We start from the raw sequence: 288,358 nt of genomic DNA, 5'->3' as shown, positions 1-288,358 counted from the left end.
CATATTTATCCTTTTATTCTGATTGTATAATATATGAGATGATTGTAGTCTTGTAGTTATATTATTATTTCATTAAGTATATTATTATATGTAATATTATTTTGCTGGGGAAGTTCAGACTGGACACAAGGAAGAAGTTCCTTACTCTGAGAGTGCTGAGGCACAGGTTGCCCAGGGAATTTATGGCTGCCCCATCCCTGGAGGTGTTCAAGGCTGGGTTGGATGGGGTTTTGAGCAGCCTGGTCCAGCGGGAGGCGTCCCTGCCCACGGCAAGGGGTTGGCACTGGATGGGCTTTGAGGTCCCTTCCAACCGAACCCATTATGTGATGCTATAAGCTCTTCGCCCCGCTGCCACATGCCATGGCGGCCGTTGGCGGGCGAAGGGGGGGGGGGGGAAGAGGCGGGGGGGGGGGGGAAGAGGCGGGAGGGGGGAGGGTGGGCGCGCGCCGCCGGGCGGAGCTCCCCGGAGCCGCCCAACCCGCGTCCTCCTCGTCCCTCGGAGCGGCGCGGCAGCCAATAGGGCGCGCGGGCGGCGCGTGCGCAGCGGCCAACGGGAGCGGCTCTTGTAGGGACCGCTTAGCCCAGAACCCCCTTAGAGCGGCGGGGGACGGCGCGCCGAGCGGAGGGGCCACGCTGGGTCCGGAGGTAGCCGCCCGCAGCAGGTAGCGTGGGGGAGTAGGGGGTGGAGATGAGCCGATTCATCGCCTCCCACGCGCGAGGGCGCCAGGGGCGGCCGGGCCGGAGGCGCGGAGCGGCTCGGGGTGGGGGGGCGAGGCCGGCGGCCCCTCCTCGGGCGCCCCACAGGCAGGAGGAGCCGTCGCAGCCGTTCCGCTGCCCCTGAGCCCCCAAGGGAGCGGGGGAACGGCCGCGGGTACGAGCCCGCCTGGGATGTGCGAAGAGAGACCCAGACGGGGGGGCTCGGAGCCTGTGGGAGGGAAGGATAAGATCATTTTCCGTCCCTAATATTTCGATATTAGGTGATATTTATTAGGTGATATTCTCAACCAGCGTAGATTTAGGTTAGATATTAAGAAGAAATTTTCTCATCTGAGGGTGCTGAGGCGCTGGCACAGGTTGCTCAGAGAAGTCGTGAATTTCCCATCCCTGGAGGTGTTCAAGGCCAGGTTGGATGAGGCTTTGAGTAACCTGATCTTTAGTATTATATATACTATAGTACTTATAATACGTAAGATATTTATTGTTTTATTATGATTATTTAAGAGGATTGTAGTGCTGTGGTTATAATAATATATATTATGCTGTTATGCATAATAAAATAATATTATATATAATATTATTTTGCTGGGGAGGTTCCGAGTGGACATTAGACTAGACATAAGGAAGAATTTCCTCACTCTAAGAGTGGTGAGTCTCTGGCACAGGTTGCCCAGAGAAGCTGTGTCTGCCCCATCCCTGTAGGTGTTCAAGGCCAGGTTGGGTGGGACCTTGGGCAGCCTGATCTAGGGGGATGTCCCTGCCCATGGCAGGGGGGTTAGAACTGGATGATCTTAAAGGTCGCTTCCAACCCAAACTATTTATGACTAGAGAAAATTTCTTCATTGAAAGGGTTATCAGGCACTGGATCAGTTATCGGTTATCAGGCAACTGGGTGGTTGAGTCACTATCCCTGGAGGTATCTAAAAGATGGGTAGATGAAGTGGTTAGGAATATAATTTAGTAGTGGACAGGTATGATTGGGCTTGATGATCTCAAAGGCTTTTTCCAAGCTAGTGATGTTATGATTTGAAATCTGTATTCTACTGTCTCAAGATGCACCATGCGAGTTGACAGTCTACATCCCAAGTCAACCTTAATGTCTTATGATATCCATGAACAACTGTTTCAAGACTCACTGAATGTGGTTTGGTTTTTTTTTTATTTTCTGATTACTTCCCAACAGAGAGGAGTGTTTTTGTATTTTTGTTGTTACTGCCTATGGTCTTTATAGTATTGTCTGTTTTAAATGTCGCAAAATATAAAGTTATGATTTTGGTACTCAGAAATGGAGGTTTCTTGGTTCGGTATAAATGTGGTTTCTAGAACAAATGTAACCTTAAGAAAATTAGTTCCAAAGAATTTCATGTTGTGTATGAAGAGGGCTCTTTATCAGGGAGTGTAGTGGTAGAAGAAGGGGCAATGGTTTTGTGTTGAAACAATATAGATTTAGATTAGACCTTAGGAAGACAATTTTTCCTGTGATAGTGGTGAGGCACTGGAACAGGTTATCCAGAGAAATCACAGATGCTCCATCCCTGGAGGTGTTCAAGACTAGGTTGGATTAGGCTTTGAGTAACCTGATTCAGTGGGACTCATCCCTGCCATGGCAAGGGGTTGGAACTGGATGGGCTTTAAGGTCCCTTCCAACTCAAGCCATTCTGTGATTTCATGGAATGCTCTACTTTTTCGACGAGGAGTCCCAGCTCAATGGGTTCATGCACCAGGAAACGGTTGTGTTGGTTCCACAGCTCTTGGTGTGCGCAGCAGCCCTTAACTCCAGGTAGAAGATTGGAGTCCTTGTGAAGCTGGAGCGGTTCAGGTCTTCAGAAAACCTTTCTTGAGTGAAGTTAAATTGTGGCTAATTGCAGCAATACACTGATTGGTAGCAAACTTGTAATTGAAACCAGCTTGAGTCCCATGGAAGTGGAAACCTTTAATTTCATTTAACCTACTTCACAGATTTAACAACTGATAGGTTTTGCTATTTTAATCACTGTTTCAATAATAATTAAACCAGAAAGGGAGTGTGTAGGAGATTTACTATCTTTGATATCTATCTGTACTGTAACTTCCTGAGTTTATTGTATCTGTGCCTTGTAACTGGGATACTATTATTTCAGCAATTGGGAGATTATGTATTGAGTATATATTTCTAGGATCTCTGTTCTTCAGCCTTTCTACTCTGGTTTTGTATTCTTCTCTCAAATATAGCTGGTTTGAAAATCAGCCTTTTCCCTACCCAAAACTTCCTACAACTGGATATGAAAGACTGACTTTGTAATTTTTTTTTTTCTCCCCCCAAACTGCTGCAGAACTGTACAGTAATATGCAAACCTAGATCTGTAACTTTTAACTATAAGTACTTGGTCTTTATTTACTCTGTGCTGAGCTGCAGCACTAATGAAGCATTACTAGAGACAGTCTTAACAGTAAAAGCATAGTGGGCAATTGTGTTCCTTTAAGTGTGACTCTCTGATGTAAGGGGCATGTTTTGGACATGATAAATATTTTTCCTTCCTATAATTGTAACCCCCCTGTCTCTCATTGTCTTTTTCAGCTGCTTAGGGTGATTCTTCTCAATAAAAGTTTAGCATTGAGGTAAAATTGTGGTTTACAATAGCGAAGGATTTCTCCTCATTTGGGATTTAGTGTTCCTCAGACTTAGAAAATGTACAGTGTATCTACTAACCAAATATCAGAAGAGAATATTGTTAAATATCGGTTTTACAGTGCACCTCCTGACAATATGCCATGATTCTGCCTACAAGAGTCACCTTTGAAAGTTGGAGTAATAGATGTCTTGAAATACCTGTACTAGCATTTCTTCTGCAAATGGAGAATTCCATAGAACCTCTTGGCTCCTGAGAGGCCAAACCGAACCTACTTTTGACTGCTATGAACCAAAAGGTCCTCTGTCATCTTCCTGTTTGAGCTCTAGCTCTTGAAGGAAGTTGCAGTTCCTCACAAGCACTGTACTTCCAGTGCTTGGAAGGGATATATAACAAACTGAAGTAGTTATATAGCAGTTTGGAAAGTTTAAGCAAGTGCTAGAAAACAAACTAATTGATGTTGAAGATGTGGCTGTGTCATTGCAGTAATTTCAGGTTTGATTAGCTTTATTCCATGCTGCCTTCTCTGTGTGTGTGCGTATTGTGTGTGCATTTGTTGTTGTGGTGTTTTTTCGTTTTTTTTCTTTTAGCACGAAATATTTGATGTTTGTGAAGAATCTGTGTTCAGTACAGCATGCCTGTTACTTGTCTGTAGGAAGCAGAGCTGCTAGGTATCCTAAGGTGAATAAACAAAAACTTCTGAAGAGGAATCAATATAATCAAAACTTGTACTTGGTTAGTTTGATACTTTGTAGGTGGATGACTTCTTATGTGGTCCTTTAATGGCTGGGCATAGTTATCAGCTTCATGTATGTCCACAGCGTTTATCCCAGTTGTTAATTTTAAGCCTTGCAGCAACTGGGCAGTAAATAGTCCTCCAGCTGTGCTCTGTTTCACTTCAGCACTTGTGAAGTTTGGAAGTTGCAAACAGTACTAAAAATACTGTCTCTCTCTGAATAGACTGGGCATTCCTGTTTGATTTTTTTAATTCTGAGTGTCTCCAAACCAGGTTTATAGCTAGGCCCTTATAATTAACTGTTCTTCTTTGCCTTTGTTAAGCTTTTTACTAACTTTATCAAAGAATGTGTTACTCCATTGATGTACACTGTTAATTTCTTCTTTTGTGTGTGGTTAGAAAAAACTGAGCTGCTATTTGGTGTTGGTAGCTGTACACTCACTGCATGATGCCACCCTTTCCATGTCATTGTTCAGCTTGATATTTGTAAATTTTTAGGGCTTGTGGCATAACAGACATAATTGATAGATCCAAGTAACACATCCATTGATATAAAAAAGGACTTAAGATTGGAGCCCTTAGCATCTATGTGATCAGTATCAGCTACAGGAGTGGAGTATATACTGCTGTTCTTCTGATAAGGGAGAGAGATGCATCATGCCTCTTTTATTTTGTGTTCTTTTATTTGTCCCATTTCTAGGACAGGTATATGATCTGTTAGTAGAACTTGCTTTAGCTATGTATGTGTTTAAGCTACTTTTAAAGTTAAGGAAGTTATGGAAATGACCTTTCCTTTCTTCCAATATATATAGAACAAAACCCTGCCAAGAAATTTAACGCTCACCTTGTGTGGTTTTTCTTAAAAGAAGGTGATTAGGCCTTTGTCAGATAAATAAGTTATTTTTAGGTTTCAGAAGAATTACTGGGAGCTTCTGCAGGAACATAACGGGAGAGAAAATCTTTATTGATTTGTGTTGGAAAACCATTTGAATCGCACTGTATTAAGATGTTACATTGGCTGCAGTTTTGCATGAAGAATTTTGAAATGGCTCACCTAAACATTTAGGAATTAAGTTCTTGGTTACAGTTATGAAGGATTTGACTGTAATTTTAATGAAGAGTTCTAAAAGTGTAACTATTTACAGCTGCTTGTAATCAGCTCATCAGCTGTGAGTATGGGTGTCGTTTACTACAAAGGCAGTAGAGGTTGGGATTTGGTGAAACATGGTCGAGGGCATTTGATGATTTTCTGGCAGAAGTATAGCTAGTGAATTAGTACTAAACATCCACATGTGTCGGTCAAATAACACTTTAAGTTGGTGTGTGTCCTCGCCTCCAAATCTTCCTTAAGCTACCTGAAATGTTCAGTTGAGAGAAGCTGAGAGGATCAGTAAGGTTGGTCATTTGGGATTTTTCAGTTGTAAAAGATACAGGAAAGTATGGAAGGAGCCTGGAAGTGTTAATTCCTAGGATTTCAAGTTCATTTTGTAATGCCTGCTGTAAAATATGGCTCAAGCTCTCTATCTCTGTAATATGTGTAGTTTAAAACACAGGGGGCAGGGGAACCTCTTAACTCAAGTTGAAGATTTTTTTCTTAATTAAGTATTCTGATTGTAAGTGCTTGATTAATCTAATCGTACATGCCAAGGTAATTCCAATGTAAGACTAGCTTAGATGGCTTATATTGTCCTTTTAATACTTTGAACAGAATGTAATTGCAGGTGCAGTTTTTTAATACTTTTCTGCTCTGTCCTGTCAGATCAGTATAAAGAATATGGATCTGGGTTTTAATTATCTACATGTCTCTTACCTATGAAACTAGGCAAACTGATGAGCCCCATGAGTGTTAAGTCATCATGCCCCCTTCCCTCTTGTTTTTTTGACATTCCAAAGTTGTTTGAAGAACTGTAAACCTCCTCCCAGCGAAATGACAGTATCACAGGAACAACTGGAGCAATAATCCTGCTTTTGCTGCTAAGACTTTTCCTAGTGATAACCTGGACTGGGTATCTACATACTCGTATGAAGGCTAAAGTGATGCCTTAGGTAAATTTTCTTAATGCAATAAATAAGAATCGAGTGATTTCATAGCTTTGGCAGTTTATGTAGTAGTCAGCTGTGAGTGCTGGTATGTTCATTATGTTATAGGTATGTTCTTTCATTTGTTTGGGTTTTTTTCTCCTTTCAGGGTTAACTCAAGTGTCATTTATGCAAAGTAAGAGACATATTTTATGCAATTACTTTGATAAACATTGAGGCTTTCTCTTGTAATCCTTTCATAAGCAAAAGCACGAGTGAGGTTTCTAATGCAGATTCTTAATTATCTTAGATAAAATGATTTGAGCTATGATCTTGTTTAGTGAATCTTTCATCTGCTTGTCTCTTTTCGTAAAACTCGTTCGAAAAAACGTTTCGTAAAACTCTGGATGTGTTAAACATGTTTCCACATGAACCGGGCAACTTAAAAGAACCTTTATTTTAATTCATATTCAGAGGAGGGACTTAACTATAAAAGAAATGTAATTACAGCAAAGAAAGGGACTGCTCTCACACTCTGTCAACAGATTACTTACTACTTGAAAGTGATTTCAAAATCAACTGGTCCCTCTGAGTAGAAGCACAAGTGAACGGAAGTTTGGAGTAAAATCAGAATTTTGGCTGAAAGAACGATAATGAACATGCACATGAGAAGTATCTGTGTAACCATGTGCATCAAATACCTTTAATGACGAAGTTCTACTGAGATCAGATTAACAGTAGCCCACATTGAGGTCAGGTTCCTCTCAGGAAGACTGAAGAATCAAAGCAGGGTAAAGACCCTAGGATTTTGGGCACAGCCTTGATTTTACAATATCTTGCCTTCAAAAGGATGTCTTCGAATAGCAAATTAAAGTTTGAGGAATGGGCTGAATGCTGCTCATAACTTACTGGACAGTTGTGTGTTAGCTGGTTCAAATTCACTGTCTTCCTAAAGCAGTTGAGTGACTGCTGTTCTTGGGTTTTATCATTGTCTTAAAGGAGCTAACAGAACTACTTCAGTGTCTGGTATCAATCTAGATTTGGTATCAGTGCTGTAGTGCTGTTAAACAGTTCATGTGCAGTATTACTTAAGTCTCGGCTGAATCAATTTAATAATGTTCCTTACCTTGAATGTATGTACTGCCAGAGGTAGCATTATATCCAGGATGAATGTAACTTGAAGAGCATACAGCCCAGGAAAAACTTTCAGTGTCTAGCATATTTCTGTGGTTAGAAATAGGGAGAAGAATTGTTGCTTTTTTTTTAAAGCAAGACTACTTTATTTGTGGATATAAGGCAGGCTATACACTTAGTTACATAAACTTTGACCTATCTTTATTAGTTACTCTAACTAATATAGTCTTTCAGTAGATAAATAATTTCAAGTAGATAAATCTCTTCATTGGTAGTAGGTTAGTATCTTTGAAGATCTTTGAGGTTGAAGAATGTGCCTAGTTTGAAATGTCTATTGTTGTTTTTCAGAAATTCTCTAATGCACTGAGTATCAGCCGTATTCCACATACAGCTTTGGGTCTTCTGGTGGCATTTGTGCTACAGCTGTGATGGGCTGGCTATAAGATTTTGGATTGATTTAGTTTTGTTGCATTTCACCTCTATGTAGATATCATCAGTACAGACATGTTAGGATACATGAGGGAACTTGCTGTTACCCTGAATCCACATCAGTTACTCGAGTGGAAAGTGTGCAGCGAGACGCTTGCCATCTGATGTACTACCAGGCATATTAGCTAGCCAGTCTTTGCTGTATTAGATTAGCAGACCGTTTTTGATCATTGTTAAAAACGTAGTTGTTCTAATCCACTTCAAACCTCACAGTTTGTTTTCCAGCTCCTGGAGATGTGTTAAATTTCTTGGCAGGATTATCCTGCAGCATGCTGTGGCTTGCAGCTAGTGAAGAAAATGACCTTGCAGAGAGTAGATAAGAATGTTGATAAAACATGGATAAGCTTGTCTTTCTGCTAGCTTTGGGAAGAATCCCAAATCTTCCACATGATTGTGAAGTTCGGAATAGGTATGCTTTCAGGTTAACTTACACTGAGGGCAGTTAACAGGAAATGCTCTGTTCCATCATTTCAGTCTCTACTCATCTTCTAAAACGGTGTCTTTCACAGATGAAATTTCTCAATGGATATAACCTTGGACAGTGAAGACAAACAAACTATCATCCTTTGCTGATATGCTGAATAAGTATTGGCCAAATAGGGCAGATCATTGACCCTTGTGGTTGTTGAAAATGTGGACTTTCTGCTGATAGTGTTCATTGATTTACTTTTGTGGAAACAAAACACCAAATGAAATAAGACATGATATCATGATGTGGTCTAGGCTTGTCTTTTTGGCAGTAAACTTGTTTAGATGAGTTACGTATTACTTCCTTTGTTGCCTGAATCAAATTTTTTTTTTTGGCTTGCTGTGGTGTCCTTGCAAAGTGGCAATTGAAGCTCTATGTGAAGGACTTGTGTAATGATTTTTGTCTGGTGTGTATACATGCGTGTGTGGTGGTTAAAAACATTTGGTTCATTCAGATTTGATGTCTAGATGGAACATAAGCTCCTGAATATACGTAAGTAAATGTTTCTTCTGCCTTACTTCTAGACCTTTTTTCTTTTATGTAACTGCTACTGCTAGGTTCAAGCTGTTGGAGGGAAAGGGTGAAATTAGTCTGTCAGGCTTTTGGCTTGTTTGTCAACTTTGTGGCTTGTTGCTGATGCTCGGGAGGTTGGGAAATACATGCTTTCTATTTCCTGTGAGTGATAATCTTGACATGATTGAATTTGGAGGGACTGTAATATTGTCCTAATGTTTGTCAGGTGATAAACTAGAAAGTGGACCATTTAATCTCAGCATGCACACTCTTTCTAATTGCTGGATTTAGCATATAAACATTCAGTGGAACAGGCTTTTCTGGCACTTGGAAAGCAAATCTTTCAGCATCTTGATTTGAGTTTGCACAAATCTGAGCACTGATCTCTTTCCTGGTAAAAACAGAATTGTCCTTGTTTTGAGTCATAGAGAGCTCTGTTTGAAGTAATGAGTTAAATATTGCTGCAGTAGCTCTGAAGGCAAACAGAGCTGCCGTTGTTAGCTCCATAATAGCACTTACTTAGCCTTGGACACTAGAATTTTTTACAAGATGGGGAATGTTGGCTAGGATCCTGGAGTGTAGGGGTATTTCTTACTGAAGTGCTTAGGAGCCTTTGATTTATCAAAGGACAGCACCCTTCAAATGAGCATTATCTTCAAAGTGTCACTGTTGATTTAGCCCTGAACCTGTGAATTCAGAAGTATCAGCATCAGTTGCTCTGTAGCAGTGTAACAGAAGCTGCTTCTACCAGAATCTGTTTGTTCCTGCAAGTCATCTAGTAATTTTGATCATACCTGTTCTAGAGCAAGTCTTCTTTATGGAACTCTTATTAATGCTTCCAGCTGTCAGATTTTGTTTTTTCTTGACTTTTATTGTTTGAAAAAAGTAGTTACAGTACAGAGATTCAGATACTCCCAAGTGTGCATTAGACAATTTTGCATTTGGTAGAAGTTGTCTGTGTGCTGATTGAAGAGGTAGCTGTGCACAAGTTATTGAAAAACTGGCAAAAATGTGGTTTTGGTTAGTAGCTATAGTTCAGTTGTGGCAAACATGCAAAAAGTTGATTTCTAAAACTAAATAAAATGGTTGCTGATAGGTAAATGTCAACCTTGAAATGCTAAATTCAATTTTGCTTTTTCTTGCAGGGTAGGTATCTTTTTCTGGACCTCCTGTAGCCTTTGTGTTACAGGTCAGACTACATTTCTGCTGGGGACTACATCTTTCTTAACTGTAGCTGTATATTTTTTTAAAAAACAAAAGACCCCCACCAAAATTATGATGTACTTCTTCAGTAATTTGCTGCCATAAATAACTCTAAAAGGTGACACAGGTTGTCACACTGGTATACAAATCCCTTCTGAACTTGAAATTAGGAGCTGCCAGCGGTGCTATGCTAACTGGCATGTGGAAATGCATTCTCGGTGAAGGCAGGGAAAGGTAGAAAATAGGAACATTCTTTCCCACAGTTGAGATAACCTGCCTTTCTAGGAGGGCAAAACATGGGCTGCTTATTGCGAACGTTTTGTTTGCACCTAGATTCCATACATGGTTTTTAACTTTAATTGGAATTCGGTGCTTTTGGGCAGGTTCCTCACAATCCTAGTGTTTATTGCTGTAACAATATTGCTGTAACAGCAATGTTTACTTCTGAAAAGGTCACAGGTTCTGTTTCCTAGCTGGAATCTTCCTTGGGCAATGAAAGCAGAAGACAAACTTCATTTGGAAAATTAGCGTGAATAAAGTCTACCAGATGCTAGTTGTCGGAGAGCAGGGTGAAGGGAAGTGGTATCGAGGGTTTCTAAAAGGAAGCAATTCTGTCAGTCCTTTAAAAACAAAACAGTCCAAAAATTTAGCCTGCAAACATAGAGGTGTTGCTGCCTCTCAGGTGTGAATGTGAGTATGTATGTTTGTGGGTTTAAGTGAACCCATCTCCTCATTATACTTAATTGTAGCTTTGGATCTGAATGTTTTGTAGCTCTGATATTCTATAAGAGTTTCAGGGTGATAAAGTAATTGTTCTTGATCTGCAATCAACCTCATGCTCAAAGGAGTATGGTCAAAATAACCAAGGTAGAAAGAAAACTAGAAACCAGGATAAATTAAAGTTTCCTATCGTATGATCCTAAATATTGTCAGCATTTTTCAGTTAGCTAAAAAACACTTAGCAAGGTGGTTATTTCCACTGGCAGCAGAACTGTTTCATTGTTTTAGCTTTTAGAAACATGTTGGATTGTAGTCCACGTGCTCAGTGTTGTAGAAAGATTCCTGTGTTTAGCCGAAGACTGTCTTTGCCCATGTGAACAGGTTTGCAGGTTGAGGGTATGGCATTATGTTTGTCAGAAGTAGTATTAAGCCTTCTGTTGAGAAACAGAAAGTGAACTGGCGGTATTAAAGTACTATCATAAATCTTCCACCCCTTTATATGAAGTTATGGCTAGGCAGGTAAATTAGTAATAAGATTGTGGGAACCATAACAAAACTGAATCTTAGTGACAAAATTGATATGGTAATGGTTGCACAAGTTTCATCTTCCCTTTTTGACAAGAGTAGAAGTCTTATCCTATGTGTGGAAGCAAGCATGCAGATTTTTAGATAGAGTTGAATGGTGTATGCAAAGACGAGGAAAATGAAAGTTATGAGGAGATGGCTCAATAGAAGAGAGCATTGAATGTGTGCTTAAGAGCCACAGAGTGAAGACAACAGGCCTGTGTCTTACACTGGACAGGGCAAAATTACTCATAAGCATGCTCTGTTTTGCTCTCTCTGCTTTATTGCAAGAGGTGGGCTTTGAAGTTTGTATTAAAGTCTCTTAAATGTGTGGCAAAAGTGTTTTAATGTTTCCCTCCATCCAACATGTACTGTGACCAAAGGAAATAGTAGTGCTTTTTCTGTTCTAAACTTGCTACTGTATCCCACCATCAGTTTTTTTAGATGTTTTACTAACAAATGCAGGACCTAATGGTGTCAAAGAAGGGAATGAAAATTAAGATTTGGAGTGTTGGACAGCAAAATGTAAGACTTTTTACCCAGACTAGTGAAACTGGGGTTTGTGCAGGTGATAATTAATTTCTGGCAAGTAATTATTTACAGCTTGTTCAGAGGCTTTGTTGTGACACAACACTTGAAAAGCATAGGACAAATGCTTTAATATGACAGTATGGAGATGTAGATGTGTGTTCAAAAATATTTACTTTTCAGGCAAAAAGTGCAAATTAAACTGGTAGTTGTGCATTCCTAATATACATCATCTCGTGTGTTCTCTGGTAGGTTCCTGCTTGCAGTAGCCTGCTGTTACAAAAGAACTAAGCGTGTTTAGAAATTGTATTCCTTTATTCTTGGGTAGTAGGTTAAAAAAGGGTCTCATCCTGTTTAGGTATTCAGTGTTGTACCTGCTCTCCATTCAGGAGAGCATGGTACCTATCCGGTTTTGGTAGGGTTTTGGTTGTAATGGTTTGTCTGTGAGTCTGCTACAGGAGACTACAACTAGACTTTCCCTATATCACCTTGTTGCAAATCTAATAGGAAGAATTGATGTAACATAGTGGAAGTATATCCATAGGTACAGTCTTCTACAGTAAAAGTAAACTGTTCAAGGGTTATGGTAAGCATAAATAAGGGTTATATGTGAAGATGCTGGTATATCAGGCTTTACAGAATGGCTTCAAGTTAGCCTGAGACACAGGTTGAGTTCTAAAGGTCACAAAGGTTATGGTCCAAAGACTGCATTAGTGTAAAAATAGCAATATTTTGTCCTTAAGGTCTTGCAGTTTCCAGTATCTAGAATTAGACGTAATCTCCAAGTGGTAGATTAAGGGAGGGGAAAGAAATAATACTCATCTATAATTTCTCATAACTTTAACTGAAGCAAAACCTACAATGAATGCTTCTGAGCTTTGTGCTAGATTTGAGTAACAAGCCCTTGCCCTTTGTTTTCTTCTGAGGCATATTTGTGGATAACTCAAATGTTTAGCTTGCGTGAGAATTCTCTTTACTTATTTGGCAAAAAATAACAATTGATGAAAAGATTGGAAACTTGTCATCTGTGAAACTGTTCTGTAATTAATGTAAACCCAGCAGGTCTCATGCCAAGAAACTAACTATTAGGTGCAGTAGAAAAAAGGAGACTGTGCCTGTAACTCTTCGTTTGACAAATTAAGAAAATCAAGTATGATCTCCTTCAAGTTAGTTCCCTACTGAGCTGACACACAGGTGCATATGATGCTGCCAAAGTTCAAAGCCATTCCACAGATCACTTTCTGAAAGACTGTTGAGAATCTCCACCTTTATTTGCTTTCGCATTTTCTACCAACAAAAAAATGGTTGGTCTGAGCAGCAACTTGATCTTTGGGAAAGGGTAGAAGTCATAGGGAGCCAGGTCGGGCAACCAGGGTGGGTGCTCAAGTACGGTAATGTTGTTCTTAACTAAAAACTGCTTTGCAGACAAAGTGTTATGGGCTAACACACACCCAGATTTTCTGGCTGAGGGTAAGAAAATGTGTATATCTGAACACACATCTACTTGTACTGGGTGGAGTGATTGAATTGAGCCTTGTTCTAACCTGTCACAGTGAAACATGTTCTGTAATGATCTTCTTGTCTCTCCCTGCCGACTCTTGTTTTTTGAGCTATAAGGTTCATCTTGGTTTTCTTTATCGGACCTCCTATACCTTCTCTCTGGCCTTGCAGTGTTTATAGGAAGCTCATCTTAACAGTGATGGGGAACTTTGCTGACACAGGCAAGATACTGGGGCCAGCAATTGGCAGATGCTCCCTGTCTTCTGTCAGCATGTCAGAAGTGTCTACTCGTGGCTATATTTTAATGACACGACCTTCGATTTACATGGAACAGACACTTCGAGTGGTAAAGGACCATGCACATAGAAATAAAAATAGGCTAAAGTTGAACTGTTTTCCTAGACTGAGTGCCTGTCTAATTCCTTAAGACACTGTCAATGGGGGCAGTTTACAAGAAGATCTAGAATGACTATAGTGACTCTGTGGGACTTTGTTGGAATGTGATGAAAAAAGGTAAAATGACATCTTTAGGTACTGGTTATAGGTTATTAAAAAAAAGCTGTTAAGCTTTTCTTGTGGATATGAGGCTGAATGTTTACATCTGTGCCATTATTTTTATCTTCTGCAAATTTGGGCACCTGTGAGTTCATTAATACACTTCTGGCTTTGATTTTTAAGGTCATCATGGTTTCCATCCCTGAATACTATGAAGGAAAGAACATCCTCCTGACGGGAGTTACAGGCTTCATGGGAAAAGTGCTTCTGGAAAAGCTACTCAGATCTTGTCCTAAAGTGAAAGCAGTGTATGTATTGGTAAGACAGAAAGCAGGGCAGACACCTGAAGCACGAATAGAAGAAATCGTCAGCTGTAAGGTATGTAACTATCTAAAAGATTTTCTGTGCACGCTGGGTGGGATATTTTCGTCCTGAAAAGATCATTACCTTAATATTCCAGCTAAGCTGGGCACTCTTATTATGTGAAGAACCATCCGTCAGTGCTGCTCATCTTGCTAATACAGAGCATCCTGTTTATGATAAGGATGAAGAGGAAAGGGAGAGATTTCTAGCGTGAACTTTGCTAAAGCAAAGTTTGCTTATTTCTGTCCAGGGCTTTCTCTTACGGGATGTGGGAGTTGGCAGTTTAATTTTTCGGGCCTAGGAGGTATACTGAGATGCCAGGTAGTCTCCAGATAGGGTGTGCTTAATGGGAGCAATAAGAAAGCATGAATGCATTTAAACTAGGAGATGTTAGTTGCTTAAAGTCAGGCAAAGAATTTCTACAGCTTCCTGTAACCATGTCAAAACTCTAGCTTATTGCTCAGAAGCATCTGCTTTGAGGTCCCATGTGATGTCAGAATGCAGCAGAATAAGTTACAGTGGGGTTCTGTCTTAAAATTGAGTCAGAGATTTTCTCTGCATAAAACTGTCAGTTCCTCCTTCTCTGAAACAAGGAAAAGATCTGTAGGATAAGCTGAGATGAGAAATGAAGAATTTCTCAATCTCCTTTTTGTATATACTATTGCCCAAATAAAAAATGGGGAACATCAGGGGAGAGTAGTGGTATTATGGACTGACCTAAACTTCAGAACAGCTTTAAACTCCGTATAGCTTTTGGGGAAACTTGTGTGCTGTAAAAAGCTTTTAAATTTGAGTCCACATCTTCTCCTTCTAGTCTATCTCAGCAGGAGCTGGTATCATCAGATGTGTTTTATGAGTCTCAGTGAGTACTTACTGCTGGAACTGGTTCACAGTGGAAATCCTGGTAACCAGGACTACTGCTTGCACTAGTCCTACATCTTAGTCCTTAGAGTGAGAGCATAAAGGGGTGGTGTTGTACACCTATGCAGATGTTCATGAGGCCCAGTGTTTGTTCTGTCTTCATCACATAGTGAGACAAATTACATTGTGAGTGTATCGTTTAGCTGAAGTTAATCAAGATTGCTCCAAAAGACTTATGAGATTTTTTTAATAGGATCTTTTGTCTTAATTTGCCCATTTGTAAGGGCTCTGCCAGTAACTTCTGACAAGCTGGATGGACCTAAGTGTTCTACTGATCCTTGGACATTCTGTTTAAAATTATTAAAATACAAATGGCAAGTGTGATAATTAAATAGAGCTGCAAGTAGACAAAAAACTTTGTGGTTTCTACTTCCTTTGGACTTCAGATATCCAATTCCTCTGTTAATTTGCCATAATATTGCATGTACTCCAGGTTTTTGTTCTTGTTCCTCTTTGTAGTGGTGTCAGTGCTGGTATGAGGTATGTAGGAATAATGTGTGGCTATGGATGTGAAAATGGCAGAACAGATACAAAGTAAGAGTACCAAACTAGTTCTTACGCATGGGATTGTTTTTCTACTATAATGTATAACGTTAACATGGTTAAAAGGTGGTTACTTCAGTTCTCTGGAGGCAGGCATTGTCATTCCAGCTAAAAAACATAGCAGGCTTATTTTCAAAAGCACAAAAGGCTTCCTGCCCTTAGGCAAGCAGTGTTTGCTGTACCTTGTGAACTAAGAATTGCAGAGGCTTTAAATGCTGTCTTGGTGGCTTTGTTCTTTAAGGTAAAGTTTCATGTTTGGGAAATCATTCCAAGACCTCTGTCACTGGAGATGTCCTATATTCTTACTGTGGTGTTACCACGACTACTTTAGGTGGCTTGCATTAGGGGCATTAGCTCACAGTTGAGCTGAAAAAATAACTACCAAAAAAGTATTTTTTTTTTCAACTGGACTGGCAAGCTTGTATCCTTACACAGGCATCAGGTCTTGCCAGGGCTGGAGAAGTAAAATGTGAGTGAAGAAGTTAGAAGGACCAGTGTGTTTGGTAGCAGTGCAAACGTATGATGCCTTAAGGAGTCCTGAAACTGTACCATTAGGTGGTTTAATATCTAGTTGAAAATGAATTGACTCTTCATTCTGTGTCTTCACTGAAAAGTGTCATTTAACTATTTGTGTTCAGTCGAACTGCATGCTTGGAGGGAGGGGAAAAAAAAAAGTACTGCTGTGATTTTAATACATTTTAATCAACTTGTGTTGAAGTAGTTGCTAAGAAATCTGCCTGTGTACAATTAAGAGGATTCTGTTCTGGTGAAAATTTTGAGTGTGTTTTATTCCCGCAGTATTATTTTTCTCAGGAAAACTTGCATACTAATGAGCATAAATAAGATGAGGTGAGAATTATCTGTGTGCGTTAAGCCACATGGTTAGAACCCAGGTAATTATGAGGAGAATATATGGTGGAATATAACGTGTGTGCAATTTTTTCAATGAGAATAGGTAGTTGAACACTTTGATAGTACTTGATCAGATGTATGCAGCCTTTAACCCTGCCTTGGGTTAAAGCACGACTCATGCAAGTCTGCAAGAATTTGAACAATTATTGTCAAACTTGGGAAGTGGGCAGACTTTTTCCCCCTTTTCTTCTGTGGAAAGAGAAGAGATAACAGCATGTAGACTACTTCTGAAGATTTCTTTGAGCCGTGGTGTCTAATAGAGACCGTTCCTTCTTTTGATATTGATAGAGGTCTGTTTTTTAAGGACAAGGACTAGTATTAAGGAAATTTAAGTGCAAATTGAAGTCTTAGTATGTTCTATACAACACATGCAATCTTCATTGCTTATTAGTTTGAATTTTCAGTCCTTTTTTTTTTGACAGCTTTTTGACAGATTGAGAGAAGAGCAGCGAGATTTCAGAACAAAAATAGTAGTAATTATGAGTGATCTTACACAGCCTGGACTGGAACTCAGTGAACCAATCAAGAAAGAACTTATAGAATGCACTAATATAATATTTCATTGTGCTGCTACAGTCAGATTCAATGAATCGCTGAGGTAAGTCTGAAATTCTCTGTACTCTGGTCTGGTAAACGAATGGTACTCAAAGGAGGGGGTAAATCAGGTGTCTGCACAGCCTTGCAAATATTCACACTGTCATGCTATTTCATGTAGACTACTGTTTGTGTGCTTGGTCCATTTGATGATGCCCTTAAGGTTTTGGGAAAAGATTATTACCTTATCTTAAGCTTTTGGGTTTTCATTTGCTGCTCCTAGGAAGATGGAGGCATATTTTTTAAAATCTGCTTTGCCAGAGGTTAGAATTACACTATTCCACATGGAAAAATTTTTATCACTTTAAAGCTTTAGACAAAAAGACAAATCCATTATTAGTGCTTAGAGACCAAATTAATTGGTTTTTTTACTTTAATTATAGGCCTCTCAGGCTTTGTGTGTTTGGTTTGGTGCTTTTTCTTTGTGGTTTTTGGGTTTTTTTTGTTTTGTTTTTATTAAATGCCTGTGCCTGGATTTCAAGGTCTTCTTGAAGAAAAGCTGTTGAAGAGACTAGGAAACATGTTGCTATTCAGTCTTCCTAACTAACAGCATGTGTTGCTCAGATCTCTGGGATGGGTAGAAAGAGTACGAATGAATTGTAGCTGTATGTACTGTTCTCACTAGTAATATCAGCTTTTTTCGCTAGTGCGTAAAAGGGAACTCAAACTATTCCTTGCTAGAAGGGGAACACATTTTCAGAGGATGACATTTTCCAGCGAAATGTATGTGGGAAGAGTTCTAGCACGTGCTCTCTACATGGTGAACAAACAGGAGATTAAGTACTGCTCATTTTTCTCCATTTCTGCAGAAAGAAGAATGGAGGTTTGCATTGGAGAGAGCAGGGAGAAGTTAGATGCATAGGGAGAAAGGTGAAAACTGGAAGTTGAAAACTTACATGGAAACTGAATCTATTGAGGAAATTCTAGAGAAAGGAGTAACAGAAGAAAGAAAAGATCATATTTACTTTCTGTCAGAAGTAATGACTTTGCTTGAGTGTTGAAACACTGGAATAAATACCTATTTTGATGCAAGACTGAGTAAGAGCTCAAATTTGGGGGGCAGGAGGTGAAGCAACTTTGAGATAAAACACTTAACTCTGCTTTTCTTTTGAGTTGTTCCAAAGGCTGGCACTGTCTCTCTAAGAATGCCATACTGTATGCTGAAACGTCATAAAGTAGCCCATGTGTATCACTGTCATATGGCCTTGAAATGTTAGGGAACGTCAACGTGACAAAGGCCCATAGGGACTTAAAAACAGTTTGAGAAACTGGTGAAATGGGGTTGTTGTACAAAAAGCCTCTGGCAGTTTCTGCTTTCTTGTCAGGCCCAGTATGTTGTTCAGCAAAACAGAAAATGTGAGCGTTTCTTAGGTGCTCTGGCCTCAACTCTTTGCTAACAGATGTGCTGAAATGATCGGAGGAACTTTTCAAATCTGAAGACCACCTAGAAGACTTCATTAGATATTTAACAGGAATAATTTCTGTAACATTTAAGATACTTGGCTTGGGCCAGTGGTAAAAGCAAAGTCAAGAAAGCAAAATTTTTTTTTTATTTTGGAACACTCCCCAAATGCCTTATTTGCTTATATGGTTTATTTTGGAACACTTCCCAATTTCTATTTGCTATATGCTTCTGTGTCTTAAAATGGTGCATACAGCTCTGAGTGTGAACTCCTTCCTTTTACTTTCTGAAAGAGGCAGTGAAAGCCAAGAACAATACTTCTATCTAAGGGGAAATTGAGAAATTACTTTTTCCGTTGTTTGTGGTCCCAGTGCTTCAGTAATAATGTGTGATAAAGCAGTCTTAAACCTAATGCTCATTTGGGTGGGTGGGGAAACAAGATTTTTTTTTTGTTAACACTTTATTGCAAAGACTTTAAAGCTTTATTTGTCTGTATTTTTGAAACTTATTTGTACACTGTGTATAAGAAAATTAGTGCCCGTAATAAGTTTTATAGGCTAGAAAGAATATCTGAATTGTATAAAATAATCATAGCAGCTGGCCAGTAAGCCTTGGTGTACCTACTCTCTTACAGTGTCCTTAAGGACTCTATTTTAATGAAAAACAGTGAAGTCAGTGGATGAAAGTGTGGTTCTTGGTGGTTTTCCTTTTTGTCTTCTGTCCTCTTACCCTGTTTTGCTATTGAGTCTTGTGCTGCCCTACAAGAAAATACCAGTCTCTAGTAAAGCCCTCTGAACCTTCCGAGTTGTTAACCTAACTCAACTTGAACTAGGAAGTTTGGAGATGCCTTTGAAACTGAAACATCTCGTGTGGTAGCTAGGTGTTGCATTATTTCTTTCATACTTTAACAAAAATGTAAGATTGGGATTTTGCTTGAGGGCATCAAAGGTATGCTGACTTTTTCCCACTCTAGTAACCAAGCATGAGGATGACAGTAAGAACAGGGTATAACTTAAGAAAATTATCCTGAATGCTGAGAGGTGTAGAATAGCATACTGCAGTCTTGAATAGGAAGTTATATAGGAATATAATGCTTTTTTGGGAAGGGTGGATGTTTAGGAATACTTTATATACCCATCACTGAGACATTTAGGAGTGAATTGAGTAGTTGTTTTTTTGCTTGTTTTTGTTTTACTTTCTGACAATCAAATTTCTGTTTAATCAACAGAGATGCTGTTCAGTTAAATGTGGTGGCCACACAACAGCTCCTCCTCTTGGCACAGCAAATGAAGAATCTGGAAGTGTTTGTGCATGTTTCAACTGCCTTTGCATATTGCAATCGAAAACAGATTGAGGAAATAGTTTATCCACCTCCTGTCGATCCCAGGAAACTGATAGATTGTCTTGAGTATGTATTGTATTTTATGAAGCTACTTCAGTAATCTGTAACCATTTGCTTCCTGGTAATGGAGTACCAAAAAATTGGTTAGGGACCTGAAAGATTAAGAGATTAATTTATGCTGTCCCAGAAGTCTGACACTGTTGTTTTCTGTAAAGGTGGTGGGCTAAGGTTTGGTCTCTTTCAGTGGAGCTCGGTGTGGAAGGAGAGGGATGCTCATACCTATTCGTGCTGACTCCTTTATGCTGAGAGTGGCAGTTCAGCTGTGGAGAGCTGAATTGGAATTGGGAGCTATTAAAACAAGAAAAGCTCTGCTGTTATAAATATGCTAGCACCAGCGTTGTGAAGAACAGGGTTAAAGACAAGAGAGTCCTTTAACAGCAGCCTTCACTGCATACGCCTAAATGTCATAGCAAGATCACTCTGAAATACTGAAATAGTATTACTTAACTGCTCAGAAACACACTTGTAGAAGTAGTTCCATGAGGTGTTTGGAGAGTGCAAACACTAAATGTTTCTGTAGCTGTTTACTCCCGATTTGGGCATTACTGGGAGGAGAGGGGGCATAGTGTGTGGAAATTACAAGTTCTGTGTCTTATTTTGTGTATGTTAGCTGACACTAACTGAAAAGGGTGGCAAATATGGGCTAAGTCAAGTGTAGTGCAATAATTCTCAATGAGTCTCTCTTCTTTCCTGTTATACAAAGTATCACCCCTTGTAAGTGAAGTATGAAACTAAAAAGAAATAATTAAAAAAAAATCTTCTTTAACATGTTGTTACAGATGAAAGAGCAATAACATTAAAAACAAATGAGCCTCTACCTAGAATGTGCATTAAGCCGACCTTTTTTTGTAATGTTGACTTTAAGTACACTTTCAAATGAGACGTTCTGAAATAGTCATATTTTCATCTATCTTTTCACAATCATGATAAATATAACTTGCACTGCTTGTTTTGGGCTTGGGCAGCTGTCTGTATTTTAGAACACGTGGAAGTGAGGGGGGGCTTACTAAGACACACGAACAGATTTGTGTCCCTTTATGGGCTTTTCTACCCTTCTTCTCACCCCAGTTTGTATTATGAAGGCAGTCTGATGCTCGTCAGCTTTGATTGTAACAGAACATTAGTGAATAACAGTGTTGGCTAAATTCCATATATGTGGCTAAGATGCTGTGTGACTGAAGCAAATAAAATGAGTATGCCTGTGTCCCAGATACTAATTTGCTGTGTATACATTTTGTGTTTGGGAATTTAGTTGACAGAATTGGGATTATTGTAAAAGAATGTACTACTTGTTCTGTAGTTGGTGTGTAATAAATTACTTGGGCAAGAAAGTAAATAGCATTATGCTGCTTTTACGAATAAACTTGGTTTTGTTTCTATTGCTATTCCTTTTTCTTTAAAGGAAAAATAATCATAGTAACATTAACAAAAGAAGAAAAAGATTTGATATTTGGCAAAATTCATAAATGCTCTGATTTTGTATAGTATGCCATGTAAAATAGTTCTGAAATACTTTTGGAACTGGGCGTGTGTTTTGGTGAAAGATTTTTTTTGTTGTTGTTCTTGGCACTTACATTCAAATATTTAGGTTCTATGGTTTAATTTGTAACAAAGTGAGTGTGATGTCAGTATTAAGTCTTCTATAAGTTGGTAGTAATGTCTTAAAACAGCCTAACTATACTGCTGCTGTAGGATCTCAAATGTAACATTCTTCCTTAAGATCTCTTTTCGGAAGGGTTCTGCATATGCACTTGCCTCCTTAATTTAAGTAGTAGTGTATAATCACAATGTGTAATAGACAGGCTCCATTAAACTTGATTTGTCTGGCCTCTGGGATCAGCCTTCAGTTCAAATAGGCAAAAACCCTCTAACTCTTGAGTTCTGATGAATGGTGTTTTAGGAGGTTTTAAAATTAACCGCAGTGGGAGCTGTCAACAGACATTTATTGTTTGATATATAAATGCTTATGGAAATAGTTTACAACTTGCAACTGCTTAAGTAGAAGGAAGCACATGGCAGGCTAACCAGTGGGAGTTGGTGGTAAATTCTGAAAATCAAGCCGAGATTTTAAGTGTACTAGTTTGGATACTGGGGTTGTTGCAGAAATGTGAAATGCAGAACTGAGTTTTTAAATATTTCCTAGTCTTCACAGAATTTCTCGTTCCTCTGTTTGGGTAGCATTCTAGGGGAATGCTAGTGCTTTGGTGGTTTTGGGGTTTTATTGTTGAGTGTTTTTTTTGTTTGCTTTGAGTGGCGTTTTGAAGTGATTGGACTTCAATTTTACTTTCTGAAGTATTTTTAGATTTATCTGGTTATCCTTTTTACATATTGCTTTTGCTCCCCTGCCCTTGGTAACACAGCATGCAGTAATTTTCACTTCTGATTTTTTTTTCTTTAGGTGGATGGATGATGGCCTGGTGAATGATATTACTCCTAAACTGATGGGCGATAGACCTAATACTTACATATTCACAAAAGCCTTAGCCGAATATGTGATACTACAAGAAAGTGCAAAATTAAACACTGTCATTGTGAGGCCATCTATTGTTGGTGCTAGCTGGAAGGAGCCTTTTCCTGTAAGTCTGAGTTTTTACCTGATGTTGTTGTCTGTAAACTGAGTACATATCAACAGCATGTTCATCTAGTGACCTTTGTAGATGAAATCTTTTGAACTATGAAGTTGTGGCTTGGTTGGTTCTAGATAACTCTGATACAAAAGTTGCCAAATGCAGTATTCTTATGTGGGAAATTTGGGGGTAAATTACTCTTAATGATGGAACAATGTACGTCTATCACAATGGAAGATAATATTTCACGCATGAAATAAATGATAAACTTTTTACTTTGTGATTCTGTGTATCTACATCTGTTTTTTCCCTCTTCAAGATGCTTTGGTATGTCAGTAGCTGCAAGGGAGGACTAAGAAAACTGGGGACTACAGGATGTAAAGATGTTTTGGCTCCGCTTTTTTTAGTAAAAAGCTGTAGGCTTTGCAGGGAATGGCATAAGGTCTACTTACTGCTGTATTGATTTATAGCTATACGCTTCCCCTTCATGTAGGAGATCATTGTTGGAATAGCTTCTCCAGTTCAGGCCTGGATGTCTGTCAAGCCTGTAAAAAACATGTAGCTGACTTAGCATACCTTTTGAGTACCTGCAAGGTACATGTCAAACCAATAAGTATATAGTGTCTGTATACTGTCATTAAAGATAAGCAAGCATGTCTTCTGTTTAAAAATGAGAAAACTAATGATTGATAGTTAGATCGATAGATAGTATGAAACCACATATCTGCATTCTGAGTAGTCTAAAAGTACTTAAACTTGAGTACTTTCAACATAAACGTATTTATACAGACAATACTCTACAGCTTATTCGCTAAGAAATAAGCTGATCTCACTTTGAAGGACCAGTGAGTCTATGGGTACATCTCTTGTCTGAGTCATAGCAACTTGTTAAATCACCAGATTTTGCTATGGAAGAACTTCATTTGGTCATGGAAATTAATATCTTTCTCTTCTGTATTCTCTTTTCCTTCTACCTGTGTGTAGAAACTTCTAAAATTTTCACTTAAAACTGCTGACTTCAGTATAGTCTAACGAAATGCTTTCTCTTCCCTCTGTTCGTAATAGGGATGGATTGATAGCATCCATGGACCTAGTGGTTTCCTCATTGCTGTAAGTAATGAATATACTTAAATGTTTTTTCTTCTTTTGGAAGGCTGCAAAGCTTATATGATTTACTGGTGTAAATCTGTCTCTTCTCTGTTGTTGTTTTGTTCTTTAAGGCAGGAAAAGGAATTCTTCGAACAATGAGGGCTTCCAACAATGCAGTAGCAGACCTTGTTCCAGTAGATGTTGCTATCAACGCTACACTGGCTGCAGCCTGGTATTCTGGAGTTAATAGGTAAAACAGGTGACAATAAAGAGTCCTAAGTATTTTGATATGATATCGTGTATTTTAATAAATCAGTCTTCTATTGAACTTCTAAACAGAGTCCTGCTATTCCCCAGGGTGAGGGAATCTAAGGTTTGGTTCTAACAGCATTAGTCCCTCAAAGCATGACTTCCTTATGCTGAAGAGAAATACCTCACCTACTGGTACTAGTGCACAAGCCATGATTTAAAATTCTTTTGTAAGCCTTGTTTTTATCAGTGTAATCTGCAGTAATGCAGGTGACGTCTCCTATGAAACAAAAGAAATATAGTTAAAGAAGGTGAAAAATACTGGAAGATATTGGAAGCAAAAAAACCTAATTTAGGACTTACTCTTTGCTTTATGTAAATGATGTTGTTGAGGAACAGGATAACTTTGGGTATAGTCTTTTGACTGTGTTTTTTTAAAGGTTTTGTCTTTAAATTTCTCTTTTGCCTTTTTCTCGTCAGACCAAGAAATGTCATGGTGTATAACTGTACAACAGGTGGCACCAATCCTTTCCACTGGGGTGAAGTTGGTATGCCGTGTTTCTATTTTTTAATAGGCTTTAATAGAAAAATAAGGTAAAATAGTAAAAACACAGGCTGTAATTAGTAGGTCATATTGCATTTTTATTGTTAAAACTAGCTTAATAGCCATACCTCTCAATTTTGCAGTGTATTGTGCTTTTTTTGCTATACTTTGTTAATTCTCTCCCCTTGTTGCATTAGCATTGTTTCATGTTGTTCTTGTGGGTTTTATTTCATTTTACCTTAAACTTTGGGAGAACCGATTTTTCTGTTCGCTGCAATGACCTAATCTTCAGAGTGTGGGTAATGTGTGGAAAAATACATTGCTCAGAGGAGCAGTAGTGATGCTGGGTTTAATGCCAGCTTTACTGAATATGTATGGATAAAAGGCTTGCAACTAGATATTTTGTACGTCTGCATGATTGAGAGGTATGATTTTTTTAGCAGTTGTGTAGCTTTTTGTTTGGCATAAGTTAATTGTTGATTGAGGTGGCTTTTTTTTTAGATAGCTACATGAGAACTTCACTGTTCGTACACAGGGAAAAGCGATCCGTAAGAAAGTATGGCCACCTATTTTCAGCTTATAGATATCCTGACTAGAATGTAATCAGCATGCCAAAAGCTTTGTAAAAGCTTTTGTTCTAAACAGCATTACAAGATGAGTGGCATGGTAAAGCTGTTTACTAGCTTTTGCTTTCTTTAGAAATAGAGTTCTTAAATTCAGATTATTTTTTTCTTTCAGTTAACTTAAATACTTAAATGTAATTTTTTTCTCTTGACTACTTTCCTTGTGCTTTTTACTTGCCTTTTGCCCAATTTTATATGCATCTCTATTTTTAAACCTTATTGCTTCAGCCAAAATTCCTGACTTCATTTATACTCCAATTTTGAATCGAGGTATTTAAATGTTGTCTATAACAGCATAAAGTTACAAGAAATGATTATAAAAATGAGGTGAATTTCCATATAACTTTAAGACACTGATGCTGCCTATCTGTCAGGTACAGAATTTTTGTGTGTCAGCAGGAGTTGATCATGGAGTCCCATTCTGACAGCATTTTTGCTTAATACTTAAATATGGATAAGTTGTTTAAAAAATTTACGTGAAATGCACTTCAGATGATTGTGAAGTCCTCAGTCTGTTTTTAAATTATTCTGAGGGGTAGCCTTCTTGATGAAATATAGCTGACTATTTAAATAGCTTTACATGCAATATATACTGAAATCGCTATGAGTTTTGAAATACTCTTCTAGGGTAGGGAAGAGGAACAGAAAGAGAGAAGCTACAATAAAATATGCTACTGAAGGCAGAAAAAACCCTCTTGATTATAAGAAGAACCAGTTTAACAGGATTTTAGGGTTAAAAGCTTATGACTTTGTTTCAGTTTCTGTGGATTGTAGAAGAGTTAATGTGGCTATTTAAATAACGTAGTGAAGTAAATATTGCAGACTGTAATGTACTTTGAAAACCATTACATTTTACATGGTTATTATCAAAGCTGTTACGCAACTTTTCTTTCTCAGAATACCATGTAATTTCCACTTTCAAGAGGAATCCTCTCGAACAGGCCTTCAGACGGCCCAATGTAAATCTAACTTCCAATCACCTTTTATATCATTACTGGATTGCTGTAAGCCATAAGGCCCCAGCATTCCTGTATGATATCTACCTCAGGATTACTGGAAGAAGCCCAAGGTAATGGTGACTAGCTCTGTCTTGTCTGTTCCTCTGACTTTTAAACAAAGCTGTGCTTACATTATGATGTACGTTGATTGTTTTTCAACTTTTTCTCTTTCCCTGAATGCTTTGTGACTAAAATTCAGCCTTTTTTTCTTGAACAGGTTCTTGAATTCAAAGTGACTTTAAACTTTGTAGCAAAAATGAGTGTTTTTCTTGGATAGTCTGGGGGTTTGAGTAGTCAGGATAAACAGAATTACAAGGTCTAGCAAGTGATGTTTGTTCTTGAATAATGAATATTCAAAATGTGTTGATCCTTATTTTTTCCTACAGGAGACCTTGCTTATTTGGCTTTCAAGAAAGTTCCATTAGAAGGTGCAATTAGGCACCCTAAACTTAGTGTGTATTCCACCCCCATCTTGCATCAATGGTGTGCTACAGTCAAACAAACATTACCGGCATTTTTGCTTGATCTTGTTCTCATACTGACAGGTCGTAGACCACGGTAAGAAAGACAGAGCTAAAAATATCTTGCTGGTAAGGTGGTGGAGACCTGTGAAGAAGATATGGCATGGGTACTATCTAGACTTACTAAATATAAGCAATAACAATCCAGTGGTGGCATTTCTAAGAGATTAGTGACTGGCTCAGCAATACTGTCCAAGATATATCTCGAATTAGAATCTGAGAATTAATTAGTCATTGAACTCTTATGAAGTGGCTTGCATCAAGATTGTTGTTGCTATTATAAACTGAAAATGAAATGGGAGACAGAGTTAATCGTGGGTTATTCCTGTAGATGATCAAACTTGATCTTGTATCATCTCAACATTTCATTCAGTTTATAGTATTTACACTAGTCTGTGGCTAACTTGTTAAGTGGTGAAAATGGTATAGCTCCAGTAAATACGCTAACCCGAGTTACTTAGAGGGAGTGTAAGATGTCACTTCGATTTGTTTCAGATTTGCCAAACCATATGATCTTAACTTGTTGCATATGTTATGTTTTCAAAAGTATTTGTCTTCAGACTCTCTAAAAATCTCCACTGTGGTGACTATATTAACACAAGTGAGTATTCATTCCTTACCCTGTAGTTTAGGTCTGTCATACAAGGAGGGGAAGTTATGCTCTGGATCAGCAGAAAGATGCCTTGTAGGTGGTTTGTAGATCACTTCTAGACTGTCTTGCCTTCTGTTGTTCCAAGCTTGCTCAATAGTGAATACAACAGTGGCAAAAGACTGTGCCTGTATAGTAATCTTCCCACATTAAAAAGATGTAAGCTCAAAGGTCAAAAGAAGGTATTTAATGTTCATGTTCCGACCCTTTAGGTTCTTTTGCAATTTTAAGTTTTTAATAAAAAATGGGTAGAAATTGTGACAGATGCAAAGACTTCATCACTCACTAAAAACAGTGATGTTGTAAATGCCACTCTGTCTTTCAAATGATTAGGAAGTAGTACTGCCAGAATTGATTTTGCTTTTCCTGGAGTTCTTGATGTTCAAAGATGGGATTTAGGACTTTAGTCAGAACTAGTATGACTGGTAACATTGTATACATATTTTCTAGCCTGCGAAGTATTACTGGTGTGGGTATTCCTAATCAGTTTAATGTAACAGTGGTTAGGAAATTTTCCTATCGTGCGCAACATCTTACAGTTTGGATGGAAGATGGGAGATTGAACTAAAACAAGATATTGTTAAATCACTAAGGTTACTCAAATGCATTTGAAAGAAAACCTTTTACATTGGATATCCAGCCCACTTACATGAATATAGCTTTCATTATATAGTGCACTTCTCTTTTTTTTTAACCATTTAAAAAAATGTGAGCCTGCAATAAGAGTGATAGAAGCAAATAAATCTATAGATGCAAGCAAGACCTGCAGTGTTAAATCCTCATGGGCTTCATGTGTTTAATAATAGAACAAATTTGAGACAAATCTTTACTTTTCTACTTTTTTCATCTTCTGGCTCAAAGTACTTTGAAAGGTGCTTAAACCGATGAGCTGGAGGCAGCCATGGTATAGGGTTGTACTACTGTTGCTGTAGTCATTCTGTCTACTAGACAGAATGGTTTTAATTACCAGATAGCATCTAGTAGGAAACTTCTAATGCCCTGAAAATGTTATTGGTGGGGTTCACACTCAATGTAGTGTGTTTGAGTGAAACACATTAGGGCTGACTTAATCTAAAACATGACCTTTTCCACCAGAATTTAGCAGAAAAGCTTCAGCAATGTAAAAATGTAGTAAAAAAAGCACAAGGAAATTCAAATAATGTGCTGACTTGATTTCATAGGGTCAATAGCTTGCCCTGTCTGTGCCAAGACACTGACTTGCTGACTGCTGCTAATGTTCAGATCTTTATGATGATCAGCAGATCTGCCTTTTTGTGTTGAGCTTATGAAGGTGTGGTGCAATGCTTGTTGTTATACTGTCTGGTTATATATGGCTTCGATATTCGACTGATATCCAATGGCTGTCTCTGGAACAAGCTGTGAAGGCTGAGATATAAAGTACCATTATGCGTATTCATGTTCTTTTTTGAGTCATTTCTGTATTCCCATTTGCAAGACGAATATGGTGCCATTGAAATTATAAAACTTAGTCTACCAGAGCCACATAAATGTCTTCTAATTGACACTCACTGCTGACATCTCTGAATATGCAAGGCTGTCACCATACTTCTTTCTTCTTCCCCTAAAGAAATGTAGTTTCATGTTGATTTAGTGCAAAGTAACAAGCTGTCTCCAAGGAAAAGTTGGTCCTTTTCTGCCAACTTTGTAATTGATCTAGCAGTTGAAAGAATGTGGAGCCAATTGATCCATTGAGAAACTAACCTTACAAAGAAAAAAATTTACCCCTGATGAATTGAGTCGGCTGGTTCTGTGGCCAGTCACTAAATCCAGCTTGAGTTGGAGGGAGAAGAGAACTGATTTTTCTTTTATTTTTTTTATCAGCTTAGCTGTGTTCTGAAATGGTATCTGCAGACACCAAGATTCCTGACAGAGTTTAATCTTTACATTAGTTTAAATATGGATTAGATTCTTTACATAAAAGAGTGAAAACTATTGTTATGACCAGTAAGAACCTGAAAATCTAGACTAATATAATTAGATACTCATTTGTACCATTTTGTATTTTGCAAGCTTTCTTTAAACTGTAGCAGGCTAGGCACTAAGGCCATTTTGCTATGAGGTCTTTCTGGCTTATCTGACCAGTGAGATATTTGCTTTCCAAGTTTTTGGTTATTTTCTGAATTTTTTGGCTTAGCTAATACTTTTTTAATGTTCAGTTCAGTCTTATTAACACACAATGTTTTGAATGCACAGTCTATGTTCCTAACTATTTTTTTTTAATTGGAGGAGCTCTGGTTCAACTCTGCTCCCACTGTTACTGCCTTGACCAACTGATGAAACTATAAACAGGTGTTTGGAAGCATTTAGAAATATCTACTAATAAAACTAGCTTGCTGGTGATCTAAAATCTGAATACAACTCCAAATTTTACTCTGTAGATAAGTTCCTGTGTGATGTTTAAGGAAAAGTAACTGTGCTTTTTGTGCTTTAGTGATTCTCTGCTTTTTCAGTGGTCTCTGGAATTTGTATTACTTCATACCCTAAGAAGAAAAAAAAGCAATTTTGATTTTCCCTTGGATACTGAGATGCCAGCCGTTAGTGACAGTAGGGATGCTAAAATACTTTCTTTAGAAGATCTTCTGGGACAATGTCTTATATCCCTTCTACAAGTATGAATGCATCAAGGCAGCTTTCAGAGAAAAATTAGTGGGGTTTATTGCATCTATGAACTTTATTGAACAAAACCTTCTTTCAGAAAGCAATTTCCTGGTAGTACTGCGTGGTTTGGTTTTCTTTGCCTTCCTTCCTCTCCCTGTGCTTAAAATGATAGTGTGTCCTGCTATAAGGATCAAATTGGAAGCAGTTCTGCAAGGTGGAAACTCCTCAAACACCCAAAGCAGGAATTTAATAGCATTAGTTTGTGATACTAGTTAGTACATATTAAAATTGAGCGGCCATCTCTGTGTTGTAGCACTTGAAGCAATTTTCTTGTCATCTGTGGGAACTTTGCATCTGAGAGATTGACTCACATATTTTACATCTACTTCAGATAGTCCGATCAAAGAAACTTGCCCAAATTGATCCTTATAACATAATTTCACTGTACTTATGATGATTTTGTAGAGTTACTACTTCCGCGTATTAAGGGATGGTGGGAAGGTATTTTGACATATTTTGACTTGGGCATCACCTAAGTAGCAGGATCTGCTATAGTTTATCTGTGCCCTTGAATGTTTTCCTGCCCTTGGCTGCAGAAGCAGTAGGGCTAAGGGACTAAGCAATATTTCTGGTTGTTTTAAGCCTTGATCTCTAATAAGACTTGATCTCTTAGTGACCATGATAAACCCATTCTGTTTTGTTACACAGCTCTGGTCTTGCACAGTGCGTGGGAAGATCAGGGGCTCTTACTTCTTTGCTTAAAGTTGCCATGTGCATGTGTTCTGCACTGCATAATTTGGCTCTTTCATCATGTAAAGTTGATCAGTACAGCTAGATATTTGAGTATGCTTAAGTGAAAAGCGGTTTGTGTCTGTCCTAAAATAAGAGTTGCCAACAGATGACAACACTTTGCCATCCCTTCTTTTTAGGGAAGAAACTTACTATTGCACTGGGAAGTAGGATTAGGAAAAAAAAGTCCTATAACCTCTACTTCTGTATAAAGACTGGGCATCTAAAGTCCACTTTAATGATATGCAGAAGCATCCCATTGGTCTAATATGACATGCTTTGGAGACAGAGAGAGGTGGGATACATTAACATATGGGTGTGGGGTTGGAGGCTAAAAAATTTGCAATCTTACTGCCTGTTTGTCATCATTGAACTAATCTTTACCACACTAACCTGTGCATTCCATGCCTTGGACTACAGGATGATGAAAACAATAACACGTCTTCATAAGGCCATGATGTTACTAGAATACTTTACAAGCAATTCTTGGATCTGGAGTACTGAAAATATGACCATGCTAATGAACCAGCTAAACCCCCAAGACAAAAAGGCAAGTAGCTGTATAATGTGGGCATGGGACTGAAAGTGAAATATAAGCTCATTGATCCAAGATAGAATAAGGATGTGAACTGGAAATGCTGCGTGCTGTAATGTAGAGCTAACCCTAGTACTAACTCAGCCCTGGAAATTCCTGTCACATCCTTTCAGTTGTGCTAGCGTGATATTATGAGCTAGATCAGCGATGTGATTGGAGATGAAGGACCGGGCCCCCTCGAAGGAGGCCTGATATGTGATCTGGGTTGCCCATGTATCAACCAAGTGGCCAAGCTGTTATGGTTTTATCTATATCATGAATAAAACAAGGCTTTATTTCTTGAGCACTATCTGTTTTCTGAGGAGCAGGAGGTAGGTTTTGAGGGACTTCTTGTTTTAAACTAGTTACCACTTTTCATGCTTGGGCTAGAGCACCCACATACTCAAAGAAATTTAAGTGTAAATTCTCTCACTGCTTTCTGAAGCACACTCTTGCTATGTCACTAAAACTGCCTCATGTAGAGGGAGAATCATAGCAGAAGTGGTATGACAGCAAAGTCCTGAAAGTGGTTGAGGATGAACAAAAACTTGTGGAATGCAGGGTGTGAGTAAGAGTCAATGAGAGAGCTCAGAAGCATAGTTCTACTTTTCTTACCGCGAGTGGTTGTTGACCATCTAAGTCTGTATTTTGGTGCTGTTTACTGATCTTGGACTGAAAGAAACAACTGGATATCGCTAGCTGGTTCACCCTAGTGACTAAGTGCTGACCAAAACTACCTCTTTCCTGCATGTGTGCCTGTGCTGCCAGATTCCTGCCTTCTTGGCCCTCATGGCTAGGAAAAGTTATGCACATAATAGTGGATTCATTCTGTTATTCAAAATATGTTTGTGCAACAGTGAAGCTGTAATGGAATGGAGTAGTCTCTTCCCCAGCCAATATGTCTTGCGGAAAACTACATGTATGTGCTAAAATAAAGAGCTATTGCAACTGAGATCAGCTTCTTCCCACCCCATTTCATGTTTAAACTTCCTTTCTGCTATCACTTCGTGGTTAATATTCAGCAGAATGTCCTGGGTTCGGCTGGGATAGAGTTGATTTTCACAAGGAGTTAGGAGGGGACACAGCTGGGACAAAGGATCCAAGAGATAGTCAATACTTATAATAATAATATATAATATTTATAAGGGGTTTAGTTGGCTGGGGGCTTCATAATCAGGATGTGGTAAACTGTGTTCTGAATCAGGAGCACACTGGATAGTGCTTTCCAGGTGGTGAGTGATTTGCTTTATGTATCACCTGTATTGTGTGTTCTTTTATTGTTACTATTGTATTTTTCTCTTCCTTTGCTGCCCTGTTAAAACTGTTTTTTATCCTAGCCTCCAAGATTTACTTTGTCTACAATTCTTCCCATCCCATTGGGGTTGGGTAGGGAAGAAGTGAGCGAGCAGCTGTGTCATTCTTTGTTGCCAGCTAAACTATGACAAGGATAAAAATCATCAGTTAGTTTTAAAAACTTAAATTCCTGTATGCATTTGGAACAATTCTGTCATCTTTAAGATGGCTTTCCTATTCAAGTTCTGTAGTTAAGTGGAAGAAGGCTCCCAAACTTCTAAGTAAACTGTGTAAAAGTAGGAAATAGAATAGCTTTTGGTGATTCTTGTGTGGAAAGGATTTCCACGCCTCCTCCTTCTTAGCACCTCCCAGCAAACTGAGTTCAAGAAGAGTTTAAACAACAAAACCAAAATAACCCCAGAGTTTTGGACTCTTAGTATTTTCAAGTAGCTGAGTTTTCAATAATATGCACATACAGCAATAAAGAACTAGGTGAAATAATGGCTGAAACTTTACTTTACTTTTACGTTCTTGCTATGATGATATATTATGGAAAATCAAGTTTAATTGAGAGATTCTGATAAGTTGCCAATACCAGAAGGCTGTTTAACATTTACATACAATACTGTGACTAGAAATACATGCTGACCTTTTACTTACAAACAATGCTAAGTTTCAAAGACTAGCTGTGAGGGATTGTGTTCAGAACCATAATGGTTAAAATTTGGAAGACATACATTAAGAAGGTGGTGATTTGAGTCAAAAATGGGGTCTAAATCTGGATCACTCTTATGATTAAAAAGAAGATAACTTTCTTGCATTAAGGAGGAATTGGGATCTGTTATAAAGGCATTTCTTGTTTTCCTCTAAATTATATATTTATATAGCAAATGAATTTTTAGGCAACTAACAGTGAAAGCTTTTGTTTTATACAGACGTTTAATTTTGATGTTCGACAACTACATTGGGCAGAATACATAGAAAATTACTGCATGGGAACGAAGAAATATGTGCTGAATGAGGAAATGTCTGGGATCCCTGCAGCTAGGAAACATTTGAATAAGTAAGTATAAATTTTTATTTTCTGCACTTTATTCTCCTATTGAGTTTTGCTTTTCCATGTCAAGGTCCTCCAGAATTTTTCTGTTCTAGACCAGTGGTCTGAAGCATTTTCCAAAGAAGTCAGATGTTACCTTTCTTGGTTCTCTTTGCTCCTTGAGTTACTCTCAGTATTTACACTGTTAGGCCGTGACTGTGGTTGTAGCTCTGATCACTCATTAGTGTATGCTGTAATCCAGGTTTCTGACTTTACCAAAGTATCTTTTGGAAGGTAAAAAGATATACAGGAACACGAGGTCAGAATGGCTTGTTCAGTTAAGGAGTTTGAATAGAATACTAGTTGTTTCTTATGTTTTGTGGGGTTTTTTTTTAATGTAGTTGCTGTTAAAAAATGCATTGGAGTTACCGTACAGTTGTCATTCTCTGTACAAAGGATTGTACCAAAAGTAACATGAGAAATAGCATCTATTTGTCCCCAGCTCTGTGTTTATAAATGGATTATCTTGCAAGAGCTTTAGATTCTAATATATATTTGAGGTACTACATTGGTCTCTTCTGTTACCATCTCCCTCTGAACTTTAATCTAAACTTGAAGAGTCAATTGCTTCAGTATTAACCAGATGTGGCAGCATAGGGGAAATGACTTCTCTAGGAAATCGAGTAGAGTTTTTCCTCAGATAGGAAAGTTTGCTTTACTTTTGTAATACAGCGATTTAGACTTCTTTTTAATACAAATAAGGTATGTAGAGGGAGGTCTGGCTTGGAGTATTTTCTTAAAAAGAACTGTCTTTAAAATACAAATTATTGTGATCTACTGAACCCAAGAGATTGCTCTAAGAAATCTGAGCAAACTCTGGTTGCTGTTTGTCTTGAAGTCTTCATCTTTACATGTGAGAGGATTGCTAAAAGTCACAGCTGCTCTAAAAGGACATTTAAATGTATTGTTAAATATAGTTCCCTGAGGAGGTATGAGTTTAAAATTGTAGTGAAGGCTCTGTGGCTGTGATGTAGAGTTGTTTTTTTTTGTTGATGGCAGTTGAGTTACTTCTATGTATATAAAGTTTTAAATATGAGGACGGGAGTTAATAGTGTTAAATATCAGCCTTGTTTTGGGGTGGATGGTAGCCTTCTACGGGTAAATTAGTGTGTTATCTTGACTTTAAGAGGTTTTTGTTGAGCAGTTATAAAGCAGAAGTAGCCATAAGGCTGGCTATGTTCCTTGGTTTTCATGAGTTCTGCTTTTCAGCAGTGAAGTATGGAAGAGCATTCTGTTTGGTCCTTCACTTATTCAAGTTACTTCTGTCATTCACTGAATACTGCTCATACTGTATCTTGAGCTGAATAAATGAGCAAATTAAATTCTACATTAGAAGTTAATTTTTAGTGTTCTTTTTCTCCTGTAAGTCTTGGAAGCTTGGCTTTTAAATATTTCTTTTGTTTTTCCTTAGGTTAAGGTATATACGCTATGGCTTCAATACAGTTCTTGTGATCCTGATCTGGCGTGTCTTTATTGCAAGATCTCAAATGGCAAGAAATATCTGGTACTTTGTGGTTAGTCTGTGTTACAAGTTCCTCTCCTACTTCAGAGCCTCCAGTACTATGAGATACTGAAGAAGAGAATTTAGCATTAGGACATCTATGCATATGGTGGTCTAACTGCACAAAGCCTGTAACCTGTAGTCATCTCACATTTTGTAAAAGCATAATTTCATCTTGAATTGGAGTGCAAAATACACGATATGGTATATGTCATGTTAGTTGTGTATCTTCCTGGAAACAGATAATAAAATGGTCAAGTGCCAGGTTGAACTGGCATTAGACAAGCATTTAAATAACTCTTTGACCTGGGGAAAACATTTTAGACCACTGACCAACATAACTGTGCAATTTGGAATTTGGAACATGTTTTATTGAAAGCTGCCTTAACATGATTTTTTGAGTTTTATTCCACATTGAGCAAGATTAATATCTACTTAGTAGATGCTAGTTGCTGTAGACCTATTTATTTGAAATTCTTCTAAATTGCAAAGGATTTTACAAGTTGCGAAAGTGTATAAATGGTGGTGGATCTCTTGAAAAAAATTATTTGAGGACTTTTTATAATTCGTCTTTTTACCATTTCTTCCCTTCTCAAAGTAGGGGTACAACAATGGTGCCTACTTTGCTTTAAAAGAAAAAAGGAGAAAACAAACAACCTTCCTTAATTACTGAAAGGCCTTTTGTCTGATCTGGTCGTCAGAATGCACTTAGTCATTCAGTTCTGTGCTCAAAACTGGCTGCATCCAATTTGCATTTATGTCAACATGAATGATTTTTCTGTAATTCCTTTTTAAAATTACCTGTGTATATATAAAGCTAGTGATGAAAAGCCTAAATGGTCTAGGACCACACCTTGTGTGAGAGACCTCTGTCTGTGGCTGAAACTAAGTTATGGCTTCTGTGATCGAAGATGTTACACTTTTAACAAATACATTAGGTATATTACATTTTCAGCTGCCTCCTCAAGTATCTTACTAGACCCAAAAGTTTGCCTAAGCGTTCCTGCATTGTAGACTTTTTTTCAGAGGTGCCTACTATTCAGTGACCATCCCCTACACCTTGTCCCATGTTGGCATGTGGCTGAAGTTTGCAAAAGGTGAACACATCATATTCTGAACGTGGTTCTGTGAAGCAATTTGCTTATGAATTTTGGTTGTTTAAAACTACTACACGTATACTTCTAATGTTGATTTGTTAATATTGAGAACTATGAAGCCAATGAACTGATTATTTCTGGTCCAAAACACTGCTTGGAAATCTGTTTTTATGAATAAATAACAAAGAAAAGGATTACTTTAAGTATAAGGATATTTAACCTCTACTCTCTAAACATTTGCTGATTTAGAAACCCAGGGTTTTTCCCTCTGAAGACTGGTTCTGTGCACTATTGGTATCTATCACAAAGTCCATCAGTCATCCTGTTTAACTGACAGCAGATCAGTGTCACATTACATTAGTTTTGTCACTTTTGTCACCTGTGGTCAGTCTGTGAAATTCTGTCTGAGACTACGGGGGGTTTTGCCATATCAGAACCCTATTCTCTTGCAGTTCTTCATACCAGTGCTTGCACATAATGGATGTTGAAAAAAAATATACCAGAACTATCTTTTGATATAATAAGCTTGACTCGCTGTACTGACTAGCAAGTTACAGGGGGTGCTTCAGTTGGTTAAATAGGAAGAAGAGTAGTCTGAAACAACATGGTTACTTAACAGTTACTGGTATTTAAATTTGGGACCAGGAAAAAAAATTGTTTTCCTGTAATGTTTTTCTCTGCTGTAGGAACAAATACTTGGGAAAAAATGTTAAATCTGTTAGCTTTTCTAAACAGAAATATTGGGTGCCTTTGTTTGTAAACCAAAAAATAAATAAATCCCTGGAAAGTGTTGTTACAGTGTTTATTGTATTTTTGCATATTTGTAGTCTGTTTTGTGGAAAAAACCTGGATAGTGTAAATGCCATCTTAATATATGTGAACATGCTCTTTCCTTTGTGAGAAACTGAAAATTAAGTTAATGACTAATACAGCATTTTAAAAAACAAGCCAGGAAAACCTTCACGATCGCAAACCAAAAAAGCAACAAACAGCTCCCCCAGTCTGAACCTTCATGGGGTGATGTCAAAACGCAGCTTGGTTGTGCTGACTTTCTACGTAGCTGTTTTATTCTGTCTTTGCCTGTTCGTGGTATTAGTTTCATAATTACTTAAATAGATGATGAGTGCTCTTCCCTATGCTTTAAAAGTTTACTGTGCTTTTGCAGTAGCTTTTGGATTAACTTGTCAAGGAATTGTAAGCAACTACAGTTATTCGTAGCATTTACATTTTGTGAGGGAGGAAGAGACAGCATTAAGTTAGTGCAATCACCAAAATGGCATGGTTTCTTCCTTTTACCAAGAGGACAGTTCTAGAGATAATGCATTATCTGTTAGCTGTGGTCTTGGGGGCTAGTAGCTTTAAAGCATAACTTTTCCTTTACTTGACACTTTTAAAATGTTATCCCTTATGTGTTTCATGCTGTTAAACATTTTGGTCTTTCTTCATAGTACAGTATTACATATTGCTTTATTCACAAACAAAGAACGGGTCTATAGAGGTAACTTAGATCTCAAAAGTACCCTGTACAGAACTGGGAAGTATAACTTGTCAAAATATTTTTATGTATTTTGCAGTCTGCTGAGCAGACCTTAAAACAGAAATGAAGAACAGCCACCAAAGAATGGCTGTTCTGGAAAATGTAAGTGAATTCCTTTAAAGTGTATTCTTGAGTTTTGTCAATCTTTTTGTGCTGGAGGATATGCAATTTGTTTTGTCTAGCCTGGTAGCATTCACTGTGTTTGAGCAAATATCTAGAAACTATTAAAATAGTTACAGTGGAGCTGATAGGAATTGTCTGGTCCTATTTTTAATGTGCTGTACTAGCATAAATTTAGAAGCGAAAGTTGACAGGTTTCATTTATCACTTTTAAATTCTAGGCTTTCTTACTCTCTTCTAAAGTATTCTTCAGAGCTGCTTCAGACAACTGTCCTCCTTCCTGCAGATGACTACTGCAAGTTAAAGATTACTTAATCAAACTGTGAGCTGCTTCTCTGCCATCTTGAACTAAATTTAACTCTGCTTCCCCTTTCAAGATACTTATAAATTCTTTCTTCCTTAACATCAGCTTTAATACTTTTCTTCAGTGCAGAGTTAACGTTTACTTTGGCTTTCCCTGCTCTGTAACAAATGACTCATTGATAGGTAATTATTAATTATGCAGCTGTCTTTTCTAAAATATGGAACAATGATAGCGTTGAGCAGTTTTTATTCTACTATGAGAAGCAGGAGAATCTGTGACTAATCGGTGAAAGCACACACTCCAACATGTTAATTCACTGACTAAAACTGGGATGCTTAGGGATGTGGGCTCTAGGTAGGGTGAGTGGGACTTTTTAACTCTTCAGTTAAAAAGTTGCATCCACTGACTGCGATTGTAGTGGTTATTACCGGATGGCTTTGATTTCATTCTGTTTGAATTATTATACCTTTCAGGATGGTAATTCTGTTGCCACTATCACTTCTGAAAAATTAATATTTGACATGTAGAAGCAAGACCTGTTTTGCTTCTTTATAAGCATATAAAACAATTGAAGTATGACTGTACTATAAGATTCTTTGAAATGAAAAAAAATAAAGCCACTGTTGGGTCGAAGTTTTCTGGGATGATGTAGAATGCAAAGCAAATCTTTAATTGCCCTTGACCATGTGGCTGGAATTTCTGCTACATCCTCTGTGTATGCCTTATTCCTACTGTAAAAGCAGCAATTCAGTCTAACACCAGGAGCATCAGAAAGTAGTTGTTTGCTGATTAAAAGAAGAATGCATCTGATTTACCACTTAAGTGATAGTGCTTCAGTACTTAGCCACTATTAACTTTTATGTAACATGTCATTCTTTATCCAAATTCAAGACAGTATCATATAGTTGAACATTTTCATCCTTATGAAACTCTTATCCTTTCCCTTGTTCCTGATGAAATTATCCCAGAACTGGATGTCTAGGGACACAAACAGTTTCACTTGTTGTTTCAGCCACTTAACTTGGATGGAATTTAAGAATGTAAAGTTAGGAGGCTTTCTTTCCTCTATTTCAGTTTTCTTGTTATCATTCAGAATCATAGGGCAAATGCTTAAAATAAGGGACTTTTCAAAAGCAGTTAGATAGTGGAGTGAAGAGAGGAAGCTATGGAAATGAAATGGTTAAATCTGGGAGCAGGCTGCATATTGTTTGCTCTTATGTGAGTATGTACTTGGAACTGAGGCTGTATTGACACTGTACTGTGTCATGTGGCTTATGATTTGCACCATATATAAAGCTTGTAATCCAAACAGATAAATCTGGCAAGAAGTTAGCTCTAAGTGAGCAAGTCTGTCATCTGATACTTCTCATGATGTACTCTCCTAGGACAGTGCTTAGTCAACTTAAAGACTTCCATTCAGTTTGGTGAGGGAGAGCAGCTGACAACGTCTGCAGTATTGCTGACATATGAAAGTCTGCAGAGTCTATGGAAAATGAGGCCGCCTTTGCAATTTACGGGATAGAAGTCTTGTGAATTAAGTTATTTACATGACATAGAGTGCAACAGTGTGTCCCAGAAATACAGATTAATCACTCCCATGAACAGACTTCCAGACTTCAAATAGGCCTTAAAAAGTTTCTTGTACTTAAAGGAGGTATTTAATTTGGAACAAACCGCATAGGCTGGGACAAGAGGACTTGATGGCTACTCCATGTCGTTAGCTAGAAGAATGAAAACTTCCTGATCCACCTGCTGCGCTGCTCAACTTCTTGCTTCATGTTCCTTCAAGAATTTTTTTGATGTGCTTAATTTTTTAGTAATGCATGAAATTACTTCTACTTTGAGAGGGATGATTTTTTTTTTTTTGTTTACAGTATCTTTCAAGTTCATCTTGCCTTTCTTATTTCATATACCCTTTTCCAATTTAGGAAAGAGACCTGCTATTGATTGCATAAAGCACACAGCATATACTTTCAAAATCTTGTGCCTAGTAAGTAGAGTGAAGATTCGAGTCTCTTTCAGGCCAGAGCAGTACAATCCTCCTAAAGCTGTAGAGCTTTCACTCAGTAACTGAACTACCACATGTGCAATTCTGACTGTTAATGCAAGCTTCTTCAAGCCTGCAAGTGAAAAGAGGTCGACTGTTCTCATGAGACTCTGCTTGGAGGATTGTGTCCAGTTCTGGAATTCTCAGCATAAGAAGGATATGGAACTGTTGGAATGGGTCCAGAGGAGGGCTATGAAGATGATTGGAGGAATGGAGCTCCTTTGCTATGAGGAGAGACTGAGGGAGTTGGGGTTGTTCAGCCTGGAGAAGAGAAGGCTCTGAGGAAACCTTATAGCAACCTACCAGTACCTGAAGGGGGCCTACAAGCAAGCCAGGGAAGGACTGTTTAAAAGGGCATGTAGCGATAGGACTAGGCTATAAATTCGAAGGGGAAAATTTAAATTAAATGTTAGGAGGAAGTTCTTCATAATGAAGGTGGGGAGGCACTGGCACAGGTTGCCCAGGGAAGCTGTGGCCGCCCCATCCCTGGAGGTGTTCAAGGCCAGGCTGGATGGGGCCTTAAGCAGCTTGTTTTAGTGGGATGTGTCCCTCCGCATGGCAGGGGGTTTGCAACTAGGTGATCTTTAAAGTCCTTCCAAGCCAAACCATTCTATGAAATACAGCAGTGGAGGACCTATAAACTGATCTCCCATGCGTTGTTTGCTGGCAAAGTACTTGTGTATAATCAGCTACTTAATATGGCCTAATGTAGGACTCATAAAAATCATCTTCCTTTGTATCATGTTGCAAAAGTGACAATCTAAGGAGCTGCTTCTGTGTTTGAGTCTTAGGTTTAATCTGCCCTTACTGGAGGGGCTTTTTTTAAAAGGAAGGCCAGAGCTCTGTGTTTATCTATGCTTCACTAAGATCTGCCATGTTTGGAGTCTTTTTTGTAATATTCTTAAAACAAAGTTTCCCTGATATCTAAATTAAAATTCTTTGAAACAAATGAAAGGCTTCTAATTTTCCTGTGACAAAAAGTATTGGTCTAAAGTATGCACCCATAAGGCCACTTACTGAGCAGAGTGTGTCTTGCTACTTTCCAATCCACGTGTGTGGTTTTAAGCCACAACTAATCTTTCCTTGTCAGTGACACCTATGGTTTTCCTCTTAAATATTTGATTTGGAAGGAAAAACATACAAGGTAGCTTTCAGTCTTTGTGACTCTAATTGAAAACCAAGTTTATCCATTTTTAATAGGAATGTGCTGCACTTTACCTAGTAAGTCACCTTCCGGATGAATTAGCTACTTCTGTGCTGGTTTCTGCATTTCAGAGCCAATAGATACTTAACACCTAGGCATAATTTCAAAGAGCATGAAATGTGACTTGAAATTCTGAAGATATTTTAGGGACTTGTACTCCAATAGTCTTCTGTGAAGGCTTTCCTTGTAGCAATGCTCTCTAGTTAGAGAGAGACAGAGAACAGTTCCATTTTTTTGATGTAACAGTGATATCACTTCATGTTTAAAGTCTCCACTGTTACTGCAGAGAAAGAGGAAAGTGCTGATATGATTTAAACCACGGGTAGGAAGTGCTGGGTATGTCTGCATTAATGAGCTGAAATATTTTTAATCAGACTTAATGGAAAAGTACTAGAAAAAGTCAGCCAGAGGATACAGAAGCAGTTAGTGCTTTTCTCTTTAAAGGGTGTGGCTAATGCCTGTTAAATAACCTTTCTTCTAATTAGAACTTTACTGTAAACTTCTGTAAGCAGAAAATGCTTAGACCAGGAAGCAAGTGCAAAAGATACTATCAGCCAGTTCTTGGTACTTCTGAAATGCAATGTCACTTCAGTCATTCTGTTGGAAACCCTTGGGGTCTGTGCTTCTTGTTTGTCTTTTGTTGAAATGTCAGGAGTTATTACCCTGGGTGCCAGCAGTGATCAGTGTAGCTGGCATAGAAGCTGAATAAGGAATTGGCAAGGAGATGTTCCCTTCACTCATGGTAACTTTACAGGTGCTTGGCATGCAGGTTTGGAAATTCATCTTTTCATATCGGGCATCTTTCAGCGTAAGCTGGGTATGTGGTGGCATAGTAAGAGCTTGCCTGAAAGGGCAACTTTAAAAAAGAATAGAATGAAATCCAGAAAAGACATGCTAAGTGGAAAGCCGCTGTCACCTGTGTGCTTAAGGTAATGCCCTTTCTAAATCCTGAGGCATTGTCAACACATCAGAAGGGTGGTTTGTTGGTTTTTTTCATATTCTGTTGGAACGCTATTAAAACAGGACAAGTGAAAATGATGAGTTGTGTGTTGATGGGTGATGATAATCTTTAAAGCATGAAATCTGCTTGCAGGTCATCTGTCTCTTGATTCTTTTTCCCCACCTATGAAACATTGTGTGGCTTCTATTTTAAGATCACCTTCTTAGAAACCCAGGTGGGAGAGTTTAGAGCAGGTGGATATTGCATGTGGTGCTGCCAAAAGATGCAGCTGCTGCACATTAACTGCTTGGGGCTTTGGAGTAGGAGAACAAACTCACTTGGGCCTCACTTGAGGGTTAGAGAATGACCTGCCACAACATTAATCTGAGAGCACCCGATATTAGTCTTTCTGCCCAATTTCCTTTCAATTTGTTTCGTGGGATTTTCAGGGTTGATTGCTGCTGCATCTTCTTGATCGTTCTTCTAGAAGCTTTTGCTGGTTCTCTTCATCAGGAGCAGTTTTGTAGACTTCCTTAGGAAGTTAGTCGGGAGATGGACAGAGACTTCAGGTAAGAGAAAAGAACAAATGAGCAGTTTCCATAAGGAGAGAAATGAAAAGCCTCAGAAGTTCCTCTGAATAGTAGCTCGTTTGAACTGACCCACAGTGAACTTGCTGCTCTACTTGTTCATCATTTTTGCATCGTTCCTCTGCCCGTCTCTGCTGACTTCTAAACACTTGCCTCAAGAGGGACTGCTTGCTTCCTCTGCTTCACTGTGTTTGATTAAAGCATTTGTCCTGAACTGCAGGTCCTCTGCAGTAATAGTTTGTAAATATTTGCTTCCAGAGGGATGGCTTGCTTCCCTCTGCATCACTGCATTTAATTAAAACATTTGTCAACCGCAGGCATTTTGCAGCCATGGTTCTTTTGATCTCAGGCCGCAGTTCTTTTTTTTTATTGGAGCATACATAGTCTGTTAGCGGGTGCTCAAACATGTTTCACTGCTTCCTGAATGTCCCAACAAAATGCACTGCAAATGGCTTCCTTTTTGTAGTGCTTTGTTTCGTCAGTACTTCAATATCCTTTGCCTGGGTAGCTTAGGAGGCTAGTGCAAATGCCTAGACATAGCTCACCAGGAAAACACTGATGTGGTTTCATGTGCGTGTAGTCAGCACTTTGACTTGTAAGGTGAAAAAAATGATTTATTTTTTTTTAACGTAGAATGTGTGAAGGTGTCTGAAGTGAAAAACTTCCTATCAGCTCTCTGTAGTACTATGCTGTCTACTAATTGTTGGATTTTATAGGAGTTCTCAAACTATGTATACAGTGCAATGGCTTCTGTTCAGCCTTCTGGTTTATTGCTGGCTTTGTTTCCTGGAAATAGTATTTCTTTAATTAGAATTCTATTTAGAACAGGTATATCTACAGCATATTTGAGTCCTCCTGTTTCTTTAAAGTATTACTCAGTTGTGTTAATGGCATTATGAATGTGCATAGTAGCTTGCAAGCATTGTGTAATGATTTGAAAAACTTCTGAAGTGTTCAGTATGCATATGTCGTGATCTCCATGAATGTATATGTATAAAGAGCAATATATGTTGATAGTTTTTCCTTTTCTGTTTTTGTTCGTGACTTCTGATTAGCTGTTCTATCTGTAGCTCCTTTTGGAACTGAGGGAGGAAATACTTCACCACTACTATTTTAAAAATGTAACTGCTTCACAAGAAGGCTAAATATAGAATGCTTGCGCTAACTTGTGCCATCTGTTGGGTGCTTGGCTTGCATCGAAACTGCTCTAGTCCAGTGCTGCCTTAAGGCCCGTGCCTTTTGCTGTGTAGATGCTGTGGTCTTCATGCTGGCTGTATGAAAGCATGGTTTGGTCTGAAGAGAAGGTGTGAAGCTAGTCTGGATTTGAAACAGCGTGATTGGAAGGTCTATGGGGCTGCTGACTGTTGTTCTGCTGTAGAATTATATACTCTTCAGCTTGTGTCCACTGGTGAGCTTCTAAGGAAGGCTTCTGAAGTATACACCAGTGATAGATGCTAAAAGATTAATAGTCTTGAGAGGCATATGATTTATAAGGGGGCACTAGAACTTAAGTGGATGAGCATGGATTGTCACCAGTGTTGTGGTGTAGATGTGGAAGACGGGAATGGACGCTTCATCCTTATTGCAGAAATCACTTCCTGAGACTCATCTAAAGCTTTTTGCCCTATTGCCTTTTGAAAGCAAGAAGTATGTGTGCGTAAAAGAAACAGGAAAGTGGCAAAAGACCTGTCAAATTTCATACAGCTGGACCAAATAAAACTTGCATAGCTTGTGTTAGTATTTGCAGTTCTCTGAAAAAGAAGTGGAAAATGAGAGTTGAAACGGAAGGTGGATGATGAATCACTCTCTTAAAATATTTCTACTGTTGCCCTTTAGAATGGAAAGTGTAACTGCTTTAGAGATCGTGTTTTGATATTAAACACTCTTAGGAAGTTATTGCAAACTCTGATTTTTGGTTCTGCAGGAACTGGTTATAGTGTATTCATAAAATTGCTGTAGGTTGATGTCTCTTGGGACGTTTAATTCTCTTCTGCCAAAATGAAGTCTCTGAGGAAAGAGGAAAGGTAAAAAGGCTGTAACTGTAATGTTGATTGTGTTGCAGGTTTGAACAACAGACTCCTGGCCTCTGGCTGGGATGTCTGAAATTAAAGTAATTTGAATACATGGGATGTTAATTGGTAAGCCCTGCTTCGATTTAACTGCACTATCATTGTGAACTGTGTGCATTAGAAGAGGCTTATTAGAAAAGCAGTGTTCACTGTTCTGAAGAAGTGACACACAATTACTCTCTTTATGTTCTCAGACTGTAACATTATCAGCAGATTTTCTGACACTCCTGTTCTTTCACCTCTTTTTTTCTTTAGAAAAGAATGACTGAAGATTAGTAGTTTGATGGAAACTAAGAAATGCAGAGCCCAGATCTCTCTAACTTGGCAATTAACTTCTTTAGGAAAGAGGCTTGCCTCGGGAGACTGTTTGTAAGTGGTGCATGTCTACCAATATAGATTTTTAAAGAGTGCTGAATTAAATAATCAATAGTCAATGCTTTTCAAATAAGTTGAAGTTTAATCCTGTGCAGACAATACCTGCTATATTATATTTAAGAAGACAGTTCGAATTGTAATAGAATGAAACATTTTCCATGTTGTTATTGAAGATTAAAATACTATCCCAAATTTAAGTATTTCCAAATAAAAATAATCCTAAATTACAATTTGCTTTTTGTTTTGTGTGAACTCTACAACCATATGTGTGTGTCTACACAGATATATGTATGTAAATATATGAATGTCTTGAGTTTCAACCTTTGTAGCAAAAGCTAAAATGCTTGCAGCGTAAGGTGTGTGAGAGGGCTTTCACTGCTTTACACAACTAAAAGGTTTATTATATCCATTTCATCATTATACCTGTGTTAAATGCAGTTTAGAGCCTTATAGTTCTTTTTCTGAAGTTAGTTACTGCACAGAGAAACTGGTATGTATATGTCAATAAGTTCTGCTCCAGAGCAATCGAGTTTTGAATAGAAAGGATTAATAAAAAGACTGAAAAATTAAAGACTGTGGTAAGAACTATTTTTATGACTGCATGAAGATGTATAGGTTCTAGTTTGTTTACTGATGGGTTTGAAATCTCAACAACTCATAAATGAACTTGTAGAGAGATGATATTAGTCTTAAAAACACTCTGCACCTACTTGAGCAGGTAGCAATAAATGGACAGATGAGAGAAAGCAGGTGAGTCCAGTTGCATACTATGAAAGGCACTTTCCTCCTGCCTGCTAATGAAAACGACCTGGGAGCTTGTAACTGCACACATTTGGGGGGAAAAAGTAGTTTAAAGTTTACTTTTTCTAGAGCTCTGTAGGAGTTTATTATAGAGTTAATTTTTAGAGCAAACTTGAATGCACAGCTAAGAAGCAGTTGAGGGAAGGTGCTGGTACACTATTAGTAATGATACTGCAGCAGGTGTTGCTTCAGCGAGTTTATGGACTAACAATTTGTTTGAGTAGGGAGAGTGAGCCAAAAGAGGAGGTTTTAAAACAGGGATCGTACAATGGACTGTTGCTGCATGCAGACTGTTAGGTAAGCGATGATAAACACAGTGCATGTGGATAGCAACTACTGTGTGCTCTGTTTCGAAAACTTAATTGTGCCTTCTGACAAATACTGCAGAGGCTGCTGTTAGCCTGTTGTGTGACTTCACTTTTGTAATGAAATTGTGGTTTGATGCCATGAGACACATCTAATCTTTTCTTTTGCATGCCTGTTTCTCTTTTTCCCGGGTAATATTGCACACTGTCACTGTTGGCGCTGCTGTGAATGCTCTATGTGCAGAGGTAGGACATACAGGAAATTCTGATGACCAGCTCCAAGTTTCTCACATTCCTGCAACGTGGTGCAGAGCCCCTGTTTTTAGGCCACTGCTGGCGTTTCCATAGTAAACGCTACATCTGCAGCCTGAAGCCCTTCATGGTGGAACTTGGCAAACAGGCCACAGCTGGTTTTGCTGCTGTTGAGTTCAGCTGCAGGATCACAAGGTGAAAGAGCTTCTGGGGGCTTTGAAACAGGTAGTGCATCAAGGACACTTTGCATGGCAAAACCAACTCTTCTCAATGATTCTTGCACATGTGCGCACACACATTTTTTTGTTGGGGAAGAGGATTGTTCTGCTAAAAGAGAATTTTCTGCAAGAGCAAAAAAATAGCTAAACAGTCAAACTACCCAGCTCAGATGGTGTTTGAGGTTGGCCAATTATAGCTACTCTTCAGCAGGTGATTTGACACCCAATAAACATTGATCCTAAACCCAACATTTTTTACTTCAAGAATGATAAGCTTTCTATAGTAGAGACTATTACACTAGCGAAGACAGCGGTGCTTGCCAATAGTAATCCAGCTATGGTGAAATGGAGCTTCCTGTAGTCTCAGTTGTTCTGCCAAGAGGTCAAGATTATTAGCTTCAGCTGAGCTCAGGGATTTTTAGATATATAAGTTTCTGGATTTCCAGATGGTCCGAAGTGTGTAAAATGTGCAGCAGAGGAGTGGGATATCAGAGGTTCTGAATTGCTTTTAGTTTTTGTTCTTTTTTTCTCTCTGTTTTTAAGGTAATTTAGTAATTCTGCTATTTTGACCTTTGCTGTGGCCACTCATGCAACGTTAATTGAGGGGTGAAATTCTGGTTTCTTTTATTTAATTCTATCACCTTAATACAATTTTGTACAGCAAACCATGTATTTCAGTGAGGAATGAATGAGTATAACTTAAAAAAAGAAACCAACCAAAAACCACAAACGAAAACCAAAACACAAATCGCAAACAAAACAAAAAACAAGATGTCAATTTTAATAAGTTTGAAGCTCAAGTGTACCCAAATTCTGTTGTCAAGGTTTTTCCACATTTATGAAGTCCAGACAGTTGCTTTACACATGCTAACTTTATTTTTAACTTGATAAGTAGAACCTTGGCTAGATGCAGCTCACAAGTGGTAAAGGCTGTGAAAGCACAGAAAATCAGACTGTAAACAGAAGCTTCTTGTGCTCATTGTTGAATCCTCGTCCGTGAGCACTGCTGTCTTAAACTCTCTAATTTATCTGGTGTTCAAAAAATGACTCACATTGAACACACCTATTAAGTAACTACTAGTTTCTTGCATGATTCTTTCCTTCCTGTAACAATGAACATACTGGAGTCTGCATGAATTATTAACTCTTCGTAGTCCTAAATCTGGCATCTTTCCTGCAAGTGGAGAGAGGGCCTAAAGCTGCAGAAACCTTTTGGTTTGCTTTCTTGCTATCTGGGAACAGTTCAGGATTTGAAAGACTGTTCTGCTCTGAGATCCCAGACTTAAGACCTGTGTAGGTCTGGTATAGAGGAGCAGAATCACCTCCCTCAACCTGCTGGTCATGCTTCTTTTGTTGCAGACCACGATACAGCTGGTCTTCTGGGCTGCAAGTGTAAATTGCTATCTCATTTCCAGATTTTCATCCACTAGTACCCCCAAGTCCCTCACCACAAGACTCAATCCCTTCATGACCCAGCCTGTATTGATACTGGGTGTTGCCCCAAACCAGATGCAGGACCTTGCATGTGGCCTTGTTGAACCTCATGAGGTTCACAGGTGCCCACTTCTCCAGCTTGTCCAGGTCCCTCAGGACCACTCAGCTTGGTGATGTCTCCAAGAGGGCTGAGGGTGCACTTGGTCCCATTCTTTGTGTCACTGGTGAAAGTATTAAACAGTATTGGTCTCACTATGGACCTCTGAGAGATATCAGTCATCAGTGTTTTCCACTGGGATATTGAGCTGTTGACTACCACTCATCAAATGTATTTCTCCAATTCAGAGAGAAGGATGTGTGGGACTGTGTCAAAGGCCTTACACAAGTCCAGATAGTTGACAGCCAGAGATATTCTTTTGTCTGCTGATGCAGTCACAACATCACAGAAGGCCACTTGGTTAGTCAGGCAGGACTTGCCCTTGGTGAAGTCATGTTGGCTGTCTTGAATCACCTCCCTGTCCTCCATGTGCCTTAGCATAGCTTCTGGGAGCATATGTTCCATGATCTTCCCAGGCACAGAAGTGAGGTTGACAGGTTAGTAGTTCCCAGGGTCATCTTGTCTAATCTTTTTATAGATGGGCACAATGTTTCCCTTTTTTCCCATGACCAGGGACTTCACCTGACTGCTGTGACTTTTCAAATATCATGGAGAGTGGCTTAGCAAGCACATCAGCCAATTCCCTCAGGACTCTGGCAGGCATCTTGTCAAGTCCCATAGACTTACTTATGTAAAGGCTCCTCAGGTGGTCATAAACTTGATCTTCTCTTGCAGCAGGAGGGACTTTGCTTCCCTAATCCCTGTCTTTCAGTCCATCCAGTTGCCAAAGAAGACTGAGGCAAAAAAAGTTGTCTACTCCCCCAGCCCTCTCCTGATGTGTTGTTAACAGTTTGCCTGTCTTGTTTGTCAGGGGGTTATGCTTTCTCAGACCTTCCTTTTCCGGGTGACAGAAGCCCTTCTTGTTATTATTCGCATCCCTTGCCAAATTTACTTCAGCCATGCCTTGGCCTTCTGGACACCATCCCTACACAACCGGTGGAGCTTCCCTAAACTTTTCCCAGAACTGTCCCTGCTTCCATTGCTTCTGCGTTTCCTTCTTGCCCTTTAGATTCTGTTCCCTTTCATCCATCTGTTGATACACATGTACCACTCAACCTTTGTATGTGGAGGCTTTCTTTGCATAAAAAGATACCAAAACCTACAGTTTACCCCGATCTCTGCTCTAGAGAAGGTAAAGAGTTCCTACATCATGAATTAGTGATGCAAGCCTATGCATATTGCATTAGGGCTAGGAACAGTGCGGCAAGTGGTGTGTACTAATTCAATATAAACTAGCACAGAGTGGCACAAAACTACAGTATTCTGCACTATTCATGAATTACAGTGTTCTGAGGGCTTGACGTGGCACTTTCCTACATAAAAAGGATTGCATTGTGTACAAAGTTGTGAAAGAAACACTGCCGTTCAATGTGTTTCAGCTGGAGGGAGTTAGGATTTGCTGTCTAGTTGGGTTGGCCAGAGATCTTGCATGATCAGCACAGTGCTGCTCACAAATATGATGTCAGTCCTCCGGCAATGAAGTCTTAAGTCAAGTAAATACAGAAATAGTAGGTCCTTTAGTTTTATCTCCTGTTTATGTCAACTTCAGAATAAAGCTTGTTCATTTCAATGTAAAAATATGTCTGGATTGGTTGAATTCACATGTCAGCAGACTCCTAGTGCCACGTACCGCTGTTAGAAATAACTGCGTCTTGAAGAAAGAGAGCTGACATTAAAACTTGCCTGCTTAGCTTTGGTGGACTGTATTGCTGTTGTTCTAAGTGGAAAGAATTTGGCAGCTTCAGCTGATGCTGATTGTGTGGAATATCATGCATCTGCTGATGAAGGGCAAAACCCGCTTCCTGTCTTTTAGCATAATGTGGTTTCTGTAGTGTTCTGTGATGTTCATTAAAGGCCTCCAGTTTTTGACTGCATTGCTGCAAAAGAACTGGCCACCAGTAGCATGGTTCAGTTTTCTACTGAGGTCTTGCTTTCGCCCCAGATTGCCTTTAAATTCACTTTTTTAAGCTATTAAGACTCTTCTGTGATCACTTTGTTGCAATGCGCTGCTTGGAGCTTGCTCTGGCCTGTCATTGCACATGTGATAGTGGTAACCCTAATCCTCAAATTCTGGCAACTTTGCCAAATCTTGCTGTGGCAGTTGAAATTGATCCCTTCCAAAGCAGAGGTGTGAAGGAATGGCTGTACAACCATATCTCTTCTTCGCAGTATACATGATCACATTACTTATCTAAATGTTATTTTTTAGTAGTTCTAGTATTTAGGTTTGGTTTTGGTTTTTTTTCCCCTTGGCTGTTTTTGTCTGTTCTCCTTGCCCCAATTATTTTTGCAAAGACTTCAGTTGTGGTTGCACGTTCACAGCATGGAAGGCTTTGTAAGGCAGACTGCTCATTTGCTACTCAGTATTTAGAACTACATCTACCACTGCAGAGACAAGGATTCCCCTCCGTTCCAATGGAAATGTTTTTTATTTCCCCTATTTCATCCTACCATCTGATATTCACTGTAGTACAAGGTACGTTGCATTTTTCTCTAAAGGAGAGAATGAATAGTTTTGTTGCTGGCTGGCAGTACTGAAGCAGCGAGTCCCCTGGGGCAGAAAATGTTGCAGGTGGTTGCATTGATACAAGCTGCTTGCTGAGCCTTTGCTGCTTGGAAGCAAGAGGCTCGTTATGAAAGTGAGAAGATAGGCATCTTAATTCAACTTGAGCATTCTAAGCCAGCTAAAACTGATTTTCTATTTTCTATATGCTGATTTTCTGCATATACCTGTACTGGGATAAACCCTAACTAGGTTTGCTATGGGGCAGAAAGAGTTTGCTTATTACTGTCCTTGTACGCACAACACTGAGAAAGAGATGTGTAACTGGAAAAGCCATACAAAAATCATGCACCAAGTTCTCTGTTCTGTGTCACTGTTATTCATAATGCACTTACTATGACTGCAGACTTCTTGGTTTTCCTTAAGCTTTCTCTGCAATAATGAAAGCTGTTTAAAATTTATTTCTGCAAACTCTGCTAAGAGGATTATGAACTAGACTTTCTGATATGACTTTGGAGGTCTCGCAGATTTGGCTGAGGCTTGTCTTGCAGTACAGAGGGGGACAGCTGATATTCGTTTCTACAGCTACTTGTATGGCTGCATGTTTCCTATACCAGATAATATGGAACTGTCAGATGCTGATCAACAGCCCCTTTGACAGAACTGGTGTTGCTCTGCCACCTCATGGCAGAGCTGAGAACAGAGCACAACTGGTGCTACTCTAGTGTCACTGAAGATTACTTTATGCATATTAACGTGGGGCAGCTAGAGAATAAATATGAATGCAGTTGATACTGCTGTTGGCTGTATTTTATTTATAAATAAAGGAATTATCCCAGTATTGTTCAGTAATCATGTTTGGCTTAGCTTTCCCCTGAAATTGCTCTCTTTTGGGGCTTGGACTGACTTGGCTTGTGCTTTCTACACTCTTACATTACTCTTACATTACTCTGGTAGTGCAAGATAGAAGATCAAGTTCTGGTTTGAACTTCATTGCAGACCTTCTCTCTGGTTCTCTTTGTGTATCTACTTCCATATTTAAAGGTGGGCACTGTGAATCTTCAGATCTCACAAAGAAACCCAAAACCCACTACGTAGATTTCAGCCTGGAAAGTACTTCCAAAGAATTTTAAGTCCACCTTTCTATCATTCTGGCACAATTTAAATAGCTTTATGAGCATGCTACTTTGTCATTGTTCTCTCCGCTTTTCTGACTTGACATCTCGGTGTAAACCATTAGCCGAGGGCTGTGAACCTGCTCTCTCATTCTTCCTGTGCTGATTGTGTTCTCCCCTGGGTCCTAGGAATAAGTTATTTAGCCGTGGTGACCAAGCCTGGCCAAGAGCAAACAGACGATGGTTATATGCCAGTTTTCTGTAACAGCAGAAGCTGGTCTCTGTTGACTGATCAAGAGCAAATACTTGGATTACTTTTGGACTGCCTTCTCCTGGACTTTTAAGCTAGTTTGATAATTTATTTCCTATTGCCTACCATCTGGACTCAGTTCCATCTCTTTGTAAGGCAGTGGTACCCTCTGTGAAATAGGCTACTCAATGATTCCAAGTTTCGGAATGTTAAAATCAGACATAGAAATGTATTCACTATGCTCTTCAAAAATCAAGTAATTTGTTGCATTTATGGTGGACCATATGGTATCAATTTAACATGAGATGTACAGTTGATTTGATGTCATTATTATTAATGTCTTCTCTGTAGCAGACAAATTTTCCTTACTCTCTGTGATATTTTGAACCTTGTTGGCCGATGGTGTATCATCAGAGTTTGCTGGCGAATCTGTATCTAGGGAAAGAACACCTAAAGTTGGTGAGGAAAGGCAGATTAGGACTGTAGTCTCACTTGTATTTCCTTCACCAATTACAGAGAAGAGGTTCTGTGGTCCCTTATACCCGATGTTGCTATTACATCTGTCACTTGTTAGTAAATATCTCATTCATATTATAAAAAAATAATGCAGTCATCAAAAGGCAGTACCAAAGGTGGTTCCTTATGTTAAGGAGTTGTTCACATTTCATGATAAAACGCTAAAGCCATCGTAGAAATTCTGAATCAGAATAGGTGTTCAGACCTTGAAAATCTAGCATGTCCAGGTATGGTTTCCTAGTATCAGGCTCAAAGACGAGGGAAACCGTAAGTGAAACGTGAGCTAATACTTGTACAGGTCAGCCTGAGATTTATTCCTACAAGATGATCAATATAAACATATCAGAATGATTCCTGGCAAGAGGATGGTGAGGGAACAAATGACAAATCTTAATAGGCCTATATATATTTTTTAGATTTCTTAACTGGTTACACTAGAAAGCTTCAATTCTTTATCATTATTCATGCTGAGAGAAGAAATTACATTCCGGTCACCAATTTGCTTAATCCATATATCAGTTTTTCATAGCTGAATAGTGTTATTATTGATCTTCCCTTGCAAAGCATTTTGAGATATTCAGGCCCAATTCTTCAGATAAGCACAATTTTGTTCTCTACATCTTCCTTCATTTGTCCTTTCTCAATTTCTTGGTTATGCTGTAGTTGTAAGGCTGAACTCTAACCAGGGGAAGCTTTGGCCTGTATCTTAACACGTTATGCTTTTCATAGCCTGCCGTATTTTTGCATTTATTGATATTGTTGTTCCATTTTGGCCTTGTTTACCTTGAAAGGTAAAATTGCTGTCCATGAGAAGACTTGACTGCAGAATGGAAGTGTATGTCACAGCATCACTTATAGCAGACGCGAGCAGCTGAGCCCGTATCTACAGTTCTTTGTATTGGGGAGCTTGGAAAATCCCAGCAGGTGGTGTTTCTGTAAGCTCTTGGTTACCAGTTACTTTTGGCTACTACAGCAACTATTGCACTTTGCTTTGCATAATGAAAAAGAGCTTTAGTGCGTTTTTCTCTAAAGTTGTGCTTCTTTTTTCTTTTTTTTTTTTTTTGTACAGGAGATTCAACCAGCTCTTGATGTGTATCCAAAAGCCAAACCTGAATTAAAGACCAAATGTTCTGGGAAACAGTGTCCTGGGGGAGGCGGTTCTTTGGGTTCTTATCCGCTGAGTACTCTTTTGAACATTCTTTCTATTGTACACTTTGTTCTCTGCCCTGACAGGTCAACTGAAGAATTTAGGAGAATGTAGCAAGTTGAAGTAAAAACATTATGAAAAGCTAACCTTTCTTGTTTTACTGCTCCCTCTGAGTCTTTAGTTAATTAGAAGCAATAAAACATAACTAAATGTTTCTCTTTGAGGCAGGAACACTGGCCCTTTCAGTTATGTTGAGTGTTGCAATGGGAACACAGTGGTAGCGGGGGAGGAAATGTTAAAAGCACAAAGTCTCAGTAATCTGCATCCAAGGGAATCTGATATATTAGGCTGACTAATACTTGGGAGGATGTGGAGTGGACGTAAATTGTGCAGGGGTGGTAGTAACTTTCCTGTTTGAACCATGGAGTTACTAGGTGACCATATCTTTTAACTTCTGCTATGCTGTTAAAAGTCTGTAAAGATATTTGCCCTTTCAGCGATCTTCATACCTTAAGAAAAGGGAGTTTGTAATCCCTAGAGTATGGTAGTTGATTCTCCAATATTGCAGAGCATTGCAGACCTGAGGTACGTTTACTAATTGGAGCAAGACAGGAGGTCATTACAAAGCTTGGAAGAGTACGGAAAACTCTGGGTCTGTTTTTAGGACAACACTGTGTCCAAAATCTGGTCTGGCTGAAGTTTTGTTGTTGTTTTAGATATTTTAAATTGTAAGGAGAGATTCCCATTGAAAGGAAAGGACTGATCCGTCTAGTGCATGCATTCAGTCCTCCTCCTTTGCATTGGCACTAGATTTCAGTTTTTGAGTAACAGCTTTGATCAAGAAGCCAATCCAGCTATAAGTGCAAATCCAGCTACATTAGAAAGAAGAATATTCAACTGTCTGCACAGCCTGACCAGATCTGAGGCTCGCACAGGGAGATGACAGCAACAGACACTTCAGTAGAAGATGGGGCACAACTGCCCTCTTGGTCGCAGCCTAAACTTGGGATGCTTTAAAGCTATCATGAACTACAAGCGCTGTGGGAACATGCTTCAGTTATTTGGATCAATGTGAAGCAATTGTCTTCTGTTTTTCAAGAGTTACTGTTTGTTCTTGGTATAGTAACAATCAATCGTCAGCGCTGGTTTCATAAATATATGGAAATCAAATAGGTTCAAAATGGTACTGGCTTAAAACTTGTCTCTGACTTCTTTATAAATATTTATTTGCTTAATTTTGAGGCAAGCATTTTCCTTCCCAAAAGTGTCCCGGCAACTGAAAAGTCATGGATATGAATCTTTTGGGAAAATACATTATTACAGCAAAATTTTAATTTGCCAATATTTTTTACCCAAACCAAGCTATAATCCTCAACAAAGATTAAGTAGGATTCATGTGGCAACGTTGAGGTGAAATTCTGTGGTTTGTCTTTTGCAGGAGCTCAAGCAAGTTTATCAATGATCTCTGCTGGTCTAAAAAAAATACACGACTGCCAACCACGTGAATCCCAGCTGAAGGTGTAACATGGCGGAACAGCATGGTTCTGCTCAGAGATGAGAGAAACCCATGTTTGAGTTGAAGAGTTATATAATGTTTTGATTCTAGGAATGGAGAACTTCAAGGAGGAAATTCCCTCAGATCAAATTGATCTTTGAAGTAACATGAAGACTTTGGCTGAAAAAAAAAAAGGGAAAGAAAATTTAACCTTTCTCACTGTGTGAGTTGTGGTCTTTTTTTTTGGAGCATATTAAAATTGAAGTGAGTTTTGTGCTGTTGTTATGCAGGGTCTTCTATACTCACCTGAGTTCTTTCATTTTGGGTAAATTGTGGGCAATAATGAGCCCATCTTGGGCATTAGAATTGATTTTCTTATTATGTGAAATTACAGTAGGCTAAAATTGGTGAAAAGTAAGTTTGCTGGAAAATCAAAATTCATGCACAAACATAAATACATTTAATACTTATTAAAGCTAAATCTGCTTCTGGTTAAGAACTGCTGGATTAAAAAATGTAATAGTTGAATGATAAGATTTATGAAGTTTAATATTCCAAGACATAATGTCTTGTTTAAACTACGAAACTGTAAATTTTATTGAACTATAGGTTTTCCAGTTTTCCAGCAGTGACCTTGCAAATGGTTCAGATGTTATCAGTGATCCTTAAAAGCACAACCCCCCCATCCAATTTAAATCTGTCTTTTCTACTGATCTTCCAACAGGTTAATTACTAACCACCATTTCCTTCTTGTTTTACCCTCTCCAACCCTCTGTCCCTCACTCCTTGTTCCCCCTTCTCTTAAATTTCACATTGTCACTAGGTGAATAAACTTTCCACCTTTCTTCCTACTCTAACAGGAGGAGCAATGTTAACCAACTTTTCTGGTGAGACTAGAAAGTATTTTTTCACAACTTGCAGCCTGGTTGTCTCAGTGATCCACTAACCTTCACTGAAATGCAGCCTATGTTCCCTCCCACCAGCCCTCAACCTCCTTTGAAACCCTCCCAAAACCAGAAGAAGAGAGCAGCCGCTCTGGAAGCTTCAGCTGATGAATATTGTCTATACTCTTTGCTGTCTCTTGGTGTTAAACTTATTTGTATGTGTGGATGCTTACTTTTTAAGCATCTCCTAGGAAGAAAAAGCTATATATATTTCTATAGCATCAAGCATACTTTGGGGAATAAAATCCTTGTAAATGAAATGCACAGCAAAAGAAGTTAGAGGCCAGACAGACTAACATCAATTCACACTATTATTTTTGGGCTAGAGACTAGCTCTGCCTGCTAAATCATGGATCAGTCCTAGATTTCAAGCACGCGGTCGTTTTGGACACTTGGTGATTTAATGCCTTTGATTTGTCTTCCCACAAAGGTACAGGATGCTAACAGCTCTGTGTTGAGATTCGGAGCACATGCATGGATGGAGATCATGTCATAAGATTTGACCTTTACCGTTCTTTGAGGAGTGATGCTGGCAGGGCTGCCTGCCAAAGCTGCGAGGTTTAGGAGCAATAGCAGTTATCCAGTGGGTGAAGTAGGTAAAATCATTAGTGCCTCTGTCTGAGCACAGGATAAAGAAAACAGCTTCAGGAGAAAGATAAACAGGTAGCAAAAGAGAAGAACAAAAAGTAGTTGGACAAGAAAGCCTGTGCTTACATTTTGCCATCCCAGACAAGGATCGCATTGTAGAGAAAGTGCCTTTCTATGCTTTTTCTTTCTGACGTCTGGTTGCTGCACAGTAAGTGTTGCCTCTCTGCCATAAATTTGAAATGAGCTGATTGTTTCTCCGTTTATCAGTGGGCTGTATGTTTCTATTTCTCATCAGTAAATGGGACAGATGTCATTTGCACAGCATCGCTTATAACTGCAGAGATTGTTTATTCTTTTTTCTATATCATCCTGTTGGATGGCATCATTCCAAAGGATGTCATTGTGGTGGGTGACCAGAGAGCTCTATTGTACATGGGACTGGTTTTGGGTTTTTTGTTTTGTCCCTGCAAAATACAAATGAATTAATGAAGACAGCAACTTTCAAAGTTTTTGATTAGTGCTGGAATGATATTGGTGACACAGGTTTCAGAAGTTGGGTAATTGTGTGGTCTCCACACAACGAGTAGGAAAACTGCAGTCCTAAGAAGTTCTGTATATTTCTAAGAGAACAAACAATTGCAACTCAAAGTTTCTAGAACAGGGTTTGTATTCAGTTGTTTGTTATGAAACTGCATATTCAGAGTAAAATCTAGGGGGTTTTATCCTCTGACTAGCAAAGGAAAATAACAACAAAACCCTAGAAATTAATAAATACATAAATAATTTTTGGGATGTTGACTGATGGTGGATTGGGGGGTATTGTGAAATTCTTGGCAAATAATAGAACATATTCAATAGACTCGGGCTAATGAGTAAAGTATAAAGTTTTTTTCTTTGGGAGCCTGGGCAGAATGAAAAAAACAAGAGTCTTGTCCTTTGTGACGGTAAACACAAAAAGATAAAGTGTTTAATTACTGTTGCAACTTAATTAAAAAAATAGATATTTTGCATAGTGGCATCTCAGTAAATGTACTTTTGATAAGTTATGACTATGAAGATGTTCAAGACTGAAATTTGTACTAACATGCGGGTATTGTTTACCTCATGTTTCTGTATTCAAAGTTTGATGCATTTCCCATGAGAAAATTAAGGGGTTTGTAGGAATATTGAAGGTGGAAATGTTGAATTATTTTTTACAAAAAGGAGAACCTGAGGACCACAACCATGTAGGACAAGAAAAAAAGTAACCACAAACTGTTTTTTCCTGTCTTGTGTAAATATTTCTACGTTCTCAGATATAAACATATCTTGTCCTTTCTGGTATAAATGGGATGTGTGGCCTCTGTCATCCAGAGTAAATCTATTGCTTCTCTTGATGACTCTAATCTCTTAGTTGGTACTTATATATTCCACATGAATTTAAGATGGTTCAGATAGCATTTTGATTGTATTTTTCACTTTGTTCAGGCAATATTTACTAAAACTCATGAAAACAAAATTCTAAGTGGTGAATTTGCAGGTTAATTTAAAATTATGCTTTCTTTTTTGTGAAATCTTTTAGTTCAGCTGCTGATGAGTTCCTTATTTAGGATTTGATTAGCTTTCTAAGGACTTGCGCCTAAACTGCTATTAAAAGTGGAGCTTAGCCATCAAAGGGACTCAGAATTAGTGCTAATGATTGCACCAGTACTGAAATTTATTTTTTAAAAGCTCTGTCCTCCTTAGTTGCCTCTCAAAAATGGAATGTAAATGCCACTCTTCTGAAAAAATTACACTTCAATGTGGAGAGCTATCTTTGTCTTGTACAACACTGAGCATACTGCCAACAAAGTGATAAATTTTTGGTGTGCTTCTCAGGTCTGTAAAATTGGCTAAATATAAATATGAAGTGTACAGGAAGTGTATGAAGTATTATCTCTCAAAAGCTGCAGAAATTGTAAGGGTATATAACAACGGCCATCCTGTTCATGTGTGTTCTGATTCAGTCAGCCTGGGGAAGTAAATTGCAGCAAAGCAAGCAATAACTTCGTTTTGTCATCTTGCCTGAAAAAACTGGTTTTAGGTAAGGCCTTAGCTAGTATTTTAAAGCAAAGACATCAGTAATGGCTTACAAAGAATCATGCTCCATTAAATTTGAAAAACTTTTTTGTGCAGGTAGGTGCACTATGGCTGGATTAATGAGCAACGTCTACTTCAATTAGTTGCTGTTCTCCTGCAATGTAGTATTTGGGTTTCTTGTTCTTTATAAAAATTCTCCTTGTTTTCACTCAGTCATTTAGCACCACAAGATGTGCGTTGCCCCCATTAAGCTGCAGCTACTCCTGTTGGGGATAATGTGTGTTGCAGAGTGTCATGCTCTACCATCTGCTCTTCAGAAAGGTAGGGTGAAAATTTCACATCTCGCTTTAACAGTTTTCTAAGCACTAATGTTTTTGTTCTTAGGCAGTGACAAGTATGGGAGTCAGGGCTGGAACAAAGAAGTTGCACCTATTAAATTTTTGATCCTAAAAGCTCATCGACCTAGACAGAAGGTAGCATTAGAATAAATGGTCTAGTTTTCATTCTTTCTTTTGTTCCAATCCAAGTCTGTAATTGAAAGTTATCTTTTATTGAGTAATTCTTACAAAACATTTTTCCGATTCCTCGATGATTCAGAATGAATAACATTAATATGTAATAAATAATTCAATAAATAAAATTAAATACCCTCAGATTTTCAGCAAGTTAATGAAAGTCATGGTTTAAGGTGTAACCCATCTTAACAAAATACAATGAGTCATCTGTTACATTGTCTTACAGTTTAAAATCCAGAGTATTCTTTTTTTGGAACAATTAGTGATTGCAGTTGTTCTTCTTTCCTTCATGAAGATTTACTGATTTATAGCAAACTGACATAGAAGTCAGATCTTCGCTGTTTCCATAAGTGTTTTGCTTCCATTTTAAATTTGCAGTAGTTAAAACCCAGAAATTTACAGCTTGATTTCCCAAATTCTGCAAATCACTTGTTTTCATTGTAAAAACTCTATTTTGGTTGTCAAAACAGATGTGGCATCTAAATCATCATAATTCTTTGCTCACTTAAGCAGTCCAAACATAGTATTCTGTAGAATGGCATTCTCTTGCTTCTCAGTCCTCCCATGTAGGTGGATGTGATGCAGTTCACACAGAAATCTCTCATCTGACCGAAGAATGACATTGGTCCTGAATCTGTCTGTAAAGCCATCAGGAATCTCTTGGGCTTAACATGTGCCACGGTGCAGAAGACTTTAGAGTTTGTCAGAATATAGATAATATGTTTATTATAATATTAATATAAATATTAACTTGTAACTTTTAAGCTAACCTTGCATACGTTAGGAAAATAGATTTATTCAGTGCTGAAAGAAAAAAAAAAGGAAAGTTTTAGCCCGTGAATCTGATTTTTAAAAATATTTATTTACTTATGCCCATTTCCCCAGTACCAAATTCCTTTCTGTAAAACCTAAATCCTATTTTTAAAAACGTTTTCTCTGTTTCCTCTTTTCCCTTTCTTCACTGTGTCTTTGCACATGAGAAAAAGGTGGGTGCAGTGAGAATTAAGAAAGAATGAAGCAAAATCAGATAAATGAACTGGATCATTTCTATAGGAAGCCTCTTTTATTCAAAAGCCAGGGTTGGTAGCGTTGTGTCAGCATTATTGAGACACCGTAATCAGTTGCATCATCCATGCTAATCCTAAGGACAATTTTAACCTGTTTTTATAGGTGTTGTAAGCTGTACTTTATGGTTTGAAGAATTCCATGTTTTCTAAAGAGTGCATGCAAGTATTGCTTCTCCATCCTTTGAATACAGCCACCTATCTGCCGGAATAACAACACAATATTCCAAATTATGGATGCAAAATTTTTCCCAATGTCATTTTTAACAGAATTTGATTTAAATGTATGAGAATTGGTTGCTTTGCCCCTACCTTTCTTAAATTACTACCAAATCAGTGGTTATCACCACAAATGCTTGTTTCAATAAATATACTCCTTTACAAATCCATAAATTTTATCAGCTCTACTTAGCCACAGTAAATGATAACTATAGTAAGTTAAGAAGAAATAAATTGGGCCCAATGGTAGATCTGTAGAAATTCAGCTTCTGTGTGGGTCGTCAAGGTCTATATGTTCTGCATTTTGATCCTATTGGTCTAAAATAGTTCAAGTGCAAATGCTGAGTGTAAAGAGATTCCTGAAAGAAGTAATGAAATAGTGATTTAGTACCAAAATAATTCCAAAACTTGCTTGAAAAGAGGCTGAAAGTTCAAGTAAGTATGAACATAATGAGCCACATTTGCTCATGGAAGGCAAAATTTAATATCTGTGATACAGTTAAACCAAAAAGTGCTCAGTTGGAGAACTTCTGCAAAATAAAGTAGCCTTTTTCTTAGCCCAATTTAGCCGTAGTCTGGGAAGTTTGTATTAGAAATCATGTGAAGTTTTCTGTTGTGGTTGAGAGATTGCACTGGCCTCTGTGCCAGGCCGTGCCTTCCAATTTTACGTACTAAAAAGCAGAAAAAATCCAGTCTAAGTCTTTCCTTCTTTCCCTCTCTTTTACTCCTCAGATCCTAAGTGTGGGCAGGAAGTTCAAGAAACAAAACTGTGGAGTTACTTTAACTTTTTCACTCGGATTGTTGGGGGAAATGAGGTGAAACAAGGCTCACATCCATGGCAGGTTTGCACATGCAAATGTGATTTTATCTTCAGAACAAAGTCCTGACTTTTAATAGAAATGACAAAACAGGAAAACGGGTATAGTTTGTGCTTAATGACACTTATGGTGTGTTCTTGAGCTCCACTCTGCTTTTATGAAGCAGGCAAAGAGGACAGAGAACCTGTCCTGCTCTGTAAGAAACCTTTGCTTATAATTTATTATTTTGTTTATAATGCGATTGGAAAGAGCATATGTGGATTAATCTACTGTGAAGAGGCACGGTTGAAACTGCTAAAATGTATGACGCTGAGGGACACCACCCTCAGCCCCCACTGTTGTCAAGCATCACGGATTTGCAGCGCTCCCAGTGACCTGCACAGGAAAAATTCTCAACTAACTCGTAACCTTTACAGCGTGCTGGGGACCTCAGTGACTTGGCATTTATTACATGTATGTTGCTTTTATCTACGTAACAAGTCACAGCTGAGTAGAGCAGCAAGGTTTAGGATCTCTTAGATTCAAGGGCCATAAGAATGCCATGAAAGTGTTAGCTTGAAATGCAGCATGACCTTTAGCTATCTGAATCTCCAGAGAATACCTGCCTGTACTCTCTTTTTTCTTCCTCAAATGTGGTCAGAGCAGATATAGAGATTTGGTTTATTTGGTGTGCTTTCTTTATGGGATGCAGGTTTCCTTGAAACGAAGGCAGAAGCATTTCTGTGGAGGCACCATTGTTTCTGCTCAGTGGGTGATCACGGCAGCTCACTGCGTCTTAGACAGGTATGGATGTGATATTTCAGGAGCTGGCTGCAGGTGCAGAAATACATTGATTGTGAAATTGTGTGTGTGCTGTAGCATCTGTTTATGGTGATTACTTACAGGTGCTGTTCTCTCATTTGTAACCAGTATTTTCCATGTTCAAACACAGAGGGAGAAAAAACTAAACCTTTGAAAGTCTCAAATATAATTAAGAATAAAATAAAATTGTAGTGATTGATGGAGAATGATTTTGGAAGTGTAGGTAAAAATCTGTACGTACCTGTAATTATCAGGTGACTGCAAGTTTGGGTTTTTTTCCAGTGGTAGCAACTGTAAAGTATATGCAAATAGACATTGAATTGATCTAGTTGTGACCTTTTGCATTCTGATGGTTTTCAGCCATAGTGCTAAAAAAAAAAAAAAGTATCTGCGAATGCTGTATGGAAGGTTTTGTTATTTCTGAATCTTTATATCAGTGTATTGCCTGGCACTAGAAATATGATCTGTATTTGACACCATATGTGATCCCATCTTGGTCAAATTAACCAATAACTGCAGAGTTTATATTAACTACAGAAGGACAGGCAATATCTAAAGCAATATAAGGATTCCTGACGCAAAAGTAAGTTTGGTGAGTAAATCTGAAGCACTACAAAAAATTTATAATGATTGCTTTTGTGTTTCTTTGGTGCGTACCTGATCTGGTACTAGGAGCCTTAAAGCAGGATTCACTGTGTTTTTAAGGTATAAACTGAGAACGCTGGAGAACTTGTCCTATTTTTTTCTGTACTTTCCTATATCCAAATCTTCCCTCCTCCTTCAAAAGCAGTGTGACCGAACATTTTTAAATGCAAGAAGAGGAGCTGGTTCCTTAGTGGAATGGTCTTTCTTCCCAGTCCTTTTCATCTCCCAATGTCTACTGTGGGGCATAGTCAGCTCTTGCTGACTGTACATATTAAACATAAATCTGAAGATGAAAGTTATTTAGTTATCAGTAGTAATAACCTTCCAGTTTAAAAACAACTATATTTTTTCTTTTCATTTTGAAGACACTGTAGCTGGGCTTTTATTTATTTTTCTACAGGAACCTACTCCAGAACTTGAATGTCACTGCAGGAGAGCAAGATTTGAGGATCAAGGAGAGTGGCGAGCAGACCCTCCCTGTTAAATATGTCATTAAGCATCCAAACTTTGACCCCAGAAGGCCAATGAACTATGACATTGCCCTTCTAAAGCTGGATGGAGCCTTCAACTTCAGTAAGGCCATAGTTATCTGTGATCTTTTTCAGTAAGGAAGGTAAAGCCTTTGTTTCTCCCACAAGCTGCGAGAAGTCTAGAAACTCAGTTTAAACCTATTTCCCACCTGTTAGCTTATACCACTAAAAATCTCCAGAGTATTTTGCAACTTGGTTGTTTAAAATACCAGAGGTAAACCAGAAAAATATATCAGTTGAATTAAATGATCTTTTTCATATGTAATCCTCCCTTGAAGAAAAATATATTGGTCTTTCTACACAGGATATTAAAATTTGGTCTAATAGGTACTTTTTAGCTACTTTTTAGGCGTAGGTGGATATTTCTGCCTCTGGTGAATGGTGAGGCTACTGGAAGGCACATCAGAGCCCAGAGCATTCTGCAGCGGTTTCTGTACCTCACTCAGACCCCTCTGCTGTTGGTCCTTTTTTCCCTTGCGGCGGACTGCAGAAAGGCGCATCCTCAGTAGGGGCAGAGTGGTCATCTGGGGGCTGTAAGGGGGAGGGAAAGGTGAGAGGAGCACAGTTGCTGCTTCCCCATTTCCTGGCCCGTGAGCAACTGTTTCTCAGCTCTACACTAACTTTGCCCTACGGTCAGGTTTTCTGGAAGGCTACTTCACATCACTTGTTATATGGAGGTACATGGGAGAGTCCATCTGATGCCTTGCTCTTGCAAAGGCTCCAGCTCACATCACTAGGTTGCTTGTTCTTGCCACCGCAAAGGTGAGTGGTTGCTTTTTCTAATGGAACTTTTAATCATGATAGCAACTAAGATTAAATTGAAAGGCAAGGCCTGGACTGAAGCTTGTGGTGCTTATGCTTTCTTTTTCTGTTCTAAAATGGAGACAGACGCAAATTGTCAAATTCCAGATGCCACAAAACCAACAATAATTTCTAGTTTTAAAAAGCTAACTGAGAAAGGAAGCTATTTGTTGTGTTCTTTCAAATACTTATTGTTAAAATTCATGTTTATGTGGCAGGTTCATCAGTCTTGCCAGCATGTCTTCCTGATCCAGGTGAAAAGTTTGAAGCAGGATTTATCTGCACTGCTTCTGGTTGGGGCCGTCTAAATGAGAGTAAGCCATTTGGATTGCTCTTTGACATGGAGCTTCATATTGTCTTATTTCTGAAACCAAGAGTTTGATTGGTCACAGACAGGCCAGAAAATAACATCAACCAATCGTAAGAACTGTAATCTCAAACTGGAATCTTTGCCAGCTTCTGTGCCTACCTGTGAATTATCTTAAAAATGGATCACTACGATATATAGACCTGTATTTCAATTTTGGAACATTTTGAAATGTATACAAGTAAAGCTTCTTATGTACTCAAAACTGGATGTTTATGTAGCTGTAGCAAGTGTTCAACTCTTTGCATGTGTGTACTAGCAGTGACATTAAGTTCACATTCCTTTGAATAATCGCTTCTGTATTTCAGATGGAGTACTCCCTCAGGTCTTGTATGAAGTCCATTTACCAATTCTGAACAGTAAGGAGTGTTCAAGAGCATTATCAACTTTAAAGAAACCGATCCAAGGTGACACTATCATGTGTGCTGGATTTCCAGATGGAGGAAAAGATGCCTGCCAGGTCAGCTGAACAAATGTTTCTCAGATGCTCAAGGCTCCGTGTGCCTATGTGTATAAATACACTGTAAAATGTGATATTTGGAATGTATTTTTCTGATGTGCAAATTCTTTCAAAGGTTCTGTATGAGGCAAAACACTTAATTACATGATTCCATTTTAGTTATTGTATGAGCTGTATGACAGATTCCTAAGAGCAATTTTGCAATGTATCCCAGTACAATAATGCTTGGGGCCTTCTGTCTCAGGACACTTGATAAATTAATTAGTTCGTGTTGCTAAAATCCTAAGGAGGGAAGTAGAAAGTATTGCCTTGGATTACAGGAAGGAAAGAAAGTGACATAAAGGTTAAGGGATTGTTCCTTGTCATGGGAGTGAAAAGAAAGCTCCTCACTCCTTTTTACATGCTAAAACACAACAGTTGTGCACCCATGAGGGAATTAGTTTGTCTCTCCCCTTCTTGACAATCCTGACTAATCACAATAAAAAAAGACTCTCTTCACAGATTTTTTTTTAGAATAACTATTCCTTATGTTGCAGGTGTGTTAGTATGGCACAAAAGAGAACTCTCTAAACTCTTGGAGGCTCACTTAGTAGCGTGCATGCAGTTCTTTAGCTGTGGCTTGTGGCTTTTACTTGTCGTTTTACAGGGAGACTCAGGAGGCCCCCTTTTGTGCCGACGTAAGCATGGTGCCTGGACTCTTGCTGGTGTGATCTCCTGGGGGATGGGATGTGCTCGTGGCTGGATAAATAATGAGAAGAAGAAGCATTACGATAGAGGATCTCCAGGAATATTTACAGACCTCAGCGCAGTGCTTTCCTGGATTCAAGAGAACATGAGTGCAGGTGTTAGTCTCCACAGTATTGGGTCCCACACCTTTGATAACTCTTCTGTCTCATAGTAATATTTAATTTTCTTTTATCTTTTTCAAGATATAACACGTATTTCCCCCATTTTTCATAGCAAAGCACTATAGCATTTCACAATGACTTTAATTAGTTGCCAAAAAGAAACTGAGAGCATTGTAAATGTTTGCTTCTCTTCCACTTTGCCTCCTACTTGGTCTAGATATGTGCGTGTTTATGTATATATATATTTAGACTGCTATTTTTAAAGTGGGAATTTCACCATTTCAAAGTATCTAAAATTCCACACACACCTCTTCAAAGTCACTTGTCATTTTTCTCAGCTAAAACATCTTGGATCAGACATTTGACTACATGGGGAAAAGTCATGCTCTCAGACGTGGTTTTGCTTGCTCTGCCCAAAAGGCTACGTATGCCATCCATGCAGGGGAACAGCATAAAAACTATGTATCACTTCCAAAGTCATGGAGCAGGAGATATAAACAACAATTTGTCCAAGGCTGAACTTCACTCAGGCATCAAGAAACTGATTTAATGTTTTCTTCCAGTTTGGGCTACTTTATTTAAAAGTCCTCTCCCATTAGAAAACAGCTTCAACTGGTTCTTGTAGAAGCAGAAAGAGAAAAATTAAGTCAGAGAAAAATGAAAAGGGTTTAGCTTCTGAAAAATATTTTGATTTTCAATTAAAAAAATAGAAAAGAGAGATGGGGTCTTTTTATTAAAACAATACTGGTTTGTTCCTTTTATCAGGAAAAAATAATATGATTAGCTATTGTTGTAATTGAAGTGTGTTGGCTCTAGTGAATAGAAAAAGCAGTTCAGTAAGTAAAGTGAAAACACAGTTCTCAGTTGCACTACACTAGCTTTTGCTTGCTTTCTCACTCTTATATTGTCACACTGGTGCAAAAGATCTTAACTGTAATTGCTGTTAGGCTTACTGTCTTTGTGTCCCTGATGTGGTGCCAGCAGTTGGATTCTGCTACCCTTACTTGAAATGTATTTCCTCAACAAGTATGTAAAATGACAGTACTGTGCTGGTCAGGCTGAGCAGGGGCTTATTGATGTATGATTAATTCTAGAATTGTTTATTCCAAAGTCAGCATTGCCTGAACTTGCAATCTTGCTTTAATTCTAAGCCTAGTTTATTGTAGGCATTATGTCCCCAGGAATAACTTGAATTTGCCTCAGTGCTAGCTGTATAAAATTACCATTTCACTTGGATAAAAATAAAGCTTACATTGTGAATAGGAAACTACAATAATTTATTCTTCTTTTTCTACCCCCTTCCCTATCCCTCTTGTTTTAGATCTGAAAATGAAAAGCCCCACAGGTGAGTAACAGTCTTCAGTGTTAGAGCATAAAAAGACCCTAGAAATAGTCTGATATCTAATCTATGAAAGACGAAATGTGAAGAAACTTGTCTCATCAAAGCACTTTTAAATGTATGCTTTAAATGTATACCTTTTTCCTCTGGGTTCTGTAAAAAAATAACGTATGTAGCATTGTACTTATGTACTGATGACTTCAAAAAGGAATTTTCCTTAAGACAGCTACATATATAAAGCTATATTTTTATTGAAATGCAAATAAAATTAATGGAAAAAATGTAGAACAGAACCCCAAGCAATGCCTGAAATCTAATTTGTGAAGTTGATTCTGTATGAAAATATAGATTCTAGATAGAAAGTGTGAGTTATATTAATAGAACTTTTGCAGAATCTATGATGAATCTGTCTGCTTGTGTGATGTCTAGTTTTATGAATAAGATGTGATATACTCCCCTGAATATAACATGTTTTTAAATCAAAGTTTTACTTTGATTCTGCCATACTTACATTCTTGTTGGACTCTGTTATCTAAGTATAAGTTCACATAAAAATATTAGAAACAATTCTTGTGAACTACATCTTAAAATTTTAACTTCAGTAATCCATAGTGAGATTTCTCGGATGGTAAATGAGCATGTGGTCAGTTTGTATAGACTTGTTGTGGCCAGTGAGAACTGGGTGTTTAAGTGCTGTTTGTTTCTCTGAAATTTTTAACTGGTCTTCCTAGAATGCTTCAGGTAAGATAATCTTGTCAGTTCATGACTCCTTATATTTGTTTTCATATACATAGTTATTGATAAATGTCTTACTGGCTTACCTTGCAAGGAGAAGGAAAAGCAAGACAATATTAATTTTGTAAGTAATTGTATTTCTAGTGACATTTATTTGGAGAGGAATTTTTCTGCTTCTTCTTTTAAAGTGTCTTTAATACCTATTGCAAAACTCTCCTGTAGGAATGTAGCTAAGGATGTTATTCCAAAGGGGCTGCAATGAATAGTTTTCTTACATCTTGAGGTACGCATTTTTCCTCCCTGAAAATTACTTATACTGAAATCCTCATTTACCAAATAATTTCTTTAAGGTTAAAAGCAAGCACTGACATTTTATAATAAAATATGATGGTGCATTGGCAGTACTTATTTTTTTCTCCAAAAATATGTGTTTTAAAACTGACTTACCATAATTCCAAATAAAGAAGACTCAGCATCAGTTTGCCAGAAGAATTGAGGTAGAGCTGACCCTCCCAATATTCTCTGGGTGTTTGAGCTTTTTGGTGGAACGGATGACTGCATATGTGTCAAACCTGATTCCTTCTATTTTATTGTAACTGTACAATGCAGCATTTTGTAGCATTCAGGATGGGAAGCTCCCTGGCAGTGAAGGAGAATTACATTTTCCTGGAAGTCCCAAAGAGTTTTATCAAAACCACCAGTAAGTAGACAAAACACAGTTTTCCCCAGAAACTATTCCCCATACTTGTGTGGCTGTTTTTTTGTTGCAGTTTTGTGAGTAGGGACTAATTTGTTGTTCCAGATTGTGTGTATGGACTCTGTTTGTACCAGAAGGATATTATGTATTGCTTCGTTTCTCCCGCTTTGATATAGAGCCAGACCCATTTTGTGACTATGATTCTTTATCAGTCTATTCAAAAGACGACAGACTTGTTGGTGAGTTACTGTCTCCTTGTTCTTTGCAAAAATCTGTCAGTGTACAGATTATTGGCATCATTCTAATGGCAAGCACACACAAAGAGGACGTTGCAGTTGATTATGTTTTACTTATGATGTATTCATTGTGATGTATTATCTAAAATAAAAGACAAAGAATGTGGGAAGCGAAAAGAATAGGAAATGACTGATAGATAACTCTGTCAATTGTGCTCTTGGTTTTTAATAGCATGCATCTTTTATTTGGCTAATGGATTAATAGCGTATGTAGAGGAATGGATAGGCAGTTTCCATCTTTAAATTTGAGTAGCCAAAAACTTAAAATGGTGCATTCAATTATTCTCAAGTGACTAAGCACATAAAATGGTGATTATTCTCTAATATTATATTTCAGGAAAATTCTGTGGAGGAGATCTTCCATTACCTATTTTGATTGGCTCCAATAGTTTAAGACTGAAATTTGTTTCTGACAGCAAAGATTATGGAACTGGTTTTTCTATGACCTACAAAGCTCTTACACCAGATATCGTTCCCAGTAAGTCTATCTCTAGTAATAAACCTGTCTGAGCTCTTGTGTGGTGGCCTGAAAAACGTTTTCAGGATGAAATAAATAAAATAAATCTCCTATGTTTGGAGCTAGATGATCTTTAAGGTCCCTTCCAACCCAAACTATTCTATGATTCCATGGTTTCTCTGTGTGGATGATGTTATTATAAGCAAGGTAAGTGTCCTTAGACTGCCATGTGATGTTGTGCAGAAACTGGGATGTCAGAAATAGATAGGATAGACGCTCTTGAGACAAGCACTCCTTTAACTTTGCCCCTTCTCCATCCAATTATAAAAGATCTCATTTCTTTCCCTACTTCCAGAATGTTTTAAAACTTAGTTCATAAGATTACTCAAATAAGCAGACTTTCCAGATGAAAGCTGCTTTGCTAGTCCCAAGCGTGCTTTCCTGGAGGAGCCCTGAGAGAGGCAGCTAATGCCAAGATATATATGTAGAGGAGAACTGCTTTCAGTTTTGTTGTGCAGAGTGGTTCATCATCACTAGGGGCTGTCTGCTGAGTCTGGATAATCCAATTACAGGCAGACATCTGTTTTTCCTGTTTCTGAAGTTGTTCCAACTAGTGTCTTTCCTTTGCAGAGTGTAAGGACAGGGTGCAGGGAGGGATCTCCTCTGAGGGACTCTGTCAATGCATAGCCCATTAGGAAGTCATATCTGCTGGTTGTGTTTTATGTCTCCACTTTGATTTCCAAAGAAAGTTGGCAAATGTTCTTCTGACATGCCCGTGTCCTGCGTTTCTGGCACCTCACACAGCTGTGCCTGTAGCCAAAAGAGAAATGCTGTATTCATGGATTGAATTGCTCTTCTGACAGGGAACAGATCAAAAACTTTTTGTATCTTTTTCATGCCAAAGGATTTAGCTTCCTCCTGTTGTTCTGTTGTCTTTCTCAGATGTGTGAAAATACCACAAGAGTTTTTCTGGATTAGATTTTATTTTTTGATGAATGATTTAATAGGAAATCACAGTGACTCCATTTTTGTTTTCCTGGCTTTCCAGATTCTGGCTGTGAGTCCATAGCTGTCTTTTTTGAAGAAAGGGTGTTACAAAGCATGCACTACCCGGAGCCCTACAGCAACGTGGCAGACTGTCAATGGATTTTTTTTGCACCAGCGAATCATGTAATCAAGGTATAACATGAGCCCTTCTTGTGTCTACAGAATGAGAGTGGGCAACATTGAGGTAAAAAGAAATTATGCAGCTAAGGACAAACAATATCAAGCAATACAAGTGTGAATAATGCTGCTGGATACAGTTAAGAGAAACCACTCTCCACCCCAAAAGCCAGATATGCTTTGATTTCTCCTTTAGGTTATAGTAAAATAGGATTTCCTGGTTTAAATTTTATCATGACAGATTCTTCTAGCAAATGTAAGATGTTGTGTATCACCTGTGAGATGTCTGAAAGTCACATAAACCAAACACTAACGCAATCATTGAGAATACTAAAAGCACTATGTAGATCTGTGAATTTTTCTTTGTGAATTTAACAAGGTTTACTTTTCATGTTTTTATTCAAAGCTTACATACCAGTCATTTGAAGTAGAAGATAGTGAAGATTGCTCTCATGATGCTGTGACTGTGTATGAAGATGTGGGAAAAGAGGAGGAAATTGGTTTGACTTTTTTTTTTTTATGTATTTTGGGGATTATTTCTCTGACTTTTACTAGCCCTATTTTATAGTCTAAAATCTAGTACGCCTCTAAAGTGTCAGGGTATGTAATAGGGTATTACTTTTAGTACCTTGAAAAATACTTTCAGGAATTGCTGCATCTGTTCTACTTAGAGGCAAAAACACATTGAAGAGAACAGTTTTGTGTATTAAATTTCTGTATGAAATACAGTTATGAACTAATGTAAATGAAGAAAAGGGCATAACAATAATTTATTTTTATGGCAATGATCAGGTACAGAAAGCACCCAAGAGATGTCCTTTTCATATTCCAGTCGTTTGTTGCTCTGATGCGCATTTGTGTAATTCTTGCCACCTTGCTGGAGATTCCTCTGGCTTGCATTGGTGGGGAGAGGAAGACCTGTCCCAATCAACTGATTTCAGCACTTGCTGGTGCTGAGACATTAGCAAGGGAAAATCAAGTTTCCAGTGTGTTCTGCAGGCAGTGGCAACCTATGAGCATGAGTCCTGCAAAAGTCTCTTACGAAATAGTGTGAAAGTCTTCTTGTTCTTATAATTACTGAACAAGGACACACCGACAAGAATAACAGAACAATCCTTCTACCTCAGTGTACTTATCTCTGCTCCTTTCTTGTGCACAGTTATTTTTTACCCTCCTGTGAAAGCTAGAATACATAGAATATTAGGTACCCACTGCTGGAAGAGATAAAGATGAAAAAGTACACGTTAACCTGCAGTGAACTTTTGCTTTCTCATCTTTAGCCAAGTCTTGTGGATTTGAACTACCAGCACCTGTTCTAAGCTCCTCTGCTGTGATGTTGGTTGTCTTCCACTCTGATGAAACAGAGACCTTTGGAGGATTCAGAGCTACAATCTCTTTTGTTCATGTGACAGGTAATAGAAGTAACTTGTCAGGCTGCCTCTTTGGCGCAGCACAAAGGGCTCTTCAGTGAATCTGGCTATTCCCAATTATTTTGCTCTAGGAGGTTTTCATCTAAGAAACTGTTTCAGTGATAAAACTGTACTGTGAACCTATGGAAGTATTAAACAAAGGACTTAATGAGTGTGCGAAGAGAAACAATGAATCTACCCCAAACCTCAGAAAGGCTTTTTGTGTAAGGCTGTTTTGATGCCAGTGTTTAACTGGCACTTTACTACCATGTGAAGATGTACTAGCACAGATCCCTACCATAGAAATCTATTCCTTCTACAAAAATTATAATAAAAGAAATAAAAGTGATAATTGTAATAAAAATAATACCACTCAAGGTGGCCTACTAACAGATTTGCTGTTTTCATTTGCTAGATTTAGATACTTTGGATTCAACTAGTGAAGCAGAATTTGAAGATATGGATATGAGTGAAGAAGCAGCACAGGTTACAACAGGTAAGTCAACTCAGGTTACATTTTCTTCATGGGACTAGGGAGTACCTTTTGAGCTACAATTTAAATGGTGTTTTCTCCAAATAGTTAATGGATGCACTCTGAGTTGTCCCAGAATTTTTCATGAAGATATTTTGAGGAAATAAAGAGATGAATAAATTACACTTCTATGCTTTATCTTTAGAACAGCAGAACCTAATTTTTCTTGTTTCCTTCATCTTGTTAAGTCATTTACAGGAAGGCAGTGACATTACTTCAGCTTCTATGCCAGTTTACATCTACTTGCTTTGGTCAAGATAACTGCAAAGAGTAGTAGTTGAAAATAATAACCAGCATTTCAGATCTTCTATTTTTCCCTCCAATACTTTATGGAGAATGTGATAAGACTATATTCATTGCAGGTTTAAGGCTAAAACATTTGAAGCAAAGTAGTTGCTTTGATCTCGGTGAAGCTCTGGTTTTGCTAAGATCATCTTCTCATGCTGTCTGTAGACACTGAGATCCTTCGTAATATGGGAAGTTGAGAGATTTAGCAAAAAGGGGAGCAGGAAAGCCTGAGAATTTGTGGAGTAGTTCTTAATTGGGCTGTTCTTTGCTTCTCCAAATCTTAACCTCTAAAGAATTCTTGAGACACCAGTGTTCTCTGTTTCAGATTATAGTTGTGGAATGCCTTCAAATCAGCCCAGGTTCATCTTCAGCAGGATAATTGGAGGTGAAGAAGCTATACCATACTCATGGCCTTGGCAGGTCAGTGTACAAATTTCAGATGAGCATATCTGTGGAGGAGCAATTCTTGCCAAAGAATGGGTTGTCACAGCTGCTCACTGTTTTCATTCTAAGTAAGTACACTGAGATGAGCTCAACCCTGGGAACGTTTGTGATTGTACAGTGTTTCTCTGCAGCATAGTGGTTCTGCCCAGGATGGCGGGCACAGTTTAGATTACCACCTTCTTGCAGCTCACATGGGCATAGGATTCTTTTGCACCACGCGCATGTGGTATGACCATAATGGCTGTTAGGAAGTAAGTAACTTATTTCTGTAGGCTTGATTTTCATTCAGATCAGTTTTCAGAACAGATGATGAGATACTAAGTTTCTTGTCAGCCATGGCTTACTCTTAGGTAACTTTGTGTTTGGGTCATTTACAGAGCATGTTTTCATCCAGGTAGAATCAACCTATTAAAAAATTACTGTATTTGTCTAGATTTTGGAGGATGTGCAGGAGGTGTTTGTGCCATTCACTTTTTAAGAGCATATCAATCTATTAGATCAGATTACATTTTCTGTCTTTATTGAGAGGAGTCAAAAAGGATAGTCTGTGTGACTTTTAGACTCTTAAAATACTTCCTAAAATGCAATTTGTTTATTCATCTTTTAAGCTGAATGCTACATGACTATTTCAAATTTAAAATTAATCACAAATACATTAATTTAAAATTTATGTACCATGGGTCATTAAAATATTTTTTTAAAAATCCTCCCAGAGTTGCTGTGATAATTAGGTATTTTGGCCTGTTTTCAAATAAATTGCAATTACTTCAAAATGGGGGTGAGCTTTCAAGAGCTGCCAAAGATACCTAGATATCTATATTTTATATAAATATATTCTATATTTCTTTGATTCTTTTCCTCACTCCAACAAAACTGGGCATCTGAAATGCAAGTGGTCTTTTGAATTTTGGGCTTTGCCTTCTGAGTTTCTAAATATTAGTTTGCGAAATTTTATGTCAAGAGCCTTATTGTCATTGTGTGTTAAAGTTACTGCTTTAACAGGTCTCTTGAGGAGGAATTGCTCATTGCAATCACATCAGAATTTGCCTACATGGATAAATGATTCTACACAACTAATTTCATCAGAGATTTATGACAGATTTTTCAGGTAGTGAGAGGATTGAGTTGAGAAATGAAAAGGCTTGTAATGAAATGTTTCTGTTGCATTTCTTTGTATAATTCGATAGGTAGTTATGTTTTAGAGTCACACTTTTTTTTTCATGAAGAAGGTAGGGACCAGCACTGTCCCTGGATGATGTGGACCATGCAGACCCTGTGTTCTGCATGAAACACTCTCAGTCCTTATAAAATTGACGTTTCTCTCAGTTTGCTGTGTGCTTGAGAGATCCTACTGCCTTATGTTTCATGCTCCCTATAAGACAGCGGAAAGGTTTCCGCAGGTTTGCATAAGACTATAGGCTTCAGGAGTTGTTGGCCTAGGAAATATGTAGGGCCCTCATATCATTTTTGGGTGGAGGAGATTTTAAGATTCACAGGTTTCAAGAATGCTATTACACGAGCCTGAGAAGGTACTTAATTTATATTTTTTTTTTTAAGGGAACTATATAGAGACTTATGGACGGTGGTAACAGGACTTCATGATCTTACAGAGAAAGAATACAGACAGGTACTATCAGTTCTGCTTAACAGTAAAATACAAAACAATTTTGTGAAAGAGTTTTTAATGTAAATTCATCTCCCAAATTGCTCATGATGCAGCAATCTAACAGCCTACATTCTGACCTTAATCTGCATTTACACAAGAGCTTTAGTGTGAAAATTTCAGAGAAATTGTGTGAGTATAAGACCTATGCCTTCACCAATAATGTAATCCAAAGCTTGGTATCCTGGAGGCTGTGTGAGTGAGGAATGTATTGTCTCTAAAGTATCTGGTGACTGTTACCAAGACAGACATAACTGAGGCACAGATCTCCACTCTGCTCAGACTGGAGAAATGGTTTTCCAAGGCCCTCTTCCTACACTTGCTGGATGAAGTTTCCTGCATGTTCCCTGATCCATGTCCAAGAGGTATAATCTTGATCTGTTAATATAAGAAAGCCGGTGACTTGATCAGCTGCTTTTAAATCCTCCTCTTAAGGCATCTCACATATATGCCTTGAAAATTTTATAAAATCAAAATTACTTAAAGACTCAAATTCCTAAGTCATTCAGAAAATGTCAATGCCCTTGCTTTCCTAGAAAAGGTCAATAAAGCAGTATATTATACATCCAAGTTTTAACAAGACCACTATGAACTCTGATATCGCCTTACTGCAACTGTCGGAGCCCTTAGAATTCAACGACTACGTGCGCCCAGTGTGCCTCCCCACCAAGGAGGAGGTGGTTCAGCCCTCGAGGGTGTGTGTTGTCACAGGATGGGGTGCACAGGAGGAAGGTATGCAGTCTTTACCATTTTGAAGTTAGAGCATGCTGTAGCTGTGTCTTAAATACTACATTCTGTGTTGTAACATTCATTCTGTTTATACATTAGTTCCTGAGCAAGAGAGGCGTTAAAAAGTTTTCACTTGCGTAAGCTCAGCTAGAAATGCAGGGAAATGGGTGGGAGGAAAGAAATACGTAATTCAGATTAAGACCATTCCAAAAAGAGGAGGCGTAAAGCTTCTTTCTGGAGTTACCATGCCTCTGCTGGTTTCTGAGATGTCTTTTACTTCAAGACAGAGAAAAGGGGAAAAAATTGTATCAGCTGGAAGTCCCCATCCTGATGCTTGACATGTGTCAGAGCTATTACATAAATCTTCCCACTAAAGTGACCCAGAGGATGATCTGTGCTGGATTCCCTCTGGAAGAAGGCAAGGACTCATGCACAGTAAGTTGCGCACATCACCTTTGCCTTCTCACACTTGGGGTGTGGCAAGATGGGTTCTGAAAAGGGGAATGCTAAAACCTCACTAAAAGCTGTTTTGCAAACAAGCTGCAGCTGAATTACAGCAAAGACTCCTTAAAAGTAGGATTTTAATTACTCATATTGCAATAATAGATACTTCCCTTGAACAAAGATTGCTTCGTTCTCTGCTTTTTAAAAAATGGAAACTCCCAAATACATGACCAGCTGGGGCCTCTCATAACTGAACTGATATTTTAAACATAAGGACTGAAGTTACCTCGTAACAAGATTTCTTTGTCCTTGTGCAGGGTGATTCGGGTGGCCCATTAGTTTGTCCTTCAGAAGATAACTCAGGATTTTACACCCTTCATGGAATCACCAGCTGGGGCCTGGGCTGTGGAAGGAAGAGCTACCCAGGAGTGTACACAAATGTCAGTGCTTTTGTTGACTGGATCAAGCAGAGTGTTAACAGTAGTGGTAGGTATGAAAAACACAATTAAATGAATCCTTTTGCTGTTGCTAGATACTTAATTTGAGGTCTTTTCCTCATATCTTGGCTGTTTAAAATACCCCTAGCTAAAGGCCCAGAAATAGGAATCTAAATCAGTAGTCCCTTCTGAAAATCTTATTCTTTCCAGATTTATTAATATTCCCCTCTCTACTCTTTTTCTCATATTGGTGAAAATGTTTTCCTTACTGCTGCTTTACTGCTGCTTTACTGCTTTGCTTCTCATAACTGGGAGGCGATAGGGAGGCGTGACCTGGCACATGATGACAGCTGAGTCCACTTCAACAAGCTTACAGGCTGCATTTGTTGATGATATTTGCAAAGTTTACCCTGTTTTATTTTTCTCCTTTCTGTAGATCTCCCTGTTTTCATGGTGTGACATCAAAAGAGCAGTTCTGATGGGGAACATTGGAAAACACTTCCAAACCACAAATGTCACTGAAAGCAAAATTTAGAAAGAGTGTGTTAGTTCACGATTGATGAACAGATTCCAAAGTAGCTGATACTTATTCTGGTGAATTTACTGCTGATTTACCTGAACTGAGACTTTGGCTTTAAGTGCTTGAGGCAGAAACAAGTTATCTGCAGGCTTCTGTCACTCTGTTAATCTGTCTCAGAAGGAAAAAGAGGGAAAATAAGCACTATATACTAAATGTGAAGCATGTCCTTGATTGTAGTATTGGAGAGCATAAAAATACTGTGAAAATGAGATGAAATTAGTACCTGTCTAAAACTGGAGGGGCAGTCTGTCACCTTTCTGTTAAGGTAAATGTTACCTCTGGCTCTGAGAGGAGCTAGGCAGTGGCAGCAGCAGTGCATAACTGAGGAGCAGAACAACATTGCCAAATCACTAGTGATGTGAATCAATCCAGTTGCTGAGAAAAGGATGTTTTTAATAGCTATTCCTATTTTAACAAATTATATGTTGTTTTAAAAGATAGAAGTGTTTGAAAAGACAGGTATTACAGGCCAAGGGCCTTTGTTACCAGTCAAGAACAGACAGCTATCCTAATTAATCTATACCTATAATTAAAGAGGTACTGTGTAATCCACACACTGCAAACTGAGCACATTTACTAGTAAATAGTAGTTTGTTTAACACCCAAATAGCTGCTTACACAAGAAATGGTGATGACAGGCTCCAATTAGCTTTGCAGACTGTTTTGTGCACAATCTTAGTGTTTAGAAACTCCATCAGTATGATAGTACAAAAGGTAACACAAATATAATCCTTCTTGACTCAATGGCCTGGTAAAAAACTGTCGGAGTGGGAGGCGGACCTGGAGTAACGATGGAGTCTCAGTATGAGTATGATTGTTCTCTCCAGCCACTGATTTCGTGACAATATCTGCCACTTCTTCCCTTGCGGCTGCTGCGAATGTATTTGTCCTTCAAATCCTAATAGGGCTTCCTGAAGTGGTATTACATTTCGTAACCACCACTCTAGGTCTACAGCATTAACTGGAATGCTAATGTCTGCGGGTTCTTGACCGCTGATCTCAGTAATTCGAGATCTGCCTTTTCGTACTAACTCTGCCACAGCTTTGGGTCTGGTTTGAATGCTCGTTTTTGGCTGCACACCCAGAAACACCCGTTCCAATACCCAGAATGATTCAGGTTTATCAGTTCTCTTGCTACTGGCAACGGCAGGGTCATTCAGGTCTCTATCCTTCCCAGATTCCCCTCTTTTGTTTTGCTATTGACAGATGACTGCATATGGGGATTCGCTATTGTTACAAACCAAAAGCGAGATCAGTAAATTCAGTATCTTCCGAGATGACCAAGATGTTTGTAAGCAATGATTGATTTTTTGTAAAAGAGTCCTTTGATCTGCAGTAAGCTCAATTTTACAGGCTGGGTCGGCATTGTGCAACAACACAGTCAAGGGAGCAATATCATAAATTGTTCCTCCCCTAGAGAGATAAGGACTTCCAAGCTGAAACAAAACAAAAAACCTTCACCTTCGAACAAAATCAGGAGTAAGGGCAGGGAGGAATGGAGGGGGGAAAAACCTCACACACAGCCACGGGGCTGGGGGGGAATAGGGCCGGGGGCAAACTCACGCACAGCCACAGGGCTGGGTTTTTTCCATTTTCTTTTTCTATTTTCTACGTTCTTTTTGTATTTTTCTATTTTTTTTCTTTCAGTTTAAAATTGTGTCCTCTGCAGCCTTTCACTTCAAAGGTCCCAGGTAAATCTACCTGTTTGCCGGCTTAGTGGACGTTTGAGATTGAAAGGTCTCAGAGTTGCATTTTTAAGATTAATCAAAACAAACAGAGGCTCAATCTCCTATAACCAAAACCCAATTTGCAAATCTTACAAACGTTTAAAGCGCTTTAAACACACACACGCATACACACACAGAACCACTCTTTTGAGAGCTGGATTAATATACCTATACAATATTGTTTACGACCGGTCAATAAGAAGAGCACGATGGTATGAATATTTAAACTATACACGGTACCGAACACATACAACACTTAAAATATGCACATATATTGTAAGATAAGGTTTGTATTAATTGTTTGACAGGTAACAGTCCTTGGTTGTTGCAGCGTTTTCGTGGCATCTTCTTCCTCCTCTGATTCCTCGCTAGCCCGACAGCTTTGCCCACCCCGCACTTTATCAGTGCAGCCGGCTACTGTGGGCACTTCCGGTTCCTCTGTCATTGCACTTCCGCCCTCTGATGGGTGAACATCGGGCGCCTCCGGCGCACTGGGGCCGTCTATGTCCTCAGACGCATTCCCCCTTTTTACAGCCGGATTTAAGAGCTCGCAGACGCTGGTACAAACTTTCCCAGTCATTCCTTTCATTGGGTAATTCTGGCTCAACCCAAAGAAAGCTCTCATACGACTCGTCGTGGTGCGATGAGTTTCAGCCGGCGGATTGGGGGAGGCTATGGCGCGCACAGCGGCAGCGGCAACTTTTGACTCCGCCTTCAGCGCTTGTAAAGTATTAACGACAGTTCGCCAAGTTTCCCCACAGCCCCCAAAAGGCTTTTTGCCCTTTTTCGTGATCGTGCAGTCCCCCCGAACAGCTTTAACTTCCTTTTCATCCTTGTCGGTTCCTGATATAGTCTTTTGCCACAACGTTTCTCCATAATCTCGCCACTCTGTAACAAAAAACATCGTGTGCGGATCAGTAAAGTGTCCCCATTTTCTACCTAAATGTAGAAGTTTTATCAGCAGTTTTGCGGGCAGTTCATGCCCTCTCTTAGAGAGGATTCCCGCAAGTAGCGTTGCCTCAGCTTCTGTTTCCAGCAGTTTTGCGGGCAGTTCATGCCCTCTCTTAGAGGGGATTCCTGCAAGTAGCGTTGCCGCAGCTTCTATTTCTATAATTATCCCTAAGGGGCGAGGAGCGACCTCACACCAGCGTCTACCTTGACTATGCACAGGCAGCGCTTCCCTTAGCCACGGTTTCCCACTCCCCTCCTCTAGCTGCTTACCGCAGTCTCGGAGAAGTTAAAGGCGTCCTGTGACCATCCTCTGCTACCAGATGTCGGAGTGGGAGGCGGACCCGGAGTAACGATGGAGTCTCAGTATGAGTATGATCGTTCTCTCCAGCCACTGATTTCGTGACAATATCTGCCACTTCTTCCCTTGCGGCTGCTGCGAATGTATTTGTCCTTCAAATCCTAATAGGGCTTCCTGAAGTGGTATTACATTTCGTAACCACCACTCTAGGTCTACAGCATTAACTGGAATGCTAATGTCTGCGGGTTCTTGACCGCTGATCTCAGTAATTCGAGATCTGCCTTTTCGTACTAACTCTGCCACAGCTTTGGGTCTGGTTTGAATGCTCGTTTTTGGCTGCACACCCAGAAACACCCATTCCAATACCCAGAATGATTCAGGTTTATCAGTTCTCTTGCTACTGGCAATGGCAGGGTCATTCAGGTCTCTATCCTTCCCAGAAAAAACTAAAAAGGAAGTTATCTCATTTTCTTTCTGTTGACATTAATGGCAAAAATCTTTAGAGATGTGTTTCCTATCCATGCATTTGGTGGCAGTAACCCTACTTTTTTGATGACATTAGTTTAGAACTTTCAATCATTTAAAAAAATATAATTTTATTCTGTAGCTGGGGAAAAAATAATCTCTCTACCTTTATTCCCAAATGAACATGATAAAAGATTTTCATCAGTTTCTTCTCTTCCCTGTAAAGTTTTAGGCAAAAGCCCACAAAACGGAGCATGAGCTTTCAGTGAAACTATGAAAATACTTCATGGTAGAAAGACTATGGACAAATTTGGATTAAGTGTAAGGCACAGCTGTATTACATTAGTGATGGAGTATGTTCATTCTGTCTTTGATAAGCTCTTTGAAAAGGCCTTCGGAGAGCAATGGAGGGCAAATATCCTTTATAATTTTTCATTATGGAGTCTGTTTATGTTCAGTTATGATAGAAGTTGCTATTAGCAAACTATATAAGTTTATGCTGGGAGCAGGTAACTAATAATTTTGTCGCTGTTCTGTTTTGCTTCACAGGAACAAGGTGATTTAAAATGCCTGTAAAGTTTTTATCAGCTTATTAATCTAATACAATTATATCAGTTGGTGTGTTCAGAAAAATAAAAAAAGGTTGTGGGAGGACTACTGATGCTATCAGCTGTGCTAGCCCTATTGAATGCAGTGGTGACGTGCTGATAAATTGATATAGCTTTAAAAAATTCCTTTCATGTATTAGGGGTGCTATCTTTGATTGTTTGCATTTGATTTGATGGTTAGCGTACTTAATTTTTGCTTGACTGCATGATGTTGACCTTTTGTGTTTTTCCTAGTTTTACAAGTGATCTAGTTTTTCTTTTTCGTGTTGTACCCAAATTATTCTGTGATTCTGTAAGCTGCCAATATCTTTTAGCAATAATGTGAACTATTTTGTGATGCAAATGAAATCTGGTTAAATATTATTTAATAAAAAACTACTGTCAATGGAGTTCATGTAGTGGAATTGCATTTTAGTTATTATAAAGTTTATATGTAGTCCACTTTAATTTTTAACAGCTGTACGAGACTTTCCTGAACTCTGCAATCACAAGGTAAGATTCTAGTAGCCTACCCTAAGTACTGAGGTGGGCTCAGGTTCCCTGCACACTTAAAGTCTGGGTATAAACCTTGTTCTGCTGGCATGTATGTAAAAATATCTTCTTTGTAATGATATATGGAAGCAAATGAACGCTTGGCATTGTTCACTGGTACTATGTTAAATATTCGGAATAAAATTCTATATCCCAAAATCTCCTGTTCTGAGCTATGGTTAGCAGGAGCACCTATGACCAGAAGTCCTCCTGCTCAGCTCTGAAATGTTAGTCCTGCTCTGTAGGTGTGCGTGGGCGTGCAGGCTGTAGTCCAGCTGCATTGCCAGTGATGCTCCTTAGAAAGCTTTTGCAGGAGTCATTATTAGAGCATTTCTGTAACTTTTGTTGGAGAGGGAAGATCTTAATCAGAAAATAGAAAGTAAATGGCCGTTGTTGAAGCATGTTTGGCACTAGTACAGAAGAGGAAACGGTTGTTTTCCGAAACCTGGGTTCTAGCTGTATAGATAAACAAGATGTTGAAAATGTTGTTGATCTCTGACTCTGTGGCATTATCTCTGTGAATTCTTGGTCAGTAATTATTTTACTTTGCCTTCTCCTCTTTTTCCAGCTTAGGACAGCATAGCATCTTCCTTACTAAATAATACTGTTCTTGGTTGCTTGCACTCCCTTGGCCTCCTGGATGAAGCCAGAGGAGTAGCAGCACAGCAGCATCACATCATTCCTTACATGTACTCTGCTTGGAGGTATGCACGCCGTGCATTTCCTCACCTTCTCTCCACAGCGCCTCTGCCCAAAAGGATCTGACGATTGTGGTGGTTGAGTGGTACTAGAGAACTGTGGCCTATGGGCAGGAGGGGGCGTGGTCGTTTGGGGGCGTGACCTACGGGGTGAAGGGGCGTGGCCGTTTGGGGAGTGGGGGTGTGGCTTGTAAGTGGGCGTGATCTATGGAATTAGGGGGCGTGTCCTGGGGGCGTGCTCGGGGAGAAGGGGCGCGGCCAAGCGGAAGGGGGCGTGGTCGGTGGGGGCGTGGTCGGTGTGGGGTGGGGGCGTGGCGGGAGAGGGTTGCTGCACGGTGGGAGCCGCGTTCTGGGACGCCATGGAGACGTTTGTGGTGAGGGGCCTGGGGAGGGGAAGGGAGGCGGTGGGGGTGTGGCGGGCGGGCTGTGCCCCCAACTGCCTGCTCTCCTCCTCACAGGGCGCCCCGGTGGTGGTCGCCGTGGCCGCTGTGGCTGCGACTGCGGTGCTGCTGCTGCTGCTGAGACGGGCGGGGCGGAGGGCGAGCGGCCCCGTCACGTTGCAGGACCCTCTGGCGAAATACGCGCTGCGGCTGGTGGAGAAAGAGGTGAGCGCCCCGACCCTTGGCTGAGGGGAGGGGGTCTATTGGATCGGAGGGGCTGAGGAGCCGGGGGTTCATTGGCCAAGGGGGGCTGAGGAACAGAGAGTTCATTGGCTCGGAGGGCTGAGGGACAGGAGTTCGTTCATTGGCCAAGGGGGCTGAGGGACTGGGGGTTCATTGATTCAGGGGGGCTGAGGGGCGGGGTGTTCATTGGCCAAGGGGCGGCTGAGGGATGACAGGTTCATTGGATCAAGGGGGCTGAGGGGCGAGGGGTTTATTGGCCAAGGGGGGGCTGAGGAACTGGGGGTTTATTGGCCAAGGGGGGGCTGAGGGATGGGGGGGTTCACTGGATTGGAGAGGCTGAGGGATGCAGGTTTCATTGGCTAAGGGGGGACTCAAGGATGTGGCGTTCATTGGCCAAGGGGTTCGGGGCTGAGGGATGGGGGGTGGGTGGTCGCTTGATCAAGGGGTGGGCTGAGGGACAGTTGGTCTGTTGGCCAAGGAAGGCTGAGGGGTACTTGGTCTATTGGCCTAGGGCAAATGAGGGACGTATGGTTTATTGGCCAAGGAGGGCTGAGGTGCAGTTGGTTCAATAGCCAAGGGCGGCTGAGGAGCAAGTGGTCCCTTGGCCAAGGGCGACTGAGAGGGGGGTGGTCCCTTGGCCATAGGGAGTCTGAGGGGCAGTTGGTTCATTGGCTAAGAGTGTCTGAGAGGTGGGTGGTTCATTGGCAAATGGTGTCTGAGGGGTGGATTGTTCATCGGCCAAGGGTGGCTGAGGTGTGGTTGGTTCTTTGGCCCAGTGGTGGGCACTTGAGGGGTGGTTGGTCCCATGGATGTGGGGGCTAAGGGGTGGTCGGTCATGAGCTGCCCAACGTTTCAGTGCTAGAGCAGTGTGCAGAGCCCTTAAGGAGCAGCTATGACCCCCACAGCCACGCTGCAATGTTTCCCTGAAGTAGAGCAGGATTCTTAAAAGCATTTGTGCCTACGCTACGGTTTTACAATGGTTTCAAAAGAAGGGTGGAGTCATTTCTTTGTAAATTTAAATCCTAGTTTGAAGCTTTGGTTCTCCTTTGATTTCTGTCCAATGTACATCAGTGAGATAATCCTAACAGCCTCTACTTCTGCATGTTGTGTCTTGCCTGATCTTTGGCGACAAAATATGAAATGTGCTCACTGGCCTTAGGCAACAGAGGGCTTCCAGTTTTTCTTCATATAAACGTGCTGAAGGGATTGCATAGACAGCAAAAAGTCACTCCTTGTGGAATTAAAGAGGAAAAGGCTTTGGTTCTAAAACTTCTGATCTGCTTAAACTTTATTTTTCAAAGCCGTATCTGCTTCCCTTCCTGGCACTTGGCTTGCATGCTAATAAAGAAAGGCTTACTAAATTATATCACATTGAGTTGGGTTTGAAATTCAAAGCAGTGGGGTTGTTGACCTCCTCCTAATATTGTTTGTTTCTTTTTTAGGAAATCAGTCATGATACTAAGAAATTCCGTTTTGAGCTACCTTCACCAGATCATGTATTAGGATTACCTGTAGGTAAGTACTGAAAGCACTTCATTATGTTTATTTCTGGTTTTAGGGTTTATAACTGTACTCATAATTCTTGGGCTTTTAACTGTTTAGGAATTTAATGCTCAGCAAAACAAGGAGATAAAAACTCCATCTAAATGCTGCTGTGTCACAGAGGAAAGTCAGATTTCCCAGAGTGTTTTATTTCTGATCTTTTGTATGTGCTTTGTTCTGCTTGTGTTAAGTTTTCTGGTGTAGTTTAGAACATGAACAGTGAAACTGAACTGAGTCTAATGAAATTCAGTGCTAGTCAGGATATAAGCAGAATGGTAGCTGTCAAAGCTTCTTCGTATTTCTTATTTGTGCCCTCAGTTTGCTGTCAGCTGTCCTCATGCTTTTGATGAATACAGTTGCACTTGAGAAAGAGCACAACTCTTCTGCCTGGGAAACTTCTAACTCTTCTGTGCAGAACAATGGGGAAGATACAGCTACTGTGAATAGAAGATGCTACAATATTCAGAGCCTTTCTGTGCATGCACTAATCTTTGATTTGCATGCACAGGTGTACAACTTTGTCTTGCTTTCTGTAGCATGAAGTTCAGTTCAGACTAGAATTGGCACAGTCGTTTTTCCTGTACCCTGCAAAAGTGATGGCATTGAACCTTGGACATTGGACCTTGAATTCGTGGTAATCTATGTAGGGGAAAGTCTCTGATCTGCAGATGTGGTAAATGTAGCCCAGTTTGTGCTGTGCTGTGTTTCAGTTTCCCTTGATGTATGGCAAGCGTCAGGGCCTTTTCAGTTCCATGCTGTGAGCATGTCCTTCTCATATGCTGCTTGTCAAGGACAGTAGTCTTTCTCCAAGTTATCTTCTGACTTGTATGGAAAAGTGTAATTGATGTGTCCACGTTCACTAGGCAAATTATAAACAAACTGAGATGTGCCCTGCAATGCTTATGTATATCCAGAATTCTTAAGCATTCAGGAATAAGATTGTGAAATTGTATAGGCCAGATTACTTCCCGGGAGATTCCTTACTTATACTTCTTACCAGGATCATTTTGGTAAAAACAAAACTGTTTTCTGCCAGCACTGTTGACCTTTTTTGTTTTTCCATACTACTATCTAGATTAGTGCCATTTGGCTGAGGAGACTATCCTTGGCATGGAGTTTCAGTTATTTTAATCAGGAGAAAGGAACAGGTGCCTTTCAGGGTCTGCCTCTTGGAGCTTTAGGTTCCTAGCATTAGGAACAATCTGTGGACAGCAGCGTCCAATGCTGTGGAAGCTGCAGTGCTATGCAGGCAGGAGTTAAGGATATGGCCCAAGGCTTTGTTCTTGAGGTCTTTGTGTAAAATCTCTGGGAAGCTTGCTCTGAGAGATTGCTGGTATTAAACTGTAGTATTTCTTTCTTTCTTTGCCTATCTGAACTTGTCTGTCCTTACTTTCACTTCATTAACGTGCATGAGAACAGCAAAGCCCAAAATATAGAGAGCACTTAAGAACGAGCAACAAACTTTCTGTATCGCTATTTTACTATCAATTTCCTACCTTCCTAGTGTCTCATCCTTGATTCTCTAATGTATCTGCTCCATCCAGTTACCACGTGCTCCAGAAGGTCTTTTTGAAAAAAGAAAAGGGACCAGATGTTTTATACAAAATTTATATGGTAAAGATTTTCTTCATTGTTGATCATGTTTAACAGGTTACAATACCTGTCCTTTCTTATTCTTTAGGCCTAAGAAAAGTTTGAAACCAGGGATGAAATAAATAATCAGATCATAATTCTTTCTCTCTAGGACAACATGTTTATCTTTCTGCAAAAATTGATGGTAATCTTGTGATTCGAGCCTATACCCCAGTTTCCAGTGACGAGATAAAAGGTTATGTTGATTTAATTGTAAAGGTAATTTTTTATTTCCTTTAATATAGATAAATTGCTAACTCGAAGGAAGGAAAGTATTTCATTTTACTGAAATACAGAGTTTGTTTTATTTGATCTTTTTTCACATAGGATTACTGCATGGCAAACAACTCATTTCACATTATCCTTGAATAATAAGTTGTATCTTATGTATCTGAGAAATGTCACTGAGAAATAGCAGAGGCAGGGAAAGTGAATAAGGGAATCACTTCTTTGGCAGTACTGCAGGAACTTCCCTAGTATCTTTTATTTGGCAATGCCCAAATAGGGATCTGTCTCTCTCAAGCTGTTTATGCTGTTACTAGTACTTACTGCTATAGCCATAAGCAAGCAACAAGTCAATAACCATGGCTCTCTTTAGTGACACTACAGACATTCTGCATCTGTAAGCGTCAGAAGTTGTGTTAATTTGTTTATTAAGAAAATGGGATACAGAAACAAGGGAAATCATCTAAGCTACAGAATGCAGGATGATTTGATCCCAGGACTTTTAGATTTTTCTAATCCTTTTCTATGGTAGTATTTGTCCTTAGGTAAAAATCTGTGTTTTTTTTTTCTTTTTGCATGCTCTGTTTATCATGTTGCAGGTATGGCAGATTGTTATTAACCTATTACATGCTTTGAAAGGTGAAAAAGCTGTTGTGGCTCAAATCTCTGGGAAAATCTTAAAAAGAAAAGATGCAGCAATCCAAAGGAGTCATTATAAAAATGGGGTAACATAGGGTTCTTGCTGGAGCAAGAATGAAATGAGGGGATCATCTGCCTGCCACCTATTCCTATTAGCCTGCCTGCCTAAGAGCATTGGATCATTTGCATGAGAGACCATTTTACTTATTTGGCTGCTTCTTGTTATAAGGCACAACATATAACTGAGAGCAAAGAATTGTCACGATTTCTTTCTTGGATGTTAAATTTCAGACCTGCAATGTTGTGTTCTACAGTTTGTTATACTGTCTGCAGGAAAACTAGTGGTTGATATCATATGAATTGTTATTTTTACAGGTCTACCACAAAAATGTGAATCCCAAGTTTCCAGAAGGTGGGAAGATGTCCCAGTACCTGGATGAAATGAAGATTGGAGATACTATTGATTTCAGAGGGCCAAATGGACTCCTTGTCTATAAGGGGGCAGGTACTGTGACCTGGAAGGTGGGAGATCAAAAAGGAGCGACTTCTATTGGTTATTTTCAGAGGTGTTTTGTAAAACTTTACAACTCTGTATAGAGAATCATTTTTTAAGAAGCGGAAAAGAAAATCTACCTTTCCTGGTTTTGATCAAGAGCCCGTCAGAGTTGATGTGATGGGAAAGAGTACTCTGTTCTCTTTGGGTGAGGTTGTTGTCTCAGTCCTAGGACCATATAATTAAATCTGAAAAAAATCACTATTGCATTATATTACTGAGAAGGTTGCACTGGAAATAGTAGCTCAGCTATACATATGGAGAAAGGGGCTTCTTAAACAAGGGAGTCTGTGGCCTAAAATGTCCTCTGAGGGTATCAGCATTGTTACTGAATAACCTGCTGACAGAGCGCCAGCTTTGTATTGTGATTAAACCAGGTCTGAGTTGACTGGGATGAAAGAAGTTCAGAGGAGTAATCCCCTTTCAAGATGTAAGTGAAAGATTTTGCACTGATCTTGATTGAGAGGAACTGTGCACTTATCCCTGTGAAGTACAAGTAAAGAGCTCAGTGCTTCTCTGGATCATGACCCTTTATGATGAGTAATACACTGATGAATCTGTTTTATCTCGGGAAACTAGTGATGCACATTTTACAAACTTTCCTTTCTGTTATGCTTTGGCTGCTATAAAGAGTGCTATGACAAGTGCTTTTCATATAAGGTGCTTTTTGTATGAGATACTTTTCATAGGCTTTTCACATTGCTTGGTCCTTGGAGATTAATTCAGTTTATGGTTTTGTGACAGTTCTGAAGCCAGGGTCTACCCAGGTGTGGAGCAGAAATCAGCAAGGTCTTAACACAGGATACTAGAAGACAGTTACCAAGCTGACTGCGAGTCTCATGGGGATCTCATTAACTGGGAATGAATTACAGTAATAAAGTGCTTGATGATAAAAGTATGCAAGGGCTCAACATTCCTGATTCTCATCTTTGCAGGGATTTTTGCTGGTTTAATACAATGCAAGTGACACACGCAAATGGCTAGATCTGTGGTCCAAGTGAGGATGATGAATACGGTCTAAGAAATCTGCATCTCTGTAGTAGGAGGTGTTGTTACCTTTAGCTGACGCTGTCATCCACATTTGTTGTGTTCTAGGCACTGATGCGGGAATCCTTGAGTTTATTATAAATTACGTTGTATAGGAGTAAATCAGTTGTTCAAAGCTCGGATGGGAGTTTACAGAGACAAAGAAGGTCTCTGCTCTCTACTTGGTTCTCAATGCTGTGCTGAGTCCATTTAACATTTCCAGAAGGTCTGTCCCAATTAATTGATAAGCTATAGTAATTTATTCCCATGGAAGTTGTATCCATGTTTGTTTAGGAATTAATGTTTCTATGTGTTTTGAATATTTCTTCTAGGTGCCTTTCTTATCAAGCCTCATAAGAAGTCTGAAGCAGAGAAAAAGTTTGCAAAGCATCTTGGGATGATAGCTGGAGGAACAGGTAAAACTGCTCTCCTGACATGGAATGTCTAGAAAACAAAGATGTCTTTATGGATGTGTGTGGGGAGATTCAAACACTGTGCTTTAGTAGCGGAGCACTTCCACCTGTATTTCTTTTTATTAGTGTTTGGTGATACTGAGGCTTTCAGATGGCTTGAGCTCGATCCCAGGAACTAGCAACTTCAGAGTTTTAACCTTGATTTACTGTGTGACCTCAGAGGAGTCACTTCATCTCTCTAAGCTTCAGTGTCTATGACAAAAAATATTTTAGGAGAATGTCTTGAGAGTAAAAATACTGTATATGATCGAGAATGCTGAAGAGAAAAGCCTCAGATACAAGTATTGTGGTTTTGGTTTTGTTTTGAAATAATTTGTGATGATAGAAACCCCTAGGCTCTGTACTTGGCATGGATTAGGTATTCAAAGGTATGTAGCCCTGTGCAAACTAAACTTCTGCTGAAGACTGAAGGAAGGCAGTGTATTGAAAACTGCAGCTTTAAGTGAGTTTAAAGAAATACCCTTTTTTATCTATCTGCTTTGTTTTTTATCAGGAATAACTCCTATGTTGCAACTGATCCGTCGTATCACAAGTGATCCTAAGGACTCCACAAAATGTTACCTTCTTTTTGCCAATCAGGTGAGTATGCAGACTCATCTGTTTTGCTTCTTTAATGGCCTGCTTTTTCTGCTGGCCCCTGAGCTTTTTAAACTGATGGGATATTGAGCTCTGGAGGAAGCACTGGTCTGCATATTTTATACCCTGATAGTCCCTTTGGATTTGCATTTTCACCCAACATTTATGAGAAAATATTATGTGACATGGCACATTTAAAAATAATCACTGTAGGGAGGGGCAGACAGTGGTTGTTATGTAAGTTCTTAATCTTCTGTCTTGTTAAAATAATTTAAGAAGGAGAAACTGAATAAAACGAATGAACCATAAGGCCCTTTATAAATACCTCCTGGTGCCTTCATAGTTTCCATGATCCTCTTTCATTGTTTAGAACATGGCTCATCATAGCTTCGCTCACTCTCATTAATACTTCTATTAGGAAATAAGTAGTGTGAACAGATCCTTATCCCTCTGCTCATTTTACTCCTTAACTCAAGGGAACGGGATTTTACTTCATTAATGTTTCCACAGTTAACCTTCACCATGCTGGTACAGAGCTGTATTTGCCAGGGTTGGAAATAAATCCAGCTAATTGTGATTTTAGCCTGGATTAAAAAGTTGTTCAAATTGTCATCTTTAAGACAACCCTTAGGTGGCTATTAAGTCTCATAGTTATTTGTTCTTAAGCTGAGTGTACAGAAGCCTGTAGTGATGACAGCCTATCATGTATCGCTCTCTTGGTTTGAATGAGTTATCACTGCATTTGTCTTGTTGAATGCCAGAATAGCTCATGTAAAAGGGCATCTTGAGATGGTTTGGAGCTAAACAGCAGTCTCATTTTGCAGACAGAAAAAGATATATTACTGAGAGCTGAGCTAGAAGACATTGCTAAGAGGTATCCTGATCAGTTCACGCTCTGGTATACACTGGACAGACCTCCACAAGGTAGGCTACCACTACACGTTGGAAATGCCTTTGTTCATTGCTGTACAACAGTCAGAATTTTGCTCTTGTTTAAGGGACCATTAGTATCGCATCAAGTCTTGTCTTACACTTTTAAACAAAGAACTCCATCCCCTCAGAAACAAGCCTTACCACACCACCTGCTTCAAAAAGTGATCTCAACCAGGTGCGCCTTAGAAAGTGTGAATGAATAATAACTTCTGTTGCATTGGACATATTACTAAGTGGATCTTCTGATGTATTTCATGATGTGCCAGTTTTGGGGACTTTTAAGCAAAAGTTATAGCCCTGTTTTGTGCTCTCTGCCAAATCAGGTTATGTGAGCATTCAGTTGGCATCAAATTGCTTAATACATGCACATCTTTGTTTTGCACCAGCTTTAGATACTGGTGAAACAGAGCTGCCATGTGTCTAGATTAAGGCATTAACCGTTAGGCTGGTGTAGTTCTGAATCAGGAATGGAAGGAGAGGATGAACTCTACCCATCTCCTTTGAAACTTGGGTATTCATGTTTGCTGATGTTGTAAGCAATCTGAACTCTTACTTAACAGAGTAAGAGCCAAACTGAGTTAGATCAAAGTTCTGTACCTGTTGTCAGCAGTAGCTGTGAGTAGGTGGCCAGAGAATAGCCATCAGTAGGCCTTGATACTCTGGAAGAGTCTTTAATTTTTCTCAGTTCTGAGCGAAATGTGTCCTTACAGATATATTATAGTAACCCTCAGCGGACTACTTTTGTATGAACTTACTGTGTCTCCTTTGGAGCCTGTGTGAGCTTTTTGGCAGTCTGTTTGTGGTTCCATAGGATTAGCACTTTTGCGTGAAGAATGACTTCCTCTGGTTTGCATTTACCTCTTAGTTCTCGTGTTAGAAGAGAGTGTGAAAAGCTGCCTATCAAGTGTCTTCATGTTACTGATTTTACAGATATCCATCAGCCTTATCTCTTCTATCCTGAGGTTTGCTGGTCTCCATACAGCGATAACAGGCCTTTGCTCATCCTTGTCCTCTCAACCTTTTCCAGCTTTGCTATGTCTCTTTTTGAGCTCAGCAGAGCAGAACTGAACAGCACTAGTCAAGATGCAGGCAGACTGTATTTTTACTTTGATGTTGTGTTCCTTTCCTGATACTTCTTAACATTTCATATGCCTTTTGCCGTTTTCATAACCCCAATATCTTGCTCCTGATAAATGAGCTATGTGAAGGTGGGATTTTTTCCTACTTGGCTCACTTTAAATGGCAGATGCATTCACTGATATTACTGCTTGAAATCATTTAGCATATCTTTCCTCTTTTAAAATTTAAATTTTTCTTTTATCACTTAACTACACAGCAGAACTTTTGTCATCATCAAACTTTGTAGGCTCGCCACTTGAGCTCTTTTTCCAAGTTTTTCTCTTTAATATATTGGATGGCATAAGTCTCAATACCTCTCTCTGCACAACTGCCCTGGGTGACCTCTCTTCACTGGAAAAGCCGATTTACTCCTCCTGTTTACTTCTGCCTACTGTCTAATTTCTTTTAAATCTATCATTTATTCATAGCCTTTCATATCTTATCAACCAGATCCTTGTTACTCACATGCTTGTTGTCCCTGCCGAAGGGGACCACTCGGTTTGAACTCTGTGAGAGATCTAACCCTCCCTTGGCTTGCAGTGATGGTGGCATAACTTTGCTGATTCTTCAGCTGCTTACTGAGTACAACACAGGCAGTTAAAAAGGCTACAGCTGGTCCACAGATTCAAGTTAATAGTTTAATTTTTTGGTTTCAGATTGGAAGTACAGTTCTGGCTTCATCACGGCAGATATGATTAAAACCTCCCTCCCTCCCCCTGGCAGCGAGACACTCATTCTCATGTGTGGGCCACCACCTATGATTCAGTTTGCATGTCAGCCCAGCCTGGACAAACTCGGCTATTCCAAGAGCAGTACCTTTTCATATTAATGCCAATGTTGTCTGATACCTTTTCATAAGTACTGCATATTTTCCTATGGGAACAACTGGTATGTAACTGTGTAGTATTTCTTTTTTTGTGTCTGTTTTTAAACTGCTTAATGTGGATTTTAACTTCATAATTATCTTTGTGTGTTTTAATACTAAGAAGCTGAAAGATCATCTTGAATTGTGTGGAAGTAACTTAGTCTAAGTTCTTAAGTTAGTATGAAGTGTTAATTCTGAGGAAAATAAATAAATATTAATAGGACAAAGATAAAAAACCACTTGTTTTTTAACATGGGTATGGAATTTGGAGAGGGCTGTAAAATTGGACTATTTGACTGTGCTCTATAGGTAATTCATTTAGCGCATCCTGGAGAAGAAGAGTACAAACAGTCTTTTTACTACCTAGGAAGTCACAGTATGCTATTGAAAAGTGTCTGAACAGCATTTGAGTGACATGCAAATTGCTTATTACTGTAACAGAAGTTCTGATTAGTGTGAAATTTCTTCAGGAGGATTACATAACTTCATGCTGTTTTCTAACAGTCTTAGCTAAACAATCACTGCCAACTGTATATGGAAGCTTGGGGCTGCATATACAAACAACTATGCAATGATTTGAATGTCAATGTCTAAGGGTAGTTCTTGCTCTTTTGGCAGCTTCATAAATGTCTTTTGCCTAAGAGAAAATATGGTTTCTACGTCCAGTTGTAAGCTATGCTGAGTCAATTTTAAGCTTAGCTAATGCCTCATCTCCTAACGTTTAACTCTTAGTCTTCAGTGCCTGAAATACTGTGTGTTCATGTCCAGGAATTAGTTTATACTACATTTGTTCTAGGGTGTGACAAATCTCTGAGGCAGAGGACTTGTTTCTTCAGGTGCTAATGAATACATTTTGTAACTATATTTCTCCTTTTAAAGCAAACACATTCTAGCTGAAAATTGACACAGGAGTTTGGTAGTTCATCAGTTACATTTGTAGCAATTATGCAAAGAAAGACGGGGGATTTGGATTGTGATTCTGGCCCCTGTGAGAGATCAACCAGGTATATTTGTTAGAATCATTCCACAGCCAGTAAAAGATGGAGCAACATTCAACATTTATTCTTAACAGTCAAAAAAATAAGCATTTATGCTTATGTTATGCTAATTAGGATTTCTTACTATATACATTAAAAAGAATCAATAATTTTGTAGTTTGAGAATTCACAGCCAAGTTAGCGCAACACCACACTGTTAAAAATACCTCATCAAAAGAAATCTGAAAATCTGCTTAGAATACCCCAGTGATATTAAGGCTGCTTCTGTTGGAGCAGCTTATCCTATTTGTAGTGCTGTAGTAAGTCCGTTGGCTAATTAACCTGACAAAGCATTTCAAATGCCCGCAGTACATGATCTGGTCACTAATTGATCGCATTGCCAAATCAGAGATGTACTCGACTGGAATATTCAGTACCTTTTATTAAGGTACATTTTTAGACTGGTGGGTAGACTGAAATCTCATTCCGTTGTATTTTCTATTGTCATTTAATTGTCTGAAAAAAATTTGCCTCAGTTATACCGTTTTGGACAATAAAATCATGTGTTTAGCTTCCAAAACCTGACCATACAGCACAGAGTCTGACATAGAGTGAGGACTAGAGTAGATCACCTTTAAAAAGCACCACTGATGAAGCCTTGACTGCGGTGGCCTTCCAACCCAAACCATTCTGTGATACTTCTTGAAGAGCCCTTACTGCAGACTCTGGCCAGTACCTGAGATTTCTTCTTTATTTGAGAGGGTTGTGGCTGGGAGTGACCTGCCCTCTGGCTACATTAACAGGTAAACCAACACCCTGCAGGGAAGAGCAACGCAAAGCATCCATTTATAGACTAAGTCTTTTCTGTACAATTAGGCAGATTTATTTTCTGGCATTTCCCTGTTTACTAATAGATCCTGTTAATACCTTATTAATACATGAGAAACACGTAAACAGGTGCTACATGTAATTGCTGCTGCAAAGGAGAACATATCACCATGAACAGCTCCTAAAGTAAATAGTGAGAGGCCTATTTCCCTCTGTTACAGCATTGCAGTTCTGCCTGTCTTGGTAGAATAGTAACAGATCTATTTTGTCTGTATTTTAAAGAAACAAAAATCTGTTTTATTATGGTACTTGCCTGATGCTCCTTAGTCACATTTTACACATCACAGACCAGTAATGTTTGTCTCCTATTGGTAAATAAAGTATTCTATGAAAATCTATCTGTAGCTGGAATTAAGAGAAAACTGAAAGTGAACACCACTATTGTTTACATCACCAATTCTCATGCAAATATTACAAAAGTGTTTCTACTGTAGGCTCCAGTCCTCGGGGCTGTTTGCAGCTATTTTTAATTAGGTGTAACTATGGAAAGAAAATAGGCTTACCACCATCGCTGTCTTCCTGAGACCCCATGCTGTTTCAGGGGTGGGGCTCAGAAAGCTTTATTTGAACTGTTCTGGTTGTTCAGAAGGCTTATGAGCATCCTGATGCTTGCACATGGTGTCAGTACTAGTCTTAAGACAAAATGTCAGTGTACAGAAAGAGCCCATCCGGTAGTTCTAGTTCAAGAACTGTTGTTTAAAACCAAACAATGGATCATGCTGGAAATGTTATTGCACTTACCCTACAGATTGCAGCAAACACCATTCTTAAGTAATGTAAATGTAATTGTGTTGTGACTGTTCCTTGATTATGAACATCTTACTACATGTACAAAAAATCACGATTAAAAAAAACCCCATGTTAAATGAAGCACCAGCTTTTGAGTTTTTCTGGTAGTCTCAAAGTTACACTTCCTGCTGCAGTTGTTCAGTATCTCTCTGAGTTAGGTAAAGATTTGTGAATGTGCCGTATTGATTGTCATCCTCCTGATAAAACTACCTATAAAGCCCTTGCTTTTATGTTCCATTCTTCCCATCCTGCACTACGCTTAGAGGAAAAAGTGGGCAGGACATGTGTTAGTGAAAGGTATGAGAGATTAAAATCCTTTTATGGGAAACAGTCTCTGGCAAGACTGCAGTAGTAATTAGTGGGCTACTATCATTGCACTCACCATCATCCATTTAATTTCTAGGTGGCTCCGATTAGTCTGCATGGAGCTATAGAATATTAATGATTCCTGCATTACCATTATAAAAATAAAAAATTACAAAAGGTCTTTCATGTACCAGTACACAAACATACCATGTAAAAGGTGACAGAATAAAAGGATACAACATGTTGCCAGTCTTGGTTTTCCAGACTCTGGATAGGAGTCCCACTTCTCTCAAAAGTATTTCACATTATGAAGTATTGAAAATGGCATGGAGGAGAGTTACCTGTAATGTGTTGGTACATTGACAATATGAAATGCTAAGTGGTAAGTCGCAGTGGCAGAAGAGAGGTAAAGTTTTCCTGCACCACAGCATCTCGCTTCTCCTGGCCATCCCTCTGGACAGGCATGAGGTATTATTATTACATTGGTCACGTTGAAACATCATCTCCAGTCTTCAAAGGTAGGTGTTAAAAATCTGCTGTCATTCAGCATTTCATCTTGACTTAACAGTGTCTGAAAAAACAAGATGTGAACAAGTAAACGTGTTCAGTTAGAGGCTTGCAGTTAAAGAAATCCAACTGTAATGAGATTAGACTCACAACAGAGGGGGTTAGAGCCGCATAAAATTACAAGGAATCTCTTGAATGCAGCTTTAAATAAAGTATTATTTGCTGGAAGAAGTTCTCACTAAGATTGTGTGTGTGGCATATGAATGACTCAATGTGATATAATTCTTCATTATAGCTTTCAGTCAATTTTTTTTTTTCTTTAATTAGCTGCTAGGGAGTCAAGAATTAATACTCATCTTTTTGTTTGCTCGTTTCTGTGTAAACTTTCAAGTCTGTACCTTTTTGATAGACTTTGCTGTAACTGAGGCATGTGAAGGTTGTTACTTGCAAAAACTTTGAAGAATTGGTTTCGTTTAAGGGGGTGAATGTCTGTCCTTGATTCAAAGAGATAGCAGAGTTCCCGAAAACTTAAAGTAGTCCTAAATGAAACTAAATTTCTAGTGCAATTTAAAAGCAGGATTTTTTTTGGACTGTGAATGTGCATCCAGGCTATGAAGTAGTATTAAACAAGAATAGTGACCTGCTTATTCTTAACTACCACCAGCAATGATCATTCTAGCAGAATACATTTGTGACTTTAAAACAAGAGGGAAATTAGTACATACCGTAAGATGGCTTATGCCTTGAGAAAGGGCCCCTATTTGCATTACTGTTCCTTCTGAATGTTCCATCTGTAAAAGTATTCAGGAACTAGTTCAAGTCAGACAGTACGTGCAATTTTATTCACTCTACATGCATCTTTGGGAGGTATCTGTGCCTGGACAAATGAAGGTGTGGTAAGTTTAAAAGCTCTGATTTCTGCACATTAACAAAAATGCCTCCATGCTATAAGGTATGTGAAAACAGATTTAACGATAGGGACAGTGAATCCTGATTTATAAAGATTGATTCCATGAAACCTGAGCTGTAATTCACACAAGAAATCAAAAAGCTTAACAGATATTACCAGTGAAGTGTACTATTTTCCAGATAGTGTGACACTTGTTATACTTCTGGTGGTCATCCTTCACAGGCAAGATGTAGAAGTCCTTCATGATATGGTACTACCTATTCTTACATAAAAAGGTTATCAGCTCTAGGGCACTGAGATTTCACTGCATGACCACATGCCCAGATATTCTGCTTAATGGCAAGACCATGCTCCTAGAAAAAAATCCAGTATTTTTGTAATGCTTGAACAACCGCACGGCATCAGCTCTTGGTTCAAAGTTAATGCATTCACTTGCAACTTTTAACTGTGCAAGTGGACATTGATACTAAATTACAGTCAGGATTTGATATTGTCCCTACTTGGGAACAGTACTTTATATTACTGAAGCATACATTGAAAAAGACAAGGGTTAGATAATGAACATAAATAAGGTGTTAGATGCAGTAAACCATGCAAATGACAAAGATTACTTTCACAGTTAGTCTTGTCAATTTTGTGACCATTCTCTTAGCAGGCTTAAAATGTTTTTATCTTACTTAAGGGCACTGGAGATAAGACAGTTTACCCTAGCTGCCCTTGGGTGTCGCTAAAGTTCATACGTGCTTCCAGAAGCTCCATTTTTCAGGGTTTACATCCCTTTACACAACAGCAAAGTTGAATAAGATTTGATGTTTTTTAATCTTCATCATTTGTCTGTATGATGTCTAGACAATTTCATTCAAAAGTTCACTACTACATAACAAAAGTGAATTATTTAAGGATTGATTTATTAATAATATTTTTCATTACTGATGCATTGTTTTCACTTATACCACCTAAGCATAACTACTCCCTGCTGTACATAATGAAAGAAAAATTCAGTTGGATTCTTTGATTGATGTCTGTTAAAAATATACAATCCAGTTGTACTTTAATATATAACTTGATAGCTTTGTACAAATTAGTTCAATTATATTTATTACATTAAAACCCACCCATAGACATATTGAAAAAAATAGCGTGCCGCGCTGAGATTACAAAAGCTAGAAGTACAAAAGTCTCGTTTACTGCAACCACCACCTTAACTGTCAAAATACATAGATCTTCATGGTGTAAAGGTGTTCTATTCCTGAAAAAGGGCCTGAAGATGGATGAGTTTGTTATGATGATGTTCATTAAAAAAATTAACCTGACATTCTTAGTACCCGAATTCTTTCCAGTGTCCATAACCAATACTTTCTCAGTAAGTTCATGCGGATGTAGTGAACGGTTTGTTATAGGCTAACATTTGGTTATTCGCAAGCTTTGGAATGCATGGAGAGGATGAGATGAGAATGGCATCAGTCCGTCTGTCCCACCTGATCCAGTTCCCTATCCGTGAGTGGACTGAGTCCTTTGTATCCACCATGTTTTTTTTGAGTACCATTTGTAGCAGCTGGGCTTGTATCCATAGGACAGATGTAGTCTGTTGATTCATCAAATTTCTTTTTTCTTAAGTTTCCAAAATGTGAAAATCCAAGTTTCTTTGGCTATAATAAGACAACACGAGTTTTGAGTGAGAAAAATGAGGTTTGCTGCTATACTCTAGTCCTTAAAGCATGTCAAAACCCAAATCAATTTAACTGTTTTCAGACTGGGAGTTACGATTGATGATAAATACATGCAGATAGTGTTCCTTCTAAGAAAAGACAGAAGGGATTACCTGTTTTATTTCAAAAGTTGATTTAAACAGATATAAATTAAATGCTTTTGTATCTAGAATTAAGGAAAATTTAACACTCCTAGAACTGACCTTTCCCTGCTCATGTTTGTCCTTTTCCTTTATAAGATGAGGTAAAGATAATCTGAAATTCTGAAATATCTCCATTTTGAAAGCAGTACGTACCCGAACTTTGGCAGTGGTGGTCAGAGGTGTGTATGCTGTTGACTCTGTTATTTCTCTTTTTTCTTGTTGTGTCTCTGGTCCAATTAATACATTAAAATTGGTCGTTAGGTGGCGTCGCAGTAAGGTCTTTTGAGGTGGAATATTCAGCAGCATTGCAAGCGTGTCACAGTTGAAGCGAGGTTCGAGAATCTAATAAAAATTGTAGAACAATTATTTTTATATGGTTAAATAGTTGCAATAGTAAACCATAAAGGCGTTTATCAGAGGAATTTCTCCTTACTAATCTGTCTACATCAGACCTTTAATGACTTACTTGTGATATGATACTCATGAGGGTTTGAATGGGAAATACACAAAAGTAGGCACAAAGAAATGCAGAGTGTGATCAGGCAAATACACATTTCTATTTACCATCAAACCTTATATTTATCTGATTGAATAAGGTTGCTTTCAGAACTCTCTGCTCTACTCAAACTGTAAACAATCAGTACAATTTTTTTCTATTTCATTTTTGCAAAAATTCTACAGCAGGAGTAGCATGGTATTGCAGAACTCTGACTTTACTAAATTGCAAATAGTTCTGCATGTTTTGAATTAAAAAAAGAGGCTATTCCTGCCATTGCTGGCAAGACTGCTGTGAATTCAGGACAGTTACTGACTACAGCTCAGAATTCTCTTAAAAACACTGAAATACACATTCAATACCTTATCAATTAGTAACTGTCCCATGGTACAGCTTGTTTGTTTCTTTTTTTTATGTACTGCTGTTAAACATTCATGCACAACTCAGTGCTGATTATTAAAAAGGCTTTAGCAGTTCCTCTTTATTTTCTTTTTTCCTTTGTAAAATTAAGATGCATGGATGAGATAAAGAGGCTCTTTAGAAGGCCTGATAGTGCTGTCATATTGCAGATGTATTTATTTCCTCCTGTTTGACAAACACCAGATAAAAGATGTTTTATATTACAGTCTGTCAATTTTTAATAGACATGCAGTAAAATGTTTAAACAAGTTCTTACAATCAGGCCACCGTGCACTCCGCTTCCTCGAAGGTTTGGTGCGTATTCTGCCAGATCAACTGATCTCAGCCATTCCATTACTCTGTGATTGGACCACTGAACTACTTCTGAATACGAAATGTTATTCTGTTAAAGTAAACAGAAAAGATGATGACAGTATAGCCTGCACAACATGTATCCTTAGTTCAGATAAAAACATCATTCCTCCTCTTCCTCAAAGAGCAGTATTTTTTCCCTGATTCTATGGTATTCTATTTCTGTTTGAGACCTCTTTCAAACACTCCGTGACAAGACGGCAGCTGAAACCACGCATATTGCATCAAGTAGTGTAACAGCAGAGATTCCAGATGCTTGGTGTAAAAAAAGGAGCATTTTGAGAGCGGTGATAGTGTCAGTCTCTAATATTAAAAGAATAAGCTATGCTAACCAGCTAAGGCAAAAACCTTACAGTCTTTGAGAGTTAAAAATTAGGACAGGTGAAGAAAAGACTTCATAAATTATTTCCCTAGAAGTTTAATCAACTTTTTTAAACTAAGCAAATAATTTTTAAAGGAAAGTGAATGATAGCCAACTTTCAAGTGGCTCAAGCACTTAAAGACTGAGTAGATTTTTATTATCAGTGAGTAATGTTACATTCCAGAGCTAGAAAGCAGCATAGCTACTGCTTTAGAGGCAATTCCCTGGTAGCAGTGATTCTATTGTACACTGCTAAATTTCTGTCCCCTTTAGCTGGGATCAAGTAATTAGTGCTTGTTTAAAATAATTTATTTAATCATTCTTTCACCTCCTCAGCTGGTCTCCTGCGTAGACAGTTGGGGTTAAAACCGTTGACATGAAGCACGTGAATGGCACATTTAATACTCAGATGATGCAGCTGACTGGTGACTTTCAGAAAGAGAAGGTCATTCTGTAAAGGAGAAAGTCTTTTAAATGGTACAGAAAACATACCAAAACAGGTGCTTTCCCCTAAGAAAAAAAATTCTAAGCTTGCTATGCAGTTTTATATAAACCACAGCAACTGCAGTTCACATTAAATAAAAGTTTATATTTTAAAAGTAGTTTTATAGGGTGGAGGGCTTGGGGGTCACTGTTGTTTTTGGTTTGTTTTTTTTTTTTAAACATTGCATTGTGGCAAGACCTGGCTAAAAAGCGAAGGAGGGGTTGTAATGTATTAAGTAAGATGCAGGCTCATAGATAGTTATAAAATATTTAGACTTTTTGTGATCCAAATAAGACCCTGTTGTGGGTAGGATCTTTGCATCTAGCAACACACACCTAACCATGGAACAGCAGGGACCATGCTCCTATAACAAAAGCTCCTTAAGCAGCATAGACAAGGCTGCACTTTGATAACAGCTAAATTAGGCATTTTTTTCATAGTATAGTTAACAAAAACAAATACTTAAATACCCAGACCTGGGCAAGAAAAATGTAAGAGAGCACAGCAGCTATGTGTAGTGCATGGTTTGCTGCTAATGTGGTTGGAGCTGTACAATTCACTGGATTTGCTGCTTACCTTGGTTTACTGAATATTGTTGCTAACTTGGTGTGGATAAAAACACACTCTGGGTCATTTTAGGTCATTTTACCTTTAACTGTGGTGTGATATATGAAATTGAAGGAAAGACTTTGCACAAGTTAGCTATAATGCATCCTATGACTTATTTTATGTACCTTAGAAATAGTAATCGTGCACTAGCAACACAAAGGCATTGCTACTGGCACTATTTCTGTCTTGCAAAAAATTCTTTAACTGCTTATGTTCACATGAAAATTCTAAGATTCTTTGCTCATTCTGAAGTTATATTTGGTTAAACTAAGGAAAAAGGATTTTAGCTTACCACAGTTAAGTACTGCAACATTCTCCCATCAACTCTGGATTCATGAAACTGGTCTTTGTACTGAGGTAAACCAATATCATCAAGCCACCCTGCAGATACAAGAACAGTAGTGTACCCAGGTCCAGAGCAGTGAGAATGAAGCCCTTCTCCCCTTCTTGTCTGGACTGGCTTCTTCTGAGGCATTCACGTAGTTCATTCTACTTATTCACCTTTCAAAAGGACAGCTTCTTACCAGAAGCCTAAACCCAACACCCACCAAACAGCTTTGTCTGCACTACTCCTGTGATGTCTTACATACAGTGTGTGACTGAGCACGTACCTTCTGCAGCATAACGCAGCTCTTGCTAGACTGAGCACCCCCCCAACTCCATTTACTTCATAGAGTGGTTTGAGTTGCAAGGGACCTTAAAGATCATCTAACTCCAACCCCTGCAATCTGAATGACAGTTCCCCTTGGAAGATCTTACTGTATTGCTCTATACAGCACAAAAATCCTCATTCTGTGGAAAATTTTACTATGTTCAAAGTCCGTGCTCTTATAGATGTTTGGTAACTGCTTAAACAAACATATATTAGGCAGCCCTCCATAGGGATGGGGAAAATTCCTTTCCAAACAATTCCATGATAGGTCAAACACTTACGTGTCACCCAGATATGATCAAGTTGTGCAGACTTCTCATCTTGTTTTGCATTTATTGATTTAACAGCCAAAACTAATTTCTTCCTGTGCAGTGGATGCTTTATTCCCATTTCCTGCAACAATAACCATTAACAAAGAGTTTGTCTTGCCTCTGGCTCTTTTCATCTCATTAAGAATCTACAAAAACGGATACTAGGTATTTCAGAAAGGTAGAACTGCCAGTTGTTTGAAGGGGTCTGGTTGTACAGAAGCAACAGGTTTGCTTGAGAGAAAGTTACATATTACTACCTTTTCCATGTCCTGAGGTGTCGCAGTTAACAGTGTATGGCCTGAAGTCACCCACTGCCGTGCAAAAATGACGTACTGACCAAGACCAAAGTCCTCAAGCCAGTTACAAACTCTTTCAGTGCTCCACTGAGCAAAGGGAGCATTGTAGTCACTGAAAAGTAAAAGAAATGTTTGAAAAATCATAAAGGAAAGAATTATGGTTATTATCAGAAAAGACATCATGTGCCAGAGGCAGTACTACAATGTATGTATTAGTGTGCTTTGTTCAGGGCAGAAATAAAAGCCAACAGCCCTCTCACAGTGTATGTCATAGTACTAGTGTCCTGTTACTTTGGCTGCCCAGCCTCAACTTGTGAACAGCTGGGGGAGCTAGAGGGTGACTAAGAATTTCCCATCTTCTGTTTGAAAGAGGAAAAAGGGAATTGCTGAATCCTCACCACTTTGCAGGTATTCCCATGGGAGATGATAAGGTTTGTTTTTCTTTAACAGGGTGAAATATAATTACACTCCAACTAACAGCTAGTGCTGCAACCTGCAATTTAAGGAGTGCTACTCAGGATACATTTACTACCAGAGGAATTCTTTCCAGTTGTTGCGGAACTATGATGATCTGTGATAATGATAATGATCTATATTGGCAAAAAAGCATTTCACATGAGGAGGCTGTTCAGCACATTTAATGATACCACAAAATATGCTGTGCAAGGTGAAAAAGTAACTTGCCTTTTCTGGCCTTTGGTTTCCTTTGATCTGGATAATCGAGGTCCAGCTGTTGCACGGAGACCACCTCTTCGAAACTCAGCCAAACCCAGGTCATCTGCAGGGAAGTTACCTGACTGAGTTCTTCTTATTCTTTCAAGACAAGAGTGCCGAGATAGTTGTGTTAGCTTGCAACAGAAAACGTTTATTTCATATGGAAACGTTTATTTCATATTTATGGAAACTATAATGACAACTAGAATCTGTGTTAATCTTCCTGTAAACCACAAACATCTAATTCAAGTGGTAGCTGAAGAAGTTCCAGGCAAACGCAGTCCAGACCTAACTCTGAGAAAAGCTCTGCAGAACAGGCACAACCCAATTACAAATTCACACTGGAGGCCAGGCTCATAAATGTCTCATGTCCTGAATGAGATAAAGCAAACAAAATACAACAGTTCCCCTGCTTTTTGTTTCTTCTGTTTTCTGTCTTTTTTTTTTTTCTTTTACCGTTGGCTTCTGCAATGAGCAACTTGCTATCATTTGCTTTTTCATAGCTAATGAAACTGTTTGCATTCTAAACTACTAGCGTTATAATAAAAAAGCAGTGTATTATATCTTCCAGCAGCATGACACTGTGAACATCACCTTCCATCTTTCCACACCCTATGTGCATGTGAGACACACCTGTACAGTCACAGAACTGCTTTATCTCCTTTTCCTGAATTGTACTCTATTCATACCGTATATATTGTAGCTTTTGCTGACAAATAAATTCATTCTCAATTGAAATGCTTTGACAGGGAACTAAACAAACAAATAAACAACAAAAAATAATCTTACTTTCCCCAGATTTTCCTGATCCCCTTTGGACTCTTTCTGATTTCTTGAGACAATGGAGATTGTGGACCTGAATCCGTTCCCGAAGAGAGAGGTGAAAGGTCATCTGAGACTACAGTACCATCCACATTTTCTGTTTCTCCTAGGTTAACAACAGCAATAGTCACATTTTATACTAATTATTAACAAAGTTGTTATCTGGTAAACTAATTTTTAAATGCAGAACATAAAAAGATACTTATAAAATTGTTCTTGTAGCAAGAAAACCATGCTCAGAAAGTGAAAAAATATCAGCTGTACATTTGATACAAAAAAAAAGAAAAGAATAAAACACTGGGTAAAATTGTTATTTCAATAATTTGTATTTAAATACATTATATTAATTAATTCAAGGTCTTCAGACTGAAGCAGACTCTTCAGATTCTTCTTGCCTTGCCTATTATTAATACCAAAAATCCTCCATCAAAAAACAGAGGGATTTTTTTTTTTTTGTTGACTTCAGTGAAAGCAGAATGAAGCAAGGAATACGTATCTTTAAAAAAATCCCATCCAACTGCCATAAAGCAAAAGTTGTTACTTCATTTCAGCACTGCACTTCAGGAATTCAGTCGGGACAGCCCACTTGGTATTAGTATTTCATAGTGAAGAGAAAAGGAGAGGGAAAGGAAAAGGAAAAAATAAGCAGCAAAATTTATGTTTAAGTTGTATCTTGTTTGGATACAGTACCTAGCACTGGTGCACTGACACTCCTGATGCGATCTTCAGTCATCCAAGAAGCAGAAAACCAGATGAAGCAGCAAAGAAGATATAAAACACCAGCAAAATAAAGTTACAGGAGAGCAAAGAAGTAAGCTAAGCATTAAAAGCAGAAACAAAAAGAAAAGAAGCAGTTATGCTTGACATGAAAGTGAATATGGATTGGTGCACACAAGCCCCAGGAATTCTGTACAGGTCATCTTAAATAGATAGGGATGATCATTTGCCTGTTATGGGATTTTTTTTTAAACTATTCTTAGACAATTTTAACACGTTAAGCATATACTACAGAGCTCCATAAAGCATGCAAAATATCTGAAATGAAGCAATGTCTAAGATCCCATCAAATTCCTCTGAAATACAGATTGGAGGTGTAATGGCTTTACTGCACATGCATGAAACAAACCGACTTGCACAAAAAATTTGTTAATTCTATAAATTCTGTTAATGACAATGAGTCATTGCTTGTTTCTAGAAAAAAAAAACCATTTTCCTTTACAACATCACCCATCCTTGGATAATCTTGCAGTTAAGACATAATAGCATGGCTCATGCATTGCCCAGGATGTTGCAATCACAGACAAACTCTCTAAAAAAACCCCTAAACAACCTATTGAAATCTTGAAACTCCAGTACCTTAGCTGCTTTTAGGACTACAAGGCCTTAGAAAAAGCAAAGAACCACCCTTCCCCTCAACTTTTAAAGTGTAGGATCACATCAAAATCACAAGGGATACTCCTCTGCCCGAGCTCCCAAGCTCTTCAGTCCTTGGCAATACTTGTTTCTGTGCCTCACTGTAATAATTTTTGTCAATAAATCTGTGCTTAAGGTGTCACTGCAAAGAAATTAATATAGGCTTCCACACGTGGCTGTAGTTGTGAAATAACAATATACTCGTATTTTCAAAATCCACTGATGTTTTTCTGCACCTTGCAATTTAATTTTTCACTTGTGGGCCCTACACGAGCTACAGCAACCAACAGTGTGAATACTAGGACTTTTTCCTAAATTGTCCACATTAGGACTAGTTATATCATAAAGTTTTGCACATTAAAATGCAGTGGGGTGGCAAGGGAGAGGTTGGTTTGTTTTACAAATGTACACTAGATTGGTCTATTAAAAAGTACTGATATACTTGGCTGTTCATTTTTGCTTGCTGGTGTTTTTAAGAAAACAAATCAGCAAGCTCAGGGGAGCAGTAGAAGCATGTCTAGAAAAAACACTGCTTATTCATACTGTCAATATGCATGCAAATCTAGAAGTTCTATTTTAATTACAGATGTGTTGACTTTCAGAATGTTTCACAAACAGTGAAAAACAGCATCTCTTCATTACTTATGCTGTCAAGGATGTCAGCAAATTATATCATCAAGCGCAACAGAAAAGAACGCTCTAACTTAAAAACTATCCTCTACTCTCCAGTGAGTGAATGTGGAATATTTTATGTGCATTGTTAAAAAAAGAAATACAACATTCCCTAAGTGCATCATACGAATGTCATAGTCCATTGTTCAGGCATAGCAGATTCCATTATGTCCCAATTCTTCAAGACAGTTTGCTTTTTCTCTTCTACATGACCCTCTCGGAGGGGTGTGGATACATACTTAGGCCCAGGATGCTGTTGTCCTCATCGTTCATGCCACCCCCATCCGGCAAATTACACGTTCCCTGCTCTCCATTCTGTAAGGGTCGAGGCAGCTTTCCTGGCAAGGTTTGATACTTGCTGCCTTTCACAAGCGGTTTACTCTGTTGTTGTTTTTTTTCAAAGAGGAAAAAATAAAATAAATAATTAAATTTAAAAAAAAAAATCAAATAACTCCTAGTATTTGCAATCCAGTACAGAATACTTGAAAAGTTGAGAAAAAGTATTTTAAGTTCATGGTTGAAAATGACACCACCCCCCCCCTTCATGTTTGTTCTTGGAAATAATTCAATTTAAATACTCGGCTGACAAAGTTTTCTAGCAAAGACAGAGCCTTCTCTTCCCTCATATATCCCTTCCACTTCAGCCAGACTGTACATTACATTAAAATATAATATACATTATTTGGTTTTGTCCTAAGAGTTTTTCTAGCAGTCTCCCTTTCCTCTAGGACCCTGGCACTACTAAATAATTTGGTCCTTCTAAGGTAAATTTTGATAGTGCCAGTAATGCATTTAGTTACTTCTCATCCCATTCACTCCATTTCTCTCTCTAAATTTCACCATACTGTGCTTCTGCCTCGCAATTGCATCTCACTGGAATTTAAACCAAACATATAACTTAAATTTGGTCAAACGTATTTTCCCACCACCATTAAAAACAGGAAAAGAATCAACAGTGAAGTTGATGATGCAGCGTCACTAGCATCAATGAGATTATTTATGCTGGAAGGACCTTCCTTTAGCAGCAGAGGTCACAAGAAGCCATCCTTAAAGTCTCAATATATTGTCCTGGCAGGGAACTGGTACGTACAGTTTGCCAAAAGGAGATCTCTTAATTTTCCTCGCATTTAATTTTTTAGTTATCAACTAGTTGGAGATTTTTCTTCTTGTACAAGGGTAGAATAGAACCTGCATAAAAATCTGATAGTTTTGAGCCTAACAAAGTATGCATTTCACAGAGGTACTCATCTACAGTTTGGGTAACGGCACATTGAGACTTCTTCAATACTGAATACAAATGAAAAGATGAAGGAGCCATCACTCGGGACAAAAAGTTATATCCCACAGCTGTGAAAACTAGGAATATAGAGGCTTTTCCAGAGAAGCAGTGAACCTACAACTCCGATTTACATTAGTGGGAGTGCTGTATCTTCAGTGCGTGTTTTGGAATAAGCTCATATTGGTCAATGTTTCAGTATCAGAAAGAAGGTTATGTAGGAAAACTTTATACTGAAAATATGCAAAACATTTATCATACAGAAACTTCTAACCTCATATAAAAAACGTAGATATACAAAAAAAATTTCTCCTCAAATCCTTACTCCTATTCTCAAGTTTGTCAGTACTTGAACTATGCAAATGTCTTTAAAACAAAACAAACATAAAATGAAAACACAGCCACACCATCACAGCTCATCACAACAGACAGACATTAGGACAGTTTACAGTTAATATACCTCTTGTTCTAAAACAGGCTGTACTGGTTTTCCATCTACAAACTATGGAGTTGCAGGAAGGGTAATTTCAAAGTTTTATGGAAAAAAGCAACAGACAAATGTTAGTATTAACATACATACACATAACATCAATTGTAGTCTTATTACTATAGTGATGTACTTAATGCATTGACAATATATTATAAGGCCTGTTCTCTCTCCATTTCATTTCAATAAGACATTTAATACTAAATATGTTTATACAAACCACCCCACAAAATTCAGGCCCTGCTTAGGTTCTGTTGTGATCAAAGGAAGTTTTCTATTTTCAGGCTTCTGGGTGGTCCTCTTAGACTTACTTTAAGATAGGAACCATAACAGTTGTTTAACAGTTAAATGAAAAAGACTGACACAAAAACCTGCCCACAAACGTACACAACACTGTATATATCCAGCTGAAACCACAAAGAGCTATGATAGAAACAAAATGATAAAAATACCAGCATGGGTAGGGCAGAGACCAATGTGTTTTGTTTTATTTTATTATTGCTGAGTGTAGTGGCAATTTGAGCTTTGTGCAAAGCAGAATAGCTCCAGTAAGCAGGGCTGCTAGCACAGGTTCTCTTGAACTCAGTGAAAGAACCAAAGTCCTGTCATGGTGGGCAAGCAAAGTAAGCTTTCCTGGCCTTAGTTTTGGTTGTAACTACTTCACATTTAGCCACTCACTCATACACATAGGGAGGTCTCATTTATTTCACTAAGAAGCCCCATGCCTAAATTAGGGCATATAATTTAAATGCCTTGCTACAATTCTCTTATATCCTTGGTAGTTTCTTGTTCCCCTATGGATTTAACAGATAAAGCAGATTTACAGTCCAAATGTGTACATACAGCCTTATCAGAGAGACAAATTAAGTTTTTGAATTTAAGATAGGTTATGAAAAGACAACAGACCTTCACAAATTCCACACTGAATGAAATGTTAGTTGTGAACTGATTCATCAGAAGTATGACTACAATCAAAATAGTGCAGCAAAAATTTCAGTCATTCTATTTGGTCACTGTCATCTTCAAAGATTTAAGAAAGATTTAAGAAAATTTGAAGGACTGGGACAATCATATAATTACTATCCCTTTTATATGGCACTACTGGGCATGCATAATTAGAATTAAGCCAAATCTGAGTATAGAAAGTGTCAATAACAGCCTCACAAAGCACTGTAACAACTGCAGAAAAATTCCAGTGTACATGATGACAAAACAAGCCTCTGGACCATAATGTACTAAGACTTTGTAAACTGGAAAATCTTTATTCTGTAATGGAATTAAGCCTTAGAAATAAGAACACTGCTCCTGCTGGTTTAGCTAAGGCAGCATCCCTACCATCCTCAGGAATGCCAGTTATATCAGAAGTCTAAATTAGGGAGCAACAATCATATTTACATGCAAACATTCAAATAAAGAATCCTATGTGGAAATATGCAGTTCCAATACTTACTCAATTTCAGGATTTGCTGCCTTAACATTTTTAGCAATTTGGAAGTCAAAATTATTTAAAAAATACCTATAAACCAAATAGTACTGTACTTGAACAAAGTTACTCCTCATAAAAAATATTTACTGCATTTCTTTTAAATATTTTTCTTCTTTCAGATGAAAAGCTGAATTTGAGGATATGCACATATAGGTGTGCCATCTAGTTTGTTTATTCTAAGCTTGGCAATGGGGTAAAAAATGGACCTGAACTGTTTTATCATTAGGGTGTTTTTCCCCACACACAACGTTAGTGGTGGTTAGGATTACTATATGTGAAATAAAAAAAATACTTGTACTTGACCTCTCTCTTTTAATTATAATATTAAACACCAGGAACTGTGATTACAAATAAACTAACCTTTTCCAGGGATTCACTCTGCAAATCTTCTAAACTACTTGACTTTTTTTTCTGTGGAACCCTTAAAATAACAACAGGCAAAAAAGCAACAGTTAATACAACATACTATGTCTGCATATGCCACAACTGTATCATATGGCAGCTGTGTATATCACATAATGTCCACATATAACAGATAATTCAGAATTGGATTAATTTCTTTTGTTATATTTTTAGCCTAAAACTCACTGTATTGGGAACTGCAATTGGGAACGAAGTCAGAAATAGCAATAAGACATCCTTTGATCAACAATAAAAGGCGACAAGTCAGTTTTTAAGCCTTATATTTGTAGATGACTTTTTAGAAGCCCTTAACAATCAAAAGTAGACAGTACTAACTTTCTGTGGAAAGCATGCAACATTAAATGCTTAAAAAAAAATTAAAAATAGAAGAAGGCAAGATTTTTTAAAAAAATCTGGCTATATGTTCTGCATTTCAATTAGTTACTAGTTCTCACCTGTTTATGCCTTCCAAAGATTCTTCTTGCGCAGAGGTTAAATTCGTTGAAGACACTGGAATGCTTCCACTTTAAATGAGAATACAATATACTGTCTTAAGTTATACAAAGCGTACATCTTCTGATAAGTAAAAGTATTAATTTATTCCTGTAATTCAAACCTTATACAATTAAATATTGTAGAATTCCATGGGACACACTGCTTTCACATCTACTCAAAAGTTCTTGCAAGACAAGATTCCAACAGTTACACAGATTAAATAATACAGAATTAGGACAATCCCATCAAAAAAACAAGAAACAAAGGTCTTGCCTGATTTCCATAGCTTTGTGTGGCACTGGACAGAGCATAGCTGGTGACAATTCTCCTGAAGAGGCCTATGTAAAATATAAGAGTTTCAAGCCTGTAACTCTAGTGCCTGATTCCAAATCTATAGTGCCCATACCCAAAAATCCAGCCAGGACCAAACCCTCATCTACGTTACTTTAGCCACTACAGAGAAACAAATACAAACAAATCATATATACAACAGAACTTGATTCTAAAATATCTTTACTAAGTACCTCTGTTTTAACAAATTCTCCTTGAGGATTATTCAAAAGATTCCACTTCCTTAAAGCTGGATCAAGTTCTTCTTCACTGCCACCAGAGATGGAAGAGCCTGTGAGCATTAAAGATCAGAATCAGAAAAGGAGAGAAACAGGACAACCCCCCCAAACATTTAAAAACGTATCAGACAATCTAAATACGCCACTCTAAATTGCCCTTCAGTTTTCATCGAATGCATGTAGTTTACAGCCTCTCCACTCCCCAGACTTCCTTCAGGCTCCAACTTATAAGCAAGATGCTTTGTATTAGAGCAACAAATTTATCACTGAATAGTTTTATGCTGTGCTCGGTTGCAAGTAGCTGAGCTGCTTCTGAAGCAGCTTCTGAAGCACCCTAATTCATTGTTTGATGTTCTGAGGCAAGTTCAAGTTGGTACCATTTTCTTACTCACAGCATATCCCTTTATAGGTAGTGTGCACGTTTGACACCATCTGTATAACAGTGCAGTGCCTCACGCTCACTTCAAGGATGAACATGGTAAAACATGCTCCAGGTTTTTCTGTATGTTCCAGATCTAAAGAAATACTGAAATACTTCAAATTCATTATTTACTAAGATTTCTATTCCTAAATTATCAAAGCTGCAATACTACATCAGGATCGGAATATTTAGTGCTCAGCAAACTTCCGGAATATTTGGGAGAAGAATTTTTTTTTTTTCTGAAGATCTCTTATGCATAGAGTTGCACACAGAATGTGGAAGGGCTGCTATGCCAGCATGAAGAAATTTATACTGACCTTTAAGCACATTAATAATTCCTAATTTATGTGACAGGTCTACGCAGTTATGAAAAAACACCAAATCTTATGCAAGCATAGTGCAAGCCTTTGCACTACTAGAAAAGAGATCCTTTGAAAACTCATTAGACATGTACTTGTCTATCCTGCTGTTCAGCTACAAAGACCGCCAACAAGGCTGATACCCACCGTTGGCCCTTCAGAATACGAAGGGGCACTCAGGCTGTGGTTGCACACAGCCCTTCAGTTGGCACAAAAGAGCTGAGTTCAGGTTGGCTGATTTACGTTTTACTCAGCTGTCAGTGGCTGTTTCATGCAGCTGCCCTACTTTAATCCAAAACAGATTTGGGCTTTTTTTTCCGATATAAGTACTACCTATGGTGAAGAATCAGTCATGTTTTGTCAATATGATTTGTAGCTTGCCTTAAGTAGAAATAAGAAATCCTTACAATACATTGTGTTTCTGTCAAGTATCATTTGAAACTAATCAAAGACAGAAGATTTCAACCCATCGATTCTACCAAAAGTTTCTAACAGACCTTATGCTTCAAAGGGAACCTTTAAAACACACCTCTAGAAATAAAAAAAAATATATATAATCAAGGAAGATACTTCTTGGCAGCCTAAACATGAGACCCCTACAAATGTTTACATGGTTACAACTTGTTTGGGCTGTGATAAAATTGTATCCATCACAGTATGGCCTCAGTGTGGACACTCAGTATATACTCCAGTTTCTACACAAGTTTCGGGGTTTGTTTTTGGTTTATTATGCCATGCATCACTGTTTTCTTATTTATACTGTACTGGATGTCCATACTAGTACATGTTAACAACACCCTGCAGAAACAACTCAATAATCCAGAGCATCATGGCTTGCCACTTGCTCAAGAACACAAATATCCCCCCAAAACCACGTCCCACAGAGGAATGGGAGCATTCAAATCTATACAACCAGGATGTGGCTGAGGAGATTGAAGCTGCAGGAGTTACTGTTGAGAGCACCTACTGTCAGGGTAACAGTAGTGAGGCTATTTGGGAGTTAATATCAATGTCTCCAAAAGCTACAATCACACCTTTCAAGTGAGAGATCACTTTTTTTTTTTTTAAAAAAGAAAAGAACATTCAGAAAGAGATTTACCTGTCTCTTGTTCCCTGTTCTTGTGTGTTAAGTACAAGTTTCCATTCTGCCATACAAGACCTGAAAATATTTTGTTTGTTAATCTGATAATGTACATTCAACAAAACTGTCCTTTCATAAGGTTAAGTTTCCCAGACTAAATGTAGTACTGAAAACTAAGGTGGCAACTTAAAATGAGACTGTCCTAAAACCCATTCCACTTCCTGCAGTGTAATTGAAATGGGACAAAGATTTTCTCCCAAATTTTTTTTAAGTTAAATACATAATATTGCATATACCAAAGCAAACATGGGTTTTCAGTTGTTTCCTACAAAACAGAACTTGTCTAGTCAGGATTTTCCTTAGAGGAAGGGATCGGCGACAGATCTTATTATAGTCATTGCAACACTTTTTAGCAAAAAAGAAAAAAAATGTCCACCTAACAGAATCAAATTGCACCCAAGATCGGCTTCCCTTTTATAAATGCCGTTTAAAAACCAGGATATAATAGGAAAACATTGTGTCATTAACACTAGCTGGCTGGCAGCTGATCATTACTGCTATTTCTGATCATCATGCTATTGAACTGTGGTGCAGGAAATACGAATATAGGATGCATCTAATTAATTAGAGTTTATCATCCATGACGGACTCCTGATACTGCTTACACTGTAAAAACTCATAACATAATGGGCACAGGAAACACCATACAAACTTAATACCTATATACTTTATTCTTCTCCTATAGATGAATTAATTTAAATCAAACTGAATGTCATTTTAATTTTGAATAACAGATTCTTAAGAGGGATTTAATGCAATTTACTGAGAATACTGCAAACTCACGCCTTTAGCTAACTTCAATGCACTTTTCTAATTGCTCCGTGTTGGATACAAGACTTATTCAGACTTGTTAGTGTCAACAAGTGGGGAGTAGCAAGACTAGAAAAACATGTTTATCTTGCAAAGCAGATGAAGCAGATTGTGGTCTAACAATCAGAGCTCAATGGTGTGTGGGGCGAAGTGCAGGTCTCACAGCCAAGTGTTGCTGCAGTAAAATCACATAAGACCACTACACCCCCACCTCCTATGTTTGTATCAAAACTCCCTGTCCAGGAGCGTGCACTGAGCTGCTGAGTTCCACTGGTGACAGCCAGCTGGCGCCCATTAACTGACTTAGTCCCACTTCGCTAAGAATGACCAAGAGCATAAATCTGTCATTTAGAATCCTCTGTTTTGAGGACAGAACCTCCAACTGTGGTATGGATCGATGGGCCTGAATCTCTGTCTCCTCCCCAAGCAGGGACACCTCCTTGGTAAAGGCTTGTGCCTCTGAACATGTCAGATGATACCTGGGAAATTACAGTTATCTATAAGCGCTTAATTTTTAGATGTGGCTTGATTTTGCAGTCGGCGAATTTATCACCATTTATAACAATCTCAAACTTGTTATACCTGTCACTTCAATAATTTTTTTTGATTCAAGTTTGTGACTTTGATCAGAAAATAATGGGCTCTGACAAACAAACACTGGTCCTTATCAACCTTGTGAAACTGCTCAGTGAAAGTCCTTTGTGGATGCTGACAGGCCTGATTAAGTGAGTTAAGTTTGTGAGACTGTTCAGTGAAAGTCCTTCTTCAGACACTGACAGCTGACTGTAATGGGAGGGCTTCCTTTTCTAAGCCACATGTCAGACCCTTTACACTTATAATGCGACATTCCGTGCTGACAAGTTCTATGTCTGCATGAGTGTCCTGCTGTTTTGCTCACTGCTTTTCACCCTATCTGCTATAATTCCTTCTGGTCTGGCCTCTGTAGCGCGTGTACAACCAGCAGCAGTGAAAAAGGAAATATGAAGCTTTGGCCATGAAGGACATGTCATAGGCCTGCACTGTGCAGTCTCTTCAGTGAGGGAGGACTGCATGAAGTCACTAATGAACGTACAGCCCCAGCTGCCCAGCCAGCCATCACTCTTTGGAGGCAGGAGTTCTGCAACCAAAGCTCCTGCCCCACTGCAGTATATAGCAAAGTGTTTTAAGGAGAGCAGTTGCTGACTTCAGATTCCCTTGGCACATAAGGAGGCAAATTGCACTGCTTTAGACCCAACTGATAAGCAATTCACACAGCTGTACGATCAGAGCAGTAATTTCATCAGTCTCCCTTATCAATCAGAAATGACATCATGTTAACCAATACATAACACCAAAATTAGGCTCCAAGGAGGAATTTACTATTAACTGATGTAGAACAAATTTTAGCTTATGACTTAAAGAGTCAAGCATGAGATTCAGTCACAGAAGTCTTACTCAATAGTAATGTTGTAATTACATCTCCAGATAGATTTGACCCTATTTTTCTGTACTGCCTACAGCACAGGAAATAAAAAGGCAATCTCCACAAACTACAGGCAGTAACACACAAGCCTTGTCAGGACATACTGTGGTTCTCTGTATCTGGAAGAGTGTATACTTACTGTCATAGCACTCCAACATGGTACAAATCTATGCACAATGAAATATGTACTACTATACATCTATATTTAAAAGGACAACAAATAGCAGTTGTAGTGCATGCAGTTTTCAAAAGACCTGATATCAGGAAATTATTCACAAGACATTTTACCATGAGCTGCAATCATTATCTCTTTGACCCTCCTGTACTGGCTTAGCAATAGTGTTAACTCCTCTATTCGACGGTCCTGTGAAAAACATTAAATGAAACAACGTTTAAAATCCTACATTTTTAATCTGCAGAATCACTTTCATTTCTGTGATTTTGGACTGCTCTTTTTCCAGAAAACAGTATCTGGTTCTAATCACATACCTTGTAAAGAACATGTTTTAGCTTTTATTTGCCACTGTACGTAATATCTGCTGGACAGTGTGAAATTATGGGGCTAAGGAAAACAGAGGAGTTTGATATTACTAGTAGATTAGTTATTTACAGAAGCATCATTTGGAAATTTGATTTTACTTCTAAGAGTCAAGACACTATTCTGGAGTTGAACCTCAACTGCCTGAAGTGGGCAGCGCTTGATTTTTGCCAGCATTGTACCTGTAATTGTAAAGTAAATCATGTTTATGTTTTGTATAGTTCAACAATCTAGTCATGTTCTTTAACCCTCCTTTGTAGGGTATGTTCTGCATTCCCACATCTACACTTGCTCCAGTTTTGAACACATCTTTTTGAACTTAAGCAGTCAAACCTGTACAGTAGCCAAGAAATTATGCCTCACGAATGTCTGACACGTCATTCCACTCCACTCTCTCTCTCTTAATACCTAATACTTTTCTATTATGTATGGAATGCCTGTTGATTCACATATGCAGGGAATTCAATTGCCTTTTGCACAGACATGACATACTGATGGGTAGTAATCATTATTTAGTTGATTGGATCTGCCATTTCCATCATTTCTATATATGATATTGTGTCCCTGATGATAACAAATTCTTGCTGTTGGTCACTAGGTGTGTGAACTTGCAATTTGCACCCTTACAGTTTGCCCTGTTTCTTTGACCCCAGTTCTAAGCCTGTCCTGTGCAATAGTCTTGTTCAGCACTGTGACAACAGAGCACCCAGGAAATTACTAAAGAAGTAGTTTTTACTACTGGCAGGTGTGAGGAAAGCCACGGAAGTAAAGAAGCAGTCACTGGAAAAAAAAAAAAAACCCACAACCTGCCAGGAAAGTTGGCAGCATTTAATGGATTAGCTGCTGCCGAGCTGCTGCACTGCCATATAGCTAGGTCAGTGTCAGAGGCACTTAAATTAAAATCTGCTCCATTCCATGTATGCTATGTTAGAGTCACTGCAGGTATCAAAAGTAGGAGTAACTGCACAGAAATCAGACCTTTACCGCATTACAGAATAGCAGATGATGCTGACTCTCCCTTCACGCCTCAGCAAGTATAAGTGAGACAGAAAAGGTTTAATATCAATACCCAGTTTTCCTAACTATAGATCAAAGCAATACTTTCTTCTTCACAGCCACAGCAAAGAACTGAGAATAACATACCCTTTCTTTTTTTTTTAAAGAAATATATGCTTCTCAACTTTGTTGAGCACTTTCTGTCCTAAATGACACAAGCAATACTTAAAAGTTATTCCAAGAGCTATTCAGATATATTTTCCCTCAGGAAAAATATTTTATTTTGCAATTTTATTGAAGGTAACAGCTCTACATTAAACAGCTGTGGGTCAATCATCAGTCTACTAGTTTAAACACTACAGTGTCAAAGGAAGAAACCCTCTTTTCCCTGTGAGCATATCCAAATATGAGGACATAAGCAAAAATATTTTGTGTTCCCTTCAAATGCAAAAAGCTCATCGGGCTTGGATTAACTTTGGCAAGATATAAAGTCATATCTTTTATATTCCCAGATGTAAAGTTTGGCTTTTTGAGGTTTTAAGAACTAAAGGTTGCTATGAGTCACATTAATGTTCTTCAGTAAATTGCCCTGTCTGGATTCTGCAAGTACTAAAGGAGGTTTTAGGGAGGTATATTATTGTGTATCGTATACGAGAATGTCACCATAAAGTAAAATCCCATGGCCTAGTTTATTACCCTAAACCAAGAATTACAATTTTGTCAAGAATTAAGTACCCTCAATCTCTCCCCCCTGCCCTTCAATACTAAGGAACAATTTATGTAGTAAGTCAGTAGCATCTAAATGTGGAGATTCAACGTCCTGTCAAACTGAGCCCTCAACTCTGCACTTGAATCGTCCAATCAACAGGCAAACAGGATGCCAGTGAAGAGACAAAAACCATACTTACTATTTAAGTGGGATTAATTTAGCTTCTCCTCTCCTTCAGTACTTCCCCCACCCCTGCCTCTCTAAATCCTGGTCCCTTTCTCCCAAAATCTGAGTCTGATTCAAGGGTCATTTTGACTTTCTTTTAATATCACGGTCTGAACTCAGGATATTAATGTACTTCAGATTAAGTTTGGAAGATGATGAGATGCCAGAGGCAACCAAACCTTAGTGATCTTTTCAACAGCAGAAACCATTACAGCCTTGGCTTTCTAATCCCCCCTGGAATCTAACTAGCCTCCCAGGTTCCGCAGCCAGGTTAACATGGTCAGCCACACATTCTGTTCAAAAATCAATCTTCTGTCACAATCTCAGGGGATAATCCGAATCAGAGCAATACCACACTTACAGAAAGCAGGTTATTCAGATCCTCACAGAGATTCAAACCCCTCATTTCATTCTTATTATGTAGAATCAGGATTTTGTCTCACCTTTTCTTCATTGGCAGCCAATAATGATTCCATTCCTATCTTCAATCGTTGAACTTCTTGATCTAGAAACACTTTAAAAAGTTAGAAGAAAAATACACTTCCTGTATTTAGTGTAAAAAATATATGTTTTGTGATATTGTCCCTCTGTTCTTATGACTAAAACCATGCCAGTGGCATGGCAAATGCACTGCCAAACTACATTTAACTTAGAGCTTTTCAAAAGCTGTGTTGTAGACATACGGCATAACACAATCAATCTGGTTTTGCTTATAAAAGGCTAGATAATATTATTTTGTACTCTAAAAGTCAAGTAATTAAACAAAAAAGAAACATCAGAGCTTATTATGAAAAAGATGAGAGTGTGTTTTCTGTTATACATTAAAGGAAATATTTTTAAGTATGATTGAAAATCAATTATATTCCATCTGGGAAAAATATTCATCAGCTTATGAGAAGTAGTTCAAGGACATGCATGAAACTTGGAAATGAAAAATAAACTATTTTGATACGAGGAAAACTTGTAAATTTTCAGTATGAATAACTGAATTAAAACGTACATCAAGAGCAAGTAGAGAATTGCCTCACAAACAATTCAGTGTTATAAGACAGAGGATATTCAGGAATTTTATAGTCAAAAACAATTAAAACACACCCTCTGAAAATGTATGAGGTTGTTAATCACAGAATCGTAAATTTGCTGAACCTTGAATTTCTTCTCTAGACACTACTCCTAACAAGTCCTCCAGTACCAACTTATACTAAATAAAGTTTAGATGATGGAGGCAGAACCTGAAAATTGCTGTAACAGCCACTGAAGGAATTCATGCTTTGACATTAAAACAGATCCATTTGTTTCACAAAAGACTATGAAAAACAGATGTGGCATGAAGTGAGTGAGAAGAAAGAAAATCAATACTGCTAAAGAGGATCTTAAAAGAAACCAAATGTTTCACAGCTAAATGTTGAACATACAATGTCATAGCTAAACTATTAGCAAAAAATGTAATTAGTTTTTCTTGTAGTGATTCTTAAAAATACATACCTTTTAATGAGCAAGTTTTAAAACATGGAAATGACCTTTGCAAGCGTTCCTCTTGCAAAAGAGAACATTTAGTAAAATAAGACATGCAAAGACACAGCCAAATTAAAAACTAAAGCTGCAGGCAGTGGGCAAGCAATTAGATTTTTAAAGTGCCATTAAAAATCACAGTTTTACTGGTTTCTCTTTATAAATATTAGACTTCAAAAAGAACTGGTGTCAAGGTATTCGTAAGTATATTAAAGCAAACTCTACTTACAATATTTATAACATCATCAAGTATGGCAACATTATTGAGACTGTTTTTTTTTTTTAATTTAGTGCACTGATTAAAAAAAAAGCTCAAATCCTTCCCCTCCAAGGAAGGGGGCTTTAATTAAAGCCATCTTTTCAGATATTATATAGATTTTACACACAAATAAAAAGAGGTAAATGTTAAGTTTTGGCTCTGTTAACCTTGACAATGTCCCTTTGAAGTCCAACAATCTGATCTGTGAACCTCTGATTATATTTTTTTTTCTCCAAAGTGAAATCTTACTAAACAGGGAAGTAGCTGTCTCCTTGCTGCAAGCAGTGAAAGCAATGTCTCATGGATATTACAATTAGACAGCCAAGTCTAAACAAACATTTAATCATTGCTGCAGAATGCATTTAAGTTACAATTTATGTGAAAGGAACAGTGAGGTAAAGCCAAAAGTGAATTGCAAGGCTTACATTTTTCTTTTAGCCTTCTCCTATAAACTTCCTCTACGATGGTAAATGGTGAGAGTCAAATAAAGTATGTAGAAAAAGCACATATTAGATAAATTTTGCAATTTAATTAGAATATGCATCCTAATGTACTACAAATACATTGACATTATTTTTCAACTTTAACTGAGAATATCCCCTAAAAATCTGATAAATCAGTAATTTTTTTGGCAGAACTATTATTGCTGTGTACTGTTTCCATTCAAATACAGACTGTTTTCCTTAAATGTAGCCTAAAGAATCTGTAGAGGGTTTGATTCTTCCTCGTTGGAATCAAGGGGAGTTTCACCTAACTTCAGCATGAACTGGAAGAGACATGCTACTAGAACCTGAAAATTGCTGAGCTCTTGATTGTCACCTTTGTGCTTGTCACCTTTCCCTTGAAATATCGTAAATTAGTTGGGAATCTCTCATAGAAAACACAAAATTCTATTACTAGAGAAGTTCCTCTACAAAACATTTCTGTTAGACAAACTAAATTTCTAGTTAGACATGCAGTTCTCTTCATGCACAAGCTCTGCAGCTGAGTGAAATCAGCACAAAGTATATGTTAAGTCACTTATTTGGAATAAACAACAGTCACAATACAAAGCCTTCTAGAAAACAAACATCCACAATCCTTCTAAGGACATTCTTGGTAAGCCCTGAGGCATCATAGCACCTGAAAAGTCACATCCCAACAAGGGCACTCTCTGGAGATGTTAGTTAACACCCACAAAAGAAGTTAGTGCAGCTAAGCTGATGCACTGTGGTGAAATGCACACAAATATTCCTGCGTGGTTAAGTGTCACAGTATTATAGGAGGAGGAGGTCACTGCTAACATATTGCTCACATCCCAGCAACTGACAGGAACTCCAGGGAGACCATATTTCAGAGAACTGTGACATGACCAGTTGCTAAGCAAACTGGTTTAATTCCCTTGACCTGTATCATCAGTGCAGAGGTAAAGCAGAAACCTGCAATATCAAAGAATCATAGAACACCCAGGCTGGAGGAGACCCGTCTGGTCCAACCTTTCATGGGAGAGGGAACCTGAATGAGATATAGTCCTGAATATAGGAATAATATGAATCAATGTCCATGTTTTAGAATGCTTAGATACTTAAACATCGTGCTTAGCTGCTACTCTGACAATTTTGTTTTTCTTAAAAACTGCAAAGATTTTTTCAAAGAAATCTTGAAGTTATAAACAAAAAAATATATATTCCCACTGAACTACAATGACTTTCAAATTACAAATCAAATTCCAGTAGAAAGAGTTTCAAGTTCCCTTAGGATACTGAATACAATTTATGCTGCCTCTAGATTTGGATGGAATTTCACACATTAAAAGCCTCTGCTCTACCAGAAGACAAACCAATTTTCACCATTTTTCCTCCCAAAATAATTTCTGTAAGTCCATCCTTGTATCTCTTTGTATTGCTTTGAAATACTTGACCAAGCGGCTACCAATGGGAAGTTAAAGTAGGGATTTGGATTTTTAATTCCCCTCCTCTTACCTCTTTCTGCCACTTCACTATGTGATGAGGTCCTAGATAGCTGACTTTGTAAGCGTTCTAGTTCTGCATCTTTTAGAGCTAATTGCTCTTGAAGCTGGGCTATCTCAGCCTGAAAGAGAGTACAACAAGTTCTGAATAACATTTTCATAGATTGGTTGTGCTTTTTTCCCCCATGAACTGGAAAGCTCTCAATGCTACAATACCAGTCTCAATGCTTTCAATACCTAAATGACTATTATAGGGCAACTCTTGAATTCTGCATGAAGACAACCAAAATGTAACAAAGCATTTTTTAAAAGATTCTGCTTTTTTATCCCAGTTACTACTCTTATATATACTCCTTACTATAACTCAAGATCTATTAATTCTGAGCCCTTTTCTCCATAGCATGAAAAATCAGTTCTTCCTCCCATTGGATACTGCAGGAAACAGGCCAGAAGCAAAGCACGGCTTGGAAAACAATCACATATATGCAACATGTATGCATCAGTGTTTATTTACACCTACTGCAATCTGCCACTAGATTAGGATGACAATAATCACACATCAAATCACGCATTGAACATCTCAACAATATAGATAGAATTCTGTGACTGTCCAGCTTGAAAGAAAGCAACTGTCAACAGCATGTTTTACTAAGTCAGTAGCTTCATAAAGATTTTCTTCAGCAGCCTTAAAGCCTTTATATATCAATATTCTGCATATTCCCCAGCAAAAGCAAATCAAATCGCTTTAAGAAAAAAAAAAAGAAAAAAGGAAACCAAAAAATCAGCAATGTGACCAGTTTCTCAAAATACTAAAATAAAGCAGAAAAATGCAAATCACCAAACAACATTATCCAAACAGAGAAACACATGACTGATTTACTCTAATACAGAAACTTATTTTTCATCAAGAAGCAAGCAGCTGGATGGCAGCAAAAGATCATCCTTTGCCTGCAATTCCATATGGAATAGAAGAATCTTCAGAGATGCACCAAGGCAGGGCTTCTATACTTCCAAGTGACTAACATGCTTTTTATATCCAGTAACGGAAATATTCCAGTTACTCATCTAAGAAGCTGGATCAACAGGAAGACAAAAGCTGCAGACCTCTTAAGGCCAGATTTGGGTTTGCCTCCCCTGGTCTATTTGATCTCATAGCTCTTTTAAATGCCTTCTTTTCCTTTAATCTCTCATTCCCATCATCTCTACAATTGTTTTCCTTCTCCCTCTCTTTCTCTGTACTTTTCTTCCTTCCTAGTTCTGTATCTTCTTTCACTCAATGGGTTTTACAATTTTTCTTTCTTATTTTCATTCTGCCCCTACACTTTCTATAATCTTTATCTGTCTTGGCAGCTGGCCACACACTGTTTGAGAAAATATTTTTCCAAAGACTGTTCATTTCCACCACTGCAGGGAAAACATTTTCACGAATATAAGAGCTATTACCTCAACAGGAAAAAAGACAATACAACAACATTTCAATATTCATCTAAGAATCTCCAAAGAAAGAAATGCTAAGAAAATAACAGCCATCTGCCATTCCTGGATCAAGCTATCAAGTATAAAAAGAAAGCTCAGTTTAATAATTTGAAATGTTTTTTCTAAGATCCAACCACAACTCAAAAAAATTCAGTCTGTAGTACAAACAGGGATCACAGTACTACACAAATGTAAGGACGTGTGATTACAGCACAAAAACGTACCTCAGCAGGGAAAAATAATACAGTGTTTTTTCAATCTGGTGGAAAAAGGCTAAAAATTCAAACTCAAAATAGCTGTTTAACTGTGCAACTGTTTAACAATGAGAACGTTCAACTAGAAAAAATAATTACTGGGGAAAATTATGAGTACTTTCAAATGCTGAGTTTCTCCAGATTACGATCCAACAGCTTTCCAGAATTTAAGGTCAACAGAAGGGCAAGGCAGCTATGCCCTTTGACATAAATAAAGGCAAAGCAGATGATCTAATGGTGTATTTTGGGCTTAATGTCTATCAAAATAAATTCCATAGTAAGTGAACACCCAGCTAACTTTGCTTGTCTCCTCTCTTCAGTCTGGAAAGCAGAGTCCACAGAGCCATGTAACCATTACACAAATAAAAGAAAACCTTCAAAGAGGTTTTCCTCAGAACAGGTCTTTTGTAAGTCTAAACGTCTTCTCTTTTTTTTTTTAAAAAAAAATAAAGCTAAGAATGACAAAAAGATAGAAGACTGGAAACTGCGGGGACGAGAAAAAGGCACAAAAAGCAGCTACAAAAAACTACTTATTCCAAATAATGTTGAAGAAAACTTGACTTTATACTAGGCCTTGACATAAGGCAACTGTGAGAAAAGTAAATATTGTTGAGAAGTGAAGCATATCCATTCCCAGATGAAATAGGTCTGTCATTAGCAAATGTCAAATATTCTGCTTACTTTGGTTGCTTTTAATTGCCACTCATATTGATTTCTTTCATTTTCCAGTTCTTCCACTTTAATTTTAAGGTGTCTAAGTTCCTGTAGCAAACCCTGCAAAGGAAGAACAGCAGCTAAAATTAAGATTACTCTGGTAGATATTAATTTTCCATAATCTGTATTAATGATCATGCATGAACCACACAGAAAGGAATACCGAACCACCACATTAAAAACTGACCAACTCTAAGATGAAAAAAAAAAAATCTATTTTGACTTGAGAGACAAGGAATACTTTTTCAAACTCTCCACTTGAGCAAATTTCTTAGTCATACTAAGGAAGATAGCTGAGCCTGGTGAAGTCGTATGTCGCCATGAAAATGAGCCAAAAATTCCATAACTGCAGTGTCATACAACATTAAACTACTCGGTTTGGAAGGAAGTTGGGGGTTTTGTTGTTTTGTTTGAGGATTTTTGTTTTGCTTTGCTTCGTTTTTCTGCCAATCAGAAAGTAAACAGAATCAGGTAGTGCTAAAAAATTACTAACTTCTATTACAGTGACAATCATCTCCCAAGCATGTGTTTAACCTATTTACTAAGAAAAATAACTCAGACTAAATGGCATCTAGCAAGTTACAGGCATTTAATATCACAGACATACAGTTAAATATGACTACAAATATACCACTTTCAGTAACAATGTTTGTGGCTTTGCAAACCAAGAGGTGCAGCCAGTCAAGGTTCCTAGCATTCTTCATCTATTCTTCTGACAAATCTGTCTCCTAAATGTCCTTTCACTCCTTCCTTGACAGAATATATCACTGTTCATTCTGAAGGACAGCATTATTAAATCCATGAGAGAGCTCTGATGAAAGCCAATGTCTTAAAATGAAGTTGAAGGAAAAATTTCGAAGTGTAACCCAGTTTTGGACTCCTTTATAGTTTATACACCAAGCAATCACACCAATATCTTGTATTAAACTGGTGTTTATTTTGCATGACTCCCAGATTTGACTTTCAGATTAGTTCTCCAATATTCAGCTTGTACTGCCATCTAATAGCTTACTAACTAGTTCTAGACAGAGGCAAGCTCATAAACAAAAGCATTGCTTTCAAAATAGGCATCGTATCCAAGTAAGTTAATTTTGTAAAATAAACCTGAGAAAAACTACTGAAAAACTCCCTCACAATATAAGCAGATTATTTATGAAATGAGTTCCGAGGATCCAAATAGTAACCAAAGACATGTGATAACTAAAGCAAACAGATTTAAAAGCAAATACTAAAATTGACTTTTTCAGGCACATCAGTATCATTCTACCTTCAGGAAAATTAAGCAGTTTATGCAAAGTAGCTTTTGTTTTGAACATGTGAAATAGTTTTTATCAAATATGACTGAGATCTGTAATGTAAATTAAAAAATTCTTCTCTGGTAATTGCTAGTGTCAGAGAATAAAAAAAAATGTGTTAGATTTGCTGTTTTAAGGGTAGAAGCAGATTATTTTATTACTGCTCTTTTCATTCACATTAGCATCATCATTACAAAAAGAAAGGATACATTTCAGATAGTCTTACCTGCAACTGTATTTTATACTTGTGTTAAACTTCTAAGATATTCAGGAATTAATAACCTGTGTTCAGAGGACTGGTTGGGATGCACTATCATGCATGGCTAGAGTGTCATTATCGTGAGGAAAACTAACAAACTACCAAACCATGCTAGCATGCTGCATATTAAAAGACAAATCTCAGCTAAGGAAAAAGAAAAAAACAAACCTAAAAATGAAAAAAAAAACAACCCCAAAACCCAAGCATAAACCTCCACGCCTTTTTGGGTTTGTTTTCTTTTTTGGTAATTTTTATAACCACTTTACTTTTTCCTAATGAAAGCCACAAAGATTAATGTCAATAATTCACAACATAGCTCTAGTTAGTGGAATTTAGCTTTTGCAAGAGAAGAGAAAAGGCAATACACAGGCTTCTGCTAAGGTGTACTACTCGTACGTCACACTGAGAGCAATTCTTCTGGCTGAGAGTCTCTACCACTGATCTTGGACTAGTTTGAGGACCACTGGGTGTCAAGTCTGGTTTCCTATCTTGAGACTTTCTTTCTTGGATTCTACTATTAATTTCCAGCTGCAGTTTACACATCTGCTCCTGTAGCTCACTGATCAGGTTCACTACTGACTGGAAACATGGGAAGAAAGGGAAAAAAAAAAAGAAAAAAAAAAAGACAAAAAGAGACAGGTGAGAAAGAAAACGATGCAAAGAAGATATTTCTACAGTTGTAGCACAAAGAAATACCTGAAGCATATCAAAGACAATCTAAAAAATGACAGACTAGGTATTTCCCTTCTGATAAAGTATATGGTGAATGAGTATAAACCTGGAATATTGCACAAAGTTTCATTTTAAATAGAACAGAATCCTTATTCCAGACTAATTAGTGATTCTGATCTTAATGTGGAGATCAAAATGTGGCCCCTCTTTTTAAGAAACTTATCCACTTGAAGTCACATATGTGGAAAAATTGGAACATATACAAATATGCTGGCCAAGAGGAACACTTTTGCTGAAATGGACTTAGTTACATTCATTTACACAGCCAAATAATCCACTGGAAATAAATTGCTAAGTGCTCAGTTGGAGCCATGACCTAATCTTTCACAAATTATACACAGAATTTACTAGTAAGGTAGTTCTATTTCCAGGTCAGCAGAGTAACTCCGCTAGCTAGCTAGGCAGTATCTCCACATTGAGAAAGGGTTAAGCAACGTACATAGGAGAAATAAAAGGATACCAGGAAGAAAGAGTAAACTTTTGTCAAGTGCACCAATTTGCTGATCAACTTCTTGGATTTGCGTGTATCAGGGATACACACAAAAAACCAACCAGCTACAGGAAGCAAACTAAAGATAAGTATTAAATTCTATATAACATTTCACTTAAATTCCCCGACTCAGTAGCAAATAGCGCTGGGTATTTTCTCAGGTATTACAAGTTTGGAGTGCCTTTCTCTTGATTTTCATGTACATTAACAACAAATGTTTTGTGATTTCTCACAAGTGGAATAAATTTGATAAGAGTAATCCATCTCCCAAAGGAGTGAAAAAGATTTTAGTGGACAGAACAACAAATGATGTGGCACATTCTTTTTATTTTCTTCATTACAAGCCATCCTTTTTCATCCAACAAACCTTTTATGCATATAAACGAGGATTAGTTCTGCAAACAATCAAAACATTCAGAGCAAGTACTAGGCCCCAGCACGCCGCCTCTGCAATATCTGGTCTTTCACAGGATGACGTGTTCTGCCAGGGCTGCACAGGTAAGAAAACACAGCCTCCTTGAGTATCAACTTCTCCAGGTGAAACCATATCCTTCACAAGTTCAGTGGCTACATTAGTCTCTCAGCAGCAGTACAGAGGACAGTGGTAAGGAGAACACCCCTCCTATCTAACTCATCTTCTCACTCAGAGTGCTGCAAAGCATAACACCCATAGGACTAACTGTATGCACAATTTAAATACTATCCACAAACTCTCCATCTTCCATGCTTTGATTTTGTTTCTTTTTTATCATCACGTCTGCAATCAGGTAACTCACTGAGCAGTACCAACCAGAGACTGGAATTATCAGGACACATATCCATCTCCCTTGCTATCTTTAAAGCAGCAAAGCTTTAGCCTGTGCTCGTCTTTGACAGAGAACGTTGTTAACCCATACAAAGTTCTAAAGAATGACTGCTCAGAAAAGGTGCACAGACTTTTGAGCACAAACTGACTGTCACTCCAGTTCTTCCAGTGCGGGAGAATTCAGAAAAAATTCTGTTGCCAGGTTGCAAATCTTTTCTCTTTTGCCTAACATTAAAACCTTGAATGTGAAACACACTGTGCCCACATAGAGGGTAAATTTGTGCCTTCCCTGAGGGTAAATTTGACAGTACAGAAATAGCAGAAATCCTTATCCCAGTGAAGGATAAGAGATCTATGGAGGAGAAAGAGATGAACTCCATCTGCAGTGGATGACTTTACAGTTGTTTCTAGTTTCAAGGCAGAAAAAGCTTTGCATTTGTAAGATTCTTTCACAGCATAAAAATGTATTAACACTAATATATTATACTTATATTATATTAACACTAATATTTTGTATCTTGAATTTGATTCAGGTGAGACAACACACCAAAATCCCCAGTGGGAGTCAGTGCTTCACTGACTTAGGTTTCTTTGAAACTGCAGTTAATTATGCACTAGATATTTAAATCAGAATTGTTCACACAAGAGCCACAAAACACTTCCAAATTGGTTATAGCAAGCTTCAGATTCTCAGTCTGAAAAAGCAAAAACCACAATGTCGCTTTTGCTTGTGTTCAGGTAGAGCTGGTACCTGGGCTGCCATTAATTGCTTGATAATGCTGCTCTCTCATACCTTGCTACATTCAGAAAACTCATTTCCAAATTTCTAAGGCTTCTCTGGCAAGAGAAAAGCTACACAGACTCCCTTAGGTGTCATTTCAGAAACCTTTGCAGCACTGCTGTGGCAAAAGTAGAACATTATTCCACCAAAAGGTAATTAAAATGACAAAGCCAAGAGTGAAATGGTCCATTTACAAACAGCTACTCTCCTGGCCCTTGTGATATATACATAAAAATAAACAGCACTTTAAATTTAGCATGTGCTTTTGAAGAGCCAGAGACAAGTGGCATTCAGTGTGAAATTAATACCTTTGAGAGGTTAGAAACGCTTCATAAACTCTTTGCTGCTAACTAAAACTAAACCACAGCTGCAAAAGATAAAGCAAAATGAATCTGACACACTAAAACTTGCTCATATTTAGAAAGATATCTTAATTTTCTTTGTTCCCCCAAACCCAATCAAAGAAATAATTCTACAGACGAATTCTATGTGACTGGAAACAGCTGCTGTAGAAGTAAGCTGACACAAAATTAGAGTACAGAGCAAATATGTTTTAGCTGAATTACCCTGCAATGTCACATTTAATTTTAAATTTCTTAAAACTCATATTTAGAAATTACAGGGTCAGCTATGAAGTATAATTAAGAGGCTGTTTAAAATGGCTTAACTACTGGATGCCTCTGCAACACACACTATGGCGAAAAATGAGGACTATTACTTCTGATGGTAGTAAATCCATCATATTACTGTTCTACTTACCTCTGTCAATCCTAAACTCAGTCTTGAAAGCAGCAGTTGGCAAGCTACAATCTATAAGAAAGGCTGTAGCTCTGTCACCCACAGTTTTGTCCCACTTATGTGAAAATACTAATTACAGTTTCATTTGAGGCATCATGCACTGTAAAAGTGTGCTGTAGTAGCCATGACATTCAGAGACACAATTACAGGAAGATTACTTTCATTCAGTCACTGTCAGCTTGGAGAACTGTCTCACTGTGAAGTAATTAGGTTTCCACAGCACAACTGTGTACGTATAAACAAGAGTAAGCAAAAGGTAGACCGTTGGCATAAACAAGAGTGGTTTATTTTCTAGAAAGATGTAGTCAGGCAGTGGACGCAAGGAGTTCAGGAAGACACTCAAAGCTATTACCAAATGTAAACAACTGCTGTAGTCTAATAGTATAAAGAACACATATGACATTCTGAGATTTGAAATTGTGTTTGTATTGAAAATTATAAAATTTACAGTAAAAGGAGCTGAAACAGGGTTAAGGCATTAGAACCTAAGTAAGCATCTGGTTTGACTGAAAGAAACCCATTTACCTTAAATTGGATTAACATTTATTCAGGACAATGTGAAATAATTCTTAAAACAGCTCACAGAGAAAACAAAAATGCTGTTTATTTCCCACAGCATTACTGACAGTATTTGTTTTCATCGCTGTGTGCACACAGGTTTGCAACTTTCAACGGGCCAGAAATCTAATCACATCTTGGGGTAGTTAATAATTCAGGGTACACTTAACACAATTATTCTCAACTTTTCCATTAGATTAGAATCCTTTTCCACCCCAGCAAGAACGTCTCCTACCACTTAGCAATACAACAAAGGTTTCCAGGCCAATAACTCAACTTTTCCATCCAAAGGAGACACACACCTTGTTGCAGTGGCAGAAGAATTTCACAGGTCACACCTCACCCTCATCACAGGCTCAGACCTACTGGGTGCTTAAAAGTCCTGTCAATATGAATACACTCAAAAGTTTTGCTGCTCTCCAGGAGTCAGGCTGACTATGCATGTACTGCAATCATTTAAGCAGCCTCGTCCCTGCATCTGACACGCAATGGGAAGTGCTGAAGGCGTCTTGGGAAGATGGATGCTGGGAGCAGCCTGTAGTAATCAGGCGCTGCACAGACCTGTTTAGATGTTCAGGCAGTACAAGACACTGTACACAAGACACTGACAATTATGGGTGAAAGAGCATGAGAAGGCCACAGATGATAAAAACAGCAGCTGGTGCCTCTCTAGTTTGCAATCCTACCAGAAATTGCTCTCTTTAAGCTATCTTTTAATCTCTAAAGAAAACTTCAGAGGGTAAATAAGTCAAAACCAAACACACCCCAAACTTATTATGTTACTGCAGGTAAACTACTTACGCATAGTTATAAAATACTCCACTAGGCAACGTTATGGAGAGTGAAGAGTTTCTTAACACTGCCTGGATTTCAAATTCTCCTAAATCAATGTGGACCATAAAGTCTTTTTTTCAGTCAGCAGTGTATAATTCTTGGACCCAGTAATCTTTCCTTGTCAGGTAATGCTCTCCTGCTACTCAGTCCCCTTAGAAAGACCACTGAGTAGGGCAACACATGGCAATTTATAGAAATTAGTGTCTTCCAAAATAGCTTTCCTTCCCAGCTCCCACCTGCTCTTGCTACCATGAAATGAATGTTATTCATATGATTCTCTGTTTCATACTATTTCTTAACCAATATGGTAAGAAGAAAAGTTTCTTTGGTGTCCAAAACTATCCACATCTGAAGGGGAGGAAGGATTAGAGGTTCCTCCAATGCAAGTAATTTTTTTTTTTTTTTTGCACTATTTATTGTGCAACCACAAACAGAAAGGTTCATTTGAGGAAAATGCCCTGCCCCTTGCCTCTTGCTCCCAAGTGCTGCCATGAATGCATTGAAATCACCAAAGATGATCATCTCAGTGTTTGCAGCACCCCTAATACTACTGAGCTGACAAGCTTCTCTGCCGCATAAAAAGGGAGAAAGAGCAGTTCTGACAGGCCTCATGTGGCCATGCCAGTCCAGCTCCTGGGAAAGGAAAGGGTTAAGCAAACACCAACTGTTATGCATGCTTCTGGAAGGAACTTTGTGCCTTGATTAAAGCCAAACAGCAACCTTTGAAGTATAATGAGAGAGGGGAAAAGAAAACCACAACCCAAAAATGCATAATCATATTGCTCACTGAATTCACAGGATCAATGATACAGACTGTGCTGTAAGCACGTAAAGTCCTATTGCACTCTGATTTCAGGTCAAAAGCTCAGGTGTGTGGCAGCACACCATACACACACGATAGGGGAAAAAAAAAGAAAATGAGCTAATGAAAGAAACTCACCTCAGCTTTGTTCTGTTTCTCCTCATATTCACTCTGTTCCTTTTCCATACCAACCAGCTTAATCTTCAGGTCTGAAACTTCAGCCATTAGATCTAATTTCTGAGTCTCCAGTGATGTTCGACTTAGCAACTCCTGAAAGCAAAGCAGAACATTTTCTCCACTTATTTATTTGAACACTGACAGAATGCTATGGCAAGGAATGTGATCCTCCCCCTCTACTCCACTCTTGTTGGACCCCACCTGGAGTGTTGTGTCCAGTGCTGGAATCCCCAACATTAGAAGGATATGGAACTGTTGGAATAGGTCCAGAGAGGGGCCATGAAGGTGCCTGGAGGAATGGGGCACCTCTGCTATGAGTACAGGCTGAGAGAGTTGGTGTTGTTCAGCCTGAAGAAGGCTTCGGGGAGACCTCATAGCAGCTTTCCAGTACCTGAAAGCTGGGGAGGCACTGTTTACAAGGGCATGGAGTGATAGGATGAGAGGGAATGGCTTTAAATTGGAAGAGGAAGATTTAAATCAGACATCACAAAGAAATTCTTCATGACGAAGGGCTGAGACATGGGTTGCCCAGGGAAACTGTGTATGCCCCATCCCTGGAAGTGTTCAAGACCAGGTTAGACGAGGCCTTGAGCAGCCTGGTCTGATGGGAGGTGTCCCTGCCTATGGCACGGGGTTGGATGTAGATGATCCTTTAAGGTCCCCACCAACCCAAGCCATTCTATAATTCTATGTGATTTACTGGCAGACCCATAAAAAGTCTCTGCCCCAGTGTTTAACACTTTCTACATCAAAGCAAAATGATTTTGTTCTTCAGAAGTCACAATTGCTACTGCTTTACAATGCAAAAAATGCAGTAAGATTGATTGAATGCAAGCATTTATTGAAAGCAGAAAAAGTAGCAAAAAAAAGAACTGAATGATTAGCAAATTCATATGAAAGCATATTTCTTTACCTCCTCTCATAGCACGTATACTTTAAACTGTTTGTGTGTTTGTTGAATTCTACAGCTATTTTCACCTAAACATTCTCCTATGTTAATCACTAAACCACCGTGTTCCCCTCCCTATTTCAAGAAAACGTGTGGCAGAGTTAATTCAAGGCCAGACATGAAACCAGAAAAAAATACTAACGCTGAACACAAAATACAGAATGACACAGAAATCTTCACATGACATATTACAAATCAGCTGGCTATTTCCTAAAGTACTCAGATAAAACTAGATACTAGTATTACAGTGAATTATTTTAGTAATTCTTATTGTGTTATTGAACAAGGGATGTGTTACAAAACGAACACCCTAACCAAAGTAGAGTACCAAAGACAAGCCACGTCTCTGCAGTTATGTTAATAGTACTTAAAACTTTACACCACTTATTAACTTTTGAAGGCTACACACTCTGGAGGGAACAGCACTGAATGAAAAGTGGAATGCCCTAATTGGTATCTAAAAGCCCATACCTAAACTGAGCAACAGTGCAGACAAGAAACAACAGGCCACGACTTTTGCTTATGTGCCCTGAGTCTGTTCTTCAGATTGCACAGAAAGGCATACTTCGGAAAGTAGTATCACTGTGTTTGGAAAATATTCAATATTGACACCTTCATTGCATCTCTGAGTTTTCAAGAAAGCCAAACAAAAAAATCTTCCAAAGTTTAACAGACTGTATTATATTTATATATTTATATATGTATATATTTATAAAAAATGTTTGTTGGCTTCCATTTTGAAAGAAAAAAAAAATCCATTCAGGAGTTTAAGCTTTACTAAAAGAATTAATACCTAACTTTCCAAGTGCCTATTTAACTTTTGCAAAAGAACTATGGTTCCTAAATGGGTAGAAAACTTTATTGTAATTCATAACTTACATTGGTATTTTGATCATATGAAATACACTGAGGAATCAAAGCAGATTCTCCTTCAAATTACGTAGAAGTGACTTAACTGAAGTTGGCATACTTATTCTGAATCTATGCCGATGTTACTGAGTGGTCAGAAACTGCCCTGTCCATCACCATTTTCTCATCTCCTCCTCTTTCACCAACTGTTTAGTATGTTGTAGACTATGACTTGGAGCCAAGTGAGCCACAAAGTTGGGTTTTTTTTAAATTATACAGTTAAAGTTTATTTGGAACCCAAATGTACTCTACATGATTGTTTTAGTCTGGTGGGGAATACTGCCCAAATTAAAAATAGTACTAAACTTGCATCTGCATGGCAACACCAGTTCTCTAAGCCACCCACTATTCCCACTGCTGTGACCATTCCTGCTGACATTGACAATGATAGCTGTGTACGGATGGGAAAATAAACAGAAATGTAGCCTCATGGTTTATTTCATTTTTTTTCTCTGAATGAAAGAAACCAAGCACTAATCAGGAAAACACAGTGCACCAACTTGTTTTATTGAGAAACTCTAAGAGACAGTCACCTAATGAAAGCCCAGTAGTATCTGTTTTCTACAAGGGTGATTATAAATTACAATTAAAATTACAAATAACTCAGCATTCTCCAGAAAAACATTAATTTACACAAGTTCCAGAGGCACATTCCCATCCAGACTGGAACAGCCTCTGTAGAGCTGTTAATATAGAAGATTTTGCAGATGAAGACAAAGCTATAAATGAGAAGTTTGATATGAAATAAGGCCACTGAACATGAAAAAGGCTAGCAGGACGAAGTGGCTTTGGCTCCACGGATGGACTCTATTCACTGCTGGACTGAAACAACATTCAGATTTTTTTTTTTTTATTTACACTGACATGGTGTTCCCTGATAGGGCAGGAAGATTACTTAATAAGAAAAAGAGACATGGCATCCCTCTAGAAATTTTTAACAAAAGATCTATCCTTTGAGTGCAGCATGTGGCATTATTCCTTACTTTTTCTATAGACTCCCAAATTACACTTAGTTATGCAATGGAGAGTAACACCTCACTCTGCTTATTCTCGGTTCAGCAGCTGTGTGTGAACACTAAAGTGCTACCTGCTATAAGCGAGCAAGAAAGCAGCTGACTTTTTTAAATAATAAACTCAAATAAAATTTTACAGTTTGTTCTGAAGCTGGAGAACCAGATCCTCAGCTAGTGTAAACTGGCATAGAACTCTTGCCTTAAAATAGACAAAATAGCTAACTATCCCTAGTTTGTTTTCAGTGGAGCTACACTGATTTAAAACAGCTGACAATTTCTTTTGCATCTAGAGAGTCTAACTTTTGCTTTGAAAGAAAGCGCCGTTTAAAGTAAATGTCCCCTCTTGAAATGCTAACATCTGGAAGCAATTATTTTCATCTTCAAGCAGATGCTCACAAAGAACAGCTCATTAAGAATGTGACCCACTTTGTTACAGAGAAATTATAGTGCATTTCAGTGGTATGATGCAACTTGAATTCAGCCAGAATAAATATGCAATTGTAAGAAAAGAAAATACATTTGTGTGTTATTGGTTTTAATGCAAGAAAGATAATATAAGACACGCAAAATGGTAATTTGGGCTGTAGCAGCATTAGGAGGATCTAAAAGAGCTGAAATATAGAACAGAAATAGAATACATTCTAGGGAATCTTATTTATAAACTAGACAATCATTTTTAATTCTATAATGTATTATAAGTTTAATTTAATTTTTCAAAGTTCTTTTTTTGAAACTGAACTTTTAACTTTAAAAATAAAGGAAAAAAGATATTTTAGAGTAGAACAATTACAAAGACGAGTCATGCAAAAGCTACAATATGCATGTACCAGACATATCAAATGAACAGCAAACTACTTCCAAACACAACTGTATTTTTAAAAGTCACACTATATACTTTCAAAATATTTAAACATGTTTTTCAATATTCCCAATGAAGCTGAAGTACATGCTGTATATCTGACTTTCACATTTTGTTATTACAGAAATACATAATTCTTATAAAGTTGCTTCTAAAATTTAACATGGCAGAAAATAGCTTAGAAAGAGGACACAACACTATTCTAGGCTGTCAGCTGGAAGCACAGAAAATTCCAGGATATTCAGTACACCACAAAACAGAAGGAAAAATCATGCCATACGCTGATTGAGAAATCACAAGTAAGATTTTAGTCAAGTGGGGAGAAAAACAACCCCAAAGATCTCATTTTGCCACTGTGCACTGTACTGAACTCAGCACTCAAAAAGTTTCATACTTTTCATCCTTATTAAAATAGTTGAGAGAGACAGAGAAACAGACCAAGCTACCTACCTGGTGAGTAAAATTCAGCAAGAGCCACCACTAATGAGGACTGCACTTTTCAAGTGCTGTGTGTCAGCTGCGGTAGAAATAAGATATTTGCTTAACTGAAAACACAGCTGAGAGCAACGTACACGTGTAATCACCATGAAATGGTGCAAGTCAGTAGCAGAGAGTGAATTACAGCCCTCCAGTTCATCATTTGCCTATTATATAGTTAAGCAATGGAAAGGACAGAACTTCCCATTGCACTGCCAATTTGAACAACCTTTTGCATATGCCCGATGAGCAGACTCCTGCCTACATTAACTCTAAAATAACAAAGCAGTGCAATGCTCACCTGCCTAGAGACAGCTCGAGAGCACACGGAAAACCTTACACCTCAAAACCAGAGCAGCACAGAGCACATTTCAAAACGTGAAATATCAAGCTTGCTCCTGGCAAGAAGTTACTGCGTGCTATAAACAAGTGCTGAAAACCATCTAAGATCAGATAACTCAGGCAACTGAAAGTTGAAGGAATGATGCTTGCCAGCCAGCAAAGTTCCTGAGAAGCAAACAGATACGCACCAGATTTATACCCTGGAACCAAGACAAGATTCTGGCTCCCCTGAGTATAAGACAACTGCAAAACCAGAACAGGTACACGCTGAACTCCATTAGATTCAAGTTCCTACTCTCATAGAGCTCCTCCATGCATTCTTTTAATCTGCTGGTTTTTAAAAGGATGCCCTTTGTGCCTCACAAAGGCCACTGTCTGCTCCAAAAAGGAGCAAAAACCCCATTTTTGGCTGCTCCTTGCACCCAGGTAGAAGCTGATCATAAACCAACATGAGAAACAGAAATTCAGTCCTGTTTGCATTCAGTCATTTCTGTTTCTATGTGGTTTTTTTAAGACAGAAAGAATGCTAAAACTAAGTGCATTGTACTTCGCAAGAGAATTTATTTGATAAAAGTCACAATTATGTTTATACAATGCAGCCACCTGATAAGAGTCCTCTGGACTGCTTCTTGCAATTATGTGTCAGAAATAAGATGGAAGGCAGAAATACACAGTCAGACCACATCTAGGATTTTGTACAGATCAGGTACAGTAAAGACACTGCCACACAGAGCAGCATTTTGGTTGGCAAAGTAAACTATATGCTGTTATACTTCATCACAAAGTTTCAATGGGAACTAGAATCTGTTAAATAGACGAAATGCAGCACTGGAGGAGCAAAGAGGTAACCAACTACTCTTACCCACAATAATTACCATAACAAATGCACTTAAAAGCACTGTGGAGGTGACATCTGTATGTGTAGATAATCCACTTTTCAAACTGACTTAACACAGCTGTCAAGACTGTCAGCATAGATTCCATAGCACCAATGTGTTTACACTACACACGGCTGATAACTTTCTGTTAAGGGACAATTTAGGCTACTTTATAGAGCAAAAATTACTCTTGATTTCCAGTCTGTTCTACAGAAAAATTAATAGCAAGTTGACAGGAGGTTTCCCCAAGACTAGCACAGCAGATGTTCAAGACCCTCTCTTGTCTTAAAAAAGTATTTCTTTCTTAAAAGTGACTGTAAGAAACTACTTAGAAATACTACAAACTAGCTTAGAACAAGATATATGCACATCATTCTTTTCTAACATTGGCTGTAATTTTACATTTTAAAGTAGCTGATATACTGGAAATAGACTGTCACAGCATAAATAGTTTGCACAGGATAATTCTAGGAGTTCTTTTTTGTATTGCAAGATATTCATTTCAACTTATTAAGAGGCAAGCCAGGAAACTATTCACAAAGGCTGGCATTTCCATATTTTTCACACATTTGATGGCAAGACAGAGATATCACTGGAAGGCAATTCAGTGAGACCAAACTGGCATCTCACTGCCGGTCACGCTCCAGAAAATTTTGTCTTAATATTTTCTATGAAGGATGACCAGGGAAATGTGGGGTTTTTGGCTCAAATTGGAACTATACTTAAGGACTGAGTTAAAATTTTGGCCCTGACTTTCATGAGGTTTTGAAAAACCAACTTTCTTTTAAAGAAAGAAGATACAAATACCTTCAAGATTGAAAAAGCTTTTTCTTGATTACAGTCTGTAGTAGAACAAGTATCTTTACAAAAGCAAAATGTTGGGTTTGACACCATAATTATCACATCTTATGAAAACATACGTGCATTATCTGTAACTGTGCACACCAGGGCACTTCTGCATCTTTTACACAGGATTCTTCTGTTTCTCAAACAGAGCTGAGCTGTATTTTCTTTGGCTATGGTTTCATAAACAGCTAAGTCAAACGGACATCTCAACATTGCCCTTATGCCATGCCTTGGCTTTTACTGTGAGCTGTTTCAATTCACTAACCTAACAGAAAAACATCCGCTCCTGCTTAAACTCCAAGTTAGTTTTCTCCCAGTCATTAAGGAAAAGGTCTGATAAGCATAACAATCAGTATAAAATAAGTTGCAGAAGCACATGGTCAGGAACAGATAGAAGGATGCAAAGAGAATAAGGTCTTCTCCATTTTGTAGAAGTAACCTTTAGACAGGGTCAACTAATTCCTTGAAAGTTCTCACTTCAACTAAGGAATATTGCACTGTTCTCCTCAAGTACTGAAGACTCCTGATTTTATGCAAAGAAGCAGCAGTATCTGTTGCTACTGTTTCACATTCAAGATGTTCGCAGCACATGCTGAACAGACATTTAATGTAATTCATAAAAAGTTTATTTTAGCTGTTGTTTCAAAAGTGTTTCCATGATCACTTTGTAGCAGGGTTCAAAACAACTCTGCATAAAGCAGAAGCCAGAAGGATTTTAGCCAGTAACTCCACCCTGACAAAACAGACAAGTCTCTGCTAGCACAGATTCAATAAAAGCTATTTTACAGGGTAGCATTAAATACCTTTTTTTTTGTTGTGGAACTACCAGATATTGTCATTAAATTATCTTAAGAAAGTGTAACTTTTTTTTTTTTTTTGCTTTTATTGTAGCATTTGGGGCAGAGAATTAATTGTTACTTTCCTTGTAGTTACCAAAATTTGAAAGTTGAGGCTTATTCTGGACTCAAGTATATGGTTTCCCAGAAAAGCAAATAATATGCTTACCCATAGTGCAGTTAGCTTAGTTCTACTAATATACATTCAAGATTTTTCAAGCTAGGGCAAGTATCCTTATCATTCAATTTCCCATTTAGAAGAAGCAGTCAACTTAAGCTCACAAGGTAAAAATCACTGGTGTTCAATATATTTGAAATAAGCAAGGAGAACCATAAAATAAATTTGGATTTACATGCACCTCAGAAGGAGAATAGAAGACTTTCCTTCCTGAAAAGCAAGAATATTTCAATAGGTACAAAGAGCAAGACGATTTTTTTATTATTAGAAATAAGTTAATTTACTGTAAAAATAAATAAATGCTGTCTTGAAAGACCCACTAAACAGTGGTGTTGTCACCGGAAAAACTCAGTGACAACACCAATATCTTTCATCTATTTGCTAAGCATTAGGAGCACTTATATAGGACAATGGCAACTACAGGCTGAGAAGACCTGAATCCAACTCTCTCCAAACCCTGATTGATCCATGAGCTTACTGAAGTCTCTGAGGCCAGATACGTACGTATTCTACTTTCGACAAATTAGCTGCAAGAAATCCTGTTGGCAATATATCTTACATGAATGTCCCAATCACCATATCATCAAGTCACTCTTTCCAAATCTCAATTCATTCCCTGTAGAGAGTAATGTTTCCAGCAAGATGAACTGAGAAAAGAACCTCCAAAATCTATTATAGACAAACAGGGTCCTTAGCTGAGCCATAATAAATGTATAATTTCTCTGACTATTCAGATTTTGAGAGACCTAACTTGGGTTTCTCATATCTCACTGTCTACTGGAGGATGTAATCCATGTGAGAAAGACACCACAACTAGCATTCCTTCATCATCCTCTAATATTTCACATAACTTGCTCTTCTTACTGTTCACAAAATGAAAACGTTAATTCAATATCATTTTTTTCCCATTCCAATGAGAAAAGAAATCTTAAATAGCTCAGTTCCACTCTGAATTTATTTTTTATTTTTGGTTCATTTATTGAAAGTGCATCACTCACATTAAAATTAAAATACTAACTGTATGTGTTTGTGTGTGTACCTGTGCAAAGCTCAAATGGATGAACTCATAGGATTAAAAGGAAACACAAATGTTTACCAAGTTGCGGCCTAGGTAATTCCTTATCTTAAAACAAAAAAAATCCACCAAACTTGAGATACCATATATGCTATAAACATGACAGATGATTCACTTAGAAATTTAGCAGTCAACAAGGAAGCTTGTCAATATTTCTGTAAGTTAAGTTCAAATGCAAGATCTCAAAACTATGATACAAAACAATCAACAGATTTCAGCTTATTGCTAACTATTTAATAAGTGTACAGGAAAGAAAATATATTTGAAATTACCCTAAATTGGCAACAATTATAGCTGCTCAAAGTGATCTCATAATTTAGATATGGTTTATGTTAAACGTATTAGGAAAGACTCCAACTTTCTTAACTTTACTATAGACTTCTGTAGCTAATCACTTTAGGATCAGCTTTGTAAGCAATTTGTCCACATACCTAATGCAAGATGGGTGGATTCAAATATTTTCACTGAAATAACAATATACTTGTATTATTATATTCTGTTTTCAGGCATCTTGGTGTTGGGTTAAATCAAGCTTTAAATTCACAGTTCCTTCAGAAGATTATTAGAACAGAAAAATTTAAGCCAGAGAAATAGTAAATAGTTTTAGCAGAAGTTGCAGAACCACTATCTAGTTTTAGACTGAAACAGGAAACTTCTACACCCTATTGTGAATGCTTTCCTTAAGTCCAAAAACAGGTTTTCATAACTTAAACAGTTACTGTTCTCTGAATTTCACTTCAGATCTCACTGGAAAACTACATACACTTGCTATTTGTGTTTTTAAACACAAACTCTCATTTAAGTATGAGAACAAAACTCTTCCCAGCTGGAAACATTTTGGGCTACAAAAGTTGTGCAATGCCAAGATTTCTTTTTAGAGGAGCTTGGAGAATTATAACTTAGAAAAGGTTACAAGTTTACAAAGATACAAGTTTACAAAGATACAAGTTTATTTTTACCCAAACAGATACATACATACATACATATGTATAGATCTTTATTACAGTAAAATAAGCTCATATGCATAATCATAACTTTAGGTATAAACATAAGTTTATACAGATTAACACAACTATAATTTAAAGCTATGACTAGTTCATAGAAAGAGTTGCATATTTCACATATACTAACACAGTAAATTTATAACACAACATTCTGGAAGGGGAGAGGAAGTAAGTTCACTAAGAACAGTATCTATCCTGCAAATTTATAGTGTAGATTTTGAGGGTTATTTACCATTTCAAATCTATTTTTGATATCTATGTACTATAGTACTAGGGGATGATCTGCATCTGTAAGAACAGAAAATTGCACTGGGAAAGTTCTTCTGCATCAACAGACCTGCCAGCTCTGCATTAACTTACAAAATATACGGTATTTAATTAATAATTTCCTCTGTTCCTTCAATGCATAACAAGAAAGAGCAAAAATGAAATCACATAACCTGAAACTGTTGATTGAAATAAAAAAATATGCCTCTATATGCTACCTTTCCTTCAAAAATAAGGGGAAAGCTCTTAAATCAAGTAAAAATAGTTTTAGAACCAAACTTCGTACCCCTCCAGCTTCAAAGCCATATGAAAATAGAAGTTATTTAAATAAAACTTCTTAATTCTGTAACTCCTACACATATTAGATACATTCAACCTGTCTAACCAGTTACTCAACCATGCCCAAATTCAGTTCGTCAGCACAATACAAATAAGACATGAGTTTCATTTTACATGCTGCCACGTACAGTATTATGCAACTAGGCAGTAAAATGTTTCTGCAGTAGAAAAACAAAGAAATATTTATTGTGGAAAAAAAATGTGCAAAGCAACAAGAAAACAATAAAAGAGGCGTTTTTTCCCACATTTTATCTTCTTGTCAAAGGCACTTACACATGCAGACAAGCTGACCATTTATGTTCACTCCTCTTTTGGAGAAGATTATGCAAGCAGTTTTCCAACGCACAGTCTTACCTGTTGAAGCATTTCTTCTGTAGCATTCAGTTTCAACTGATGCCCCTCAAGACAGATTTCTAAGTCCCGGATTTTCTCTCCTTGAGCTTCCACCTGGTCTGTAAGAACACTCACCTGTAATTTGAGAAGAGAAGGACAATGCTACTGAACTGACTGTAAATAAGTTTCAGTTACCTTATACAATTAGTATCCAGATGCACATTTTCACAGCAAGTTCTCTTTTGAAATCCTCAATGGTTTAATATTCTTGCACACTGCAGCAACCTGTTCTATCAAGACAATCAATTTTCCTTTTTACCTATATTTTGCTTCAACCCCGCCCTCGTCCCCCCCTCCCCGCCCCCCCCGTATATCTTAATATAAAAAAAAGGAAGAGCATTTCTAGAAAAGATGGAAGATGACCTACAGGTAGCCTGAGTCAGTTCATGCAAAACTCTGAAAAATTAGAAAGCACCACACAAGAACACAGGATATCGAAAATATTTGAAGTGGTTTTGGAGCATGCATTGCCATTTCAGGTTCCATTTGCATTTCGCTCCCTAAAACAGATAAACAGTAAAAATGTTCATTCAGAAGCCAACCAATTACTTTACTTCTTACAAGAACAGAAAAACAGCTTACCTATCAATAAAGTGCTCTGAAGTTATAAAGAATGCAATGAGTAAAGGGCATGTTTTAGCAGCAGCAAAGTTCTATTCCAAGAAAAATTCCCAGGCTTTGCAAGCCAAAACATGAAAGCAAAAGAAGTGAGATACAGACAATGAATCCCAGGAAAAGAAACAATCAGCGATACTGGTAAAGAACTGTGGGAATGGTGGTACAGACTAGTGATTGTGTAATAAAAAAAGCTCAGCAGCCTAACTCAAACATTGCAAAGCTGAAAAACTACACTCAGTATAACATTAGAGAGATGTGGGAATAAAATCCCAGTGTTAGGTCCTATGTTAAGCATGCCTACACTCTGCATATTCATTTTTACTATTTATTTATTAAAAAAAAGCCTTGATTATGCTAGAAAAATATTATTTCAAACAAAAAAAAAAACAACCTTTGGTGTTTTAACTCTGGATTTAATAAAATGCATTAACCAAAACCTACCTATGCTCTCACATCCAACCCTGGACACTTTTGTTTAAAAAAAGAATAAATAAAAAGAAAGTACAGTATGTGGAAGTGAAACCTTTTAGATGTACCTGCTACACAGCATTTCTAAAACCCAATCAATGAACAACTGAGTTAACTTCAGGGAAGTTGCAGGGGGAGTGACTGATTGATCTGTAAACATAATGGCAAGCATGCCTGGGAAAGGAACATAGAAAAAGAAAAAAAGAGGACTATTTTATTATTTTGCCTTTAAATTATAGAGTAGACTACAGACAAATGCAGGATGAGAGATGATACGAAGGAATGGGTGTAGGCAGATGACAGAGGGACACATCCAGGCTGGGGCAGGGGAAGAACCGCTCCCCCCCCCCCCCCCCCCCCCGCCCCAGGAAGCCTGTTTCATGTCTCCATTTTCATTTTGCTCCCATTAAACGAATGATGGCACACAAAAAAACCCGCCCTGTAAGGTCAGAAACAAGAAGAAACAAAGTGAATCCTCTCCTTCAGTCTGATGCAGCTTCCAGAGAAAGAAAACAAGCTCCACTGAAAGGGTTGGGTTAGGTTCCACTTAGCATTGTGACCTGTAAGGAAAACTCCTTAAGTTAAATGTGACCTGCAAAGGAATTTAGTAAAACTAGCAGCTTTTGAAGCAAGTATTAGATGTTCCAGTAGTTAGGCTGAGAGGCACATTAGCCACTTTGAGCTCATATTTTCCCCTCTGTTCAGGATCACATCTGCCAGACTCTTCAGGGAATCAGTAGGCTGCACACAGACCATAACCCCAACATATGCTCTGCTGGAAAGTCCGTCTTGCCTTAGCAGTGCAACACCCACAAAAGTCAGCCCATAGATAATATACTTCTGTAAATATCTATACAAGTAAAGCATATTGAACAATTAGCTAAAAATCAACTGGTATGGAGATTTAAAACATCTTTGTGAAAAAAAGAACACAAACACCTAAAGAAATACATTAGCTCCTATACACAGCCATTGAGCTATGAAAAGGTATCTCAGATGATGCAGCATTTCCAGCTTCCACTATAGACTGAAGAGTGGGAGCAGGTTTCAGGATGCACTGTTTAACTCAGCCTCGGTGGAGATACCAGGCACTGCCTGTGCCCGCTACAAGGTGTCTTGTATCTGCTTCTGCAGAAAGTCTGATGCAAGACTGGAGTGGTCCCAGTCTACAGATTTCAGCTACAGACCACAGTCACTGGCACAATGCGACATGAGCTATAGAACAGAGGTGCTCTGTTGCCCATCACTTCCTCATCCTTCATGGCAACGGTCACACCAGGAGCCAGGTTTGTACCAGCAGTCTCCAGTGTAATCTCAGCATGTGACTTTCCCATGTTCCTCATATCCGACTGCCTAGATAGAACATGCAGATGTAAACCAGGTTCTAACCCCAGCTCAATCTTGGGACCTTTATGTTGGTGTTGATGATGTTCATTTATCAGGCTGCAGTTTTCATCTATTATATTTGCCTCAGTTTTTTTGAGTTCTACTGTAATACTGTGCAGCGATTGACTAAGCCTTCAGATCTGATGTGGGTAAAAGGCAAAAGAAAGGCAATTTCTACATCTGATTTTACTACGTTGCTTTTGATAAAAACTCAAGGCAGGTCTCCAGACCATGTCACAGAAGTCCTTTCTTTGTGAGTTTGGCTGGCAGCATTCATTAGGTACCTATTTGTTTGCATGAAGAAACTGTTACTAAAAGTCAGCAGGGCAAAGACAGGAAAAGTACATGCTGAGCAGTAGCTTAGAACAGTCTCCGAGAACTTATAAGCACTGGTGACTAGTGGTCCTGTTAAATCCAGGATAGCCGATACAACTTGAACACCAAGGTTCTGCTGAATCTCTATAAACCTGCCAACATGCATGACCATCAAAAACTGGCTGTACAGCATGAACCACATCCCAGACAACAGTGGCTGCGACATGCAGACAAAGATTACAGGACTATACACACGTGATGAAATAAAGGAGGCCTTCAGGGGCAAAGCCACAAATGCATCAGTACAATCCTCTGCTTCTGAGTAAACAGCTGGGTTTGGGCTCGTGTGTGTTACTCTGATTATGAGTTACTCGTGTTCAAATGAATTGTGCGAGAAGTGGATTTGCTGTGTGAAAAGCTGTTTGCTCTTATTAATACAATCAAGATGTTACAGTTAATAACCGCTTAATTAATAAATAGTGTTCTAATAAAGATCCCTGGTGATATCTCCTCTGACCTGATTACTTCTTAGAAAAAACGAAATCTGTAGCATGCACTTGAACACTTAAATTTCAACCAGAACTTCGTTTTTCACCAGGACTTTTAAATTTTTTTTTTTCTAAATTTGGAAATAGCAATTTTAGTTTAAGAGTAAGGAAAAAAAATCAACCAAGCCTAAGCTTGTCTCTGACAAACCATTTATTGTTTATTTAACAACAGCACTGAGAATTCTGCTCAGTAAATTAATGCAAGTATGAACAGAACATACAAGATAAAACATGCTTACAGAAACTGGTAACTGAAAGTAGGGAGAACACCTATCCAGTATAGTGAAGTAATGTTTGAAATATATATATATGTTTATAATATGCTTTTGTAAGCATAAAGAGGAACTATATGCAAAGACTAACGAATCCCCAGCTTTAGTTTTAAATAACATGTAAAGTACTGTTTAGTAATAATAAACATATCCAGAAAAAAAGAATTAAGTTTTTTTATTTTAAGCTGTACAATGTGTTTTCTCCAGCAGGAAAACTTACATGGGACAGGGGATCTCTTTGAAAAGGCTTGGTAAACTGAGAAACAGGAAACCTGGAAGAGCTTAGGCACGCATTTTACTGTCAAATACCCTTTTCCCCCTTTACCTCCCCCTTAAGCGTTTTTATGATGTAAAGCAACTTTGGTACAATATACAAGCAGGAAAAACACCAGTTCTATCTAACTGCCAGTCTTGCAGTTTTTTAAAAGTGATGGCAGGCAGAACCAAGAGAATCAACTGATACAACCAAGCAAACCTAGAATTAGAACCACTACCGCCGCACTGTTTTGGACTGCAGTATTGTTTTTCCCCTTTGTCATTCCTCTCCTTGTTACTGCTGCTATTCCCTTCTTTTCTACCCAGTTGTATCACCATGAAACCAAACAGATGGACTATACAAATTATAAATAGATTCCTGATTAAGAATCAGTTCTATTTGGTGATCCGCTAACACTGTTTAACAGAAAATACTGTCACTTCAGCTTTTACTCATTGATTATCAATTATATAGACAATGTTCTTTTTAAGACATACCTGCAGTATGAGTGACTCTTTATCACCTTCTAATCGTGCCAATCTTTCTTGATAGGTTTCATTATTAGATGAATGATGATTCACCTGTGACTGAGGAAAAAAGTGCTGTGAGAATTTTTTACAGTTAATATTAAATGTAAAACCATCAAGCACTAGTTAATAAATATATATATATATATATAGAGTGGTTGTAATACAGAAAACATGTAAAATGTGTCTACAAACTAACCTGCTTACTTCATGCACGTATGTACCTCTTTTTAGCTGGATTTTGAATATTTTCTCATTTCTAGCAATCAAGAATGGTACAGGAAGAGATTTGATATTTCCTAACAAATTATCATTTCATTGGGAAATGACATCAAGAGAGTAAACATTTAATTTGAAATATCTGGTTTCAGTAGTCTTTTGCCAAAGTCAAAGATTCTTGGTGTCTATTTTTAGATGTTAGGAATTGCCATTTGTATTGACTCAGAAATTAATGAAAGAAAAAATATAAATTGTTTGTTAGCAATTAACAAATTATTTAAATATTATCAAATTCTTACCAGGAACTACTCTACGTAATCACTTATAGTTTTCTAAATGTCTCTAAGGAGAAAGACCTTCTAAAGGATGGCCTGTTCCTAACTATTATGACCCATTGCTGTGAGTTTTAATACTCCAGAAAGAAATGCCACAACTAAAAAAAAGATCTGCATATTTATTTTAAAAAGTTCAGAAGAGTTCTGTAGCTTCACCTAGCATTCTAAAACACTGTGTAACTGCTAACTGTGGGAATGGAGTTGTTTGCTTAAAGCATCAAAAGTAACACAGGCCCTTAGTAGTTCATTTTCCCAGCTCCATTGCAGACAATGCACTGCTCCTGAGGAATAAAACACTCCAGCTGGCTTTTCAGCCAATGCAAGAATCCAACTTCACTGAGTTCCCTTCAACTACAATAGTCAGCAGCTTACTACTCATTTATAATTGTTCGTACAATGACATCAATATAATTAAAATCCTCTTCCCTCAGCTTTCTTTTTCAACTCGATACTTGTGAATAGGATTTTTTTTAATATTAAATATATTCATTGCTTCTTGATCTCCACTGAGGACTACAGACCCAACTGTAAAACAACTGATGAAAATAAGCATGGTGTTAATTAATGCAAATCAAGAAATAAAACTTTTATCCAAACAAAACACACTTTTCAAGCAATAAAGTGCTGAACTAGATATGAGTATGGCATTTTTTCTGAGCTTAGCTCCTCCTTATATTAAGAAACACCACGCACCCTCCCTGATGCCAAGCCCTCACTGTGTTTATGAAACACACAACTTCAACTTAACTTAGGCCCTTTGCATTGAAAGTTGGTCAGTTGGCCAGTTTATGGTCTTAGAGCTCATTCCTTATTAACTTTCATAGTACTATAATGGAAATAAAGAATCCTCACAAGTAAACAACATGAATTTCTGTATTTCTTCCTAGATAATCCATTGATCCTCAATCGTATTGCCAGCCATTCTGCCTGGGTTACTCCACTTGCAGAGCAAAGTCTTATAGTGTACTTTAGAATTCAAAATCTTCAGCCTTGGCTGCTAGGTTTCCGTTAAGGTTAAAACTCCGTTACATACCATCAAATGAGCTTTCTCAATAGTGAGCCCACAGGCCCAGTGTGTCTCTGGCTCACACACAATGGTAGGGGAGACTTTCCTGCACCTAGAACATCAAGTATTCAGGGAAAACCAGCTCACTGCTAAGGTAGGAAAAGAGCCTCATAATGACAAAAGCTAGTGATGAAGATACTCTATTCAGGTAGACTTTGTACCCCTTCTGTTGTCACCATTTGCTATTTTTCTACACTAGATTTAAGAAAAATACCTTTGTCCACTTGCATAGCCACCACCCCCCAGGTCTTGCAGGCACACTGAGTTAAATTACTGCAATACATTCTTATATAATCAATCCAACATGAATGCAAAACAGTTCAACATTTTATATATTCAGTAATTAAGAATTAGTTCAACATCAAATCACAAGTAACATATTTTACTACACTCACATTTACCAAATGTATTGCTTCCAATGACGTCTGCTGCACTGAGTGACTGTTAAATATCCTCGGCTGGAAGTCCAATACTCAATACCCAGGTAAAAATCTAGTAAATCTCACCACCGTGAATAGAAAAGGAGGGTAATCAAACCTGCCCACAGATCTGCTAAAGAGTGCTCAGATAAGTACAGGAGAGTACAGTAGACAGAAAATGACCTGCTAAATAAAAGTGGCCGATTGACACACAGCAGTTGTTTAAGACTTAGGAAATCTTTGTGGCATGCATAAAGACAAGATAAAACAATGTAATATGAACCTGGGCCATCTGTGCATGGCTGAAGTGCATTCTGCAGTTGTGAAATTCAGTACTTGGAAGAAACTGAGCAACTGTAGTTAGATATCACACATACCCGCAGCAACTGAATTTAGGACCTATAACATTAAAGTCATAAAAGTACAGACCACACGGGCTAGTGTAAAAGCTCACAAATAATAAACACTAGACTTGTGCAACCACGTGACCAAAAGTCAGAATCACCAAGATCTTCCACAAAGATGTTATTTCAGAAGATGCAGCCTTAAAACCCAAAAATCATTACCTAGGCTCCACAAACTAGAAGGTAAATATGTTAATTATATTTCTTGGAATGAAAGAGAGAAATTGCATAAAACATTAGAAAGTTTATGATAACACATGCTAACTAAGTAGAAAGAAAGGTATGCTAAAGTTGAAGCTACCTTGATGGTAGTACTACTACGGATGAAAAGCTAAGTGTATATGAAAAAGCTTTTCCTAAGGGTGCTGCAAAGCTATGTCTTGAGGCACCTGTCTCCATAGAGATTTTGGATATGTTTAATGCTTGTTGGATTGCATCAGATATTAACTTAATATGTTTTCTCAAACAATTCCTAATCAACTGTTTTTCCCAGTTCTAGGAAAAAAAAGGCTTTTGTATTCCATCTTCTGCTTCAACTTCTTCTTCAACTTCAGTGGATGAATATCTTTCTGGAATATGCTCTAAATTCCACCTCAGACATAATACTGGTAGTTGCTGGAAATCTGACTGTCTAAGTATAACTTACACGATCAAGTCATTAGAGAGTCCTTTTCCAAAGGCCTAAGTATTCCTCCAGAATATATGACATGAAAAAAAATCAGACTTCAGAGTATGATTCAACAACTTTAAATTAAAATGGGGATACTTAGCAAAAATATAAAAGGCCATGGCAAGAAAGAGAAGAAACATTTGATCAACTAAGTTAATTATCTTAATTTTCAACACCCTTATCAGAGCCCAGTAAGCATGGCATATTAGTTTTCTTGCATGTTATTTCAATAGGAAACAAATCAGAATGTAGCATTTATTGACAGAGCAGAATGACAACCATTGTATGGTGTTCCTGTACAGATGTTCTGTTCAGAAGCTTCTGTAACCGAACTTCTAGCTGAATCTTGATAGGCTATAAAAGTAAGCCCCTTAACGCTAGCACATATAACAGATAATAACATCAAATACAAGCCAGTTTATGGTCTGTTTCAGTTTCAGTTCAAAGAATCTCCAACAGCTAATTTTAAGACAAAAAAAAATACCAGCTTCTAAAGTTCATCAGCAACCTATTAAACAGAAATTTGTTCGCTAATATCATGGATCTCATGCTGGGCTGTGGAGCAGGGAGAAGCCGGGCAGTGAGCCTGGCAGTCAGTTATAGTGGTGATTTGTAATCTTTTTCGACAAGTCACCCGCCTATTTTACAGAATCACAGAATCACAAGGTTGGAAAGGACCCATTGGATCATCGAGTCCAACCATTCCTAACACTCCCCAAACCATGTCCCTCAGCACTTCATCCACCCGTTCCTTAAACACCTCCAGGGAAGGTGACTCGATCACCTCCCTGGGCAGCCTGTTCCAGTACCCAATGACTCTTACTGTGAAGAATTTTTTTCTGATATCCAACCTGAACCTCCCCTGACGGAGCTTCAGGCCATTCCCTCTTGTCCTGTCCTCAGTCACTTGGGAGAAGAGCCCAGCTCCCTCCTCTCCACAATCTCCTTTCAGGTAGTTGTAGAGAGTAATAAGGTCTCCCCTCAGCCTCCTCTTCTCCAGGCTAAACAACCCCATTTAGAAGACGGTTTACATCATAACCCTCCTTTCTGCTCATTCAGTCACATCAATCAACTTCAGTTCCACTGGTCATTGAATAAGACGCCTGTGGCAACTATAATACTTTCATTAACAGGGAAGATTAGGAACATGTTTGAGTTACTGTCTTTTGTTGCAGTTTAGAAGCTGGAAATGAATTACAGCGAGCAGAGTTCGCACAGACACGTTTCCCCTAAACTATTAGCAGCACACAGACTGTAGTATTATATTTCAATACGAGAAAATCTATACTATGGGCTTTTCCCAGCCTATTAGAAGTTGATAATATTTAGAAGACTACAGACTTTTCATCTCTTTATTACTCTTCTGGGTCAGATGATGTTGAGTCACAGTAGTAGCTATTGTGTAGTGATGAGTGAGTAGCCTACACAGTAAACATTTTTATTTTGGTAACTGACTATGGATGTAATAGAAATTTAATCTCTTGACATGTTAATACTACCTCAGATACACACCCATCTGAACATCTGTACATTCACTCAGTGTACTTGTAGGAGAAGGATAAGGCTGGAGCATGATTTCTGGATCTGTAATTCCTGCCTTTCACCTAAAGGCAATTAATATAGCAACAACAGGATTTTCTGTTTGCCAGTGTTCTTTGTTGTCAGTAAAAGCGGCAGTCTCTCTGAAAAACTAACAGCACCTAGTCTGAAATTAAGCAAAGGCAGAGTTAGGTAAATTTTTGTAGTGCTTAAAATAAAATAATTCTGAGCAAATTTTTATAATTTATCTGGATCATTTTTCCTAATACTGATATGTATTTTCTCCTCCAGACAGTTACATTACTTAAAGGAAGATATACTTCCAGAAGACTTAAGATTCATCCACAACATCATGAGCTTAATGGCTATAGCATGACTTTGTTTTTTCCACCTCTTGCTAGCATGAATAGTATCCAGAAGAAAGGAAAGCAAAGCATAAGAATAATGTATACTTGTATCCGGTCAGCCATGAGCTCTGTGCTCCATGCACTTCGGAAGGAAAGTCTAAAGCAAGACACAAGAGTCCTCAGATGCCTCCACTTCATATGAAGGCATTTCTCCTTCAAAAGAAGACACCTTACCACTGGACAAAGTTTCCCAGAAGCAAGAGACTTTCCATTTTGCTGCACTCTGCCTACTGCAGCTCAAATAGGTCTATTAATTTAAAGTGTTCTTAGAGAACTCATAATACTGTTGTAGTAAGTATCAGCATTAATGTTTGCGATGCTTGTTAACAATTTGTAATTATACTTACAAGCCTGTGTACCAAAATGGGGGTTGTGCTGTTTTCATTTAGAATGGTGTTTTCCAATTAAGGCCAGATGGAAAAACACGAATAAAGCAGGACAACAGATGAAGTTGTATGTGAACCCTCTAACCAAATCCCCTGGGAGGACCAAACTACATTTGTTAAAGATGGGACACTTCCAGCTTCAGGCAATGCAGGTTGTCTCAGGTTCCTTAGCTTGCAACAGAAACTTTTAACAGCGACAGATTTAAAAACTGTGTGAAAGAACCCAACATCAATAAACTGCAAAAAACTTCCTACAAGCTGCACATCAACTACTTTATGAGAACTACACAAGAACTTCATAGAATGGCTTGGGTTGAAAAGGACCTTAAAGATCATCCAGTTCCACGGGCAGGGACACCTCCCCCCAGACCAGGCTGCTCAAGGACCCATCCAACCTGACCTTGAACACTTGTAGGAATAGGGCAGCCACAACTTCCCTGGGCAACCTCTTCCAGTGTGTCACCGCCCTTATCACGATGAACTTCTTCCTAATGTCTAACCTAAATCTTCCCCCTTCCAATTTAAGTCCATTCTCACTTGTCCTATCACTCCATGCTCTCGTAAAAAGTACCTCCCCAGCTTTCTTGTAGGCCCCCTTCAGTACAGTATAACTGTACCCACTGCAAAGTTTTGTCTTTCTGATATGAGGTAAGATATCAGGGAAAGTTGTTTCTCTCGTGAGGAATACTACAGCAAAATTTATTACTAGCAAAAGTTATTACTGGCAAGAGGCAGGAAAAAAGAAAACACAAACTGTGCTTCAAATAGAAGTGAGACAAGGCTAAATTTTTTTTGGCTCTGTCCATCTGCTCATTCTTTCTTTCTGTCTGCTTTTTTCATACCTATGGCCATTCTATCTACTCAATCTAAGCATCGCTTTGATCCTGCTGCTGTTGCATACTGCTACTATACACATTATGTTACAAGACTACTGCTTAAACCCAGATCCTCTGTTCTAAGCATCTGAAAGTAGCAGTTTTATCTGTCATTTTGCCTGCCTGGATCTCGTGATACTTGTATTTGTTTGCTGCCCTAACCGAGTCGAGGCCGCAGATATCATGCAAATCCAGCTTAGCCAACCAACTGCAACATCAAAATTAATCTTGGTTTCTGAAGTGATTGCTGCAAACTATGAAATTGGAGCCAGCTTTAGCATACTTCACCAAAGGTTTATAGAAGTCTGTTGCAATTATTCTCTGTTAAGTGCCATTTTTTTCTCTGGAGAGTACTCATACTTTCATTATCAGCCAAAGAGCAACAGTTTATGATTGCAGGGCCTGAAATCTTTATGTGCTATCACAGCCAGTGCCAGACACGTGACATTAGGATTCTTTAACGTAAGAATTAAATAAGCAACTTAGATTGTTTCAGATTTTTCTTTTTTTTTTTTTATCACTTGTCAAAGGAATTTGAGAGCAGACTGCTTAAGTTCTCCTGGGAACAATGCAAGATCATTTTCAGTTCTCTTCCCTTCCCCCACATGCGCTCACCCCATTAAAGAGCTTGCAAGGAAAACCAGCAGTATTTCTCTTCCCCTTCATGTACCCTACATAAAAGGAATTAAAACCACAGTAAAGTCTTATTAATTTCTGTAAAAGCCTGTGCTACATTTGAATGCAGTATCCTTTCCGAACATAGCGCTTGAAAATCATCCCAAAACCACGCTGTGTTAACCCCTCCAAATCTGTAAACATTTCAGTGTGGCACTTTCTTCACTGAAGCTATTTCTTGATCTCTTTCCCATGTGTTATGGTTCTCAGTGTATCCCAAATGCCATTCAATCTGATAACACCAAATCTTAAACTTTTGTTAGCAAACCTACCTTTTTTGAAATTAAATTAAAGCCAGGAAGCAGAGGTGGCAGGCATACCTTATTCAAAATCTCATTTAAATAACAAAATAATACGTGATCTCAAAAACCGCTAAGAAGTACTTAGCTTTACCTGCACACAGCACAGGTTAAATGAATAGTAAAGTTACCAACTGCTACTTACTGTTATTTCTTCTCCTTCACTATCCCACTCACTCTCCATTTAATCCCTTCCCCATCCACACTTGAGAAGTGTAAAAGTTTCCAGAACCTAATGTAAATATTTTGTAAATTAACTTCAAGATTCTCAAGCTTTTATTAAAGACTGACATTATATAATAAGTATTTTATATTCATTTAAGAAACTACACACATTAAAGATCCTAATCACATTTTATGTACTTACTTACATTTTATATTTATACAATTAGTAATAAAAAATAGAGTGCATGCACATATTCATACATGTATATTTTTAATTCAGTGCAATACAGGAGCACTAACAAATTGTGTGTGTAGAATTTGCAAGAAAAGTACAGACAGGTTAAAATATTTTAAAAGCGTAACAAGAAGATATGCTGCTTACATGACACACAAATTAATATTGTAAATAAAAAACAGTATACTGGTAAAGGCTCTATTCATATCCCATTAATGGATTTTTCAAACACTGAAAAATAAATACTTAGAACCTAAAAATCTAAAAGCTGATAAAAACAAAGTGATTTTTACAAGGTAATAAGACAATGGCACGAATCTACCTTTTTTCTTTTATAGAAGACAAACCCAATATCATGCAGTGAATTCATGTTCAAACAGTTCATCATAAAATTAGGAATTTATTAGCACTATCTTTAAAAACCGTAATTTTAACAGAGTAATTTGCACAGGGAAAAAGTGCCACGATTTTCATCCAAAACAAAGGCATCCTGAAAGGTCTCATACAGTTACCCTGATGCAGAACTGGTTACGTGAAGAAAGAGTGCAAACAATTTGTCATTTTAGAGCATAATATGGCTCCTTTTTGCCATACATTCCCACCAGGATGTGCTTTGTTATATTACAAGCTCAGGAAAGCACGAGCACTTGCTAGAATCTAATGCTATTTGTTCAAAGTTTGATCCTAGAGTTTCATTTTTAAAGACAAAGACAGCTGATTCTCTTCCCTAAGCTGCCTCCTCCTCCACCAAGAAACATCTTTAACTCATTTCTCATGAGGAAACTTACAATATTTTATGCCTGAGGCACTCAATAAGTTTCCTCTCACAAAGCTGAAAATTCTGACCAAGATTTGCTAAAGTGCATTTACAAAGAGAAAACAAAGCCCAGCAAATCACTTACCCTCTTTAGCCACGTGAAGTGCTTGTAAATATCAATCTCACCATCCATGCTTTGGGCCCATCGCAGCAGTCACATTCCCAGGGTTAAAAGAAACTTTTGGAAGCAAGCACACTGCTTTGTTCTACAGGATATAGCTGTGACTTCTTCCCCTTTCAACTCTTTACTTCTAAAATCTTGAAAGCGTGTTCACATTTTAAGCTAAATCTTCTGCCTCTGTCCCACAGTCTTATCCCAAATGCGTCTCACAGATGTATATATAACACACAACTGTATAAACTTCAGACTCTCCTCCAAACATCTGGTTTTTTTTAAACAGCAGATTGGCTAGCAACAAGAACAATGTAACTCTAAAAATGTCAAAAACATAACTTGCTAAATGATCTTTAAAAAAGGATCTTTCAAGAATAGCGCAGAAACTGTTCCCTTTGAATGTTGAAAAACAAGCTAAAAATTATTAAGCTGTCACCGAGGAACTATTTTCAAGTAATGCCTTCTCTGGCTTTCTGTTTCAAGAGGGGCTGGAACTCATTACCAAAGACCCCCTATTTCCTGTCTCTGTTTCACTCCGTTTATCGTAACACTACTCAGCCTTCTTAGTTTATTTCAGGCTCAATCTAAACCTAAAAATAAGTTCTGCTTGTTGAATTACTTGCCTGTAATCTCAAAAGGCATTATTAAAGAGGAGGAATTCAAGGACGATCCTGTGGATAAGTTAATTATCCCATAAATACCGCTACTGCCAAAGAGGCAATTTTCTATTCTACCAAAAAATGATGATACCCTTTATAAGTTTTTTGCCTGCTCCTGCTGAAGCATCACAGCATGGCAACTTCTCAAACTTGCAAAATCAAGATAAATACATATGAAAAGGTGCTCTGGCAAGAAAGGAAGTTTAAAAGCATTGCCTGTTACTGCGGTGTCCTCTAGTGCCTCTACAGAGTAGTTATGATTAAGTTTATTTTTTCCCAATGAACTCCCGTTTCCAATGTTATATCTCCCACTAGCAAAAAGTGGCTCTGGCCTTAAACTGGGCAATTGATCCTTCTTCACACAAGGACAACAACTGCTTGGGAAATGCCCATTAAGACCAAAATGCAGCTGTCCCCATGGGATTTTTGTGACGATCTCAGAACTTTTACTTGTCTCCCTATTTTATTCAGTTTCTACAGCCAAACTCACTTCTGCATGTAAGATGAAGTACAATGGAAATTTGGAAGAACTAGTGTTAAACTTGCCCATCATACTAATAATTTATACAAAGAACTCAAAAGTTTCAAGCTGTATAATGCCCTGAAAAGCAGTTCTTACAGAGACCTGTCTCACTTAGCCATCGACCCACACTGCAAACCATGGATTCACAAATACATGAACAAGTTTCTGCAAGGGTTGTGGGGTTTTATTATTTCAACCATTCTTGATCCATTTGACCAGAAAGACCTCTTTTTAGAAGGAGGAAAGGATATAAACCTAGGCTTCCAGCTTTCTTCGCCTTTATTACCTGCTGTTACTTAAAGTCATGTGACAAGAAAAATGCAAGAGGTTTTTCAAAAAGTTAGTGCTGCAAGTCTTCTGAAGGTGCGAGGATACCTAAAACCACCAGTAAATGTGACAAGATAAATGAACTATCAGTTTCCAGAGGGACCCATGCAACAAGACAGATCTGAAGAGTACTTGGGGGTGCACTGCATATAGAATGTACTTTTTCTACACTGGTTACACAAGTTTTATGTTATCTTAAAGCTGATTAGAGCAGCTGTTTTTTGAATAGCTCATGCCATCTGGCAAAAGCCTTAGCAGATTGCCAATGGTCTATTTAAAAAAATATTAAAATTTAACACGCACTTAATGTAGTACACTGTCATGGCTAAGAAACTGAAGGCTGAATAGGGGTTCTCTCAACATTAAAACAAGAACTCCCTACAGCTTCAGGCATTTTCCCCCAGAAAACTAGTTACCTACTTATGGAGAACAGCAAATACATTAAACTTTATCTCAAAGTATTGCTTATCCCATAGCACCACCACCACAGAGCCTCAAGTTCCACATTTCTTCCATTTCTGAACATAGGCTCTAAGACTCTCATCTGGGCTTATTTGGGGAAGAAGGAAACATACCTCTCTTAAAATATTCCACTACATGTAATCTCTTAATGATTTTGTTTTCCATTTTAAAAAAGTACAGGAAAACTACACTATTCCACCTATTAGTGCCTCAGTACAGCATCTGCAGCTAGGCAAATACTCATTTTTCCTCTCAAAAGTATTTAAACTGACAAACATACCTTATTTCTGCCTCGTCATTTCTGCTGGATTTCAAGCAAAGGCCTCTTGATTCTGTTAGTCACTCTTCCTGATTAAAAGGTAGACGTGCCTGAATTTTCTGCATCTTATCAGCCACAAATGTTGACAACACACATTCCAGACAGTCACATGTTCACTTTTAGCCTGTTACCTGCATGCTGAACTTTACATCCTGCTTGAGCTTTGTCCTGAAAGAGTTTCAGACACCAGCTGAATGCAAATCAATGGCCTCAGATTTGCTTAGAATGCTTTTCTGTTTTGCTGGAAAAACAAGTTAGTTTCTCTGGGTAGCATGAAAACAAGGAAAATACGTTGCAACCTGAGGATTGCTTCATCACGTTGCTGCTGTTATTTTTCTTTTTCTTATTTTAGGAAATCCATGTCTGTGTGTAGTTCTTCACTGAGCAACTAACTTCTACTTCAATGCAGAATTAAAACACAAACACACACACACACGCTATCATTGTAGTATAACCACCCTGAAGTATTACCCCATAGAGAGAGAATGATCTATTACTTCCTTCCCCCACAAACTGTTTATTTTCTAGACTGCCATCTCAAAAAATAAATTAAAACACATATCACGGCAAAATAAATGTAAAGTAGGGCACTGAAATGTTTAAAATTAACAAAGTTTATATACTCTACAAGGTGTATGAAAACCCATGAAGATTTCTTTGCCAATTCTGTCCTTCACAGAAAACTGCTGACTACTGCCACCACTGTTGGTGGAACTAAAAACTCCATTTGCAGAAGAGCAAAGGTGCTAGCTAAGTGAATCATAGAATATCCTGAGCTGTAAGGGACCCACAAGGCTCATTGAGATGCACAGCCCATAAAAACCACTCAGCCAAGCAACCCTTTACTTTATTAGTCAATGTCAAATATTTCAAACAAGATTTTAAATCTGTTTCAAACAGTAAACAGACATGCTGTAACAGCTCTGAGACTGAAAGTATCAGAATGCTTTAAAAAAATCTGTTACACTTCTCATGTCCCTCCATTCTAGACCTATGAAAAGGCAAGAAATCATCCACAGATCCTCTTAGAACTGTGGTGGTATGGACTGGCTGGCATATTCCCTCTTCTCCTACCAACACTGGGGTTGGGGGGGCACAGGGTTGTTTGCTTTTTCACCACTGTCTTTCTCCCACCCAGCTGAGTCCGTATGAAAATTACAAAATTATATATTTTACTGTTATTTTATAAATTGCAGTTTGTATTCAGTTAAATTTGTGCTAAACCACAGGTTTCAGTGATCTTTCAGAGCAGCACAAATGCAAACTGTGAATAGTGCGTTTGTATTGGCACTGTATTGACTGGGAGGTTAGAGAGCGAGGGAATAGGAAAGAGAGACGTTCTTCAGTCTCTATCGAGTCCATGTCCCTACAGCACAGCACCTCTCTTCCTTTTCAGCAATAGCTGTTAGATCATTTTGGTTTCAAGATCCATCAGCCTCTGAAAACACTAAAAGAACATACACTTTCCCTTTCAGGCAAAGAACCAACTATGTGTTTTTCCAGCCTCATCAGGAGAGTCTAGGTGAGTATAGACATGCAATAAAAATTTACTCATTCCCAAGAATTAGTATCAAATTTTCCTATATCCATTGCTTTATGCTCTTCCCAACCCTAGCACTTGGGCTGCTTTGAATACAAAGGGATTAAGACCAGATTTTAAAAGGGAAAAATTTCCTCAGCACGCCAATTCACACACCTGTCATTCTCATTCTGCAGAAAATGTAAGCGATTCAGACTAAAGAAAGAGAGAAAGAATATGAGAATACGCCTGCACAGGAATATTTATATAAAAAGAAATTCAGGCCAATTTTGCAGAAGACAATGGAGGAAGAAACAATTTTTACATGGTGAGGAATGGCTTCACAAATCTAGAATAAGCATTTCCAGCAAGATAATTTGTCTTAGAGTCTTAATCATGACAAACTGATAATGCCTAAGTGACACAGAAAGATGAAACTCATAAAATGAAAGAAAAAAATACTGCATTTTGTATACAAACGCATTTGCTTTACTTGCGATAATTTAAAAAAATAAAAAAGTATCCTGGGAAACAGACTAGAAAGAAAATTATGTACATATACGAACAACTAATCCTTTCCCAACATAAAATGCACTGATTCCAAATGTCTTAATTCATTGATTAAAATCTGTATTTCAGAAATAATCAGACTTAGATGGCTATTAGTTCAAAGCCAGCATGGTTAACTCTCATCTTTATTACATATTGGCAGTGGAGGGGTGGTAATGCTTCAAACAGGTGCTGACATCTTTGGAGTCATTCCCATCTGCAGGCTGTACAATATCTCATATCGCTAGCACCAATATGTCCTTTCTGATAACTGCTGAAGTAATACCTAGCTCTCTTCCTTTGGCTTGCATAAAGAATGTATTACTAATACTTAAATGAAGTTACTTTTCATTAATTCATCCACAGACATTTGCACATTCTTGGTGGATTCAAATATTCCTTGCCGTATACCAAAATACTTTTCCCAGCTCAAGTTCTAGAAGACAACTGTAACTTTTTGCATGAAACTTATTTAGAAGAAAGTGTGGATTGTAAGAAACTTGAGTACTGTGTTTTTCCATAAAAAACTAAAAAATGTTTTCTATTTAACAGAACAAGAAAATCACTGTGGCCACCCCCCACGGCTCCCTGAAGTTGCTATAGGCAAGAAAAGAGTACACTGATATCTAAAGAAAGTATTTAAAGAAATATGTTGTGTGGTAGAATGTAAATATATTACAATAACAGGTTTAGTTCAGTCTGAAAGGTTACAAAGCACTACTGAAATTACTAAATATTCAGTAAATCAGTATATGAAACATTTTAAACAGGATATTTACCAAGTTATTGCACATACATAAATGACCAGGTAATGTGACCAGGTAAAATTTTGCCTCTACTCACTATGACACGCACTAGATTTTCTCTTTTAAATTTCAGGATGGAAAAAGTTGTAAACCACTCCCCCACCAAAAAAAAGAATAAACTGCAGACAATTTAAAAGATAAGGAATACTGATATATTCCTTATTTTCTTCTTAAGCATTTCATTATTTCAGGGAATAAATCACATGTTTATGTGCTTATGAAGAGTAGCATATATGTTGTATACTAAAATAAGTATAATTTGTTTCCATTTTTGAAAGATCACAAAACTTGAAAATATAATTTGCCACACGTCAACTAAATACAGGTTTGTTTGCCACTATTATTAGCATACTATCCCCAAAAAGAATGGAATAATTTTGTTGTGTATTATATTATGGTTGTGCTTGTCATAACTGTTAACATTTAGCAAATGAGATAGGTCAACCTACATAAATTCTGCAAAATCTGAATAAAGCTTATATACTGAAATACTTAAACTTATTCCCTTATTCCAGCATTCAAGTAATACCTCCAAAACAATACAGGACTTCTAAAAAGAAAATTTTGCCCCAGCTTCTTTACATAACCATTAACTTTATACCTTATCTGTTAGCACCATTATTTAATGAAATATTTCCTTCTTACCAATTCCTCTGTTAAACAGTTTATGGAAAACATTTACTGATGTTTCCACTAGCTATACTTAATAAAGCAGATACTTAAGAGCACTTACATTTATACATGAATGTTTGTTAAATTAATACTGCGTATCATATTTGAATCAGTGAAAAGGCAATGCAGCTGGAAATTCTAGTGACAGACCACAACGTAAAATAAAAAATGGACACCATGCATAACATTAGACAAAAAAGGAAAGACAAACTGACATTAATATTCAGCCACTCAGTTCAAAGGAAAGCACCAAAGCCAACAGATGAAAGAGTCTCAGATAAACAGAACCGAATAAATTGTATTAATTATTTGAGGCCTAATGTGCAATTTCTGTATACAATTATGGCTTCCTACAGAGTAGTCCTCTATTTCTTAAAGGTGTGGATAGCCCAGGCAGGTGAGGATCACCCCCACAACAGTAGACTACCTTGAAATCTAGGAAAAACTAACATATAAAAATACATGCCCTGCTATTCTAACAGGAATACCTTTTATCCACCAGTACCCTAAGCCTAAGTCCATAACATAATTCTGTTTAATCACTCCTGGTCATTGTAGTTTAAAGGCGGATCTGTTAAGCCCTATTGACCATTACAAGGGTGAAAGAAAACACCAAAAACTAATCTCACCACATCATTTTAAGAAGATCTAAAGCAGCCCTACTCACTGCAAAGCTATTTTAAGCTTCTATTAGTTCTCCGTGCACAGAAGACTTTCCTACCTCTGCTGACAGCTACTACAACGAGCAGTCACAGTCAGAGACGACAGGGCTGACTCCCAGACAAAGCGGCCCCTCAGGACATTAAAAAAAAAATAAAATTAGGCCTGGTATAGAAAAATTCCATGCAAGCTGCATACACCCCCTTTCCACTGGCTTCAAGGCACTCTCCAGCATTCATAAATAGCTACACATATGAAAGACAATACTCTTGTTTCTTGTGTGCTGTGAATTGCTCTAACACGCTGGGGGAACTCTGAGAAGACCAGATCTTCCAGTTCAGAGCTTCCTTGCATCATCAACTCATTGAAAAGGAGCTGGAGCACAGCAGAGGACTGGGTCATACAATTTTCAACTCTGACTACGACTCAGAAAACATATCCATCTCATGTTTCAAGTTGGCAAAAATAAACATGAATGCTTACAGAATGACGGCTTTTCTGCACTGTCCCAAGCAGGCTCTACTGGTCCATTTTCAATTTAACATGTGTTAATACCAGTTGGCAATGGGAAGATTCAGCTATATATATCTCCATCATGACTCTCAACAGTTGAGTCCCACAGTCAAATCTACCAGCAGATAAATATACTGGCTTTAACTGGCATTGCTTAAAATATATTCTTTTCCCGTTCAGCTGTTGCTGACAAATTCTATTGATGCTTGTGTAAAGCCCTGTTTTCAAGTATATTTAAGTGCCCTGTATTGCAGTCATATTCTGCTCCTGTTTTGCACAGACTCTGTAAAATGCATCTTCGACAGAAGTGAAATATAGAGACTGGTGATTATGTTTCAGCAGAGCACGTTAACAACATGCTTAAAATAAAACTTCAAAGCAATTTTTAAACTTTAAAGTCCACCAAGTCAGAATTCTGAACTGAGGTTTACTGTTTTAATCCAAGTCCCCATGAAGACACTGGGGGAAAAAAATGTGTTGCTTTTAACATGCAATGGAAATATCTTCTGAAGGTTAACTGTAAGCAAATGCTAATCAAAACTCCAAGAACTGTGTCCTATATCTACTAAAAGGCCTGGTTTTACCACTACAGAGTGCATGAAATGACACTAAGCACAGAATAAATCACAAGGCAAATCACACCAATTTAAAAAATTCCACACATTCCTCTACTAGTTCTTCTGCTCCTTCCCCTTCCTATTTCTTCAAATATAGAACATTTATAAAGATTTTGAGAATTAAGCTTCCGAGAAACAGCATAATCAGGAAAGTACTAATGAGTTTTCAAGAATCAGCGTTTTGAGTGTCAGTACATAAAGCTACATGGTGAAATGGCTTGCTTTAAATATCCACTGGAAGGAAGACCAAGTTTTGCGATCCTGGAAATGCGGCTTTCACGCATGCTTATAATAATTTTAGGACCACTGTTAAGACCGCTGACGTTCCTCTTTACTTAGAAAAGGTTGACATAAAGATGTATTGAATGAAAAAAGAAAACCAATAGCAGTGTAGAAATTCCTTTAGAGTTATGGAATGAAACTGTAACTAAATACGTTCTCTTATAGCTCGCTGAGTTCAACACAGTCAGTTGTTACTGCAGCAGTTAATTTTTAATGCTGAAATTACAACCTGCTTTGTGATATGTCATGTGGTCACATGCAATACTAAAATATTTACCAAGAAGCATTGAAACTATACATAAAATGGACAAAATTGTTTCATGTGAACTCTCCATGATAATCCTCAGGTCCTTCAGTTGTGTTTTTAAGGCGAAAGAATTTACAGTTATAAAGCATGGAAAACATTCCAGACATTCACTTTGAGGCAAAAAAATGTAATATGGTTTGTAAGTAGTTAAAAGACTGTAATTAATGATGCTTTACTCCATTTTATCTTTCTCAAAAGATTGGTGCAGTTAGAGCAAATACAAAATCTTGATTCTATGATACAGAATAATCATCTTTCTAAATTCAGTGCTAGCTTTGTCAAGCCTATATCATCTATCTTAAAGCAGTGGCAGCACAATTACAAGGCCCGTTACACTCAAGAAACTGATGTGTTCTCATATCCCAGACCACAGGCCCAACAAAGGCACGCAGTGATAGGACGAGGGGGAACGGCTTTAAATTGGAGGAGAAAGATTTAAATTAGACATAAGGAAGAATTTCTTCTAAGAGGGTGGTGAGGCACTGGAACTGGTTGCCCAGGAAAGCTGTGGATGTCGCATCCCTGGAGGTGTTCAAGGCCAGATTGGATGGGGCTTTGAGCAGCCTAGTGAGGTGGGAGGTGTCCCTGCCCATCGCAGGGGGGTTGGAACTGGATGATCTTTAAGGTCCCTTCCAACTCAACCCAACCCAACCCATTCTATGATTACCACCAGCTTCTTTGTTCTGTTGCTTCTGAATACAGGCTGTCCAACTGCTTTATTACATTAATACCACACTTGATGCACTAGACGAGGCTTTTAGGACATGAGTATACTACAACTCTGAGAGGGAAATGTGGCTTCTTTTTTGGCTGTTTTCCCATGAAAAAGAAGAGATACAAATGTATAGATTAATACGAGGAGTCAAAATATCAACTGCTGCCTGTCTTGCAGAGCTGGAAAGTTTAGTATTTCTGCTACAGAGAGGCCAAAAGTCAGACTACTACATTCAAACTCAACTTGGTGGTTTAGGGCCAACTTTACTGTGAACAACTCTGAAAATGTATGTATTTTATACATTAAAACTATCTTTTAGCTATTGCAAAGGTTTAAGAAAGCATTAAATTTTCTGCTAAAGCAGGAATTCAGTAATAGCTGGCTTGAAGGTCTGGACTTAAAATGTAATACTGTAAATCCAAATTAAACATTGCCTCCATATTTGCTTTCAAAGTTATTACCAAATTCATGTTCCTTTCTCTCATACAGTCCCAAACAGGACTTTCCAGCCATACACCTGTGCTTTGTGGAGAATGCCAAGAAACCAGCAGCTGACAAGTTCAAACAAAAGCAGCTAGCTTTCCAACAATGTTAGGTTACAATAGGCACAGGGCAGATAAAGGAGATGATAAACACCAAACCAGAAGCTACAGACACAGTTACATAACAGTAACACGCATCAAAGCCAGAAGAAAATCTATTAACCTAGAAAACTTTTCTGAAGTTGAGGAAGTAATAGCTAGCTTTTACTCTTTAGGAAACCACCATTCACTTGCAATAGCAGGCTGGGTGGAGATAAGTGTTCTGGTAGGACCTGCTGCTTCTCTTCGTTTATATCCAATGTGTCTCTTCTTTTAGGTTCTGTCTGAAGACCTACTTCTCAACTGGTAAGCCTCAATCTTTTCCAATAAAATAAAATATTTATTCCCCATCTATCCCAATATGATTATCTGGCATTCCTAAGCTAGAGCTTTACTGTGTTTACCAACACTGCATGGTGTACAAGATATTTTGTAGATTCATAGTACTTAAGGTAAAAGAAAATGTAGCAAGGAAAAAGATAGGATAATCATCCATGTTTTTTCTATTTCTACTTTACAGACAATACCACGATATTCTAAACTGGTGGTTTGAAAAAGTAAAGTTTTATAACAAACAGGTTTATAAATAGTTATCTCTAATAAAGGACCAACCAAACCCAACCAAAAAATCCGCAGGAAAGGTAATTAATTTTTACTAACTTTTCTCTTACCAAGGACAAAATAAGGTATTTTAACAACTTCTTATACTCCTATATCTGCATTGCTTTACTAATCAGCACATAAAGTGGTAATGTCCTTCATTTTCTATGATTGCCTGCAGTTCTCCAAGTACAGAGATTTCAGTTATTATAAAAATAATTGAAGTCTCAAAAGAATTGAACAAATGCTGTTTGCAAACAAAATGGAAAAGCTATACATAACTACTCACCAGATTCTCTTCAAACCACTCCCGTATACACATTGCTGTGGCTCCTGGAATTTGATTTCGCAATGCTTCTTTCTCTTGAGGATCTTCTAGCATTTCCAATGCCATCTTTAGATCTTCCAGGAGATGCAAAATTTGAAATGTGCCCAAGTACACTGATGGAGCAGGTGACACAATATCATAACCACCATTAGCATAGTCTGTAGCTGATTTTGTACCTAAAACAAGTAAAACCAGGAGGGACAATAATGTTAGCTAATTGTTTTGTAAGTTCCAAATATATAGGTACTACACAATATGCCATATGACTTCAAATGCTAACTGACAAATATCAGTATTTCAGGTTTAGAAATACTTGAGTAAGTTTATAGATAAGTAATGAACATTGGAGAATTAAATGTGATTGGTACATACAAGCATATTAAAAAGAATTTTGACCTAGAAAACATTTGCCATGTCTGTTAAACAGGACCGCCAAAACCTTACTAAAAACCACCTGCAATTTTCTATGGTTACCATGAGATGTCACTAACTTCTCGGCTACAAAGTCCCCACACAGAACAATGTTAAGCAAGCTAAGGAAGATTGATGCAGTCTTTGACAAAAAAGTTAGATGAAAATAGATCTTATTATGAGAACTAGAAAAATGTGTGACCATGAGAAAGTTTAAAACCATCTCATGGAGAACAAAACCCAGTTAGCAATAAAAATGGCTAATGAAACTCTACTAGCTCTCCAATTTAGAAAAAGCTCTCTAAATTACACCACATCCCTCCAGCATCAATATTATTTTCTCAAGAACAATAAGCATAGCAATAAACATATGTAACTTGATGGAAGAATTTAAAATAATACAAATTCCAATATCTCCAAGTCTTTTTGTCTTAATACCCTGCATTTCAGTGAGATGCACACTAAAATGAGCCATCTTTTCTCAGTCCTAAATTTCAGACCTTGATTTCATTTAACGTTCCTATGTTTCTTTAATAACCAGTCAGATGGAAACCTTCTATTTGCTCTAATTTTTAGAGTTTATTTACAATTCATTTCCTCATGTGTATAATAGATTGTACTTCCGTTATGTCTTCATTCCTATTCTCTCTGGCATAAGCAATCACATTTTCCCCCTTTACTTAACTTCACAGAAGATATTTCTTAGGCTTTCGATCATTTGTATTGAAATCCTCTCAATCCTTTAATTTTGTAACAAAATTTACAGGTGTATTTTGGATTCACATGGCATATAGTATTCCTTAGAAGGCTGTATAATTGAGCTACACAAGGGGTTTATAATAAACTCCATACTATCTTTCATTTTACTCCTCTGTTTAACATTATTTAAATCTTAGTTATGGAATGAAGAGAAATCTTCACTAGGCCTTCACTTATTTGCTAAGTTGTTCTTTTTTCCCTGAGCAGATGTATAAGTAATTCAAATTTTATTCTTGAATGCATGCTACTTTGCATTAATCAATGTTAGTTTGCCTGCTACTGTTTTTTATCTACCATGATTCAGACATTAAAAATTGTTTGAACCCAATGGTTCATTTTACTTATAATCCAATGTACAACTAATACCTAAATACAACTCATGAATCCACTGACACTCCAGGTTCTAGAGCACTGAAATGCCTTCTGCACCTAGATCAGCTTTTAAGCAAAGCTCTAGCTTTGGTTAAAATTTTATCCTAATATTGTTTCCCATCTCAATGAACTTTTTATGCAAGTCAATATTTTTTTCTCATTTTGTGAACACTTAATTTTACTCAAAGCTTTCAGGAAAATCGTAAATACTACTAAGCAGGTCTTCATCAACCACTGCTTTAATGACACAAAGAAGTCTGACAGATAATTATCTTCATAAAAAAAAATCACGTGGTTTGAATTCTACTATACGATTTATGTGGGGTTTTTTTTTCATTTCATCATTTTAAACAATGCTAAACCATCCCTAGAAAATTCCAACATTTTGAGTGGCTCAGGAGTATGGACTTCAGTTTTTTCAAAGCATCACTCTTATTTCCACTGCTGGAGTATTTAACATATTTCATATAGTCTTAACCTCTTCCCAAACTCAGAATATTCCCTGTTGGTTCCTGTTGACTTCCACTGCTTATGAGCTTATTTTAATGCCTCAAGGGTGAGATGTCGTCTTAATTTCTGGCTAAGACCATGTCCAAGATAAAGTTTCTTCAACATCCAGTTTTACAAAGACTGCTGCATAAGCCAACTTCACCTCATAAATCAACTTTGTCTTCCTGAGCTATTTCCTTTTGATGAGAAGATCAGTTAACGTTTTTGCTGGATTTGAATATTCTAACCACTATAAGATTTTTTCTTCTTTATTTCTGTATCCCAGCTACTTACACCAGCTCAGTTTTTCTGTTTATATACTTCCTAATGCAGATTAATATTAAGCCCTAGGAACTAAAAATAGCAGATTTCCAAATTATGTAAGAGCTATTTGGATCACATAACCTCTTAAATCTTTTCATTCATCCTGAGTGGCTCACTACTTACTTTCTAAAAGAGACATATACATAAATGGAAATCCGGCATTGCCTTCTTAAGTAGCATTGATGCCACTTTTAAAGATGTGGCTTCCTTGGTTATTGTGGACATTAGGATATTTAAACTAGTTTTCTCACTCTTCTGGAAAATTCCATGCTAAATTTTTCTGTCATTTTGCTTAGCAAGTATTTTTCACACCAGAAAAAACAGACAGGATTCAAAGTCATTTCATAATCAGCTTTGGTAGCTACCCCTTCAATGCACCAACAATTTAAAATGGATCTGGAATAGAGAAAACTTAACGGAGCACTCTGCTGCAGAATTCTTCCTGTTTTTTTTTTTTGGGGGGGGGGGGGGTTATATGAATATTTTTTATATACAGACAAGAGAGAAACACAAAAATCCACACAATGCAAACAAAACCACATGAAATTTAAGGCCACAACCAATACTTCAAGTGCAAATTAAAAGCCATAATATTTAAGCTAAATACAGATTTAGAAAAATTGTTCACGAGTTCAGGTAGTAGGTAGTTGGTTTATATAGCCAAATATGCAGCCATTCCATATATACCACTGTAACTATTCGAGGACGGTATTGGTGACATCCTCCCTCACCAGTCTAAATGCTTCACTACTATCACATCTTGCTCCATTCCTAGATTATTATGGCTACAACTTTATGGGTAACATCTACTTTCTATGGAAAATAATTTTAAATTCTGTAGGAAAACTCAGTGACAGTAAGATTCACACATTTTGGCATACATTTACTTTCTATCAAAATACTAGGAACGAAACATATACCCACACTTCGTAATCTTGTCAAGCAGAAGAACTGGTACCCTTAAGAAATTCAGTTATATAAAGGTGAAAATTCTCAGCTGCTGAAACACAGGCAGGGCCAGCCAGGAACTGTGTTGTGCGAGTCTGGGCGTACTCCATATGCACACTTCAGTTACTCTAAGCTCTTCAACTGACTGTTTAGACTAGTAGAACTCTAAGCATCCTCCAAGCCTCACACTTAACACAGCAGCAAAAGGTCATCATTTCTCAAAACTCTCAAAAACTTGGTCCATGTGTAAGGCATGCGTGCCCAGTTTCCATAGTTGTAATCTAAGGTGCACCATAAGTACAGTCCTGTCCTGTATAGGGACATTTGGAAGGTGGTAATGTATTTTCACTGGGAGAGAACATCAGCCTGAGACACGGTCAACTTAAAAATTTTCAGGGTTTTTTCTTACTGTTCCTCTCCATTTAAGTTTGCATGAAATAAAAAAAAGAAGCCAGAAGAGGGAAATATTTTTCTATCAATTGCTAACAAAGAAATTCAACAAATAAAAATCAAATACATCCTTATGGTGAACTCGGGTTCCCTGAACTACATAACTACTATCTTATGACTTACCTGATACTTATGTCTGGGAATTCATTTTGAGCATTAATACTACAGGAGTTTATGCTGCAGAAGACAATAAAGATACTTTCAAAATTTTCTGAGCTAATAATAATGATAAACAGAAAGCAGAGTGGGTTTTTTGCTTACAAGAATAAAGGTGTAATGATCTTACAAGTAAACGGTCTGCACTAGCTCCATTAAACCTTGAAAGGAAAAACATCTCTTTGATTAATACCAACTGAAGTTAAATGAAAGAAGTAGAGATTGAAAGCCTCGATGTAATTCATAATTTTAAATTTTTCAACTAAGGTTATTATCCCAGAAAGAATGTTTTATATATACACATATATATGTACTATTCAAGGTATCTATTTAGAATTCAAAAAGCAGGCACTGTTGAAAGAAGAATATACCCATGTCTGATGTCATCAGAAAGACAAACAAAACCTCAAACCACATCCGTGCCATTATGATGCCAAGAATACAGTGTATAATTCTGAGATACGCTGAAGATTCTAGCTTTCAGCGATCAAAATTCCACAAGATTCAAGTCACTGGGATCACAAATATTAAGCAAGGACTTCAAAATGCTTTGCTTTGCTGGATTAGGGCCACAGAACTCAACAAAAGTTACAACGCCCTCGTACATGTAACTCTCCTTGTCTGGGACAGGAGTTACCCACAGATCTCAACACATCACTAAAAGAGCACGAGTCTTTACACCTCCTCGTCAAATACATACATACATTCCTCCTTTGTGAAATTATCTCTAAACTCGTTTGCTATGGGGTCACTGTTGCAGGTTCTCCTGGCTGAAATGGAAAATGAAGGATTCCTCTGAATCCAAATACTAATGCACTTTATACGAGGTAAAAAAATGCAGAAACGCAGAGTTCAACTGCATTCAAATGCAGAGTTCAACTCTGCATTTTAATCAGGAAGCTTCCTGTTTTTACTGCATAAATTCAAATGAATCAGAGACTTCCTTCTCTTATTTGCTTAAACCTTTATGTCATCACAGCAGAAAGCACATTAAGTTTGAATACCAGACAGTAAGAATTTGGATCTCCTTGCAGGAAAAAAAAAAAAGATACCACAATGCAAGCACATCGCTATGTGTCACCAGTATATTCTACCATTAAGTATCAATCACACAATTAATTTGTGTGTGGCTTTATTATAGAGAGCTGAAGTGGGGAAGAATGTGTTTCAGAGATACTCAGGAAAAATGAGTGCAGTTTTGAACTCTTGCAAAAAGATTATTTGTATAGCCTTGAACAAGTCACAGTCTTCCTGTCTTGTTTTTTTTTTCCAGGAGTAAAGAGGACACGAGGGAATCTTTTGTCATTATGTTTATATAGTACTCAACACCATGGTTTCCTAGTGTACTACTGGAACACAATTCATCATCATTAATGTCCACCTTAGAGGAGCAAGAAAGAGAGAAAGGGAAAAAAAGATATTGGAACTAAGACGATCCAAGCAGTTAAATACTGTCCACAGAGACAGCGGACAAAGGAGGTTAAACATTGCTGCACAGTAAATGTATGGTAGAAAGAATAAGAAAAGTAGTAAAAAAGGAAAACAACTTTTAAGTTACACATTTTCTACACCGTGGCCATGCAAGCACATTTTGAGTTCAAAGTTCCTTGCAATTAGTTGAACAGCTTCAACAAACCACTTCTTCTGGGCAAACACAAACTATTAGCAATACTGGTAGCTTGCTAACATAAATTACTAAGCAGAAGTAAAGAAAGAAGCAGAAAGTCTGAAAATCCACCCTCCTCAACTTATATTGTATACATTGACCCACCACCCAACTTCAATCGCTCTTAGCTGTAGCTACTGCTTCTGGCTTCTGATCTCTTGCTTTTCTTTGCCTGTTAACTTCTGACCCTCTGCATTCATCCTTATTTTCTCAGTCTTCTTGCTCTAAAACTGGACGAGTTTTAGAAAAATATTACTGTTAATAGACAATTCAAGCATCAGTGGCTAAAAAAAGGTTTTCCTAAAACTGCTGACTCCTTTAGTCCAGTAAACAGCAAAAACCCCAACAACAGCCCCACAACAAAACCCCAAAGCTACTGCTACACTGGGGTAAGGATGACTTTCTATAAAGCTGAAATACTCAAGAGTAACAGTTGTGATATCTGACCAACAGTGGCTAGAATAAAATTCTAATCATATATTTTCTCTGGCCTTTCAGTCAACTATTACACTGCTAGAAAACTTTTTTTTTTACCTGAGTTTTTACTCAATGAGCGCATAAGTTGTCCAAGTTCTTCCTCTCTCCTTCAAGGCTTCAAAGTGTAATTTTCTTTGAAGCAGAGCTCTCTCGTTCTCTTGAAGATAGCCTTGAAAACTTGAATTTATGTAAACTAATAGTAAGGTCTGGATGAAACATAATTCAGCCTCCTTGTTACTAAGCCTTCTCAAGGGAGTGAAGAAGTAGCTCACACAATCCTTTCGTCTAATATTGTAATGCAAAATACATCATAACTGGTGTATTCTGAATCATAGCTCATATTAGCTTCTCCTCAAATCTCTGCTTTTAGGTCTTTAAGTACAGGGAACAGGAACTGTTAAGCTGGATTAGCAGGAAGATCTAGGAGAAAATTTCCAAGCCTACAAACATTACTGACCACATTCCGATGCAAGTTTCACGCAGCTCAGATGATTTTCAACTGAGCTTTATTTACAACCACACATGGAATCTTTAAGACAATTTTCAAGAACTGTCTATAATTTCTTATGCAAATTATCTGTAATTATTCAACCTTTTTCCTTTTACATGCTTGTAAAGTCTGAACTGTGATGTGCAGCACATCAGGCACAAAACTGCAACAAAAAGATCTCTCTTATCCAGAAACACAAGCCAAGCAGCCTTACAGCTGGTGAAAAAAAGGAAGATGGATTATGCAGCTATGAAAGAGATATAAGGTCAAGTCTCCATTGGATAGGAAAAACAGGATCCACACATTTTATTAAAGACAAAGAAGAAATACTTGCACTGATTTTCTCTCTTCTTGTTTGTATTTACACATACTCAAAAGGTGTATTTAGGGTCAGTCAAACCAGTAGTCTAATTAAAACAGTGTTGTGAGACAAAAATACATGTATTTCACACAAAATCCAAAATTATTTGTAGTACGCTGTAGTAAGCTAGTGGCAACATGAATACCATTTCATGAAAAAAAAAAGAACATCTGAAAGCACAGGGAAAACAAGAACATTCAGTTTGTGAGGAAATGAAGGCATCTTGTTTTATAAAAAAATAAAATTAGTGTAACTTTTATAAGTCTCAAATCAACTTCATTGCCTTAAAGTAGGAAGTTGAGAAGCAATGATTTTGAACGTAAAGGAATCCCCTTTTTAAGTCCCTTTTTAATCCAAAGTTAAATCTTGGAAATCTGTTCACTAGTCCAACAACTGAGCAACTCATCAACGGAAAAACAGATCCCGTCATATAAATCACAAAGGAACTTTTGTGTCTCAGACTGTCAGTCCGAAGGGGTTATGGTCACCATGGTTTAACTGGCTTTCTTTGCTATATGTTGTATCTGCAGCTATTTGTACTTCCACCTCTTTTCCATTCTTTTTCTTAACTTAATACAAATACTATGATGTATGGATTTTGTTTTAAATAAACACAAAGCAGTACTGCATTTTTGGTAAGCTGATGTAAGTGTCTAGGTCACGACTGTATTTTTGTTGTTTTATACTGACAGAACTGTTTATCTATAGTCAGAGATAAAGCATGTAAAGTAGCATATTTCAGTTGCAAAGATTTCTCCATTTTGAATTAGTCTTAACTCTTATTTCCAAGAAAACTTCTAATTTTGTTGTTTTGCTGGAAAGGCAGGAACACACACAAAGGAAGTCAAAGACTAACTTTAGAATCAGCAAATCACTGTTTGACTTGGACCTTCAAAGGACAATTTTGTCTTATACAAAACAATTTTAAATATCTGTTTTTCTAAAATCACAGAACCGTGTAGATTGGAAAATACCTTTAAGATTATAGAGTCCAACCACAAAGGGTAAAAGATCAAGTTTTTATAGGAAACAAGTCCTCACTGCTTTCAGGTCCATAAAATTCTGTAGTACTGCCCTGTTTGCAGAGGGAATCCATCATTACTCCAAACAGGATTCAGAGAATCTTCACTATGTCTTGTGCTCAGACCTCCACTATCTGTGAGAAAATATGCTTTGGATAGTGAGAGTATGGGAAGCATGTTTTGGGACAGTAGCCCAAATAGCTGTAATGACCTCTTGCAAGGTTAAGCACTCAAAATTGAGGAAATTCCAAACTTCAGGTTGCTCTGGCAACCCTGAGTAAGGAACGAGTAGACAACGCTGCACATACGCAATCAACATGTAAGTTCCCATGATTTTCATGTGCTTTTAATACACAGATAAAACTGCACCTGAACAGTTACACAGGGTCTTAACTTGAAGGCTACAGCATGTGTAAAGCCCCTATAAAATACAGCATCAAATGGCTGTAATGGTTCTTCAAGCATGTGCAGTTTGTGAGGCCATCTTAGATGTTGTTAACAAACCTAAAAGAAAGGCCACAGACAGCTGACATGAAAAAAAATATGCTTTAAACAAATAGAAAGACAGTGAACAGCTAAATTTCTACAGTTTTTAAATTTATTATTGCTGACAAAATCTGAGGAATTAACTAATTAGCTTTTCTGAAGTCGAGTATCTGAAGCTAAATGTCCGCACTCGATAAGCTATAAGAAGCATTACAAAATAAAGATAAACGTTGAACTACAAATTAAATCCTAAATACTGAAGTGTTAAGTTTTTATATTTTCCATTTTAATTTCCAGGATGGCTAAGGATCACCATTTTTATCTTTTTTTCCCCCTCACAATATTCTTGATACATGATTTTCTGAAACTGTTTTGACAGCTGTCAATTTCTCTATAAAAGACCTGATTTCAAGTAAATTATTATTTAATTTCCTTTTTCATATCTCTATTGATATAAGATCTATCCATAAATATGCTCTAAGCTAATGGTTTCAAAAAGCCACTACAGTATGTTGTATAGCAAAACTTCACAAATGCTCACCTGAATTAATGCACAGCAGTAACAAGATAAACAAAAGGTATTACAGACATACTTCTTTTGTTCTGGAAAAACCCAAGTTATAAACAAATCATAACTGAAGCACAGCCTATTAACACGATTACAATTTATTTAGAAAATACAATAAAACCACTGCAGCTGTTGCTATTCAACTACTCTGATCTGTAACAAAAGAAAATTCTCATTATTTAAGTTTTTCCATTTCTCTCATCAGTATTTCAAATAGTTTGTGTCAATTCAGTGCTCTAAAATAAAGTTTGACAAAGATCTCTGTATTAAAATTATCAAAAGTTATACACCATTACTATAGAAACTAAATTTTGAATTTTATAATACCATGAACCTTTAATAAGACATAAGTGATAAAAATATAAAGCTCTTTGACTTTATACTGAAAGTTTTAAAGAATAAACAGAAGCAATTCTGTAGTCATTCTACAGAAGCACAAGAGGCTCGGACTGCCCATTAGGTGCATGTCACCCAGTGTGTATTTCAAATAAGAGTCGCCCACCCAACTCTCCTAAACACACACCACAAAAATAGGATTAAGTGCTCTCTGTCTGGTCTGGACAATTTCAGTCCTCTACAAAGCAGAACAGAACTATCTATCTTCTTCACTTAAAGTGAAGTCCTTACACTCTGAATGAAACCTATGATGACATGTATACATGGGTAAAGGTCGCTAGGAAATATTTGGATTTCTTATTATTTAGGTAAGAACTCAGTGAAAACCTTATTCTGCAAAATCAGAAATCCATCCAAAGGGGTTCAAATGAGAGCGTCAGTGGTTTTTGTTCATGCCTGTATTTTTAATCCAAGTTCTAATCACTTAACTGGAGGTGATTTAGGAATCTAACACATCCAGGAACATAATGTAGCAAACAACTTTACTGTTTTCATAGTGAAATTACAAAAGGGCAGAACAATAACATTTAAAAAAAAAAAAAGAAAAAAGAAGAAAACACCCTCACAACACTCCCCAGAAACAGGTCCTCCTTCAAATTCTGGCAAGTAGATTCCATGAGGAAAGTATGTTAAACTTGAACTAAAATCTTGTTAATCTCTCAGGTATAATTTCCTCTAAAAGCTCTTTTTTCAGCAAGGCACTGGGAAGTGATTGGGATTGTAGCACATAGCCAAAGCAATGAACTGGATGCAAATGTTCTGTCACTTCAAGAAAGGGTAATTTAAACAAACATACTTCTTGGACAACTTCTTGACAAACTTTTTCCATTACCTATATTTTTAAATCTTTCAGTACTAATACTGAAATACAGTACCCGCCAAAGCAATAACACATTTAACTCTCTCATTTTTCAGGAAGCAATAATCACAGGAGCTGTGGTTAAAAAGGAACTCAATAATTACACTGATTATTTGGTGAACTTGAAGATATTCTGGAGCTGCAGTAGACTGTAATATTGTGACAGGATTTTTTAGATCTTATAATTACGGTCATTATTCACAAAAAGAAACAATGGATTTCCAGACTGTTGACAGAGAGAAGCAGTTTGATATAAAAGTAAAATAAAAATTCTTTTAATTCATTAGGATATATTGCAAAGAAACAATAATCAGAATCTGTAGTCCTATAAAAAACCCCACATTTTAATAAACGGGTACACGCTGAATAAAAGGGTAAGTAATGACTTGGTCAAACATCAGCAATGCCAAAGTAGTTTACCTCAAATAAAGAATGTGTAGACCGTTCTGACATATGGGTGCTTTCTTTAGAGAACGCCTCTGTTTGGAGTGCAAGTCATTCTAGCTAATGGACAAGTCATGTTCATCGACAATCATATTAGCCTTTTTTGCTATTTTAGACAAATAAGGCTAATCATACAGCATGCCTAATTTATATAGCTATGAGGGGGGGTTATCAGTGCAGATGTACTGAAGCATAAAAGACTTGGGAACACTGACCTATCTGTCAAATTTGATCAAGCCCAATGAAATTCAATTTGTTAATCTTGCTTCACAATCCTATCCTCATGTGCTCCAAACATGAACACATTTTGTACTGCACTGAGACGCAGAGTCAACAGGGACACTTTTTATTTGGATTAATCAGAATCACATAAATTAACGTTTGGAGTAAGGGATATAACTTTTAAAATTAGAAGGCTAGAAGTAGGACTGCAGAGGTGTAAATATTTGTAATATGTATTTGCATGTCCAGTTCTTATTTTAAGGGACAAGATCACTATCTAATATTTGAATAATAGCTACAGCTAATAAAAGACATCAGAACTGTTTTCTCATTAAACAGAGAAAATGCTGGTTTTGCATAGGTATATGCACGCATCTACTCAAGCTTCAAAAATTAACCAATGCAAGTTACATTTCTCTGAACTTCTTAAGTCTTTAAAATAGTGAATAGTGATCATTTTGTGCCTAAAGCAAAGTTTTCTGAGGCCAAGAGAAGAGCATAGCTCTCCTAGTACCCACTCAGGCCTCTTTCCAAAGGAAAGATCATTTTCATCAGCTACATAGAGCTTCCAACAGTCATGAAGTTTAACCTCAGGATTTGAATCCAGTGCCGCACGGAGATATCTACAGAATCTGGATACAGTGAACTGAAACAGCACAAACTCTGAACGGTTGATTTTTTTGCTGTTTCCAGTCTACTCTAAGAGCAGTCACATTTGCACAGATGATTTGTCTAATATTTGTATAGCACAGTATATATATATCTGCAGTTAGAAGATTCTCAGTCCTGGATTGTTTAATGACAGTCCTCTAGTCCTCCTCCTGAAGAGGTTTCCTACCTTATTTGTTCTCTTGCCATACAGGACAAGAGAACGTTCCTGCTTTCCAGTCCCTGCTCAACTGCATGCAGAAGCTTACTGAATTGGAGAGAATCAAACTTGAATAATTATGATGCTCCTCAATATGAGACAAATCGGGATAATAACTGTATCCAAGTACAAGCTACAGAAGATATACTTGGTCCTTCAATCTTACCAGAATATTCAAGAAACCGTTCTGGAACACACGGAATATTAGCTAGAGGAGAATGACCAAAACAAACTTGTCTCCCCCTGTCTTAAAATGTCTTTGTCTATTTCTATTATAAATAAAGTAACAAAAACAAGGCACAGAAGATGGAAAGATCGTGAATAGTACCTAAATTGCAATAGTAATGCAAAAGAATAAATAAGGTAAACAACCTTCCCACCTAATTAAGCTTTTACTTTATGTTACAACTAAATGTAAGAGAAGGAATAAAGGAGTATCATTTCTTATTGGTACAAGTTTTACAGAGCTTTAAACTATTAAAGCTATTGACAGAGCTTTAAACTAGACTTGAAGGAGGCTAGACTTGAAGGAGGAGTAGGATAATATCAGGCTTGCCTGAGGCAAGCTGAGGGATGAAATGGCAATGTTAAAGGGACCAGGTTCTAGTGAGAGCCCTCAGCCTATGTCTCCGAGAAGTGGTAGGTACACTGGAGCACAGCTGAAGTCATACAGTGATGAGCCAGCGGCTACTGAGGTAATGGGAGCCAATGCATCGCTACAGGCTGGAGGAAGAGTGGCTAGAAAGCTGCCCGACAGGAAAGGACCGGCAGGGTTGGTCTGTTGCCAGCTGAATATGAGCCAGCAGCGTGCTCAGGCGGTCAATAAGGCTAAAAGCATCCCAGCTTGTATCAGCCATAGTGTGGCCAGCAGGACTAGGGAAGTGATTGTCACCCAGCATTCACCACTGGTAAAGCCACACCTTGAATACCGTGTTCCGTTTTGGGCTGTTCACTACAAGAAAGACATCAAGCTGCTGGAGGTGTCCAAAAAAGGGCAATACAGCTGGTGAAGGGCCTGGAGCACAAGCCTTACAAGAGGCAGTTGAGGGAACTGGGGCTGTTTATTTTGGAGAAAAGGAAGCTGAGACCTCACTGCTCTTTACAACTACCTGAAAGGACGTTGTAGTGGGGCAGCGGTTGATCTCTTCTCCCAAGCAGCAAGTAATAGTATGAGAGGAAATTGCCTCAGGTTGTGCCAGGCAAGGTTTAAACTAGATACTAGAGATACTACTTCACCAAAAAGGTTGTCAAGCATTGGAACAGCCTGCCCAGGGTAGTGGTTGAGTCACCATACCTGGAGGTATTTAAGGCGAGCAGATGTGGCACATAGGGACATGGTTTAGCGGTGAACTTGGCAATGTCAGGTTTACAGTTGGACTTTATGATCTTAAAGGTCTTTTCTAACCTAAACGATTCTGTGATTCTGTGGAGTAGATATAATTCTGAAATCACATGGGAAGTATTCAATTAACATTGATGAGACTTGACAAATGCATTGTCTGTGAAATATCTTGGTTCTTTTCCCATAAGATATCTTTACATAAGCCTGTTTTACAAATTACACTGAATATCAGTGGACATTACGCTAAAAATATAAGTAATGTGAAGTTATAAAGTTAACTTTCTTGAAGAGGTTGCCTCTTACTCATGACCTATCCCGGCACTGTGGAAATGAACTCTACATGTCACTAGTATGCCTGAACCCTTTTGTTTTAGAGCTTGGGTATCAACAGCACTACAAAACAACAGTGAATGGGACATGCAGTCTGCTGATTCACACAGAATATTTATTCCATCATTTGCTTTGCTTCTCCGTATCACTACCTCCACGAACATGTTAACTATGCGAGGGACTAAAAGTGGTTTAATCAGTTATGCCACATACTGCAAGGCTATCTTTCCATACCATGGAAAAAAATACCCAACACCAAACACCTATTGTCTTACCCAGACCGAGCCTCACAACAAACATTTTACAGACCTTCCATTTGTGGAAAAGCTACTAAGTTCGAATGTTATCCTCTCAGTGGAAAAAAACAGATTGCAAAACATTTTTGAAGGGAAAATGAAATGACAACTAATTTTTGTTTGTAAGCGAAACATAGCACTGCTCAGATAAGTAAGGTGATAGACCCGTTGCTGAATACATGGTCTTTTATTGCTCATATAACTGGACAATTTAGGATATGTTGGAAGATCTATCTATTAACAGCAAAGATTGAAGCAGGTGGAATCCTATGAAAAAAACAAACTCGAAAATCCTGAAAATCATGACAAGTTTCTTTCTTTCCTTCAAAAGAAAACATACCGCAAAGCTCTGACAATCCGTGCAAGAAAACAGTTGCCTCATCTGAAAATCAGTGTAAACAGAATATGTTTATTTTCCTATCTCTTGATTTTTCTGAAGAATGGAATCATCAGTGCAAACATGACATCACCAATATGTGCTGGGCTATGTATAAATCATCGCAGATGAGAGACATCAAGTTAAAATTTCCAGATGTGATTTATCAGCACAGGTTTCATAGCATAATTAAAGGCATATCGGATTCTATGTTATTTTGGCTTTTTCACAGCACTAGCCAGCATCATAACCCAAGATTTGCAATGGCTAAGAAATTATTTCAGTTCCCTAATTTATGACTTACAGTTTAGGACTTGCTTTTCTTTCTCTCTCTCTCTCATATCTCAGGAAAGTCCAATGCTTCCTTGACTGTCTGTTTACATGTTTTGTAAGAGATGAAAAAATAAAATCCCAATTAATTTCTGTTGGTTAAAATTTTGTTTGAATAAGTTTTTGAATTTAGAAAAAGAAGATAGAAGGAAATACATATCTAATTCTTCCTATTTGCCTAGAAATTGTTCCACTGATGTGAAAAGTTATTTGTAGAGTTATATCTATCCATATTCACATTTACACTTCTGTATATCTTAGCAGTCTGTTAAAGCTTGCGCATTTAGGATAAAGTGAAGGCTCATATGTGAATGAGAAAAAAAATCCAGAGATTCTTTAAACTAAAAATCCTGGACAGTGACTTCCTGCCAAATCACAGTAATAGAATAGCAGGCAGAAGCACAACTGCAGCAACAAGAGACTAATGTAATTTTCTTCATCATTAGGAAAAAGAAAAAAAAAATTAAGGCACAGCACGGGTATTGCTATTTAAGTTTACAAAGCTTTAGTGAATGCTTTCCCATTGTGCACAAGTGAGATCATAGCCCTACCCAGATATTTCTTTTAGGAGCTCATACTGAATGCTGGTATGAGCACAAACCCCAAGGCTACTGCATCCTAACCACAGAAATCAACTTCTCTTCTTGGATGCTGTAATGCTGAGAGAATTTTTTTAATTGCCTTACCATGAGAACACTGAAAACCAGCAAACTCTGTCTTGCACCATATGCCTTTCTAGTGGACAGCTATGTAAAAAGTAATTCACAGCTTTACTCCTAGGTATAAATGTCAACAAAAAGATAGGCATTAACTCATTAGGCCATGAAGGGAATTAATAGCTATGGTATTTTAAGTATATACATCATGAATAGAGAAAATTATGTATATATATACATAGACACATATTTATGTATATCTATATGTGGCGGAAGTAAAATACAGATGTATACTATCCAGCTATCTGGAAGCCTTATTGAAAACTTTTTTCAAAGACGGACTAGAATAAAAAAACCATTACACATACTATATGGAACGTTAGTTCATGAATTAGGATGCTTTTAAGTTACTATATAGCATGAGTGGAAAATAAATCTCTTACTTCAATATTGACATGTCTGAGGTGGAATTGTGGGATTTCTCCCTTTACTTTACATTTTCTTCACATAACTGTTGAACCAAAGAAATCTGAATGTCACAGAGAACTTGACAAATCAAGAACAATAATTAAAAAGTAAAAAAAACCAAACAGGAAGATTGCAGGAGGGAAAAAGACAAAGAGTTAAATCTTAAAACAATTTGGCGTAAAATAAAGCATTATTTTACCTGCAATGATGTCATCCATCTGCTCCAAAGCTGCTTCCAGCATATGACTAGCATCAGAAGCCATCATCTGTGATTTCTTCAGACCTTTTCTATTCTTACTGAAAAGACAGAGGAAACCACCTCTATTACACTTAAACAGACCCAATACAAATATGTATGTCACTGTCACATTATAAATTAAGCCAAACAAGAAAAAGTGTACACTAGCAAAAATACAGCCTAGTAATTTGAAAACTAACAAAATTGTTCCTCTTCTTGATAGAAGACTTGCGATTTCAGAGATTTTCAGTCATCATTGATTCATGGGCTTTTTGAAGAGATTTTACTAAGACAAGGAAATGCAGATGGAAACAAAACCAAACGATTACAAATACTGGAAATTTGAAGTCCCCCTACCCCTTGTCCTTAAGAATGGTTACCTAGATCCAAAATTCAGTGCATTTCAACCTTTTCCACTCTGTAGAAAAAGAGCATTGACTAGGTTTCAGTGAAGGAACGAATACATGGAGAAAAACATTCTTAACCTGTAAGCAGAACTCTGTAGGAGCTCTGCTTTTTGATTCTTGCCTTAAGATTAAAGAAAATGCTAAAATAATTATTACTCCTCCTTTCTCTATGCCCATTCAATCTTTCCACCACTTCTTTCATGAAACTGAAAATACAGTTCTTTCTGTTTCAACAACCAAAATGCCCCAAGTGTGAAGTTTCTATAGTTACTGCTGCCTTTTTTAAACAGGATTAAAGACATTCATGTTACCATCTGACATTAAGGACAACAAACAAAATGTTCCAAAATTAGTCTCTACTTGTAAGTTGGTGTTGCTGGACTCAGAGAAGTGGCAGTCACTGTTGTCGGCAGATGACATTTCAAAATGGAAAAGAATTTACGGTGTCCTTTTCACTGCTAGTGAGAAAATTCTCTCTGAAATAAGGCCCTTCTACACATCACTTCATCGCTGAAGTATGAAACCAGTGCCTACACAGCAATGAACAGGGATCATATTTGTGCATAATTTTTGCAATGCTGTAACGCACAGCTCAAAATACTGGCAAAGCCTTTAAAGGCTCATAGAAATATGACTTCTCTTCCATGAAGGGTGCAATTCAGTCTTTCAACATTGAGTCTTCTGATACAGCAAGTTTTTAAATCTGTGATTCAGAACTGTTCGATTTTGACAGCTTTCTAAGCACCACAAAAAACACCTGTCTCACAATGGCTGGAGATGTCCTTCAAATGCTGCAGGTTGTAGGTAAGCATAAAAGCAATGGTCATGTTGAAAAGAGACAGCTCCAAGGAGATCTTATTTTTTAGGCTAGACATAAGGAAGAATTTCTTTACCATGAGAGGTGGTGAGGCCCTGGAACAGGTTGCCCAGGGAGGTTGTGGCTGCCCATCCCTGGAGGTGTTCAAGGCCAGGCTGGATGGAGCCTTGGGCAGCCTGATCTAGTGGGATGTCCCTGCCCATGGCAGGGGGTTGGAACTGGATGATCTTTATGGTTCCTTCCAACCCAAACTATTCCATGATTCTATGTTTGTGAGGCTGATTATTCCAACCCCACTGAAATGTCACTAATCTGTATTTATCATGTGATGACCTATGTTAAGATTTCAATTATTTTGAATTTAAATAAATATTACAATAATTTCTAAAGGCAATTCAAATAGATGAAAATAGTTTTGTACCGTGTTCATTCAGTGACAGTTCAAACACTGGCCACCATAACCACTAACATGACTGGTACCCAAACCACTCACATTTACTCTCTCAGTTGGGCCTTCCCTAAACAGTAGAATGTAGAATCAGTAGCCAGAAGTTAAAGCCAGTTTTAAAATAAAAGCTTACCTTTTTTTTGTTTGTTTGTTTTAGAGGGAATATAAGAAAAAAAAAAATCCCTAAAAGTACATGTAAGGCTGAGTCCAAATTACTGCATCATACGCAATGTACAACCTCAGCAATAAGCCCAGTGCAACAGAAAATTTTTACTAACAAGTGAAAATTATTTACTTCTGTAACAAACTATATATCCCAAGATACAGGCTTTTCCTCACAGTACTGGTGAAACACACAGGAAGACAGCTGATTTATTAATAACCTCTCGGTTATCAGTAAGGTGCGTGTCCTACGTCCATTCTAGTCAATGTATACAACACCACTATCTAGAGGGACAGATACAGGAATAAGAATCTGAAACTAAGTTCTAATTTAAACACTGTCATTTCTAGCTTGTTGTAATGTATTAGCTGTTACTTAACTTCAGATCAAACTGATCTGAAGAGTGATACAAGACCTTATTGGAAAATGGAAGAAAAGTCTTTACTGTCACCCAACACAAACATTAATGTAAATGAATGGTTGGTTTTCAATTTTCCATTTCTGTTAAAATAATAATTTAAGTATGAACAATGCTAAATGTAACTGAATTTCACCGAAATGCATCTGACCCAAATATTTCATTCCATAGAATTGGAAATAACACAAATTATGCTCAGAATAATCTAATAAGTCATTAAAATCAGCTGACATAATCTTAAGATTTCAGAACGCTCACGTATGTGAACTTTACAGACAATCTCTCAGATTCTGTTGCTTCAGTTTGTTGATATTGGTAGACTTCCATCTCTTCTGTAGAGGCATTTACCTGCCAGCAGATTGACAGATTCATTAAATACTTTAGAGATAACAGATTCTTAACTGCAATGAGCCTCCCTATTTGCAATATTTCTGCTAGTTCAAAGCAACAATAACATTGTTAATAGCCATCTCATAGAAAGGAAACCTTTGGTGGATGTGGCCACCAGCCACTCCCCCATAAATCTATGGCCACCAGCTGTGTTGGTAAATCAGGACAGTAGACTGGCTCAAAATCAGAAGGGAGAAAGAGTGAAAAATACTAAAACCAGCACAGAGTTTCTCTTGCTAGATTGCAATGCATGTTCTTATTTGTGCTGCAAGATACTGCTCCACATGCTTACAGCAGCTAGAGCAATACAGTTGTTAATAAGAAGTGCAAGACTACATTTCTTCTAAACATCAAATAAAATGTTTGACCATCTGTTGTGAAGAATATACAGGAAATGCTGCTACGTTACACCACTAACTTGAAATTTTTCTCATAGAAAAATCCTCAGACCTTGGTACAAACCAGAAAGTTTTGCTGAAAAATACTACCAGAACGAAGTCTTCTATCTCCTTCCAACCTCCACACTCTGCCTGTTTTCTCACCTGCATCCACAGTGTTATTTGCTGCTTAACTGCATTAAGCTAGAGTAAAACCTGATGATCAAACAATGATTTATAAATAAAGGCAATGTTCTTTGCTCCAGAGCGATTATGTAATATTACTTGTTTGACATCTTTTTCTAGACAGACCTGTTGCTTGCGCTTCAGGCAAGTCTTGCTTTCCCAGACACTCCCTTCTTACAGTTCGACTGGTTTGAGCAATATTATGGAAATAGCTTTCATATGCTTTCAGCTACCATTTCTGATATAGTTCTATAAAAATACCTGCAACTGTGGATTCTTTTTTTCATTATTAAATAACAAGACACCTGTATCAATCCCAAGACATGCGGAGTGCCTCAAGCAAGAGGCATCTATTTGCTAGTATTTTAATTGCAATTCTTTTCACAGTTTCCATTCTTTAATGACATCAACAAATGCAGAACATAATGATCTATCTACCTATATAAAAGCCTACATATATTTTATAAAATAAGATTTTTCAGCTTTGGCACAGACTGAACAAAAACATCTTTAACATTTACAGTACAAGCTTTAATATTAGCAACTCCTAAACTTCAGTTCTACTTAGATTACCATATAATTGTGAAATACAAGAATGAATTTACTCACCTTTCTAGGTCCCTAGGAAGAAATGAATTTATTTTTCTCCTGATCAGTAAAATTGCTCACTATTAATAGCCAAAGTTTTACTCTTAAGCAGACATAGGTCTAAATTATTTTCATTTCTTCTAAGCCACACGCTCAAATGAATGTAGAGCCCAGCCCACAGATAAAGATATTGCAACCCTGTTTGTTATAATTGTGTAAGTAATAAGATCTTCCAGGAAGTGCAAACAGAGCAAACTGGTCTGAATACCCTAAATTTATTTTGCCTAGCTAGCTTTGTCCTATAAATCCCAATCTGAAATTTGCATTTCAATGAAAATGAAAAATCTCTGGTAGAACTCTCATGCTTAGAGTCAAATCTCTTGCAAATTTCTTAAACTACTTTATGTATGTAAAACTATAGCTTACTATGTCCAAAGAGAACATAATATTTAACAGACATATTCACTATGAGTAAGATGTTCTTCAGAATCATGAAAAGCCTTAATTAAATTTGAATCTTTCATGGCTGCCTGGAGCCAGCAGCTGTTCAGAGATAAGAATGTGAACATTTAGGCAACTCACAAGTCCGACATTTTTCCAACACTGCTGCTAATAATGAGGTTGCCAACTTTATCAGTTATGCAGAGGGGTGTGTTTTCTGACAAAAAAACTCTTGAAATCCAGATCTTGCCTCAATAGCAATGCTTTGGGTGGCCTACAAATTCCTCTTAGAAGACAAAACTAATAATTAACTACTACCAACCTTTTTTTCTGGCATGAATAAATACATGTTTGTAAACTATTTAAAGATTCAAATTCAAATACCACATTGCTTTGTACTTAATGGTATAATGAAATATCAAGTGGCTTATTATATAAGCTTCAGAAGCTTTTTTCAGCTATGAGACGACTCCTGAGCTGGAAGGAACACATGCAGAGAATTTCCACCCCCACCATTTCCCACCTTGCTTCTCCCCCAGCCACATGCTGCATTGTATCCAGACACCCCACAGGAACACAGATCTCTTCAACCTGGCTCAGGAGTTCTCATGACACCATCAGATAGAAAAGTTAAAAATATTATTTAGATCCTGGCCTTTTAGAACCTGGCATTCCTCTTGAATTAAGTTAATCCTTAGTCCTAAATAACCATCCACAGCTGCTGGGAACAGAAAATTTCTGACAATCACTAGAATGACTGCCTAAGGAATACTACTTGTAAAGCATCCCCTAGGACTATCCGGTCAGAAATCATATTCCTCTGCTTATAGCCTAAATTTAATGTATTTGTTAATATAGACTTCCTGCTTTATTTCCCTTTCATATGCTTCATTGGAATAGGTAGAGGGATGAATAGAACACCTCCTTCATTTATTATCCTTTATGTAATAAATAAAAACAAAACTATAGAGTTTCTTTAAAGAAAACTGGAATGGGAATTAAAAAAAAATTTTTTTCAACTAGAAAGTGTAAAGGGTCCATTCTAAGGAAGGGGGAGCTCTAGAGAGAAATATGGATTAGCCAGAGTTCAAAGACCAGATACTGAATTATTTCAGATAAATGATAGTCATATCTCTAGTCAACATGTTGCTGAGAGTCCTTATATGAAGGGATGTCCTTACGTGAAGCAGAGTACTAATACAATACCTCCATGATGAAAATGAGATAACGAAACTCATTAAATAAATAAGCTAAACTAACTTACGCAGGTGGCTGGGTATTAACCCAGCACTGTAAAATCACCACATTTGTGTGCTGCTGATAAAAGTCAGAGTGACAAGCAGTGAGAATTATATTGCTTTTAAATGTATTATACAAAATAATCTCATTTAAAATATGAAGAGAACTGAATGTGGTTACATTTGCTGCATTATGAATTAGCAAAGTCAAAGCCAAATATCTGTTTTCAGAACTGAACCCATTAGGCTTGCTAATAAAAGCCTGAATTTCAACTTTGGAGGAAGCAGGAGGTGGGGACAGGAAAAAAGAAAGCACCCTCAGAAATACTCTAAATGATCTGGCTGGTCCTGCATGACAGTTTAAGAACACACATCAACTCAGAGTAACTCCTGCACAGGACTCATGGATATTAAGTTACAGTTGCTATTGGTACCATAACTGAATTTCCTGACTCATGTTTGTACAAAGTCTCATCCTTACATATAAAAGCTGACGCTGACAGAATGGCATGTGCAAAGCTGTTTCTTCAGCTCCTCTCTACAGCAGTTCTAGCAACTGCAGAAAGCCCTTAATTCCTTCAGCAGTGTTTTAAACATTGTTCATAAAAGCTTAAAAAAGCACTTCAGAATTTAATTTTAAATTATCAGATACTTGAAGTTTTCTTTTTACGTAGTATAAAATGAAATGCTGTAGCTTCCCACTTCGCAAAAATCTTAAAATCAAACCTAAAATTGCATTAATTATTTATTAACATATTAAGTGATCCCCCCCCGAATATTTTAGTTCAGTTGTCATTTAACTAGTTCCAATTTCTAGCTAGTTATAATTTCAAAATCCCCCATAAATAAACACCTTGCATTTAAACTTCAACCGGATAAAGTACTACCTGGTAAAATAAATGAGAGGAAAGTTTCAGAATCAAAACCAAACCAATCCTGGTCTTAAAATAAAGGCAAAGATGAATGGCATACATAGGCAGATTTGGTACTGCAGTTCACATTTAATTATAAAAATATTACAACTAAAAAGAGTTAGATCTCCAAAATCCCAACATTTAAAATAAACTGTGGTTTTTTTCTTTTCCTTCTGATCTCAGGTATTTACTGGCCTCAAGGTCACAGCTTCAAATTTTCTTCCATGAAGGTCAACATATCCATTAGGTTTTCTAAGTTACTCGACTCCTGGAAAACTACATCTCCCCTTCCCCCCCCCAAAAAAAAAAACCAATGACCCAAACCCCCAAAAGCCAAAAACCCTCCAATAAAACTACACAAGATTTAAGCTGAGAAATCATATAATGAATAATTCTGCTAAGTTAAATTCATACTCTAGTAAATTGAAAGGTGAGAAATGGTAATAAAGTACACACAGAACTCATGCATGCATGAACGAGCTTCTTGCCCTAGAGTAAAATACAGGGCAAGACCTTGACAGAAATTAAGTGAGATTAGGGACATAAAAAAAAAGTATACAAAGCTATCCTTTATAAAAATCCTAAAAATGCAGACAAGATATTCTGCTGGAAAAATATATTCACTAAGACTTGAGAGTTAGGAATAACTTTTTTTTTAAATGGTTTATTAAATAGTTCTCAGGCTTTTTCAAACCTCTCTCAAGCAAAGGCTTCTCAGCCTGGCCATGGTGACCTACTGGGATCAGAGCAGTCCCTTATGGAAAATCCTAGAGTTCAGTTTATGTTTGTCTTGTGCATTTCCATAAGTTATATAAAAGAAAATAATTCTTCTTGCCCATTAAGCTGTTATGGAACTAACTCAGCAGAATAAACACTACTAACAACTTACTTTATGAGCACTGTGAAACAGATCTTACATTAACTTATGCAGGTTCCATTTGGAATATTAGTCTGAAAACATACATGTTTCATTGAAGAATGGCAGTGCTAACACAAGGCCGGAAGAACTCATATCTCAAGAAATCTAAGGAGGTCTAATTTTCAAATCTGGTCACAGTACGCATTTTGTCAGTATTTTGACATACAGAGGATCATCACAAAAAAATCAGCTGCTTCACCAACAAAGGGCAAACACTCAGCCAAATGTCTTCTTTCTGGAGCCCATACAGTCCTTGGTCTCAGCGCCTTAACTTCTATTTGTTGTTGCCTGTACTGCAACCACGACAGTTATCCATCAGTGTCATATGACTCACAGGCAGAAAACAGCTATGTATTTTTGGAACCCTGACAACACCATAAGCGCAGCCATGCTTGTTCATACTAAAACTCTGTCTGGTCCAGGGCTCTGCCTTAAACGATGTTCAGTGCAACACTGGTGCTTAGGAATCAGTCTCCTGCTCTGTCTTTCCCAATAATCAGCAAGTTTGATGCTTTATGAATCACAGACCAGATAGAAATAGTCATGTTTTATAGATGTTGAAGGACCTATCCTCTGCAGATTCACCTGATTTCTTTTCAAATCCATTTAGAATCATGCTTTGACATTACCAAAAAACCTCAGTGGTTAACCACTGCTCACTTTTTCGTGCCACTATCTTACAGTCTCTTTTCAGTCCTATTTCACTTTCTCCCCTACAACACCCCCGCTTAACAGAAGAGTCATTTTCCTGCAAGTTTCTCCTCAGAATAAACCCCATCCACACTTTTCAACACACATCCTGCTTTTCAATATACTTTTTCTTTTGTTTTATTGTACTGTTGATGATATGAGATGGCCAAGGCTGCGTGTAGCATTCAAGTTACAGAGTATTTCTGACCTTTAGAACAATGCCACAGAAGAAATACATAATGACATACGTGAATATTTCCATGCAGACTAAAAGCAATGAATCTGTACAGAAATAACTCACTTTGGAGTCTTAGAAGAGGGGCGAGCACTAAGCATTCCTTAAAATGGATAGACACTAAAGTAGGTGAGGATTGGTAGAGGAATTAGCACCAGTGGACACTGAGATACCCAAGATGATCTGGTTTTCTGCAACAGAGCCTCAGAATAAAGAGGAGGGTTAACAAGCTAGAAAACTGATTTCCTGCAGTCAAAAGAGACAACTTTCACCCACAAGATTTATAAGGTAAAAATCCTGAGATCTGGATTAGAGACACAACTAAGAGATATTGCTTCTGATTATTTCTCATTACAATTGGTTTACACTTGGGTTACTCAGGTTATAAATTGTCCTGAAGTTGCCTCAACTTTATTAATGCTAGATAATGATTTCTGTGAAGTCTAAACTCAGCTTCAGATATAAGGCTTAAAAACAACATCCAAAAAGGCAGCTTTTTTGAATTTGCAAGGTTTAATTTCATATTAGTATTGAAACATTTTGTGAGGCAATCCATAAATAACTAAAAACATCACTAGGCTGGTTTGATATGACCTACCCTGCATCTGTGAACACAAACATGCTGAATTCACACTAACAAGAACTGACTGTATCAAGTACTTCTGTATAAATTTAAGCTTCAGTAGCTATTTTGAGGAAAGCATCTGTGGGAAACAAAAAAAGGAAAAATATACTTTTGCTAGAAACAGCAAATTAAATGTAAGTGAATCTGCTTGGATTAAAAGTATTAAACTAGGAACAACAAATGGGACACTATGAAAAGCACCATATCCCACATTACTCATCGCATCAATGAAAATATAAATTTTAACAGCTGTGTCAGTTTAATGCTTATGCTTATACACAAAACATTGTTATGTTAATTGCTTCCTAAAGATAAATTAAAGTACCTTTAGAAAAAGCCATCACCAAGTTTTTCTCTTTCTGTGCATAAGAATATAAGCAAAACACAAAAATTCTCCATAGCAAGTTAAATCCAGATTTCAATTGATACATTTTGTTGACTTTGCTCCTCCATTATTCAGAATATAGGATATCTTACTCCTTGCAGAACTAGTCAGCAAGTAAAGACGCTGCTGTATCAAACACTGTGCCACAGCTTAATTCTAAATCAGAGAATAATATATTCTTCTACCAGATTTACTTTCCGTACTTAATAGATTAACACAATTTTCTAATTAGGAGAAAAAGCATTATACAGAGAGGCAATGTTGCAAGACAGAGGAATGAGTAACTTGACATCCAATATCTTTAAGAATCACATAGGGAAGAGAAGCTTGTAGTACCTCCCAGCTGAGGAAACATTATTACAGGTGGCAAGAAAAATGTGACATCCTTTCCCCCTGTTTTTCCAGTAGATCCTAGAAGAAATACTTATACCAAAATGACTAGAGGCAGATTAAGCACACACTGAAACCAGAAACTGACTTTTGAGGGAATGTGAAGCAGCCCATAATGAATATGGGACTGCCCATATAGGTCTCCTTGATGACCTATGGAAGAGCTATACTTGTTCACACAAAAATATCTTCATCTAGCAAAGGATCTTAACAGAATCACCACGCTGAAAACCCACACAAGTGCTCAGCTTTTCTATTTCTTACCATATGTGAGCTGTTACTGTTTCCGCATTATCACCACAAGTTTCAGGTAACAGTATATTCAGTTTTGAGTATTTGGTGCAAACTTTTTGAGGCTTACAAAAGAGCTCTGAATTGCCCAGCATGCTGTTTCCAAAAAGTAGATTTGTTTGATGGCACAAGATACAAAGGAGATCCTATAAACTTTCTGTTATATACAGGAGCTTTTATTATCAACCATTCTAGGAATTCTCAAGTTCTTACCAAACACAAAGCCCATCGTGTCAGGCGTGAACACCATTTCAAGGCATTTATTCTCATTCTATGCAAACATAAAATCAACAAGTTTCTGTGTCAAATCATGTTATCAAGGGTAAGTAAAATAAATTTAAATTTCTTCTTATAAAATATACATGATAGGTAGGACAAAGAGAGTTAGGAAAATGCACAACCACAGTTCCAAGCATCAGAATGCTTATTTGAATTTGCAAAACCAAAAAGTACACATCATTTCCAGAAAGAGACTAATTGCTCAGTAAAACTGTTTCCATGAATGAGCCTCAAGAGCTACCGTATCCTGGTTTAGTCATTTTTGGCTTACAGGTTTACTAGGACACTTAATTTCAGAAAGTTTTGCAAATCAAAAAATGCCTTTCTGAACACAAACTGAATTGGACCTAGAAACAGACCCATTCATAAACTCAGTATTCTTCTGGGGTTTATATAAATATTTACATCTGAAGTTCAGGATGCTGTCAGTGTAATTTGTCAATGGGGTATGTATAAGGGGTAACTTTTGTTCCCTTTAAATAGTGATTTCCCATTAATTTTAGGGCATGAAAGAAATAATACCGAACATACATAGGATTTCTCTAGATTAATTCCCAGATAAGCATTTTAACTAACTACGTGAATGTGAAAAATGACGCAAAAGTATTTGCCAAACAAAACAACCCACCTCTGGCCTAAAATTTGTGCTATGTGTTACTTCCAGTGCAAAGAAAAACTCCTTCCTATAATTGAAATACACAGCAAAATCGCAGTTGTTGCAGCAAATGCTGGAGTATAACATTACCCGAAGCAATACATTATTATGAAGGTAGTCAAATTTTACTGGCTCTGAAATAAATGTCTTAGACACCTTTGTACTGACATAGAAGACAAATGAAACAGAATCCTTATGTTACTTTAAAGGGCCTGAGTGTCATTATAGCAAGGCCAGAAATCCTAAAGTGCACAGTCACAGTCCCAAACGCAAAGACACCTGAGAGGATACTGAACGTCAGGATTTTACACTTCCTTTCTCACTTCAGTTTAAGACTCAGAGCAGCTTTTCAGAACTGTTCAATATTTTTGTTCAACTGTGAATAAACCTATGATAAAGGTAAAAAAGTAAATATTATATTTACTATTTGATAACAGTGCATTTATCATACCTGTTTATGAAAACAACCACAAAATTAAATTATTTCAAGCTAGTAACTTGCAAAGTCCTTTAATCGCTAACGGCTACCAGCTGATTTGTCTTTATGAAAAATGCCTCAGAAGTTTCTTACATCTGGGACCAAGTGCATAAAAATCAAAATTAAAAAAACAGCTGAAAAAAAAGACTGAACTATTCAAATGACCATCCATTGGATTAAATTAATTTGTTTTTCATTCTGTTTAATGAGAGAAAAGGAAATCAGTTTACTGTCACTTTCTTCAGTTTATTTCATTTTCCAGAAAACACATCAAAGTCTGCTCCCATATCAGTGACCATGACAACTTTATACTTTCACAGTAAATTTGCAAGTAAAATTCAATTTGTGATTATATTTGAGAGATTTAGTCTCCTGTGTTTCAGTGGTCTTCAAAAAATCCAAATGGAAATAACCAAGACAGTTTTATTAATTTTTAAAAAATATATATGCAGTCTTTTCCTACTTGAAAAGGAAAATACAGTCATTTTAGCAAACACTGAAATATTGCTCTGTCATGAGGAAATTGTTTCTTCTCTGTTAGACCTTATTGATAAGGGACAGTTTTGCTCCATGACAGAAACAGTATTGTTTACCTTGTTAGTTAAGAAAAGCAAATAAAATACATTCACTATAAAATTATATTTACAGGCCTACCACCTGGCAAACAAAAACAGCTAGTTTGGCAGTTTTATCAGTCTCAACTGATTTGGAACTTCTGCTAAGTACCCAGAACTGAGTTTCCAAAGGAAGTCAACATCTACTTAGTCCCATTCTTCTCAATTAGTCCCTGCCTAAACAGAAGCTTTGATTAAATAAAAACTGCAGTGACTGGTGAATCCAAACTAAGTTCATTCTAGAGCATGATTTCCCTTTGTACCGAACTGTTTACTCCGAGCATAAACTCCTCTCTCCATGTTATAAAGATGCAGACTTCTACAGCCCATCCTTTTGCAAGTACTTTATGTGCAATGAAAACCAGCTGGACTACACAATCTACAAACAAAACTGAAGATGCTACCAAGTTTCCTAATTAAAATGGGGAGTATAATTAAAGCAAAACAGATTTGGACCGCAATTCTTGCAATAGCTTTCTAATCCTCGGCCTAACATGCAACTATTACGAAATATAGCATACACTGGGGAAAATACAGGTGAGTAACTATTACGGTCTATTAAGTATTTTTCTCAACACTACAGTATGTTCTGCAAAGCAGGCCAGAACAGATCTTTTTCTTGCACAAATCTTGTTATACAACTCTCCTTTCTTCTAGTAACAAAGGTTCTAATAGGATTTTCCTTTGGTACATTGGAAGTTTGCCAGATGAGATTTTCAGTTTCAGGTAAAATTACTACTTTGGATACATTCAGCTTCCAACATTGAAGAAATTTTAACTCAATAAATACTTAACTAATAATTTATTAATGAGATTTTCAGGTTTGATATAATAGGTATTAACACCTAAATACTTTGCATACGTACTTTATATTACAGAAGACTACTTTCAAGAAAAGAAAACTATTCACTTTACTAGTAGGTTTTTTTTTTAGATGCAATTAACACATTCTTTAAGAGAATTTAATCTCCTGCTTTCATTGATACTTTACAACCAGTCTGCATTTCTGGTCCATATAATTAACTCTGAATTTTAAGGTTGGTTCTTCTCCCCTTCTTGAAACATGTATTATGTATTATGAAAGAGCTTTTAACAAACATTTTACTATATATGTGTGTATATTTATCCTTACAGAGTATTTGCATAAAAGTATCTTAAGTTCAGCTAGAGGAGTTTTTATTGACTGTTTGGGATTGTGGTGTTTTATTGTTTTGGTTTGGGGTTTTGTATTGTTTGTTTTAGTAGTACATTTAATGTACATTTAATGTACAGTTACCAAGGGTAGCTGGGGTCCATTTCTGAGCACCTGGGTTGAAGCTATTACCACATTTCCTACAGTCTCACTGTTTCTGAAGTTGTTAATGCGTATCCTGACTACATTTCAAGATCAGTGACTTGTTTTGTCATTTTTCTCCTGGTCTGCTGGGTGACCATAGATCTTCTGGTGAAACTGTTTAGAGAGTGATAATAAGGCCACTGGAAGAAGACCCATGCTTATGTGATTTTTCACTTGTACCCCCGCTGCAGAGTATATAAAGAAATTACAATCATAAATAAACTCGAAAAAAAGAGGTTTTATGCATGAAAGAATGAACAGATTTAATAATTTCAGGTAAGACCTTCTGTTAACTGCATCGTGAAGACCTGCACTTATTGAGAACAGTTTTAAGAAGCTTATGAGAGTGTTATCACAGCATAACTGAGTCACAGGATAGTTGAGGTTGGGAGACACCTCTTCAGATCACCTACTTCAATTCCCAAAAGCTTCTTTTTATTAGTATATAGGTTAACATTGGCTGGAACGTCACCAAGACACTGAGTGTATAGGACAACGATGATTTAAGAGAGATTTCATTATGAACAACAGAACGATACAACATTTTAAGTAAAAGATGAAGAAGTCTTATGCAAGAAGATCTTAATATACCCCTGTCTGTTATTGCACACAGCAAATACCATCCAAGTGAAATGCAAAAACTTTGCTTGCCAGGATGTTTCGTGCTGGTTTCCTATCTATTTAAGATGTTGGATTTACTTCTCAGAGGTCTTTGCTACAGATTTCTTTTCTGCTGGAGTGAAACATTAAAATATTTCCATTAGGAGCTGACTGGATTACACGCATTAATCTATAATCAGCACAGAAACACATTCATAAATCTTACTGCAATGCCATTAGGATGTTCTGATTATGTATTACTAAAGCAGATGCTACTATCTGCACTAGACTGTAGTGGAATAAAAATATGATTCACTGTATTCAAGGTACACTTGGAAAATATTTTCAATGGTCAAACTAAGACTTCTGAAATAAACTTAGGGCTGAAAATAGTGCAAATTGGAAACAAAATTACCTATTTGTCTGAGCAGTACAGACAGAAACAAGAAGGCATCCCCAGCTAAGTCACATCTCAATGAGGAGATCAACCAGACTCATTTGCAGAAAAGGAAAAACAGCAATTCCCATCCAGATTAGAAATCAGCATCTTAAAGTAATCACTGAAGATAAGTCTGTCATACAATCACTTGATCTTAAAGACTACTAAAGCATAGAAAACAAGTGAATCATTCTCTATGAATATTCATACACCTTAACTGTTGCTCTAACTAAAACAGTCAGCATTTGATAAGCAAGATATGTAACAGAGCCAGGCTTTGGACCTGTCTTTCTCTTCCATCTAGCATATTCTGACTTTGAGCCTTCAGTCTTACTTTATTACTCCAGGCTAATTCAAGATTTTGCAGAAGGAGAATCAGGCCTGCTGATCTGTTTTCTCCAAATTCACATCTGCTTCAGGAACTTGGCACCATGTCCTTCGGTAATATGCAAAAGACCTCTCATATAATCAGCAGTTCATGCTCTGTCATTGCAACTTTTTGGAAGTCAGATTCATCATTTACCATTCCAGGCAAGCTGTCTGCCGCATACTATCTGTTCACTATCAAGTTATCTTTTCCTCTTCTCTAAACCCCAAAAGAACTATGTATTCAATTCTCAACTTTTATCTTCAGTTAATTCAGGTTTCACCTGGATAATTCAGCTAAACAGATGAACATGCATATTTATGTGGATATAAAATAAATACAAGAATATATTTTATATACCGCATACACAGAGTTGAGAAAATCACTAATGGCTCCCCACTTAGTTTGTTGATCATCAAGCAGAGCAATAGTCTTTTCCTCTCTGCTTTGATTTTGATGTGTTATTCCTTGGTCAAAACTCATGACGATAATTTTGAAGAGCATCATCATCATCCTTTGTTCAGTTTGAAACATCAGAATTAAAAACTTTAAGAAAATATGCACTAAGCATCTCTGCTCCTTCCATTTTTTCTGCACAGATATAAAGGAGTATATGAAATCTTGTCAGTACAGGATACAGTGACTTCAATTTATCAGCAGAAGGAGAAAAATAAAAAACTTAAGAAACTGATTAATAAGCAATCCAACAGAAAACCCACCTAGAATGTCAAGAATAATTTCCACAGTTTTATCTGTTACTATTGGATCTGCAGTTGTGATTCCTTCTATAAATCAAAACACTTCCCTGTGAATTTCATTGAGACTACCATACTACTTTACAACTGTAACGGCAGGAAACTGATCTAGGTTCAGTGCATTTAGAGACCTGTTTAGTAAACAATTAAACTGGCTCATGCTCCAATCAAGAAAGCTAAGGAAAAAATCAGATCAGGAGACTACGAAGGCATTGGAAATGGATTCTTCTCCATAGATAAGAACATTTTCTCCAAGAGTATGCTGAAAGATGCATCCTAGATAACAGAGATTCTGTTATTTCTCTGATGATTTCAGGAAGCAGAATAGGGGAGGTGCATGATAGCACTGTTTTATGCATGTGAAGATTTTCCTCTTTAATCAGCATGAAAATATACAGGTCTTTCTGCTCAGCAGCTTTGGGTTACAAGTCTTCAGAAATACCAGTTAGCTACACAATATTCATAACAATCTTGCTTCACAGGTTATCAAATTAGTTTAAAACTGAGGTCATGCTTACAGACCATTAAATCACTACATTGTAACTTGGCAGAGGCACAGTATGAACATAAAATCCACAAATTGACCTAGACTGGCAACAGTGCCATTAGAACTTTCTTTAAAAAAGGATCTGTCTTTGTAATTTAACTTCTTTGTTCTCCACATCAATGAATTGCCAAATAAGAGCAAAGTGCTATTGGGAAATTGTTTTATAGCAAATAAACACATGAGGAAACAAACACAGAGAAAAACACAGGAGAGCAAAACACAGGGAAACAAAAGAAGTAACAAAAGACTTAAAGTGAAAACATTCTGCTAAAGCATACAAGCAGAGGCATCTAGCTATAAAAAAAAAAAAACCAAAACAAACCAAAACCAAGTACCTTTATTTTCCTGCTTAATGTACATCTATTTAAAAGGAGAACTACAAAAAGACTAAAGAGGTGGCAGGAAGAAATTCAAGCTGTCCTAGTTTATCAAAGGCATGTTATCACCTCACAGTTTAGACAAAGTTAAAGAATAGATTGTCCAATGGTGGGAGTTTCTTCAGCTCTTCAGTGTAAAGGGTGAGTTGATAGCACAGAAAAGACAAGATCAAACCAGAGAAAATTTAGGGAACTTAAAATAGTTCATGGCTTAAACTTCCCAATTTCTGAGTGATCAACTTACTGAAGCTAAATGATTTCACATGCATCTACTGAACTCTTGTAACTGATCAAGTGTGCCTCCATGGACAACCACTGCTGGCTAAACTTCATTCAGCAGCTCAACAGAATTCCAAGATTATACCTTAAGAAGTTGAATTCACTGAACACTGAGCATGAGGTGGCAAACTGAGATGATAAACATCTCCAGAGATTTGAATGATGCAACTTCACTGCAAAAAAAGGGACCTCTGAAAACTCTCAGCTACAGCCCTCAATAATGTAATCTTCTGTTGCATTACTATTTTTATGCTATTAGATATTTCTGGAAAATGTAGAAAAGCCCCGCTTGGTACAGCACGTTTAATGGTAACATGTTTGCATCTATACTGAGTGATCATTATCACAAAACACATTTCTTTATGCAACATTTCCCTACTTTGATAAACACCATATCCTCTGAATCATACTAGTTTCATCGTGTTGCTGTGAATATCTTTTCCAAGGTGCAGGAGGCAAGCAAAAAGGTGAAAAGTGGATTTTTTGCTAACTAGCAAAGCCCCACTGAGGCTCTATATTAGCACAGTCCTTTGCTAATCTTGCCATATCAAGGGCCTCATTTGTTCGAGTTGAAAGGCTCAACGAAATCCCTAGCTGTGAAGAAAGGAAATTAGGTTTCAGGACCGTCTCCGAGTAGTCTAGTAAAAGTGATAGAAGTGTAAGGACAGGTGCTTTATAAGTGTTTGTGGGAGTTTGTTTGTTTGAGAGACCAAGAAGAGACAACCAGGAAACAGGTCAGGTGAATGAGGGCTAGAAGTAGAGCTACACGTGGAAAAAAAACGTAGGTCACTATGGTTTGCTCTTTTACATTTTCCCATGGTTTGCATTCATAGCACATTCTCCCTCTGCCTTTTCCCCTTGTTCGCTGACCCCATCAGAGTGTTCAGGGAAGGTGATAGATAAGGTCTTCGTGTACTCTTTTCCATCTGTTCTTTTCCCATCATCCTCCATTCAAACACACTCTAGTGCATTAAGTCACATTTTGCTGAAATACAACCTGCACCGACAGTCCAGAGGACTGTGTGTAACAAAAGCACAACAGAGGAAACGGGGAGAATTAATGCATGAACCCACAAAACACTTCTCTCATCAGCATCTACACCGATGTATTCTCCCTCTGTTTACAGAGGGTTACACACACACACACCCCCCCTCCGATCACTTTTCCACACTGCTGGTACCATGTTAACAAAGCTGAAGTGAGATCAGATACAGTAGGAGTGAGGGGAGAATAGTTTTTATTATCCCATCTCTACTTATTCCTTCCTGTCCTCCCTGTTTCTCCCATAGCTCTAAAACGGATGGCGGTGCTGGAGTTAAACAGAGATGGTAGCAGCCAGGCCTTCTGCCACCATTCCTCTAATCCCTCAGCTCCCTGGGGTAGGAGATGAAAGCAGCAAGGGAACACCGAACCAGGGAACAGTGCTCCCAGCCCCATTCCTACCATGCTTCTGCTGCACAGATTAATCAGTTTCTGCCTCCTCCCTCTAATTTGGCGCTTTCCATAGGGCAGAGTCCCAGATGTACAACAACAGATAAACCCCTATAAGTGTTGCCAAGACACCTGATTATTTCCTGGCTCAAGTAAATGAAGCATTTAAGTTTTCAAAAGTGATGCAAACATTAGTTCAAATGAGTTACAGGCATGTACACGTGTCTACAACAGACACAAACATAAGCAGTCAGTGGCAAGATTAGTCTGGGGATTAGTCTGTTACTGGGAACTTGAAATTATTTTATATATAACAAATTAGTTTATAAACTGTCTTTTTACATAATATTTTCCGCTTATATTCTGGTACCAGACTATAGTTGTCCTGAAGATAAACCCAAGGTTTGTGTTCCCCCTCTACTCTAACAGGGTTTCTTTTTGGTTCAAGACGCTGTTACAAATGCTTGCAACTGGAACTTTCAGCAAATGGAGAGTAAATCCATATCATTTAAAAACAACTCATATTTGCTTTGGTTTGTGTCAATTTGTCCTTTCACTCTCCTGGTATGCTGTGTTCTACTCCAAGCATTTCTCCGTTTGGAAGACACAAAGCAGTGTAAAGATTTATTGGTTTTAGCAAAGTTCATACAGGAGATAAAAGTCAGGGACGTGACCAAAGTAAATCAATAAACCTGGAAAGCTGAAATTCAGCCTTCTTTGCTCTCCCATCTACTCCTTCCACATTTCCATATAAGTTTTAGAATGAAGCCCTTCGTGCAGTTGTTAACATATTCCTGTTAACAAACAAAACAACCCAAAAGAACACAGAGAAGTGCCCCTCACTGTTCCCTCTCCTGCCAAAGCCCTTAAAAATCTGAAATTGCAGAAGACCTTTATGACTATGGAAATGCAACTTGTCGGACATGCAAATCTTCAAAAACACATACTGCGCTTCACCTACGTACAGCCCCACAGTCACTGAACTACCAAATTAATACTTAGCATCTTACTTTGCTCCATGCAAAACTGAACAAACGATTGTACACAAAGAGGTGCGATTCCCTTCTCTTCTTGTAAAGGCTAAGGGGGAGGAGGCTTTTTTATCGCTGTAGCGTGATAACACGAATTCCAAATGATGAAACTGGAGATCACTTGACATCTCATACTCTCACCTCCCTTATCACTGTACCGGTAAAACAGCCCATAACAGCCAGTTTCATCCTCCAGCTGTTCTTTTGAACATCCTTTTACATATCTTATTTCCCCCACATCGCTCTTCTTAATTAATTTTCAATTACAGACGGAGGGGAGAACTTGGCTGCAACTGGATGTCATTCCCGACAGCAGCGTCTGGATCGACTCTTCTACGTCGACAACACGGTTTATTTACCCAACTCAAGTTTCAAAGCTTTCGCTCGCTGCGAGAATAAATATTTAACTTACAGCAGCCGCGTGCGTTTGAAAGCCTCCTCCACGGCCCGGAGCCCCGAACTCCGCCAGCGAAATGCTTAGCAAGGAGGAGCAACAGCCACATCCGCAGCAGGACCGCTCAAAGATCCGATGTCCCGCTCCTGCCCGAGCCCGCACCGCCGCTTCCCCGCAGGGAACACCGGCAAACCCCGCCCGGGACCCCGCAAACCCCGCCCCGCCGGCACCGACCTGCGCCCTCGGCAGCGCCAGGTGCGCCCCGCGGCGGTGGAGCGGGGGCGGCAGCGCCGGGGCGGGGGAGGAGCGCCCGCCGCCCCCCTCGAACCCAGCCTGCAGCGGCAGCGGAGCGCCCGCCGCCCGCTCAAACTCAAATTGGCATCAACGCACCCACCACCCGCTCAGACCCAACCCTCAGCGGCAGCGAAGCACCTATCACCCGCTCAAAATCAAGTTGACATCAAAGTAACCACCACCCGCTCAGACCCAAATTGGCTTCAAAGCGCCCACCACCTGCTCAAACCCAACCTGCAGCAGAAGCAAAGCCACCACCACCTGCTCAAACCCAACCTGCAGCAGAAGCAAAGCGCCCACCACCTGCTCAAACCCAACCTGCAGCAGAAGCAAAGCGCCCACCACCTGCTCAAACCCAACCTGCAGCAGAAGCAAAGCCCCCACCACCTGCTGAAACATAAATTGGCATTAAAGCACCCACCACTCCCTCAAACCCAACTCTCAGCAGCAGCAAAATGACCACCACCTGCTCAAACCCAACCTGCAGCAGCCCCAAAGTGCCCACCGCCCACTCGAATCCAAATTTTCATCAAAGCACCCACGACCCGCTCAAACACAAATTGGCAGCAAAGCGCCTACCACCTATTTGAACCCAAACTGGCATCAAAGCATCCACCACCTGCTCGAACCCAAATTGGCGTTGAAGCACCCACCACCCGCTCAAAACCAAATTTTCATCAACGCACCCACCACCCGCTCAAAAACCCGCAGCGGCAGCGAAGCACCCATCACCGCTTGAAATCCAGTTGGCATCAAAGCACCCACCACCCTCTCAAACCCAAATTGGCAGCAAAGCACCCACCATCTGCTCAAACCCAACCTGCAGTGGCAGCGAAGCACCCGCCACCTGCTCAAACCCAAACTACAGCGGTAGCAAAACACCTACCACCTGCTGAAACCTAAATTGGCATCAAAGTGCCCACTACCTGCTCGAACCCAAATTGGCATCAAAGAGCCCACCACCCAGTCAAACCCAACCTGCAGCAGCAGCAAAATGCTCGCCACTCACTTGAACCCAAATTTTCATCAACGCACCCACCACCCGCTCGAACCCAAATTGGCATTGAAGCACCCACCACCCGCTGAAACCAAATTTTCACCAATGCACCTACCACCCACTCAAATCCAACCTGCAGCAGCAGCGAAGCACCCATCACCCACTTGAAATCAAGTTGGCATCAACGCACCCACCACCCACCCAAACCCAAACTGGCATCAACGCACCCACCACCCACCCAAACCCAAATTGGCAGCAAAGCACCCACCACCCGCTCAAACCCAAATTGGCAGCAAAGCACCCTGCACCTGCTCGTACCCAAACTGGCAGCAAAGCACTCACTACCCTCTCAAACCCAACCTGCAGTGGCAGCAAAGCACCCTGCACCCGCTCAATCTCATTGGGCAGCGGCAGTGAAGCGCCCACCACCCACTCAAACCCAAATTGGCATTAATGCACCCACCACTTGCTCAAACACAGTCTGCACCTGCAACAAAGCGCCTGCCACTTGCTCAAATCCAACCTGCAGCAGCAGCAAAGCACCCACCACCTGCCTGAACCCAACCTGGTGTCAACACACCCGCCACTCTCTCAAACCCAACCCACAGTGGCAGTGAAGCACCCACCACTCACCTGAACCCAACCCATAGCGGCAGCGAAGCACCCGGCACCCGCTAGAACCCAAGTTGGCATCAAAGCACCCAACGCTCACTCAAACCCAACCTGCAGCTGGCACCAAAGCATAGCTTGTCCCCCCAATTCTAGTGGCTCCTGGCTGCTGCCTTAGGTTCTGCAGCCGTCTAAGCTTTTCCCATCACCTCATCACACAGAAGGAAACTGTGTGTTATCAGGTCTTCAGCTAATTTCAGTGGGTTTGAACAACTTCTTCCTCTCCCCCTAAATTCTTTGTATCATTGTTACTGAAAGTAGAAGGATTGATTAAAACAATGTTGTTTTAAATAGTGCTACCAGGCATACTTTTGGTGCCTATTCCTACATACCAGGTATTTTCTAGGTTAACAAATACTTTATGTTATTAACTGCTATTAACTGAGAAAAGTGATCCCCTCTTTTTCCAAAGATAAAAAAATCTTTTATACTTCTATACCATTGCACTTCTTATCTATTTTTATTTAATCAGTAAAACAATAACATAGGCCATTTATATTGGAGTGGTTTAGGTCATATTTTTGTCAACTGCTGTTTTGAAAACCTCTAATACTATGTTTATGATTGAAAAAACCTTGAGTACAAGAACTCTCCAAAGAAGCGAACACATAAAACAAAGACTCACACTCAAAAAGTGTACGTTTTTCCTCCTGTCGGTAGAGATTCCAGGATTACTTCTAGAAACACGAAAAGTACTGCGAGTTTTGGTCATTTGGGAGTTTCTGGTCATTTTGGGTACTCTGCTGATTCTAAATCTCCTAAGGGTTTCTGTTGCCTTGTTTTTACCCAAACAGGTCATCTCATGTGTCATGCTGACACAGCTCTTTCACAGCATGTGTTCTGCGTCCTTCTAATGATCCCAGTTTCCTAGGGAGTCACTAAACAACAGCAAGCATTTAGCAGAAAGTGAGATAAAGAGTTTCGGGTACTTGTAACATCGATGATGTAATTAACACACACTTCTCACTGTTTGTTGAGTGGTTGTGTTTCAACCACCGCTGTTTGCTGTCTTCCTGCTGTGGTGATGTTGCATATAAATAGTCTAAGCAGGTTGAATACACATGATGTTTTAATGTAATTCTATTACTTACAACAATTGCCCTCAGTTTTAGGTTTTCCTTTTGCTTAGTACTATATTTGGAAAGCTGAAACATTTTGTTCCCTATTACCAACAAATCCACTGTCTGACCTTGTGACATAAGATTTCAGTTTTCTTTTAAGATTATGCATGAGACTAAGACCATGAATCACATACTAGATATTCCAGTTGAGGCATTGGACCTCACTCACAGAGCAAACGTGCCGAAGGTGGGAAAGGGAGAAAACAGAAAGTGAAGTAGAACACCTTTGAAACATCTCTGAACATGTTGAAGAGTAATTAAAACTGGCAAGAATCCACAGGCTGTGTATTAATTTGACTTGCTTTTGAATTTTTCTTGTTTTTCCTCTCAGCTTTGAGGGAGTTATCTTAAATAGGTAACTTAGAGGAGTGGTCAAAATTGTAATGGTTGATAACATTTATATCTTTCGCAGTACTGATACCAAAGAGTATGACTATAGCACTATTTGTTGCAGTATTGTTAAGCCGTTTGGGAAAGGGTCAGTGGAATTTATAACATCCTGAGGCAAAGCTGGGAGTCTTTTCTAACACCAGCCTGGTTTCCCGTCCTTTTCCCCAGCTAGCCTCATGTGATCTAGGGCAGGTGTAAGGGTGACTTTCCACATGATGGAAGCAGCATTTGGGACCTCGTTTACTCCTTTAGGGCCATGCAAGGTTATCACCTCTTTCTTGTTTATTCCTGGCCTAGAATAGTCAAGACCCTGGCGGGTACATGCTGCACTCCAGTGTTCTGTCGGGAAAAGCAGTATCAGCCAGTGGATGGGAAGGCGAGCATAGCCATGCCTTCAATGCTGTGAAGGGAAAGGATCTAGAGCAGGGAGGCTATGCAATTAGTGCCACTCCCTCGGGAAGCAAAAGCAGAAGCAGAGGGAGGGTAAGTAGCACAGACTGAGCATAGAATACAAACCACTGTCCTGCTACTGCTGCGGTGTTCATGCATCATCATTTTACTGTTCTGTTTCTGTATTGTTAGATATATGGAGTGCTGATACTACTATAATATTATTGCACCACAGGAAAGCAGGGAGAATCCTAACAAGGGGCACTACCTTTAGCTTGTTGATCCTGTCCATCCTGTTTAATATAATTTTATCTAAAGTGGATTAATTCTGCATCTGCCTTGCAGTGTAGTGGGTTTCAGAAGCACTCCCTCAGCTGCCCTGGCCTCTTGGCTAATTACCATTCCAGAAGTCCTCCCTTCAGTAAGAGTGGTTTGTTTCTTTTCTGCAGTAGAGCAGAGACTTACTGTCACAAAGCTGGCATTGTGTTATATCTTTGCCTCTCTTATGCAACAATGAAGCTTATTCAGGAGAGCAGAACCATCCTCAGAAAAGACCCATGAAAAAAACAAGTTAGGAACCTCAAAAGAGAACACTGCTGGACATTGTTTACTGACCATCTTCATTTCTTCTATCTCAAAAAATCAGCATAAAGTTGTCTGTGAGATTCCAGATGTTGCTCTGTAACAGTTTATCTCAACCAGATGTAATGATGAGGGTATATTTTTATATTGTTAAAGATTATTGAGCAGAACTATCTGAGTTTCTCTTCCTCAATGTCACAGTCACATTATGGGTCACGCTGACAGTGCTGAGAGGCCCTGTATTTGAGTTCAGGCTCTGTTGCTGATCCTGCAAGCATGCTTGAATGGTGCTTAGGCTTATGCATTAGCACACTGCTTGGTCTGTTGCTGGACTGTACAGAAAAGTGGCAAAATGGTTCACAGTTACTGAAGAGTAAAGACCAAAAGAGACACTTAGATGAAGGCTCTACATGCCTATGCTCCCTTGATGGAAGCTCATGGCTAAAAGGTAGGAAAAACCATTAATGTTTTGATACATCAATTTGCACTATGTTACAAATAGCTGTTTTATTTTTAAAAAAGATTTTATAAAGCTTTAATTTTACTCTCTATATATGAGAGTAAATTGGCTGCAACTAACATAGCCTAAATTCAGCCCAAAACCTTCTGATTTTTTATTATCAATTTACTCAAGAATTCTCACAAGAAATACCAAAGCCTCACATCCTTCTTTATCAAAACCTTTCCTCCAAGAGAACTACTGAAAAGATTAGTCACAGTGCAGTTTCACTGTTTTCCCCAAATCACAGTACTCTTAGTCACAGACTGTACAGACTATGAGACACCAGCATTAAAACAGTAAGCAAGCATTGTGATGCAGGACTGTGAAAGCTGTAAGAACTTTTTAATCTCTTGTTTGTGGAAAAAATGATCCCTTTAAATGCTCACTTTCATGAAAATTTGTTTAGATTAGCTGTAGGCAGGAAATAATGGATTGGAGAATCCTTTCCCCTTGACTTCATACAGCTAATCCGTTTTGTCTCATTAGAAAGTGTAGTATGCCTTATCTTTAAGAGAGATTTGTGGCCAGTCATGTTACTAATTTCCTCTGGTAATACAGACAACTTTCTCTTATCCTTTGAAACCTTTTTTCTAACATATGAGGTATGCTCTTTTTCAAAGGGTAAGATATGTTTGTGTGTTTTTCCCCAGGTCATTATTTGGTGAAGTTAATGTGAAATATTCAAGACGAGAGTTTAAATAAAGATATTTTGTCTCTCTTCATAAAACTACACTTGAAATTTTCTTGGACTCTTGCAGGACAGCCACAGCTACTTGGTAATGAGCAAGGACTTATTACTATTTTCTCTCTCACAGTTTCAAGCATAACTGTTCTGTAGCAGTACATGTGATATAAAAGTAATCTTTTCAGATATCTCTTACTCGGATGGATGAAATGCACTTTTTAAAAAATCTCTTAATATGTAGATAGTTTTCTTAAGAGACTGTTATACTTATTGAACTGTTTTTTTCCAATCTTCTGTTTAAATGCAGAAATTTTTATGGACACATGCAGTGCTTAAAACACGCTTTCAGGGAGGTACTGTTACTTTTGTTCAGCATTTATAAAGACATTTAAACAAACCACTGATCTGGCCGCTTGCATGTAGCTGGTTGGAATTGTACCCGAGACAGCTGTAGCGCTGTAAATTTCGCCAGTGGTGCTACAAGGACATAGGGACATAGCTCCATCTAGTGTTCAACTTCTAAATCAGGCAGGAGTGGTCTCGAGAGTTTTTGGAATGAGCGTCCTTGGCTCCCAGGTAAATACTATCTCCATATGTTGAGGCATTTTATAAATTTTTAGGTTAGCAAACTTGTCATAGTAAATTGAAAGTTAATGGAGGGCAGGTGCAGTCTTTTCAGGCAAACACAGCTGTTTAGAACATCTGCATCTGCATTTGCTATAACCATCAGGCAAAGAGCTTATTGTAGCTTGGAAAACAGTCTTTACTGTAAGTTACTGCATGCTTTTGTGTAAAGAATACACTACCATATAAGCTGCTATTCCATCTCCTTTACTGAGGCAATTTTGAGTCATGGGACTTGTTTCAGTTGGACTGAAGTCAGCATCTGGGGATTTGGCTTTTGTCTAAATTTGTTGCATTAAGAAATGGTAGAAAACATCCATGCTAGAAAGTATTGTGAATTACACAAACCATTACCAAGTTATTTCTTGACTCATAATATATCCATTGTTCTATTATTTTTTTTTTTTGGGGGGGGGGGGAATCTTCTAGCCAGCATTTAAGTTAGATTCAAGTAAGATGTATTTAAAAAAAATATACACAAAATCCTATACCTTCAAATATAGGAGAGACCATAACAGCAGAAAAATTCCAAGTTAATCTTACCTGCAAGTTTTGAGCCAGCAGACAAGGGTCTCTGTCCATCTTTTTCCCAGATAATGCTCTCAGTTTCTTGTCTTTGATTGTTTTCGTTGCTATCACACAGTTCTTTTTCTCATAATCATACACACAGGTGCAATAAGTCATGCCTTCACCTTTGTTTTAGAGGCAGACCTTGGGCAGCTCCAGCTGATGTTTTTTTGTATTACAATTCAGTTAGTATACTCTGTGCTTGCTTAGCTGTAGAAATGAGCTGTGGTGTGTGACTTGCAGCTCTCAAGCAGTAAAGGTTAGCCTAAGCCACTTTTGTCTAACCTCTACATTAGCAAGAGCAGACAAGGTCAGTTATTGTGACTCAGCTGATATGCAGGAACTTGGTCACATGCCTGAGCTCTTGATTTGTTTACTGACCCTCTTTCTTTGGTTGTTTTATGGTGTTTGTTAAAATCTGACTTCATAGAACATGAATAATACCTTCTGTGGAGATTAAAGACAGGGCAACATAAAAGTCAAGTATAACTGAATCTTTGCTGATACACATCTTAAAATTATCTTAAAGGTCAGCCTGCAAGCAGTCATTAAAATCTCTTGCAAAAAATACCCCCAACAACTCAACCTCCTAAACCAAATCAACAACAGGAAGAAGGAGCAGGTCCCTACCTCTAATGACTGTCTTGGATCCAGTAGCTGATAACTTCTATGTGTACCACAGCTTGGGAATTATGAGTATTTGGCCATGATTGTCATATGCAACAGGAACTCTTACAATTACAGGTTCCCTCGGGGTACATAGCCGTTCCTACACAATACAGGTTTGCTGTCAAAGCCCTGCTTGACTCTTTCTGTAGTCTGAATTTTAACCATTTCTCTGTTCCTTGTTCTCTTTGTTCCTCTATCTGCCTTCAGAGATAAACTTTGTGTTTTTCTGAGACTTGATCTTGTACCTAAGACCTATTTTGTCCATGCACCATATCCAGCAGACTGCATGTTTTCAGCAATTCTTCTGTCTTAGGTTTTGTTTGTGTTTTTTTTTTTTCAGGCTAACGCGTTTCCTCCCTCTGCCCTTACTTTGAGAAGTAAGCCTAATTTGTAGGTGACCGCCCACATCCTGGTCACTATACTTTTGTTAGATTTTGGAAGTAAGCAGACAAATATCTCCTGATATGTTTTTATTTTTTAGATTAACTAGCATAGGTATATTAAGTCTCATACCATAAAACCTGACTACAGCCATGTTAATTTCCCAATGTAATGCCTATAAATTTAAAGGTAATTATCGAGAATGAGATTCAATGTAAGATGATTAATATTTTAATTCGTCATAGATTTTATGTAAATTTGAAAGTATAGCCAGGAGATGATAGATAGTGTCAGCCACTTTAAAATTCTCCTTTCACTTGTATGGCCAAAACAAATCATCTTGCTCTTTTCACTCAAACTGAGATACACATCTAGTGTTCTTCATAGTCTCTACATAGATATATGGATCTTACCAAAACCTGAAGTCTCAAGGTATATCTCCGTGATTGGAAGTAAAACAAATCCAACCTGCTTATATACATATATGTGTGTATGTATATATATGTATGTATTTCCAGTCAGGAAATCACAGAGACATTCTTTATGCATCGCATATTCCCTGCCCCTCCTTTCTTGTACCATCCTTGGAGAAGAACTGGACTACATCTTGGGGACAGAAGTTAGTTACAAGCATGAGCCCTCTCAGGAAGTTTGTTTTTGTCTTGATCACAGTTCCACAGCCTCTGGAACTTTGGCTGATTCTGGGAAAACTTGTGTTTCACTGCAAATGACCTCTAAATCCTATTGTGATTTTGCACTGGTTGCAGCTATATAAGCCTCTAAATAAGCTTATGTGTTTAAAACCAAAACCAATTTCTTCTGTGCTTTGCCATGATTTCCACTGGTCCAAATAAAAGCAGAACATAGAATCATAGAATGGTTTGGGTTGGAAGGGACCTTAAAGATCATCTAATTCCAACCCCTCTGCCATGGGCAGGGACACCTCCCACTGGATCAGGCTGCTCAAGGACCCATCCAACCTGGCCTTGGACACCTCCAGGGATGGGCCATCCACAACTTCCCTGGGCAACCTGGTCCAGGGCCTCACCAACCTCATTGTGAAGGATTTCCTCTTAATGCCTAGTCTAAATTTTCCCCTCTCCAATTTATAGCCACCCCTCCCCACCCCAGTCCTATCTCTACATGCTTTTGTAAAAAGTCCCTCCCCAGCTTTCTTGTACACCCCTTTCAGGTACTGGAAGGTCACTATAGGGTCTCCTCAGACTCTTCTCTTCTCCAGGCTGAACAAGTCCAACTCAGCCTGTCCTCGTATGGAAGGTGCTCCAGCCCTCTGATCGTCTTTGTAGCCCTCCTCTGGACCCGTTCCAACAGGTCAATATCCTTCTTATGTTGAAGATTCCAGAACTGGTCACCATACTCCAGCTGGGGTCTCACAAGAGAGGAATACATGGGGGAGAGTCACCTCCCTTGTCCTGCTGGCCACACTTCTTTTGATGCAGCCCAGGACACAGTTGGCCTTCTGGGCTGTGAGCGCACATTGCTGGCTCATATCAAGCTTCTCATCAATCAGCACCCCTGAGTCCTTCTCCGCAGGGCTGCTCTCAATCACGTCATCCCCCACTCTCTATTGAAACCGTGGAAAAAGTTGTTTATGAGCACTGTAGATTTTGACGCTTGGGCAGTTATTATAGCAGGATTTTTCAGGTAATTTGCAGTGTAATTGTATTATTCACTTTCAGACTTAGCTAAAGATGTTTATGTTACTGTATGTTATCATAACATTTTATTTTATTCATCTTCTTAATGTGAACTGCCTTTAAAGTGCTATGTTAATAAATAGTTAGGAGTTTCTGTCTCCCAAGAAGTCCTCTCAGAGCAGGAAATAGTTATGATCAGTTGTGCTTGTTGTGGCTCTGATATTTGTTTTAGCAGAAGTGTTCTGCTCTTACTATGGAACTAGATTTCTCTGCTTCTTTGCAATCATCACAATCCTTAATTTTTCCTAAATATGAATTTATGTCTAACCAGAAGGCATACCTCAGTATCAAAAACTTGATGGTATGATGGTGAATGAATTCTTGTCATAACTGTAGCTTAAGATAGATAGTAGTTTTCTGCGTCCAATCCTGATTTGGGACTCATAGGTTCACCCTGAGAAATGTTTCACTTTTTGCTATTGTAAACAATTTTATCCTCTATTAAGAATCATTGTGTGCTTTTTAGCTGATATATTCAGGAAAATGTCAACTACTTTCAGACTCCTTTAAAAAACTGCTGTATTGTTTGGTCTTAAAGCCTAGTTCAACACTGATAGAAAACCTAAAATGCTGACTTCATTCTGTACAACTGTACACAGAAGAAATATTTGTTTCCATGAAGTAATGGAATGAATAAGGATATGAATTTAGCTTCTCCTTTGTCTTGGTTGTGCATTGTCAGGTATTAGGATTCTGTTTCTGTGAACATATTGCATTCCTTTGAAAAAAGTATTCATATCTGGTTTATGAACATTCCTTATTGTTTTTCTTGGAGAGTCAGTCATGTGATATTGTATTTCCTTACTAAACAGTGAAAGTGATTATTTTAGCATGGACACAAAAAAGGGGTGAAATTAAAATATGATTTTTATGAATACTAATACAGTGTTGATGATAATTTGACATTGTGAGCAATAGCAGACAAAAATGACAGCAAATGTTAATATATCCAAAAAGTTTGCTTTAGCTGGAAGTATATGGTAGGTAACACCTTCCTTGCCCTATAGTTCTGTTAGAGGGAGTCACTAAAATCATAGCTCATAAAATCAACTGCAACTTAATTGTGTCTCATGGATTTCTGTGCTGTGCTCTGCCTGATAAACCTGGTTTATGCTGCAGGAGTAGCTGGATGTATGTGGGTGGGGAGCACTCAAATGTTTTCTTCTGAAAAAAATTAGATCTCTTCTGCTGTGCAAGAGAAAGGAGGTGCTTTGTTTCAGTTTATGAAATAAGCTTTAGATACATGGTTTTATGGTTCTGATTTCACCTGGAAAACTATAATGGCATGTATGGTTTTTTTATAATTGTACAGTTGCATGCTCTTTTTTTTTGTTCCTGTTTGTACACGTGCACTTGTACATGTCAGAAACATAGAAGTATATGACTAATGCCAACATATTTTAAATTGCTTAGAAAAAAATCGTGCATTTATTGGTTAGTAGAACAAACCATTGTTTTCAGTACAAATTGGATATGAAAAAGATTTATTCAAAGTACGTATCGTATAAGTTATGGTATTAGTAAATTGGGGAATGAATGATATTTATTTGAAATTTAATAAGAAGTTATTTGTTGATCAGATTGAATAGGAATGCAGTGGTATCAAACGTGCACAAGAATGGGGATATGTTATTTTTCTTTTGATATTAATGCCATGATATCAAAAGGATGTGGGGTAACCTGGAGGCTGTTTCAGTCTGTCTGCATGCAAATCCTCTGAACTTAGAGCAATATACTTTGACTTTACTGCTGTCATCAATCTTGCAATTTTTTTTGACTTTTTGACTTACTTAATAGCAAACTTTTTTTCTGGATCTAGTCACTAACTTCCATAATAGTGGAGAAAACAAGCATTACGTGGCATTCAGCAGAATTGCTTCTGCTAAAAAGATTATGAAAATAAAATCTTTTTTAGATCCTGGTAGAAGATAACATTTTGCATGGTGATATTAGTTCTGCCCACATTTCAGAGCTGATTGTTTCTGGGGCTGAAGTACCTGATTTCAGATGGTTGCCTCAGTTTTCTGGATCCATATAGAGAACAGCTAATGCTTTAAATAGAATTTTGTACCCATTCTGAAAGAAAACCTTTTCTGTCAAAGTTGTTTTTACCAGCTGCATATGTGGCACTGGAAAGCTGGCATTAAAGCAGCATACGTCTTGCAGACGTATTAAAATTGCTTTTAGAAATACAGAATGAGCAGAGAGCCAAAGTAAATCTTTGTAGGTCTCATAGACAGAGACATCCATCCACAGGGCACAGAATCAATTTCAAATTGAGTATGTGCACAGGAAATTACATTGACACTTTATCTTCTAATCCTCAGTTGAAGTAAATGGACAGTGATAGTGCAAGCAGTATAAGGCTAGGCCTTAAAAGAAAAAGCAATTGGGCATATGTGTTGTTTAAGTTTAACATTCTGGTAAAACTGTATTTAAACCCCCACAAAAATGCTTAGCTCATCCTGGGTATTTGTTAATGGTTACAGGTAACTTCAGGTATTACAAGGGATAACAAAAAAAGTAGAAAGTATAAGATCAGTGCTGGTCCTCAAAATACTGGAAAGAGGATTACTTACCAAATAGTACTTAGATAACAGATAAATATATAAGAAGTTCATGCTCTAACTCATTGCATTAGCAATTAGTGTTCATATGTTGGATTCTTTCCTTTTCCAGCTAACCAAGAATAATAAAACTGTGATTAACTCTGAGGTCACACAACAATCTAGTTTAGTAATCCTCTATTTAAATGATTTTTACTTGCACTTTCTAATAAAAAATATTGTTTCCTACCTCATGTATCATAAACATAGGACAAAAGAACGCAGGTAGGAGTTAGAAAATGATCAATTTTTCAGTAGGTTTATACCAACCGCTTATTTCAAAGCAAATGAATGAAACATCAGATCACACAGACTGAGTATCCCATGTACAGATACAGAAAGGTTGGTCTAGTCAAATGATTTTTATCAGCTTTGGAGGTTCGTCAGTTTTCAGGAGGGGCACAGGTTCCTAGAGAGCAAATAGACACCTGACAGTACACTAATTTTTCTGAGTGATCTTCTCAGGATAGCTTAGAAAGTGCCCAGAGACGATAACTCCTCTCTGCTGGTGACTACTGTTGTGAATCACTTGTCAAAATGCAACCCAAGCCTGTATTGTTCCTGACAGAGAAAGCTGCAAATCTCCTGTCACTGAAAGTTTCTAAGATAAAAAAGCCTGTGCCAAGGTTCACTAGCCTTGTAGTCAGAGAGTCTTCTGATGTCTAACCTGATTGCGGTTTGAATTACTTCTGTCTGTCAGAGATATGGAAGACAGATACTTCCCTTCTGCTCTCCCACAGCTCTTTACATATTTGAAGCTTGGGGTTTTTTGTAATTGTGCAGTTGATCATTCCTGCCTAAGTACAGTTCTTTGCTCTTGTCCTTACTGAATTACACCCCAGGCTTTTCTGACCATTTTCCAGACTAGTTTTATTAGAAATGAGGCAAAAAATTCAGTCCTTACTAACAGCCAGACCTGGAAATACTCGGTTTAGCTCACAGCAAACAACATCGAGGTAGGAGGAAGGGGTACTAGTATTTACTTCAGAATACCAAAGAGTTTCTTTAAAATAATTACTTTGTAAGAGCATATTCTTGCAGGCTTATCTAAAACTTCATGTAGGCCTGAACAAAAATGAGATGCCTGACCACTCATATAGATCAATACAGTCTTGCATACGAACAAATGTAACATATTACAGTATTTTATATATATTTTGCAATAACGGACTCCAAGAGAAATTACACTAATTGTTGATGCTGTCAGTATTGACAGTGGGACAGATGACTGTGTAATCCCCAGATGACACCAACAAAAATTTTTTGAAACTATATAGATACGTATGTGTGTATGTGCACAGCACATGCATTTGGACATCTAACACTGGAAAAAGTTGAGAAGGTCATAAATTAAACCTACTCCTAAAACTGACAATCCTACTATACCGGGTATGTGTGTGCACCCCCTTTTTGTATATAACCTCTAGGTGACCTTATTTTCATATTACTGGGTACAAGGTTTTTTTTTTTTTTCTTGAAATAAACTGTTTGTTTCAAGCATAAGAAAATAATTTTACACTTTAAAGTTACTAAAAAAATTAACAAAGCTCCAATATTTGCCTTTTCTCATACGTATTTCACACTAACTCACTGTAAGAGATTTGTTTCTTGTAGACCTTGTTTCTTAGGGAAACTCCCTCTGATTTGCTGATTCTTGTGCAGGGTCAGTTATGCAGCGTTATCCCTTAAAATTTGGGCAACCATTAGCAACATTTTGTTTTTTGAAATGCCTTGTCTAGTTGCAGTAATGGCATCACAGAATTTTATGGCACATTTAATGGCACTGGAGATATTTTAGATAGCCTTTTCAGTGTGAACATGATTCATGGGATGTATAAAAGAGCAAAAATTTGCCTCCCTTTTAAGTCAGCTTTCTGAAGTATTCATGCCAACACTGCCCAATTTTATGTGATCCAAATAAGCTAACTTTTAAACAAAGAAAGAAAACATCAGGACTCTTGTAGAGACATGCAAGTGTGACATGATGGAGATACAGTAGAAGTTAGAAACTTCCAGTTGCACCAGGAGGCTGTGGATTAGGCCCTTAATAGAAATAAATGGATGAAAATGTCATCATGAAGAAATCTCTATATGAATCAATCTGTTTAGGAGAGAGACAAATGGTACAGGCAGAGTTCTTACCAATATAATGCAACATAAACAGTGACCATCATTGTCTATCAATGAATACAAAATCCCTTTCTCGCTTTAGGTGATGCCAAGCACCATGCCAATTCTCTGGCAGGAAATCACCCCACTGCCATTCGCCAGCACATAATACCGCCTTGCCTATACATTGCAGTTCCTCCACATTTGTAAATGGAGCTTGTTTGCACTTTTGCTTGGTTTTCAGTAACTGCACTCCTTGGATTGTATATTCCATTTGCTGAGCTTAGGGCTCAATATAGTGCATGTCTAATGAAAAAAAGTGTTATCTTCTTATATGCAATGCAAATGCATGAAAAGTTCAAATAACTCAAAGAGCCACAGGTCCCAGTTTTTGCCTCAGGAGGAGCTATTCCTTTATATTACAACTGCATCATAATGGTTTTGGTTCTGCAGTTTCTTTTCTAAACTTTATGCACGTCACTGCAGCAATGTCCTCTGATTGGTGACAAGCATACAGAGTGGGAAACAGCACATGCGGAAAACATGCACTGTTATGTAGCAGGTTGACAGTAAACATCTAATAATTACATTGCTTAGTTATGAAATCACCAGTAATAAACACGTTGTGTGCATTTTTCTTATATGGTGGCTGCTTGCATGAATGTTAAAATGAGTTCTCATCCTCCAAATCCAGGCAGATGTGAACGAAGAAGAAAAAGAGAGAGAAAGATTATTTTCTGGGAAACTAGCATCTGTCTAATGGGCACTATAAAAAAACCCTAGTTATACCAGCATAATTTACACCACATAATTTACACTAGCTGCTATACTAGTGAAGCAGTTGCTTTTAGCATACAGTCCACAGATTCTTGGCATTCACAAAATCCAGAGAAGAAAGCACACTGTTATCAGGAAGTTTAAATTCATCATACAGGTTTCAATAAATAAGGCAGGCTGAAAAGCCTCCTATCTATGATAATTCCGATTGCTTCAAGCACAAAAAGCACATAATCCTTGCAGATTACTCCAGCCTAAACCATCCCTCTGCATAAGAGCTGGCAGAAAGAATGGAGGGCATGGAAGATGAGGAGTATCTGTGCAATGAAACCCTGCTATCTAATCACACCATGGGAAGGGGAGGTTATAATTTAATACAGGAAAAGGATAAGGTAACTGGCGTCAGTGAAGAGAGGGTCTTTTATCACAGTCAAAGCGCTGAGAATGGCTGTTGTTACAAGCATTATGATCCTGCTGTCACAGCAGAGAGTGCTGGATTCTACTCTGAGACCTGCAGTGAAGAGGACCTGTCTGTAGAGTCAGAAAATGAAATTGCAGCACTGGAAAAGCAAAAAGCAAGTGATTCAGGTGAAACTGGCACATGGAGAAAGCAGAACATGGAAGGACTTGAGCTCTTCGGACAACAGTTATCTAGATGGTGAAGGTAGAGGTCATAAATGATCATTCATGTGCTTTTTGTTCCCGTTAAAGACTTCTGTGTGCTAATCTTCTTGTACCAATTTCATTCCCATGGTAACAATCAATCATATAATCTACCTGAACTGAAAGCCAATGCCCTCTCTCATGGCTTAATACAGCCTTGTGAAGATTGCTTTGTCCTCAGTTTTTGGAGACTGGTAATGTGGAGCCCATTATTCACTTCAGATATTTGTGATTCTTTCCTTTCTGATTCTGAATACACAGTCCTTGTGTTTGCCCTTTGTCATCCAGAGCTAACCAAATGTCTCTTCTGACTTTCTAAAAAATATCAGTTTGCACGCTGCCATTTATGAAAATGAACCAAATCATATCAGGCCGTGGGCAAACCATTCTATGATTCTGTGATATTTATGTATGAAATTACTTTCTCCTCCAGGCTCCTCATAGGCTTTCCCTCTTTCCTGAATATTATCTGATCAGTCATGTATTCACACGCTTGACTTTCTCAACTGCATCATTACTGCAGTAAACCCAAGAAACTTGTCACTACAGTTCACAAAATTCATATGCTACCCCAATCCAGAGCCCATTTCCCAGCTTATTCCATGCTTCAGGACCAGCAGCCTAATCTATGTTGTGTTCCAGGAAAGAAGTGTGCAAGACTGGAGTGTTTTGAGCTGCTCTTTGTTTTTGCCATAGTTGTGGTGTAGCATCTCAGTGAACCTCTCAGAGGAATGCAGGAATCAGACCATATTTTGTGTTAGAGAAGAACACCGAACATATCTCCAGGGATTAAAAAAAAAAAAAAGAAGCAGTGAGAAAGTTTGTCCTTAAAACTAGAAAACAGGGCAAGGGTGACCCTCAGACTGAGAAGAACCGCTACCATCTCCAGCTCCTTGTGTGAGTCAGTACAAAAGGTCAAAGGACAGCAGGCCCTCCCCTCCTCTCTCAGAGCTCTGTGCGGAGGAAAGTGCATCCCTGACAATGCTCTAGGGGCAGGACATTGGGAAAAAGGGTCTGTGCAACACTTGGCAGTTGGCAATTCCTTTACAGAGTTCTGGGAGACCTCATGCAGGTCAGCTGCACCTCCCTTTCCTGCCAGCAGGATGTCTGGGTGCTTTGCCTCCTCTCAGCCACTGTTGGGCACAAGGGGCTCCACCACCGTCAGGGAGCTGGGTCATTAGGGGGTCACTGAGGATCCCTGACCCTCCTGGAACACCTTTGCTGCCATCTCGTCCAGGAGAGCCCAGGGATGGGATGAGAAAAGGGCTGGAGCCCAGGCACACAAGGAGAGGTGGAGGGCAGCAGAAGGGCACAGGGGAGTGATCCCCAGGACAGGGAGCCTCAGCACCCAAGCTTGAGAAGTGGGCCCATGTGAACCTCATGAGATTCCACAAGACCGAGTGCAAGGTCCTGCACCTGGGTTGGGGCAACCCCCCCGTATCAATAGGCGATGAAGACATTGAGAGCAGCTCTATGGAGTATGACTTGGGGGTACTGGTCAGGGAAAAACTGGACATGAGCTGGCAGTGTGTGCTCACAGTACAGAAAGCCATCCATATCTTGGGCTGCATCAAAAGTAGTGCAGTGATTCTGCTTCTCTGTTCCACTCTGGTAATACTCCACTTGGAGTATTATGTCCATCTCTGGAGTCCTCAGCGCAAGAAAGACATGGACCTGTTGGAGTGTGTCCAGAGGAGGACCACAAAAATGATTAGAGGGATGGAACAATTCTCCTATGAGGAAAAACTGAAAGGTGGTGGTGTTGAGATTTGAATTACACAGGCTAATTCAACGATGCCTCTTCTGTTCTTGCCCTCTTCTGTGTGTATGTAAATGGCTTGCCAACAAATCAGTATCAGGATTAACATCTTCAAATTGTTTGATTGTTCATATACATTTTGAACATTTGCCCTCCCCATGTTACTGAAACTCAGCTTTGAGATTCATGAAAACTGTTATTGTATTTTCTTTTCATTTCTTTCACATTTTGTACAGTCTGAAATAATCTAGCAAAGCTCATCCATATAAAAGCCTTTCCTTTTATCAAAACTAAGCAGTACCTTTAATTCATTACGATGCTTGGTTTCCAGGACAGCAAGGTTCAGAGAGGATCCTGCCTGAACTTCTGAGGATTACTCATTGAAATGTCTATATAGCATAATAATGCAGACTTTCTCTGTTGTATAATAGTGTAGAGTGTAGCAATTCCAAGAATGTCTTTTCTATAGAGCAGACTCAATACATATTTACATCAAAAGCCTTTATTTGTGAAGTATAGAAAATTACAAATCCTTTTGCAGTAAAAGATCTTAATGCATTCCAAAGGTGGCTAATACTGTGCTGTATTTCTCTGTCTGTTATTTTACTGATAAGGAATTAAAGGCCAAATAGTGGAATATGCCTTTGACCCATGGTCACAGAGGAAATCAGTGCCAGCTCACCCTACTTTCAGCCTGAGAATGTCTTTAACTGTGCTTCCTATGGCTTCTGTAACACAGAAGTAATGCTATAGTCTTTAAGGTGCTTAGAATGATATAGTTTCTTTCGCTAAAAGCTGAGCAGCACTATTGCAATCCAGCAGTCTGTACAGTCTTAGTTGTATGCTGGAACCCCTTTTCAAAATAATTCCCTGATGTCTGGCTGTTCTGTTGAAGCTATTTTAAAACAGAACAACAGTTCTTTCAGTGTGAAGAACAAAACAGACTTTATGTAGAAACAGCTGTGAGTTGCTTTTCAAGCATAGTTTTTTTTTGTGGAGTGAATTTTTTTTGTTATTGAACAGAAATGCAGCTGTCATTAAAATCTGAAATCTGCATCAAGTACCTGTGTTTCACAAGCAGAAGTGTAGTAAAAGTTAATATTATTTTTGAAACAACAATGTGTTTTTTTTATTTGCCTGGAGTTTATTATTCACAAACTCAGAACTGACCAGCGCCATGCCCTCACTCACACTGTTGTGCTCCTCAGGGCACCTTTTCTGTACAGGTATTTTGCTGGAGTCAGAGGATACAATAAGATCTCACTATGAGCAATGGAAGAGATTCGAAGTTTTGAGAAAGTGCTTCATAACTAGACACTGAAAGAGATGTTGAAAGACTTATAACAAAGGAAAAATCAAAGAGTGATATGTAAACCATTTAAAAATAGAGTATGGTACAGAAGGGATCACCTCTGAACACGCCTTCTGACACACGAGAAGTGATAAACTGAAAGAAATTGAAAGGTGTCAAATTAAAGCTGATAAAAATGAATGTTTAACTGTAGCTAATGTATTAACAGGATCAAAGTAGACTGTACAGCTATACGGATAACAAAAATGTGGAAATTCCATGGAAACATTCTAGAAGTTCAGTGATTAGGAATTATTCATTAAAAATAAACCACGTACGTACTCTTATGCTTTGTAATACAATTGCCTGTTAAAACTTATAAATAGTAACCTTAGAAGCATGTGATTTTAATGTTTACGAGAGGGCTTTCTACAGTGATCTTCATAGTAGTGAAGGTTGTCAGGTAATACATGTTGGGCAGGAAAGACTTTTGACTTGATTTCCATGGCACTGAGGAAGAATACATGTATTTGATAGGAAGAGAACATGTCAGAGCTGAATTCTTATATTTTTTTAAATTAACTTTAATCTTTAAGACTAATTTCTGTGTGTGGTTGTACATTCTGTGCTATTTAATCATCGAGTAATTCATAGTAATGGATTCTTCACATATCCTTAATTGCACAGAAGTTTAAGATAACTGCGGTATGTAAGCCTAAATTTATGTGAAATAGATGAAAGTTTTAACAGATGGGAATAATGTAATTTTAATACACTTTAACGACCATGTTGACATGCAACTGGTAGGTTTTAAGTATGTTTGGAATTATACTAAAGATTCTAAACTTTTTGCTTTGTGTGAAGCTTGTAAATGATCTGGGATCCATCACCCCAGGCAAAGAGTTGCTTTTCTTTAGGATTGTAATGTATAGCAGAATGGCTACCCTGACGTTTTGGAAAATACAATACTGGGATTTCGTAAGTGTTTACGGCATCCAGAACATCATAAACACATTGTACACGAGAAGTGCCTCCACTGGGAAAATTGTACACAACATAGATTGTGTTGCACGCCATAAAAGCTGCTTCAGCACCCTTGCTATTGCATGGTGTGTCCCATGTGTGCTCTACTGACATGGTTATGTGGTTGATTTTAGTAATTACAATGTTTCCTCCAGTCTCTGGTTCTGCGTGAATTGCCCAGAGCCCTTGCTCATCAACAGCAAGATCTATTTTTGTAGATGGAGAAAGCTGATAGGCAGGAATCCTTCCAGCCCCTGGCAGTTGCATTTGGTCAGTTATTTTTCTTTTCTGGATATTGAATTTAATAATCTCATTTAAGGAGCCATGTCTATGATAGAACAGGAAACCCTGATATACAATGTGACCAGTTCCTTCCCAGGGAAATGGCAAGGTGATTCTGCGAGCTTTTAGTGTATGATTGCTTTCCATGAATGCCATGATATTCGCAAACTCCAAAATAACATTATTTACAGAACCATTTAATAAATAAATCTTTGCATGCTTTTTGCCAGAATCTTTCATCCAAGAGCCGTGCTTATCTCCAGTCTTCTTAACTACCTTTAGGGACTTAATACCTGCAAGCATGTGGTCACAACCTGCAAGGAAACATCCAAAGGCAAAAAAAAAAAAGATTAGAATATCTGTGAATTTTCTAGTTTCCTTTCTTTGAATTACTGAGTTTCCTTTCAGTCTAACTATAAGGCCACAGTTAATGTGTCAGTAAGGGTGTCAGGAGTGTGGTTGTGGTAAGCAGTGTTGAAGTTAATTTTGTATGATATATTCAGCATCTCCTGATAAGGAAACTGCAAAGCTTCAGCTACACAGCATGTTGTTGTCTGCTCTATTAGACTAGTGTTATCCTAGAGGTATTCTATTTGTGTACCTGAGAGGAGACCAAGGGCAGAGTTAGTGATTCTCTGATTAGTCTTGTCAGTTCTTTTACAGGACTATGATTTTCACGCCAGAGAAGTGACTTCTGTTTTAGATCAACACAGTAAAATAATCAAATTTATTTCTTATTGAAGGCATACAAATTAAAATCCATTTTCCTCATATGCCATGTGTATTAGTATTTTTCTTTCAGGAGTCATCTTAGCCCCTGTTAGCCTTGGGTTACCTTCCCCAAATGGGGAACACCTACAGCATGAAGGAATTAGAACAGATACTATGATCACAAAATTGGGAACGCCCATACATTAAGGTGGTCATTAAATCAACTGGTGCAATGTCTGTGTTATCAATCCTTATGCTAGAAGCATGTCTGGTGGGATTACACAACTGTTTGCCTCATTACAGGAATAAAATTGCACCAGCAGAGAGTGAGTCATAGGTTTGGCTTAATTACTTTTGTATGTACTTTGCACAGATATTTAAGACCAAAAAGCACCAAGACTGGGAGGACTCAGGCATTTAGATCCCAGGATCTCTATCAAGGACCATCCTTTCCAGGAATAACTGTATTGCAAAGCATATTAATAAGCTTGTTTACCAAAGACAGTCATAAATTACAAGAGACACTATTTGAAGTTTAAAGAATTGCCTTTAGTGAAGTGCAGCCATTTTAGTAAACAGAAAAACAAAGCCCTAAAGTAGGAAATTCTGGCAGTAGATGAAATGGAGAGAGCAAAAACCTGCCACCTTATTTGCTCTGATATGAACCTATTGAAGTCAGTGGGAAGATTGCAGTTGCCTGTAGAAATCTTTCTGTCATTTGTGTGTACTGATACCTCTAACCAAAGCATTTGGCTGTTGCTGTTATAGCATTGGATTATTTTGTTGGAACTTCTGATTCTGGATGCATCTTCCCTGAGTAAGTCACAATAGCTTTTCCAAAACTAAAGTTTATTGATTAGATAGATTCTAGAAACTTGAAACTAGTCAAAATACCTAGGCAGCCTTAGCAACATCTTCCTCTTCTGAAGAAATAACCAAATTACTGCATGAAATCTATGAACAGTGTCTCTCTTCTTGAGAGAAGCTTTTTAACTTACTTTGGCTTTCATAACAGCTTGCAGGAAGACTGAGAAACTGAGACATTCACAGTGAACAGAAAGTTTACCAAAGTTTTTCGACATACTCCACAATGATATCTTCAAAGATCAACATTTCTTATCATACTCCAAAATATGCAAATGATAATTTCCCATTTGCCACTCAAAGTAGGACTAGGTATCAATTACTACATGTAAGAACAGTGATTCTACTTGATTTAATTTTTGTTTCAGCTCTGTGTGAACTGAAACCAAAACCAGCAACAAATCTGGTCAGCTGCCAAAGTTTAAGGAATAAAGTTTTGTTGCTGCCAAAGTTTAAGGAATAAATTGTAAACCTGTTTGTAAAATTAAATCTCTCTCATTCTGCTGAAGTTAGTGAAATTGTATGATTGATGATGCTAAACGTCTATTACCTGGCTTTTTAAAACATGGTAGTTTATATTTCTCTTTTTTTTTTCATTTCTTCTTTTGAATGAAAATGACTACTTGAATGAAAATGTCGACCTCAAGTATATGTAGAATATGTAATTTACATCTCTAACTCAACTTTCTTAAGGTAAACATACTTATAACTATATTAAAAAAAATTAATTTGTTTTTATAAAAGTATAGGTTGTGTATGTACTTTTCATACTAAGTACCTTAACGCTTAGTTTTCAATTCAGATCTGAGCTTTGCTTGCAGCTAAGCCAACGTGCTCTCTTGATAAAGTACATGGAGAGGAGAGGGAGTGAAAGAATAACAGAAGAGGACAGAAAAACTGATGCAAATTGTAGAAGTGAATTAAGTCTTTTTATCAACTTGTGAGTTCACTTCTGAGTTGACATTTTGAACCCTGCATACTCCAAAAAAAAAAAAGACCACCATAAATTGCTTGGTATAGCTGCAATACTCTGAAATGCACTGGCATTTTTTCTGGGACTTTGCATAACTTCAAAGGCTTTTTACATTACTTTATAATAAAAAGCATATTCCAAAGAATCAATTTGATGTATGGTAATTTGCAAAATAAATGTTTGAATTGTACTTTCTTCCCTCCCTCTCCTATACGGATTTTGTTGTTGTGTTGGCTTTTATTTTTAAGTCTAGTATTTGTACAGCCAGAACCTCATGCAGTTACCCGCGTAATTCACGTAACTCAGGAAAATCTGTTGCCCCTGTATCAGCATACATGCACTGGCTAGAAGACAGGCTCATTCAGATCAAAGTTCTGAAAAATAAGCAGTTCTTACTTGCATTAAGCATGAGTTTAAGTTTCTTTTTTTCTTCTGCTTCTTCAAATAGCTGCTGTTTCACCAGGTCTTCATGTACTTCTATACATGTATTAGAATCTCTGACAGATCCAATATAGTCGATGTCCCTTTGTGCCCGTTCAACTCTTGTTAGCAAGCTCTCTACTTCACTTTTAACCTCAGTCTTATAACTGTTCAGTCCTGCTAGGCGTGACAGTACCATCTTTGAAAAGTCTCGGAATTCTTCCACATAATCCAGTATGTCTTGGTTGCATTTTTCCAGCCTCTTCTTGAGTTAGAACAAAGGAAGAAAATCATGAATATAGGTGTATATTCCCTGCTTTCCAGCACCCCTGCCTGCATCTCTTTTAAACCAATAGTGTATTGCTGTATATCTACATGAATAGGACGTATTTGGTGTCACTAGCATTCATTGTTCTGGCAAAAATACAGATTTTTCTTCTTGATGTGGCTAGTGGCAACCAGATACTGCCTGAAGAGGGAAAAGTACTCCGGTAGAAACAGCTAGAGATACTGAAGGGCACATGATTACTTGCTTTCCAGAAACTTTTCAGATCTTGTCCTGTAGGACCACTGGTAAAGCAGTCTCAACAAGTTTTCTGCAGGAAATCTACAAACATTTCACATTTCATATTTCACATTTCACATTTCATATTTCACATAAATACACCTTGTCTGACTAAGACAGCATTTAGTGTGGATATTTTTCATCCTTTTAAAACGGAAAATGGAAATATTGACATGTGTTTGTGAAGATATGTTTTTAATTTTTGTCAAATTTTTTGCTGTATTTAAAAAAAAAATACAGATATTTCTTTACACCTAGATTTAAATTGTCAACATCTTTAAAAGTAAATAGAAGCCCTACTTCCACTTTGAGAAGATGAGTAAATTGGGCCAATATTTAAGTTCAAACACACAATCATAGTAGATCTAGGTGCTGGATTGGTGTTTATGATTTGGTGCTTTGTGCAGAGATTTCAGGTTTTTTGTTTTTAAGGTGGTCGTTTAATAGAGGATGTCAGAGTTTACTAAATGACTAGTGCAGTATGCAGGTGTTCCACATAATCTTGGCGGCAGTAGTTGGTTAGTTTGTTTTGCAAGGTGTATTTTTGTATGCCCTCCCCCTAACTATACTTGACCATAAGTCCCCAGGAAGTTGGGTGATTACTTTCTAAAAATCCTTCCTTTTAGGTATTTTCAAGGGTTCACTTCAATATCTGCCTCAGCTTTGTCCTGTTCTCTGTTTGGTACCTCTTGCACCTGATTCCACAAGTGAAATCATATAACTTTTGATTTGTGCCAAATGAATAGAAATTACCATATGAAGTTATTCTTGTACTGGCTAAGAAAATTCAAATCTCAGTCTACACAATGGAAACAAAATACTAGGCTTAATCCTTTGGTTATTTCTGTGTTGTGAATTTAAAACCAGTGAGAGCTTTGCACAAAAAGGGAATTTGATATGGGGCAAGTTAAAGCCTCTCTAAAACTGCCAAGGCAAGTCAGGAGCCAAGGACATGTTAATGATTTAAGATAAACTATGTATGAATACAGCATGCCAATACTGAAAAGGTATTTTGCACTTCTGGTAGTTTTTTTACTGCAGAAAAAGAAGCAGGTACCGGTCCTTTTAAATAATTAATTGAAAGCAAATACCTAGTTCAATCTGCCAGCTGTAAGGGCATTATTTCACCTCCTAGTTAAAATGCAGATACACTGCTGGTTTACATAGATGTATCTTAAACTACTCTTCCAGGTAGGTTCATCTGTACATAGGAAAAATACCTGATAAATTTCAGTCTCCTTGTTAATACTTGACAGCATTTCTACCGGTGACAATATGTTTATACTGTTCCCTATGACAGAATGTGACAGTGCTATAAACATTTGCGTAATTAGCTAAAGTCACTGGTGTTGTAAAAAATTATAAGTCATAACAAAATAAAAATAGAACATTCTGATATGATATCCTGTGATAAATAATGATGTGGTAATTAGGAATCATTATAGCTAAAGGTTTAGCTACAATTTTACTTATTTATTAGAAAAAGCTGGAAATTTATCTTCCTGATACTGTTTATCATACAAACTGTTCTGTGTTCACAGACATAGACCATTCATTCTTTTTCAAACCCCTTTTCAGTTAAGCAGTGTTACAGAATGATACAGCTAGCACGTACCTCTAAGGACAGGAGACGCCGGTCAATGTAGTTCATCAGTGCTGCGTCTTGCATCATATATTGTGCTGCTCCCATGATGCTTGTGAGGAATGGAACTAGCAAAAATCGGAGTTGCAAGACTACCATTGTTTCATAAAATTTTGAAGCAAAATAGTAATGAATTAATTGTACATGTGTGTATGTGGAGGGCAATCCAAAAAGCTACTGCCAGTCCAGGGTTCAATGAAATTTAACAGTGGTCCGATGCTGCGATGTGAAAAAGTGATACTAAAAATTACTAGGAAGTTAAAAATACTGTGGCTGCAAGTATTAAAAAGACTTAAAATGGCTGTTGCAGTTTGTCATTAAAAAAATAAAGTTGTGGAAAAGGAACTGAATGTGTTTATTTCTAGAAGCCAGATGACTGCTTTCCAGTTTGTGATCCTATGATCAATCCCAGCTGTTCAGTACTGACTCACATAAAGCCTGTAGGCCAGGTTTTATTAAACACAAATAAAAATAATTTATTTTCCCTCCTTCCTTCTCCCATCGGGTTTCTCATGTGACCAACACTGTGCAGTACGTACTTGATGTAAATCTGCATGGGTTCAAAGTCAGCAGAGCACTGGTCATGCTTTCACAGGAAGATCTGGTGCATAATGTCTGTAGATGTTTCAACAACCACAGCTGTTACGAAATCTAAACAATTGCTTTCACTTCCAATATTCCACCTATTAACAGCAGGACTGAAGACCATGATAAAATGATATTAAAAAAAATGTATCTTTTTCATTCCCTTTCCCCTCTTCTCTTGCCAACATTTTTCCGGCCAAAAGCAATATCCTTAACACAGTTCTGTGTTAATTTAATGAAGGCCTTGATAGATCTCTTCTTTCACAATAATAATTCTACTTAGGATGGCATAAAAATGAGTCATAATTAATTTACATGCGTCTGTTGATTTTGAGGTAGTTTTTATTTATTCTTTTTCATACATTCCATGACTGAATGTCTTGTCTGGGAATATACAAGGCTATGCTAACATCGTATTCACTAGAAAACCATGTGTTAGGATATTAGAATGCTCCCTTTGTATCTGAAGCCAAACTGGATGTCTCTGTTTTCTTTTCTCAGAACTCTCCTCCTCTTCACTTTTTTCCTCTGTTTTTCTTTCTCTGTGTTTTTTTTTCCCCCTCACATTTACACAGCTTTCCTTTTCTTTCTGGCTGTCTTGTAGGTAAGCATGGGACTTGTGACAAAATCCATGAAAATGTGTCATGACAGGCAGATTTTTACCTCCACTTGCTTAATTTTATCATGCTTTACAGTTATCATGCTTTACAGGCAAATTTCACAGAAGCTCACAGATAAGTATTTATTTCTTTCAATATTATGATATCCTAAGTGTTCTAAACAATTTTCCAATTTCTATTTACAGGCAAAATCAGGATTGCGCAGAAAGGCTCATACTTGGTTTTCCATTCCAATGTCATTTGACTTTACTCCCTAACTTCTGTATGGGAGGGTGGAAAGCATGCCTACTTGATGTGTCGTACACTCGAAGGAATACACTGAGAATAGACACCCTAGGTAGGAAGTGTATAGTCTTCCTTCATTATGTCCCATGGAATATCTTGAACAAAATAATCAGCTTCAACACTGGGGAAGAACATAGGAAAACAAACCTTTTTCTTATCTCCTATGTGAACCTGGAATCTTTCAGACTTGTTCTCAGAGTTTAGTACGTCCATCACAATAATCTAGTGTAATGATCAGGAGATGAAGACTACGGAATTCAGTAGGTTAATTTCTTCATTAAGTGGAGGGAGAAATCATACAACTGTGTAAAACAAAATCTGTCATGTTTTGCCTGCAGTTTGGAACATGCTTGGCTTGAGTTTTAACTGCAACTCCTGTCTTAAGGTAGTATGAAGCAGCAACTTAACTTTATGCCTTTTAATATTCTTTTTCACTGCAGTTTGTGGTCTAGGTTGCCTTCTAAAATGAGGCAGTAGTCTCTCTGGAGAATTTTAATGGAGTATGTGAGAGCATCAGTCATAGCAGAACTCCTTACTGAAAGATTTTCCTTACAAAGGGATCTTATAAGTTGTGTCTGAATTTTTAATAATTACAGACAATTTCTCAGCTTCACTAGATGAACAGTACAGTTTGTTAGTTTCAGAGGAACCTTATTTCTGTTTGAATTGAGACCACCTAAACAAATAAAATACCCTAAACAAAATATTAAAGCCTACTGTCCAGAAAGCATAATTAGAAGATAGGATATAGATATATAATTTCATTCCTTCATCTTAAAACAGGGATAAGTTATCTACAAAGCAAAATATTTTAAACTACTAAATATCCTGTATAAGCTTTAGCATGCTGTATAAGACACTGGATTTTGTATTTTTGCTCCATAATTTCTTACAATTACCAGCAGCTGAAAGACCAGAAGCTTCAAAGGATTTCTCTTAATGAGATATTGCCGTGCTTATTAAACTGTAATCTCACGGTAAATGGCAATAATAATCTATGTCAGATGCAGTGTTTTGTGAGGTCATCCCATGGTATCTGGTTAAGAAATGAGCTTTGTTGCTTTGGGTTTTTTTCATTAGTTGTTTTGTATTTTCCAGTTCTGTTCTGCCTAGGTATATACTTGTCCGTATACACGTTGTTGGTTGGTTGTTTTTTCTCAGAACATACTAGCTGAATGTGTAATAAATAAATATATATATGATTTAAAATGGGATTGCTTGACATGCCTGGGAAGACATTGGTCACTGTGCAGGATGTTACATGCTAAGAGAACAGAAAAAGTGTTCCTTTCTCAAGGAACGCTTTTTTTTTTTTTTTTGTGAACCACTCCTGGAATAGGTTTTTTATTGCTATCTTGATTTGACATGCAAACCTCTAAGAGGAAACGAGTATCTTGATGGAAGTGTATATGCCTTTTCACTCTTCTTGTCCTTCTCTCTCTGGGTAAGATGGTATTGTTAATTCTGCTTCTTTGCTGCACTTATTCCACCTTTTTACCATTTGCTGTCTCATCTCTGTTTTGACAGCTGTTTGAGGTTTCCAAATGAAAAACAGGCATTTTCACCTCCTCGTCTCTGTTTGTATATTTGTTTTCAGATGCTGGGTGGAGTTTTTTGTGTTTTAGAAGTGATGTTGAAATCAGTTCAGTGTGGATACTAGATTTGGGAAAAAATGACTTTTCTTTAAGATATTATTTCACTCTTATACCATTGTGTGCCTTGGTGTTTTGATTTTTTTTTGTTCATTTGTTTTGGGTTTTTTTTGAAGTCAGTTTCTTTCTGACTTTTCAGTTGGAAAACTAGAACAGTGCCATAATAAGCCAAGCTCCTTGCAGTAACTTGAGGCACTCCGTGGTACCTGCAAACTCTGTTACTCTCAAGGAGAATGTGTGTAAACTGCGAGTTTATTTCTTTGCAGAAACTCATTTCTCCATCATACGATGAAGAATTATTATTTATCATAAGATAACACTTCAGCCATGGAGGCCTAGAGGTTACTGTTTAAGAAGCGTGCCTTATCTCAGACGAGTCTTTCTCATTTGTTGCAGATCTCCAACTCTTTGACTTTACTTCTGTAGTTTCCTCTTCCAGGTCTTTCTCAGTTCTTTGACTTGCCTCCAGTCCCACTGTGGCTCTTTATAGGCATGTCTTAGTTCCTCACAGGAATTGTGTGACATGTTTGTTGTCCCACCAGAGCCATAATACATAAACCACATTGTGTTGTTGCTGGATCTGTCCATGTCTGTGACGCCAGTAGAATCATAGAATCATAGAATGGTTTGTGTTGGAAGGGACCTTAAAGACCTTATGGCTAGAAAGCTGCCTGGAGGAGAAGGACATGGGTGTGTTGATTGATGGCTGGCTGAATATGAGTCAGCAGTGTGCTCGTGTGGCCAAGAAGGCCAATAGCATCTTGGCCTGTACCAGAAACAGTGTGGCCAGCAGAACCAGGGAACTCATTGTGCCCCTGTACTTGGAATTGGTGAGGCCACAGCTTGACTACTGTGTTCAGTTTTGGGCCCCTCACTGCAGGAAAGATATTGAGGTCCGGGAGCATGTCAAGAGAAAAGCAACAAAGCTGGTGAAGGGGCTGGAGAACAAGTTTTATAAGGAGCAGCTGAGAGAACTGATGGTGTTTAGCCTGGAGAAATGGAGGCTGAGGGGAGAACTTATCACTGTCTACAACTACCTGAAAGGAGGTTGTAGCGATGTGGGTGTTGGTCTCTTCTCCCAAGTGCTAGGCTATTGGATGAGAGGGAATGACCTCAAGTTGCACCAGGGGAGGGTTCAGATTGGACATTAGGAAAAATTTCTTCACTGAGAAAGTTATCTGGCAGACACAGGCAGAGGCTGCCCAAGGAGGTGGTTGAGTCACCATCCCTGGAGGTATATTAGAAAGGTAGGTTAAGTGCTTAGGGATATGATTTAGTAGTGGACAGGTACAATTGGACTCAATGATCTCAAAGGTCTTTTCCAACCTAGCCATTCTATGATTCTATCATGTAGTTCCAACCCCCTGCATGGGCAGGGACATATCCCACTAGAGGTGTCCCCTCCAACCTGGCTTTGAACAATTCCAGGCATGAGGCACCCACCGCTTGCTGTTCCAGTGTCCCACCACCCTCATTGTGAAGAATTTCTTCCTAATGTCTAATCTAAATCTTCCCCTCTCCGATTTATTGCCATTCCCCCCCAACCCTACCACTACATGCCCTTATAAAAAGTCCCTCCACAGCTTTCTTGTAGGCCCTTTCAGGTACTGGAAGGTTGCTATAAGGTCTCCCTGGAGACTTTTCCAAGCTGAACAACTCCAACTCTCTCTGCCTATCCTCATGGCAGAGATGCTCCAGCCCTCTGATCATCTTTGTAGCCCTCCCCTGGACCTGTTCCAACAGTTCCATATCCTTCTTATGCTGGGGATTACAGAACTGAACACAGTACTCCAGGTGGAGTCACATGAGAGCAGAGTAAAGGGGAAGAATCACGATCCTCAACATGCTGGCCATGCTTCTTTTGATGCAGCCCAGGATACGGTTGGCCTTCTGGGCTGTGAGCACACATTGCCGGCTCACGTTGAGCTTCTCATCAATCAGGACCCCCAAGTCCTTCTCTGCAGGGCTGCTCTCAATCATGTCATCCTCCATCACATACTGAAATCAGGGATTGCCCTGACCCAAGTGCAGGACTTTGCATTTGGCCCTGTTGAACCTCATGAGGTTCACACAGGCCCACTTCTCCAGCTTGTCCAGGTCCCTCTGAATGATATCCTGTCCTTCTGGCATGACAACTGTGCTCACAATGTGCTTTGTAGATCCAGCCTAACATTTCTCTTTCTAAGCTTTGGAAACATCCCTGACTCACAAGCTCCCACATCCTTCTTTCTTGGCTTTTACTGAGCAACAGATGCTCTCCTAATGCTCAGCCTTATGTTATTACAGTCTTGAAAAAGTAGGAAGTTCCCACTCCTGTCACTTAGATCCAAGTAATACACATACACATATACATCAGATTTTACTCCTGAAGTCCAGACTGACTTTAAACAGGGTTGATTTAGGTTTTCATCTTTAGTTAACATCCATGTGTAAAGTAATAATAGATAGATGAAAAGAAAACATCAGAGAAATAGTCTGATTTACAGCTTTCTACATTACAGACTTTATATACACACACATTAGAATAACTGCTACTCTGCCTGATACCTCAGTGATACATCAGTGCATGTCCCTCATAGTTTTGCATCTCATGATCATTAATTTAATGTGTCCTAGGCAAAATAAGAGGAAAAAAGATAACTATCTGAAATGATATGATTTTTTTTTGTCATTGCATTTTTGTTTAGTTTATGGTTGCATAATTTGGTAGGTTTTGGTGCGTTTTGAATTATAATGATGTTTTATGTTAATAATATATAGTGTGTCGTTGTCTTCTTGTGTATTTTCTAATTCTTTTCAGACTTGGGTCTACAGAACTAAGTTCCTTGTTAGTACTGGTCATTACCTGATTAGGTTGTCTAATGCTGAGATCTGTGCTGTTAGAAAAGATTTTTGTCAGAGTGGGAAATCAACACTTAATTCCAATTCTACCTTACTTTTTTAAAACCAGTTTTATATCTTAGAAAGCGATTCACATTTCTGTAAAAAAAGACAAATGTGAAATCCAGTTGAAGTCCTTATGTGGTGTTCAGCTATAAGAACAGTGTCGGGAGTGACAGTAATGAGGGATGTGATAATGGGACAGAAAGGCGACTTTGGTGAATTTGGGGATTCAGACAAAGGACCTCCACTAGGCGGCTCTCAAGGTCTTAGAATTGAAAGGCAAACTTCACTGAAACACACCATTTCCCAACTCTCTGAATGAGATGTAACATAAAACATAAAAAACTAAATATGGTTCTGAAGGCTTAAAGTGACAGAGACACACACGGATGTAAAGCTATTAGTAAGCCAGGTTCCTGTAGGTTTTAGCAATTTGCTGCTGTGCTGAGACGTTCACAAATGTGAGGGGTCTGTGCCTTCGAAAATGGTCAAACCGAAACACTTCCTGGAATCAGCAAGAGCTTAGGATGTCCAGTACCCGCAGGAAAAACTAATCATCTCATGAGAACTGGCTCTAGAACTGAAATTACAAAGGAAAATGAATCCCCATTTTATTTATACTGATTTATAGCTGGAGCTAGCTAAATCATAGAATCACAGAAATTTGGGGGTTGAAAGGGACATTTAAAGGTCATCTTTTCCAACCACCCTTGCAATGAGCAGGGTCAGCATCAAATATATCAGGTTACTCAGAGCCCCATCCAACCTGACCTTGAATGTTTACGGGCATAGGACATTTACTGCCTCTCTGGGCAACCTGTTCCTTTGTTTCATCAGCCTCATCGTGAAAAATATCTTCCTCATATCTAGTCTGAATTTACCCTCTTTTATTTTACAACCTTACCCCTTGTCCTATCACAACAGACCCTAACACAACTGCTGAACAGTTTCTCCCCATCTTTCTTGCAAGCCCCCTTTAAGTATTGAAATAATCCATTGAACTTCATCTAGGCACAGATCATGAAATAGTCTGATATCAAAATCAACCATGTGTAATTATTTTGAATGGTCTGTTTGTTTGTCGTAAAACTCAGAATTACATGTTCTGTTGATGAAAAGCAATTCCCTGTACCCTGAAGCTTAAATATGTATAACCCTGAAAGTAAACAAACATTGAATTGTACAATTAAATATAAAAGAATATTAATTTTTTTTCTGCCTTTGGCTTGTTTTGCAGTGTGGAATCCACTCATGGATATTCTCACTAAAATTTCTTTTGCTCAAATGTTCATGTTCATTAAATCTATTCACAGGAGTACAGTAGTCAAAATGACATTGTTTTAACTTCAGAGTATTTACAGGAACTGATTATGACAGCGCCCCAGCTCAGTTAATTTGACAATGCCAATTATGATTTTGATTGTATCTGTTTTTGAAACAGATATTTTAGGTGTGATGCAGAACTTCTGTTTATTAAGAATTATATTAAAGTTTGCCAGAGTAAAAACCTGAAAATATATTTTTTTAAATTTTAAATGCCTGCAATGATATGTCTTACCATTTTTATTTTTTTATTTTAGGTAGAGTACACTGACATTATAACATTTTTCATATTGCAAAGTTGTTTCACTTGTTGTTGCACTGAGGGGATGGATTCGTGACCTTATGTACCTTACACAGAGCAAAGTAGTGAGATCTGTATGTATTAAAGATGGGAAAGCTGTTAAAACTCATTAAGTAACTTTTTCTTTGAGATGACTAAATGTCAATAACTGGTGGAAAATATATGTTTACTAATGATGGACAATGCATGGTTTTCTAGTTCATTGGTAGATGGGAAGAGAGTTTGTAACACAGTGATGTGAGGAGTGTTTGTAACAGTGTGATGTGCTCTGAGACTGCAGCAGTGAATCCAGGACTCTTCAGTTATACTAAGACTAAAACTCTGACTCTATATTTAAATTTCCAAGTGATCACTGATGACATGTTCAGAGATTATGGTGATAGCTATGGTACCAGAAACTTGAGCTGAATAGAATGGAGTTGTGCTAGCAAGTGTCTAATTAGATCTACCCAAAACCTAAAAGATAGGAAAATGTCTACGAACGGGGGGAACTAGGACAGAAAAGGCCCTGAAGGGGCCTTGCAGAACTTGATGAGGATGGTTGAAATTTGTTGTGCTGCTTTTATTCACGTTACCAATAAAACGAGTCTATAAAGAAGAGAGGCCAAGCCCGAACTTAAGAGTCATGCTTAAAAATAAAGGGTATTTTATTTTTTTTAAAAAAAAGATAAGACTATGATTAAAGAAGAAAAGATCTGTGATTATTTTTCTTTGCTTTTTATTTCTGCTTGCTATCAGCAGAATCCTGGTATCAAGATTAATGAGGCCTGCTGTGTTGTCAGATTTCTATATGGGGGTCTTGAGATTTCTGCTTCTGGAATAGTTGATTAAATTTTTACACTCTTCAGGCATACTACTCTGGATGAATTAAAAATTAAGGCTTGCATTCAGGAATTGAGCCAGAGATACATACTCTGACTTTAAATGGAGATCCTCTGACTTTAAATGGAGATCCACATTTATAGATATCTGTCTCTAATCTGGTATGAAAAATTAAATCAGTTTAACCTTTGTTATTTCTAATTTTTGTTTCTGCCAACCTATTTATAATATCAAAATTATTCCTGATAAATGCCAGAGAGTCTAAGCAAAATAAATTCTTAGTAGTTATGGTGCAAAGCAGGAGAATCTCTGCTAATAAGTGTAGAATAAGAACATAATAGGAGAACATGTTTTTTTGGTGCACATTAATGTCAGCATTAGTTCAGAGAAATCTCCTGAGAGACAAGCTCCAGGTCAGAAGAGGGTTTGTCAGGTGGACGTGCAGAGCAGTCAGCTGTACAACATCTGTTATTGACATTTTTCAAAGCCCTGTCATGTCAAGATACCTTCATATTTTAATTTAATGTAGGCTTCATATTACGCTGCACCTTATCTAGGAAAATGAATAAAACCTAAGACTTTCATGGAAGTTTCCATATTAGAAATAGTCTCTTTCAAACCAGAAAAAAGAGAACTTTAAGCCTGACACATATGCAAGAAACAGGTTATATGGCCTTTATTCTCTCTCTAAGTTTAGAGCTATCACATTTGAAAGTCAGTGTATCACATAAAGTGCTCCTAGTACTAGTTCATGATGAATAATCAAATACATGCACTATGCTGATGGAAAAGGACATAAATGAGTTAAAATGTCATGAATAATAGACAACTATTTTTAAAATTTTTCTTTACAAGTCAGCCTTTTGTTTAGCAGTGCTATCACTGTTGTACTGAATCCATTCCTCAAGCTTTGTTGTATCACAAAAATTAATTCTCTCCAGCCAGGAAAAAGGTCACATATATCTGTGCACAGCATGTAACATTCTGCAATGTTTTATCAAGTGGATTTGATCTGTTCCTTTTGACCTGTGAAAACTCAGGGCACACTGAAATTGTGTGTTTCTGCATAAAAATATGCAATCTATAGAGTCTTCTTTTAGAAAAAATACAGAACTCTTGTCTTTAGAGGAAAACTGAAAAGGACTCAGTCCATTCAGTAATGCACAGTATGTGGTAAAATTTTCCATCTCTCTAGCCCTCAGTTGGTCAGATAATCAGAAACTATTTCTATTAACTGATTAAAATAGAAATTCAGTACCACCATCATGGGCTTTTACTGGGTTGCAAGGAAAAAAAAAGCTGTTCTGCCCTGCAAGCTATCCAGCCTGGCTCTGTTTGTTTCTCTGAGTAGATAGGGCATGACTAACTCGTCCATATGTTCAAACATAAAATTCCTGCTGTGGTTCTCTGCAACGGTGGACAAGCAGCATCTGTACATAAGGGATACATTTTCTGTACTTGAATCAGTCCTCCAATGGGCCATATTTATTTCTGGCACTTGGGAGCAAGCACACTACTGCATCTCTTAGGCCTGCTGGTATAATAGCAAGATATTCCCCTTTCTGCATGATATTGCATCCAAATGCTCTGCCACGAACTCATTGTCTGCCCTGTGTGCTTCTGTCTCTGGCAGAAAGATGGTATGGCCTCTGTAGAATTGTTGTTGTACTAGGTCTATGAACACAGTTAGGTTAATTTTGAGACTATTCTAGGGTAAGGAATCATTGCAGTCATTCTCACGTGCTATGCTGCCATGGCAGTTAGGCAGAGAATTTGTGTATCTTCCTGTGGGCTGTGTTAGTGTTAATACATGGATGGGTGGTATGTAGATTCTTCTAGATCCTTTGACAAAATTATCTATGTATGTTTGCCTGAAAGGTAATTTTTAAAAGGTGTTACTGCCTGACATGGTATAATTATAAGTGACAAATTAGACTAGGCCACTAGCCTATATTTTATTACTTTCTTCCTGGTCTTTGTTGCAGGCCAGTTCCTGGTCTTCCAAACTCTTAAGTACATCTGTCATTTGCTAACACAACGCTGAATGAAATGGCTAGGATATAGGAAAAATCCTATGGCGTGTTTCTGCGGAGACTTTACAGAAAGAGACTTCAAGCTTTAATTTCGGGCTTTGTCTTTTTTCTTTTTCAATTGGAACTCCCTCTTAAGGAAACTTTGTCCACATTTGACATGTGCCAGGTATTTGAAAGTACAGACAGCTTTGCAGTCTGTCTAGAATATCTTTGTGTACTACGATTTGTTACATGTATTATTCTTAGCTCCTAAGGGCCAAAGTTGTTACACAGCTGAAGATGTGCTATGACTTCTTAATTATAGATTAGAATCCCAGACTGCCTTTTTCTGCCTTGATGCAGGATCACGTATTCTCTGCTTCTGTATGTTTCATGCAGGGAACAGGAATCAGCATTTTTAGCTGGCTTTTCTAATGATTTAGTTATTCATCCTTATTTATTTATTTATTTATTTATTTATTCAAGTAATGACAATTTTACAAATAGCATTCCCTTTCAAAACAACTGAGCCATGGTTGATTCCAGTTTTCTTTTCTCCATGTGTATGAAGTATCTGTACCTATTATACAGACAGGAAACAATTTGGACCAACTGAAATGTGACATTGGCACGGGAATTGTTGCTTTACAAACCTGTTGGAAGCTAATGAACAATTCTTTCTAGTGCTAGGCACTTCCAAAATCATCTCTATGTGATAGTTTGGATTCAAATATCAGCTGGAAGAATATGATAGAGCACATTTGGAGAAATATATAGGATTATATACAGCTTTATCTCCTTATTAGACCTTCACCAAACAAATATGCTTGTGCATAGTCTTATGAACACAGAAAATACTGGAGAGTTAAAGGTGAATCAAAAGAAAGCAATAACAAGAATATCTTGCAGCCTAGATAATGCAACTGTAGCCCTACCATGTAACAGACCCAAAGCTGCAAACACACTGCTTTTTGTAGAGGTACCAGATGCTGCCACTGGAAAATGTCTCAGCTTGACATCTATGGCCAGATGGTCAAACCTGTGCCCTCTGTATATTGTAATGCACGCAGATAATCTTGCCAAGTGTAGAAAAATAGCAATATGATCCAGTGACTGCCAGCAGTTAAACAGAATTACAGCAAATTCTTACATACGCAGCCAAGGACATAAAGTTGTTGCTGACTCTCTGTGGTGCGTGTGTGACACGATCGTGAGATCTAAGCTTTGGCCCAGAATGGTCCTGACCTTCAACAGCTGTTTCAGTTTAGGACAGCCTTGTCTCAGGAGGGGGGAAACAGACACTGTACCCTTGGCCTCAGTTGCTACTGATAATGGATTTCATTATTTCTCTTTTGTTCTGCTCCAGTGTCCAGTCAAAAGACTGAAACCATCCACAAATTAAGTTATCCTGTTTGACTTTGAAATGGAAACCCGAACAGTTTATGGTAGCATGTAGGGGCAGGAATTAAAAGCACAGGCCGGTTCACTGCATAGGAACTTGAACTTCTGTTGTGTTCTGCCGGCCTTCTCTTGAGAAAGCAGCATTGGAAAGCCATCAGTGCGCCAAGCAGAGCTGCTGAGCTGGGCTGGGAGTTAGGGCACAAACCTGGACTCAAATCCAGACTAAATAAGGATGGGCATAACCCCAGTTATTTTAAATGGGAATGTGCACACCTGTAAACTGTCTTGAGCTAATATGACAGCTATTAGGGGATGGTATAACATAGAAAGAGAGACTTCTGGATAAAACTCTTTGATTACAAATAAAGCTATATGCTTTCTAACATGGAGCGTGGCTGCAGCTAGATGATCTGGTAGAAGGGACCTCTTAATTTCTTTCTTCTGGAAATTGACATTGGCTGAAAAGACTTGAAATCCATTTTCCTTCCTCCCTCTAAGCTTTATCTGGCTGCCTGGCATTACTAAGCAGTTGTTTTGTTTTTCACAGTTTCTGCATTTCAGTCATAAACATGATAGGTGAAATACACTTTGGATGAAAGATGCCACAGATCGCTGAATGTTATTACGGGACTTGTTTCCAAAGTAGTTATTGGGAATGCAATTGTACACTTGAGAGTCTTTTTTACCTACCTAATTACCTACTGTTTCTGTCTACAACTGGGCTAATAACCTTTAAAAGCTGTGCAAAGATTTTACAATGCTAGTGTTACAGACATAACATTTGCCTTTATTCTTACTGCTCAAAAGCTTTACAAGCTGTGCTATCCCAATTACCTTTTTTCCAATGCAGATCATCCCATGAGAAATTTCAAATCCCCTACAATCTAACTGAATGTAGGCAAAATGGAAAATGCACATGGAAAAATCATTTTGCCCAGCAGGACTTTTGCACAGACTAATTCTTAGAGAAGAATTTTAATTCACTCCAAAACACCTAGGGTGATTCCTTCGGGTAGCAATTGCCAATTTATGCTCAATGAAAAACATTGAACTACCTGATTAGTATGATATACTTCTCTCTACAGCAGTATCCTTGATACCGTAGAATAATTGTAAACTACCCTGTTTACCAGACTGTGACCTGTGGGTGATGATTGGCTGCCATAATTCTTCTTTTGACAGTATCAGATGGGATTTACTTAGAGTAACATTGGAGGTGGGGGGAAGTTCTGCAACCTCATCGTTGAGGTTACAGTTAAGTATGAAACTAGAATGGAATTCTAGTTTTTTAAGCATAGCATTGCAGATTACCAGAGTTAATTGGTGATCAACTATTCAGAAAATCTGATCCTATATCATAAATATACTTATATATAAATATACTTATATATATCAGAGTGATTGATCTCTGATTTGAACAGTTGACATGAATATGGAAAAAGATTACGAAGTGGTTCAATATAGAATAGTATGCAGATCATTAGTACTGGTTTTAGATCCATATGGTAAACAATCCTTGCATGGAATTCTATTTTTAACTAAGGAACTGTCTAAAGTTAGGAAACATTCTGAAGATGATAGAGTATTCCTCAGAGGTCTATAGAAAGCGTGACTAAATTTTTATTTACATGCATTACATCCCACCACTACTTTTTCTGCATGAGAGTCCCATTAAGCTGAAATTTACTCCTCTCCTACTTCATTCCTGTTAACAGCATTGTAATAAGTGTTAATTACCCTGGATATGGTGCCCTTCTCAGTTTTTTTTTTGTTTTGGCTTGAGTTTGACATTTTTAAGTTGGTGCAGTTTAGTCAGAATGGCTTTGATGTCTGCAGTACTCTTCTCCTGCAGATTTTAATATCTTGAGAACCAAGTTAAGGAACTTGTGCAAACTTGTCAAGTTTTCCTTCACTTTTGTATTCACATAATGTGTATATCAGAATGATGCAGCTAGAAATTGTATTGGAAAGAGCTTTGATGACTATGAACAATACCATTTTGCCAATATATTGGCATCGTAAAGGTATATCTTTTTTTATGCCAAAGCAGCAATTCTTATTTTTCTGAGCAGTATATGGTACAGAATGTTTTTTCAATTGAATTTTAAAAGCCTCTTTTTGAAATTTATGCTTACCTATTTTGGAATGTCATGCTTCACATGTTCTGATTTCCTTTTTCTTCCCTTTCATATCTGCTTGTAATATTAAGTATATACTCATAAATTAAAAAAAAAAAAAAAACCAAAAAACCCCCAGCTCTCTTGCTTGAAGGATGTTTATTGTGTGCTTGTATAAGATTGGTTCAGGGAGTTGAATTCTACTGGACCACACACGCTTGCAGGAGCAGTCATAGATTTTGCAGTTGCTAGCATGGTTAAATTTTTTATTTATAAGTTAACGTACCTTTCATAGTGTCAGAAAATAGTAAGCAGAATGTACTTCTGATGCATCTGTCTTAATGTCAGGAATGTCTGCCAGTTTACAATTTTCAAACAAATAGTTTGTTGTAATATCAAACATCGGTCTTCAGTGTGAACTCTTGGGTACTGAATTAAATAGACAAAAGCCCTGCCTTGCTATAAATAGAAGGCAAACATGTTTTGATAAATTAATTTTGAAAGAACCTCAATTGTATTCAAAATATTGTGGAGAAAATATAAATTGTGAAGGTCTATTTAATTACAACTGGCAAACAGAGGGGCTGGACAGATTGTGGCTTTTAATTCTCAATGCTGCCTATGGGGGCTAAAGAATCTCATTTCTTCCAGAACTGATTGTAATACATCTGATGTAGCACTACCATCTCAGAGATTTCTGGAGGATGTGATTTTTTTCAGTGAAACTGAAACAAAAAAGACTAAATTTGGACATAGGTCTATGTGCTGTGTTTTTTTAACTCCATCTGCTTTGTCTGTGTGCATATATATGTATATGCACACACTAACTTAGAAGTAAGGTTTGTGTGTTTGAAACCTTGCTTGGGCTTTTTCTAGCTGTATCACTTGATCAAATAAAAGGTATTATGTCGCCCAATAAATCTTGCCTGGCTTATATCCTTAAACTATTGTGGCTACAACAATGTTAATTTTTCCAGATTTGCACATATATTGCATCCAGGTTGTGGAGAAGTGTAAAGCTGATAGAAAGAATTTGATACATTATGTGATCAACTACATGCTAGTATAATATTTAGGTTATTTTTAGTCTCATTTCTGTAAATGACTGGCAGCCAGGACAGTGCAGGAATAGCTGGGGAAGCTGCAAAGCTGAAGTGATGAGTAGGTACTTGTTTATGTCTTAGGAAATAAATATGCATTTTTTGCAATTTAATTTTGCATTCTGCACATGAAACAATCAAATTCTAAAAAGCCATCTTGTCACAGCTTTCTGCATTGAGTATTTTTCAAATTATTAATTAATAGAATAGGAAATGTTTCTGGAGTGCTTAATCTGAATAATAAATAAGCAGAGTAATTAACTACTCACCCTTTGTTAAACACAGTCTCACCAATTTCAGTTATAATAAAAGCTAAGTTCTGCTGCTGTTCAGTGAATGCTCTCTTTTATGGTGTTTTGACATTAGGAATTGCCAGCAGGAAATTCAGAAGGCATTCAGCAGCTTCATTTTTATATTACATACCATTTATTGTTTTACTAACACCTTTTATAGTGAAATAACATAGGAGTCCAGCAGGTAGTAGGCCTAATGTCCCTGAAGACACAGACAGAAGAGAGTTTGCTTATATATATAACTATATTACAATTTTAATTCATTACTGGCTGAAGTGAGACATACAAAGTCTTGTCCAAGATTTTTATATCACATGAATTCAAATGCAGTTATCAGCATAGTATGGAATCGGTGACACAATAACCAAATAGTGATGGGCTTCAGCAGGGATGTTGATCAGATTTATAGGAATGCAATAATTCATTGCACTATTTTTCAACCCTATTTTATTAAAATCTATTATTGGCAGAGAAGGACACATGATGTAGGAATCAGACAGAAGACAGCCCTGAAACAATTAAAAAACTGAGAAATCATTGTATTTACTTTCTCAGGGCTGAATGTCTGTTTGATTTTCTGTATTATGGCTTTGTTTTGGCTTTGCTGCACAGTTGACTACCACAGCAATCTTTATGCCATCTTTCAGCATGGCTTATCTTTTCTAACTGTGGAACTGGACCCTGCTTAGGGCTCTAGGCATGGCTGTACACCAAGCTTTGGGTCTAAGTTCTTGTTCATGGACACGTTCTTCTGCTCAGCTTCATCTGCTGCCTTGCCTCCTTTGAGACAGAGTTAATGAGCCAAGTTGAGCTGCCCCTTGCTTTCTTTGTCTGCCATTTGGACCACCCTACTGTTTCAAAGTGGTTCTACATATGAATTTAGCTTACTAAACACATGTTCTTCTGCTGCTAAGCCAGGAAGAATAGCCACTTTCTTCTGTAGCTTTTTAAAGATTTTCCACAAATCTCTCATCTGTTTTCTATTTTCTCTCACTACTCAGGGAATGCCATAGACAAACCAGAGTAGAATATCCATCGTGGAATAGACCTTGATTATCTCTTATCTCTCAGATGTCCTTCAAACTAACGTGGACAAAAAAACCACTGACATTTTCTGTCCTGAGTGCTTCAGACATGATTAGTCACTGACTACCTCAAATGGGTATTTTGTCATTTGGCTTCTTCAAGTCAAGAGGATAAAAAATGGATACTGTCAGTTGAAGGCACTCTAAATAGCTTAATAGCTATTACCTTAGGCAGTATCTTTTACTCTTCATTTTGTCTTGATTCCAAAATACGACTTTATCTTCATCATTTGTTGACTACTTTTTCAGATTTGCAGTCTCAGAAGATGAAGGTGCCTTCCTGCACCCAGAATAGCTCCTACAAATTTGTCTGAAAAAGTATTTTAGAAGTGCATCACTATAAATCATAAATATTTGTATCGGGGAGGGGGCTACATACTTAACCATCCATTAGGTGTATGATATATCTTTCTTTCATCTGGACTGGAAAAGATGCGAATATATTGATGCTGTTAAGTGGAGTACTAATCTTTGGTTTCTAACTTTTCACTGTTACATATGTAAACATATTCCTTCAGAAGGTGAATGCATAACAATGTGGTTAAAATACTTAGTATCAGAACATGTTATTTTCTTAGCAACTCACACGGTATTTAGAAACCACAATAGATTGCACATAAGTGCACCATTTGTCTGTCTATTTATAGCCAGTGATCACAAAATATTTTATGAACATTAATTGTGAACAATAAACAATAACATATGCAATCTCCCTATATGGGGAAGAAATTTTAATTTAGTTTTAATTAATTGTCTCTGAGTTTGAAAATATTTTTATTTTTTCACAAGCATCTGGAGGTATTAGGAGCAAGTTCAAATGACCGAGATATTTATTAATATCCCTCATTACAAAAATGACCTTGGTTTTTAACTTGAAAGTTACTGTCCAAGACTTGTCTCTCAAATACCATTTTAAAAGCTAGAATATAAAACCTGAATTTAAGGTACTTTGTCAAAGATACCAGGGTTCAAGCAATAAAACAAATTTTTACAATTTTACCTTCTTAGATTTCTAGTTGTAAACTTCTTTGGCAAAAAGGCTGAGCACTTAAGTGGCCTTCTTGAAATGCTGCTCTTCATAAGCAGAAGTAACACTATTTGGACACTTAAAGCACAATCTCAGTGCTATTCTATCAGATCCTGTGATATATTACAGAGGAATTTTCTGTGTGATTTTCATGCTGAGCTGAATAACTATTTACCTTGGACATAAACCAAGTAGAAATGGCTCTATTTTAGTTGAAAATATAAAATGGGCCAAATCACAGGGGCACCTGCGCAAGCACCTGCACAGATGGTTGTGGAAGAGCTCTGTGTGGGCATTTAGAGTCATCCAAATCGTTCTGTGCAGAAGTTCTAGGACCACATATAATGACGCAGGGTGATTTTTACTGACTTATTCTGACAACTCAGTACTTTTTCTCTATACAAAAATAAAAGAGCTGGCATGGCTCACTGAAGAAAAAGAAATCAGAGTGGTAGAGACATGAAATTCTTTAGAGAAGGCTAGGATCAGTCAGGCTTGAAGAATGTGGTTTTTTGTTTGTTTCTTGTGGTTGTTTGAGGGATTAGCTAGTAAAGGCTATGAAAAAGCAAAGTAAATGTATAAATATTTTGTCCAATGCAAGTTGGGAGTGGCACTAATTTATATGTAAAACCAAGAACAGGACTGAGTGCCTGTGCACTGTGCACAGGAAGACATTTGGCGGAAAATGACCTAAAAGGGATACTATGTGCTGGAACAACAGAGACAGCAGCGACAGAGTGTGCTGCATGTACATCATCTGTACTAATCCTCGGGCCTTTATGATTTGTATACTCCATTAGAGGAGTGACTGATTGCTTCTGTATGTGACCAGATATGTTATTTGAAGATCATTAATCAAATTTCCCAAGACAAAAGAAACATTAGGCAATTAATTAAGATGTAATACTATTCTTGTAAGAGGGTTCTGACTACACTAATTAATCAAACAAAGTTGAAAGATATTGTTCAAGGACCTCTGAAATACTTACTGATACACTTCAGAGAAAAGAACTGTGAGTGTTGCAGAGGAGATCTGAACTATTTAAGACACCCATCTTGCACTAATATTTGCTGCTTATATGATGGAATATGTGATAGAAAGTCATGCTGAAATCAAGATTTTTTTTTTTTTATAGTCGCAAAGGCCTTTGTAATGAGCTGCAGTTGAGGAAGCCCATCTTTCTTTCTGCTGAAATGGAAGACAAATGTTTTAAATTTTGCAGTGGAGACAGGCTACTGGTATAATTATTCATTTTAGGGGAGCCTGAAAAGAATATACAGTTAGAAAGAACTATGTCAATGATTGTGCTCATTATTTTTAGTGTTTAATGCAACAGCATCTAGGATCCATAGGTTGAAGGCCCTTTCTTGTCAACATTGTACACTTTCTGATGAGGGAAATGTTCCTGTGTCAGTAACAGAATTTTAAAACTGCAGGAGATTCTGAATAAAGTAAAAGCAGGTAGTAGCAGAGCAGTAGCTAACGAAGATTACTGTCTCCAAGGAAAAGCCCTTTCTTGGATTCCTCTGCTGCGTGACAATAAGAACAGAGGCTTTGTATAATAAGAATCTGTCCCACCTTGTCCTATTGTAAGGATGTTAACTTCAAGAGAAGGGAGGCATATATCCACTGCCGCATCTTCTTGGCACTCCTGCGAAGGGAAAGACTGTTCACGGCTACTAGAGAACCTGTGGGAACTTCCCCACATATATTAATAAGTGAAAGTCATAAATCATGTCAGTAGTTACTTGAAAATTTCAGCCTCAATGATGCAGGACACTGCATACTTTCTCATGTTGGGCACAGGCAGACTCTTTGAAGGTCAAAGTGAGAGATTCTTCTTCAGGTGGATAGAAGCATGATAGCAACCTTCATCTGCTGCTGAAAGTAACAATGACAATTCTTTTAATTTTTATTTGAAAGCTTTTCAAACCAGCTCTAATTAGAACTGTTCCTCAGTGTGTTGTCTCAAGAACCTGGGCAGATAAGTTTATGAGAAGCCTGCCATGGTCAGTCATGCAGGAAATGAAGTAATTGGAAGTAAACTATCAGATTATTTGAAGACTGATTGAGAAAAGTAGCTATTAGGTATAGAAATAAGTAAGCAAAGACCTCTTTTGACACATAATCAACTATAGCAGTCAGGAAAATCAATGAAATATTGTAGATTTTCAGACTGACAATTAATACACAAGTGGATGTACTTGTTTTCTTGGTTACTGTAGCAAATTTTTGTTGTTGTGTCAAGCAGCTTACAGAAACTAGCCTGACTGTTTTGATAGTCATCTTCTGGAGTTCTCTCCAGAGAATATGCCTGCATAGGAGGCAGAGAAAACGTTAATTAACCGAAAGGTCTAGAGCACTTAGAAATTGAAAATGGAGAGCCTGCAGGTATTAAAAATTAAAAAGTAAAAAGTCTCAATGTCATAGAGTATCTTTGATGACTAAGGTAGCAAAATGGATTAGGTTTTGACTGAATCAGATAAGAGGACAGGAGCTGTATTGATTGGATTTTATGTGAAGATCTGTGGCTGTCAACCAAAAAGAAATCTGCTAACTCAATCAAGGTTAAACAAATACCGGTCAGAACTGAAGGGCAAATAGTGGTTGTAGCATAGCTTCTCCAGAAAAGACAGGCATGAGAGTAACGTATCTTATTATGGTTAAGGGGAAGATACCAAAATAAAAGAACATGTCTGAGATGCCGACTTGACTACTGGCTTAGGAAAACTGCAAGATGTTTCCATAGAAACAAAAATGACAGATTTATTTAAATGGTTGCTCCATGATCCAGAGTCTTCCCTTACTGCAATGAGTAGAACAGGCAGGTGCCAAACTGATGAAATCATCACTGGTAATGAAACCATTAATTGATTGGAAATCTTGCAGAGGAAGGTATTGCGGTAGCTGATACATATGGAAAATTAAACAAGTTACCATGCAATACTCGACCATCTTTGACAGTCTGTCTTTTTTAACCGTGTTAATTGGTCTAGTAAAAGATATTACCTCTTCTCACAAAATTTATCTTTCTTCTATTGCTAGATAATCATGAACAAATCATTACCATTTGAAAAAAAAAAGAAAAAAAGTTGTTATTCAGTTGTAACTGTTATAGTTATTTATAGCACCTCCTTTTCTCCTGAGAGTTTTGATTTTTCTTCAGAAAAGAACAAGAAAATAAAAAGAAATATACACGTCTACACAATATCTCTGAGGAAAATGCTTGTATAGCATTTATATTTATATATAGCATATATATTAGAAAACTTAAAGAATGTGCATTTACTTTTTTTGAGTACACATTAAGATGGCCGAACAATATTTCTAGGGTTACCTGTGTAGCATAAGATTAAAAGATTGAGGAAAATGTTAAATAATATTTGGCAAATCTTTTTTTTCTTAGGAATCACATAGTGCCAACAACATTGTATCATCCACAATGCCATCTGATGAAAATGTGACATTATTTTTAGCATTTTCCTGCTTAGAGTTGTGAATATTCTAAGTTTGTCTTGGTAGTGTCTCTTCCACAGTAGATCTTTTAGGTATTTCTAGATGCAGATTTCTAGAGAATAAAATAACCTGAAAGCAAAAGTATGTCATTTTGTTTCCAATAGCAATATAACTATTATAGGAAGAAATTGTTTTGATTTTTCTTAATTCATTTTCTTCTCAGGATGGTTGCCTGGATAGGAATACTATAAAGGAGACTTTAGAATAGTTTAGTAAGCTAGCTTACTAGTTAGAAGTAAGCTTCCCTGGAAAAAAAAGGTAAATCCTATCTGTGTAATTCATGTGTATGTGCAACAACAAAGTACAGAGAAAATAAGAAAAAGGAAAAAAAAGACCCTAAATCTCAAAAGAGAGGAAAATATGCTGAATAAAGTATCAGATGAAATTAGGGGTATGAGAATTTGGGCAGAATTTCACATTATATCTATATAAAACAAATATATCCAGGAAAACATATAATATAGTGGTAGTTTTTGTTGACATGCCGTCACCATTGTTCTCCAGGTTCTTGTATGAGTACGATTTATTTTTTTTCCTCCCCCAGTATTTTTCTGAAAACTTAGCAAACTGCGTGTCTTGGCTGATCTGTTACTAGTACTGAATAGTTTCCTAATAGTGAAACGATGATCAAAAAGGAAAAGATATTCTGGATGGTTTCGGTTTTGGTTTAGTTTCTATTTTATTTTCTTTTTTTTTCCCCACAAGTAGAGCTTAAATTCTTTCATTTAGGAACTAAACAACACTAGGACACTAGCATTCATGAACCGACTCAAACTGTGACCTAGTTACAGCGAGTTTGTTAGAGTTTGTATTGTTAGGATACGATAAAAAACCCCCAAGCATGTTTTACCTAGAAAGAACTAATGCTACTTCTACTCTGTTCAATATGCAATGGTTTCACATTTTCTAGTCTCAAGCAATTTTTTTCTTACGAAAGTCATATGATCTCTTTGACAAATTCTGTACAAGACTGATAGTTGATAGGGCAGATAATTTTGTGTTGATTGTTCTGATTAAATAATGTATTTTTATCATCTAGGTCTGCAGTATTCCAAACTTAGAAACGTGCTACTGCCGCATTTAGGAAGGATTAGAGCATATCATCCTATATATGCAAGTCTGAAATGAGAGAAGATTGCATCAGGATATTGTGGGCAAGGTAATTTTGATGATAACCTGACATACTTGTCTGTACAGGTTATTCCAATTAGTATTTATAAGTTGATTTGTTAAAGGACATGCATCTTGCATTCTTGTTATGAAGTTATATCCTAGCTAAAATGCATTGTATTAAGCTACAGTGTTCATTATTTCACACTGAGGTATTTATTGTTTTTCATTTTTAATTTATCTATATGTCACCGGAACACCATCTGAGTTGAAATATTTTTCAGGCTAAACGAGCAGTATTGTTATATGGTTAAATAGCTTTATTTTTACACTTCAGAAATGTATACATTATTATTTGTTAAAATCACTAACCCTGTAATTCAAACTGAAACAAAGCTTTACTTAATACAGTTATTTCTTTGAAGTCCGTGGGGTCAAGATACTGTTGTGAATATTTATACTTATCTTTCTGGGGAACTGGTGAGACTGAAGAGGAGGAGAAAGCAAACAGGGAAAGCCAAATCTGGACTTGCCAAATTTGCAGCAAAACTTCCATTCACATGGCTGGTACTAAAGTTTCACAAAAGCTTCTAGCAACATTGTTAATAAGTAAATATTGTGCCTTTTCCTACTATTTCTATGCTAAAACTGCTATGACACTTTGATCCTTTGAGTTTCTGTTTTCTCTTCTCATTGATACTCTAATGATTTATGGAACACATGATATTAAATTCAGAAACAGTCAAGTTGAATTTATTTATTTTACTGTAAGAGCAGTAAGTTTGGCCCACATATCCCTGCAATATGATATATTTGTGTAGTTTAAATGTACATAACTAATACAAGAACGTACTTAAAACCAAATAAAAATTCTGATACAAGAAAACATTCCTATCCAGAAAAACATACAAATATATATACACCTAGGACTCACTGAATTTATAAAATTGGATCACATTTTTAAATACATGCTTTATTCCATGTTTGAATATGGATGAACTTTGATACATCCATAAGTATTTTCTTTTGCCAAGTCCCGAAAGAGTGATAACTGAATTGTTTATATAACACATTTTCTAATGCTATGTCTAAATTATGTGTCTTGATGTTTACATGACTCCCTGTCAAGACAAGACTCAAATGCAATCCAGATTTCCCTTTCCCTCTTTTCTCGCTCTCCATGAGAAGGGAACATATATAAAGATCAGAGGACAGCTAAGGCATGCCTCAGTCTCGGTGGCAGAAAGTGTCAGGGACTGTATCGATCTACTTTGTGGCTGTATGGAGTAAGATTGTTCAGATGTTCATCTGCAGAAGTATGTGATCAATTTACTAACTCAAAAGTGTCTGCACTGTTGCTTTTGTGGAAATGTGAAGGAAGTAAGCCTAAAGAAATGCATGGTTGGATAATTAGTAATTGTGGTAGTGAAACTGTTCAGAATAAAACTTCTTGTGAATTCTAGTGTGAACATCAAAACAATCTGATCTATGATTACAGATTGAGACAACCTAGCTAAAATGATTCTACTGTTATTTGATAATCCTTGTTCAGCAAGCCTCTTGCATCAATCTCCAGATATTTTTGGCGGCTCTTTTCAGAATTGTTACTTTATTATAAATGGAAATGAAATTTAGTTATGCAAAGTTGCTTTGTTTTCATTTTCTGTGATGACACCATTTACACAATTTATTATTTGTCTCTTGTTAATTCACATCATTCAACTGTAGCAAAGCTACAGTTGAAGTAATTTGGTGCAATAACTGACAGAGAAGTTGACCTTTACAGAGTATATTGTGCATGCAAAGGCCTGCATGCTAGTTCAGGGAGTGCGAGCAGATGAAGATGTGAACAGACCTAAGGCCACCTTTTCTCTAAGGAGTCCTTCTCTCAGGCATGGTCACACCAGTCAGATCATTACCAGTACATTGACATATCTAGCAAGTCTGCTAACAGATCTTAGATGTCTTCCTTCGTCATTGGGCATGAGCTTTGTACCCTTTCATACATAGTTTCCATTAGGAAGAAGCATGCTGCAAGATATGTGAGTCAGTATAAAATCAAGGAATTTGCACCATAATCTCAGTTTGGACACCAGCTTTCTTATGATTTTGGCATACTCTTTTATTTTGACCTTTTATCACCTTTCACACATCTCTGTATTCATCGCAGTCAGATATGAGAGCAGGAAATATATCGGGGCTTTGACTGGGAAAAGCGTGTGCTTTGTTATGGTAGATATCTTTACAATCTTTGATATTTAATTTTGACAAGGTTATAAGTCATTTTGGAGTAAATGAAGTTTCACTTGGCTTGATCTCTTTGTTCTGTCATTTGGACTTTTATCATGATGACTTCTAGTTGATTTTTGTTTTTGTTTTTTAGCCTTTATGTGACTCAGAATGAAAATTCTATGGGCCCTTTCACTAGGGCAAGCAGAAGCCACCTTTGTTTCCTGCTGCTCTGATGGAGTAAAGTACCATGCCTCTGCCTTGTATGGGTGCACTCTAGTGTATATGAGAAACTTTGCAAGATGAGGAAACTTTGAAGTCACTTTTGATATTCTGTCACTGGAGAAAAAGGAAGTAGTGACAGCCTATGATTTGTCACAAGACAAGAAATAACCTTTGAATAATTGGTCTCAATAGATAGAGGCTTGTTGTTATGGTAATATTATCATCCCAGTTGATGCAGAAAACTGAATAGGGTCATAAAACAGCAATTACGAGACATGTCAAAGTGAAATAATTCAGTAAGAAATAGTTTTTCAGGAAGTGAATATTGGCAGATTTCCCGGGAAGCTTCTAATTCAGAGATGTCTAATCCACCTAATTCCTTGGTGCAGTCCACAGAGCACAACTATAATTGTCTGCTTACTGAATGAAGATCTTTAGATCAAGATCATTCACTGAATCCTGAAGGCACCATATTGAATTAGGAGACTCTTTTCTCAACCTGTCCCACTGGCCCAAGTTGAATTTATCCTGCAGGCCCTTAGGGCTCCAATTATGATACCGAAACCTTTAAAAATATTCGGAAGTTTATGAGTGATGTGATCATACTGTGCATGTGCAGTGTGTAGTATACACAGAAAGATGGTTGCAGAAGGAAAGACTTTGAATTTGGAAGATTAGGACTGTTGTTACTATGGAAAAATCCTTTGCTGTGCTAAGATGAACTTTGTTAAATTAGATATTTTTTCTTTTAATGTCATTTAATGAGCAAAGAGAAAGCCTAATTAAAACAAACAGCAAGATTTAGCTGTGGAGAATAAAATTTAACTGTAAGACAAATAATAGCAATGGGTTGCTTGGATATTTACGAAGGCAAATTTCCCTCTATCTTCCTACCTGTTATTTAGCCCATGTCTTATCTCCTGTTTCAAGTCTTATAAAATTTAGGAGTTACTATATATATGTATTATAGATTGCAGGTAGATCATCAGCTGTTTTGCTGAAGTGCTGCATGTTAGACATCCCAATTTCTGCACTGAAACTGTGCAGAACCTTTCATTCACATGGAAAGAGAAAGAATAATCCAGTGACTGGAATTATGGATAAGGGCTGGAGAACAGTGCCACTGACCTCTTGTGGGAATTAGACAAATCTATGAGACTTCTGATTAGCAGAACTGTAATATTTGAATCCTTCACATTCTCTCAGTCCTGGAGAACTGAATTGTCCAAATAATTTCTGCCTTTTTTTTTCCTTTTTTTCCACCTGGTAGAGGATGTTGTCTTTAAACCTTGCCTTATTATAATATGTTCATCTTCATAGCACTGTTGTGAAACACAGTAGTACTGTTTACTCACTTTAGAGGCAAAACCAGACTTTAGGGCTATTCAGAAATATTAACTCTGGCTAGAGAAGTTTAACTTCAGCTGTGCACTCTCTGGAGGTCTGCCTTTTTGGAACATGAGAGGGTTGCCCACAGTAGTTAGGTAGGATTTGTGTGCTTCAGCTCCTAGCTTGAGTGCTTTCTTTTGAAATATGTGGCGATAATATATGTATGAAAGAATTAACCTAGAGAAGCACAGGTATGCAGGCAGGAAGTACAATATCTGCCATTACTAAGCATACAGTATTTTTCTTTTGATTTAAATGGCAGCTGGTTAGGTAGTTGCATGCATGTGTGATCTTTTTCAATATTCTGAATGTTTAAGAAAGTTACTATAACCCTCCCCCCCCCTTTTTCCCTTTTTGTTTTCACAACTTTGACTTTACCATTTAGTGTAATAATAGATGTACAAAAAATTTGGGGCTTTCAAATAAAATGGATACAATGTTACAATTCCAAGAAGATCTTTTGGATTAATCTTTTTGAAAAAAAATTTACCTTTTTTTTTTTCCTAATTAAACTCTACATAGAAAAAAGACATTAACTTGAGAAGGGTGAACATGTTTAGTTAATGGATTTACATAATAAGTTTTATTATCTTTATTTTTAAACTTTCTTACTTGTACAAACCAATGATATCTCCCATAGTTCACCACACTATTTTCATGATAAATGTGTTAAAACAGAATTGCCAAAATCTTCTGTTGTAAATGTGTTCCTGGCTTTTCCACATACTCTTTAGTGCTCTCTTTTGTTGCTAACAAAAATTCTGTATTGTTTAGAATTCACAGTGAAGATATTTGGGGTTATGGATGCCAGTTATGATCTCTGCAAATTAAGGTATTTGCAGATAGCTACAATATGTGACCGCCTATAACTAGGCATATGTGAAAGAAACCATCCTTCACGTTTATAATTTTTGTGCATGGGGCAATGAAAAACAGAACTAAATTTTTCTATTATTTTCTTTAACATTGATCACTAGTGAAATGACAAATTCAGAAATGTATTAATGGACTGATGAAATATGTTGGAGGAAGCACCAGAAGATGGACTACTCAAAAAACTGAAGAACGGAACAATAATAGAGGTTGCAGCTGGTTAACCCAGTGTCTGGGAAAGGGAATGACATGAAAATTAGTGGAATCATACCAGTACTGCTTAGATAGGACACAAGGATATAGTCATTGGAATTGGTACTTGTTGGTAATTGATGATGATAACTCATGACTTGAAAGACGGCATTAGCACATACACAGGTATCTGCAGACATCCAGGTTCTGAAATGTGACCCTGCTCTTGTGAAGTCAGAATAAAAAGTCCATCTCTGCCCCAAAAATGCTTTTCTGTCAGAAAAGAGTTGACAGAAGTAGATGGGCAAGGCCAGGTGAAACTCCACTAATTTATATTTTTATAACAAAGAACAGTTAATTCCTTTGCTCTTAGAATGTTATGATTGTTTGTGAGCCAGATCCTAGCGTGTGCAAAACCTGAATCTCTGAGGAATGAAGAAGACTCCTGAATATAGCTTCGTCTGAGAAGTATTTGGATGGCACTGGTGTAGGGAATGTTTAATGAAGTTTCCATATATAAATAAAAGATGAATGCAATTAGTACTCACCATAGGATATTTCTTTCTTTGTGACCCAAATTTACTTTTTCTATGGTTTCCAGCAGGAGATGTGTCATCAAATACCTTTTGAATATCAAACAGTTCAAATGAGGTGCCATAATCAGCTCAATAACCTTTTGTAACCACCTTTGTGGATGAAAATTTTCCTTTTGAAATCCATATTGGCTATTCTCTTTCAGGTTATTACTTCAAATATGCTCTGCAGCTCTCTTCTAATTAGTGATTCTGTCTTTTTGTAAGCTACAGATGAAAAGTGCTGTTTTGTTTTCTCCAGGTCAAAGCTGCATGCACTTTATAAATATTGAGGACTCATCTTTGTACTTTTGGACTCTTCACACTTTATTTGTGCTAGTGATTTTTTTATGATGACTGCCACAGCCTCTGAATTCACCTTGGTCTGAATATTGACCACCAAAATATTATAGAGCCTGAGGTTTCCATGAAGTTCATGGAGTTAGATCTGCTCAATACCTCCAGCGGCCACACATAAAAACTCTAGAATGCTTCCTAAAAAAACACTTAGGACACTTCATGAAAACTTCATCAAAAGCCACAAAGTACTTCATAAAATTCACACTTCTTAAAAGCTCTAGAATAAGATCAGTAGAATTTTCAACGTTATTAAAATACTTGTGTAAATTAATATTTTTTTCTCCCATTGTTCATAAAATCACTGGCATCAATATTTGCCTAGAATTGAGTCCACATTCAAGCCCAATGACCTCTCTAGGAGAAAATACTTTGAACACTCTGAGGGATAATGAGGTTTATTTGGGAGGATTGTCTTAAGACTGGGGTACTCTGCAATCAATTAATTTCATAAAATTGTCCACCATCAACCCTCAGAAGTTTCAAATACCCAATTAATAGTATAGTGCATGGACTAAAGGATGCTTGTTTGCACAAGCAGGGACACTGATGTGAAAAGAGCCCGTCTTCGCATTCAGTAGCAAAGCAAGTATCTTTATTCACTCAGAAGTTCTCTCTTCCTGATGCTAATTCCCTAATCAAAACAATAATTACCTGTTTCTGGTATTGCTGCCTCAGAAATCTGAAGCTGTCATGAGGAATAAGCATAGAGGCAAAGGAACTTCAGATTGGGGAATAAAATCTTTTTTTGTGTTTTTATGTTACCAAATAATATATTGAAGACAGAAAAAGCAACACTCAAGCAATCAGGCAAAAAATAAAGCAAGATATGAATGCTCATGATATGAAAATTTTGAGATTATTCTCCCAGTGTGTTTATTTCCATATGCCTCACATTCCCAGGGGCAATTTGAATCCGGAAACAGAATTTATGAAGTCCATTGAGAGTGTCTGTTGCATGCAGTATTTCCAACCTGACCAGAAGTACATTTTCTCAAAGATCTGGAGAGAAAATCTGTTCGGTTTGTTTTTCAAATCAAAAGCTACTCTTCAATCAGACAAACCCCTCTCTTTTGTTAGTAACATTGTCCAGTAAACAAAAGTTTCCTAACTTGTGACAGGATTTTACCCTTTTCTGGTACCAGGAAATTTTATAATGGTTCTCAGCCCTATGCTGTCCATCATTTGATGATTACTTTTAGTTTTGACAGACTTCTGAACTTCTGCAGTTCAGTAAATTAGACTGAAATTTTCAAGTATTTGTTATTGTACTAGAATCTTCACTGTTGTTCCTCTCAAATGCATTTAATGTGAATGCTTGATACAATATTCAGCAGTTTACATGACTGGGTGTCTCCTGCCTTTGTAAAGGTGACTGAGAGAATGTAATTTATGGTGGGAACTTGCTGTACGCTGGGCTAATCCAACAGACATATGCATCCTAGTTGACCAAGGTACTCCTGGACAAACCCATAATATATAGCCAGAGGTGATGGTGAGAAAAAAACCCCAGAACTGTAATGGAAAATAGACATGTGTTCTCTCAATTTTCCTTCTATATTCCTAAAATTTTCTCTGTAATATCAAAATTAAGGACTAAGGTGCTTGATCAAGCTATAACATATCCATTGACCAATTCTAAGAGATTATGTACAATGCTTTTAGCCTGTTGCAGTGAAAGACATTCAAAGTGATGTAATTTACCTCACAGTCCATTACTACAGTTAACTGAAAGCCTGCAATAAATCAGTCTTCTGCTCAAACTCTAGCCCAGCTTGGTGTCTTTAGTTACAAACTGAATGCTTATGGAAAGCATATTAATCTCTAGTGCCCATAAATAAGCACTAAATTCTCCATATTTTTATAGTTAAATTCTGGCAAATTAAAAACCAGAGCTATTTGTGATGTTACTACTTTTTAAAACATTTTTTTCATCCATCAGTGTTCGGCAATTGCAGTCGCAAAATGATTAATAGAGTACTCTATAAAGGGAGTAGTGTTATAGCCCTTGCTTTTGAAGTGCTTCTGCGATAAAGCAGACAAAAACTAAGTGAGGTAAACAGGGAGGAGGCAGAAAGTCATGATAGAGGGGCTTTGAATGATTTGATAAGCACTGGTCAAAGCAGACCAAAGCTTAACCATCCTATTGTAGACATTGCTCTAAAAGAAATTTTGAATGAGAGGTTTGAAGGAAAACAATAGGATTGTTTTTGCATAAATTAGGAAATACAACAGTATAGTGCAGACATTACACATATACTATCTTATTTGATATGATACAACCTATCACGTGCATGTCACCGTATTCTTTATCCTGATTATGTATAGGAAAAGTATCTGGGTGCTGCTGGGTTCTTTTTCCAAGAAGAAAGCTTCATAGAAGCTTTACTTATTAAGGCTATGATGTGCAATAGAAATCTGCCATGCCACTTCAGATTTCAACTAATTGTGCTACAGCAGTGGAGCAGTTCTGTCTTCATGACTGGAAATAGTATTGTCCTACTAATAATCTCAGTAGTTGTGATCTTCAAAAATCCCTTAGGCTGATTGAAAACAAAATTCCTCTGTAGTGTTGAATAAAAGAGACTTGAGTAGGGGAAAGAAAAAACTTTATTCGAAGTACAATTGCCATCAAGTGAAGAAAGGTCATTTGTCAGAAAGCAAAAGTTTGTAAGTGCTGAAGTTCTTGGTATGTTTCACCGTGTCTTACCAGTACTGCAATCTTATCAGTAATTAATGAATTTCTTTTATTTGCATTCGATTACCATACATTAGATTGTATGTCTCAGTTAGTCATCATAGAAAATTCTTTCTTAGTATCCAGTGTGTCTTCGTGTTTTTAAGAAAAGGCAAGAAAGTCATTGGTTGACACTATTGAACCCAGCTGAAAAATCACAAGTATTTAGACAGTGTGGAAATGAAGGTAGGGCATGTCTCTTGCATGTTGTGGAAACAAAAGAAACAGGTTGTTCCCTGCTAAAACAAACTAGAGGAGTGCATGTTGCAGAAATAAACATTGAATAAGCACAGAATGTGTAGGTTATAAAATTTCTTTGGAGGGAAAATAAACAGCCCTTCAAGATGTCCTTCTGCAGTATTAGTTCTTGGAAGCTCTTGTAGCTGACTGTGAATTTTAATTTTCTGATACAGTCATAAAATAATTTTATCTTGATTTTTCAAAATAAAACTCAATTTTATATTGAATTTATATATTATTTATCTACACTCATTTGAGTGAGATTTTAGCTCAACTTTGGAGCATTGAGTATTGACAGTTTTGCAATCAGTTATGGTCGTCTTTATTGAATGTCACATTATTAATTTTATATGATTAATCCATCTTGAGTTGTGGTCCTGTCCTAAAATTTCTTACACTTCTACTTCATTTCATTAGAATGTGTTGACAACTTTTGAGAAAAGTTTTATCTGAGGGGAAGGAAAGATCTTGTTTTTTGCCAAATATTGTACTTTGTGGAAATGTTGTCAAACCCTTATGCTTCACAGTATCGTATCTGGAGCTTTATACAGGAGATTTCTACTGTCTTTTTTTTTGTAAGTGACAAGCATTAAATACTTGTAAGATTATGGCTTTTTAAAACATGCTGCTGATTCAAAATTAATTTCTGCTATTTTCTCTGGGTTTAGATTCTCCATTGGCTCTAATACAGAGGTTGCTTTTCTATTTGACTCTGCTTGAAATATCTGTGTACAGTGCTGGCGAGTGGTTCTTTCAGCCTTGTTAGAGATGTCTGTATCTATTCTATGTCTATGGTAGTCCTCATAAAATATTGCTTTTCAAAGTCCTATTCCAAGTCTATCTTTTGCTCAGGTCTTTATGAAATAACCAAACCCAGCTGTATCTAGAACTGCTGAGGGAAAGAAATTCTAAGTAATTTGCCAGTATTATAACAGATATTGCGTATATGTGTATAAAAAATGATGCCTATTCAGTGCTATGATACTGTGATGTCAAATAAACTTAATATGCTTTTAGATGAAAAATACCTAGCTTCTACTTTTTTGGGTGTTAAACTGAGTGAATGTAATAACATCTATTTTGTTTTGATGATATTTGTGTCATCTTTCCAGCCATTAAATATGTTACTCCAGCTAGTAGGATTTTGGTTCTTTTTCAGAATGTCTTTAGTGTCATTTGATATGCAGGGATATGCAAAATACGGTATACAGTGCCATGAACTCTTACAGTTTTCAGTACTTTGTTGAAAAATACATAGAGAATTTCACAACTCCGGGCATCTGTGTTCTTACGTGCTTCCAGCACCCCAATGAAATTTCCAGTGTAAGTAGAATCTTGAGTCTGAGTGGTACAGCTGCAAGGGCATTTGATATGGTCTTTTTAAAGTACAGTAATTTGGTGGACTTCTGCAAATTTCTCCAACCTTTCTTTTCCATTTCTGCAAGTTTTTTCCCTAACTTAATGCCTTCCCCACATAAACTCCAGCTTCTCTTTCGAGAATATTTTTTTCTGTGAACTTTTAAAAGAACTACTGTTTTTTTATTGAAAAATGAGTTTTTTCTTTAAATTTTGCCTTCTTGGTTTTTTTTTTTTCCCCCATGCATTTAACTTCAGGAACGTTTATTGCCAACATTGTGAGGTTTAAAGGTGCCTTGATGTTTTTTCCAGCAGCAAGTTCTGAGTTGCTGAGAAAGTTACTGAGAAACTCCTGTGTGTTACATTCATTAATTCTCCTGAGGAATAGTATGTTCATTCTCATTCTGGGGGGTAAGATGTTCTGCAGTTGTATGAAAGCATCATGTGTAACTGTGCCATTCACAGTTTGTAATGGCTCCAGAAGGACACAGTTTATCAACTTCTCTATCTAAGAAGAGAACATCTTTATTTCTTGCCCAGGATATCGATTCATTAGAAGTCTTTTTGCCAGAGCCTGTATGCATCTGCCTGTTTCCTGTCACAAATGCCTTCCTTCCTTCCTTCCTTCCTTCCTTCCTTCCTTCCTTCCTTCCTTCCTTCCTTCCTTCCTTCCTTCCTTCCTTCCTTCCTTCCTTCCTTCCTTCCGTCAAAGGACATCAGAGACTCACTGAGGACCATAGAGAAAGAAATGTCTGCATGAGTGCCAGTATCAGAAGTTCTGATGAATGCATGCAGTTTGAAAATATTTAGATTTATTTGACTCAAGATAGCATATTCTAATTGGACCAAGTTACAGAAAATGATAAAATGGCACCGGGGCTCTTGAGGTGCACAGTCAGAAAATAGTGGCCAAATGTTCTTTGTCTGAAGAGTCACTGATGTCATTTTGTGATCAATAGACCAGAGAAGAATAATGTTGGAGAACTAGTATACATTAAGAATTGCTATAGAGGGACACGTGAAATGATTTCCCATTGTGGTACAATCTAGGACATCTTGTAGGTGCAGAGAAGCTTTCTAACAATCTGGAACAAACTTCTTTCCACCAGTTACCAATACCGAATTTCTACCACCTGATACATACTGCTGAACATGAACTAGTAGATTAAATGTTCTTAATGTTAAAATTATAACATAATGAAGTAAATAAACAGCTGTTATATACATAGCATCTATCTGGAGATATATTACTAACACACTGTTTTGTCTCATCTGGCATAAATCTGGCACTGACTTTGCTTTCTTGTACTATTTCTAGTACAATCCTGTATCAACTGCAGTTAATATCCTTTCCATCACCACTAGATTCCACCACAACATTTGTTCAGTTCTGTAATAAAAAAACCTGAACAGCAGAAGAACATTAAAAATTAGAAATAAAATTAATTGAAATGAAAATAAATTAAAAAGTTAAGAAACTTATTAACCACTTTCATTTAGGAGGCAAAAATAAATGTTTTAAGTTCTGATCAACTTTAAGTACAGAAATGTAGTCAATAAATTCCTGTTCTAGCTGTTCTCAATACCATCATAAATGATGGTATTTATGGGGGTCTTAAATGTAGGTTATAAAACAAGAAGAAGAGGTTATGTAAGTCAACTAAAAGAAATGTTGGCACTAAAAATCTTGGCACAGAATCTCCCAAGGATTTCAGAGTTAGAAGGACCATGACAACAGAGTCTAAACAAATATTTGAGCTAGAAATTCAGAGGTGGACTAATAAATAAGTTGAAAGTCTATCATCCCAGTAGCATAAAATAACAGATGAGCAGCTGCATTTCAAATTCTTTATGACTATTTCAGATATTACAGCATTCATGTATCCATATACCTTTTTTTTCTGTGCATTGTGCATTTCTTTTTAGCAGGCAAATTATTTTATATTTTTGCTCACATTGCCCAATGAGGAAATATGTTTAATGAAAAAAGAAAAAAATCCAAACCAACCACATAGGTTTAAACTCAAGAGTTTAATTCAATTCAGTTTAATGCCAAAGATGGTACTGTGAAATACTTGGGAAGAATCATTAAATCTCAAATTTGCAATACATTTTTTGAGGCTGTATTTTTCTTTTATTGACAACAAAAAAAGGAAAAAAGCTAAAATTAAAGGCTTCTGTGGAAAACCAATAAGAATATGTCTGTGTGAGTTAAGCTCTGCCTGTGTACATCTTTCCAGACAAACTGCATCTTGGCAAAAAAAATAGGGATGTGAAAAAATATTTTCCTTTTGAAAATTCATCAGCAGAAAGCAATAGAACATTACATAATCAGATAATGTTTAGAAACTATTGATAATTTAGCAATTATTAATTTTTTTATGCTGGCAGAATTTTTTTCATTGAAGAGCTATTAGAAATGTGTATTTCATCTAATTTAATTCTTTAATGGTCATAACTATTTTTTACATTCTTTATGTTAAATACAAATGATGGTAATTCACTTGTAAATATGTTCTCAGGAATGAGTTTTGCTGAAGGCTGAAATATCACAGAAGAATATTCTGCAGTTCTGGATGATGATCTCAGCATTTCCAGAACTGCTAATTTGTTGTCTTTCCCTGCACAACTGTGTTGTTATCTCTGTTCTGGTAAGATAAGAAGAAAACTAAAGAACACGGAGATTAAGAAGAAAAACTGAGAAACAAACTTCTTCCCATGGGTTCCTTGCCTCAAACCACGTTTTCCAGCTGACTTACCCAACATTCACCTGCATCTCTAAATGAACGGCTTTGCAATGCTCCATGTGTCATTGTATTTGTTTTCACATTATCTCACAAGAAAAAGGTGTGCGTTGGCAAATTTTATGTCAATCACTGTAAACTTCACAGTGGCGAGGCAGGAATCTGTGCAAAACAGGACCAGTGAGGAGGCTGGCATCATTGACAAACTGTTATGGCCATATGGAGTCTTCTGGGAAATGAATGCTAGAGCAGGTGTGCTGCTGCAAACACTTAAAAACTGATAAGGCTAGTTTTGTGAGTGACTGGAGGAAAGTGAACAGTGGGTTTGTTTCTGCATGTGTTTGGCTGCGTGTTGCTGGAAATGGGATAATTAAATTATGGTGCTGCTCAGGCAACCTGGGTTTCCGTGATGCCCTAGAAGAGACTGGTAGCAAAACACTATTGGAAGAACTGCTCCTAAAATCAATTTGTTTAATGTGGAAAGCTGATAGTAAGGAGATGCAAGCCTTTCCTCCCAAAGGCTGTGGGAGAAAAAGTTTAGGGACTGAACCTCATACAGTGCCCATCTGGGCAAAGCTGAGGAAAATTGAATTTGGAATTGGGTAAAGGAAACAAAGGCAGAGGTTCAATATAGTTTCTGAGTATTTTGCAGGAAAGATAACAAATAGCGGCTTTTAGAGGACTACTTGAGATCAGATGGAAGGTGACAGCCTTGATTAGAGAGGGCATGACAGAAGGCCTCTTGGGAGCTTGAGCCTGTGCGTCTTCAGACAATATCAAGACTCTTGTTCAACACATGCCAGAGAAGCCCCAGGCAGCTGTAGCTGTGATTGTAGAACTCTCCCACAGCTGGTCTGAATTCCGCCAGAACTGCAGCAGTACCCAAAGTGAGCCGGAGTTATGTGATGTGACAGTTTGCAGATCTGAGTAAAGCAACATTGTTTGATAGCTGAAATAATAAATTGGATTCCAACAGTGTTTACAATTAGATTATGAAGTCTACAGACAGTTCCCCCGCCTTGCCTGGAACAATTCTTGTACTCAATGGGAATTTATATTAGATGAGGTTACAGTCATAAATGCTCAGATGACTTTTATTACAAATTTAAAGAAGGTTGTCTGAAATTGCTGGACTTCTAATGGCTTTTGATAATTTTGGACGCTATAAAGATTCTGGGGTATTCAACTTCACAACTACTGTTGAAATCAGTCAACATTTTTTGGTTTTATGTTTGTTGCCCCTGTCTAAATGTGCTAAAAGTGAAAGCTATATTAGAATTCCAAAAACTCATCAAGTAATATTCCCCTGAATGTTTAATTTGTGTTTGTTGAGGTTTGGTCTCTGTCCATACATAATCCGCTGCAGATTCCTTTAAAAAGAAATTCCTTTTATGTCAGAAAGATCTTGGAAAAAAAATCTTATAATGTGGTTGAGAGTTAGTTCTACATAGAACTTTTCCGGAAGCTTTGTACTTTGGAAATCAGTATTTGGGACTGGAACTCCAAAAGCAATTTGCAGCATTTAAAAATAGATCTAGTAAATAGCAGTGGCTGTCAGACAGAGAGCATTCAAGACCTGGGAAGGGTTGTCTGCATAGGAAAAGTGTGCCAGGAATGTTCAGGCTGGCATTCATCTGGGATTTAATGATAAGGATTATCTAAGTACATCTTCTGACATGTTTTGAAACAAAACCATATGTAATACGGGGAAGACTTAGGTACACACCAAAACGTGTCATTGTAATGCAATGCATACAGAAGTGTGTAAGTTTGGGCTGACTTAAGACTGCTGGCTACTCTGAAGTCTTCTCTGATAATTTGTATTTTGTTTACTTAAAGGCTCATAAGACTTTTTCATCGTCTGGAAGACAAGGGCTTCAGGCTTGTTCATACACACCTCTGCATCTTGTTGTTGAACTTACAGAGCAAAATTTACTTTTCAAAATCTGGTTTTGAAGAAGCATGCAGCTGAGGATAATGAGAAATTAATTAAATTGGAAGCTTATTTTAAAGATAAGGGAATGTGTACCTGACTAAATAATGCACTGTACATAATTAATCTTATATCTGTTGCATAAATAATAATGCATTTCAGACTGAGCTAGCTTGAGGATTCTGTAAGTGTTATGCTGTGTGTGTATCCCATAGGGACAGGAGAAACCAGCAAAGTTTTCACATTTCATTAAACCTTTAGACAATTTTGTAGATTTCAGGCCTGCTGAGGTGAGAGATAGGCCTTAGGTGACTTTCTCAGATGAGATGTGTAAACACGTTTCTTTGGCTACAGTTTTCAAAATGTTTTATGTGATACTAGATATTCAAGTCAGGATGAGCAGGCTGCCGAAAAACTTGTGTGTGTTTTAAGCAAATGAACTACAAGGCATCATCAACCCTGCTATATGCTGATATAGGTCAAGTGTAATGATGGTAATATTAGGAAGAAAGTAGATAAAGAGATTTTTGTTTTGTTTCTTTTTATCCATTGAAGATGCTATAGATAGTATGTCCTGAATTTAGGAGTTGATGAAATGCTTCATTTACTACTTGTACTGCAAATCTGTCAGGTACTGTGAGATCTAGAATACAGTGTCCTGATTTCACTCTCTTTTATTTACCTGTACATGTAATCAGTAGAAATTTATACATTTTTCATCATCCTGTATTAGCAGGATCTGCCACGTTAAGAACAGCTGAATGAAATCAATAGCTCAGGATTGGTTTGGGTAATTTCTGTGATTATTTCATAAAGAAGATAGTAATCAAAGAGATCTTTTTTTCAGGAGTAATAAAAATACAGTAACGACTCATATCAACATTTGATTTTTATAGAAGACAAATGCAGAGGCAACTTTACTACAGCTGCTTAATGTGCTTGAGTTAGAATCCTTAGTTGCCTACTTTCTTCAGTTTTGCCCTCTCTCAAAGCCATGACTCAGCTGTTTCTACGTCTTAGGATGTCCACAGTTCTTGTTCAGTTCAGCACTGAATAAAATTAATATCCTCTTAATATCTTTCTTGTATGTGGTTGTGACTGGTTTATTCATTTTAAAGAAATGTGCTGGTACACTTCCTTTGGGTCCTCTACTCTTCAAAATTATGGAATCATTTAATAGGGTTTTTAAGTGATTATAAGTATCTCCATCTGTGTTTAAAAAGAAATGCTAATCGAGGAATAATTGAAAATCTGTCCTTACAGATAAGTAAATCTATAGTAGATGTTACAATAGTTCTTTAAAATCCCTATCAGTGATGTACACTTTACTTTATTGCTCTGCTCCTTCATGTATCAGTTCCATAAGCTTTCAAAATTCAGAGAGTAGAATTATGCAGTAACAGTGCTCAAGGGACCCCTGCTAGTCTTTGATTACAATCTTTTCTGGGGCAGATTAATAATTCATACAATATTTCTCTGTGAAAAGAGATATGTTGCCTGTCATCTCCTGTCATCTTTTTAAGGTTTCTTTCAGCCCTCTAAAGAGGCTGAGGCCAGATAAGTTCATTTGAGGATTAAACTTCAGAAAAAGGATAATTACTTGGATATATGAACATGCACCAAGCAAAGAGCATTCTTAACTTGGATGTGTTTTCTGGATCTTCATCTATTAGAATGTGGAGAAACTTCTCATGGAAAATGATGGAAGATCCATTATAAGGAGCACTTTAAATGCAATTGATAACTCATGATGGGGGAAGAAAAAAATCACTGTGGGGATTAATATTGCTTTGTGCAAGAGCTATAGATCGAAATAAATTTTGCAATAGGGATACATTCTTCCTTTGCTGATTCCTTTAGGCCGTTTCATTACTCTTAACATCTTGATCATGTTCTTTGGGGTATTTGTTGAAGATGTTATAAGCTTCAGACTCAAAATATCATCTTTGATTTAAGAAAAAATTGATCTCTTTACCTCCGGTATTACTAAATGAGGAAATCCTTCTTGAGAGAAAATCAAGTATTTCGTAAACATGTGTTTGAACTAAAAAATTTAGAACAGAAGGTGATGCCCAGAGATTTTAAATTATCCTGGAGGGGTTTTGGTCTTTTGTTTATTGAGATTTCAAAAAATTACACTTAGTTTTCCTGTAATACTCAGGATAGAGATTGTGTTTTCTGTCCCTTTGTCTCTTGCCTACTTTCAAAAGAAAAAGAGGCATAGTATAGCTAGTCAGTCTTATTAGACTTTTTATTTGTTAAAGTGACATTGAAGGAGAAGTCTGGAAAGAGATGAGGAGAACCTCTCAGTGTAGACATTTGTGGCTTCCATATTCTTTCCTTACAAAGCTAGGGAACTGATGAAGAGAAAGGGTTGTCCAGCCCAAGATGTGGCAATACTGATTGAAATCCTTTTCATAACAGACTTTCTGTATGACTGTGGAAAAGTCATCTGGCTTCCCTATCCACTTGTAAAACAGTCTAAGGTCAGGAGAAATGTATTAATGTGATGTACCTAGTACTAGAAAAATGTGCCTATATGTTCTTGTTCTCCTAGAATCGTGCTGTAAGAAGACCCTGGCAGGGAAGGAGAAGGCTTCTGCTTCAAAAGCAGCTGCAATTAATTATTTTACTAAAAAATATAGTAATTTAGCTTCGTGTTAAACCTGAATATCCAACTCTAAAATGATCAGGAACACCTTACATTACCTTGAATCAAATAACTGAAATATGATTAATATCAGTTTGCAGGATAAGGTCTTGATGATCTGTTGTTTGAAAGATAAATGAATATGTAGAAGCGTATAAAGTTAATATTTTCTGCGTGGATAATTGATGACAACAGTGTTTTTTCTTTCACATTCCATCAGCTTGGGAAAGATTAATTCCCAAAATATCAGCAGGGATTACAGCATAAAACAGATATAGGAGAGGCATTGTATTTGTGTCTTTTATAATGGAATGGATATGATTAAATTGCAGGTGAGAGACTCAACTTCTTTATTAAAGCAGTGTAAAAGGGTAGATGGAGCTAAATTACTCTTTGACACATATTTCAAGAGCATTGCACAATCACACTGAAAGAATAGCAATATAACTTGCAAGGGAAGTATTCAGGACAAAAAAATTAGTGCTGAGATTTAAAGGTCTAATCTCATATGTAAGTACTTAATCTGTGGCAAAGCTTGGGACAGCTTAAAATGCATCTGGAAGAAAAGGAAGTAGGCTTTGAGATTATTTATGTTACATTTTCTAAATAGAACCCAGGACTTTTTTGAATACTAAAACTATCTTGTCTTAACCAGCAGCACGTTGTGTCTTTTACCACAATCTCCAAAGTATTGCTTTAGGGAGAACTGCTGGTGTTTGCTGTGTTCACAGCTCCAATTACTTTACCCTGCTCTTAAATTTTTACTGTGCCAGAAGGGCAAGAAATGACTGTTGTGAAATATGGCCTGCAAAACTTGTGATGTGATTGCTTGCTGTCTGACTCAGCTAGATACAAAGGGAAGGTTCTTATTTGCAACGGTAAAAGAGGCTCTAGATCAAATCTGCAATGATTCATCAGAGGCCGTATTTCTATCTGTCTGTCGACTGTAACAACTATATTTTTATGGCTACAACCCACTGTGTCATTGTTGCTTCCTCTAATACTTGTCAATAACTACAATTACCATCAGCATAAAGTCAACATGCACACTGGAAAAGCACAAAGCCCCGTCTCTGCTGTTCTTTGTTGTCTCTAGGACAAATATTTTTACAGTATTTTGTGGTTTATACCATATATTAAAATACTGTTTAGAATATGGCACTGTAATTATGACTGCATAGTTTTATTCCAGTCAGTAGAATTTCTGAATACTTTATTGCAATATTTTATAAAAAATGGAAACAGGACCAAAATAAAGTCAAGTCTTTATACTTTATCAGAAGAAACTGCCAGCATATTATTGAAATAGTACCTTGACATCACAGAAAAGAAATGAGGTAGGTTAGACTGCAACTTCCTCTAATACAATTTATTCAAAGTGGAATATTTCAATGATATATATATATACGTATGTACTAGAACTCTAATTCTTGTATGTATAACTGTATTGTCAAAAAGATCTCCACTAACTAACCAACCTTAGGTGTAATTGCTGAGATAACTTTATACACAATTTAGATAGTGGATCCACTTTCAGAAGTGTCGTAATGATTATCAGTACAATACCATTACACAGGACTTCTACCCTGTTGTGATTTTTTCTGACTTTTCACTTACACGTTGAATATGCCTCAAGTGGATTTTATCACATGACTGTTGATATAATTTCTGAGTTTCATAGTCAAATCCCCATGGCTCAAACAGTTAAATCACCCCTTGTGTTATTGTAATGTAGTTTCCTACAAAGAAGCTGCCCTGCTGTCCTATTGAACAAAAGCACAAACAAACAAATGATTCTGGAAATAAAAAAATAAAAAAATAAAAAAGGAAATGGGAAACTGGAGGTTGTCACAAGTTTGGGTTTTTTTCCCTCAGGAGACCTATCAATTTTTTAGTGTAGAATCACAATAATTTCCAAACTTTTCCATAAATATATTCATTGAGCAACTCTTTAGTTTTTATGTAAATAGTTTGTGAAAGGAAAAGCACGAGACTCTCTGAAAAACTCTGATGGGTTCTTTTGAAGGTAGATAGCTATGTGGTGGTGTGTATTTTTGACATAAAATACCCTGGGATGGAGTTGGAACCTAGGATCAACTAAATCTGTTACAAATACATTGTTAACACAAAGAGTAAGTGAAGAAGCATTCAGGAGAGGGACATGCAAGCCCTCCTCAGCTGGCAGTCTGTTGCAACAAACCTAAAGAGAAGTGTGAATACCAGCAAGTTATTTTCCAGACGATAGGTTAGAAGTATGACTGTCATTGAAGGCAAATGATTAAAGCTTTTGGAACAGGATTTTCTCACCGATGTGTTAAGTTCCCACAGAGCATGCAAATTCCCATGTTTCTTCCTGGGGGAATCTTAGTGCATCATCAGGAAGCTTGACTTCAGCAAAAATGCAGAGGAATAGTTCTTTGAGGAGGCATCTGACAAGGAATTAATTTGCAGAGCTCCCAATCTACATGTTATGGAGCGATTTCTTGAGCAAGCCTCTCATCTTCTAGATTAACTGTCACCAAGTCTAGCAATCAGCTTTGCATGATTTAAGATTAGGCTATGTAATAACTTTTTTATATTTTAACTATTACTTGCATTGTCATGTAATTAATAATCTTATTTTAAACGCAGTTCGGTGCATTTTTTTTTGTACTTATCTGATGGCCATTTTTAACCAAATAAGGTTGGTGGAATATCTAGTGCTCTAGTTTAGGAGGTTTCTCTGTTTTAAAACTTCTGTTGGTGGCAGTTAAACAACTGGCATTCTTGTGTGAGAAAACAAAATTTTCTTTCAAAGTCTAAAGACTGTCACTTAAAATCATGGCTTTTTAGTTTCTAACACTTGTCTGAAAATGTAAAAATAAATGAAAATTAAGAAATTTTAGTACATATACTATTTCTGTTTTCATGTGACGTTTTCAGTTTTCTGACAAGCAGATGTAGAATCCGGTGAATATGAAAGAGCTGAAGGCACCACTGGACTCCCTGAGTGACAAGGATTCACCTTATGTGCTTTTTTCAAAAACTGGACCAGTTTTCTTTCTTACCTATGTTATTTTCTCATCATGTATTTACTTGCAATTTTTGTCACTCGTACATAGACAATTTATTGTGTTTAAGTGTGTTTTGAGGCTTTAGCTTTCATTTGTTCCATTAGTATTTCTTGCTAATAGAATAGAATTTTTTAAAGAATATTGAACCAGTTTTCAAAAGAAAATAGAGCTGATGACAATTGTGCCGTATGATAGATACTTATGGTAGCGTATTCTGCCAGCTTATTCCTGTCCAAGCAGTTCTGGCGTATAAAAATCATAGCAGACCTGTTTTGGCATCATCAGGACAAGCCAAAGATAATAAAATATGCTATAGATCCTTCTGTGTAGAAGACCCTGTTTGTACAGATGTTGCTGTTTGATAGGGCTGGCATTTACATGATTCACTTTTTGGTCCATGCTTACCTGTTACTCAATAGACATATTCTGCTGGAAATAGCACAGTGTTGCAAGACCATAATGCACATCAGCAATTTTTAATGAACTCTATACTATGTGATCAGAACTTCTAGTTCACTTTCAGACATAAGGTAAGGGAATAACATCAGGTAGTTCCTCAGCAGTCAGCTTAGAGGAGGCTCGTGGTAGTTCTTTTAAGTGGTAGCTTTCTTCGCTGAGGATTACTGAACTGAGTAGGTCATGTCTATCACACTTTCTGTTTCAGATCCTTTATGACTCATGAAAGTCCTCCATATTTTTTTTTAAATTTCTTTACACCATTATTAGTGCTTTTATTTTAGACTGACATTTTGCAATAAAATGTTGCAGTAAAGGGATAAACTTTGCGCCCGTAGTATTGCAGAACAGAAAGAGGCCTGATGGGTGACAGAATTAAACATGGATTTTTCTGTGCTGTGTGATATCTAGCTCAGTAACGACTTGTTGCTCAAGATTAGTAGTTATTAACCAGTCTGTAGAAGAGGAAAAACTTGAATTTGTACTCCCAACTATTTATTCTTTGGTAAAATTTATGGTTGCACATACACACATACATGCATAAAGCAATTTTCCCTACATCTCATGATTCACGATTATCCTTGAAATACAGAGGCTATTGGCAAATGTTGATATGATCCTACCAGAAAAGTAGGTTAAGGGTTATTGTGTAACATCCTGAGAAATTAATTTATTAGGTAATACACAGTTATAAATGAAAAAAAAAGGAGTACTATTTATCTGGCAATTATTACTATATTGTAAGAACTGGACTGTGCTCAAAAATCAATTATTGCTTGAATTTACAGGTCTTGTTTCATACTTCACTGCAATCACAATGTCATTTTGTGAAAATAATTTTATTTAATGCTTACTATTTATGTTTTGTTGGCACATTATTTTCTGTTTGATTCACAAATTGACTTTTCAAAATTTCATAGGTGTAAAAATTCAATGCTTTAATAGACGTATGAAACTAAGATGTGAATACCGTAAATGTACTTTTGAATTATCTGACACTCTTCATCACTGCTGGTATCATTGATAACAAAGTGTAACAACTTGTTAGATACGTCTTAAAAAGTATTTAAAATAACCTTTTTATTCTCATTCTAAGACTATCAGATATAGTTTTCTTTTTTTTATAGAACATGTTCAGATGGTTGTTAATTGTAAATATGCAAAATAATTTTAATTATTCTCTTTAAAAATTACATTAAACTATGAAGTAGAACTTGAGGACTGTTATTTTCCCCGAATTTAAGTGTTCTGTGGTTTATGTATAGCAAATAATCTGACAATTCTTCATGCATATATGAAATTTTAGTAAAGAGCCACAAAATTTCTTTTAAACTGTGAAGCACAGTCTGAAGAAAAATGTTGACAGGAAAGAAGAAAACCAGCTTCTTAAAACAGAGTATGACTGGTCACCCATTAAAATGATACTTCCCAGCCTGTCCAATATTAATAAAAGTTTTCATATTTTCCAATTGAGTTCTTTTTATTACTTTCTGGGTTGATTTTTCTAAAGACTATAAAATAAATTAACTATAAATGTAATATAACTAAATATGCTGTCATACGTTACAGGAGTGTGCTACGTGGTTGAATGGTTTTAAGTGTAGGAGAGAAAACAATCAGCATAAGAAAGACTTAACCTTTCCAGGTTCAACCTGATAAAATCTCATTGTAGGACTGTTTGCAGTATTTTCAGGATATCTTTCTTTTTTAAAATGTCCTGCAATTAAACCCTATTACATCAGTATGTGGTTAGACAGAAACAGGGCTAAATGCCCCTCTGCAGTGGGAGTGACTGTTAGTTAGTACAGATGTTTCACTGAATACACTGTTATCTCTGACATTCTTTGTATGTGTAATATGGATAAAGAAGAAGCCAGTAGCAATCAAGGTATAATATGGTCTATTTTAACTTTTTACTGATCTTTTCATAAAATTCTATTCTGTATTTCTGAGCTGCTCATTCCCTATTTGCCAACTTACTGCAACTTTCTTCAGCTTCTGCTAATAATTAGTATGGCCGTCTTTGGAAAGATTGTGATTGTCAACACTGAATGCTGCAATTCAGTGCAACTGTAAGAAGCTGTTTGAGGTATTGGGAATAGATAGTCACAGCAGCACAGAGTAAAGGTAGACTGTTTGATCCTTATGTCACACACACACACTAATGTGTCTAGTTAATTGTTTGGGTTTTAAAAATAAATTTACCATTAAACAAACAACTGTGTAGTGCTACCACTAATGAACATCTGAGCTTATATTTGCACTTCAAAAGGAATAATTGTAAAATTAGTAGTGTTTTCCTGCATATGATCTGAAAACATTTTGTAACATGATGTTATTCCAATGAACAAATGGAAATTTATCCACATCTCTCCTAGTCATTTCTGGAGACCTGTTCTACACATTATCAGAGCACCAGTCTCCAATATGACCTATCAGCTTGTTTTAAAGAAAACAAAGAAGAAAATGAGATGGAGCTACCATTACACTGAAAAGTTACAGAGAAATACGTTTCTTTTATTTGTATTAAATGATATGGGAAGATGTATTGAAACTAATTGGCTTCCTTTGAGAAATAGGTTCAGATGATTAAAGGAAGGTGTAGATTATTAGAAATACAAAGATTTTAGGCAGATCTAATGGTCAGAAATAGCTCATTTCATCTGAGTGTTAAGAGCACATAACAGCTTTTAGGCCGAGCATTTAATCACTTGAGGTTTTTGTTTGGAAGCATATATTCTTTCCAAAAGACCTTGCTATTAATAACGTGTCATTAGGTCTGCGACACGGAGAGGACAGAGATGTAGGCTGAAAAGTTATTAGAAATACTTGCACACATCCCTTAAGGAAGAAAAGATGCATCAATATCCTGAAGGCTACAGACTTAAGCTTCAGTCTGTATAATCATGAAGACAGAGTACTGTCTAATCAGAGACAGTGTTTATCAGAAACAATGTTTAACAGAAACAGCTGGGAATACACCCTTCTTCACAAATCCTTGGTTGCCCTTTTCTAATGTGTCCTGACTTGGAATAATAGAGAAGAAAAAATAGTATTCTATGCTAAAAGTTGAATAAAAAGCAATAAATGACTAAATTCAGATCCATTTATGGTGGTCCCTTCTGATGCTTTACTTTTCATTGCCAAGGACATTCGTGTGAGAATATGATCTTGCCGTGATCTCACTCAATACACGTAAGTTATTTGATGCTGGGCATTTAGATAGTGCTAAATTTGTGGGCATTACTGTGGTAGGCTGAAATGAGCTTACAGAGACACCTTGTATGATAACAATGGAACAGTGATGCTATGTTAATAAATAGCACTTATTATCATGCGAGATTCAGTCAAGATTTTAGTGCTTGTTCTGCATCTGCTTGCTTTCCAATAATGTAAATACAGTGATAAAGCAGTCTTTAGCACATGGTATTTATAGACACTTTTACAGAACTCATGTTTTTTTGTTGCCCTTTGTTGAACAAGGATCGTGATTCACAGATTGAAAATTAGCAAGCAGCAATTTTTCAGGTAATATTTAAGTCAGTGTGGAACACTTTCTTTTTTCGCTAGAAGCAGTCTACGTAAAAGAAAAATTAATTTTCATGGTTGCAAAATCAGAAAGGTTTGAAAAGGGAAAAAAAAGATTTCTGTGCTAACTAGTTGTACATTTTAATCTAGTGTTAAAAAGTCAAAGCTGAAGGTTTCCCTTCAATAAATTCAATTTAAAATATCAGAATGAAAGCTCTTCCCCCCTTATCATTACTTCTGAACACACAGTAATATATGTTGGCTGAAAAAATACAGAGAGCAAATAATTATTTCAGCATATCATAGCATAGCTGAAATTCCAAAAGGTTCAATTTAAAGTGTAGGCTAATTGTGTTTCCTCAGGCCCCAAGGCAAATCATAATGTCTCTATGGCAACTGTTCGTTACCTTTTTAATTTAGAAAACTGTTTAGGCTTCATACTTCACATATCATTCGGTATAACGAAAACCTAATTCTGGAGAAGTTTAATAGTCAGTGGCTTTTCCTTTTGCAGTGTTTCCCCGAGTACAGATAGCACAGTTGTGATTTCTGATCTTAACTAGTTTTTTTATAATCAAGTGATTGTTACATTTTATTTTTGCACAGCAAAATACTCATTTGATAACAAGGAGAGCGATGTCTTGTTTTCTTACATTATTGCAGGAGTAACTCAGCAGATTCTAACTTCCCTTTATCTGTATGTAGTTTTCATGCAATTCAACAGAGGTGTCACAGCTGACATAGTGATTGACATCAATAACAAATCTGAGTCTGATAAACCAGATTGGTTTTGTTTTTTCAGTCCATATCATGTGATTGATACCTTATTTCAGTGACTATACACTGGAGCAGAATTAGGACTAATATACTGATATTGAAAAGGGAACCCAAGTTACTGAGAGAGAAAGAGAACCTATAAAAGCTCTCTCTGATATTCAGGCTGGCATAATCAAGAATGAACACGTAAAGTATATTTGCCACCCAAACAAGCTTGCTAAATGACTGCAGACAACTCATTTCACCTCCTTAGCTCAGTTCCTGCATGTACAGGTGGCATTAATGATTTGTTTCTGCAACACAGTGCAGCATCTGAACTTTTGAAAAGAGATTAATTGTAGCTCAAATCTTTTAACTCTTAGTGAATACTAACCAACTTGCTTCCTGGTAATATTTTATCATTGTCAGTTCTGTCTATTAATGTTTGTTTATGCCAATGATACCAAGACTATTTCAGTCACCTGCACAGGTTTTGTAGTTGCAGTCATTCAAGAGGATTATTTGGCAGCTTGAGTCCTAGCTTCCTGCTCATTTTTGTCAGCATAGTATTTTTCCTAGGGCTACCTAATTGTATTTCTTCAGTTTGACGAAGATGTAGTTGGAGAGCTCTTGGACAGCTGTTACTACTTGTACTTTTATCTTACAGCTAAATTTTATGCCAGTGTGGCTTATATCATGTGAGCTTAGAGTGATTGGGAGGGATTATATCTTCTGTGTGCAGTCTTCTGGAAGGACTGAGTGAAGAGGGATAACTGAGACAGACTCCTAGTCTTGTGGTGATTCTAGAACTCATAGCAGGACTCAACTGAAATCAATAATCAGTTTGGGGAGGCAGTGGTAGTGAGACCCGTGAGCAGTTCTGGACAAATCTGTCAAGAATATTTTATTTACGGTTGATTTTTTTGTATAAATGATGATGGGCAATAGATCTCCGTGACCTGTTAGGGTTCCCTCCACATGTGTTTCTAGAGTTTTATGATACTTTTCAATAAGGAATACATTTTTAAAATATTTTTCTTTTTAATTTTTAAAATTCTTGCTTTAGTAATTACTGAGAGTTTTCTTTCCTTCAAGGATTTAAATTTAAAGTTTGCATGAATAAAACTACGCTTAAGGACAGGCTTAAATGGAAACACTTATTTAGATGCTTTATTGAATTGAAGTCTGTCCTCTCAGTTTCCCATTTTGCCTTCTTTACCCTCTCCCTGAGAAATCTGAGACCAGCATTATGATGACTAATTCTGTTGCTGTTGTTGGGGTAGTGTTTAGATGCATCAGTGTAGAATATTTTTATGAACATTTCTCATTGTTTGAATTAATCTTTAATAACTCAGGGAACAACAAAACTACTGTGTGACCTTGAACAAAAATAACACAATTCAGTTGCCTAATATAGAGGAAACAGTTCTCAAGCACCTTAGTATAGATTGTTGGCCCAGAGTAATCATCCAGTAACGATCATGTCTATAAAGAATTCGTAATTTGTTATTATGGAAAATACATAAACAACACCTTTCCCCCAACTGTGTAGTAGTAATAATTCAGTTATTGGTAGCAGCTTGATAATAACAAACTGCTAGTCTATATTTCAGCTCACGCTAATAAGAAATTTCAGTCTCCTGTGTTAGTTCTAAAGAAGTATATTGGAAAGCAGAATTAGACATGCCTTGTGTATGCCTGAATGCCAGTTGATTACAATGTTTCCATTAAAGCAGCTAAAAAAACTTGTTTTTTGTTTTTATTTGCACAAATAGCACAGTTATTAATGTGTTTATTTCCATGAAACTGAACACAAACTAGTTCTTAAACAGTTGGGAGGAGAGAAAAGTATTGGCTTAGAACATATTTATTGTAGTATCTTTTATTTATTTTTCTAATAATGGTAATAAGGAAGAACACGTTATAGAGTGAATGCATACCATTCACAGTGGCATTGCTTTTTCTAAACGTAGTAGCAATAGCATTGGTAGGTTTACTTAATGTTTACATTTAATATCACCAAACTGATGGGTGCTAATGTTCTAGGACTATTACAAGTATATAATAAAAAATAGTCCCTGCTTGGGACTCAAATGATCTATTTAATCTAACTGTTATTTGTTCTTATGCCTTATTTATTAGAAATGATACCTCTTACATTTGACATCTCCATCTCTAAAGTTTTCCTTTAGATCAAGAGCACCCAGAACTAAGGCTTCAGCTTTTGTTCTTATTAAAAAACTAAAGTATGATCTGTTTTAGGAGCTTTTGGGCATCCTAAAGAAGCCCAAAGAGAATGAAGGAATTGCATACCATCTGTCAGAGGGATAACTGTAGAAATCAAAATACTAACTGTACACCTCCTAAAGATTCATCTCTGCAGAGATGGATCCTGGTAAAAAAAAAAATCTATCTGCTTTCTGGTGCTTTCTCAGTGCTCCTGTGGTACAAGATGACAGTAGGGAATCTACGCTCAGAATTAACAGTAATATCGATTTTAGATATTTTTAGTGATCCTAATGGATTCTACATTTATAGAAATGTGGAGTTTGTCCCTTACATTATGCAGTATGTTTGAACAAAAAAAGAAAGCAAAAATTATACTGTCTAAAACAGAAATGAAAATGAAAAGTATTCAAGAATGCCTCATCCTTTCTTATATCAATATTAACTCCTTTGGTGAAAGTCCAGTGTTAGAAAACACAAATGTGGACTTCAGTAAGCATTTTGAGCATGGTTCTTACATTGTGTTGAGCCTTCTAGGCTTAATTTGAAGTGAATAGATGTTGAGTAGTCAGTGGATATTTGTCTGTCTTAAGACATATCTGTATCAGGTAGGAAGTTTCAAATTAAGAATTTAGATACCAATTAAAACATAAATATGCATGGCACAGGAAGCAATGAACATTGACTAATAATCTAAATATAAAATTATGGGTTGGGGGTTAATGATACTGTAAAATTTAAAATGATCCTGAATAAGAATATAACCTTTTTTCCTAAGGAAACCTTATGCGGATTAAAAAAAGCCAGTTAATTAGTACTCATTTGGAAATATTCATGGTCTGGAGATCTTGGTATAACTTGCCTACAGCCCAAGGTGCCCTTAACTGTTAAAAGTCTCAAAGTCAGTTTAAAAAAAAAACAACAAACCAAACCAAATGAAAAAATCCCATGATGTAAGTTATGATTAATGTAAGTTGGTGTTCTGTTATTTTTTATAGCTTGAACACATTCAAAAATCAATTAAAAAAAAATTTTTGCTGGCACAAACATCAAAACAGCAGATTTCATATGCAGCATCTGTATCTTTTTATTGACTAGTGTTATACTGATGCCATTTATAAGTACAGCACTGAACTTTGGGGCTGTAATTTTGGTGTGTGTGTGTGAAAGATGGAAAAAGAGGAAAATTCAGGAAAGAGAGAACAAAGGGAACCATTTTTTTCCCATTGTTTTATTAGTTTTCCATTTGATTTGTCCATGTACTAAAATGATGAGATAATTTGTATGATTGCCATTAATTGACCAATAACTTTAAAAATAAAGAAACTTCTTAATGTTAGGTGTAAGGAAGTTTATAGAAGAAATGTGGTTCTGTGGTAACATCTGGATGCTAACTTTGAAACAGAAACCTTCCTGGACCTTCAGTTTTATTGCTGCTACCCCATACAACTCACTGATGCAGAAATAGCATGAAGCGTAGGGACTGAAACCAAAGACAGGGAAGGAACAGGAGGAATAGATTAACTCATAAGAAAAAAAAATCTCGTTTCCATAAAAAGACCTTAATTAAAAAAAGGGGTAGGGAAGGAGGAGGAAAGTAAACATGGAACTCACAGAAACTGATTGCTTTTTATGGCTGTTATTTTTAGCACTTTTCACTGGAGATGAAATTGCTTCTTAATACATTTTTTTCCAATACTGACTATGGTGGAGTGTGTGTGCAAGTACAAATATACATAGTTAGAAGTCTAATACTGAAAAACTTTTAGCATGGCTTCAGTCATTTAGTACGCACCTTAATTCCCATTTAAACTTTATCTAATCTTGTCTTTTAAAGCTAAATTTCTCTTAAAAAAGTAAAGGAAAATAGCCCATATTGTTTTTTCATTATTTAAAAACATCACCTGGTAGTTTAAATATATCTAGGGTTAGTTATTCTGTACCATAGAGGCAACAAAAAAGCAAATTTGATTATCAGAAAAATAACCATTCTCCTCTGGTGTAATAATACAAACATATTCCTTGTGTTATGCCTGAGGATGTAATGATCATAGAATCATAGAATCATAGAATCATAGAATCACTAGGTTGGAAGGGACCCACTGGGCCATCGAGTCCAACCATTCCTAACACTCCCTAAACCATGCCCTTCAGCACCTCATCCACCCGTCCCTTAAACACCTCCAGGGAAGGTGACTCAACCACCTCCCTGGGCAGCCTGTTCCAGTGCCATGATGTATCAGAAGACCCAGCCCATCCTGCATTCCTTTGATGATGCAAGATCATCCTGACGTAGATCAGGGTTTAAGGGCCACAGGAGCGGCCTGAATGCATGATTTACACTTTTGGTTTCTTATGAAATGTTCTTTGGTATTGTAGATATGCTGATTACAACTGATAATATTAAGGAAGCATATTCTTCCTGCATGGGAAGAAGGCGCACGCGCATGTGCACTCCCACGGCTGCACGGTGACTCTATGCAATGCAGTTAAACAGAGTAATTAATCAACTTCATTGTATTTAAGAAAGATGGAAAGTGTATCATTATTATGGTTTCTTAGCATCAGGGACCATGGAATCTAAGAACATTTTTCCAGAAGAGATAGACTGGAGAGATTTTGTTGCAGGTTCATCTTTAGAACCAATAGAGGCTGCAGATGTAATGAGCTAAAACAGCATTTCATAAACACAATTTTTAGTTTAGTAGGTAGAACAATTTGATTTTGGCACCCTGAAACAACAGGTGAGATACTTCACTCCATTTTCATCATTCTGCTTTTTTGTTACTTTTATTTTGGAGCCTTTGGAGTTCTTTGAAAATCCACTAAAGCTGTCAGAATGTTGTTTACATCATTGCCTTTAATTCTAGTTCTGTCTCTTTCCCCCCCCCTCATATCCTCCCTCCTCTCTGTCTATCTTTGTTGTTTCAAATAATGATGAAGAATCACAGGCATGATTTACATGATCTTTGCTTTCTTCAAAAGCAGACATTTATACCAAATTGTGGGCAGAAGCTTCTGAGTAATGTGGTTTAAGACTCTCTGTTGAATCCCTGGAGTTTCAACAGAACATTGACTACTACTCTGATAATGTTTTATCAGAGTTAAAAAGACTGTCGGTAATGTAGAAAAGAAGAGATAAGTGGGAAGACGTTTCTGAATTTGATGTGAGGAGAAGCACAATGGAACAAAATAAAATCCTTAACAGCAAAGCCTTGTAAAAATGAAAAAAGCTTAAAGCTGTGCTGTGTATTTGTAATGGCAAGTGTTGCAGAATCTCAACAGTTAGATATTTTTACTCATGATCTCTTGAGTAATTGGGATATATATTAAATTAATACTGTTTGTGTATAATATAGATAGAGAGATAGATAGATAGATTTAAAATATCTTGAGCAACAAGAGCTGTTTAAAATCATGCCCCTAAACTTGTTGAACTTAGATGGCACAAGATTTTCAGGAGTGAGGAGTAACCTTGAGTGTCTATGTCCTTCTGTCTCAAAGAGACTTGTGCTAAGACCTTGCTGCAAGTCGTATTTATCTCTTCCCCTAATTATATTCCCAGCTGGGCACACTGAAAATGGAAGCACACTGAATCAGTAAAAACTATTAATTTTGACTTGAAAGGAATTCTGAGAGAGAAAATTCTCAGCCTACTCACCTGGCAGCTTTTGATGCAGAAAGGTCAAGAAGATAAGGGGTTTTATAATAAGAGAACAAGACTAGTAAGAAGAATCATTAGCAGTATTAATTAATGCTCCTTCAGTGGTGCCCATGGACTAGCTTAGCAGGATATGGGCAAAATGTTTCCACTGAATAGTAAGTTAGCAATGGATAAACAGAAAAGAAGTTCTACAGTATAGTCTTCACATGACTGCGGTGTAACTTGTCTGAAAATGCAAGTGAATTAATTGTAGAATGACTGCCTAATAATCACAGAGCTGTTTTCATTAGATTGTCACATTTGCCAATTCATGAATTATAAACCCTTGGGAAAGTTATTAATTTGTTGTTGAACACTGTCATTCCAGTCTCTGATGGGATGAGGCAACATAATATAGATGTTGAATGATTACAAATGTGTGGTGGCAGGAATTGCCTGTGATTCATGATAGATCTGACAGAGACTATTAATACTTTACTTTGCTACCACCCAGTCATCCTACTTCTATTCTGACATCCGTGAGTGCAACACATCCATCCAAAAAAGATGGCTTGCAAACTACCAAGTTAATACTGTCAAGTTAATAATTTTCTCAAACAAGGATTTAATTTTTTAAATACTTGTTCTGATTTGAGCTAAAAGAAAAATTAATTTCCTAACTTCTGAGCTAAGTCTTGTCTAAGTAACTTCATTTTCTGAAAGTTAACTAATTGTTTTCAAACAATGTCTGTCTCTAGAAGTGATAACACTTAAAATTTATGATTATAACCAAAGTAACAGAACACTGGCATGGAGAAAAGCAGTATTTATATTTGTTTCTATGGAAGACAAAGACATGCTGAGTTGGTGAAATGCCGTAAATGAAAGGGGTCAGAAAGGGTCACACCTGCAGGACAGGCGACCCAACAGAGTATTCCATGCCACATACATCATACTCAGTATAAAACTGAGGGATCAAGGGGGTCAAGCTCTCTTCTTTGATGGCTGGCAACTAATACGTACCTCACCTTTTGCCCCTGATCCCAGTTCCTGAATCTATTTCCACTTTGGTTAATGTCCTAGCTCTGTCTATCTTATGTGTTCAGATTTTGTATTTTATGTATAAAAACAAATGAACAGCTATGCACCATGTTATGCAACTTGTTGATTTAGGATTTTATAAACTGAAGCATATATTAAAGTAAGTATTCTTTTTCCCGCTGTAGTCAATAGCAACGTTCCTGGTAGTGCTAGTGAATTCAAGAATAGGACAGAAAGCTGGTTTTGCTTGAATTATACAGGGGTACAACAGGTTATTCTTTCAAGAAGTTGGAACTTATTTAAAACATTAGTGGTTTGCTTGGTTTATGGTTTTTTTTTTCTGTTTTTTTTTTTTGTTTTATATTGGTTTGGTTTGTTGGGTATTTTTTAAAATAAGAAAGCAAAGTTCAGTCATTGTTTGCATGAAAAGTGCACTAAAACTAAAATTTGACTAAAATGTTTTAATGAGTCACTGAGGGACTGTACTAATCCCTTCATCTGTTAGGTTATATGCAAAATGAAGGACTGCATCATTCAAACCAATGCTCTGAAAAAGAACATAAATCTCTAGAACGTACTGTTCACTGCAATTAGGAAGCAGCTACAGCTTTTTGAAAGACAGAGACTCCATGTTAGTCTAGACTAAAGGCTTTCTAGAAAGATAATGGAAGCTTCCGTCGGAAAGTAGCTGGAGTCAGTAGCACTTTGTGGTTTTTCATTTTCTCAACGGATGGCCAGAAGATCTCCAAAAACTAAGTATGACAGGAGAGTTCTAATTCTGCCATTTTAAAGGATTTGACTTGCCATTTTAAAGTTATGACTGTGACAAGGTTACAGCACAGCTTGCAAGCACCATGGAATCCATTGTGAGAGCTCCACACACACCAGATAATTAAAACTATGCAAACAGACAAGCCAAAGTTTATTAAACAGTCAGAAATTAGAAAGTCAGAGATCATGTGAAGATCACATGAAAATCACTTGATGTCTAGGAGTGACTAATAAGGATGGGTTAATTTACTCTCTGATTCCTGAACACTCAGATTTCTTTAAATACCTCAGAAATTAAAGGAAAGCTGAGGTACTTACCTAGTGTCTTGGCTCTACCTGTGATTTTAAGGAAAAATTATGGATATGTAACACTGATGAAAAAATTGTGATGTTTTATGTCACTAATGATCAAACTGGATTTAAAGGAATGAAATAGGCATTTGGATGGAATTCTAGTGCTTAAATCCACAGCTTCAATTTTGAATATATTTGTTCTATTGCAATATTCATGTGAGGTTTGCAAATGCATTACATCTGTGAGATACCAAGGTTTAAAGTGGCTTGTCAAAATTATATGTAGAGAATCAGTGGCTAAAGAAGACCTGGGTATCCTGTTGTGTTTTATATGAAGAAAATAAATAAACTGCAGAAACAGCATTGGACGCAATGGACTGGAGCATTCCAGCTAATATACAAAATCTTACCTCTGCTTTTTTTTTTTTTTTTTTTTTTTAATCCATTTCACTCCATTTCTTCCCTGAAAACTTCAGAAAAATGGAGGGTATCACCACACTCTCCTCACATAACCTGTTACCACATTGCTTAGTGGCTTCAAATTCTTTTGGGAAGTGTCAGCTGGTAGGTTTGAAACCCTCTCCTGACAAAGGACTTGTAAATCCCATATGCATGTTTTATTTCTCTACTATCCACTCCAGTTAAAAAAAGAGTATGTCATTGATTCAGATCGGAAGTGCACATTTTCTTCATAGCATCTGGCTTTAGCTAGTAATATCTACCATTATTACAAAACTTCCTTTATGCCTGGCTGGTTTGACTCATCTCCAGTTAGCATTCCATTGGGAAGTATGCATCATTCTAACTCCAAAGAGACTGCTTTCATGAAACATCAAAGGTGATCATTCATTACAACATCCTCCATAACTGTGAAATGTTTTTTGCCATTTGATATCAAATTACTGTATAATGCTGAAAAGAGGTAAATAACTATACAATGATATGTTAAAAGATCTGAAGCAGAAGAAATTGTTGTTACTTCAGAAAAATTATGAGCCATGGTATATTTTATTGTTTAATTTTAACTGTAATTTAGCTTGAATGTTTTCACATTAATTACTGGAGTCATATTTAATTGACTGTACACTGGTAGACCTTGTTCAAATCTTAAAACTAATTTAGTAAATAACATTAAATGACAAAAAATATAACAAAACATTTGGGTTTGTTTTGTAAGTTTACAAGTATTTTTATGATTTCTATTATTACTGTCCTTTGATATTGCCAGTAATTTGGATGATCATGCTTGTAAAAATTTTTGAAGTTTATAGTTTCTTAAATAATGTTTTGTAAATCTTTTCTTTTCAAATGTCTTTTGACATTTAATGGTGGCTTATTTACATTTGGGAACACCTAATGGTAAGTCGTTGAAGATCTATGTCCATTTTCTCCGAATTAGTTTCGGACGTAATTTAGATTCATAAAGCAAAAATAGTATTTATTTGATTAATTATAGAATAAGCTCTCACTTTAACACTGTAGCCCTTACTATATGCACAGCTTGATATATTTTACAGGGGAAAATATTTATATCTCTGGTTCACAGAGAGGAAATTTCAGCTATGTGTGGAAACCAACACCATAAATGAGGGAATAAAAGCCTGTGTTCTTGTTCCATTACTGCTACCCTATCTAATTCATCATCCTGACAGAAGCAAAATCATCTAATGGGACTCCAGATGAAGCTAAGGATGGCAGCTTATACATGTGAGGCAGGACTGGATTTGACCTCGGTATAAATTCCTAAGAACTTTTATGGTTAGGCTTCGATATGGAGGTAAACTTAGAGGCTTACCTCTAACATCCAGTTTCAGTGACAAAAAATACTAGAAACAGACTCATGGCTGTGCTGTCTTGATCTCTTGATCCCTCCTTGATTTTCATTTCCATAATTATTTCTAAGGCATAGAGCTTCAAACACATTCACATGAATTTTTATGAATATTCACATTTGTATGCCTGCGCCATGAAAAATTCATCCTATCCAGGTGTATTCTGGGGGACTTTTTCTGATGTAGGCAGCAACAATGGCAACATTACTTCTCGCGAGAAGGTAAAGAAAAATGGCTGATCCTTTGAAACACATTTTGTTAGAGAAGACATGACTAGTGGGACACATTTTGGATAAATTCAATGTGTCTGTAGAAGAAATAATTTTCTAATGGAAAATGTATACCCAGGAAGAACCTTTTAAGTATATACAGCCAAAAGAGTTACAGGGAGGCAGAAGAAGGAGAAAATTACTTGTAAAAGGATGAATGAAGTACGATGATTTTTGAGATGAGAAATAGACCTACACAGCACTTTTCTTAGCATTTCCCAGGATATGTTCTGTGTTTTTCATTTTATTGGCCTAAAGAAAATGAATTTAGCTTTTATTTCCAGAATAGAAATCATGGCACAGGAGAGGAATGACCAGACTAGGTAGCACAAAAGAAAATGTCGGGATCAAAGGCATAGTACTCCTATCAGATTGCATTTATTTGCCTAAAGTGATGCTGGAATTCATTTATCCAGTTCAATAAAACTCCAGTCTATGTCTTTCAGATTTGAAAGGTCTAAAATGTCACTGCTATTATTACTTTTGTCATTAATAGCTAATCCTAGAAGGATTCAACACCATTTGGAAAAAGATGGGTGGAGAGGAAATCTGGTGATGTTGAGTACACAGCTTTGGACTCTTCGCAGTAAGTTCCTATTCAGTGACCTTTTTCTGAGTGTACAGGAAATCCTGAAGTAAATGGAAGTGTAACAATCTGAAACTTTCTATTTGTAGATCTAGAGGTAAAATAAAAGAAAAAGAAAACAAAACACCCATGCACAGTACAAGTGACGGATATACCTTTAAAAATAAGAAATCCATAACTCCCATCACTTTACTGGCTTTTGGGCGAGTATCTCAGAATGAGGACTAGGCATCTTGGATCTGTGATTCATGGGTATTAATGACCACTGATGGTGCACTCTAATATGCACACATTCCTGTGCCCTGAAAAATGATCCAGACTTAGATGGTTCTTAGCCATAGCATAAAAATTAAAATTATAATCACATTGCAATCAGTAGACTGACACTATGGGAAGCTGAATAACAGTTCCTGTTGTAGGTACCTTCCTTTGGTCACTTATAAAAGAACGATGAATTATTTTTTATTAGAGAAAAAGAAGTCTCTGTGTCAGAGATGGCCTGTATTCAAGATGTGGCAGAATAAGGGAAAAAGTTGAAAAAAGGTCTCACACAGCCTTCTCAGCAACTTCAAGGCACTGAGAGTAGTATGAAGTCTTTAAAGGCCCATCAGAGATGAATGAATACCTCCTCAGCCTACTCTAGTCTGGTGGTTCTTTCCACAAGTTTCTCAAAAGGGAACGCTGAGTTCTCTGCTGACTCCCTGCAGAGCATCCCTGGCATTATGCTGGTTTTGAGCTGTCACAGTTGGCACAGAAATTATGTCAGTAGGTAGAGGAGGATCAAGAAGAGACCAAGCATATTTTTTATGCTTTTCAGACATATACCAGTCCCTTGAGATTTTCTGACACGCAGCCCTGGGCAGCACAGAGGCGATGCATGTTTCTGTTACCTTTCTACTGTGCTGTTCCTTTACATCAGAATGAAGAATTGGGCTCAAAAGTTTTATAAGTGCCAGATGTGTGTAGCTAGTTGCAGCAAATAAGTTTAATATTGGTGAAGACAGGAACTGGAAAGTCTGGGCAAAAGTCTGGCTGCCATTCTGAAGTTGTGATGAAGTTGTGATAGCAGATGCAGTGGGGATTTGTGTGGTACCCTACAAAACTCAGCATTGCACATAGGTTTGAGTTGAACTGGCCTTTATCTCGCCTACCTGAAGTGCATAAACAATACTTGATTTTACCTCTCAATCAACAACTTATAATTGTATATCTTTTTATTGAGAAAAGAGATAAATGGCTCTACTTGCAGCTTTAATCTCTGCAGAAGAGGTACGCTTTTCCTTAGTTATCAATAAACATGGTAATTTTTCACTTGGAAACAAATTTTTGTAGATTCAGGAATGTGAGAATCTGAAATTCCATTTATGAGCAGGATTAGATAGCAATGATTTAATTGATGTTTCAGCACATGAACAAACTATGCATATAAGATATTTTCAATAGTTATATCTTTTCATGGAACAGCATGTTTTTTGTAATTTAGATCTCAGACAGTAATCACAAACTGTGATGCTATTTTAGGCACAGGCTGCAGCACATCCATGGTACTTACTTTGGATTTCAAAACAAACACAAAAACATCCTTGTAACACTTAAGGCAGAAAGATGAATTAAAGTCACTTAAGGTGGCATCACACATAGATACATGAATTGCTGTGAGGCATTTTCCATCATGAGAGCACTCACCTCATTCAGCAGGGGGACCACATTTTCCCTAGTCTTCCTTTTGCTGCTGACGTACTTGAAATCCTTTCTGTTAAGGACAGTAACAGTAGAAGTCTGCAGGGCCTTTGGTTTAAATAAAACTTCCAGAAGGTATTTCTTAATTAATTTTTGTTATCTGGGAAGTTGGATAATGAAGTGTTACGTCAGTTCACTGGAATCCTATTGTAACACCTTTTCTAAACACAGCTCTCCTGCCTGTCCATTTGCTCTGTATTCCCTAATATTAGCCTGGACAAGTGTCAGAATGCTCTGACATTTCAGCCTATGTTATGGCCCGAAATTTTATATTAATGTACTTTTTTAAACTTCACATTTATTAACAAGTGTTTGGTGTCTTGGATTTCGCAACATTCATCAAAAGTGATTCAAGCCTGGCTCTTACTATTAACTTCTTTAATTTCAACCTGGCAATTTATACTACCATGTTCTGACGTTCTCCAGAAGCCCTTATGTACCTACACTTTTGATCTGTTACGTGAGGACAAAACACTCACCTTTCTAATGAGAATGTTATTGCTGTGAGGTAACAGCAGACGAAATGTGAGTAAAGGTTGTAACAGCTCATTACCAGCCTTGTCTAATGGACATGGTCTCACAGGAAAACTGCAGGAGAAATCAATGTGTTTGGGAAAGTTTTCTTATATATGAAAAATGAGAATGATTCAAAGCTATTTGTCTAGTAAAAATCACTGCAGGAAAGATGATGAGGGAAAGGTTTTGAGGAAAGTATATGAGGGGAAGAAAAGGCAGATGTTAGAAGTGTAAAAAACCTAAATCCAGTAGACATTTAAAAATTAAAACCTAATAGGCAGATATCTAGAAGCAACTTAGAGGTTATTTCTACTTGCAATGGAATTTCCGAGGCAAAGCATCTTAGATCTTGTCTGAAAAGCTCTAGATATTTTGAAGGTTTTGCTGAAATGTGCTGTTATGTCTGAGGAGGGTGAGACTAGAAAGAGGAGTGGGAGAGATCAGCATCCCAGTTCTTAGCTTGGAGGAGATGAAAAAGCAGTTCAGCAGAGCCCCGGACTGAAACCTAAAGATGCTCACAATGAAAAGAAAGAATTTCTTTTTTGAGTAGATCTCAACACATTATTTGGCAGTGTGTGGAACAATGAATTCTAATTTAAAGTGGAACTAAATTAATAGTAGGAGGAAATTGCTTCCTGTCTTTTCTCACAGAGTGGAGATTCAGTTTCTGTCATACTGAGAATTCCTCCTTCCATTTTGATACGTTTTAATTTTTTAAGTAGTTCAAGTGGTTCAGAAAGGGAAGACACCTTAGGACATATACAAACAACTGGATAAAGATGCAAGAAATGATTTTATTTAGGAAAATAAATGTCACAGTTTAGCCGTGGCCTGGCTAATTTTGGCAGCTAAAACTGTGCAGTGGAACTCCCAAGTCTCTCCCCCTGCAGCTCCCAGGGAAAGGCAAACGAGAGAAGAGTGTTGGAAACTAAAACTACAGCTTTAATGGAATGGTAATAATAATTACAGTATTTCTTACAGTAAAACCAGTAAGAAAGTAATAAAATAGATACAAATATATGAGATCGCACCCCCATCCCTTGATGACTGCATGTGACCAGCAATACTGTAGAGCAGACATGAGGGATTGGGTCCACGGCTAGGAGGGAGCTGGACTCAGGAACTGGATTTGGGAATGCATGGATCTGGGCGCAGGAGCAATCAAGACAGATGAGGTCCTCACTGGACATCCTCCGTTGCAGAAGAAGGGGTAAGACCCCTCGTGATCTCTGTTTTTATACTGAGTATTATATATACGGGATGGAATACTCTGTTTGTCAGTTCAGGTTCACCTGTCCCGTCTGCCCCTCGTAGCAGGTGCAGCCCTTTTTTTGCGAGCTCGAGGATGGCTTTGGTTACTAGGAATAAGTATAAGCATTAGCCTTTCTGCATACCAATATCCTGTGTTATCTCTTCTAGGAAGAACACTGTCTGAAAGACATGCAGTTTGCTTTCAGAAAATGAAGTTACTTAGAGCATCTGAATTAGTCACAAAATTGGCTCTAATTTGGCTCAAACCACAACAGTAAGACAGAAAATCTTATCTCCTGTGACCAATAGCAAGAAAACCATCTACAGTAGTAAAAAACATTTGTTTCCAATTACTATTGCTGTGTGTTACTGAACAAAGTATAATCACCATCCCAGGTGTACAGTAGGTTTCTGCTGCCTTTGACGCATAGTACCAATTTAGGGAGTATTCTACCACGTATGAGGGCACAAACTTATTTTATTTATTGGCCAAAAAAATACCTATGTTTCTAATTGGTGCAGCCTTAAGGCTTACTTGTGTTTGCAGTTCCCCTAGCTCCCAAATTTTCCAGTAGATTTAAAAGGTTTATATATTTGTAAGATTTTAGTAATGAAATTCAAAATGAAACAGAATATCTTTTAAAAGTTACTTGAACTTCTCAGTTGTGTATGTTGTTTCATGGCCTGCC

The 288,358-nt window shown here is 37.5% G+C and overlaps 5 protein-coding genes across 21 annotated transcripts; 3 read left to right on the top strand and 2 right to left on the bottom strand.

The window, feature by feature from the left end:
* Positions 1–513: 513 nt before the first annotated feature.
* FAR1 (fatty acyl-CoA reductase 1) lies at positions 514–37,572 on the top strand. 2 transcript variants are annotated; one of them, XM_054067602.1, is made up of 12 exons: positions 514–662; positions 13,880–14,074; positions 16,858–17,033; positions 19,660–19,839; positions 22,232–22,409; positions 23,466–23,510; positions 23,621–23,739; positions 24,219–24,286; positions 26,290–26,461; positions 30,902–31,031; positions 33,284–33,411; positions 34,856–37,572. In XM_054067602.1, exons 2-12 carry the CDS (start codon positions 13,886–13,888, stop codon positions 35,016–35,018), a joined length of 1,548 nt encoding a protein of 515 aa, XP_053923577.1. In that variant the 5' UTR covers positions 514–662; positions 13,880–13,885; the 3' UTR covers positions 35,019–37,572. The 2 variants fall into 2 exon arrangements, with proteins under 2 accessions (XP_053923577.1, XP_053923576.1); XM_054067601.1 differs by lacking the exon at positions 26,290–26,461 and adding an exon at positions 25,803–25,974 and having other exon boundaries at positions 34,856–37,542.
* Positions 37,573–55,016: 17,444 nt separating this feature from the next.
* Positions 55,017–79,464, top strand: OVCH2 (ovochymase 2). Of its 2 annotated transcripts, XM_054068539.1 has the most exons (22): positions 55,018–55,641; positions 59,222–59,329; positions 61,539–61,648; positions 62,316–62,407; positions 63,471–63,643; positions 64,617–64,715; positions 65,077–65,228; positions 65,875–66,070; positions 67,398–67,421; positions 68,760–68,850; positions 68,953–69,086; positions 69,481–69,621; positions 70,649–70,779; positions 71,171–71,264; positions 72,045–72,176; positions 72,589–72,669; positions 73,319–73,505; positions 74,995–75,064; positions 75,637–75,832; positions 76,113–76,264; positions 76,591–76,759; positions 77,147–77,285. In XM_054068539.1, the coding sequence occupies exons 2-22, from the start codon at positions 59,239–59,241 to the stop codon at positions 77,167–77,169; spliced, it is 2,538 nt and encodes an 845-aa protein (XP_053924514.1). In that variant the 5' UTR covers positions 55,018–55,641; positions 59,222–59,238; the 3' UTR covers positions 77,170–77,285. The 2 variants fall into 2 exon arrangements, with proteins under 2 accessions (XP_053924515.1, XP_053924514.1); XM_054068540.1 differs by lacking the exons at positions 64,617–64,715; positions 77,147–77,285 and adding an exon at positions 79,326–79,464 and having other exon boundaries at positions 55,017–55,641.
* A 3,463-nt stretch (positions 79,465–82,927) lies between these two features.
* LOC104061844 (NADH-cytochrome b5 reductase 2) lies at positions 82,928–95,509 on the top strand. Its single transcript, XM_054068116.1, has 8 exons — positions 82,928–83,173; positions 84,634–84,706; positions 86,478–86,584; positions 87,605–87,734; positions 89,141–89,224; positions 89,775–89,860; positions 90,682–90,781; positions 92,566–95,509. Exons 1-8 carry the CDS (start codon positions 82,928–82,930, stop codon positions 92,736–92,738), a joined length of 999 nt encoding a protein of 332 aa, XP_053924091.1. The 3' UTR covers positions 92,739–95,509.
* A 144-nt stretch (positions 95,510–95,653) lies between these two features.
* On the bottom strand, positions 95,654–200,989 carry PPFIBP2 (PPFIA binding protein 2). 14 transcript variants are annotated; one of them, XM_054068323.1, is made up of 29 exons: positions 200,822–200,989; positions 165,456–165,670; positions 146,400–146,489; positions 142,001–142,114; positions 131,636–131,767; positions 126,094–126,276; positions 124,111–124,203; positions 121,713–121,821; positions 120,177–120,209; positions 118,424–118,494; positions 115,801–115,876; positions 113,199–113,258; positions 111,275–111,372; positions 111,024–111,088; positions 110,711–110,779; positions 110,214–110,274; positions 108,341–108,382; positions 106,844–106,985; positions 104,487–104,625; positions 103,668–103,796; positions 102,945–103,095; positions 102,658–102,769; positions 102,017–102,105; positions 100,960–101,082; positions 100,176–100,301; positions 99,157–99,345; positions 98,630–98,800; positions 96,967–97,032; positions 95,654–96,305 (listed from the first exon to the last, which is right to left on the bottom strand). In XM_054068323.1, exons 1-29 carry the CDS (start codon positions 200,910–200,912, stop codon positions 96,234–96,236), a joined length of 3,111 nt encoding a protein of 1,036 aa, XP_053924298.1. In that variant the 5' UTR covers positions 200,913–200,989; the 3' UTR covers positions 95,654–96,233. The 14 variants fall into 14 exon arrangements, with proteins under 14 accessions (XP_053924298.1, XP_053924309.1, XP_053924299.1 ...); XM_054068334.1 differs by lacking the exons at positions 126,094–126,276; positions 200,822–200,989 and adding exons at positions 181,260–181,357; positions 185,114–185,131 and having other exon boundaries at positions 118,424–118,485; XM_054068324.1 differs by having other exon boundaries at positions 95,654–97,032; positions 118,424–118,485.
* Positions 200,990–218,810: 17,821 nt separating this feature from the next.
* OLFML1 (olfactomedin like 1) lies at positions 218,811–226,572 on the bottom strand. 2 transcript variants are annotated; one of them, XM_054068340.1, is made up of 3 exons: positions 226,051–226,572; positions 223,847–224,132; positions 218,811–221,216 (listed from the first exon to the last, which is right to left on the bottom strand). In XM_054068340.1, exons 1-3 carry the CDS (start codon positions 226,174–226,176, stop codon positions 220,438–220,440), a joined length of 1,191 nt encoding a protein of 396 aa, XP_053924315.1. In that variant the 5' UTR covers positions 226,177–226,572; the 3' UTR covers positions 218,811–220,437. The 2 variants fall into 2 exon arrangements, with proteins under 2 accessions (XP_053924315.1, XP_009562105.2); XM_009563810.2 differs by having other exon boundaries at positions 223,847–224,135; positions 226,051–226,566.
* Between the last annotated feature and the right edge of the window lie 61,786 nt (positions 226,573–288,358).

Source organism: Cuculus canorus, chromosome 5, assembly GCF_017976375.1.
Source record: "Cuculus canorus isolate bCucCan1 chromosome 5, bCucCan1.pri, whole genome shotgun sequence".
Classification (NCBI taxonomy): domain Eukaryota; kingdom Metazoa; phylum Chordata; class Aves; order Cuculiformes; family Cuculidae; genus Cuculus; species Cuculus canorus.
The sequence above is the reverse complement of the archived record's forward strand: the minus strand, read 5'-3'. Positions and strand labels throughout refer to the sequence as shown.

Bases quoted from the DNA above. Each gene is read 5' to 3' on its own strand.
- FAR1 (XM_054067602.1), top strand. From the start codon at position 13,886: ATGGTTTCCATCCCTGAATACTATGAAGGAAAGAACATCCTCCTGACG. The intron at 14,075-16,857 runs GTATGTAACTAT...TTTTTTTGACAG, and splicing joins AAGAAATCGTCAGCTGTAAG to CTTTTTGACAGATTGAGAGA. The intron at 23,740-24,218 runs GTAAAACAGGTG...TTTTCTCGTCAG, and splicing joins TGGTATTCTGGAGTTAATAG to ACCAAGAAATGTCATGGTGT.
- OVCH2 (XM_054068539.1), top strand. From the start codon at position 59,239: ATGTGCGTTGCCCCCATTAAGCTGCAGCTACTCCTGTTGGGGATAATG. The intron at 61,649-62,315 runs GTTTGCACATGC...TATGGGATGCAG, and splicing joins AAGGCTCACATCCATGGCAG to GTTTCCTTGAAACGAAGGCA. The intron at 70,780-71,170 runs GTATAACATGAG...TTTTATTCAAAG, and splicing joins CAGCGAATCATGTAATCAAG to CTTACATACCAGTCATTTGA.
- LOC104061844 (XM_054068116.1), top strand. From the start codon at position 82,928: ATGGAGACGTTTGTGGTGAGGGGCCTGGGGAGGGGAAGGGAGGCGGTG. The intron at 84,707-86,477 runs GTAAGTACTGAA...CTTTCTCTCTAG, and splicing joins TGTATTAGGATTACCTGTAG to GACAACATGTTTATCTTTCT. The intron at 89,225-89,774 runs GTAAAACTGCTC...GTTTTTTATCAG, and splicing joins GATGATAGCTGGAGGAACAG to GAATAACTCCTATGTTGCAA.
- PPFIBP2 (XM_054068323.1), bottom strand. From the start codon at position 200,912: ATGTGGCTGTTGCTCCTCCTTGCTAAGCATTTCGCTGGCGGAGTTCGG. The intron at 142,115-146,399 runs GTATGTCTTAAA...CTCAAATTACAG, and splicing joins AAGAGTCACTCATACTGCAG to GTGAGTGTTCTTACAGACCA. The intron at 102,106-102,657 runs GTAAGTGTTTGA...TTGTATCTGCAG, and splicing joins TGATCATATCTGGGTGACAC to GGTGGCTTGATGATATTGGT.
- OLFML1 (XM_009563810.2), bottom strand. From the start codon at position 226,176: ATGGTAGTCTTGCAACTCCGATTTTTGCTAGTTCCATTCCTCACAAGC. The intron at 224,136-226,050 runs GTACGTGCTAGC...TTCTAACTCAAG, and splicing joins GGCGTCTCCTGTCCTTAGAG to AAGAGGCTGGAAAAATGCAA. The intron at 221,217-223,846 runs GTAAGAACTGCT...GTTTCCTTGCAG, and splicing joins TAAACTCATGCTTAATGCAA to GTTGTGACCACATGCTTGCA.